At 41.1% G+C, this 288,358-nt stretch overlaps 1 protein-coding gene across 2 annotated transcripts; it reads left to right on the top strand.

Annotated features, from left to right (window-relative positions):
• Positions 1 to 98,248: 98,248 nt before the first annotated feature.
• On the top strand, positions 98,249 to 276,753 carry zfhx3b (zinc finger homeobox 3b). Of its 2 annotated transcripts, none has more exons than XM_088938737.1 (10): positions 98,249 to 98,539; positions 162,171 to 165,270; positions 168,984 to 169,480; positions 196,547 to 196,778; positions 240,762 to 240,869; positions 254,294 to 254,430; positions 255,109 to 255,309; positions 262,921 to 263,044; positions 263,374 to 268,950; positions 269,929 to 276,753. In XM_088938737.1, the coding sequence occupies exons 2-10, from the start codon at positions 162,207 to 162,209 to the stop codon at positions 271,692 to 271,694; spliced, it is 11,706 nt and encodes a 3,901-aa protein (XP_088794863.1). In that variant the 5' UTR covers positions 98,249 to 98,539; positions 162,171 to 162,206; the 3' UTR covers positions 271,695 to 276,753. The 2 variants fall into 2 exon arrangements, with proteins under 2 accessions (XP_088794863.1, XP_088794862.1); XM_088938736.1 differs by having other exon boundaries at positions 263,371 to 268,950.
• Positions 276,754 to 288,358: the final 11,605 nt, after the last annotated feature.

Raw genomic sequence — 288,358 nt, 5'->3', positions numbered from 1 at the left:
TTTTTTCTTACTATTTGTTTACCCCAACATTTCAAAACATGTACGGTTTGGTTGGAGTTTATAAAAATGCTTTTTAAAATTGTTTGAGAAACAAAGAAAACAATCATAGCTGCCGTTTTCCCATATTTGTAAGGGGAGAGAAAGTTATACATTTGTAGAAAAGAGTTTTCCAAAAGCATTTGTAGAAAAAACTATTCCAAAGGATAGTTAATATCTCATTTCGGTTTTCAGTTTTATTCCTGTATGAAAACAGTTAGTGCATGTCTGCATCAAATTGCTTTTTAAAGTGTCCACTAACTTTTTTTAAAAGATTAACTTTAAGTTGTTTTTGTATTCAAATTTTGATAATTGTGTTGCAGTGTATAATGTAGGGATATTTGATTGTTCTTGAGTTTTTGTATGACTGAAAGAGGAACCACTCTTCATATAAAGTGAAAGTTACACATGGAATTCTTGCTTCTTAAATTTGCTTTGATTCGGTCCTCAGAACCTAAAAAATTATGTGTTTTAGTAATGTCATAATTAATTAATATTGATTTGAACCACTTGTGTGCATAAATACAAGCTGAAAAAACAATCGTAAAAAATCGTACCAGATGTTTGTACAAAGCATGTGCTTCTTCTGGGAGAATGATTGAAGCGAAGACTCTGTAGTGCCAACCCTTGTGGTGTGGTGGCACTGTGGCTAAGGATCTGCACCTGTGGCTGGAAGGTTGCCAGTTCAAATCCCACGGCCAGCAGAGGAATCCTACTCCGTTTGGGCCCCTGAGCAAGGCCCTTAACCCCAACTGCTCCGGGGGTGCTGTATAAATGGCTGACCCTGTGCTCTGACCCCAAGCTTCTCTCTCCCCTTCTGTGTGCACGTGTGTCTCATGGAAAGCAAGCTAGGGTATGTGCAAAGACAAATTCCTACTGCAAGAAATTGTATGTGGCCAATAAAATGATCTTAGATGTGCTTAGACATTGCATGGACCAAATCACCCATCATATTACAGATGCCCCATCTTGACCCATAATGTACAGTATGTTGGTGATTAGCATGTGGGCACCTCCACAGTTCTTGTTGAAATGGAGTTAAGTTTCCTTTTGGCACAACAGCGAATTGCACAGATAGTGTGACCTGTGGCAAAATGTTCTCTGAAAAAACAAAAAAGCAGTAGTCTGCCTTTTTGGACTGATGGTATATTACAAACAGAATACCTCCTGAAGAATATTGCTATCAGACAGAAGTAACAGTTCCTTCACAGACAATCAGCAGTGATCATCCAGTGGGCAGAATTCCACCCCACAGTGCAGAGAGTCAGGAGATTACAGCTCAACCAGGGCCTGGCAAGTCACAGGAAATAAACCTCATTGGGCACAAGTGGGATCAACTCATTTTTGTCAGATTGTTTCCGTCTTTTCCTAGGACTGACTGAAACTTACAGATTCTGCTCCTGGATTTCTGATATTGTAATCAGAATATGTCAATGCCTCACTACTCAAATGAAATAAAAGACAGCAATCCTGATTATAAGCTCGACTCTTATTTGTACACTACACTGTACCATTTCAGAAATAAGAAGATATTCTTTCCAGACTCTCTGTCTATTTACTTATGTCTAGCCTCTGTTTAAACTGGGATATTGAAGAATTGTTTCACAGTAGAAGAATTAGCCAAATTACATTTGTTTCTACAAATTACATTAGAATAAATATAATTAATAAATAAAACTTAAAACAACCAATAAAAAATCTAAACCATTTGTGTAGATCAATAACCTTCTGTGTCATTTGTATGGTATGACAAAGTAATTATTCACATCTGTCTTTCAGAGGTACTGGCTATGTTAGCAACCCCAAAACCCAGATTTAAGCCTTTGTTAGCTTTTAAAAAAATGTTTTTTTCAGATGTTATGTCCCATGGTCTGCTTTTATGATCTTTAGTCATCAAATTTTGTGTTCTTGGTGCTCACTGGAAAAACAGTGACAAAGAAATAATCAACCATAATTAAGTTTGAATTTCTATGCCAACTTGTGTTTAAATTAAAGCTAAAGCTACCACTTGGTTTCCTTATTTTTTGAACACCAAGTTAATGGTTACTCGATGATTTAGTATAAAGCAAGCGATGAAATATAAAGCAAAGAAAAATGTACAGTATTACGGCTTTTTGCCATAGCATTGAAATGTTTTCTGTGTACCTCAATAAAAAAGGAAAATGTGTTAAATTAAAATAAATCAGCTTGGCTAACATTTTCTCCGTAGATAATTAGATAAGGAAACAGATTCTTGCTTTTGGGTGTTGTTAATTGACATCAGTTGTAATTTAGTAATTTGCCCTCTATAATGTGAAATTCAGACTTTCGTTCTCACTTTCTCCTCTCATCGCTGTGTTACAGTATGTATTTTCCACCAAGACTTAAATGATGTAACAAGCTATAGTTGAAGTTAATTGGGTAGCAGATGTTTTTTCATACTTTGTGTCCGTATTGGCCAGGGAAGTCAAAGTATTGAAGTTTGTTTTCACCTCTAATTTGAAATCTAGTGAAAGACAGTTTGTCCTGGCAAATACATATTTGAACATAAAAGTCTTCAGTAGACACAAGGTAACTGGAATAATTTTTATTTGAAGAAAAAAAACGTAAGTAAGTATTCAACAGTGATTTATTATTAAAATTGTTGTTGTCTTGCTAATGTGCATGTATGTAATTATTAGCCCTTATAAATGTGCTTGGCTGAGTTCTGTAAATTCTAGATTCCAGTTTGTTTTTGTTTTTTAAAGATCAAGATGAGACAAATGTTTAAAAAACCACAGTAACATAAGTCGTTTTTCATTTCAGATCTGAATGTGAATAAAATTGGTACTTCTAGTTGTCAGACTGCCTACACTGACTGCAGTAGAGAAAGAAAAGGCTTTCATACTTTAGCTTGAATTGTTTATTGGGTTTTGGCAAACAGAAAAGAAGAGAAAGCAAACACATAGGTACCGGAAAGATCAATATTATTTTTCTGATTTTTTGAGGGGTGAGGGATGAGATTCATTGCTGATGTACTGATGTAGGTTTAATCAGAGAAGGATATGGAATCATTGATAATAATGCTAAGACACCTGTGGTTTTCTCTATAAAATATTCTTAGGTGAAATGCAATTAAATAATCAATGGCTATTTAAAATTAACCAGTGTGGTGGTGTGCCTAAACAAAAGCATTAATAAACTCCTTATAGTTCAGTACCTGCTTTCAGTTGCAATCTGGTTTCTCCCTGAAGTTATTTAGCGTTATTGCATTAAGTCAGGGGCCATTCAATTCGTATTATCCCCAGTAAAATCAAATAACACCTAAACAGAAAAAAAAAGATCTAGAAATGCCATGATGACATGAGAAGTAATATCTAATACCTGCATTTTGGTCTTGTGAGCCGGTTCAGGTTATGCGCTGCTGTGCACCAAAGAAAGACGAGACCGTAGATGCTGTATTCTGTAGTGTGAAGGCTGAGACTCTGAAGTACAGAAGATGGGTTGTGAATCCTAGGATGGTTTCTTGCTCATTGCACTTGAGTGTTGCAAGTACAGGCTGAAAAACAGGAAAGACGTTTCTAAGTTTCTAACCTGGAACGTGTTCTATGTTTCTGTGAGTGGCTTTTCCTGTTGATGTGCTTGCCTGTCTTCTTCAGCCAAAAAGCTGTGTGACCAGGAGTACACACTGTACTCTCGTTTCTTCCAGTGTACAGTATGTTGTGCTGTTGTGTATATAAACCACGTTTTCATGTTTTTTATAATTCTTAGGGATATTCTGATGTCAAATGATAAATTGTTAAACCAAGGCAGAAACAATAATGGGAACGTGGATCTGTATGTATAATTCAATGCAGATTTGAAATGAAAATATCAGCCATTAGCTAGGATGTCACAAACAACGTCAAAAATTCTGAAGATAGAAATTTTGTCACCTGTATTGAGTGGCATGCACTTTGCCAAAAATGGCAACTTCTCACATTTATTCATTCATTTTGTTCTTTATCATTCCTTTAACTCATATCGTGTGTGTAATTCATCAGCCATATTATCTGCAAGGGTCTGGCAATATGTGTCTGACAGTAATGTCAGCTTTAGGTGGAAGATGAAAAGGGCAGAGACAGTGTTGTATTACAATATTGCTTCTTTTTAGGACAGCATGGCTAGATTTGTATTGATTTGAATTTGATAATGATTCTATTAGCTCTATCAAATTAGTATATATTTGGGGTTCAGTTACAGACCAAAAAAAAATTACCAAAGGAAACAAATTGGTGTATATAGGTGGATTGTGTTGCATGTAACCTTAGAAGGAGGTTATTGGCCTGAATTACAAGAAGTGCCAGTGAACTTTGCATGAAGTAGACAAAAGGTCTCGTCACATTTACTGTATGTGCGTGTGTATGTCTGTGAGACCCTGTGATGTTAACAGTCCCATGCACCATAATGCCCAATGCACTGGTGACTGAGCTGAGCAAACATCATTCTCAGAATGCTCTTACTGCAGAAGGATCATTGCCAGAATACACTGCATCTTCTCACTGAAGACAGTTTGCGTATATGCACGCTCCACTAAAATTGGGTAAGAAAGGGAAACCTGTTTCTCTGGAAGACTTTGACGTTCTTTTCTACATTGGGAATAATACTTTATTAATAGTGTTTTTTTCTTATATTTCAGTGACATCATCTATTAAAACATTTCATGATCTTTTTAACGTTCTCGCTTTTCAATGTGATGATGCTCATATGAATGTGTAATGTAGAAATGCATGACCTTTTCCTGATTAAGTTGAGCTGGGAATACTGAAGAAGTCAATAGTAATCTCCAGGTTGGCTGCATAGGCGACAGTAAATGAGCCCTATGACTAGGAGAGTTAAGGGGGCAGTGAAAGCCTGTCCTTCCTCTGCAGAAGGCCTTGCCTGATGTATTCTCTCTCACACACTCCATCGAGGGTTTCTGCTGGTCAGAGGGCAGGGCCCCCAGGACATCTGTTATTAACACACTGACCACTTGTTTATGTGAGACTTTGCCGACACTGACCGCTAGCCTGCCAATACCTGTCTGATCCCATCAGCACTTGTCTAAGGTCATGATTACTGCACCAGGGGAGGCTGGGGCAGTGTCCTTGGGGAGTCAGCTGACCTCCCGTCAGGTCAGGTCATTGTCCGATTAGCTGGTCTGAAGGGGAAAGAGGCCTGTCCATTCACTGGCCCCCACATTCACTCACTCTTCCTGACAAGGAGTCATTGGCATTCACTAGCTCTGTTGCTTTACTTATGGGAATATTCCTTTGACACCCTGTGCGATACAGCTGTACAAAATCCTGTAAACAAAATCCTAAAAGCAGACAAAAAAATGAGACTAAAATATTGTTTTTCTCCAAAAAGACTTCATATTCATTTGCAGTGTTTTAGATACCTGGTTTTTAAACTTTTTATTGCACAGAAGATCAGCTTTTATCTTTGTGTGAAGAAGTGCAAACATTTGATACATTTTTACCATTTAACAAGAACCTGATTACCTCTCATCATTGAGATAGTTTTAAGTGGCAGAAGACAAATGCATCTCCAAAAAAACAAATGGAAGGATGTGATAAGAAATGAAGCAGGAAACAGCAGCAAAATGTGTATGTTCTTTAAAAATATAACTTTGTATATTTTAGACACTCTGGAAGAATGATGACCCATGAATAATTTAACACAAGCCTGATTGCTAGATTTTCTAGTAATATTTCTGTATGAGGAAAAACTGGGACCTCAGGCTGTTTACTAAAAGAAGACTAATAGATATTTAATTTCAGTGTTTTCCAGGTACAACTTCAGCGAGTTCCGACGTTACTATACAGACATTTTTGTCGTTGTAAAACTCACATTATTACAATGTGCAAAGTAAGCCCAAGTCTGAAAACGCTTACTCTACTCAAACTTTATTTAAATTAAAATGTTTTGCTTCTTTTACTTTACAGTATTAACCAGTTATTCAGAATAATAGGAAAATCAGTCTATCTAGAGAGCTGTTTCACACTGTGAAATTCTGAGATTTAATCAGAAATGTGATAAATGTTAATTACAGATAGATGTTATTCTTGAATTTATTTCTTTTAGGTACTGTTTTTGGGGCGATGGGAGAACTATGCTGATACATTTTTTTTTTCATCGAAACTACACTGTATCAAAATATGATGTTTCAAAAATTCCAGGAATTATGGACTCACATAACGAACTGGGCTGGATTTCATTTTCTTGGCATCTGAAATAAAACACAGATCGATGGAGTTTAGAACATTTTGTATTTGAAATTTGGCTTTATTGCCTTAAACAGACATCCACTCCATTTGAACCACGTAGCCTGAATACCTTTCTGTATTGATCCAACATGTTCAAGAACTCAAATAGAGTTACAGGAGGTGCAACATAGAGCTTAACTGGCACACAAATTTGATCAGCAAGACCTCTACGTTTGGAATGAACAAATCCTTTCATTTTCTTATTTCCAAAATCAAGAGGAAGTGAGATGTGCATATTTTTCAGGGGTCCCTTTTTTGTTTGTATTCATCAGACATTATTTTTTGCCATGCCAAACTTTTTGTGGTGTTGCCTTTTGGTTTTTTTTAAAAAAAAAAAAAGATTTGTCATTTGTTCCGCCTGCCTGTACTTGAAAAGCTCCAGTCCGTGTCTGACCTCTGCGCTGCAGCAGTCGGGGAGGAGTGTTCAGGTTTGAGAAATAATCTGACATCTTTTGCCAGATCCTGTCTTCCTCTGAAGAGTCCAGTTGGTGGATAATGCAAATTTACTGAGCCCATGAGAAAGTGGAGTAGAGAGGGTGAAAAGCTGCCTGGTGTCATGCAGTGACTGCTGAGTAGAGGTTGTTGTGGAGTAGTGAAGTAGATCTGCTCCAGCTGTTTAACCTCTCTGTAACCACTGGCCCAGTTGAAATACTGTAACCACTGGCCCAGTTGAAATACTAGGGCCAGTGACGACAACCCCTCTCCCCCCACGCACAGCATGGCCAGGACTGGAACTTCATGATCTACTGGACAGTTTGTCTCCTGTGTTGGCATATGTGAAGTCTGGTTCTGTATTCAAGTCAGTGGACCTTTACTTGTTATTTTTGTTTGATATTTCCGAATTCTTCCCATGGGCAGTGCTTGTAATTGGTATATATAAATCATATCAATGTGTGTGTTGGTAGGGCAATGTTCGCGAAGAGGTTAGAGGAATTTTAAAATGTCCTGCACCTTACCATTGCAGAGATATTAGACAGAATATGACATTGGGAGGGTAAGAGGGGAAAAATGTCTTCTAGGACCACTCAATAGGGATTGGAGATTTAACTGGGGGGGGAAACCGTGACTTGTGCAAGTGTGTATGTGTGTGTGTGTGTGGGGGGAGGAATTTCTATTTCTTTTTTATTATTATTATCTAGGATGAAGGGGGAGTTTCTGAATTTCACTCCTGTAATTTTCTCATCACTCAGACGCTGCCACCTGTCTTTCCCCAAGATTCCTTTCTTTTGTCTCTGAAATAATAAGCCTGCGTCCGAATGCGGATGGAGAGAGAGAGGGAGAAGGGAGGAATGACCAGGCTGAGAAATGGAAGGACTGAGAGAAAGGAGAGAGAAACGAAAGGGGGGGGAGAGCACAGAGAGAGATTAAATGAGGAGGGGTGACCTTTTTTCCTTGCTCATGTCTGCCTGTTTGAAAGCAGACGTGGCACTGCGAGGAGCCATTTTCGAACTCCCTCATTACCTCGGTCTTATTCAGGACGAAACGAAGCTGGGAGCGCTGGTCAGGGCTCTCGAACGGCGGGCGCAGGTCGGCGCCGATCGCAGTCAGCAGCTGGAGCGTGTGGAGAGGGGTGGGGGTCGGAGGAAGAGGGATTATAAGCACAGACCCCTGGGTTGTAGGCCAAAGCTCAAGTTGATCACAGCAGACAATCGAGACCTCTTCAGAAAGCAATTGGGCTCTCACAGCTATTGGCCTTGCACTTTGGAGCCTGTGTACACACGCAGACGCACACAGCACCTCTTTGTGTCCTCTAGGTTAAAAAGGCTTCTTATTAATAATAATAATAAAGGATATGTGGTGAGACACATTGACAGAAATTCTATACTATTGTATTGGTTACCTCTGAATTACTGCGTATAAAATATGTGAATGCATATGTTTTGTCTTACAGCATATAAAAGTGATTTTTGCTTTTTATGAGAAATCCTTTGGTTAAGACACTGTATGAGAGAGTCTGTAGATAGATGCTCAACCAGAATTATTCCCATTCCTGAGGCCTCCTCACATAGACACCATTTCTTGCTTGTCTTGAATTAAACAGCAGCTTTGTGACAGCTTCTGCTGTATGCTCTACTGAATTTAAATGTAAGGTCTACCACCCAGGTTGACCGTGAATTTGTCTTTTAACGCACTTACTGTATATAAAAAAGTAAAGACGCTGAAAGCTGCCAAATCTACAATATTAATATAGTGTGGAAACAGATCTAAAGGTCTGTTTTCAAATAAACAGTTTTGGTAAAATAGCTAGGTTAAACCGTTAGTTTCAAATGTCTACTGTAATATCTGAAAAGGGAAAGGAATAGGGTTTTTACATATTTGTTTTTAGTTAATTTAATAGGATATACTCTTGTAATTACCCACATTAAAATGGAAATCCACACAGGCAGCACGTCATACATTTAAAAATATTTTTACACTTCTTGCTCTATCCTTGGAGAACCAGTGAAGTTTGCAAAAATACTTAAATATCACACGTACCTATTGTGCATTTTACACCAAATAAACAGATACGGACATGACACTGAATACCTTATATTACGTTTTTTATTTGTTTTGAAATATTTTTCTTGATATTACCATTCTTCCAGTATTAGGCTATGCCATTACTGTTTAATATAAAGTCTCTGCCATGTTCTTAGCCATCCAATGCACACACAGACATAAATATGATGCTGTGCATTGCAATTTAACCATTAAGCTCAAAGATCTGTGGTTTGCATCCACAGCTCATAATAATACACCCATATCACAGAAAAGAGCTTGGCAACTTTCAGACATTTTTGTCATTGTTGGAAATAAGATGTCTTCTTCAAAATAACTCTTATGATAATGCAACATTACTTATTACCAACACATGTGTAGTTTTAACTTATATGGTCATTTTAAATGACACAGTGAGATAATGCAGACTGAATCTTGGTATAATGTAAGTCAATGTATATATACAGTATATATAAAGGAAAAGTGACCTCCTAAAGACTTATTTTATTGAAAGCTATAACAAAAGGGTGTAATAGTTGTACATAAGATCAGAGTAATAACAATTTCAAATGTGTTGTCTCTCACAAAAGGTTTTATTTAGCAAATACCTCACTGGGCTTGTTTTGTCTTATTTGTAATTTTTTCAATTCTCTGATAAGATCTGTTCCATGCGCATACTGTAGCATTAAAGGAAATATTGTATGGAATGTAAGACGTACAATATATAATACATAATACATCTTACTTTTTCTAACATAAGTTGAAGGAATAAAAGGGTAGTAGTCTTCAGAAAACGGAGGTGATGGAATTAATAAAAAAGCAATTTTTGCCAGAGCAAATTATCTTTTTGAAATTAATAGTTAATATTTTATTATTGCTATATATTTTTAATGCGCTCTTTGCATTTTTGCAAATATAATGTATCTTTCCACATTCATTTCACTGCCCAGCCTTGATGAGTACTTCAAATGTGAATTAAAGCACTCCATTTTTAAGAAGAAAATGAGTAATAATTCAGAAATATTAATAATATATAATAATGTTATTCGGGAAAATTGAAACTTCAAAAACAGAATGAAAGAAATGAGAGAAAACCTTGTTTGGCTTCATTTACAACAGGAGAAGCCTGGTATATATTTGCATGTGAGGATCTGCAGATCTATAAATATGTACACAGTAGTCCCATAGGCAGGTAGCAGCTGGGATGCTTCTCACAAACAATGGCCCAAACATCACCTTCTCACTGCAGTTAATTGAAGAGGCACATTAACAGGTTTCTTTCCACTAGACTGACTTGTACTTAACCCATTTAAAAGTCACTGGTAACATGGAACTCATTAATATTTATTTTCTTTCATGTTAATTTTAGCCAATCCACATTTCTTTGCGCTTTTAAAATGTTCAGCTGCTTGCAGCAGTTTAAAGCCCTTTCCAATCAGAGTGTAAGAAAGCACTCAGCCTTTGAACTGGGGTATAGGTGCTGATGTATGGCACCATAGAATCGTTTGTTTTCAGGTCTGCTAGCTTACTCAACTCCGGCATATAAGAGCAAGCAAGGAGAAGGAAGACAGCCTGCAGGGTGTAGTAAATAGGTCTGGTGTTCCTGAGTCTTATTTTAATAAGATGCAATCAATAATGGGCCTACGTAATGCATTTGGGAAGCAGATTTTTCTATTTCATGCCATTAAAAAAGAAAATTATAGTGGCTAAAAACTGAAAAAAAACCCACATATTTTCCCCTGTATGCATTGCATTCATTAGGCCACCTTTCCCCTTCTAGGACTTTGACTTTGACTTGCTATGTCCAAAGGCACTACATTCACTATTGCGTCTTCATTTCTGATGTTCTTGGTTTATCTCGCGTACAGTACAGCCACTATGTGAGCGTTTCCATTCATTGTTGTGAGGTGAAACTTCTTTTCACGTTACTGTTGTTGCTTTTTGATTCCTGGCTCAGTAGCCAGGTGAGATACCTATGGTTATGCAATTTCAAAGCTGTGATTTTTTTTCTTTTTGTAGTTTTACACTGGAAATCCAATTGGTTGGAGCCGTCCTGAGAAATTCATGATCATTTTATTTCACGACTAACATATCAGTAAAATGTCAGCACCTTTTTGAGACATTTGTGTATATATGCGAAGAATATATGCATGCATATGTAAGGAGAGAGGGATTTATAGAAATTCCGGTTTGGGAAAAGATCCCTTTATCCTCTCATTGATTTCCTCTTCCTGTCTCTCTGTAGGATGCAGCTCCATGTCTAGTGTTGTGTATCTGCCAATAGGTTGTGACAGAAACCATTTAACAATTTCTCAGAGTTGCTGTTTTTTTTTCTGTAGCTTGTGCACCTAACATGCTGAATAAGCTGTGGAACATAAAACTGAAGAGAAATAAAATTAACAAGAAAATCCTATAGGCTCCATGCAAAATAGAACAACTGAGACTTTAAGGTGATTAGTTGAATAACTCTACTAAATTAACAAATTTGTATTTCTGATCGTAGCCTGACTGGAAATGGGGAATGGTGACAAAGCAAGTATAAATGAATTAAAGTATACTATATGTATAATTTCTGGTTGTTCTGCAGTGCTGATGCTGCACATGTACAAATGTTTCAATTAAAGCCCTTACCTAAGTGTTCTTACAGTTTGTAAAAGTGTATTAGTGTATCAGAATTAAAGACAAAAAGTGCATTTCGATGCACTGCGCTCTGTGCTGACGATTCTTGAAGGTAGACAATGCCATGCTGTAGTGCACGCATACACCTTTTACAAAGGAGAGAGACGGAATTAAGGAGTCAGTTTGATGAAAAATGAGAAGACGGCCTGTTTTGGACAGCCCTGGTAAGACAGCAGTGATGTCATTAAGCAGCACCCAGGTTGATAAAGGTGGCCAAGGAATCTGTCGAGGTGGGGGGAGGCTGTAGGGTTGAGGGTAATTGAATAAATAAATAAATTAAATGAATATCTTATTTTCTTGCAGCTCCCTCCAGGCCTGCTTTCCAAATCCTTACCCCCTCGCCCCCACCCCTGACTCCAAACCCCACTACCACTTCCACTGTACCACCTCTCGACAGGCTTTCTCCTAACCCCCTGTTTCCACTGGAAAAAAAAATGTAGCCTGGCAATAAATAATAAATTTAACTAATACAAATTCAGCTGGAGTGACTCTTTAACCCTTAACCCCTCGCAGAGCAGAAGGGGAGACAGAACGAATTCAAGAAAGGAAGGGTTTCCTCTAGTACGGAGAATCGTGACGTCTTGATAATAGGCTAAAACAACTAGCGAGGAGCACGGGAGAGGGGGGTGAGAGAGAGAGGGAGAGAGAGAGGCAAGCATATTATAACTCATCCATGTGGATCACCCTAGTAGATTGGGAGCAATCCCTTGTTGAAATTGTCTTCTAAACACTTAGAGAGAAGGAGACAGAACGGAGCTACCAGACCGTCTCTGTGTGTATTCTTGTGCTCTCCGAATCCTTCCTGCCTGTGCCTGGTACTAGCCAAGGTATAGACATCTCTTAGCGCTGTGCATGTGTCTCTGCCTGTCTGAGTGTGAGAGTGTGTGTGTGAGGGGTGTTCATACACTGTGGATGTAACCTCAAGCTTTAACTAGCCAGCCTGCAATCCAGGTGCTGTACTACTGCTTCTAAATAACCACAATATTCATAATCCTCATCAGGACATTTAAATCTCCTGCAGCTTGTGCAGCAGTAGCAACAGAGGCAAGGAAATATCTTTTTATAATGAAGGTGAAATTCATAACATTCATGATATGTAGCAGGTAATTTATGACAGACAAGTAGGTAGGGGGGCAACAAGGAGAAGAAAAGTGAGGAATGGACGTCAGAAAAGAATGAAAGAAAAAGAGAGAAAGGTCAGTACACATTTTCTTGTTGTTCATTCAAATTGCTCTACAGTATCGAATTTGACTCTTCGACTCGTTTTCTTTGAGATAATATCGATTTGTGGCCATTCGTTGGAAGTTTGTGGTGTGTTGCGCTACTGCTTTGATCCCCCCCTAGTTTTTGTCCAAGAGAAGGTGAATGGGCTGGAATTCGGTGAAGGATTTAGGAACAGGCCGGCCAGTGAAGTTTGTGTTTGTGTGTGTGTATGTCAGCACAGGCGCCCGTGCTGTGTGTGTTGGGGTGGGTTCGGACTGACAGGGGCTCTGCTGCTTTAAGATCACTGGGGTCAGCTGGCCAGGGAGTCGGGAGTTGGTAGTTGGAGGGGCGGGGGGGGGAGGTTGCATTTGTAAGTGTTTATATTAGGGCAGTGAGGAGCCAGAATCATGTTTCTTCAGTCAATCTCGCCATGGGACATAGGGAGAACTTGGAAGGGGGGGCACTCTAAACCTTACTCCACCATTACGTCTAACTGCGCGAAATTGCCTCGAATTACAGTTGATAATGGACATCCAATGCCATATACTGGCTTCCAAGTACTATTACAGGACCTATGATATGGTGGCGTACACACTGTGTACCTGTTATCAGGTACATAATGATGTAAAGTCATGTAAAGCATATGTGTCTTCCCAATACACGTGGAACTTATTCCCGTGGCCGAGGGACGATTTCCACCATTTTCTGGAGTACTTTGTGGGCACTGATATTTTGGTTTTTCTTAGTGATCAACAGAGGTATTTTACACCAGTGCTAGAAACAAAGTGAGATTTGGCAAGCATCTGCAAAGATCTTTTTTCCTTTCCTGTTTTACACCGGTCAGCGTGTGCTTTAGACTGAACTGGAACATGTTATCAAAAAGCAAAATATATTCTATCCGGGCTGTGGCTGAAGTAATTAGGGAACATTTTTGTATGTTTGAAGAGGTAACATAAAGTATGCTGTGAAGAGACTTTTTTCTTGGCCTGAAAAGTAAAGCTCTGAGACTTAATGTTTCTGTCAGAAGTTAGCCATATTTACTCCGGGATGGAGAGAAAGAGAGCCCAGGACAACCAAATTGTCAGGAATACTTAAGACATCATACAATAGTCATCCCCCATCTTTTTTGTCCTTTGACGGGATTGATTTATTTTTTTGAGTAAAATACATTTTAGATAGACAGCTAACCAGTACTACTCATTGAAATACAAGACACTGTGCAGGATGTTTAAATGTGCACACAAAAACAAACTAATACATGCTTTGGATGTACTTTACATTGCGTACATACAGTGAAATAGACGTTTTAACACACAAATTAGTCTATATATGCAAATTGTACACCTGCTACAGTACGAAAATCTTAACATTCAGAAGTTTCTGGATGCATGTATATAAAATCTTCTGGGACAATCATCTCATAGCACATGCGTAGTCACACACAAACACACGACACTCTGTTCATGTACTTACCATAATCCAACATGGTTGTGCCGGGTTTTTTAGCCATTTAGAAAATGCACAGCAAACAAGAGCACATCAGCACCTGCACAAACACACAGACATGCAGACCCTTACTTTATTGTCCTTTCACGCTGGCGTCCTGTGCATGTGTTCTTGGGTACACTTAAACACACATACAGGACATTGGGAGGACTAATAGCTGACTGTTTGTGTGACTGGGCAGCTTTGATGCAGGCTTGCTTTGACGTGTTCTCTCAGTCTTTCTCTCTGCCTCTCTCTCTCTCTCTCTCGCCCTGTCCTCAATTGCAAGGATTTTTTTTTTCTCAGCTCTCCTGTCATTTTTTATATCACAGATGATAACTCAGGTCCCATACTGTGCGGGCAGATTTATCAGAGCGAGCACACCACCCCCCTACACCCCCCTCCGAGTCTCAACCCTAAGCCCTCACCCCTCTATTTTGTTGGAGGGGGGGGCGGCGGGGGGGGAGGAGGGGGCTGTGGTGCATGACTTCCTGATTTATGCAGATCTTCGGTCAGAAGCTTTCTGCTCCTAATATGTTTCGGGGCTGCCTCTATCTGTACAGCCAATCTCAGCCTTCACCGTAACTGTCTGGAGCAGAGGTTATGCAGAACTGCCAACTTGGGAGAGAAGCAAAAATCCACAAGATTTTATACGGGCATTTGTAACCAAAACAAAAGCATGAATAAAATAGGGAAAAAAATATCTTTTAGCCCCCCCCCCCAAAAAAAATATATTATAATGTGGCTTTTGTGATAGCAATCAGAGGGAAAATCAGATTGATTCTCATCAAATATAGCTAGTACCCTTAAAGAACATTTAGTACATTTTAAATCAAATAATTAAATAGATTTTAAAAACAGGTAAATCAGTAGCATAATTTTTCTGCCTTTCAAACGTAAATAACTTATTTAAATGAAAAAAGGTTAACAGAACCTAGATGGTCTGTGTACAAAAAACTACACTGGTATGTTTCACATTTCAAATAGGTGCATTCGTTTCAATTTGTGCTCTTTGCAATTATTGCAAATTTAGGACAATTCTTTATTAATATCATTTACAAATTTTGAAATATTGTTTTGGGTATGTCAGTAGTTCCATATTATTAATGTTTTTTGACCCAAGTAATCCATAGTAATATGCATACCTGTATTTCTGATTAACAGAATAAGTACACTGACATTTTTCGCTCTTAATATGTAGCTTGTAATATATAATATATGCGCTTTAAATAAACTACAAAGAAGTGAAAACAGTACAAACCTGTTTAAAAAAGACACTGTGTTATAGAGTACTGGTAGTATGTTTTGATATGAGTCAGAAGCAATGCTTGTCAAAGACAGAAGATGTCTTTCAGTGTGTACTGATCGAAAGTGAGGGGTAAAGATTAAATATGTGAACAGCTAGGAAAAGACATATTTCCAGTTTGGAAACCCACTACTGGAAAAATATTTTGCTAATGCATATTATCAACCTGAAGTGAAACAGGCCTTTCTGACTGGGGTAATACTTTATTTTTAAGGTTAGCTATGAGGGGTGTGTTAATTTGTATGTAGTAACCAGTTAGATTTGCTGTCACAAGAAGTATCTTATATTCTTGCTCCTGCCAGACACCACTACATTTTTTAGCTATGTAAAACATTTTTGAATATTTGCTTTTCGCTAGAAGCAGTATAACTGAGTGGTAGCATAACCATTTGCCACATAACAATGTGATTACACTTTTAAATCCTTACTTAAAGTGACACCAACTTAAAATCCAATAGTTCCTTGTAAAGATATGGCCTATCAAAGCTTCTCTGTTTTCTTGCTATCACCTAGTGCAATCAAGGCTCTGAAGTGCTGAAGTTATGGCTGCAACAATCTGGAAGTTATTATGGTATAAAACAGCCTCATGGATGTGAATTTGTTCATGTTTATTTCATATTCATACATAAGTTTAATGTATTATTAAAAATGAAATAGCAGTTTCTACCACTTCTGTATCCTGAATGTGTGTTACAGTTTATCGGAATGTTTTTTGGATCGGGGAAGATATTGAAACCCAATAACGTGATACTCCAACTTTTCACTAGCTTGTAGTTACTAAACACTGTACACATAACAACTATACAAAGTTGTCCTCTCCTTTCTAATTATGCTATATTATTGCATGTGCTTTGTTTGGATGTTGTTTATATACACTTTATACACACTCTTCTATCTAATCAAATAATTGAATAGAAATTAAAAACAGGTAAATCAGTAGCATATTTTTCTGCCTTTCACAGGTAAATAACTTTAAATCATAAACTCTGTAAGATATTATATTATGTAAGGTGATCAGTAAGATATATTTTTTCTCTGTCCAAATTATTACAATAAGCAGCATTGTGCTTTGAATGTTGAATGTATTTATTTCTAGGTTTTGGATTATTTAAAATAGACATATTGTTTTATAAACAATGAACACAGTGTTTGTTCATTGTTTATAAGAATGTTCAAGAAAAGAACATCAGCCACACATATACTCTATGGTTTTGTGTTCAAAGAACTACTTTGCCAAATACTGAATCATTAACAGCAGGGAAAAAAATGCATAAAAAACATTTTGTTAATATTTCGTATTCTGTTTTGCAAAGTTATGACAATCACAATGGATTTGTCACCTGAAATCAAGTGAATGTTTGTGTTGCCTTGCTAATTCTAAAATAATTGATTCTAAAACTCTCTCCCAACTAGAGAAACCCTGAATCTGTAATTAAACAAAGTCCAATTTTAAACAAGATTTGTTGAAACAAATGAACCCTAAAGGACATTTGTTGTTCATCTAATTACTGTAGAAATTAATTTAAATCATGTCATTTTGCTTTATTGTAAGGTGGAAATTCAGGACCTTTTGGTGTTAAAACCTGTGAGTTTTATGCTTTAGCATTTTTTAAACGTATTTTATATGCATATTTTTTAAAGAAAGTTTCTGTTATAAAGTTGAAATTAGTATATTTCCTTGTTTGCGTATATGAAAACATTGAGCCTTTCATTTTTTTAAACAGTTGCAACTATAGACAAAGACATTTGGTTCTACGTTAAAAATTGTCTCTGGTATGATAAATCCTTAAAATGTACACTCTCCAACATGTTATTTTTAGAATCAAGCCATTAGTATTTTCTTATTTGGGGTTCCTTTGTACTTGATTATAGTTCAAAGAGAGATGATGCTGGCCTGCAGGGCCAGTGTCTTCTGTCCCCTCAGAGCTACCAGTGAGGGGCAAACACTGCAGGCACGTTCATGGGTGGGTGCTGCTGTTTTGACAAAATTTATAGACCCATCACTTAAAAATCGGTTCCGCAAAGTTATTTTCTGACAAAAGTTTTTCTTGTCCACTGATCCATGCATCCATTTTCCAGCCGCTTTTATTCAAGACAGGGTCATGGAGGAGCCGGAGCTTATCCTGGCAAGCCAAGGGTGCAAAGCAGGATACACCCTGGATGGGACACCAGTCCATCACAGGGCACACACAGGCACCCACACTCACACTTATACCAGCCTAATTTTCCCAGAGGCCAATTAACCAACCAGTATGTTTTTGGACTGTGGGAGGAAAGTGGCGCTCTCACAGAAAACCTACGTAAACCAGAGGAGAACATGCAAACTCCATGCAGATAGGACCCTAGGTCGAGCATTGAGTCCAGTGCTCCAACCCCATAAGACAGTGGTGCTAACCACTGTGCCACTGTACTGCCTACTAGTAAATATTATTAAATGTAAATGATGCTTTCAAACTAGGATTCTGGAGTAATTTATCCTAAAATGTGTTCTGAAACTTTTTGTCTTCCTTTAGAGAAAAGGAAAAATACAACCTGGTTGTAAAAAACCTGGTTGTGTAGTGATGGTTCTTGCTATTGTGTGCAATGTATTTCAATTTACAGATAAAACGGTGGGAAATGTGGAAGAACTGCAGCAAAGATGCACAATGTTTTGAAATCATTGATAGTAGATGGGGAAGTAGTTTCTTAGTTTCTTGTATTCACAAAAATTATTTGACTGACATTTTCTTCTGTGAGCTCTTCAGCCTGTAAGTTCTGTCTGCTAGAAATGTTATATTATAATATAGACTAGGAGTAGTAGTTGACTTTGTTGGTAAAGTTATAGTATGCCTTTGAATTGCCCAGGTTAAGCAATTTTTTGTTTCTTCTCTTCAGTTGTCTAAAATTCAGTGTCTTCAAGAGTATGCTGTATTACTTTTAAATTAATTCCTCAATTATGGTAATAGTCATAAAAATGTCCACAGGGATTACTGCTCTTCAATCAAACTTTTGTTTAGTCCTGTTCCTAATCTGTCTTTAAATTACTGTTAACTTTAATGTGATTTTAACAGGTTTGGTTTCTAGGTTAAAGACATAATTGATTGGATTGAATAGCTTTTCAGTTGAGTCCAGTTTAAATGTCATGTCTTTCTGTTCTATAAAAAATAGATTGCTCATTTCCTCATTTTCAGTACTCCATGGTACATTAATCAGCATAAAAATATCAGAACTAGGAACATCTGGTTTGATCAAATAAAACATATGAGCTATATATTCAATTTCTACCAGTCTTTAAAAACTTAAACTTCACATATACTGTAAATAGTTTCTGCATCAATGTCATCAATGTGCTACATACAAGTATGCATGTAGTATGTAGTCTGTGTAGTGTGTTCTGTATGTAGTGTATTTTCAGGTATCTTGGAAACCAGTCACACATTTTTACTGCTTTCATTAGTTTTTTTTTAAATGGAGATTTTATGGCACATGTGCTCAAACAATTGTTTCAGGATCACATTTTTCTTGGAACAGAAGTGTCTAACGTTTAAGTACTATCTGACTTCTGTAGGTTTCCAGGTCCATTTCTTTATTCATTCCGCCACCTGCTAGTACCAGTTCTTTGATACCAAAAGTATAACCACTGTACCACTCCTGAACGATAATGTAACCTGTTCTGTGCTGGGCCACTGTCCCTCTGTTATTTTATTGTTATTTTGGTGGCTTTCTCCACAACACCATTTGTCCAACCTTAGACAAAAAACTAGATTTAGTCACTTCTGACCGAAAGAAGCTGCTGATGTCTGGAGAGTATTTTTTGGAAAAAAGTTCAGTTTTCAGATTGACTGAAGTTTTCTGTCTTGCAACATAAACAATGACTCTCTATGATTCATTGACTATGATTTTAGTACTCACTCTGCTACCTATGCAACATACAGTTTTTTTTCACTCGTGCAATATCTCAAGGTTCTGTTTTTGCCCGAATAGTTACATTTCAGAGCAGTTTACATAAACTACACATCTAAAGTTTCGTTAAAAAGGTGCCTTTTTACCAGCTGCATGCATATTAAGTAGTTTGTTTTTGCAACATTCAAACTTGTTAAAGATTACAAGAAAACATAAATCATGAACTGCCTGAACATTTCCTATAATTACACTATCAATATGTGTGTTCATAAATGTAGGTATACAAAGCTGATATAGTTCAAATTACTAAATAGAATAACTGAGGCATATAAGTGCTGTTTGCCTGACCTTACTGTCCCTTTGAGTTCCTCATACAGTCATGGGATTTAGCGATTGGTAAAGCCTCATTCTTGTATTCAACAGTCCCCCATTGGAAAATAATGCACTGTCTACTGACCTTCAAAGCATAGAGTACTTTGGCAATTTCAAAAAGGCTTTTCAGGTTTAGTGTGAAATGTTTGCCTCTGATTTCAGTCTTGATTTTCTTTTCTTTGCGTCTCTGTATTATTCTGGCCAGATTGTGCTACACATGAGATTATGTTTCCTGGAATGTAGAAATCAATGTGCTTATAAGACAAATAATAAAATCATAAAAGTAGCGTAGAAGGTAGTAGAGCTGATTTTAATAAAGAAATTAGAATGTGTTTTAACTAAATATTGTTTATACAATAAAATAATAAAACTGGTATGTACTGAAAATAACCCAGAACTCTTTAATTTGAATAGGTTTTTGACCTGCACAGAAAAAAGACACATTTTCAGTGCAGCATTAAGTAGTTTGGAATATTCAAAAACATGTTAGGTGAAGTGCATTCTAGCTTTTAGTCCAAAATGGTTTTTAAAAGCATTATTCTTATTTTGAATTGTCATAAAATCTACCGGTTGAAGTTATACAATTTCAGCCCACAGTAGCTGTGGAGTTTAATTAATGGATAAATAAATCTCTTTAAATTGACTATTTGCATTTGAAAAATTGGATTTTCATCTTTCGTGAAATAAATTGTACTAATGGTGTTTTGGAGAAATTAACTTTAGATATGGGTAAAGATCAGTGAATATTCACCTGTAATGAAAGAGCACTTACACTTCATGTATGTTTTCTCTTTGTTTTCAATTTACCTTATTGTTATGGCTTCTATAAACATTACTTACTGTTTGAAAACAGCATACCATATTCTAACTGGGCTCAGTTGTATAAAAACTTTTTTTTTAATTTGTTGGTGGCACGTTATATGTAAAAAACATTCACTGAGAACCAACATATACTGTACGATACAAAGATGAGCAATGCTGTTAAGAATATTTGATTCGGTGTATTAACACAAGGGCAAACACCTCATCATGATAGAATATTAAAAAAATTAAAGATATTTATTTAAATGTTATGTGTCAACTAGCTGGATATAGGCCTTGGTGTGTCTGTTGGTGACGTTTTCGATGGAGCTCAGATTAAATAAGTATGCTATCGTATGGTCTTTAAAGGCCCATTGTGGTCACCCACACATAAAAGCTGTTTTACAAAAGCAGCATTACTGTCGTTTCTGTTTTGTGAACAAGAGTTTCTTGATCTTAACCCCTTCTTTGGACTGTGGTAGCGCTGCAACAGATAAACCTTAAAATGAGATTCTGTTGGATTGTAACATAGCACTTGGAAGTCTTTGTGCTAGGGAAGGGTGAGCTTGGCTTTTTTGTGTGTGTGATCTGTGAAGGGGCTGGGGGTTGTGAGAGGAGCAGGCTGTCCCCTACTATTCATTCTCCTCAGCCCCTGTCTAATTAATGTGAGCCTCACTCATATATGTTATTGCACCAGGGGCCTGTCACTCATTAATCATGTGACCTGCTGTGGCGCAGTTAATGACCTTGGAGAAGTATATCAGCTGGAGATGGCTGGAGCTGTAGAATTAAATTGTTTCTGGAAGTGCTTACGGTCACCCCCAGACAATTTATACAGCAGACCTGCTCCAGTCCTCAACCACATCCGCCAAACCAGCTTCACACGGGCCTTAGTTCAACTCATCCAGCCGTTGAGACCTATCTTGGACCCCATCACCTAGAGATATGAATGTCCACCTTTACTTCACAAATTGTCTGGTCTTCTGCCTGTCCACTCTCGAGATGGCTGAAGATGTGGCAGGTGTTGAGGTGTCAGAGTTGGGGCTAGGGTGTGGTGCGTAGTGTGGGCAAAGATTAAGAATCCAACACAAGTTACACCATTTCCACAAAGTTGCTACAGAACCTAATGCAGCTACTGCACACACAGGTCATTGAGGTTTAAACAATAATCTTGAATGAATTTAAATAGATAGGAAAGATTAATTATGGATTGGATTTGTGATGCTTTGTTATGCACATGCCTCAGCTGCATTCTTCTGGGATGCCATATGTATTGTAGAAAAGCCAGTAAAAACAGTAATTCCACCTTCTTAACAGTTTACCCATCGCAATCCTAACCATTAAAATCCTTTGTGTTTCTGTGCCATTATTTAGCATTTTGATCAGCATGGTGTTTGTGTTCTTGGAGATCCCGACAGACACCAAGCAAACATTGTACTGTGCTATCAAACACAATAATGAGGACAACTTTCTTAATAATACATGGGGACAAGAGGATATTTTGCTGAAAACTAAAAATTTAAAACATAATTATTACAGAAGGACGTTATCTTTCTTGAAAGGGCTTAAAACCTTATTTCGATTTGAAAAAAAACACATATTTCACATCCGAAAACATGATTCAGTATTTCTGGGAAGTATGCTTTTGGGATGAGATGAAGATAAAAGCAGCATCCTCAATTCATGACTCTCTGTGTTTATAAATTGTGTATTTAGATGTATGTATAGAAACATATTACATGTACACTATTACATGCTTGAAGAAACCCATGAAAGATGACCACAGAGTCCTGAAAAAAAAGTGAGGTAAATTTGAATACAATGCATATAAAAATGACGTTTGTTTTGCTTTGTTTTCTGGATGCTTCAAATTTGGAAAAACTTCAAGAGAAATAACTATGGGAGTCCCAAGTTTAGTTCAAACAAAGAGAAAAATATAAATGACCTGAGTCTATCCTGCCCAGACCCATGACAGATCCTGTAAGCCCAAGTAGAGATACTCATTGATTTATGAGAGAAAAATCAAAATTTTGCTTCGCCAGTGCTGTTGGATGTAAAGGGGATTTCAGGTTTCAGTGTAGTTCTTTTGCCACCTCTCACAAGACCTGAACAGTTCGCCCAAAGTTTTTATTGGACAAAACAAAAAGTTACACCCTTGTGTCTGTGAAGGCAACGGATACAGTAGAAGGCATTATTAACTGGCGCTCAGTGGTTGGTTAGAGTTTTAAACTCTGTGTTGGAACTAGATCCTGTTCTTTCAAATGAAAAGTCAAATAAAGCCCCAGGTCCTTTAATTCCGTTGCAGGTTAAGTTTAAGAGTGAAGACAGAAGACACCCAGACCAGTGGGAACTCAGAAGGAACTGCAGACAAAGGGTGAAGAAAGTGCTGCAGCCTGTGATGGCTTCTTCTTATTAAATGATATAAGTTGCCCCCCCCCCCCACACATGCACACACATCTTCACACACCCACTATACACACATATACCACTTATTTCTTCTCTCCATATCTCTTATTCTTCCCCATCTTCCCTCCCTCCTTTGCTATCTCTCTCTCCCTTTCTCAAGTGCAGGCTTGATTAATATTTTCCGCTGTTCTGTAACCATGGCAATGAGGTCAGTGCATATGATACTTAATTTAATCTTTCCAGTGCTTTTGTGCACATCTCCTCCGTCCGGACAATAAAAACCTTCTGCCGGTGACTGTCGCTCTCCCCCCCCCCCCCCCCCCCCACCCCACCACCACAGCTAGCCCCCTCCTTCTTTCTTTTTCTTAGCCATTTCCCCCATTTTCTTTTTTATTCCCACTCAGTTCCACTGTTATTTCTTCTACCCATCTCTCTGCTTTTTTCTTTATTGTAATCTTTTTATCTTTCACTTATTTTATTTCTCTGTCTTCTCCTGCCTTTCTCCACTTTGATTTTTTTCTCCCGTTCCGTCTTTCATTTTTCTTTCACATCTCCCATTCACAGGACCCTGCTGTGATTCGAATTAGACCGACTCGTCGCCGTTTAATGCAATAATAACGCTCATTCCCACCTCCCTCCCTCTCCTTCTCTCCCCCTCTAACTCTCTGACCCCTCCCCATTTACATACTCAAATCAGTCTCACGCGCAATCGTTAAAAAATTTATTTTCAAACGGCTCAAAACAATTCAAGTGGTAAAACAAAAGCTTCACAACTGGGCAATCATTGATATACAAAGTGAGATTTGACACAAGCTGCTTTCGCTGGGCAGGTGTTCTCATTAATTCTTAACAAATTGGGGTCTTCAAGGAGCTCGGCATAAGTGGAAGACATATCCAGGCTCACAATACATGCACAAATCAAGGAACACAAACACAGCAGTATTATTTCTACCACATTTAAGACCTATTTATTAATGGGGCATGCAGATTCAAATGCATACTTTCTTGATAGAATCAAGCTATATTTTTCCGTTTATTTTCTCCAGTGGTTTCCAGTCTTGTCCCCTGTTTCTAAACAGTCATTATCCACAAAAGTGCCTTACAGAGAAGACAGTCAAATCAACTTGCTGAAAATATCTGTATTACGATTTTTCTAGGGTTGTGTGCTCTTCATCCTTCAACCTGCATTTTGAACTGGAATTTAATATGAATTGTTTTAAGGAAATAAATGGGTGGAAGACTGGGTTTGTTCTGAAGGTTCTCTCATCGGTGACTACAACCTCTCTTTTCATTCCATTTTCTTTTTTTTTCCCCTGCTTATTTTGATGTTTGTGTCTAAATGGCAGCAGTCTGCACTAATCCTGTCAAAATGTCTGTTAAAAGCCAGGAGGAGTTTAATGAGCGATGTACTAAAGTAAAGTAAGATAATAGAAGTAAAATTAGGCTGTGTGGCTGTGAGGTGTTCTAACACTTTGTTTTTTATGTGGGATAAAGCAAAGTAAATCATAAGTAACTATTATTGTGCTAATCATTGACTTCAGAAAATAATAGAGCACATTTTAAGGAAGATCTGGTCTTGTAATGCACAAGAGTTTGAGTGTATCTGTGGTTGCAAGACAGATAATGGGCCAAAAAGGTTGTTTTGTAGAAGCTGTCAGGAGGACAATTGTGTCTGAGGATCTTAACTACCATCAGGGGAGGCAAGTGAAACAGGAAGTCAACAAAGCTTGTTTTTTCCTTTATAAGGCTAAATCGTGTAACTTTTAAACAAACTCTTCTCAGATTTCATTTCTAGTGTTTTTGGAATGGATGCACTCTGGCATGTTTAAACAGTACCCATGTGTTTGTTTTAAGCATCTGTAGTTTTGGCTGCAGGAATGGCTCTTTCAGTTTAGAGTGCAGTGAAACGATGGGACGCAGAGGCTTGAAATGCTGAAGAAAAAAAATACAGATCAGGTCTGACATATGCACCCTAAAACAGCCATTAGCAGTTACATAGCATCCGAAGTGACACTCTATCAATAATGTCACCCTGAGAATGGGACAGGTTTGTTGCTGGCTTTAAATCATTGGACTGTTCATATGGCTGAAACACAGACAAGTTAGGGGAAAGCATTAACGCTTGATATCATTGAGAATCGGGGGAATTTTTAAACATGGGAGAGAATTTTGAATCTACTCTGCAACTATGATGGCCACCCTGTGGTCTGTAGTAAATTAGGTAAGTAGAAGCTTGAAGTGACGCAGGAACTTTAAGCTGGCCTTTTCTATCATAGTGTTTCACATTATTTTTACTGATTAAAAACATCCTATTTGTATTTGATTGGACAAGAAAATATATGCTTTTAGTAAATAAATTGCACTTTTTGTTGTAGTCTCACAAGTTTTAAATCTTGTAGCCAAACCACTTAACCACTAGTTTTATATCTTTTAGCCTAACCCTTGGTATCTCATAGTCATTATGTGTATATACAGTATATATAAACGCATGCATATATGTTTATATGTAAGTCTTATTGATTTAGCCATGAAATCTAAATCTTGTCAGACAGACAAGAAGTCACTGTAAAGAAGGCAGAAATGATACAATTACATCATGCATACCTAACTTAAAACAACAAGAATAACAGTGCATTTAAAGATTTTTATGTACCTCCATTTATCAACAATAAAAAGTTGTATTATGTCTTTAAAACCTTACAACGATATAAGGTCAGACAACATTAAATATGTTCAAAGGGAGTTCCAGGACTACAGGGCAAAATAACGAAAAGCCTTTTTTTACAGGTTCAGTGCCTTAGATCTCTGATGTTTGTAGTCTCCCTCATTTGCTCATAAATCCCTTATCTTGGCTCTTTAGTGCAATTTGGGGATTTATAGTCATATACAACATTATAAGAGTTTTTTTTGTCTCACATAAGATACCTTTCCAAATATATTTCGCTTCAGTATGAAAAAATAATGAAAAACTGAAAGTTATTCAAGGGGATGCATGTCTTTTAAGTGAAACAATGCAAAATTCAAAGGCAACCAAGCTGATGTTTTCTGGGACTGCCCTGGTGAGTTGGGATAAACCGCAATGTGTTTCTTTTGAATGGGTGTACGTGTGAGTCTGGTCATGTGTTTACACTGTAGCTTTACCGGTCCTTTCAGTCAGGTCTGAAAGTGAACTTTTGCAGTATAATTACAGGTTTCTAATGGCAGCTATTTTAATTGTCTGCAATCTACAAATCTACATCATTGAGCTCCTGATACAACTTTGAATTGTAGTTTGTGTCAAGTTATGATTTTACCTGACTAATTAAACTTGCTTGTAACATGATTTTTTTCTCTTGGGGAAAAAAAAGCTAAATATTGTATCCCAGCCTAGAAACAATAGAAGCGCACTGCATTCCGAATCCTCAAAATAATCCACATCAATTATTTGTGTAAATAAAGAAACGAAGGGGAACCTGACTCAAATCAGCTTTTACTTAATACACTTAAGTAAGCCGATAAGAAATGGTTTAAGATCACCTTTTTTTTTTTAATCTGTGCTTGACGTTTTTTAGCACTTCGGATGTTTGGCTTTGTTTCATACAGAACATACAAAGAGTGTATTCAGTATGCAACACGAGCTAGACCAGACAGAAAGCACCCACCGACACATTTGCATAAAATCAAACAGCTAGTTTGTGAATGGGCAGAAAAAAAAACAAAACCCCGCACTTCAGTCATGAATGGAGCTGACAGTGACTGCCAAACCTGAAAGACAGCCATGCGCGCGTGTGCCTTCTGGTGGCATGCTAAACAGCCCGCGCTGGAGAAGGAGACAGTAGGATGCCCGTCTAGATCATCTCCCAGCCCGACTGGCTGAGGTAGGCAACAGGCAGGCATGTAAGCAACAAGTGTCTCTGAATTACCACACTTGCCAGCCAACTCATTTGGCAGCCAGCCTGCTTGTCCTCTTGCATATAAAGAGCCAATTGTGCCAAGGCACAGTGCTCAGGGGGAAGGGGGTGGGGGTATGATTTACATACTGCTGCTGACACCCCTCTGATGTTAAACAGCAGCGGAGCAATTAGGGGTCATTTGTCCTTTTGTTTTGTGGCTTAAAGCTGCAGAGCAGACAGGATATAGAGCTAACAGACAGGCAGGGCTACAGAGACTGAGGCTGTCTGGGAATTGTAATGGCACGTGCCCCTCGCCACCTCCTCCTCCTCCCTCCCAGCTCCGGCTCTGGCACGTTCCAGCACACGTTCGGAAGCGAACGCCGGCCCCTGTTGCTAGGTGGTCTGCTGGCACAAGCCTGGCACCACTTTGGGTGCCCCCATGGCAACCCGGCCCTTGCGAGAAACATGTGCACGTGCCAGCGAGGTCGGGCTATTGCCATCCATCTGGCAGGAGCAGCCCCGCGCGTCTGTGGCTTGAAGTGTTTGCACTCCTTTCCCTTCATTGCCAAACAACAGCCATTGCGCTCTCCCCGAAAAACAAACTTTTCTTATTTAAGAAACCTGTCTCCGTCTTGCTCTGCAGTCACAGTATGAACATTATTATGAGGTTTTAAACGGAGGCTAAATAATATTTTAAATAAAAACATTCCTAAATAAATTTCATATGTTAATAATTGAGAACAGAAATCATTTTGCAGTGGGAGAGCAGATATGTAAATGAATATTATGTAGATATTACACTTTTAAATTGGTGGATATCATTGTGGGAATATATTAAGAGGATTGCCTTCTCAATATTGAATGCTAATTTGTCAGTGCCCACTATACGATAATGCAAGCTTTCTAAATAAAAATAGATATTTTCATTGCAATCAAAATGTTTTTAAGCTGGGTAACTGACAGGGAATCAGAATGCTTTGTCAAAAAAGATGATTCATATCAACAATACTCTTTTCACAGCCCAATATGTCACAGAACTCTAATAAATACAGTTTGCACTGTCTGCTGGAGTTCTCACCGGAGATATACTTTGTACTGTGAAAAACAACTACAACATTAACATTTGTGTGCAGACATGAGGCCAAAAATGACAACTCCTGTAGAAATAACAAAAAACTTTTTTTAAAATTAGTTTTTACTAAAGCATGCTTAGGAAAAAAACAAGTTCTTGTCTTGTTCCTGCATATATTTATTTTATTACTGCCTTGGTTGTATCATACACCGTACAGTAAGTAGCAGGCTGTACAAGAGATACCACACAGTTCAGATATATGAGCAATTTTAATGAGGCAGAATTCTATACTATCAGTTGATTTTGTTTTTTTTAACTTACTTTGATTTATTGTGAGGATTGTCATTTTTGAAAGTGTGTTGATCATTGAAAATGAAATAAATACTTTCGATTTTCTATGTTGATGGTTGTACTTCAATTTTTGAGTGAATTTTTTCCATTTTAAATACAGCTGTAACAACAGTCAGAGGAGAAAAAATATATTTTCTCTTTATCAGTCTTTATCAATTATCATTATATCTAATAACATTTTTTGTCTAATGAGCTTACATAGTGTATAAAGCTCCTTATGCATTACATATTGTTGTGCACGGTGAAGACTTTGGTTAGAAAATGCAGGAATTTTACATGGTGAACCTTGTACAACCACAGTGTTCACCCATTGTCCAAACTCATTTTCTAGTTTTGACTATTCTGTCTGCTTTTTATCTGGATGCTGTCTTTCCCAATGAACCTCAGTTTACATATATATATTTTTTCATTTGCTTGGAATTGGAGTATACACGTCTGTGTATAGTCCCCAATTTTTTCCTACAAAAAATATAAAAATATAGTAGGGACCGACAGCTCACTGCAGTCGAAAAACAGTTAGTGCTAATGCAAATAGCACCACAGCCTAAATCAGCAAACTGACCAGACCACGGGGTCTGGAGAATATCTTGTAATAGTTATTGCCAAATGAAGTGGCACTGGGATCAATATCGCACTATATCTCACTCTCTCTTAATCGGAGGCTCATTGCAAGAGGCCAAGGAAACAGGGGGCCTAGTCCCTGCATTTGTCTAGATTGCAAATAAATCACTCTGAGTTACTGCCACTCTTCACCTTGCTAAACTGCATAAGTAATTAGCAGCTTAAGAAATTGTTTAATCTAATAAGACAATATTAACCCAATCCATTGTGTATATGTATTTCTTCACAGGATACATATATAAAATGCATATGTGTGTAAGTGTAATGTATGCTCAATGTAATGTACTTACATTGTTGTGGGTTTGGAAACCATTAAGAGGACCTGTTCAATGATGTACAGCAATAAAATCTTGCGATCTTCAATTGGGCTGTACGTTTAGGACGAATTCTGTTTTTTTTAAAGCCCTATTTTTGCTTAGGGCAGAATCAATATTGTTCACAAAGTGAAAGTGAAAGCAGGCAATTAGAAAATGTTAGGTGAATTTCATAAGCATGGTATATTCTTAACATCAAGCTTGAATATAGTGAAATTAACAAAAGGGTTCTGGACAAAATCATCCATATCTGTAATGTGCGTGCTGGGGGCTGACGTATGCATTCTCATTCTCACCTTTTCTGATGAAGTCTAGTGTTACATCATGAGAAACTCTTGTTTCAAATTAAATTTTAAATCTTATGCTTTCATTTCCTTGTGTTGTTATTTTAATGGTCTCTCTGCTCAGTTGCTGACTTGTCATAAATCTTAGGGCTGAAGTATGTAATAAATTGACATTTATTGTTGTTTATTTATATTATATTTACCATCAGCAAGATAGTATTGTCCAAACTCTTACAACACCCTTTATTTCACTGTTTGGAACACGACCTACTTACAGTAATGCTTGGTAAAAACCCATAAACCCTAACCCTGAGCCACCTTTACAGTAAACATTTTAGGAATGCAGTACAACACACCTTTAAAAAGAGGGAATTCCATAAGAAAGGCCAATAATAAATTAACACGTAGTTATATTTATAAGTTATACGTTTGACTGACATATTATTCCACCTTGTCATTCAAGAAAAATATTTTAGATTAAAACATGGTGGACCACAGCAAACATAGAGTTTGAACAGCATTCTTCATTTAATATCCCATTCATGTTTGTTACCGATAATTAACAGAACTTATTCCTTATGGTGTTACTCAGTAAAAAACATATTTATGAAAATAACCAGTGCAAGCTCAAATCACTGGGAAATGTTTAGCCTCATATATAGACATATAAACATATGTTATAGGGTCCATAAAAACATTCTGTACTTCCTAAAGAATATCCAGATTAATTTATTATCAACCCTATTGAGTCTTCATTTTATTTAAGCCAGTTATGTAGTTTCCCCTCAATGTGTGGGCATTGACGTTAATACTGTTTTTTTTAAGAAGATTTGTGGTTTTCCTTCTCAGTGCTTTGACGCATAATGGATTTGAACACTGAATTAGACATTAAACCATTTTTATAATTACTAACAATCATTGTATTCAGAGAAATTTGCTCTCAATATAGATCACATAATAAAGCTTTGTCCCTTTTAAAATCATTCTAGAGGTAATTATTATTATGAATTTAAAAATGTTTTTTTTAGTGTTTGTGAACATTAGTTTAGAAGTTTTTAGATAAATGGACCATAATTATAAGTCACTACGTGATTGAGTAATTGGGAAATATGCTTAATAGAATGGCTGTTTAAATTGTAGTGGAGATTAAACTGGGGGATGTGTTTTTTTGTATTAATGTATAGCGTATTGCCTTCTGCAAATTAGATGATTTTTTCTCAATTAAAGAGTTAAAGCAATATTACAAGAATACAAAGTGAAGAAAGTTTAATGGGTCGGATCATGGGTCATGTTGATGGTTTCTGATTTCAGTTGTAAAATTCCCCAATCTTTAAACCCTTATTCTCTGTCTTTCTCTCTCTGTTTCAGGCCTGAGAAAACACTGTCTGTCCACAGCAGCACTGGGTAAGTAACCGTTCAGAAAAGAAACTGACTTTCTCAGGATCTTTTGAAACTACATTTAACCCCCATTCACAATAGCTTGATATTCCAGGATGTCTGGCCTTATGTGTGAAACTGCTCTAGTTGTTTCCAAGGGCAGAAAAAATAAGCTGTTCGTGAAGTGCTCTCAGTAAAATTGCTTGCATATTCGATGGAGCCCACTTACGTTTGCTTCAGTTTGGAAGAAAACTGTGGTCATTTTGGTCAATACCGTGTGTGCTGCCTTATTCATGATTGGAATGTGAAAATCAAAACATTATTCATAATAAAATGTACCGACTGAAGTTTAAATCGTTTTTTATAAACACATGCATGGCTTATACCACACTTTCTATATAATTATGTGTAGTAATTATAATTAATCGTACTCATAGAGTACTTTTCATCCAAAAGGAACTAAAAGTGCTTCACGTGAAAGAGGGGACAGATTTCACCCACTACTGAAGTACACACCCACTTGTGTAAGATGGGGGAGCACTTGTGCAGCTGCAACTCCACTAGAGAGCACATCAGGTAGAGAGGCAAGAAATTGCTTCACTAATGAAATTAAGGGGGGATTTTAGAAAAGGCGGACTGTACAAGTTCAGCATGGAATTTAACCGGGACACTGGAGGTAACACCCCTACTTTTACAAACAAACAACAAGCTGTAAATACAAAATAGATAAAGCCAGATTAACTACCACCAAACAAGGATGTGTAGTTACAAGTGAAGAATTTAAATCAAGAGACGTTTTATTCAAATAAATTACAATGCATTAGTAGGACTTCATTTTGCTCACATTTTTGTCATCGTGTTATTGAAAGACATTGCTGCTCTGGAATTAGTCCAGAGAAGAATAGCCAGACACATTCCCAGGCTTAAAGGAATGTCCTTGTTGTCAGGCTCACACCACTGATTTTTTTATTCTTGAATAGAGAAGAATGTAAATTCCTGATTCATATATTCTCAATCCAATGGACAACGATCATACACAAACAAGAAAACACAGGTGGAAACTACAGGACAGTGTATTTAAGAAGGAGGCACTCTTATACACAAAGGGGTGGAGTGTTCCAGGTTACCCGGCCATGTTGTTGAAGTCAATACCCTGTCTTATTTAAAGAATAAACAGATGGATGAGATTGTTAGATCAATTAGCTACTAAGTTCCAAACAAACAGTGTATGTTGCATGACTCCTTTCATTTGTAAATTACTGTATTTATTTTCACTCTGTAGTCACTATTGATATTTATTTATAATAAATACCTATTTTGATATTTCACTTTAATACACACAAAATGTCTAAACAAGTGATGCCAAAATACTGAATAAAATGTTTAATACCTATTAGTAATAGGCAGCTGAGATTTTCTTTACTAATCATGTAATCTTTGGGATTTATACATGATATTTGTTGAATTAAATATTAAGTATTAATAAAGGATGAATAATACATTAACAACACGACTCCTGAATGTTTTTAGACTTGGGTACATTTATTATCATGTACCAGCAGTCACCTCTTAATGAAATCAACTGCTGTAGAACTCCAAAGATTAATTTCATCTTAATGTTTGTTAAAAAATGATAATTAAGTATTTGTTCTACTGCCTTTTTCATTTGTTCCCCTAAATTCTGGCTCCCTGGAGGAAAGATATAAAACTCTCTTTGTATATGATAAACAGAAACATTAAATGAACTTCATCTTAAGGCATACAAGTCATTAAAAAAATGTTAACTAGAACATCAGCCTTTCTAATAGTTTGTTCTGGTACCCTGGTGTTTTTATGTGAACAAGTAATTATCATATAAATATGAGGCTTTCTTTTATGAGAAATTTCAAGATACTTTAAAGTAAAAAACAGATGTTCTAACAATCTTTTCTAATTAGATATCTACAGTATGTGGTTTTACTAATCAACACCATTGAAATGCTTTTTTTATTTGTTCATTAATTTACTGAAGTGTTGTTTATGAGGACAAAGTGACCGACTTGTAAATTAGTAGACCCACATGCTCGAAGAAGAGCATATGTATAATTGTTTATTGATGATACAATCAGTTTTCACGCATGTGATGGCAGTGCTAGATTTAGAACAGGAAGGAATATGATTAACAGTGTAATTTTGTGCCATAATGTATTTGGGGTTCAAAAGCAGAGAGTTGATACTTTTCTTCTTATGACGGTATTTAGACTCATCAATTTGTCACTTAGTGCAATGAAGCCCACTGGATGCTAATCATTTAGAAACCAGACAGAAGAAGGTTCACTTCTCCGTCATTGGTATAGACTTGAACTTGACAGTGCATCTGAGGTCAGAGGTGAGTCCAGGTCAGGTCACGCTTGTAGCAGAGATTAGGAAATAAAGGTCAGTTTCACTTAGGGGGGAGTGAGACAGACTGGCCCAGAGGTGGGGCCACAGGTGACATCATTAACAGTGCTTGACGTCTGTGTGCAAAGCATGTAACTAGACCAGCGTTCCTGACCTTCGACCTGACTTCTCCAGTGCCCTGTGGCCGGTGGCTAGCTCTAATCCCTTCTTCAATGAGTTGACAATAGAGCGTAGTATTGATCAGCTGGTCAGGTTCAATGATCTGTGTCTGGAGCACTGTGTCATGTGGCTATTGTTAGAACAGCTCAGTAATCTAATAACAGGTAGGGTGGAGCTGTGAAAGGAGTCATTGTACCTCGAAGATGAAAATACCTTTAGTTAACAAGTAGGATGCGCTGCTGATATTCTGCAGTCTATCATTTGACTATATATTTCAGAAAGAGCTGGAGTACATTATTTCATAAAAGATAGTCATGTATCAACCAAAAATCAGTCTGGTTTAGAATGAAACAGAAAAAGTTCTTTAGCTATCTACAAGTTGTTTTAATGGAAGAAAATATATAATGAAGTAATAAAAAAAACACAATTCTTCCAAAAAAAATTGTGCAAACATTATTTTATGACAGCTGAACAGCTTTTATTTTGCTTTTTTAAATTCATGGGTCCTGTCACATTAGGAAACCCAGCGAAAGAAACAAAAATAAGACATTTGCCGAAATAAAACAACAATTATTAAAGATCAAAAGAATTTGCAAAGTGGATGTGAAATAAAGCAGTTAATTAATGTGACTTTTCATGAGCTATATATGTTACTTAGTATGTGCTGTGATAGCCTGCTTCTTTGAAACTTCAGGAAGGAATATGGACTGTACTACATCCCTGTGATCAGGTCATTCTGCTCTTCCTGAAAGCTATGAAAAAAAAACTAATAGGAAATAAAGTTTGGAGTTTGAACCTGATGCCTATGGATTCTCACTTTTTTTGGTTATGGTTTCAAGTAAAATATCATAAAATATATTAATATAATTCATAACAAATATTTGAATATAAAACATTCTTCCTGAAAGTCACATTCAAGGTACTTGAAAGTCGATACTTCCATGATCTAAGTGAAAGCACCTGTGACCTCCTTTAGTCTCCTGATTTCTTAAGTTTTCATTCTGAGTAGCCTGGTGATTAGGTAGATTTGCATGCTAAAATAATGATACTAGTAATAAAAATAAAATGAAAGTAACACATTCAAGCTTATATTACTGACTGAAATAACTTCTTTCCCCTCCTGGGACAGCACAAATTCTTAAAAGCAATGCTTGTGTTTGAAACCACCAAAAACCAACACCCCTTTAAAAAGCCACAAGCTCAAAGCCTTTCATAAGTTGCAGACCTTTCATAACTTCATGTAACATGGGAAATGCCCTCCCTCCTGCCCCAGCTGTCTGGCTGTGTCTGTAGCAGCTAAATGTCTGAAGCGCTGCGAGTGAGCACCAACATCTGGACTCAAAGAGGCATGGAAAGAGGAGTTCCCCTCCCTGCAAAATATACACACTTATATGAGCTCTAGTAGCCAGGGGTAGAACAACATCTGCTGCTGCAGTTTGTAAGATCCAGGCCTCGATAATCCCTCTCCCTCCTCATTAAGAGGGGCTGAATAAACACAGACCGTTTCCAGTTGTTCCAGCGAATTTCCTCGCTGTGCGTCAGGAGACTGGAGCGGGGGATCTTGGATCAAAGCTTCCAGCAACCCTAGAAACATTTAAGGTGCAAAACCCAACAGAGTTAGGGCTATTCCACCTCACAGGGAAGGTGAAGAAGGGCATAGGTTACCAGCTGTCGACTTTATGGCTGTAAGGTCTTCTTCAGGAGTCGCCGAAGTTAGCAAGGTAGGATATATAGACTGTTAGACTAGCAGAGAGAACAAGTGCTATCCATCCACCCTTCTGAAACGCTTAACAGTAAGAGATCCTCTTCAAGTTGTGTGGCCTTCTCCTATGGCTGCCAATGAGAACAGTCCAGTTTTCTGTAACAGCTGTCTGTGAAAGTGCTGTGTTTTCCTTTACATAATTGCTTGTTTGTGGACTAATAACGTGAAACATTTTGATTCATTATCATTGCATCATTGCAAAAACTCTTCCACAGTTTATAAGGCTTTCTTCAATCAAATTGCTTCAGTTAGAGTCTAAACATTTTGAGATAGAAGCTGCAAAACTACTTAATAGGACAAAATGTACAAAAGTTTGTGAACTACAAAAAAAATAGGCAGGATGTAGAGGAGAAGGGAGTGTTTTTTGTTATTTGCCTGTTTTCACGTGATACGGTTTATTCATTTTTTTTTTGTTTCTGCTTATTTGTTTCATCTAATAAACGTCTTTACAAAGCCACGTAACAGGCAGCGACAGGCAGCATCAGTGGCACAACAGGCCATGGCTAGCAATGTAACCCCAGAGCAAGGGATTTGCGGAAATGCTCATGATGGAAAATAATCTCAACTGAAACAACAGTAAACAGGCATGCGGTATAGGTTTAATGGAAAACACAGTAGCTCAGAATCAGCAGTGACAAGTAGCTCAGAGAACATAATGTTTCTTTAAGAATTTTGCAAGGGAGGCTTGCAGTACGTGGGTGATGTGAATTTGGTTAGCACTAATGTTTTTACCATAGTCGTTTGGCCTTTTCTCATCTTTGCTAGGAACCAGTGGGTCTAGTAAAGGAAAAGAGTGCAGTGGTGTCTTAGTGATAATCCTTTTTTAATCGTGTTTTGCCCTTGATTGTTGTGCAGAAAGAGGAGGGTGTGCGCAGAACTAGGTCAGAAGAGCTCACCCTGTTGGGGGAGGCAGTGTGGCACCTTGACAGCCAGCAGTGTAATCAGGGGGCTGGGGAGTTGTAATAGGGCTGCGGTGCTGATCATCAGCCAGTGATCAGCCCTTCCATTAGTTGTGGGTCTCCTGGTCAGAGCTGGCACCAACCTGCCATGAATTCTGATGAGGCTTCTCCAGGGTGAGGGGGCTGGGCTGGCTGACTGCCCTCTCTTACAGCCCCAGCCTTATCCATCACCAAGGACAGTGACACAGTCAGCATGCTCCCCCTCCCTCCCACCCTAAATAACACAAAGGCACCTCACAGAACACACATTCATGGAACACAACAACCAACTAAAATACCAAATAATGAAGCAAACAAATTTCCTCCATGGTATACAGTTAAATGAATTACACACACCACAATGAACACACTAATTTTGTTGCACGAATGTGAGCAGTATGAATTACTATGAATAAATAATGCCCTCATTTCCATACAATGAAGGCCGACAAACAGACAGCGAGTTTCCAGGCTTTCCCCTTTGAAGAGTGAGATTTTATTTTTAGCCCTCACTAGTATTTCCAAATTTGTTGTTGCCCATTTAAAAGTACCAGGGTACAGAGGATACAGCTTATGAACGGTATTGGATTTGCCAATCAACTAAGTATAGTTTTTTCGATGATTTTGGACAAAATTTCAGTTTGCAGACTTGTAATAAAGGGAGAACAGCAGAAGAAAGGGCAAGGGGATGTGAAAAAGGTAAGGTAGCTCATTAAGGAGAGAGCACATTGTTGCTCTTAATTTCTTTCAGTTCTTGGATTTCAGTTTCAGACAGAGGTTGGGTGGGAGCGAGGAAGAGAGAAAGTGTGGTGGAGATAGGCAGGGAGGGGGGGAGAGAGAGGCAGACAGGCAAAGTTCAAGGCCAGAGAGCACTGCAGGGACCGTAGGTCACATTTGAATGGTGGTGGAGGGGAGTAAGGGGGGGCTCAGTTCTCTGACCCACCGGCTGTGGAATGGGACTCAGGGGAGGCTGGGGTCAGGAGAGCTCCCTCCAACCCCCACAAATTTCTCTGCCATTTAATGCCACAGAGCACCTATTTCCTCCACTAAAAACTAATAACCTTTTCTGTCGGAAATCACTGTGGCCTTCAAGTACTGTACCAGGGGCCCTGGACTGCTTGTAATTGCTATGCTGGAGTCCCTTCGGTTTATTTTTGCAGTGTTTGGACTCCCCCCCTCCCACCCCCCTCACTGACTTCAGCACAGAACATATTATTCTCCACACACAGGCTTTTAAAACTTCTGGTCAGTATGGAGGAATATGGAGGCACATTTTATAATTGTATGCTTTTTTAAATGGGCCTTTTTGTCACACTTTAAGTTTGGTTTCATTCAAACTGCAGGGAAGAACGGGGGATACAGCCCAAGAAACATTTACCTGATGTATCAGGATGGCCTTGCACTACGCTGTACTACACCTTTTTGTCTTCAGTGCAACACAACAGATTTTTGGAAGCTTGTTAAACAGCTCTTCCAGGTCTGGATTAGGAAAAATGATCCATAGCTCTTAAATCATTAGTGTTGTATGTCATGTTTAAGGTGTTGTCTTTTTATTTTGAACTTATTTTTCTGTGGTGCCTGTGACTTGGCCTACTGTTAAAATGATTTTGTTTTTGTTTATGTTCCCAGTGTTTGGGGTGATTCCTTCATTTTGTGCCAGGAAAAAAATTACTTATTATGCAAAGTTGTTTAAATATAGGTGACCAAAACTTCCTCAATTTCCTGCACAACAGTGACCCCTGAGTCTGTATACGGTAACTGGGAAGTCATTAAAAGACATAAATGGTCTACATCGCCACTCATACCTATTTCAAAGCCTGCAAGAAAATTATATTAAAGTGATTTGTTTCACTATTATGCAATTAAAAAGAATGACATTTCCTGAAAATAAAACTTAACAGTATGTATCAAGCTACTGTGCTTTCTATAGTTTTAAGCCATTAAGTAATTAACATTTAGCTAAATTTTCCACAACTCACTATGGGACATGAGAACAATTAGTTTTGATGAATTACATTTACACTGCATAAAAATGTTCCCTGTGTGTACAGTTAAGAAGTGCCGTACAGGATAAAGAAAATATTACGTGAAAAACATTTTGGGAGTGTACATGGAGAAAAGTCAGCAAAATCAAGAATTAAAATCATTATATTGAAACCACTAACGATGTTTTTTAGGAAAGAATTAAAAATATCATCATGTCTGGGAGTCAAGAGTCAGATTCATATGGTTTTGCTTCATGTCTAAAGTATTGGTTGTGTTTTTTGTTAAGAGGGTCATGTCAGGCTGTGGACAAATGTAGGCTGCGGTTTTTGGGGGTATTTTAAGTCTGTCCAGCAGGGGACTGTAGTAATAGCTGTACATAACTTTATTTTCTGTTTTGTTTTGTACATGTTTCATGATTGAGTGGTGGTCTGGGGACTATTTTGTAGGGACACCCGTTCCTATAGAATAATTTTCTTCAATAAACCTTCTAATATTCCATTTGAGTATGTTTTTAAAAAATCGAATTTCTTTTTTTTCTCTAGTCGTAAAAAGTAAGTGTCTAATTTCCCCCTCAGCATGCTGTCCTGTATTGTAGTACAGTAAATACTATTTACCAAGCCTGTAACAGTGTTTAATACATAAGGCTGCTCATCTCTCTCTTAATTCACCGCTCGGCTCTTTTAAATTTCATGCACTGCCCAGCTTCTCCTGCTATGTCTGCTTCTATTCCTCTCTTCCTATCCGTCTGATTCCTCCAGTCTTTCCCCTTTAGCAACCTTCCTCCTCCTCGCAACTGTCTCTTGTATCCTCACACCCCTTCTTCTCTCTATTTTAATAGCAGATGAAAGAGACAAATGGCTCAGCGCAGGCTGCCAGCAATCAGCCCTGGATCAATCGGCTTTGAGCAGTAATTAACTATTTGCTAAACTTACACAATTGATTTCCATTTAATGCTGCAAGAGATGGTTTAAATGAAGACCGATATCCCGGCCGGGGCGGGGGGTAAAGAAGGAACTCCAGGGCCTGATAAATTGGCCACTTTTTAATTGGGAGATGAAAAACACAACTGGAATTTTGAGGCACAGCTGGGAACTAATTGCGGAAGGTTCTGCTCTCTGGAGGGGTCATTGTCATTGCCTTTGATTTCCTCCGGTGTAGCTCTGTAGATAAGATTCTTCATGGAGGGCTTGCACGGGTTAGGACCAGTGGGGACGTAGGAGTCTCCTGTAGCTGCTGGCTTTCCTTCGAGACCTTGTCCCCTCACGGTTGCTCACAGAAATGGCTGGGGCCAGCCAGTGTTCAATGCTAAACCATGCAAGGGTGCTGATCTTTATTAGCACCTGCATCTGTCCTGAACAGAGAGTTTAGAATCCATATCACTGGACTGCTCTGCAGATCTCTGCATTTCAAACATTTTATAGAATATGGGGCATGGCTTGCAATTTCTCTTGCTAAGCACTTCTTTATTTCCACAAAGACAGTGTTTTAGCTTGTACTGTATTATTTCCACGGAGGAGAAAACGAAAGTCACAGCAAAAGTGAGTTGACACATCCTAAACTTTCTTGATACTCGTCTTGTCCAGCCCGGGGTTTTTGCTTGTGTTATTCTGGCTGTTGTATGAATGGAAATGTTCAAAAGTCTTGACACCATTTTTGCTTCGTCAACCAAAAACCTGCTTCGTGCTTCATGACTTCAAACAACATACTGTAGAAAAAATCAGTGCCTTGACACTTGCTAATAAACCAAAAACGTCAGATTTGCTAAAATGCAAATTATTTTTGCGTGAGAAACTTTTTATAATATATTTGGTACTGATCAAAAAGTAGAGTAATATTTATGCAATCTGAGTAACCTAAATGAATACCATCAACTTTACCCCCTATGCACTTTTCCTTGTTAATGAAGTACCTATTATTTATGTAATGATTGTTCAATATCCCTGTGCTTTCCAGTGAGCATCAATAGCCTATTTTCCTGTGTCACAAGAGCAGCTCTCACCTTGTGAGCTTGCACACAGCAGCAGTGGATCAGTTTCACTGCAGTACACTTTTTCTAACTGTTCTGGTGATTTAATTAACTTGTCAATCGTCTGAATCTACAACAACCACATATTTTCTTTAACCCCCCCGCCCCCTTGCCGGTATGTTTATCTCCATCTTCCTCTCTCAGACTCTGGTTACTTGTCCCAGATCTCTCAGCCTGGGTGGTATGTGCTCCGTGGGGTCTCACTTTTGTCAGATAGTGTTTTATGTCAGCTCGATACCCGTGCTGTACGTCTCCGTTTAGGTCCTGTCACTTACGAGGCAATGAACTTGTCTTTAAACTTAGGGAAATCCAATTGAAGACTAATACACCATAATAGGCAGATCAATACTCATTATGGCCCTCAATATCTCACAAAAGAAACAACTGTATATGTTCTTCCGCAGCAGCCAGCGGGTCGCGCTCTTTGTGTGCTCAACAGGCTGTCCGTGGAGAGTGGAGAACATTTTCTAAGTAATCGGAAGTAATCGGGTATCCAGAATGGTACCTGGCCTGAGCAGAAAGCTGTTGAGATCTTAAATATAAGTCCAGAGTGGTTGACTATTGGCCCTGTGTTTTGTTCTAATGGGTTACAGCCATCAACGGGAGGCTGAAGAAAACCATCCCTGGGATGATTTTGTTCCGTGTTTGTATTTTGAGGTGAATCTCAAAACATTATGACTGGAAGGGCGTTCTGCAAAGTTTGTCATTAGGTGTCTGGTTATTCTTCTGCTGGGGCCAGCAAAAATGTCCAGACTTCTAAAGAAGAAAGACTTTTGTATTTTTTCCTCGTTTGTCGTCTATGATGTATGTGAAATATGTATCTCAGTGAAGACTTTGTGTCCGATTAAATGATACATCAACTGACTGGGCAGTCCAGTCTCCAGCAAAAGTGGTTAGACAACATCTACTATATGGAGAAGAGTCATGGACTGCATGCTATGTCGCATAGAGATAGCAGGGTGGTGAGAAGATGCTGACAATGACCAGCAGCTCTCAACAGAAGGACTTTACCTGGAGAAAGGCTGAGATCAATGTTGCTCTTGAATGGATGTCAAGTCAAGACAATCAGCATGCTGCTGTAAGCCCAGTGTGCCACACTGGTGTCAGTGACTTCACAGTGATAATTATCTGAGCATCCCATAAGGTCCCTTGTTTGCTTCTCCACTTTTTCGTTCAAAGATAGCCATTATATTTTGGAATATACAGGAGCCTCCACATTTATTTACCACATTTAGACGATCTATGGCTTAAGGCCAACTTAGAGTACAAAAAAAGGTCAAAAAGGTTAAAAAAAATTCATGGGCTACGATAACAAATATGTGAAAAGACGTAATGGAGAGAGAAATAGAAAGCAGAGATTCCACATAATTCTAAACAAGCATTTTTTCAGAGTTTTTCCTACCCTATGTAGCAGTAATGTGTTGAAAATAATTGCTGGAAATATAATTTTGTGATTTTTGTTGGTCATCCAGTAGCTTCAAGCTTCACAAAGCCTTATAAAGTTTATTGAATCTCCTGGAAGACACCTTGATGGCCGTTGGCAACAGAGATGCTGAAGGACGAGACTGAACACAGAATCAAAACATTCTGTGCCATGTGATCAGTGGGGAAGTCTTAGAATTATCCAAAGATCTCAGTCATCAGCAACTCTGGGGATGGTTCTAAAAAAATTTTGAGTCATCACCTTTTCTACTATGGTGTCTGTAACTGGGACATTCATGAAGGGAATGTATACAGTGTCACCAGGAGAATGATGTAGGAAGGTTTTTACACAGATGTGAATTCATAGAATTGGTGCTGGAGATTAACTCACACCGACTCTAGCATCATCTGGATACATTGTCTCCAAGGAAGTCCATGAGGACTGCCAAGGTTGACCCATGAACCTGGTGTCAATAGCAGCATAAAAAGAAAAGGCACGAACATACTAATTGACTCAATGGGGGCAGATGATATGAATGGATGAAAAACACAAATTATTCAGTGTTTGGACAATATCACCGGGCTTTTGACTGTCAGGATAAATGTGGAGCTCATGTTGAAAGAAAAAGACATTACTTCTGTGAGGAACAGAAATGAATTTGTTCTGCTTTAGGGTTATTTGGCATCCCCTTGTACTGGTGTCCCAGTCAGAACAGAGGGACAGACTGCACATTTTGCCAGGATATTGAAGAAACTAACTGCTTCCTTCTGCCACAAGGTTCAAGCTTGGTTAAAAATTGACTTACCGTAGGATAGCAACACAAAATGTACATCACACACAATGACCAATAAGTTAAGAGTGCATAATGTGTTCTGGATTGGTTATCACAGTCTTAATAGAATATCTGTGGTATGAACTAAAAAAACCAGACAAGAAATGTGAGGAAAAATTCTGCAAAATTGGGCAATGGTCAAATATCCCTTGTGTAATATTACAAATCCTATAAATTTAAAATGATTAGTTATTAATAGGCCCTTAATAATTTCTTAGGAGGAAGCTCAATCTCAAGGTTATCAAAGCAAAGGAGAATTCACAAAATATTGATTGCTGAGGCAAGACTACATATGATCATCACAAATCTAGAAATACAAATTATCTTATTGTTTTTGCCAGATATTTTATGTATGCAGATAATGCTGAAAGTCGTACAAGTCAATAGTTTTCATTTGTTTTAATGTTGAATTCAACTTCAGCTCAGGGTAAGAATATACTTGTAGATACAAGCACATATACTGTATTTCTCTGCTGTGTATGCAAGACCATTTCTGAATCTTGTATCCAGTTGTATCCAGAGTACTGGTTATCTCTCCTTGCTTTATATCATCTACTAATCCAACTAACTACCTTGTGCCCTGATATGACATATTTGCATATATTTGGAAGAGTGCTGGCCCCAGCACTGAGCTTTGTGGGACTCCATTTACTACATTACTAAACAAATCATATAATGTAGACAAAGCTGGATTTCAAAAAAGTTTTCATAGCACAGGATTATTCTAGCTAGAATATTCAGCCCTGTGCCTTGTGATTATCAGTGCTAATGGGGTGATACATACACACTCCCTTACTCTCTATACATTTAACCACATAATGCTTAAAAGGTCATTTCATGAAAATATTACAACATGTAGAGATAGCCCTAATTCCAAATAACTTGCTATAATTCTAATGATAATATGTAAAGACCCACAGTTTTACAAGGAATATTTAGAACCACAGAGCAATCATTTGGTGGGACCAAATATTTTATGTGTGAATAAATTATCAGAAAATATAAAATAATTGTATTTTATCTAACTGTTTGATATCACCTTACAAAAACTCTAATGGTTTAACAAGTAATAGATATGATTTTTTTTTCTTTGGAGATTGTATAAATCCTTTTACTGCACTATATTCATGCATCTGTAACCAATAAAGGTATATTACATGATACAAAATGAGATTTGTGATATTATTGCAGCTGATCTGGAAATGGTAGTCATGAATAATTGTGCTATGACTGTTTCAAGCAGAGTTTTCCTCTTCCCTCTTTTTTTTCTCTCCTTCTATCCATGTTTCTGTCCTTCTCTCCTATTCCCATGTAGATCCCCTCTCCCTCCACCCCCTCGCCCTCTCGGGCAGTGTAACTGTCTAAGGGTGAGCTGCCTTCTCTCTCTCCCTCACTGTCATCATTTTAATAGTGGACCTCAGAGCGGTTGCCATGTCGACCAGCCAGCACATTACTATGGCAACCCGTCTGTGCACGGTGAGCCTGCTGATTAGGGAGAGATGTCTGGTGTAGCCTAGCCTGGCCGAGAAGGGGGGGGAGTTGTGTGCACCGTATATTTGTGTCTGTTTATAGAAGCATACGTAAGGCTGGTGCTGCTCTGCTGCTATTGAAAAGTGAATGATTTTATTATATTTAAATCAGCATCCTTCTAATGTAATGGATACTCTATCTCTTCGTAGTACCAGCGGCTTTTCCAATCATGGTTGTTCCCACAGAGGACTAAATGAAATGCACATCACAGGTTTTCAGTTCATCGACCATTGACTTATACCCATTGGACCCCTGCATTCTAACCCCTCAACTCGCCAAACCTTCTCCCCTTTTAAAGTTGGACTATGAAGGTAGTGAAAGTTATTGCTCCAGAATCTGAGCTGCTTAAATTCCCTGCCAGACTCAGTGCACTTTCATTACAGTACTATATTTCTCAAACACACTATTGAACCTTTGACACTGAAATCTACCACAATGTATGACCACCGAGCCACAGGAACTCACTCTATTATCTCTCTCCCACCACTGAGCAATTCAGAGCCGTCACCTTCTGTGCTGAAAACTACTGCTTTCCTTAACCACTGATCCAACTGCACCCAAGCATTATCTTCCTCCAGCCACAATTGAAACCCACTAACTTCCACACTGCAGCCCGGCATTTTTACCACTGTATTACAGTACTGCATCTGCCTTCGCCATTGCTGTCCATCATTTCCTTCACTGCCTGCCGTCCAAGCAGCAGCTCAGTGTACCCCCTCCTGGAAGGGTAGAGTTTCCAGGAGGTAGCGTTTACTTTCACATTGAGCTGCAGCCAGTGTTACAGAACACCAAAGTTGTCTAGCCTCTGGTAGAGCTACTGGGAGCATCCTAGCCTTCCCGGATCTATCGGTGAAACTAATTACAAGATCTAATTAAACTGTGACAAGAGATAGTAGAGCAATCCTGCACAACTGACCCCCGCCTGCCTGCGATCTCATTCAGGACAGTAATTACACCTCATTTATTATTTATTTTTGCTGCTAAATAAAAGCCTGACATTTAAATAATAATAATAAAAAACACCAGAACTTTGAGCCTGCTAATTGCCTGAAGCAGAGATTAAATGACTTGAAATATGTTGTTATTTACTTATTCATATCTTTCAAAAGTATTATTGTCACTGTAAAGCACACCTCTGTAAAATAAGCTGAGGGATCACTGAAGACTCATGGCATACTTTGATACTACTCATTGCTTCTAGAATTATTCCAGGTATATGTTTTTCTAAGCATTGGGTACATTAATTAATGAGCATGCAGAACATTTTTCTCAGCTCTATGCTCTAACTATCTGATTTCTTCCATGACTTCCATAAGTTACTTCTGCATCTCTTGGTACAGTTATCTTTCTGGAGGTGGTTTAGAGGTTTACATTCTGAGAGCTGCATAAAATTGATTCTTTTCTAAATTGTGGCAGGGTCCTTGTGTTAAAAAATGTGGCTTGTTTTAATTACTGCCTGTGTTGAAGAGAAGATAAGTACAATGCCTTATACACTTAAATACATGTCTGCAACAAGTTAGTAATTTAGAACCATCAGATGATATTTGGAAGGTTTAAATGCTAACCCCTAACTTGATTTTAACTGTGTTTTGAACTGTCTTCTCTTTAAAAGCATACCTGAGAAAGTTAACATACAAGTATAAATAATAAACTTTTCCTTATTTCTCAGGTACATAGGGTATATGTATCATATAAATTAACTTATGCAGAATGATTCAGAGGTCGGTTTTCAGTGTTTAAAATGGCTTTATTTCTGTCTTTCTGCTGTTTTGCTCAATCACAGGATCACACTGGGTCTCCCTTCCTACTGTAAGTTTCCCTGTCCCCTCTCTCTCTCTTTCATGCTCTGTCCTGAACTCTCCTGTACCTCATTAACTGTGAGAGTCTCTGCCCTTATTTGATCAGCTGGAGGTGAAGAATATCACATAATTATGAAGAAGAGATGGCATTACACTCATCAGAAATTATAGATGAGTCTCCAGCCACCATGTCAGACAGACAGAAGGAGTGAAGGAGAGAGTAGATTATATTACAGGTAGAGGGGGTTCAGTAGGAGGACAAAGAGAGGGCCAGTGTCAGTCCCTTTAAACCCAAGAGAACTTATAGTGATTATCTATCAGAAGTTGAACTGAACCTGCTCTTAGGCAGATAGCTCATGGAATATTAGTTTCTAGTTGTTGTTGTTCAGATATGGATTTTTATCCTTTTCTTAATGGATCAGTATGTAATGTATCTGTTATAAGCTGTGTTAGTTTGCTTAAAGCCTGCTCTGGAAGATTTTCTTACCAGAGGACTACAGTGAGTCAACAGCTTCTGTGTGATTTTCCCTGTTTCTGCTGAGCCACATGTGCCTCACTTAAGATTGTAGGGCAGTTCCTCTTATTACTTGGACACAAGAGAGAATTCATACAGGCCCTGACTGTCTTTTCTCAGCTGTCAAGTGTCTTGTGTTGATGTACTGTAGGTGCAATGGTTTACCCAATATCTCTTTAGAATTATTTTATCAGAGTCACAAAACCTTCAGCTATGTAGAAAGGCAATCATACATTTCTGTATACAGTAAGTTTCTCATTGATTCATCAACATATGTCATGCAAGCACTTTCAGATCTTGTCTTAAACTGTTATACACAACTGTTTAATTCTAGCTAAGTTAAATGCTAGTTAAATGCTATACACCAGATTTTAATTCCTTCAATTATTTGTGTTTACCTGTGTCTTTATTGTTATTGTCTTTTCTTCGTTTTATTGTATAACACCTGGATGATGCATCATGAAAGGCTATGTGTACTAAATAAAGATTAGAGGTTATTATTATCTTTTATATTAAGCACTGGATGTATATTTTTCCATGGATATATAGATAGGAATATTAATAGCCACAATTCCCCTCAGATATTTCTGTATTTTTCTACATGAGAGATGGGCCTGATGTTTGTTATCCATGCACAGAACAGCACACTCAGCATATGTTCTGCTGTGCCTCCAAGGCCCTGATATAGAAACCCATTTATTTGAAACTCATTAATCTATCCCCTAACAATGACCCTGACTTAAAGCTTCAATTTACTAACCAAACAGAATTGAACTAGCACATTTTCAAAATCTACATTTAGAACTTGCAAAAAAGGGTAAAGGGAAACCTTTGTGGGGTTTTTTTCCTGTCTCGCTTTGAGCATCATGATGAGCAAGTGGCTCACAGGGGGCCTTGTGTAGCAAGTAACTCCATGCAGGTTTGTCAAGAACATGCAAAAAATGCAGTCACAAAGAGGAGAGTGTTATGACTAGGCTCTTGGTAAACTACAGTAGTTGTCCTTTGTTGACCTGCTGCAGCTCAGTGTTTTAAATAGGAGTTACTCAGCCCCAGCAAGGACAATGGAACCCCCCCCCCCCCCAGTGTCTTTTAAAGATATTCAGCAGGCGCAGAGCCCAGTTTCCAGATGAGTTACCAGGTGATGTGACAAGTGTCGTCAGCCACACTGATTGACAGGTGTCGTTGTGCTTGCAGATGCATTATTTAAACCTGCCGAGGAACTCAAGATCTTGGCTGCTAATTGACTTTGCCCTCCAAATTAATTGACAAGCACTTTAATTTGCAATCAAGGATTTTGTACATCTGAGTGCATGATTGTGCGTAGAGAGCTTAAAGTGATATTAGACCGAGTCAGAGCCGAACACTTGAGAGTGGGAGTCGGAAGTCAAAAGCTTCATATTCTCTGGGTGTCCATATTATATCAGAGCCTGCCTTAGTTACTTCTATGACATGGCTAGAACTGAGATTCCTATCCTGGGAATAAGTGCATGCCGTAGAACGTCTTAACTTAGGGGGAGATCCTTGACTTTTTTGTAGACATTCTTTTAATGTGTATTTGTTTTTAACAGGATCAAAAACATTTAAAAAAAATTCTAGTTTCCCCAAGCATTAGTAAGAATAGCATAATGGTTTGAGATTATAGTTTGTTGTCATTGTACCCCCCTCCTATACTACACACCCTGGCAACTTCATATACATGCCCCAAACGTCCATACACACACCACTGGCTCGGGGGCAAAGGAGGAGTGATTTCTCCCTAGGGGGGTGATATTTTATAGTTTGTGTCCATCAGTGTTGTGGCCTGGGGCAGGGAGGTTAACAGTAAGAGCTCTCAACATCAGTGAATCTGATTCATCTCCACCTTGCCACAGCTGAGAGAGGGCGGAGGAGTGTTGTGAATTGTTAGCACAAGAGGGATGAGGACTGTGCACTCTTTCCTCTGAATTAGGGCTTCTCAGCCTCTGCTGGCCAGTGGACCTCTTTCACGAATGTGCCTGCAGTGAAGACCCCCAACTTAAACATAAAATCAAATTGAAATAATTCTACTAAACAGTGCAACTATGTTACACTAGGAAAAAGGGCACAGATGCAGTTCAGAGACAGTTAGTCCTTGTTGATTACTCAATCACCCAGCTTGAGATGAAAAGTTTACTTTTGTTTCTGTGGCTCTCAAGAAGGAGTGATATTCAAAGCCAGGCGATAGACCATCAGGATTTATAGGTCACTAGTAATCCTCCGTGACTAAAGACCTGGAACCAGTGGTAATAAAAACCAATTAAGTGAGCAATTTATTCAAAAAAAGTCATTAAGAGTCCAGGGTGGAGTGAAAACCAGGACACGTGGCAGCCCTACAGGATCAGGAGTGAATATCACGCTCTTAAGGTCTCTGCTGGACATGTGATCGAGGATGGTGGCTCCAAAAACATGAGGTGTACTCTAATGCATCTGCCATTTTCACGCTGCGCTGCAGGTTCACGGGTGACTGGCAATGCCAGGGGTGCCCTGGTGAGTCCACCTAGCCAGGGTGGCACTCAGCCATTTGTCTGCTGCTGTTCAGGAGCCCCGGTCACAGCTGGCTAATGGCCATTGCACAAACACGAGTGCATTTCAGAAACTCGATTACAGATCTCAACCTGTGATCTGAACATCTACTTTCACAGGCTGAGACGCCCCGGTTTAGTTACTAAGAACAAATTGATAACCCGGCTTAAACACGGTTATTCTCTTTTCTTGGCATTTTTACAAGACCGTTGAACCCTTTGTTTCAACCATAGCCTGCTCTGGCAGACCTGATGTAGGGCAGATTTCACACCTCATATCGATAGAGCATCACACACTAGATATACAGTGGCCTCTTGGAGAGCCCAGTAATGGACTTGTTCAAATCCCCCTCCTTTTTGGTATGGTGTATGTTGGTTATAGAAACAGCTTGAAAGGCTGGCCCCTGTCTAACAAGCTATTTCAATTTCTAATTCTCCCTACTTGATCTCTTTTGCTTTTGCCTTTTTATATATATATCGAGAGAAAATAAGGATTTGAACCCAGGCCTCTGGGACCAGCATACTAAGCAATCAATGTGTCACCTAACCCTGACAGTACTATTTTTTCTCATATGGGCCTGTTCTCATTTTTCTTGTCAGCGGAAAGTAATTTGCTGTATTGCGATTCAGTCAGAAAGCTCAGCAGTCAGGGTGTCTGATAGGTCGTACCCCTCCCCTCACCCTTCTCCGTTCCCCTAGCCCATACAGAGGGGCAGCGTGAGGCGAAGAGTCTCTCTCTCGGTCCCCCTCTGCACCCGCCCCCTCCTTTTGAACCTGGCTGCTAAATTAGATAAGCGGGGCTGCGCCGCACCATTCCTGATTAATAAAAGATGCGCCATGTCCCTAGGGTGGCGTTTCTGAGGGGCAGAGAGGAGGCCAGGGACAGACAATGCCTTTTGCACTGACACAATGGACAGGAAATGGAAATAATGGAAATATAGCATTTTAAACACCATCCGTTTCCCCTCTGTAGAAACATGTATGGACCACAGCAGATAATGGTATTGTGCATGCCTAATGTATTTGATATTACATATTCACATATGTCTTCCAGAAGTCTCAGATGTCCTGTTCATTTATAAATATGAAATGTTTATGAGAGGCCTTTGTAATAACAATGCTACATAATAATATGGCTGTTTATTCTACGATTAGCACACCTGTAGTGTGAAGTATTTCTGTCTGCAACAAATATATACTATATATAATACAGAATATAAAATACGCTTCTGTATATATTTAGCATTGGGTGATATTTGTAGTTTACCTTTATGTTTATATGTGCTGTTTAAATTAGATGATAAAAGGCCAGATCATAATGTTTTCTTGCACTGGATGTGTGTACATAAAGATGTATAAAAGCATATTTGCAGATGGCATTACGATTTCAATTTCAAGTGAGTATCTTGTCTTGTAGGAGGCTATTGATGTTCTTTAATGCTTTCATGCCAAGAACTGAACTTGGGTACTACATGCCACAATTTCATTCTCCTCTGAATGAAACTGATCTTACAGTAATGGGTTTGTTAAGGTGAGGATATTTTTCATATAAATTGTTTTTTTTTCATGTTTGCAATAAAGGCCCATATAGCTCTGGCTGCCTATGGATACTGTGGAAGACAGGAAATGGGGATTAACAATGATTTTATTTTAAAAGTAAATTAAAAAAAATCAATCTGGATTTAGAAGTATACAGAAGGTTTTCAAGTAGGAGACTGTTTTGACTGCTTCTAGCACAGGCGTGCTGTTGTCTTGCTGTTTTAGTATTAAACTGAAAAACATATTAACTTGCAAGGTGAGTGAAACCACAGCAGACATAAGACAAGAGATGAGGGTACTCATCTCAACCACGATGGGCAAACACAAAGACAAAAACACCTTCAGCAGGTGTTGAGTGGACTCTCCCTTCATTCTGCTCTCGTGTGTTTAAAGTGATTGCAGCACGGTTCATGGAGAAGGAGCATTTATCTTTAAATAACCCCCACCCCCCTGGCGGGACAGAACAATAGCGGGACGCTTCTAATTTTCTGCAAGATAATAGCAGTCACATTGAAGTGAGAAAGGTCAGGGGTCAGTTTGCAAGGTTGTGATTCGCTGGTGGCAACCTGCAATGACGTTTCTGCCTTCAACAAATAAATGGCTATATTTTATTATACAGGGGAATGCACATCAGATGATCATATTGGTATTTATAATAAAGATGTTTGCAATGAGTTGTTCAATTTTGTTTATGTGTACTGTAAATGTGTTAAATATTGATTATCATCATTAAAATTAGATATTGTAACACTTAAAATATGATATGATTATATTGAATAACATTTATTCTTTGAAATCTACATGTACCTTGAATGGCTGTTGTACATTTTTGTTTTGAAGTTTAAAATAATCGAGATTTTCTGTTAATCTCAGATTCATTAAAAAAGGCTCTCAGATTAATTAAAACAGAAGCATTTCAAACTATAATCACTTTACCAGTTAATGTATACCCAGGTGTATAAGACTTTAATATACAAATACATAATACCACGTCAATATTTTATTCTTCCTACTTATAATCATGTCTAAAGTTTCGAATACCAGCTTTACCAACAAACATCTTCAGAATGTAAGTGTAACCCATGAAATATTCTAACAAGAAACTGAATTTTTCAAATTAATTACAGTATGACATTCTTATGCACATATTTGTCTATACAAGATTTTAAGGAATCTGATTCAAATATTAAATGAATTTCATTTGAGTGGTACTCTAACAAGAGCAGTTTTCTGAAGTGCCTCGTGGGTCCAGTATCAGAGAGATTGACAGGTCCATTCAGAGAGATAACTTCTGTCACCAGCTGGGAATCTGTGAGACTGACCGGTGTCTCCCAGTACAAATTCCTTTGCCATTTACTTTCACGTATAACAGTGCCAAAAATAGGGTCTCCAGGGTCCCTGTTCAGTTCATATAGGCATTGGCTATTGTTGGGGATCCTAAAGAAAGGTACAGTAAAATATGTGACATTATCCAGTATGTAAAAAAGCTTTACAGGATGTTTTCCTCCCTCACACTTGTAGAATTGTTTACCGCACACAACCATCAGTAAAAATAAGCGAGTAGACTAAAATTTCTTTCCCGTTTATTGTGCCGTTTAAACATTTGTTGTCTGCAAAGATTTGTTCTCTCTGGCAGACATTCATCTTCGCTGCTTCCTTCTTGTTTTAGTACTGGCTGGATTGACATTGCCAGAGCTACGAACTATCTACAGTGCTTTGCAAAAGTATTCACACCCTTCCCATGACATTCACGTTTCAGGAATAAGAAATGGGGAATACACGATTTCTAAAGTGAATGTTTTCAATTAAAAACTTTAATGCTCAAACTTTACATTTTAATTGGTGACAGAAGTTACAATGTCAGCTAAAATGCGAATTAAAAGCAAAAACTAATATATACAGTATATCAGTCGATAGATACGCATTTTCTTCATACCGTTACAATAAGTGCAATTTTCATGTTGCCTGGGGATCATTGCAGGAGGGCAATTTAAATGCCTTGCCACAGATTTTCTAGTGGAAAGTCAGGACTTTGACTGGGCCACTCAAGACCATTCACTTTCTTCTTTTTAAGCCACTTCAGTGTTTTTTAACAAAGCTACACTACTTCACTGCTTTGGGTTATTGTCCTGTTGAAAGGTGAATTTTTGTTCCATTTTAAGGCCTTTAGCAGACAGAAACAGGTCTTCTTTAGTACTTTCCTCCATCCATTTCCCCCTCAATCTTGACCAGCCTGGGTCCCTGCCGAAGAGGACCCACCCTGTAATAATGATCTACCACCATGCTTGACAAAGGGGCAGTGTTGACGTGTTGTTTTTTGGTTTATGCCAGACAGTGCTCTTCATTTAAACCAAAAACTTACAAGTTTACCTTGACATCGCACAAAACCATTTGACACATGTTTGCAATGTCACCTAAATGATTTGTTACAATCTTCAGGAGGGACCTGAGATGGATTTGTCACTCTGTCATGCCGTCCAGCTTTGTAGATTGACTGGAATATTGTTGACTCAAGCACATTTCCTTCCATCTCAGCCATTTGGTCTCTTGGTGGCTTCTCTAATCAGTTGCCTCCTTGAAGAACAGGCAGATCTAGGTAGTGTCTGGGAGATACGATACAGCTTTCCCATCTTAGTGATCTTACCCTTCTCCTGATTTGTGTCTTTCTTCACCTTTATTTCTGACCTGTACCTGAGCTTTGTTTTGAATGCTCCTTGATTTTCTTGCTTGAAATTCAAGACCTGACTGAGGGACCTTAGAGAGACATGTGTTTTTATACTGAAATCACATAAACCAGACAGACAGAGGCCATTCAACTAACTTGTTAAAGCATGTTTTCTGCACCTGAATTAATTTAGGTTTGCCTTAGCAAAGGGAACATTTCTGCAATCCAAATATTTTTTACTTGACTTTGATAAAAGTGTTAGGTTTGAGCATTGAATATTACAAATATTCGCTTACAAAAATGTGTATACATCACTGTAGTTCAACAGAGTGAGACATCACTGGAAAGTGTGAATACTTTTTCCAGACAAAAAAATCCAGCCATTTTTATCCAGCCATCATGATATCTATTGTGTTTACCATGTGAGACTGGGATAAAGCATTTGAAGTCATATTGCCATATAACCTGAGCTAAAGGGGACCTGGGATAAACCTTGCGGGGACAAGATAGAGTAATAAATGAAACCAAACATGTACAGTGTGTCTCTGGGATGTGGGAGGAAACAGGAGCACCTGGAGAAAACCTACATGGACACAGAGGCTTCAGCCTGCAATCGAACTTCTATAAGCTATAAGGACTCAGTGCTTACTGTCATGCCACTGTGCTCAACTGGCTTTAAGTTGTATCAATTTAAAGTCTGATTAATTCTAATTTCCTGTGTTTGTTGATTCAGGTTTCAGTTGATCTAACTACTGTTTCCTTTACTCATTAGGTATCCATGTTTCATTATTATGACCACAGTTGGTAAGGTCCTTATTTAATGTAATTGGTTGCAGTGACATTGCATCACATACTATGACATTAGATGTTGTACAATGTATTATGAGATAACGATGTTCACACAATCTTATTCGAGTCTGGAGAAAATGAGGAGCATTCAGCAGCAGTGTACATGTGGATTGTTGTTGGTGGCCACAGCATCTGGTGTAATATCCATGATGCTATTACATAACTCTTGTCTTCTCCAGGCTACAACAGGGCTTTTCTTTATTAATGATTTAGAAATAGAACCAATACATTTTCTTCTCAAGACAGGGACTTAAGTGAAATGATGGAAATTTCACTCTGCAATAAAGGAGGAGAGAGGTCTTCCAGAGTAGAGATTCACTGATGAAAGATTAAAACACAGTGGTGAAGAGCAATAACTGAATATTTCTCAAAATGAAACGAAGTTGTCAGTTGAACCTATGCAGGCCTGCTTTTTAATAATTGCTGCCTTAAAATAGAAAAGGAGAAATGATTTTACATGAGCGAATAAAGATTACTGGCAGAGAAAAACTTTCTCCCAGATTACATTATTGAACCATCTTGAACTATAGGGAACTAGCGAGTGTTGTAAACTTGGCAAAATTTTAATGATTGTTTAACGAGATATATAAAATGAAGAAATCTTGGCTGGGAAGGGCGGTAAGAGCAGGCTTGTTTTATTTATTCTATATTATTCTGTCCCTCAGAAGTGATGATCTTTCTACAAACTGGCAAAAGAAGGCCGTTGAGCTAAATGTTGAACACAAAGACAGTGATGGCTGCTGTGATGATACTTGATAAAAGCATAACGAGGTGGAATCTGAGATCTCCAATTAAACTCCAATTAAATATCGCCCCAAAAGATTTCTTAAAAGCTCTGATTACAAGTGCTAATCACTCTGGAGTTGTCCTGAGTTCTCCCTGCAGTTCTGCACCTCAGAGCATTCCCCAACTCATGCTGAATCACCCCTTCTCTCCTGCCAGTTACTGATAGGGAGGTGGGACTTGTTTGGGCCTGAAGGTAATTATGGCACATTAGAGCACGACAAAACAAATTTGCAGCGCTGCTAATTGTGTGGCAGAGAAAACAATAACTCTCAGCATGTGCCCAGGGGCATGTGAAGGAGGTGGGGTGGAGGGGGCATTGGCAGAAGGCCAGAAGACGACACCATTGCCATCACCAGCCCCCACCCCCTCAGTCTGGTACAGATGGCTCGTCTCATGCAACTTTCACACGAAGCCTGACACCCCTGCCAAGTGGCATGGGCTCTCTGACACAGGCTTGCCGCAACCACTGTCTGTCTCAGCTTCTGCCACAGCACATCGGACTGGACAGGCAGAACAGCACTAATTTGCAGCCTAGCGGAAATATATGTTTATACAACAGAATAAATAATAATGATATTATTAAGTTGATCCATAATTTCCATCATAACCATTGAAGGCATAATACTGTTTCCCCTCTCGATTTTTTCCCCATGCTGAATGGTCAGCGTAAAACACAAACTCTTGGATTTCTTTATTTTAGTTCTAAGCTCTTCCAACAAGACATGCACAAGGCGTTGAGGGGTATTCCAGTGTGTGATACTCCTTGTTTCATACAGTAGGTTGTACTTTGAGAAATGCATCTTTGCCTGTCGTGTTGCTTTTAGTTTACCGGTGAAGAAGAGCTAAAGCCCCTATCTGTTTTTTTTGTGTTCTCAGGTCTCATTCTACTTTGACCTGGAAGACTTTTGAGTATCAAATGCTGCCAAATCTTCTGTGGCCAAAAGGTACATAAGGTTGTTTGCTTGTTCAATACGTTCCATGAGTTTAAGTGACTAAATGGAGACTTATATTCATTTCTTCATAGAGAAGTGAATAGTGAAAATTATTTTTAATTTGTAAGCACGAGTTTTAGGTTTCAACACTTTGTTACTGTCAGCTGATTTTCTTCTCTTGTTGCAAAATGTAAAGTGAAAAGTTGATTGTAACTGATGTATAACAAAATGGTAGCATGTTCCCTTTGGTTTAAGAATTAGAGACTGCCCATGTGTTATATTATTACTTTCTGAACACATGTATATGTTAATAATAATAATAATAATGTCTCTGTTATTCTGCACAGACACTACGATATCAATTATGAATTTCCTCTTATAAGAGTAATAAAAACAGGAACCATATGGAGTCCAGGTATAAGGGCAAGGCAATTGGAGAATTAAAAGCACCGAAACAAATTTGCACCAAATATCCAGTTAAAAAAACATTGTCCTGTGTTTATCCCATAAGACATGTTGCAGAATTTTGTATGGTTCACATTCAAAACAATTATCACAACAAAACGAGAAAAGAAGCAGTATTTTTAGAAGAACCTGTATTTTTCCAGTATCTGAATCAGTTTATTGTTTTATGCTTCTCTTTGAGCTTCCAGGTAGGAAGATTCAGCATAGAACTGCACAGAAAGCCAGGACATTTTTTTCTTTGGAGATTATATTTTTTACTGAAATATCTTTTAAAACACTCTTCCTGATATACAGTATGTGTACCTACAGGGTGCAGTGAAGGGCACATTTATTCAATGGTTTGTATTAAACATATTACTTAATGATTGTTGTGTACATTATGAGAATAATATGCATATTATTATATATGTATAATAATATAATATTTCAGTTGTTTTAAGTCTATTGTATGGATTCTGAATTTTGAAATGTTAACAAGTAGATCAATAAATTACAAAAAACTTCAGGCATCGAATAGTTACTAGTGGACTGCAGCAGTCTTTAGCAAAGAGAGAAACAAAGCCTTTGTATCCTTAGTAATGTGCTCAGTACACTTAGATAGTTAGGAAACTTGAAACTAAATGTGTTTTAGGTCTTACCAAATAGGCTTTCATAGTCAAAACTGTTTTTTGTACTTCCCTCTGTGGAAGTACATGCTCTCATTTTGAAAGACTTCACTTATTTCTTTGGACTTGCTCAATGTGCTTTGTGTGCCATCATTTTGCTTCCACACTTAATACATCTAATTAGCTAGTACAAGTAATTCTGAACTAGATTATTGCTACTTTTATTTACTGCCTTGGCTTCTAAGGATACAAATATGCCAAGGATGACAACTCTTTACCAATTGATGCCCGTAAGACATATGACTCCAAGACTTCTGTGCTTAAAAGAGATCCATATGAAATTCCAGCAAAGGAATTTTCCAAGGACGGAGCAAATTGGCTGGGTGATGTTACACCGACATAATAAATTAACGCACTGTAAATCTGTTCAAAATCACAAGAACTTGGCAAAGAGAGAATTAAGTCATGGAGATGGAAATTAAAAAATGCTTTTAATATTAGTGTGACAAGTGTCTATAGAAGGGCTTTATAATTCAGCCTGGAATGGACTTATGAACTGACTGCATAACTTGCAAGAAATAGTATAGAGACAGTCTTCACGGTCATGATATGGAATATACTGTAGCCATGCACAGGAAGTGTCTGAACCAGCTGTTTGGGGATTCTGGGGTGGAGTGCCTTATTACCTAAGAGAACCAGTTGTTACAAAGGACCGCTTGCTAATTACAAACCACCTGGGAGGTGAGGAGAACTCCTAGCTCAAAGGCATTGCTAGGGTGATCCAGTTAGATCTTGCATTCTGCTGCCATTATAGAGGCACACCCATCATCCCCCACCCATCCCAGCCATTACTTCACATCCATCTTAATTACTCATTTCATTCATGCATTTCACAGATAGCAGCATGTACTAGCCTAGCTCTCTGTCTCCCTTCCTCCCTTCTACATCTTCTCTGGTTTTCTCTGTGATACCCTCTCCCTCTCCCAGGCTCCCCGTGCCAATTATCCTGACCTTAATTTCATTTACAAACAATTTGTATGTTACTTGCTGTAATCCCAGCTTTTATGGTTTTATGACATTACGGTATTTTGTGCTTTAAGTGCCAGATGTAGTCCAACATCTGCAAGTCATAGTTTTAGTGTATTACTCACAGTGCAGTGTCCTCTACATGATATTAGGTACTGTATGCAGGTTGATCTATAAACGCCATATATTTCTGCTCATGTATCAGCTTTGTGTTTTCATTGGTATCATAATGGACCTATCCTTTCAAAGTAGTCCTTGGAAGATTGCGTTATTAAAGGACTCTCCAGCATAGCATGAATGAGCTGGCACAGCTTGACGATTCTAGGCTTTGAGCATTCATTGAGAGAAAACAAACTACATGGTGAACTGGACTAAGTAACAGACATAACATATCACTTCTTCTTCAGTGTAAGACAGAATGTAGAGTTGGTGTCATACACGATTAGCCATTTATATGCATAAGTACTGTTTTTTTCTTAAATTGTAAAGAATTTTACAATGTTACATATATATGCCTATTTTTAAATAGATTTACATAGAACTTACAATATAATTACAGGAAAATTCAATAAACACTTCCTAAAATTACTGCCAAGCAAAAATTATGTTCTATTTAGAGGTGAGAAACGCAAACTGAAATATGATCACAGTAACAGTTACCTTTTTGCTTATTGTTGCTAAATATAGTTATCATGCATGCTTCATTTCTTATCTTATAACTAGGTTTTCATTGACACATGAAAACATAATGTTTTGTGTTTCAGTGGTCGTTTTTCCAATGGCATTGTTACATTGCACTTGTCATCTCTCTTCATGAATGATCTTCTCATTTCTGTACGTCAGCAAGTCCAGAATATATAAATCCATTTGTCCATGTCAAGCCACATCTCAGATGTTTCAGATTACCTCACAATCTTCTATTTGTTTTGAATAGAATAAGTACACCTGTATTCTGGAAGGCACAGTACTGAGTTTCTTATTGTACATTGGTGTCATGTGATGTGAACCTGAAGACGTCCGAGCCATCTTATTCCTTTGCAGCATTGTGCTGTATATCGCATGCTAATGGTATATCCTTTACACCTCAGTGCATTTCTTGCAGTTCACCAAATTGCACCCCTTGTTCATTAACTCAGTGTATTAAATTCAAACAAACCACCCAAGAGTATCTAATTCACTGAAAATCCTTTGATATTTAGTACAATCCATTTGTGTTATGAGCCATTTCAACAAAGTCTTCAATGTGCCAGCGGTCACTATAATCCAACAAAGAACAGTGTCAGGAGCTCCTCTCTTCGATCCAGTCTGATCTCCAATGGGCCAGGTCACAAAGTTGTAGCACCATCTCTAACCAATCCTATAGCAGTTATCCACTGGAAAATTGATAAGGGCTTGTAGAAGTTGACCTCCTTGTATCCTCTGAATTACATTTGCACAAACTGAAATTGCATGACCATCTTAGTAAGAAAGTTAAAGGTAATGCCAGGACTCCATAAAATTAATGACAAAGTTGAAAAGTGTGGAATGAGGTCTCTTCCTATGTTGTCATTTTAATGCTCCTTATCTGTCCATTTGCTTGTCTGCTCATGTAGCTTTTCAGTGTAATGCTGTCTTACTTGCAGTGAACAGATCAATTTCCTTTGTAAGACTGTCTTATTGTAAGATCTCATGCCAAAGTATTCTTCAAAATAATTATTGCTGCTGCTCAATAATCCTGAAATTCAAGAGCCATATTCTCCAATTGCATAGAATGTTCAGCAGAAAACATGCCACCTGCAATTCTGAAATAAAAAAACAACAACAACAACAGAAGCATTTCCTGGTTCTCTTACCTCAACAGTCTTTGAAAAATCCCTGCAGGTGTTTGTGTTGCCTTTCTACCAAAGAACATTGCTGCCATGAGCTTTAAACTAGACAATACTAATGTTCTAATTGAAGTACTTTGAGGCCCTCGTTAATGGAAAATCAATGCAAACAACAAAAAAATGGTGGCACCTTTGCAGTCAGAGGCGCTCCCATTCACAGCCAAGCATATATAGAAATTTGAGTGCATTCAATAATGCATATGACTAGCTTGACCTAACATCACCAAATCCAGGTTTTGAGAGTGCAGAGCTCCATCGCAATCATCTGTTACCTCATGTGAGGGAATCCCTGTTACTCCTTCTTTATCCCACTCTCTCTCCGTCTGTCACTTATCCTGGGATTCCCCCCTCCCACACTTAACGCAGCAGAATTCCCCTCGTTAACCACCCCCACCCAACCTCCTTCTAACGAGAAACTGATACTACATGTTTCTGTAGATCGCCCATTGCTTCTTCTACTTCCCCAAATTCTTCTCTCTTCTCTCAGTTCTCCATTTCTCTCCCTGAAATCCCTTTTTTTCCTTCTACCTCTCCGAAGCAGCAGCCTCTCTCCTCTCTCTCCTTCTCCCTTTTTCTTCCTCTCCGCAGCCTCTCTCTCTCGCTCCTCCCATCTCCAAGCTGCAGGCTGCGCTGGGTTTTAGACAGATCGCTCTCACAATGGTTGATCAATACCGGTATTGATCCGCTGGCAAAATGTTTATAAATTCATCCCGGGCAGCTGGAGAATAAGAGGGGAGAGAGAGGGAGAGACACGAGAGTAGGGGCGATGCCATTCGGGCACTGAGGAGGAGGCTGTGCCCCCTGATTGGCTCCTTCTCCGCCTGCCTTGGCAAGGAGAGCCTGGCGCAGAAGGGCTCCTTCTGTCTCCATCATTGTTCCCGTGCTCTTCGGCTCGCGCAACTAAACTTTCTAGCCTGAGCGCGCAGCCAGGCAAGCCAGCCAGGCGCAATTTAACCTTTTCACTGCTACACGTTGGCTGCCGGCCAAACTATCACATCCACCAACCCCCCACCCCCCCCTTCCCCAACGCTGAAACCTCAATTTGCATAAATTAGCAAGCCGCAGGCAATGCCAGTCTCTTAACGAGCGGCTGTCGTTTCATTTTTTCCCCCCTCTGCTTTCCTATGTACAGTGCACGCAGCCTAGCCCCCGCCTGCCTGCCAAGCTCTGCCCCCGCCCTGGCTGGCACTGCGGTGTGGTGATCCCCTCTGCTCCACTGTGGCATATAAAGATATTCAAACAGGAGGGATCTGAGAGGCAGCATCCTCTCTGTAGGGACATCTTGTCCCCGTTTACAAGTGCTTGGGGACCTGAAGTCTCTTTGAACTAAACATACCACTGCAGAGGGAATATATCCAGACTAGAGAGACTGCTGCTTGATTTCCTCATTTGTGTCCTGGAATTTGAGACCGCAGATCTCACATCTCTGCTCATCTTCATCACAGTGCCTTGCCATGTGCAGGCATCTTTCATGCCAACAGATCTGCCAGATCCTTCTGTTCCTACAGCTCTAAATATTGTAAATGCTGTAGAGGGAAAGAGTACTAAATGGTATTTCCAAATGGATGAATGTGGAGAATGACATGACTTCCTAGGCCTCAGAGAGTGTCGAGACTGTTGAGGCGTGATGAGTGACAGTCTTGCCAAATACTGATCCCATCATTCTCAGGAGCTAACCAAAGTGTTTGTTACTATAAAAAATATTGGTGGACCAGTAGGTGACACTATTCCCCTTGAATCAGAATATCTAAACAACGGCCCAGTATGCTGACTAGCGACACTGTGATGAAAGTGTGGTGTCTTTCAGATGAAATGGTAAACTGACTATTTGGTCATTAAATCTCAGGGCACTTTTTTTAAAGAGTAGGGTAATAGCTTTACTGTATTAGCTAAATAGGTGTATATATGTGATAAGTATATTAGCTACATTTCACTCTAGGCCTATATAATTTGCCCTACCTGAAGTTACCTGTTGTGCAGCATTGCTGCAGGTACAAATTGGCATCTATGTGTCACACATGTGGCTGCTGCACTTCAGTGGTGAATATAATGGATTCCCCCCTATATGTTAATGTATTAATATTAAGGTTAATATTTAGCTGATACAATATTATCAAGGTTCCCAGCAATTATTTTATCAGAAATTTGTGCAGATGGAGCCCCACCAAAAAGTTTGGATTTCAATGGAAAGTTTTAAAAATAACCATATGTTGTAGACATAAGGAAATGTTGGGGGGAAAGTGTTTAAAATTGGCTGGTATTGTAAGTATTTTCATGCTTTAGTTGCAGGGTGACAGTGCTGAAGAGTTTTCTGTGCCTCCTGCCTCCTCAGCTGTGATCCAGCTGTTCTGCAGTTGTGGGCTGGGAGGAGGTCCTGTTAATGGGGCCACAGCCCTAGACCCTCCCCGTGGGTGTGGTTTCCCCTGGCCACACCCTCTGGCTTGCTCCCCTGGTCCTGACGCCAACGCAAACCACACAGTCTGCACCATGGCCATGCCGGCATGTTATTGGAGGGGGGCTCTCTAATTAACGCTGTGTTTTTAATTAACTGCGGCAGCTACTTATCCCCTTGCTGATTGCGGGAGGAACACATAACTCATAATGTTCCCTCTTCCTTACTTTTAACCCTTGCCCTTGATCAAGAAACTGGCATTCAGATTAACCCTTAGAACAGAGTAACTCAAACCTGACAAAGGTGCTACAGGCACAAACTAGGCTAGGCTAAAACAGAGAGGACGATTGAATCAGTTCATACTTGAATACAAGGGCAAAAACCTTTTTAAACACATCTCTGGTTTTTCGATTATTTCTTCCTCCCATTTGTTGACTATTTCTTTTCTGAGTGATAATGTAATGCATTTCAAGTGTAATTAGAATCATAACCATAACAATACCGAAGCAGTTAAATCAGTTTGTAACTCTGATTCTTCTCCTGTTTTTCAATAATTGTTCTCCATTAAAAAAACTTTAAAGTACTTCATTTGCATTGCATTGAGATGTCTGCACATGACCCCTTGAACATAAGAGGTAAGAAAAGTTACCAAGGAGGGGCACTTCTAGCTCACTAAGTGATGAGAGGATCTCCACTTCTTGATAGAAGGCAGGATATCAGCTTTGATAAGACTTGCCAGATTGTTGCTGAATCCTACAACCTTCTATGTAAAAAAAGTGTCCCCAGTTTTCAGTTTTAAAATCCTATATTTAAAAATATACCATGTCCTTTTCATTGGGGTTTGTGTCCAATGAGCTAGCTTTAGCAATGACGTGGAAAATTGTGAATATCTGAATCAGGTCCCCTCAAAGTCTTCTCTGTTTTTGGATTTAAGGCGTCTAGTTTTTTTAGCCTGTCAGATTAAGACATTCCTTTAAACACAGGAATGTTTCTGATTACTCTTGTCTGGACTGATTCCACAGCAACAATGTCCTTTTTTTTATAATGTTGTGGCCGAAATCATACACAATATCTTAAATGAGGTCTTACTAGTGCATTGTCCAATCTTGAAATAACATCCCATGATTTAAACCCTGCACTTTTAACTACATATCGTAGCATTCTGCTTTCTTTCCTATTGATTCCCCACATTGTCTAGAAGATGAAAATGTTGTGTCAAATGATTGTTTCTGCACTTACACACAGTGAGTGGATCGAAGGCAGCTATAAAGTACTTGGGCTGAAGCGCTTGAGATGGTACTGATCCCGTTCTCCCTGTTACAACAGCAACAGTGTTGGATAAGAGGAGCTTTTTATTTCAAAAGCGATCTGCAGCCGTGTAGCATGGGATATAGAAATCAATTTCAACTTCAGCAGTGGAACCATACATAGCAGAAGATGTATTGCAGAAAGTGTTGTAAAAAAGGACATATAAGATTAGGAACATTTCTTTCAAATCCATACAGCATAGCCAATTGAATATTCTAAATATTTGGCTCATGGACTTTCTCCTTACTTGAGATATGGAAGAAACAGACTGGTTGTATTGAGAGAGTAAAATGCATACAAGATATATACATACCTCCTAATTAAATCTGATTTAATGTTTTAAATCCCATTTCCGGTGTGATTCTCAGTTTTGTGCGCCTGCATAGACCAATCAGTGTGTGCTGTAATCCAGTGTGGAGTGAATCCAGCGCTTTTTGTTGTCTGTGCTCAGCCTGCACAGGAAAAGAAGGAGCCAGAGGCCTTCATCAGCCTTTTCCCTGCCATCTCCAGCTTTTTGTACCGCAGCTGAGAACACAAGTTAATGCATCTTCTAGATCGGCGTCGTTCCTTTCCGAGGTTTATTGATTTCAGCAAGAAAAAGGAGAAGAAAGAAAGGGCCTTTTCAGGAATAAGTTAAACGGTCAAGTAGCGGGAGAGAGCAGCTTTCACCACTTATTGATGAGGTGGAAAAATGTCACAACTGCCACTGCTATTATGGAGGCCTTTTCAGAAGATAGCTAGCTGATTGGATGACTGCCCTTAGGTCAGGGCACAATGCATTCCGACGGCAGCCAAACTAGGGCACAGAAAAGGCCAGCGGAATCATTTGAACTGGCAAAGGTTCTGCTCTGTTGGTTCCTTCCCTATCAGAGCTCGATGCCTGTATGTCCGCTTGCTGTGGTACAGGTTGCCCAGAGTGCTCCTCTTCGAGGCGCTGATTCGCGAGGACTCTGCACAGGAAGAGGCATCGTCACCCCTTAAAACAAACACAGATTTGGAATTGTGTTTAATCAGACTTGAAATCCATCTAATCAAGGCCCCAAGATGTGAAATGGATTCTATGGATGGCCAAAAGGTGAAGCATACACTGATGTTATATTAGTAGTTAAGAACAAGTGGTTCTCTTTTTTTTTTAATTCTTTTTGGACCACATCAGGCATTAAGTCAGGAACGTGACCACGTTGTTAGGATATTCTATGGCAATATAAGCTCAATCAGGCACTTTTTAGGGTGTGAACTCTTAAGAGAAGGGAAGATGTTACGCTGAAGAGATAGAGTAGGACCAACCCTGCAGGGAGCTTGAGTGCTTCTGGACTGTCCTGAAAGTACCTACACTGTGCCAAGGCTGGGGTAATAGGCTGTAGGCAGTTCGTTATGTTCTGATGTGAGAGCTAGTAACATCTCACAGTTTTACCACAGAATTGGGAAAGTAGGTCCTGACCACTGGTGGGAGTTCAAACACAAACCATTCAGCCATCAGCTGACCTCAGCCTTCTTAACTATTTCAGGAGCGTGTACCTCATGAGCTGCTTTTTCTTAAGCACAAGACCAACCCCTGAAAGTCAGCACACTGGAAAACAGAGGGGACTTCTTAATCTGAACTGAAATGGTTGCTTTTCTAAACTGATTCCAGTTTAGCGTACACAAGGAAACTGTTGTTTTCGAATTAAGCCATTTAACGACTTCAACGGGATGAGCATTCTGTGAGGAGGCTTCGTGAAACAGAACACATCCATAAACCAAACTATGCGACTCTAACATCTAGACCTAGTGTTTGTAAAGCACAGTACACAAGAACTCTGTATCCACATGCAGAAGCAGTCAAATCTGCTGCGTACGTTTTTTTCGCTTGCTGCAACACGCACATTGCAATGCATGACACATTTCTAAGCTACACACATGTGCAGTGTAGCCTACTGAAACACAAGCATTTCTGCAGCAAGCCATGTACTTCTGAATGGCATGAAACTAGAACCCTCTACGGCACCTTCAGACTGTATAGAAATGCTCATCCTCTTTTCTGTTATTGCCTTTGCAAGCATGCAATGTATAGTACCTATAATCAAAAGCACAGCCGTTAAATAAATATTAGACAAGCTACATGTGTTGCCTACAAATATTTTGTTTCTCAGAACATTTTAAATACAAATTCTCTTCTGGCTGTATATAGAAAATGCGCAAGTGCTCCCACACCCACACATTCACTCACATGGACTGGCAAATACACACATGCTTTCATTTCAAATGCATAATATATTTAATGAAATAATATTTCTAGTGGGGATGGTGGTGGCAGGGGGATGGAAGTGTGCTGTGAATCTCAATGCATTTCCCCTTGGACCTCTTGTTTCAATTGCTCGGATAGCAGGGGGTAAATTAATACAAGGGAGGGGGCAAGCTTATCAGAGTGCCTAAGGCTACAGAGTGCTGTCCAAAAACCTGTATGGAGACACAGCCCCCCTAGGCTCATAGCCATGATGTTGAAGATTTATATACACTAATTTGATGACTTTACCTGATTTTACATTTTCTGTCTCAATGCAGAGATATTCCAAAAAATTATAACCCTCAGGTCCTCACTGGGCAGCCAATTGGGATGTAATTAATCTGCAACAACCCAGAATCACGAAAAAAAATTAACATTGCTTGAAAGCTTTAACCTGTCCTAATAACATTCATGTTGCTGGATATCAAAATTCTTAGTATGCAACTGAGATGCCCCATTCTTCAGTGTGTGAGCATGGTATTATGTTTGCTTTAGGCAAAAGAGATGGTAGGTTCCTGTTGATGTTTAGTCCAACTAGCACACATCCGCCTGGAAGTGGACAAGATATACCAACCAGTATACAAAACAGATTGCAGACCTCTTTCACCTGAGTTTCACAGTATATATTTTTAGGGGCAAAAATCAGAGCTGAAGATGGCAGAGATATCCCTGGAACATTTTACAGAATTTAAGCCAGAGACCAAGAGGTACTTCTTTAAATACTGTGCAGTAAGAACAAGCTAACCAGCTGTGTTGTTGAAGCAGATACCTTGGCTTCATTTAAAGGCTGGGTGAGATCCCTGGATCAATTAACTAGAGAAAAACAAGCTAGATGGGCCGAATAGTCTACACTCCTTTGTAATCACCCTTCTGTTCACAAGTTCTTAATATCTCCTCAGACCTCCTGTATGCACCTCCAAGAGACGTGTAAGTGCTGATAGCTACTGATTCCAGTCTAACCGCAGCAGTTTCTGAAGGCTTTCCAGAATCAGTGGAAGCACACGCATACAGGCATCTCATGACTTGACTCTAGAATCTACTGTTGACCTGTCTCTGGGTGTCGTGCTGCCTCCCCCCCCCCCCAGCAGACCAGTCAGGGTCTGTGATGGGGGCAGTGTCCTTGGACCTGGCACTGACTGATCGTTAGAGTAGCTTTATCATTGCAACAAGGGACAAGAAACGTTGCCTTTTCTTCTCCTCCAGTTCCAAACATCTGCACCCATATACTTGACCTCCCTGTAGTTCTGATCATTGTTTTTTTTTTTGCTCACTCTTGTGCTTTTTAATGTGTAATTTCTGGTTGTATCAGTTCTTGTTTCCTGCGTCACCTACAAAGTGCTGTGGATCATCACTGGCCATGCTAACTGCCTCCTGATAAGAGATCACGAAGCTCATCGTCTTATTTGTGAAGATTGATTTTTTATTACAGCATTGACAGTGTTAGAGCAGAGTCCATAGTATTACCGCACAGAAAGTTTGTTGCTACAGTGAAGGGATAAGTACAAGCGTTTATTTTGCTATTGTGATATACTGTACCTCATAAAGTGATTTGCCATTCCCTGTCTGCAGTGCCAGATTCCACTGTGTCCTATTTGGTTTCTCATTTTCAGAAAGGGGCAATGGCATTGGTTGCCAGTGCCTCATATCTCTTGGGTCCTCCCAGGTTTATTTCCAGACCGAGGTACCTTCTGTATAGAGTCCGCGTGTTTGTCCTGCACACTACTTTTTTCAAAGTGCATCAGTTTCCTGCCACCTTCCAGAGACATTCAGCTAAGTTACTTGATGTCTTGAAACTGTCCCGGTATGTTCTTATCAATTGCTTATCCCCTGGAATGGACTTGCAGGCCGTAATCCTGCCTTGTCACCTTATGCTTCCAGGACAGGCTCCTGCTACCTGTGACTCTTGCAAAGAATAAGCAGCTCTCTGATATTGGACACATGAACTGACAGACAGCACTTGTCTTAGAAATGAACTAGTGTGGGCGGCACAGTGGCGCAGTGGTTAGCATTGCAGAGCTGGGGCCCTGGGTTCCTGGGGTGCTCTCCGTGTGGAGTTTCCTCTCCCTGTGCTTGTGTGAGTTTCCTCCGGGTGCTCCAGTTTCTTCCCACAGTCCACAGACATACTGGCAGGTTAATTGGCTTCTGGGAAAATTAGCCTGGTATAAGTGTGGGTGTGCGTGTCTGTGTGTGTGGCATGTGATGGACTGGCGTCCCATTCAAGGTGTATCCTGCCTTGTGCCATTTGCTTGTTGGGATAGGCTCCAGCTCCCCCGCTATTGGATAGTGGTTAGAAAATGGATGGATGAACATGTGTGGCTTTAATTAGCTCTCCAGTAGTTTGCCACATATCTACTTTAAAATAGTTTTATTTTTTATGTTTCATGATTCTGATTTTTTAACCGATCAAAATTTTTTTTTTAACAGGTCAAATGATAAACAACTAGTGTAAATCTCACTCCAAGTGTGCAATCTAAACTAATAAATATTATTCAGAATCCAAAGTCTAATTATATAACCTGTTGTGGAATTAGGAAATTTACGAAGAAGTATCAAATTGAAAATCTGTCCCTTGAAAATGAAAGGACATACTGTACAACTGTGTTTCTAACTGTATGACTACAAAATCAACAAAGATTGCACAGTAAACTAATTTCTTTACTCAAAGGTAATCTCTGTTGATTCTCAAATGTTTTTGGATACCCAAGAACCGTGGAAAACATTTAGATTGTTATACTAATCAGCTGAATTTCTTTAAGTCAGCTTCTATAATCATCATGTCTTTGGTGCTGGTCTAGCCCACCCTTTGATTGCATTTCCTTTACTCTTCGCTACTTGGCCAGGCCCTCTCATCACACACTGCAGTTTATAGCCAGGGCGAGGAATGTTTGAAGCATCTCATGAAACATGGGCTGTTATTTTCCCACAAGCATGAAAAAATAGAAACTACAGCAGCGCTGGAATTCTTATGACAGAATCACATCGGGGTGGGAGGTGGGTTTAAAGCTGCAGTCACAACGTTTCAGACTGAAACTAAAACATGCGTGGTTCCAAATGGGGAACAGACATGCTTCTAGTGAGTGACAATTGTGGCGGGGCTGAGCTGCTGTGAGTTCCCTCGGTTCTGTAGGGATTTGTCCTTAAACAGTCTCCTTTGGAACCTGAATGCTGTGAGTCCTTATCTATAAAGAGCAGCAAAAAGATAAAAGAAATGATAAATACTCGTGTAAAACAAGCAAAACAAACTTTTATTTAGATGTCAAAACAAGAAACAAGGGCCCTAAACACACTACTGTAAGAGAATTGTTGAGCATTGTGCCCCAGAGGTATTAGGAGTGATTCGGATGATTACCAGACGGCTGTTGCCACTGAAATTCTTCGTAAATTAAGACACAACCTTTAAATTAATTCCCAAGAAGAAGAAAAATTATTTTGAATATTGTACTTTAATAAGTCCTTGTAGCTTTTTCTGTTTCAGTAACTCCTGAACCGTCATTATTTCCTTCGCTGTTTCTGATATTTTAACGTTTTTTTCCCGTAGTCATGATGTACTCTGAGCACAGGCATAATTCCCATACAAGTCGGGCCAGTGAGAAAGTGTCTTTGAAAGTTACAGACAGCCACTCTCTCAGACATCAACTGACACTTCAGGGTAGAGGCTACACTGAGGGGGCCGGTCTAATGCTTGCCTGTCAGTGACCCCTGGTCCCCAGGGCCCGCCTCCTGCCTTTCCAACATGTGGAGCTGATTTCCGGCCTCGGTGCACCCTGCCTGCCGAGACTGGCCTGGCGATGGGCCTGGGCTGGTAACCAGCCCGCCTGCTCGTTCTCTGCACTCCTCCAGCTGTGGAGACTTTTCTGCTTCTTTTCTTTCTCCCTATCTCATCCCTCTCTCTCTCTCTCTCTCACCTCTTCCTAGAAGGCCTCGGAAGTGAGATTGCCCCCTTCTCCCATTTCTTATCCCTTTTTTCCTCTTCCTCTTCTTTTCACCTGATTTTCCAGTCTCTCTCCCTCACAAAACCACGCAAACTCCTTCCACTCTCCTTTTCTCTGTTCATTGTTTTCTAGTACGGGATGCGTATGTCAATCGTAATTGCTGGTCAGTCACTTTTGTCTCCCCCGTCAGTTATTGTTCAAATCTCTGATGCGTCTTCTTCTTCCTTTTCCTTCTCCTGCTTTCCTTTCTGTCGGTATTTGGATATATATTTAACGCCCGCATGTGAGGGCTGGTGAAAGCACTCTGGGATAGAAATGAAAACATTTCTGCCCTCTCTCCAGGCCCTTTTGAGCTCTGCTTCTATAAATATCTCAGTGTGGCGCGTACGTCCCTGTGCCCATGGCATGGGAAAGAGTCTTTGGAGAGTCCAGAGGTTCTTGGTAGGCTGGATCTGGGAAGAGCAGAGGAGGGAGATGGGGAGAGACTAAGGCGTATGCAACTTAAATTATCCCACCAGACATCCCCCCCCTGAGTCCAGCTTCACTGCTGTTCAATGTTGTATTTTTTGCGGCCTATGGAAATGTGTTTTTTTGCAACTGAAATTCAAACACATGTAAATGTGTTTGAGTCTGCTTTCTCCACTGTTAAGGAATTCTCTTGAATTTCTTCAGAAACAAAATCACGCTTTTCAAGACTCGTGTTACACAGGACTGTCAGTTTCTGAAGGCTTGACTAGTGAGAATTACATTTTTCAAGTTAGAGCTATTGGAATTCAGAGAAAGCAGAGAAATATCCGAGTTTTCTTTCTTCAGGTCTTTTGTTATTTTTTTCTTCACATACTGTTACAAGCAAAAAAAAATGGTTGCGATGTGATGATGTCGGTGTGAATTTTTTTGTATCTGAATCTGAAATGCGTTTTTTTGTTGTTTTCCAAATTGCACAGGTGCAGCTGTAGTGAGGCAATCGGTCTAAGAAGTACTGAGTCTGGATGTAATCTTTCAGACCATTGAGCCTGACCTTTACGCTGAGCCCAGCAGCTAGGTTACACAGTGCAGCGTGGTCTCTTGTAAGTCTTCTGGCTTGCCACAAGCAACACAGTTTGTCTTGTGTAAACTATTTTTTCTACCAAGGCCATGTTTTGTGCTTACAGCAACAAAGTGCTTTGTCTAGCCCTGTTTTTGCAAGCACTCTGTCATATAGGTATATACTTACTGATTACTGCTGAGGTGTAAAACTCAGGCGGCAGAGGTAAACTGATGTTTGCAGGCAGAAACTTCTGCACATGTGGGAGTTGTGTAGAAGGCTGTATTGATGATGGCAAACGGAGTAGAACTCTGTTTAATCTATCCTATTGCTTGAAAAGGATTCCAAACCTAATGCTCAAACTTGGAGGGGGGTGGGGGGAGGGGGGGAGATTCTCAACTTTGAGAGAGTTAAAGCAGTGACCTGGAGCAGAGGATATATTTTTTCTAACATCACAGTAGGTTTGTGTAAGAGATCCTTTCGATCAACACACATCGCTTTCTTTCACTAACCTCCCTCGTCTCTCTCCACTTTTCTCCTTTCCCTGCCTCTCTCTCTCTCTCCCCTACAAGGCGCACTTGTTATTTTTTCGTACAAGGTCCCATAATTAAGTTTGACATAAGCGCAAGGATTAAATATGCGGTTTGGGAGGGGGAGAATGGGGCTCTGTTACAATCTCAAGGCCAGCTGTAAAATGGAACCAGATTGCGACACTTGGAATAGGAAGGTTTGGGAAAGGTGCCGAGACAGAGCTCTGCATTCAAACAGGACGAGGGTCTGAACACAGTCCTCCAGCCCAGACTGCTACGTTCACTAGCCAAGACTTGCTTAACCCCCTCGCTTTAGACCTGGCTGGTGCAACAGAACGCACAAAAGGTAGCCCACAACAGGCAACCCAGAAAAACATACACACAAACCCAGTTTATAAAAGCCCGATGAAAGTTTAGTTAGCACGTCATACACAATCATCCTTAACTTCTCACTTGAAATTTAGGTTGCTTCATTACCAGATAAATGTGAGTGTTTTGTACGGGCTTTTCAAAACTGAAGGAAAATTCCTTTTGTCAGTGCAGAGAGGCAAGATGACACTCTGTGATAATAACATTACAGCCTCCTGAGCTTCATCCCCAACATCAAACACTCACTCAAAAACGTATAGAGAAAACTAGTTGATTACACTCCAGTTGTACTCTAAAGCAGACAGAAGTACAAACATTTGTTACCATTTGCAGTCTCTTGTGCCCATCTGCTGCACCACGAAGCAGAAATGTGTTTTTAAAGCAAATCCAGATCATTTAAAAAAATAATACTGGGATTTTCTTGACACTCAAAAGAATAGACTTTATGTGAATGCAACACATTGTGTGTGTTTTCTTTTTCAATTATGCTAATTGTGCTTACTTGACCAGCCTTTAAATGGAAGTGCTGGCATGGTTAATATGAAAAAAAGTATTTTGTTAGGAAACTTTGCATTCTTAAATGACTATGTCTTGCAAAACACTCAAATCTTAATGAGTCCGAGAAAACTCACTCCAGAAGCAAAAAGGATTAGGAATGCAAAACCAGCATTCCTCTTTGATGACTTGTGTGGAGAAAATCCGCACTTATAAAGTTCTGCAACTAACAAAGCATTTAAAAAAAAATGTTTTTAGACAACACAACTTATCTGAGAAAAACAGAACATCCATTTAAGTGAAAACACAAAAGCAAAGCAGATTTATTCCTTAGAAAATGATAAAAGTGAGTAAATCTATTCACAATCCACTTAGCTAGTTTTGAAAATCAAACCCAAAGTAGCTTTGCACAAATTAACAGGAGCAAGCATTGTGAACGCTGATTTTCATGGTCCTTCATATAGTGCTGCTAAAAAATAAATAACTCATTTCATGCAGCAATAAAGAGGTGCCCTAATAAGATTCTGGGGATGAAGGTGTTAATGACCAGAAACATTGGCTGCTGCCGTTTAGACAGCTTTCCAACTAAACAGAAGCTATAATGCTTGCAGTGCATTTTTCCGCAAACTTTGTCATAGCCTGGGAAAAAAAAATCACTTTAGTAAGCTAATCTGAAGAAACATTTCTTTGAATTTGATTAATACATCATTGATGATATGTTAATGTAATCCAAATCAAGGCAGTTCTGCATTTACTCTGTTAATTACATGGACTTCTAATTTCCCAAAACACTCCTTCAGAGTGGAGGAGTTCATTGAAGTGAGCCCCTGGCTAGTTCAAAACCTTAACTGAAAAACAAACACTGCAAGACTGAAACCTGCCATTAGTTTGTTTTCTTCTCAATGACCTTGGATCAGAGTAAATTAGTTACGTTATATTTTCTTGCCCAAACTTTCCTCCAGCTCCCCCTTGTTAATCTTAAAATGACATCCTTTCAGCGGAGGAACAAAATGGTGCTAAATGATTTTACTCAACGGGGAGTGTACGGTGTACTTGTCCTACACATCTCTGTTCCTTTGAAATCTGTACTGTGACATATTTGTAGCTCCTAATGTATATTTTTGCATCATTTTTGAGTTTTTGATTGCATTTTCATTTATTTGTGTTATATTTTTTGCTGATTTATACGTATTAGGAGTACACTGAGAATAAACATCTGGCCACCAGAGTTATCTTCTGAATGACGGATAACATCTGGAAAGTCTGTAGCTATCACAGCATACAAGATTCCACCCCACCCTGCCCCACCCCCATCTTGTTTCCCTGCTCACACGCAGGCTTTTTTTTATTGATTTCCAATTAACCCCTTCCTTACTGGGAGTCCTGGCTCAGCCAGGCATCTGATTAATTGTGTGTCAGACATCTTGTTCCATAAATCTGCTAAAGAGGCTGGGAGTGAGAGCTGTCCAGTAGTTGAGAGGAAAACTCCCTGTGTTGACAGACACTTTGACATAATCTCAGTAAACACAAATGTAGCCTAGGAATTCATGTGAAGTTAAGATGGTGTTAAGAGTACAAGTTAATTCTTTTAAGTATTCACAACACTGTCTGGAACATATTCCCTCAATGTACAAAAGCAACACCAGAAAAAAATGGGATGTTCATTAGGTTGCAGTCAACACCCGTTAACTTGTTTTGAATTGTATTTAAGATATGTATGACATACAAAACATCTTCTAATTGAAACATTTATGTAATGGAGGTTATATTTTAAAAAAAAATGCTTTTTTGCATTTTCTTATAAAACTTTGTATCATTAAACTCCCAAAATGGGCTTTCTGAAGGAAGACAATTTAAAAAGCTTAAATCAGTGAGATATTTGACTTGTGTTGAGCAATTCATTTAAATTGTGGAAAATACAGCCTTGGATTCCAGAATTAACCGCTGGCACTGTGATTTGTTCTAGGACTTCAATAGAGCATGTTTTCAGTACTTTCAACAATGGAGAGTTTCCCTTTGGAAAGGAATAGCTACTGGAACCTTTGTGAATCTTGTATTTTATTTGGCATTTGTGGACATTATGATTTATAATGTTCAGAACACTAATTCCAAACATAGCGTGTTGTGCCATGAAAAATTAGAGTGTTTCAGCTGAAAACCCAAGTGAGAGTATCAGATATTTTATGGAACCTCTTAAAAACTCCAAAACCTAACCTTCAAACACCACAGTTGGACACTTGAACTGAATTTAATTACAAGAGTCTGAAGAGAAGGTGTCACCACATTTTGTAAACTATGGGAAAGGTGAAGGCTGGCACAGTAACATGAGCCATTTCTTTGTACATGTATCTTTACTTTTCAAAATAGAAACAGTACTGCTGTCCCTTCTTAAGAGTAGTTGTGAATTTAAATTATGGTTCTAGCCCAAGGAATAATGGTTAAAGCACAACCCCATTGTATTCTTTGCTAAACTATGGAAAAAGCATACTATAAGCTTGGGAAAGCCACAGTTAACAGCACAATTGGCGTGCAAATGCACCATGGCAAACTTTTTATGAGAGCATCAACAGTGTGGATTGTACAGCGACCCTGCCTTAGAGAGCCAAGTGTTATCTCTCCGAACAGGAGCTTTGTTTGGGGGGCAGAGAAGTAAAGATTTCCTTTCTGTGTCATTCCCTTTATTTGGAGCTCAGTATAAGGGACAATGGCAAACTAATCCATCCTGATTTGGGATTAATATTCAAGCCTGGAGAAATTAATTCGAGGGAAAAGGGGGAATGCTAAATGTGTCAAAACATTCAAACAAATAAAAGGAAACAAAATGCAGGAACCCAAACTGAATTTACATTTTAAGTTTTCTCTTTTTTCTTTAACCTAGCAGTACAGATGCATTTCATCTGCTCAGTACAGATTTTGTGTTAATCTTCATAATGATTTTTTGAGCAAAAAAAAAAAAACAACAGTTTTATAACCACATGTTGTTTTTGGCAATTCTATTTTCTAAGCAGGGTTTAAATGTGGATTTAAATATTTACAATGGAAAATAATAGAGGTTATAAAAATAACTCTGCAGAAAATCCCATCACTTGCCCACTTTGAGTTATTGGGGTAAGAACTACTTCCTTACTTCAAAGAGTGTTTGAAATGTACAGAAGTAATCTGCTTCATGTATCCGCATGTAGCTGGAGGATATGTCCAGCAATACAAGAACTGTCTGGAATACACTACACACCATATGAGCAAAGGCAGGACCCAGGGTGAACTCTCTTCTTAGCTTTCCTTGTTATCCCATTTCGAGCTCGCTGCCCAACCTAACAGGTTTTTCAACAGTAACTCCTGAGGTCAGCGAGCAGCACCTTTGTAAACTCGAAAGGGGAACAAGCTGCTGCACAGTTCGGTTCAGCCCCTCATGCACCTCACACGGTGATCTAGCTGGGTAGAATCATCTGGAAGGCATAGATGACTTTGCTATGAGACTTTCCATTGCCTTTCAAACACCATTGCAGACACGGCTGCAGCAGAAATGGATTTGTTTCTTCAGAACGAGCCACCTGGCTCATGCGTGAGACTCGGTGGTGACCTGACATTTCAGCTTGGCCATTCAAAGCAGGTGGAATTCTTTAGCCGTGTCGAAGCCCTCTGTGTTGCCAGCCTATTGACTGAGGACCTCCGCTCGCTGTCTGCACTGTCAATCCGATACTATACGTGCGATCTGGTGGACAGGCCCTCTTGGGAATTGGAAGGCTGGTATCAACTCTCTCTTCACTGTGATGAAGACAGTTTCCCATTGTGTCCGGTGATCCCCTCTGACAACTTCCGCTCAGACAGCATTAGCAGGGCGGCCCATTCAGCATGCACGCAGCCTTCTCTCATACTTTTGAATGACTTTCCAGAGGTTTCCTTTTCTCCTTCTCAAACACAACTCCTTTCACCCAGAGGGGTTTTCAAAACATGTCAACATTTCACAGGCATGGCTAAAGCTCAGAAGCACTTTTTCTTGTGGCAGATCTGTTCCTCTTACTTCAGGAAACCTTTGCAGACCCCAAAGAGGAGTTGGGGATTTTATAAACCAGTGATAAGGGCTAATGTAATCTTACGATATAAACTTTGTGCTTCATGCATTGTGCCAAAATATGAAAGGACTGTTTATTTCAATCCTTAAATCTCACTAGCACAAGCAATGGGTCATCTTCTTATGAACTTTAAAAAAAACAGGCAGTAAATTATCCAGAAGAAGCTTTTAAAGATCCTGCACTTCTAATTAGCAGATGTTCACATAAAAGGGAGTTTACACAGAAATTGCAGGTCTGTAACTTTTTTCTTAAATGCTACAAATCATTTTGTCATCTTGAGTACGCTTACAATAGTGGAGATGCTGGATGTTTCAACTAAGTCAATGATGCAGCACAGAGCACTTTCTGTTCTTACAGCAAACTCAGAGCATGCTTTCAACTCATGTTCAGCTGTAGAATTTTTCCTTGACATTCACAGATGCTACTGCACTGACAGACCTCCAGAGCAGGTGTTGATTTTGGTGGGGCCTTCTCAATATCTTGAGAAAATCTAGGTATATGAAAATAAAGATGACTGTCTTTTCCCATGGGAATACAAATCGTATCAAGGAGAAATAACCCAAACCTGTACATGTCTGAAGCATTTTATGTTATGAAAGTGGCTTAATGTAAATTTTAGTGGGTGTGTTCACTGATATCAGCTTAAAAAATAGCAAAAATCAAAAGTATGTCCATATCTCTGTTCTGAAGCAAACTTACAGTCGGTTCATCACTTTTCTCCACAGTGGCCTAAATTGCTTGTTTATTTGTTTGCTTGTTTATGTATTGATTGTTTTATTGACTAGCTTGTGAATCCCTGGAGTTTAGGTGGTCTCTCTGGTATATTTCAGTAAACACAACCCTGATATTGAGCTAGGAATATCAGTTTTGGGAAGATGTTAAAGTAGGCCATTCAAGTCATGGTAATGAGTCAAAGCTTAGTTTATTCAGAGAATCAAATGTCTTTCTTCTTTTCATTAATCTGTTGGATATAGACAAATGCTGAAACATTTATCAGCTGGCTATTGGATTCAGAAAAATGTTTCTTTTTTCTTTATCCTCAGATTGTTATTGGAGCTATTTTTTTTTTAAAGGAAAACAAACACCCATCAAATACAACAATAATAGTTCCTGTGCAGTAAAGTTAATTAGAGGAAAATTGTAAACAGACATACTTTTCTGTTAGTTTTATCCATACTTTATGACTGAGTGTTTGAAGTTATGAAGGATACTGAGGCAGCACTCCTAAAATGTGTCTCTTACAGAACACTGTTTTCTTCAATTATTTCCAGTTATATGCTTGACTGTATGAAGTTAGGGATCATTTATTATTTAAAAGCACAGTTCTTCCTGCTTTTCAGGGATTTTTAAAAGTGTTTGCGTCTTTCTGATTAAAATCAATGAATGAATGATGCCTAATAATTCCATTTAAATTGCTTAGTTTCTCATCAGTTCTGCAACATTTTTGCTGTAATTTCAGCTGAAACAAGTTGTGCTAATTGCAGAAAACAGGGAATGTCAGTAGACATTACTTTAGTCTGTGAATGTGTGTTGAAATGCACTAACACATTCTCACAAAGGCACAAATCCCTCTCTGCAAGCCCACAAGTCAATGAGTGCAGTTAGCAGCCAGGAAGACTGACAGCTATTTTATTTTACAGATGGATTATCCCTAGGGGACCCAGAGAGTAACTAATACTGATTTGTAAAAGTATTGATCACTGCCAGGTCCCTTTAATTTCACTGGCTGGGGAAGGACACAGAACAAACAGATGGTGTTAACATGACAACATTTTTGTTTAAAAGGAACAGGCTTTTTTTCTTGTTGCAGGAGTCTATATGCTCCTTCGTTTGTCAAATAACAGAAGGAAAAGAATATCTTTGGACTTTCGGGGATTACACCCTGGGGAACAAATTTCAAAGTTAGGGATTCAGGTAGAAGCCCGGTAAAACTGTTCAAAAGAGGGCCACAGTTGAACGTGGCTCTCTCAAAGCACTTCACAGACTGGGATGAGTGCTTTGTGAAGTTAAAAAAAATGCCACAGATAATACACAGCTCCAGTCATTATTACCAATAGGTAAGAGCACAAGTCTGTTAGGCGATAGGATCTCCCCCATCGTGGGTTTAAACTGCTTGGTCACACTCTTTTGCTGTTCCATGGTCTGACTCTCTTCTGTCTAGTGGGTCATCCCAGCCCCTTCACTGCTCCTCAGCTCTTACATTACAATTGCATAGACTCCTTGACTCTGCCTTCACCCCACTTTACGTTCTTGCTAGTTCTTCACATTCAGCCAATAGATCTCTTTCAGCCTGTCATCTGTCTCCTCTTAGCCAGTTATTCCCAGTCCCTCAGCCCTAATCACTTAGCAAACCAGCTTCTCAATACCTTTCCTGTAATAATTAAAGCTTATTGAACTCTCCTCTGTCCTCAGCTATAAATCTCTGCATCCAACTGCCCTCTGGTTCAGTAGCTTTAACCACAAGACCTCTCAGGCTTGTGGCCAGTCTCCTCTAACCACTAGGTTACACTGTTTCTCTCTCACTGCCTGGACCTTAAGGTGTAACTGCTGTTTCCCAGTCCTGAGCTTTTAAATAAGCCTACCCTCAGTGGAACACCGCAGAAACAATAAATGCTAGAAGCAGTCCCTAGAGGTCACTGACCTGGCTTTATGATGCTAAGGATTGCCCAGTAAAATCACAGGTGATGTATTCTGAGTCACTGACCTTCCAGTGGGGATGAGAAATAGCAGGCTGGCCAGGGGGATGTGGTAGCTGAGAGGGGTGACAGTGTCCATCCAGTGTAGGCTGATAATGAAGTGGTTGGTATTGCCTTTCTGTCACTGAGCAATTACAGGGGGAGATTTACAGCAATAGATAGGTGCTGAATGGACAGGGAGATGTAAACTACTTCAATATAGACTGGTAATCAGTGAGAGCAAGCCAGATACAAGGGGGACATGGCCATCTGGGACATAGAAGAAGACAGAGAGAAGGGGAATATTGTGTAGTCCTTTGATAATTTTTATTTTAGCAGAAATTCCTTACTTAAACTTAATTGCACAGATATTTCAGACAATATTTGTAACGAATAGCCTCAATCTGAAATGTCCTGTAATTGTTCTTTAATTAACAATACTTGTATGACATACTTGATCTAGTATTCTGCAATTGTTGCTACTTGTGTTATTTGAAAAGAGGAGGGCAATTGCACAGACTGAGTCGGACTCCAGTGAAACAGTTCTGGGGAAGCAGTGGAATAGTTCTACTGTTCTACTGTCTTTTCCCCCACCACTAGACAGAAGGGCAGAAGAGCCTAAGCTGTATGGCATGAAGACACACTTTCTTGTACATGTTCCTGGGCAGACACCTTTAAAAAAGATTACTAGGATTGATGGGGAAGACAATATTATTTTCCCATTGACTGGAAATTCCTGAAATTATTCTTGGTGATCGAATTTTAAATGGCACTTATCTGTGCTACATTTTCTGTGCATTCTGTGTACTCGCGGCCTCTATGTAATGGTATCCTGTAAGAAATGCTGGTGAGGAATTAGCAGTGCAGTCTGGGAGTGTCTCAGGCAGGCGTGAGAAAGTACTCTGGCTTTCTGGAAAGAGCAGGATTCGTGGAGGCATTCCTCAGCCAGAAATACTCCCAGGGTGAGTGCAGCTCTCCCACTGGGATCGTAGAGGCTTGGTGGCAGGTTTTTTGCAACTAAGACTTCACAAATAATGCCGGTCATGAACTGTAAATGACCAGCTATCTCTCTGACATCACCATCATTTTTAAGCTGAAATCACAGGAGACACAGCATACAGAGAGAGCAGAAAGTGAGCTCCATTAATTGAGGTGTTTTGATGGACCATGCTTATTGAAGGAGCAGGCCATATGATCTTTGATCAGTTTTACTCCACTGCCTCTTTACTTTGAAGTGCTTGTTGTTTAAGAGGAACCTTGTCCTTTACACCTGGTGTCTCCTGTAAGACACCTGTTGCCTGCTGCTGTAAGTGACACTGGCAACAGGCTGCTTGTGGCTCCATTCCCTAGTGCAGGTGGAGAGAGGTAGGGAATGGAACCAAGGCATGCAGCCAGGCAGCTCCACCATCTGAGACCCCTGCATTCTTCTGTCCACTAACTATTTAGTTGTCAGTGATTTGGTTAAGTGGAATTGACTTTTATCTGCAATCTGCTATAAGGCTGCCACCGGCAATACAGATTTTCCCTTTCTGTGCCTCTGTTTTGTCTTTCCCTCTTGTCACTTTCAACACATTACTATTGGCAGCTGAGCCACCCTTGATCAATACCCCAGCTCAGGAATGGCCTGCAGCCGTGCCGCAGCTGCGGGGCAGACTATTGATCAAGTCCTGCGCTCCCACAGGTTGGCCGGCCAGTCGGCCTGAGCGCTCAGGCAGGGGCGGGAGAGCAGGGGATGGAGCAGTGGAAGGAAGGTGTCAGTCTTAACTGATGCGAACTACTCACACAGCTCTCTTGGAACTGTATGGACAGCATTTACAGAGACCACGATGCTTTTCCCTTAGTATAAAAACAGACCCATGCCACATGAACACTGCATAGATTTAGACTTCTTAGAAGCATTTTGTAAATCTCGTTCAGTCTGTAAGTTAATTAGGCTTGTTTGTTGTTCCCTAAACTACTACGTTTGCATTTTGCCACAGCGCGTTTCTGTATGTTTTACTTTTCCACTACAGGTTGCGTGAACCTGGCAAAGCCATTCAGCCCATATTAGCTTGTTTGATGGCTCGCAGTTAACTGATGCAAGGATCTCATGTAGCCTGTTCTTTAAGAACCCAGGGTATGGGCATCAACTGCATGGCTTGCTAGCTTGATCCAGACCCCCGCAACTATAATAAGCTTGCGTAGGCATTGATGTATGCATTGGACACACTGAAAGGAAATTAAATAAAAATATTGGGTTTTCCGAAACAGACAGCTTCATTTTTTTTTCTAAAGCTGTAAAACAGGGACAAACCGTGCTGTAGAACAGAATCGTTCATCTTTTGGTGCACTGATTAGGACATTGAAAAGCAGGACTGTTTTAATCATTAGGTGGTAGCGCAACACATTCTGTAAATACTCTTCCAGTGCAGATATGACTCAGATTTACTTGACAAACATGTAAAATAAACCTCAGAGGGTACGCAGACCCTCTGACCCCCTTCCGCTGAGATCTTGGTGAGGGGTGGTACGTGCCCAGCTAAACCCCACCCAGTCTGTATTTCTGCCAAGGTACCAGGTTGGTTGTTTTTGTTGCAGTTATAAGTGCTGCTCCCTGGAGCTCCTCATCAACAAGTTAATAAGTGCCCTAGGGAACAATTAAACCCCAGCTTTAACTCTGCTCTAACCGCAGAGGTAAAAATAATCATAAAAATGTTGCCAAATAAAAGGGCTCCAATGGGACCGCAGGAAAATCATAGCCTGTCTACTATTCAGCCCCTTATTTACTAACTGCAGCGGTGCTCCTCGAGAGCTGTCAAGACTGTAGTCTACAATGAGCAAATGAATCTGAGTTAATATATAGACCCATGTGGTATTGAAATTTCTGTGAACGTTCAATGGTATTTAAGGAAATGTGTGTGATGTAGGTGACATTGTTCTATATCAGGGATCTTTTTCAAGACGCAAATGTTTGCACATTGTAGGAATTTTCTTCTGCTGCTCACAGAGAAACAAGAGTTTGTGAAACCAATAAAGAAACAAAAAAGTCCAGTCACACAAGAAGGGAGATTAGACATAGTGATTACTCGCTTCATCTTCGTATAATGACAAGATTCTGTTGAAGCTTTAAAAATAATGTCATACTCTTAACAGAAAGCAAAGATCTTACCGCTGGAGTCGTAAGTTTCTTACTTTTTTTTTGTTGCTGTATAAAGTTTGTACCTGATTTGTCACAAACAAAATCCAGCAGGAATGAACTTTGTAAAAAGAACTTGACTGTGATAGTAAATTAAGAGCTACATGGCGAGCTCCTCAAGAAGCAATCTATGCACAGGCTCTGATACTAATGTCAGCCCTCGACAGTGTGTGACATGTGTGTGTTGCTGCTAGGTTTCCTCACTTCATTGCTTCTCTCTTGCTGTTTTCCTAGGTGGCGCTGTCGGCCCTGCTCAGCAGACACTGCTCATGTGACCTGACAGACTGCCACCCTATTGGCTGTCTCTTCCTCACCTGGGCCTTTTTGCTTCGGAGACCCGAGAAATACTCTTAAACCTGGGGAATACAACAAAGAGCACGCGGGAGCAATCTTTCATGGCGGCAAGGAGGCGGATCTGAAAAGCCTTTACTTATTTATTTGTTTTTTCATAAAAAGACAAACGTCGGAACATTAGAAAAACCCTTTGGCCTCCTGGGGCGGTCTCCCCAGCCTGCTGAGACTTTGAGGGTGCAACCTTTCTGTCCCTGGCATCAAACAGACACTTGAAAAGAAGACACGAACAGAAGGGCTTTCTGCTCAGTGGCAGCTCGACAAGACCCCATCAGGTAAGACTGCGGATGTCTGTGAAGTCCTCCTACTGCTCTCTCTGCCCCCACATCTCTGGGCTCTTAACCCCTGCATTGCCCCAAACCAAGATGAATTAGCCAGTGTCATCAGTTGCTCTGAGAATGCCCTAACACTAAAGTAAGAACTACAGTACTTGTACAGTATAGTGCTTTGTGCCACTTTCTTGGGCACAGCCTTTATCATGTCCTCATTTGCTTTTTCAATTTAAAGGCTTGCTGTGTTTTTATGGTGCTGAACTACAGAAGGGCTCGTCTTTGCCTTCTTCTTTCTTTCTGCTTTGTACTAAAAGGCTCTCCCATGCCACTGTAGACTGTGGGAGGTACTGCAAATCAAGAACAAAGGGCTTACAAATTTTTTTCTTTTCAACTTGCCAGCCCCTTTGAAGACCAGATTCAAATTGACTTAATATTTGCAAGCCATGCGTGTACTCACCTGGTACTTTACTGATAGCACAAAGGTAACATGGTGATTCATTGTACTACAGCGGTTCAGGAAGGCTGAAGTTAACTTGTTTTCATATTTATTGAGATGAGGGGCGACTGTGCTTCAGAGAGCCCAGAACGGAGAGTTTCTCATGCATGTTGTCAGTGGTAGACTGGTGAGAAAATAGTGCTTTTTTTGGCTCATTGTTAAGGAGAGTGGTGACAGTGCAGTGGAACTGAGAATAGAGTGTTTTACAGGTAATTAAGGTGGAAACCATCATTACACCAGAGCTAAAATGTCATTTTTAGTTGTTATTAAGGTAACGGAAACAGCGCTAGGAAGCTGAGAATGGTGTGGTTTTAATGCTTGTTTGTAAATGTCAGGGTGCAGAGTGACATGGTGACTGGAGATTCAGTAGTCATTATTTAGGTATGCGGTGACACTGCTGGAGGGCTGGAATGGAGTGTATTAGTGCTCATGGCTGCTTTGTTGAGTGTTGGTCTTCCACAACATGACAAGGTGTTTTTACATACAAGGAATGTATTTGGTGGCAGTTTTTGGGCGATTAAAGAAAAGATGACCCACTTTCATATTTTCTGAACAATTTTAGATTGCTTCTAGTTACATATCTGCCACAGGGGCTTTGGATTTCTAGTTGTAACATTATTTCCTTTTAATTTCAATTTTAGTTTGAATCAATCATTGAAGATTTATACAGTATACTATAGAAATAACATGGGTTCACCACAGATCTCACAAGTAACAGACATCAGAAAACCATTTTTTTTATTTCAAGTTATTTCCTAACATTTCTTTTACAGGTTCTGTAGATTTCTTTGTAGCGTCTCTGTCCCTTCAAGCAGTGAAATTATAAAGCATATATTCAATTCACTCTCTTTATTAGAGTTATAAATGCATGTTGATTCTTATATATACTGTACATTTCCTGCCCTGACCCACTGTTACAGTTCTTTTTTTAATCGGAAAAGCAATCCAAAATAATTATGAAGGAGGGGTTAGCCCAGCAATGCTTTTTAGTTACCTCAAAGAATACACAAGTCAGTGGCAGACTGTTTTTGTGTAAGATAGAAACAGCAATGGGGAGTTTAGATAGAAGGCATTAGCAAACACAAGAGGTTAACAAGACCGTTTTCCCCAATAAGATAAAGCTCAGAACATGCTGGGACTGTGGCTGTTGAGAATGAGGTTATTTGCTGGTCCCTAAATAAGCCTGATTGAAAGTAAGTGGTGTTTATAGAATTAGGCAAATAAAAAACCATGTATGATAAAGAAGAGAAATTCCAGGGGAAGCGCACTATCTGCAGTGCTCCATGGCATTTGTGGTCTTTGTTTGAAAAGTTCAAAGTAATTTTATAAAATTTAGGTCACTGCATATTACAGGAACACAGCGGGTAACCATCATTTGTGAAAAAATAAAACATACATAAAGATCTCTTTTATTTTCATTTTCTAATATGTATTTTAAAGGACTGTGGGCTTTAAAAAGAAAACACTTCAAAGCATTAAAAGGAACAATATCCGTCTTTTTTGGAACTAATTAAGGACGTGAGTTGAAATTTATTTCACAGAAGCACATTGCAGCCCCTGAAGGGTCAGCTGGTTCACAATAGGACAAAGATAATGCGACAGAAGTCGACAGTGCCAAATGCCGACAGGACAGAGAAGCCCCCTTGTCTGCTAATGGAGTTTGGCTAGCCCAAGGCTCAGACACCATTGCCTATTCTGCATGTGGGATGCACTCTACTGTAGTTGGATCTGTTCTCTTTGTGCCAGCTGTCTTTGCCCTCCTGAAAAAGAAATGCATAATTTCATACATGAAAGACATATGTAATTGGATGCTGCCTGACCAGATCATATGCAAGAAATTGAAAAAAAAGCAGGCATGTGTTTATAAGAGATATACATTTGTACATAATCTGCATCTGATTTAATATGAGGCAGATTCCTTGGTATGCATGTATATTGCACGGACTTTATCATATAAACATATAATGAATTTATGTTGTATATCCTTATTTCAAAAAGGTCCAGACTGATAACAAGTCCGTGTGACATACAAGTACATGTTGAATGAGATAGATCATTGTCTAAGTATGGCGTTCTACACAAAGTAGAATGCAATACACAAGTATTGCTGAAATAAAGAAGAAGAATTGCATTTTTAAAAATAAAATACTTCAGTCTTGTGGAGCTCAGTAGGTTTCTTGCACTTCACTTGTTGAAAAATACATGCAATATATTTGGTCAACTTGTGTATCTATCATTCAGATTGTATGCATCCATGTATACTGTGACTGAGAGCCCTGTAGAAGATGCGGACTTATTGAACTATTGCCATTGAGTTCTACTGCAGAGACAAAATTTGGGTTTCAGTCTAGGACATATTGTTGGGCTTCAGGCATAGTTACTCGGACTAGAATTTGTAACAGGGCTGCTGAATCCGGCTCAAATGAAGGAAAAGTCTTCTGTTCAAGATCTGGAATTGACCTCCTCTTAAGTGGATATTCTAATTGGGTGTTTCAATTAAGATAGCTAATGAAAGTAGCCCAACAAAGACTTCAGTACTGTCAGAGGAAGTCACTGAATCTTTCTCAAGGCAGGTGGGGGGTGGACACATTGGCTTGGCAGGTGTTAAAACTACCTCCTGTGGTGTTAATGTACTGCAGAAGTAAACGCCTCTCCTGTTAATTACTCTAACAAGCTCACACCTAGCTGAGGAATGGACTCCCTAATCGCTTTTTTTATTGGGCCATGGGTCTCTAGGCATGCCTCCCACCGTTCATGCTGCCCAGACTCTTCCTGACCCCTCAGGCTATAGGCTACTGAAAGGGCTGGATCTCTTCATCCTGCTCTGATCTTGATAAAACCCCAGTGCCAGAATCCAGCACGTGCGTCTGTGTGTGACACGGGTCACTAAAACCGCAGGAAAAGGCACGGTTGAGCTTTCTCTTGCGGTAGCCTGCATTAAGGCTGTGGGCAATGAGAACGTCGGTTGTCCGCACGACTGTTTCTCGAGTCGTATACGAGAAGTGAAGTGCTTGTCAGTGTGGGCAGGGACTTTCAGTCAATCACTATAATAATTATGCTATCACGCCCACACAGAGATGTTTGGGTGCTGAATGCTTCGCAGAAACAGGTTGCTGCCAAACAGTGCTTTCCAAACCACACTTTAGAAGAACTGATAGATCTTGTTAGTGGGTACAACCATCACACGCTGCTGATCGGTTGACAATGATCTGTGTATTTCTTGCAGAGCCATGTTGCTTTCTTAAGGCTATCACCGCATTTCATGTTGCTAAATCTTCCTGGACTACTGTGTGTGATGCTTTTCAAATTTCAGAAAAACAAAGCACCCCCAACAGTAGAATTCAAAGTAATAAGTGTGACCAATTCAAAATAGAATTTAATTTTTTAGGAGGTTATTTTGGTCAATAGTAAACTAAAACCCAGATTTAAGACACTTAATAAATACATTTTTTCTCAAGTCTTAAAAATCTCTCTTTCTCTTTCTTTAAGAAAAATAGTTTTTAAGAAATACTTGGAAAAGAATGTGCAATGTGTATAAATCTACAGACAATGAAAAACCAACAACAGGCATTATTAAAGACTGTTTGAATGAATTAATGAAATATTCTGCTAAAATAATCCAAATTAAAATATTTTAGAGATCTCTGCAACATTTTTCAAATAGAATTCACATTTCAATAATACGAAAGTAAAGGACTAATACTACTGCGCCTGACATATCTAGAGATTGACACAATTGACCTAAAACCTGTATTGAACAAAATAAGAAAATAAATAGGTACAGAAATGCGATGAAATTTATGATGCCAGGGAAATCAAAATGAAAAGGAAAATGTAATGAACAATAAAGTAAAGATGGAAAAAATGGTCAAAGAGGTATGCTATTGTACCGTGAAAGTGCAGTGAACTTCAATGTGGAGCTTCCATTACATTAAAAACAAGATGCTGTTGCATGTTTAATTCCAGTAGTTAAAGCCATATATGCTGAAGTGAAATGGATTAATTTCTCTAGTCATAATTCAGTGTGGTTTGGAGTATAAGCAATGAGAAGCTAATTGCAATGCTGTCAAATCATAGTTACATTTTGCTGTTGTTTGGATTCAAACACGAACACATTTTAGAAAGATATGCAAAGCATTACCTGCTGGTAAAATAAAATATATATACACAAATGGTCTAGAAGGGACAGAAAGTTGTATGTTCAGTTATCTACAGTATATATCACTACATGGGCCTAGCCTTCTAAGCTCCATTTATGAGTAATACAAAAACATTGTGATGCAAAAGATTGCAACAGTGCAGTAGAGACAAAAATGTTTTAAAAATAAAATTACAAGATAGAACTGTATCTTGTGAACAAGATGTGAAAAATATTTGTGTCATGATTTTGTCTTCCTCAAAGTGCATCCTCTATGCAGGAGGTTCACAACCAAAAGACTGATCGAGGAAAGGAAATCTGTGAGCAGTTTGTGACTCAAAGGCTATTGGTGAAAAAAAACATTATTTTGCTTAATGGAAATATCCAAGCACTAAGGCATGAGTGCAATTATATGTCAGTGAAGAAACAGCAACCTGTTTCTGTTTGTTACTCTAATTGGGTGACTTGCATGGCGATTGTTTTTAAATACTATAGATTCTTCAACAAGCTTCTCTTTGGTATTTGCTCATTTATTACATGAGTAATTTTACTAAGGATTCTGTGATGGAAATTACTTCACAGAACTCATCACTAGCAATATTGAAGTGATACCATTGTGAATTGTTTACCGTTAACAGTAACAATTACTCTTGTTCACATTCAGTAATTCTTTCCACAAACATAATGCACTCTTTTAAAAAAATAAATTCAATTTTTAGATTGGCTGTAACAGTTATTCCCATTGATCCAAACTTTCAGTACAATACATCATTGCTTGATTGTTCTGGAAATCAAAACAATTTAGTGTGTGGAAAGGCAAAATTCATCGGTTCTTTTTCTGTCCAGATCGTTTCTAAAATAAATAACTTCTTCTCTGTTGCAACATTCATCCCACTGACCATAATTCAGTCTCCTTATACCACTAACTAAAAAAAAAGAAATGTTAGAATGTTATTTACTTTTTGGTTCTAATAAATTTGTGGTAGATAACTTTCATACACTCAATTTCAGTACACACCTCAATGGCAATGTGTATGTATCGTTGTGTTATGTTAATGTAGTGCATTTTTTTAACCTTGTGGGTTTTCATTGTACATATTGTTATGCACAAAGAGCAATCCTGTACAAATGTACAGCTGTGTTTTATTTTTATGCCATGATGGTAAGTGTGTTGCATGAGGCACAGATAAAATGGCATGTCTTCACACACACACAAAAGAATACTCCATGCGCCAGTTTTTAAGAATTAGTTTTGTCTGCTATTTCTAAAGGCTGATGTAAAAAGCAGAGCTCTCAGTGCAAAGGAAGAAATGCGTAAACTGTATATTCCATCTTAAAAATATTAAAGTAGTACTGCACTTCACAGTTTGTAGTAGTGTGAGACAATAGTCAATCCTGGCTTTTCGAAGTCTAGCAAGCTGGAGCATGAAAACAGGGTTTTTAGAGAAATAGTTCCTTCTGCTCTGTGCTATAATTATATTCAATATGCATGTTAAAATTTGGGGGGAAAAAGCTTTCTGGGATGTATTTTCAACATTCTAACTTAAAATTCATATTTTCAGTTGTTTTAATATATCCTTTTAAAAACACTAGACAAACCTGAAGCAATGCTTGATTATGTGATGTATGTGTCGACGCGCACAAATATACAGATATGATACAATGTGAAAACCAGTAGGTTATAAATGAGGTTCTGTAATAATACAGGCTTTAAAATAGTTTACGTTTTGTGCTGATTACATTGGGTATGCCCAGGTTTTGTGTGTGTTAGGAATATATATATTAATTAAATAATAATTTAGTAGGAAATACGGTGTTCTTTTTTATTTATATTTGCATTCCAAATATCAATACAGGCACGAGAATACATAGTATCATTCTTGAATCCTAGCAACCTTTAACTAAAAGATTTGGAGTCTTATTTTCATTTTTACGATGACATTATTCCTGTTTTAAATGAATTGGTTTGCTTTGTGAATACTGTGGTTTGGTGGACCTTTACAGTTCTTGCAAAATCAGCCTGCAAATCTAGCTCTTCTGGTGGAAAATACCCTGGAACATGGTGCATGATTGGAAACCGTTAAGCAGGGCTTAATTTGCTGCTAATAATAAGAAGGAAGATGATGATGATGATGATGATGATGCTGATGATGATGAGCATGATGATGATGAGAACAATAACTGCCTTGTGCTTTGTGATTCCATGTTAAAGTGCTGAATCCAGTTGTTGTTTTCTTGCGAATGTAACCATTTTATGGCCAAAGCTGGACTTATAATCCAGTCATGTAAACCAGTTAATAGAATACCGCCGAGAGCCGTGGGCTACGGCGTCCTCTGCGCTGACCCTTGGCAGTAGTCCTACATTCCTGCTGCCCTTCCGTGGCCGCCTCCACCTGTCAACTTTCATTGCTGTGCGATGAAGGGGTTTTCCTGAGCAGCATCTCCAATAAATTGCTTTCTGCTCGCAATTTGGGCTGCTGGGGCGGGGGGGTCGGGTGCTCGAATCGAGTCCTGTTCCCCTACGGATACGATTTACAAATCTTCAGGCGACTTTAAGCAAATAATATAGAATATAAAAGTGCAGGATTAACGGGTGTTTCACTTCAGAGAGATGAATTTAGGCGTTGAGACTGATTGCGGATATTGTAATGGTATGCGGTCACTGGATAAAACATGAGGAGAGTCCTTTGAAATCATGCTTGCGCTGGACCCCTGCTCTCCACGGCAGGAGGGCTATTTTCAGTCTGGATGCGTCAGTTTGGACAGCTGACCGGCAGATTTCCGCTTTAGACAGCAGTAGAAACACATGTCACTGGTGTGTCTTTCATAGAGAGGCCACATGGAGAGAAACTCGTTGCCCGTTTGTGCATTATTTATGACATGCCCTTATAAAAAATGTCGAGTTACGCACTACACTGTATTTTGTCAGGAAGAGTAGAAGTCTTATCGTATATTATGTAAATTTCCACAGATCGGAGCTGGACATTGCTTTATTCTTGCTGTTTTTGGGACATTTCACAAATAAATCCAAATTGTTGCAAAAGTAACCTGACATCAAAGGTTAAATTCTGCGAGTCCCTTTGAAGGTAGCACTGTTATTCGGGCTTGAATCGCTTATCCTTTTCACAATAGCTGTCCGTCGGTCCGTTTTCTTGGATAACATTGATTTTCAACTCCTTAAAAAGTGTCGCGTGTGATTTTTTTAGAAGATATAATAAAGAATAAGAAGCCTTTAAGATACCGAAGGATTTTGTAGGTTCTCCGCTCTAAACAACAGTCTCTCCCCCTCTTTTTTTTTCTAAAAATGAAAGACAGGATTCATTCGCAATGTAGTGATTAAGGCTGGACAGGAGAAGAGAACAGGCGAAAGTGGTTTGGGGTTGAAGTAAATGGGGTATCCACAACATGTGCCATTAAATAGATTCTGAGAAAAAAAAACACATTTTGCAGAAGTGTAGATAAAGGTAGCTCTCGCCACTTTAGTATTTGGTTGTTTATTTTATACTGAAATAAATGCAGACGCAGAAATATCATTATATTTTTGTGCTTTCTTCTATACGTTTGCTTATTCATTCAAAGTATAATACTTCTGAAGTGGAGAAAGTGATGAAGAATGACATGGACTGATAGACAGACCATAGACCATGCACTAAGTGAACCGATGTCGAAATATGTTTTTACGTTTCTTATGAAGTGTTTTTATCTTATCGATTAATTTCGGGTTTTCTCTCACTCCTGCGCTGAAAATATTCATAAAGCATTTGAGCAAACCCGATAATTACCCTGCTGTACCCAATAACGAGAGGATAATACCCCACCACACTTTTTTTATTTTATTTTACCAAGTATGTAAATTGAGAACAAATGGTCAGTATTACCTTCCTGAGTGTCCGATAAAAGGGCTATACGGAGTTTACGTTTAAAGCACTATAGCAATTCTCTAAACATTTCAAGGAATTCGGGCACGGGATTCTATTCATTTATTTCCAATAAAATATTTTATTTTGAATGCTGTTGATTGTAAAACATTTTTTAAAAATTGTTGACATTAAATTGAGCAAAAATGAGAAATCTACAAAATCTAAATAAAATCTACAGAAACAGCTAGTTAAGAAAAGTTTAGAAATATGCGTGAATTGTGTTTTTTTCCCCAGCATAATAACAGCAATGTTTAGTTTTGAGTGTCACAAATTTTAGATGACAGAAATCCATCTTAATGGTTCAGTGTATGTCTTTTCTCTCTTCCGCTAAAATAATCCATTACGTGCACATTTTAATAAGACTGTACACTAATTACTTATTTTATTTACATAGTTACTTTTGCCTATAAAACTAAATTATTGCGTTTCATTTCGGAGATACATTGTTCATCATTCACTTTTACAAGTTTCAAAAATTTAAATTTTAAAATTATGCCTATGAATTAGCATGCACAATTCATGCAGCACAGAATCGACAGTATTAAAGTACAGTATCATTCAAGTTCTTTTTCACGATAAAGAACTAAAAGTTCTTTACTACTAGACAACATCGAAAAGTATACTTGGAGTGGAAGGTTAATAAGCTTCGCAATGGTTTAAATTTAATTACGGTGAATTCTAGGGTGCAAGCCAAACGCATTGCTTAATTACTTCATAAAATTTGAAAGCTAAAACTAGCATTTTCTTCCCGACTTCAGTGAAATAACGTAAGTTATCCAAACAATAAACTATTAAATGCTCTCTACTGATTTTCGTATTAATTAGCAGTGTCTCCTTTTCTCGAAGTGTGAAACGTTCGAATTTATGATTTGAGATTATTTGTGTTTTTTGGAGAAAACGTTAGTTTATAATCTAATTAGTTGTTCAGACGCCCGTGTGACAAAGGAAAGATGAGAATTTGCGCAGTGTTTAACTTTAAGTAAAAGTACTTAATGGTGTTCCTGAATAACAGACAACAATAGTGATGATTATCCGAACAGAAAAAAAAACGTGATAAAATCAAGTATTTTTTAAGTTTAACGTCTATCCCCGGAGCGAATCAAATATTTTACTTTCTTAATTCTTACAAATGCCAAGTAGTTTCAATAATAATAGTGAAGATTTCGTTGGATTTGCATATATTAACGTTTTTGGAAAGTGTTTTGCTTTCGTTGTGACTTTATTTGTCCCATGCTGGATAAATAAGAGGTGTTTTGACCGAGATATCAGGATATGCGTCGTACATCAGAGACTGTGATTTTACATCATCATTGTATATCGTTTTAAATCAGATATTTTATGTAGCTTAATACGCTTAAAGAAGACAGGCATCATTTAGAAAAAAAAGGCACAAGATGATCAGATTAAATATTTATTATGTTCCTTGGTGTACAAATACGAGGCGAATTCTGATAGCGTTATTTTGGGGTTAATAGTTCAACATGAAATACCTTCCGTGTGCTGAAAGTATTATTCTGTGGGTATTCATTAGTGCTAACTGATTTTTGAGGTACAAAAGTGCAAAGAAAAAAAAAACTTCCTTACAGAGGCTTGTCAGTATTTAAATCACAGAATTCACCTGCATCGGAAGGTATTGCGAAGCAATAAATTGCTATTGAATATTAAAAAATATCTTGAGCAGCATCGCAGCGATCAAGTTCAATACATATCACACTGCTTTCCACAGCTGTACTGAACAGAAGAGCTGAACTGTGATATTAATTTTTATGATTGTTGTTTTGCATTTGAAATTGTTTCAATTAATTTGATTACTCTGGTCATTATTACGTGAAACTCTTTAATATAGTATTACATTCGTTAGTTTTGTGAAACGCATCTGGATCGTTTCTAAAGTTTCATGGATTGAATTCCCATGAGATTAAAGGCTAACGAAACGAAAGTAGCGTCTACCTTTACCATGATCTATTTTCTGAAAGCATATTCTCTTAAAGTACTTATAAACGCGCTTACTTCTTATATGGTGCATTTTGTACTTGTAAATATACATCTTCGGCCAGCTAAAGATACATTTCTTCGCGTCCACATTGGTTTTCCGTGAATTTGCATATATGCAGATAATGTGAGTAAGCAATGTGAGTTTTCTATTAACCCGACCGGTGAAGTTGAGTAGGGAATCCAGGTGCTTTTGAAAAATTCGACGACGTCGAGTCGGAAGAACCGGCCCAATGAAATTTCACTTGGTTATTTGCATATATGCAAATACCAATGGCCTAGTTTCCGGAGTTTTGCTACGACACTTTTCACCGCGCTGACGCGCCTGAAACATCAGACGGAGACTGCACGGGTCCGAGGTGTAGCCTGACGTCAGGTTTCTGTGCTAGTTGTCGGTCCCTGTGGCCACAGTGAACATAAGAGGGCGCTGCCATTGCACCTGGGAGCATGGGCGCAAACTATTCTGTCCCATCATCTCCAACCACGGCCAATAGCCTTGTATTGTCCAATTCTAAGCGCTGAAGTCCTTAAAGCAAAAAAAAAAATGAAGCACGCTAAAGTACGATAGCCGCCCACCTCTCTGACCTCGTCGTTTGAATCCTCAGAATTGAAATACCCACTTTCCAAGGTGGAAATTAATTTGATAATACGACTGTTATACAAGCTAAGCGAACACCTGTTAAGCTTTAACAGTGGCGTTGGAGAATCGGATTGACAAGATATCGTGTCCGTTTTCTGTTTCTTGTTGTTTTTGGCCTGGTCGGAGTCTCGCTCCTTTGTGTTTATTTTAAGTGAGACCACTGTGGCGTTGCGTGCCCCCTATATTAATATAATAAAATCCCTAAATCCTCAGAACTAAAACGATCATTATCCCTTTATAAAGTTGCGAGACAATAGCGGACTGCGGCTTTTATCTTTAAACGCTCTCGCCCCGCACTCATTTCCTCCCAGTGCTCGGCTGTGTGTTTTATTATTGTTATTCTGGGATGGCACGCGCGGTGCATGAGGCACAGACAAAATAACGGGACTGCGTGCGTGTGTGTGTGTGAGAGAGAGGATACACTGGCTTACCTGGGTCTGGACATTTCGCGGTTTACAATTAAATTCTTGGCCATATTAAATCCGCCAGGGACGGTCTTTGAACCTGTATATGTGTGGTACTGCGTCCCGGGTGCAGCACTTCTTGAACACCACCATTTCAGCATTGACTTTGCTTTTACGATAAATAAACGCACAACATTTAGTGCATGCTCCAGTAGCAAAATCAGCGGCTTATTTTCTGTTTGAAGCGATTATTTTCCCTTAGGTGTATGAAATACATTGCGTCTGGGGTTAGTTTTAGATTGCTCTGTATTCCCTCGCGTTCTGCCGGTAAAATAGCCTGTTGGTCAATTTCGGTTCCCTGCGTCCCTTTCTAAAATTCTGGTGGCTCTGGGGTTTTCAGATCTCCCAAATTATTTTATTCGTTGACCATTATTACAGGGTTTTAATTTTGTCTTTGAATGGCGTTGTGTGTCAATCGTATGTACGTGCGCCCGCATATCTCTGTTTGAGGGGGTGCGAACCCCGGATCCAGTGCGCGCTTTGAAGACGCATTCTACTTCAAACTGATTTCATTGCAAAAACAAATACACAGGTGGGTTTAAAACGTTTTAAGTTCGCTCTTCTTTAAATAATATTACAACTTTTCAATTACTGACATTGTTATTTAAATATTTTTTGGGGGGTTCTCTTTTATATACCAGATGACAAAGGCGAGTAGTCCTTAAATTTAAAGATGTCAAAAGTGGGGTGCCATCTGTATTCTTACAGACAGTGTATGGGTGTAGTATTAGAGTCAAGGGTCTCCTGAGCTGTTTCTCTACGCGCCCCACTCACACCGGTCTCTTTATTACCTCACTGCCCCTCTCACTCTACTTGCACTCTATTTTCTCGCCATTCATTTTTACAATCTCCTCTTCCCAGGAGAGCAGACACATCGCAAATCCTGGAGATCCTCTCTGTCTGCCTTTCACGGAGCCAAATAGTAGGATCTGTTTGAGGCGCACATATTATTAGACACTGTACTACACACGTGCACACACAAACACATACAGATCACGAATCGATGATATGCAACTATGCAAGATGTAGATGTGTAAACTGTGGTTTTATACGGCCTTAAAATCATTTTGAGTGTGTGTGTGTCAGTGATATCTATGCAACACATACACAGAAATAAACAGTGCTCATGCTTAGATTTTACAGGTACTATGCAAGCGAATTGGTCAAGGCGTTTTTTGACATTTTTAATTCCATCTTTTGGTCACATATTACTATTATTATACCATGTTTATTGGTCTTAACTTATTGTGGTCTTCATTTCACGTATTAAGATAAGATTAAAACACGAACGTCATATTTGTTAGTTTATCAGTTCAAGTCCTTCCGCTTCATCGTTATTACTTATTTCGTTGTGGTCCGACGCACGGAGGTATATATACAAAAGAAAAGGAGATGAGATTAAATTATATGTAAACAAGAAGGCAGTTCATTCAGCTAGCTTTCCAGCCCTCTCCCATGGAGTGTGACAGGAGACAAGCGCACGTTTTTAAGATCATGTAATACACGCCTTTACTTTGTTATAAATACACACTTTATGCCAATTAGTTTAATCTGCGTATTTCATATGACGAGCCCCTAATGTTGAAATAAATAGGAGAAAATGTATTTACTATAGAAAAGTTTTTAAGGTAATGGGGTACAAAATAAATTCATCCTGATGTATACGACTCCTTGATAACTTTTACTGTAAGTAGTTACATTGGCTACAAGAGCGAAAATGTGTTTTTAAAACCCGCTAGAATTTTTCAGTTACAAAGACCAGACTATAGCCAGCACTAACAATTCCCGTCTTGTGTGAAACAACCTAATTTTCTTAATCATTTTGGATCCTAAAGTTTACCTTTGTTGCCCAATTACGTCTTTCTCAATTCTACATTTTAACTACGATTTCTTTGAACAATTTCATTTGGAAGTCGCAGCTGTGTGCATTAGTGTTGCTTACATTTTTAAAAAAGGTCATTCATGGAATAATTAATGAAAATAATTACATAGGTGGTGTTGAGGCCACCTCGGAGCTCAAGTTAGTTGAAAAAGTGTTGCGAGGAAGGGAGTCCGAGGACTTGTCCATTTCTTTACTGGGAATCAACAATGGAATTATCATGACAAAGGATCTTCGGACACAGAGGTTGAGTTCTAGAATATAATCTTTCCATTTTTGGGAAGACCAAGCTTTTTAAACGGCATTTTGTTTGGGGAGGGGAAGGGGGGGGACAAACCTGTAGAGTACTTCGCCGATCTATACTACAGTTGTTACTATTGATCAAATGTCACCCCTTTGAACGCAGGCGTTTGAAAGTTACACCATTTATCGGGAATAATCTAAAAAAAAGGCGGCGGGAAGCCCTTTTAAGGACTGAGGTTTTTGTTTGTATAACTTTAAAAAGATCATTTTTTTAAAAATAGCACCGCATTCAGCACAGGTACAAATAAAAAAAAACCTTAATTAGCGTATATAGATGAGAAACAAACGTATTCATCAGTAAACATTCATCTGTACTATCCAAAAAAACAAACACGCCAAAGTTCATTACATATATTGCACATTTTGGGCGACAGAAATACAAATGAAATATCATTGAATGTGGTCGTTCTTAAATGCAGATGTTGTCTTTGCGAATTGAAACGTGTCTTCACGCAACCGAAGAGTGCAATACTTTGAATTGGTTTTGACCAGACGATTTTTTTTGTTGTTGTTGTTGCTTTAGGATGTGGTACGATTATAATTTCAAGAAATTATTTTTTTTTCCCCATTTCATCTTATGAAGGCTGTAAAATCAGAAGCGCTCCTTTAAATCTTGTCTAGATTTAAATCGTCGCATGCAGGTTTAGGCTGTATTTGCAATATGGAAATAATTAGCTGTTTATCTACCACATTTTTAGAGCATTATAATTACGCACGTAAACACATATGTGTGTTTTTATCCAGAAAAATGCTCCTTTACACAATACTACGGAGGGGATGTACTAACTATAAATACACATCAGGAAGTTTAGGAAGCTCATGCTTTACCTTACCGCAGTTCGAATAGCCGATATAAACCTGGCTCTAATCTACACTCAAATGGAGCAGACACGATGCCTCTTCGTTCCGTATTGAAATACAATATTCCGTATATTTATGCACCGCTTTTCTGTAGCAGTACATCGTAGTATCTTAAATCCCCTCAGGTCTCCCCTCTCCCTATCATCGCTTCACAACCACCCTGGGACCCACAGTCTTTTTGTCTTGTTAAATCTCAGCGCGGTAGTGTAGGATTGTACTTTCTCTGATCCCTACAATCAGCTAAAATTTAAATCTTTTCGCTCACATTTTATCTCTTCAAATCGAGTATAACTATGTACTATAACTACACACGTGTCTGTATATGTTGCAGTGTGTTTAAAATACTATTCTAAATAGCTATTTATTGCATGCCGATGTGTTACGATTTTTTAAATGCATCATTTTTACAAGTCTTTAACGTTTTACAAAATCGTAAAACATTACGGGGTTGATATTAGAGTGTGTTATTGTTTTTGTCATCTAAACCCTTATACTTTCACAACACAAACTTGTGAACAACAATTTGTCTCTGCCATGCTAATATCAGAACTTACTGTTAATTGCCCGAAGGCAATTATTTTTTTTTTAGGTTGGGGTTTTTGTTTATGCATATGTAATAAGCTATCTTCTAACACTGTGCGTTTTAAATTACGTACAAGTGTGTTAAAGCTAAGGCTGTGTGTTGTATGTATATAACATATACATACATTACACATATGCACATACTAATTTTTGTAGGTATTTTCAGAACCCTATTTCAAAAAGTTTCTTTCTAGTTTTTTTACACCTAAAATCTTTAAATTCTAATGAACGATTTAAAATTGTATATTTTAGAGTAAGTGTAGAACTCCCCGAAACTATATATAAACGCCGCACTTTTGCATTCCTGTCCCCTCGCAGTGACATCGGTAAAGTTTCTTAAAAAGAAAATATTTAATGAAAGAGCGAACAGACCGCAAAGCGTTCCTTCTCTCTGCACCATTCCACACGGCTATGAACTTTCACTGTTTTTCTTTTAATCAAACTCCGTGTGTTTTACTTTCTGTTATTCCTAATTCCCTATTTTCAATCCGTGATCATCACTTTCCTCTTTTTTCCCTCTATCTATCCATCCCTCCCTCCCTCTTTCCTCCCTCCCTCCCTCTCCCTCTCTCTCTCCCTCGCTCTCTCCTTTGCTGAATCTTATTGATCCAGAAGGTGGCTAATTAGCCCTTCCCGTCGTGCCTGTGTAATGAAGCACATGCGCACTGAATTAATCACAGCCATTTTTTGCAGGAAACTAATTAGCAGGAATAAAGATCCAAAGAGTTTTTTTTCTTTTCAATCACCAGATCTCACTTTCACCTCTTCCTCTCTCCCTCTAACACAAGACACATCGCCTGCTTTGCATCCAAATTATTTTTATATACCCTTTACAACTAATACTTCTTTTTTTTACACTCCTCAACAACAATGATCTTTCTTTTACCATTCTAAATGCAAACTGACCAAAAGGGACTGCCTTGATGGGATCTTTAGCCGAACCGTCTCTATACTGGATTAAAAAGCGAAGATCACAAAGCGGCTGCAAAAAAATTGTAAGTTTCAACTTTGGGTTTTTCTCTCTCTCTCTCCGATTCATTTTTTTTTCAGTTTTAATACTAACAGAAGGTTTTTAAATATTTTTCTTATTCACTGCGAGGGTTGATTATTCCCTAATTTTGGAGATTTAACAGCCGATCGCAAGTTCTTTTTCCATGCAAGTTGCTCTATTTATTCTCTGTTCTGTTCGTATCGTTACCTGTGTTTACATCTGGGTACGTCCTGGCTCCCCTCATGACTGGAAGAAAAGAAACGGGGAAAAGACACAGCGATTCCTTCTAAATGCTGCAGACCACAAACCGAGGATTTTTAAACAGAACCGTGCATTTTGGTGGAAGCAGAAAAAGTGAAAATAATAGCATTTAAAAATGACGTGTTTTGAGGAAGATCGCGGAAGGAAGGGGTTGTGTTGAGCTGTCGGAGGGTAGCGGGAGCTGCACATGATCGTAGCCAGGGAAGGAACAGATTAGTCCAGCTTGTGGGTCCGTCTCTGTCCGGCGAAAGGGAAACACCGTCTGTTTTTCCTTACTTTCGCGAATCTGTCAGCGCGTCCTTTACTCTTCTTTCTTCTGTTTTCTTCAACCATACCATATTTATATGATCCTTGGTTTTTATCACCGAATTCACTTTTGAGAGTCCCGTTTTGGTGGCGATTTTTTCCCCCGCTGTATTGTGCATTTTCAATCAGTTCCTCTACTTTTTCTTTCTCTGTGTTCCACTTTCCCCATCTTTTCGTTTATTTTTATTCCTGTTGGATATTGTGAAGGGTTGTTAAAGTCGATTCTTGCTGATTCCCTGTCGGAGTCACATGTAAATCGATCGGTGTGTGTGTGTGTTTTAGTGAGTGTGAAGGGGTTTAAAAACGGAGCCCCGGGTCTCCTTCATGACAAGAGCGGAGCTGCGAGACTTCGGATACGGGAAAGCGCAAAGCCGAGTGCCGAGAGAGTGTGGGCGTCGGGTCGGGGAAAGGAGAATGGGGGAAAAAGTGGGGAAAGGTATTGAGACAAAGAACAACAGAGAAACGAATACGAAAGGGTTTTGGATTTTCAGTAAAAAAAAAAGAAGAAACAAGACAAGGCACAGAATCCCAACTGGAATAAAAAATAATAATTTGAACCTACTGATAGCCAATAATAAGTACAGAAAAAATAATAAGCAATGAGACACATTAAGATGAGAAAATACGAAGCGATCGTTAATAATAAACTTATTTTTTGACAAAATTGGGAACAATTAGGAGAACTTAGAATGGTTACCGGTGGGTGAATCTAGTAAGCGCAAGAAGAAACAAAAGAAAAATGTTTTGACGAGGAAAATATGAAATATTAAACAAAGCACCGGACAAAAAAAAAGTGTAGGGGGAGAGGCAAAAAAAAAGCAGTAGTCGGATAGATGGAGGTAGAGACAGCGAGAGAGGAAGGGGGAGTCAGACAGGGCTGGAGAGAGTGTAGTCCCTCGGAGATACGGACTGATAGACACGAAAAGAACGGAAATGTTTCCCACCATGCGTACGCACAGAAACTCGCACACACAACACACACTCTGAAGCTCAAAAAGAACTGAAAACAAAGATAAGATATGGATTTAAACGAAATGCGTAAAGAGAACCGAGAGACCGAAGACCGAGGTTTCGAGACGGACGGGCGAGAAAAGCTGTTTGAGAGTGGAGGATAGGATGTGCAGGGTCTTGGAAGAATTGAGAGAGAGAGGTTGAGAGACTGGGGGTCAGACAACAAGAAACAGGGGAACAGGGGTCACCGAGTGAGTGAGAGAGAGATAAAAAGAAAGAAGGAAAAAACCCTCCATTAACAGCCGGGGGGGGGGGGAGAGGAGGGAAGGCGCGGGGTGGGGGGGTTGTGATGTTGAGGGGTCACACGAAACAGACAAGAGAGAGATTGTGGGGGTCAGCGACTGAAAGATAAAAATAAAGCCTCCAGTTGGTCAGCGAGAGGGAAGCTGCAGTCGAAGTATTTCTGGGGGTACAGTACATGGGAGGAGGAAAGATACCTGAGGAGGCTCTGTCAGTTTTAGGGACTGAGGGAAAAGAGAGAGGCGTTGGGGGGAGAAGAAGGGTCAGAAAGCAATGGGCAGTAGAGAGGGGGATCAGAGGAGAGGTCAGGAAACCAGGCAGATTGCAAGACCTTTCAGAGCCATTCTGACAAGAAGAAGGCAAGCTTTCACATGCATAACTCAGGCCAGTGCATTATTTAAGACTTTTGCCTAAGAAGAGAGAAAAATTAAAAGAATCCCCCAACCCCCCCCCCCACCCCCAAAAAAATAAAATCTAAAGAATCGATTATAAAAGCCAAGAGAGCCCTTTCTCTGCCTGATTACTGATGATATCTTCAATATTCAGGAAACCTTCATTTTGGAGGAAAAAAAAAACTCGGGAGAGGGCTTGTAACATTTTCTAATTCAGAAATGGTCTCTCCCCACTACAGTTTTTATGGAAACAAGCTGGAACCGAGGGGTTACGGATAGGTCTGGATTTTGTGTCTTTTCGGCACAGCCTCTGAAGAGCTTCAAAGTTACTGCAGCAGCACAGATAGAACATGGGGGTGTTAATAATCACAGGCTTCCCACAGAAAAAGGGATATGGCAAGTCATGGTAGCTGTGCCCATGGTCTCATTACCTGTGAGCTTTACAAACAAAGGAAACAAAATGCACAACTACACCTCAGTAGACTAAATCAAATACAGCATGTATATCGTGGACAAACGCAACCTGTTCAATTTAATATTACTAATACAGTTCATCCGCAAATACTTCTATTATACCTTTATCAGATTTATGATTTTTTAATTCAAACGGTATATTATAAATGAATAATAACATATGTCTTATTAAAAAAGCCGTCTTATGATAGAAACTTATTTCTATACAGAACACTACAGGGGAAAGGGAAAATCTTTATTTTCGTTCTTTCTGTTGCATTTATGTTCCTCAGTTGTAATGTCACATAGGGGTTTGATTATAATTATATATATATATCTCATTCTTATTTTTAAATGTTAATTTTATCCTTTTGGGGTGCTAGTTTTTTTTTAAGATCACATATTTTATCACACAAGGTTTTTCTTAGTTACATTAACCAAACTGTGTGACTGCATAATTGTGGTTTGTAAGATGTAGGTTTAACGGTGTGCATTATAATGGAGGGAACACATGCATTAATAGTGGTAGTGTTGTAATTGTGTGTAGGTCTCATCTCATTTTCTAGATTTTTTTTTCTTTTGTAACGTGAATTTAGCTTTGTAAATTACATTAATTTATTCATGTGTCTTTGCGCTGCAACATAGCTCTTTTTGTTGAGCAGGCTGTTTGAGTCCTTCCTTAAGCAGTTAGGAGTACTGTGGTGTGGGCCAGTGCTGAAGAGATTTGTTACTAAAGATATAAAGTAGTCGAGCAAATCCTTCATTTCACAACATTAGCTTTTGAACTTGTTGATAATGGTGAGGTTCAGGATTTGTAGAACATGAAATTTTTTTAACATGGTTAAGAGTAGAGCCTCAGAGGTGAGTCGTGACCCTTTGCTCACATTTATTTTTTTCTATTATTATGCTATGGTTTTCTTAAAATGCAAATATATCCCCAAAGGCAGGTTATTGCAATTGGAAGTAATGTTACTTTAAGAAAAGACATTTTAAAAACAGGTTTGTTTTAGAGAAGTATGATTTAAATCAGTTATTTATTCTAATTCTTCAGTGGTGTATTGACGCATATAAATATTTTATCGTGTTACTAAATGTGTTTCTGCTCATGAATGTGCTTTTATTTCTATATGTACCAAACTGTCTTTCCGTCCTTCCACTTTTGAATATAAATTAATGCTTAAATGTGTGGATTGTGAATTTCATTTTAGTTGAAAACCTTATGGAAGCATTTTCTTAATTTGTCATCAACAGTATATATTGTACGTCAGGGTGTGTGTCTTCACAAAATTACTTTTCATTTTTTGCAAGCTTTTGAAGACCGGTCATTGAGCAAAAATAATTTGTAATATTTGTGCACTGTCTTGTAGTCAGAGCTTACAGGTCTAAATCCTCAAGCAAGGTTACTCGCAGGGAGGTGTCAGCAGTGTGTTCTGATATTTTAGAAGAAAAAACATGGTGCGAATTCTGTGACTGGAATAAATAAGCTAATAATAATAATAATCGTAACCAGCACGAGAGAGAAAATGGGGAGATAGAGGCAGTGGAGGTTGAAGGTGCCCTTTGTGCATTTATAATGTGACACCGCAAAAAAAGGGTACACTGTGTATATTTAAACGCTTTCTTCTTTGCATCAAATTGGGTAACAGTTTTAATAATGAGATTTTTTTTTTTCAGTTTGCAGCATTAAGTGCAGAGAGAAAGGTGAAAGTGAACTGTGCCTAGGCGTAGTGAGGGAGTCCTGTTTGGTGTCCTGCAGGACCCCGCTGGCGTGGTAGGAGGAGATAGCGTGCCCTGCGATGTGCCGGCTCTCTCTCTCGGTCTCCCAGGGGCCGTGGCTCCAGTCTGGGCAGAGCCCCAGAGGGGATAGGAGGCAGGGTGCTGGCTGTGGCCTAGACACCCTGTGCTCTTGCTCCCTCTGTCTCCCTGATGGCTCTTTTTTTGCCCTTACTTTTGAAAGAACCAGACCGAAAGTTTCTTGTTTTTTTTAAAAAAAATAATTGTTTCTTAATTCCGGCTCTTAACCAGCATGGCCGCCCCCCCCATCATAAAAGCACAAGCCTCTTCTTCTTTTTTTTTTGAACACCCGAGTCCAGCGTCCAGTGGAAACGCTGCCCGGTTCTGCTGTTGCCATGCTGGCGCTGTGCTGTGAGTGACAGGTGAAAGTGGTTTTGCAGTGAAAAGGCTAATTTGTCACAATCTTGCCATCCGTCTTGTCTTTCAGTTCTCCTGATTTTTCTCCCACACTTTTCCTTCCTCGGACCTGCTGTTTTTTTTTATTTTTCCCTCCCTTTGCTTTTTTTGGGGATATTTTTGGGTTTGCTATTTTTTTTCCTCCCCCCGTGTTTTACTCACTCTTCAGTGGGTTTTGACTTTTGTTGGCCTGCAGGTAGACCCCTTTCCTGTTGAGATTGTCATGGATTATGTAAAAAAAACAAACACGATTTTTTTTTCATAAATCTTCTTTTCGCTGTAGGGTTGAGTTAAAATTGGGTTAGCAGGAGCAGTGGATCCAATTACAGCTCTAGGTTTTGAATATGCAAGGTGCTGCAGACTGGACCTGTTATTCCAGTTGTTACAAACTGAAAAATAATAGCGTACGTGTCAGACTTGTCATTAAGGGGTGGGCGGTGATGGTGATGGTGATGGTTGTCGGGGGGGGGGGGGGCGGGTTGTGTAAAATGGGCCTGATGAACAGTACGATGCTTGTCTCCTGTGTCGTACCTGTCTTGTGGTTTAGGCTCAGTGGCACAGATCTGCAGCCAGAAACCCTTTCCTTTCTCTAGCTCTTACTTGATCTGCCAGCAGCGCTTTTTCTAATTATTTTTCTTCTTCTTTTTCTTGTTCTTGTTGTTGGTCTTTTATCTCCTTGAAGTGAAGCTGGCAGGAATTCTGTGGTTTGCTGTTACACAATATGTTATCATGTTCGTAATCGCTAACTCATTGTGGTGGCGTTGGGGTTGTAAGAGGGGGTGATAACGGGTGTAGCACGTTCTGCCTTTGAAGCATCTTGCTTTTTATACCCCCTTCCACGCACAGACACACACAGCACCACGTCGTCTCACACAAACACGTACGCACGGATATACTTTTAAGTCCAGTCTCCCGGGTTGTGTCTGCAACACGTCTCCAGATTGGGGGGAAAAAGACGCAAAACAAAGCAGACTTCATAATCTGTCTTAACAAAAGGTGGAAAAAATCTGGAAACAAACTTGTAATGATTGATTTGTTAAGGAATAAAAGAAAATAAATACAGCAGGTGGAACTGCTCATGTCTGCCTGCCTGTATATTAAACGGTGAATGCAGAACACTCACTGTAAGAACAAGAAAGTCAACGTGAAACAGGAATTCCACTTTCTTGATAACAAGCTGCTCGACCACATTTCATTTTAATCAGGTAACGGCAGCGACTCTGGAGAGGCATGTAGTTTTTGCTTGTTCTTTTTTTTAATGAAATCTTTTAAGAATTAAAGGAAATAAAATCTAACACTCATAGGCTTGTGTGAATATGAATAAACGTGGTTATTTATAATTCCTTATGACACACTAGATGTGCATTCCTTCTATGCATTGCTTTGTGATGCAAAAGTATAATTTTACATTAAACTGGATGTGCGTTTTGAGAAAAAGCTCCTTGCTTTAGTTCCACACGACCTTGAACTGAAACTGTGTGAAGGTAGTCCCCACTTTCTCAGCGCTCGATGTGCATTTGTAAAAAGTCAATCTTGTGATGCACTAGCTGATATATTATGGAATAAAAAAATGCATCTCCTTGCTTTCATTTTTTCATTTTAACGTTTCACAATTCCTGTCAAGAGCAAACCCCTTCTCTGTTTTGCGTTCTTTAATTTACGGTCGGTTTCACACAAAAAAAAATGATTAATGCTTATTCGCTGATTAAAAACGAAACGATACAGATGAAAAGAAATCCTAGCTCGCCCGTTCGGAAGAAAAAAATAAATTGACAGGTATGGAACAGCAAGGAAAGAAAAAAGACTTTGTGGTCTTGCATATGTTTGTTTTTTTCTGTTTCAACCAAACTGGAAAGGTGTGTTGCAGTTGCTCATGCCCATGAGAGTCCTGGCGCTTTTGGGGGGCCTGTAGCGAATGTGGAGTCGCATGCTCAGAGAGGACAGGTTACCCCACTGTGGGAGCAGGTCGGAGAACGCGGGTCTCCTCTGCGTCTCTGCGTGGAGAGAGGCCTGACTGTGCCTGGAGAGAGGTGCCTCCAGAGACTGCCCAATTGAACTCTCCAGCACCCTCAGTATCCCCCCTCAGGACCTCAGACCAGGCATTCCACCCTTTACACTTGAGCTTATCATCACAAAAGACAGAATGCATAAAACATGGAGGATATATAGACGGAGTCGACTGAGGTCGCTTTTCTTTTTCGACCACTGAGCTGTGGAACAAAGCGTGGGGCCCCTGGCCTGTGACTTTGAGGCAGTTCTTTTCTTCTTCTTCTTTTTCCTAAACGACGGTTGGTTCCGCCAACCAGCCTCCAACCCCGATTTTTGTTTCTGATTATTTCGCTTTTTTTTTTAAGGAAAAAAAAAAACCCAGAACGTGTATTTGTTGGTATTTGTATTTTCTGGTGCCGCGCAACGCGACGCAGCCGCAAGCTCGAGAGTGACCGTTGTGGGCCCGCGGGCTCCCTCTCTGTGCGGCTCGTGGGCAGTCGGAAGGGAGCGTGGCTTGGAAGCGTTTTGGGGGACTCTGGCGTCAGAACGGCACAGGACTGTCAGTGACGCTGCAGCCTGCCGGCCAAGCTGAGAGAGAGCCAGTTCTCCTTCACAGAACTGGGCCGCGGAGCCCGAGCGCACAGCTGGGACAGCAGCAGACGCTCCGCATGTCATGACCAGGCCAAATTTTACACACAGCGGGAGCCATCAATTTCTAAATCTCAATACGAGTGATAGTTGGAAGAGGTGTTTGTTTTCGTACAAGGCATGTCCTAGCTTTGGCTGTTGTCCGACCAGCTCTCTTCAGGGTTTCTGCAGACCGATCCAATGGTAAATGCCGCTAAACTGTAAATGACGGAAAACCGATTTTTGGTAGAGGAAATGCACTCTTATTTTTGCCGTTTGAAAAACGAAAATTTCATTTCAAAGCATGGGATGTGAAACGGAAACATGTCTATTTTTTTTCACGTTTGTGTGTGGCTGTCACAGGGGAGGTGTACACTTTCGTAATGAATTTATTTAGAAATCGAAAGGCGAGAGATTATTTTAAAATGGGAAAGGACACGCTCGGGAGATTCGCTGAATTAACGTTGTGCTTGTACAAGGGGATATATATGCCTCAGACTGTGCGGGACCCGAGACTTATTTCTCACAAATGTAGCTGTGGTACTTGTAGTGGAAGACTGGACCCTTTAGAATTACCTGGGGGTGATTTTAAGCTGCAGAGTCTTGTGAATCCCAAGAGCTGCTGGGAAAAATGACACAGCCCGCGTTCCTCATAGCCCCTACCCACCAACACAAATAGTCTTGTGCTCGTCTCGGTCCTGCATCTGTGTCTGATGTGTGCTCCTGCCGGTGACGCTGTTCGGCCTACTCAGGCAGACAGTGACTTTTGTTGTCCAGGACGGCAGCTGGCGAGTGAGGTGACGAGGACAGATTCTGGGCCTGTCCTGGTCACGGATGGCCTCTGTTCCACCCTGAGCTCAGTTCAGCCTCCGTCATGGGGGGGACCTGGGGGGACAAAGCCACACGCGCTCGCTTCAGAACGTCTTCCCCTGATCCTTCATAAAAAATGACCAGAATCCCCAAAATACCTGTCTTTCTTGTTTAATTTAAAATAGGTGTTTTCTTCACAGTACTGGGTCGAGATTTGAAGGCAGCACATATGTGTTCATTGATTATCATCTCTTAAAGTTTTTTGGGGAAAAAAAATCCATTCGCAGTGTTCAGCCCACTCCATTTATGCTTCTGGCACCATGGAGTACAGATTTAGGGTTTATTTTTCAGTATTGGGGCTTCTCAAGTGTAATGATTGACACATTTGGGCAAAGCTGAGTTTTCCAGTGTTTGTTTTATATTGGATGCATACGTGTGTATTGGTTTTGAATGTGTAGGTTATAGAAGAAAGATGAGAGGTTTGTAATAATTTTTCCATGTTAATTATACTGCTATATATAACGAGGAAAAAAATCATTTAAATGCAATTTACACATTGGATAAGAGCTTCTGCAGCATGTAGTACGTTTATCATTTTATACAGTTTTATTCTTTTATTATTTACAGTTATGTTCAAAAATGAGATCTGCATTAAATCCATTTTGCTTTAGGCATCTGAAAAATAACGCATGATCCTGTCCAATGCAGTACAGTAGCGTGCTATGTACATGGGATTGTAGCAGTGTTTTTGTCAACGGTTTTCCACCGTGCAAGGCCATAAATAACATTTCTTGTTCTTCTGTCAGTTGGGGTAAAGCACATGTGCAGCCAGCGAGTAGTGTGTGCGGTGCAAAGTGTTTGTGCAGTGCGTGCGTGCGTGTGTGTCTGCCTGTCTGTAATATGTGTGCGCAAATGTACAGTGTGTGTGTGTGTTCCGTGTTTCCCGGCTGCACTGAGCTGTTGGAATGCGGAGTGGGGGTATGTGGACCCTGCCAGGCCCATGCCATTTCCTCTCCGTGTACCGCGCAGCTTATCCTCTTCAGGATTAAAGAGAGAAGAAAAGAAAAGAGGGATTCGGGGAGCCCCCTCCCCTCCATATATATAAAAAAGAGTCTTCCAACAACACGCGATTCACTTGCAAATGTGTGGCAGACTGTCCGGGTTCCCCATGGGGCAGGAGGAGAGAGAGGCAGGCTGCTGTCTCCGGCCCGCGGCCTGCTCCGGTTGCCTGTTGCAGGCCTGCAGGGCTCCTCTTTAACCGTGAGGCCGGGCAGGTTCCTTTCGTTCACTTACTTTTCTCTTCCTTTTTTTTTTCCTCATTCCCACTTGGAGAAGTAGGATTCGAATTTGATTCTCCTTTTTTTTTTTTTTTTTTAAACCTCTGTGGCTGGATGTGGGCCTCGAGCTGAGAAGCGGGGCCTGTCTGCGCCGTGGCGTCTGGGGGGGAGACCGCGGCGTGCTGGGGACGCCCCGTTGGGGCGCGGGCCGCGTGTTTGGTTTGACATCCCGGGGGGGGGGGCCGGCCATGGCACCCCGCCCCCACCCGAGCTGACGGAAACAGCGGGGAATGGGTTAAAAGGCAGACTCCCCTCTTTGTCTCGGCAGCCCTCTCCGCTATTGTTGCCGTGGAATTGAGCCGGCTGCACCTCACTTGACCACAGCAAAGCAATAAAATGGCCTCTAAGTGCTGTCGCCTCGCAAGCGGTCTGTCGTCGTTGGTTGGGATGAGGGTGCACATCTGTGTGTTGTTTTCTCCACATCCCTGCCGTATGTACACACTCACAGAGCATGTAATCATGAATATCCAAACACTCTTTAAATTGCGCATTGGTGACTGTTTGTAGTTCCTTCACCTAACTTGATATTTTTTTCATTTTTAGTAATATAAATTTAATTTTTAAGGCCTAACAATAAATTAAAGGGTAATAGAACAAGGTTAATCATGTACTTATTTCAGTTAATTGAATCAACCTGTGTTAATCTAAATGTATAAATTGAATGCAGAAATGAGCGTTTCCACTCAGTGCTGACTAGAATACCTTTCTTCACATCTGTAGCTTTTGCTTCGACACGTGCTTGTAAACAACATTGATTTTTTTTTTAACTTGAAGGAAACACCTGAGAATTTCAGATGCATGTTTTTTTCTGACATATTTGACTAATGAAGTCCCAGTGTTATAAAAAATAGGTGAGTAACCTACACCTTACCCAGTCACGAGACTGACTTTTTTTTGTTTATGCAAATCTTGCTTAAAATTGTAAAGATTTGTTTTGTATGCAACGAAAACCCCATTATATGTCCATTATATATTTTTGTATCATGACATCTACTCTTGTGTACAGAACTTGTTTATATCCAGCACATTTTAATAATGTCCTGCGTTGTGCTGGTATATTATTTTAATGATTCCCTTTCCAGCACCCAAATCCAATTTCTTTTATCCCTTATTATCCTGTTGGTACGGGAGGATAGGTGGAAGCGAAGCTTGAGAGAGCTTCTGCAGGGCCTCATTATTAACGTGGAGGATGAATTATTGCGTGTTTGTGTTTTGACGTCTGGAGGTTCAGTGAGACTGTGGGATCTGTGTGATGGCTGCCACATAATTGGTAGTGTCCAAAGCCCCTCTTGGGTGTAACCTGTTTATACCAAGTGTCTTACAGACTCTGTATTAATTGTTATATATTAAATCAGGCACTTCCTTGGCATTTAGGAACCAAATTATAACATCACGCTGTCCTGTCTGCAGGATGTTGTTTGCCAGAAGTTTGTACTGCTTCCCCTTTCATTATTTTTCAGGAGCGTGGTTTGCCAGTGGTGGCATTTCTTTATGATTTCCAAAAAGTCAAGGGAGCAATTGTCCTTCACCTCTGTGAGTTCTTAAAGAAATTCAGACCCCAAAGACTTGTGATACATTGGAGGCGGTAAGGTGAAAAATACCCCCCCTCCCTCCCTCCCTCCCCCAGAACACTAGGCTGCAGTGCTGTGTGGATCAGCTTTACATACCCAGGAAGAGGAGCGTGCAAGACACACATACTCACACAGGCCTGGCAAGACAGTGGGATCTTTTGCTCCAGTGTTGACTTACACCAGACCCCTGCATGCCAAAGCCTGCTGCCTTATTGTACACTGTGCTGAGAATGTGCACTGGGCTTTATACATCAGAAATTGCCCCCCCTCCCACTTTCCCATGTGGGATTCTGTTCCCCTTGAGGGATGTCACATTGGAGGAGGAGGCGGAAAGGGTACCTCTCCTGAGTGACACTCAGGCTTCAGGAGTTGAGCGTGGAGGTTACGGGTTGTGTTCAATGTACAGTACAGGACGAACAAGAGAATTTGGTCCATAATATTTCCATTTTGAAGGAAAATGGAGTCTGCTGAGCACATAAAAATTAATCTACATTTTAAGGTGTTTTTAAAATTGGATGTTTGTCCATACCTTGTTCAGCAGTGTTAGAATTTTTGTGTTTTGACATACAGTATATTGATGGTTACCTTTTGCCATTGAGCTTGTGCTTTAGAAAAGACTTTATCAACTATATTAAATATTTCAGAAGGCTTTTTGGACTTACTGTTACTAATAGTCACCTTGTCTTGTGCCATTGCCAACAGCTCTAGAATTTGAAATCTCTTTAATGGTTTGTAAATACTTTTTAACGAAAAGTAGAACGTCAACACACATCGCCATTGCTGTAAGAGATTGTATAGCGGCACATCATTCTGGGGTGCAGAGACTAGGAATGAATGTAGCTGTCAGGATGTGTTTTAACATGGTAAATGAAGAAAATGGAATTTGTTTTTACAGTATTAATAGGGAAGGACACACTAAGCTGGTGGTATGAAAATCATTTTATCAACAGTAATATCAGCGGGTAATTCAGAGTGGTAGCTGGATGGAACAAAGTACTTTGTTGTAATGAGAGGTCAAATGAAGGTGAAAACATACCAGGTGTATAGAAATTATTTTTTTATTTTGATTGCTTATCATGCACATCTGCCTTTGATTGTGTTGTTTGCATACACACGGCAACGAAGCCCTTTCAGCTTTCAATAGATGTCAACAGAAGGAAAGCTTGTTTTAGTCACTCAGTGACCTGCATCTTTAGGTGTTTCTTTTGCTTGTTCTGATGACTCAGAAAAGGGTTTTAGAGATCTCACTGAAGCAACAATATTAATCTTCTGTGGTTGTTAGAAATGTCTTAACTTTGCTACCAATTAGTAAGACAGTTCTAAACCAAACCCAAGTGCATGATTACCATTTATAAAGCCCCAGAGTGCTCAAAACAGCCTGTTTGGACTCTTGAATTTTAGGCTGTCCTCACACGTCTCGTGGCTGTAAGTAAGGTTGTACTCCTGTTATGTCCTGTTCTGCTGAGCAAAAGAAGTAAACAAGATCACATTTAGACTCCTACTGCGAGTGAAAGTTTGGGAAAGTGTGTAATCTTTAAATCTTCAGGGCTGTCAGTAAGAGATTGCAGGCTTATGCTGTGGTTCTGTCTGGGTTTATACAGCGCTGTCTACCTGAAACAAGTGAAGTAAGCTCACTGAGCAGAAAGGAAAGTTTGCTTGGGGGTTGTGTTTAGAGATCTTCCTTCTGATGAGCTGCCAGTAGGCCTTACCTAACTCCCCAGTCCCTGCTTTCCCAGCACATGGCTGTTTTTTTCACTCTCCGGATGATTCCTGACTGGAGTGTCTGTGCAGAGATTCCCAGGGAGAGCAGTGAGTGTCTGCTTCTTGTCCTGGCACAGTGCTCTTAGCCTTTAGGTGACTCAGGCTCACTGTTTATCCTGGAGAGGGAGGGGGAGGAGAAGGAGGGCTGGGGTGCGAGGGAGGGGGTGTAGGCTGCAGGCACAGTTTTCATCACTTCCTTCCTTCCTTTAAGATTTTATGAATCACAAGTGTCATAACAGTTGGGGAAAAAAAAGAAGCATGAAGGTCTTTAAAAACAGAATGGCACAACTAGAATAATAACATGTACCCCAAGGGCAGTAAAACTGCAAGGGATTTAGCGAACACTTGTTAAATAAAATGTGTGCATATAAACGTACCTGTTTATATTCTGTACAGCCCCATTTTCTGAGGGGTTTGCTTGGCTAAATAAGTGACAAAGCCTGAGCAAGCATTGGCATAGAGTTTCCACCTGTAATTTGTTCTAAAAAATGCATTAGTGCCCCTTCATCCCACACTCACACTTATAAAAATGTACCTTCCTCAATCTTTTCATTGCACCTTTAAGCTATAACCACATTTGACAAATGTGTGTGTGTTGTGGTTTAGTCACAGGGCGTACAGTCCAACACGCATCGCATCTGCACTGCCAATTCCTTTTGGCTGCCTGGGGACTGTTCTGCATGTTTCTCGGCAGGTTCACCCAAACGCAAGGGCATGTTGAGCAGAACAGGGGGCTTTTCACCTCTCTCAAAGAACTGGTGTCGTCAAGGAAGGCCCTTTCAGTTCCTGTTTCCAGCTGCCGGGCCTTACCAGTTAACCACCTGTCTGTTTTGAAGTGAAACTGAAATACTGCTGTAGATACGATAATGGAATAACAACAAGTCTCCGCAATAAATTCTGTTTCAGGTGAACCCCAAGCAGAACAACAGCAACAATGACAGACACCAGGAGGGGAAAAAAGTTTTTAGAAAAGAGCACAGACTTCACTTGTGTGTTTAGTTTTTTCGATCTCGTGCTTCATTGTTATCTTGTTTCTGCGACAGCATTTAGACACAGACTAGTCTTCAAAGTGACGTGTTCAGGGAATATTTCAGGTTGCAAGGATTGCTTCCAAGTGAGTCAGAAGTGATTATAGATACTTGAGGATACTCAGTACAATCTATCTTTATATCTATAATATATCTATATACCTTTCTGCTTGTGCCATTGTCCCACCCCAGCAGTATTCAGTTGGCCCCCTTCACACCCCCAGCAATGCCAAAATACGAGCAGAGCATCCTGTGTCGTTCAGATGCCCTGCACTTCCATCATAATGTGTTTTAACAACCATACACAGGGTGACAAGGGATTTGGGAAGTCTGCCACTGCGCACTTTGCTAAAATAAAGAAATAAAATTACACCGAAATTAAATATATCAACACGACATCATGATACGCAGCCAAGAAGAAAAGGAGCAAAGTGCAATTAATCAAAGTTAGCTTCTTTTCAGGCTGGGAGGCAGCTCTGTGTGAATGTTACCAAACTCAGATGGTTAATTATTGGTAATATACAGTCAGTCAAAACGAAAGGTGCAAAAAAAAACACAGCGGATTAAATAATCCGTCCTCCTTCAGTGTTGAGAATATTGACTGTACTGTGTATGGAAATCGGAGTGAGAACATTCATAATGCTGAGTTCACAAGATACAGGAATCGCAAGCACTCTGAAAAGTCAACCTTAATCCTTCAACAGGAAGCAGGAGGGTGTTCTTTCAGACGTTCCCATGAAACAGGAACTGTGTACCTAGATTACAGAGCTGAGCGGGGAGCGGGCTGGGTGCCACGGTAGCTAGCGGAACGTCTGCCCTGGTCGCCCTATAGCAGAGCTGCCCAGCCTGTGTGTGGGTAACATGGAAGCCCTCCGGGGGGAGAGGTGGAGCCGATGCAGCTAATGACTGTGGCTTGTGTCAGCTTGTTTAACACTTGCTTGTGAGCACATTTATATGCAAATGCAAACGACCAATTGTCTGGTTAATTACAGCAGGTCTGTTGTATCAGCGCCAGCTAGTAAAAGCAGGATAAGCATTCAGTTTTGGGATTGTGGACTTTCCCTGTTCTAGGTTTTTTTTTTTGTTACAGGTTTCTGTTTGTTTGCAGCACCTTTTTTTTCCCCCACCACCCTGAATTTAAATGTCGCTGATAAATGTGCAAAACAGTGTGTACTTGATTCCTTCCCCATAGTACTCCTCCTCTTCCTCACTGGTGTGATTCCGGATTTCTGTGGTCAGACGAAGTAGTCTGTCAGCTCTCACCCTCCTGCAACGAATGCTAAATTAATTACTTCGGGTGCTAAAAATGCATTTAGGTCACATTTTAATTTCATGCAAATTTATGAGCAGACAGAAGCAAATATTAACTGTACAGCCACAGGCAGCCATTGGCTGGGGACAAAGGTACCTCTTTTAACTGACAAATACAATCAGTTTCCACAGGCAGACTACAGCCGCTCCACATTTGCAGACAAGGGAGGTTACCAGGGCGAGTGACAGCCTGGTTTGCAGAGCGAAGCTGTACAGTGCTCTTGAGTAGGGTTCTGGGCCAATCAGAGGCACTGTGAAGAGCACGTGCTGGATCAAAACACAGAAGAGCAGCTACAACACTGATAGAAAAACACTTAAATGCCTTTGTCTGGCTCTTTAGAATCTGTATAAAACTATTGATTTCCATTAAATAATACCAGAAATAAGCCAGCCCTCAGTCCTAACACCCATAATACATGCCATAAGGCGACCCTCTCCAGCACAAGACTATTGGCAGCTGTTCTGTAAATAGAACTAGAAGTGGATTTCTGTTTGTAATTGTGACTGTGACAAACTCATTTTCATGAAAATCCTTGCTTACATTCACAGCTTTTAGCAGAAAAGAGCATAGTTGAAGCTATTAAGTTCATTGTTCTATCCTTTTTTTAATTTTAAGTGAAGAAGGAATCGGCTCTAAGCACTACTTAGATTCTTTTTTTGTCAAAGTGAAAGGCTATATGCCTGTAATGACTCAGGTGTCCTTTTACCTGTCTTAAAAGTGTCTGTCCTTTTTAAATGACAGCAGCCCTATCAGATATTAACAATAACAGAATTACTGTCCTTTTATATACATATGGAAGCACTGGTATAAATTCGATTTCATTCCAGGTTTTCTAATGGCTTGGAAATATCTGTGCCTGGTGGCAGTGTTGAATCTAGTTAGATTATCTGTAAGTGAACTAGGTGCAGTTCTCCCTGTTTCACAAGGCATCGACGGGAATTGCAAACTGTTTATCTTTCCAGACACCCCACTATTCTTTCAGTGCTTTCCTTTGCAATAAAATGATTTGCCGTAGCCTCTGGTCCGCTAATTTGGAGAAATGGCCATTGTGGCTTTGCGAAGCAGAGAGCGAGTGTGTGCGCAAGTGTTTGTGCGTGTGCTGCCGTACTTGCACAGCCTACACAGAAAACAGCCATTTCCAAGACCTGCCCGGCTGCATTCCTCTGTAATTTGGTTTTCATTAAGACAAAGAGGAAGGGAGGCCGAGAGGGACCCGACTCTGGTGTCACGCTTTGTCCGTTCTGCCTCGGTTTGGAACTGCCCCCTGTGGAGCCCTGACTTCTGGCGAGCACACCTGTGCCCTCCGCCACGCCAGTTAAGCTCTTCTCAAGTTTGGGCTGAGAGCGAGCCGGAGTCTCGCAGGCTTGGCAGCGAGAGAGGGAGCGATCAAAGGGCGGCTGGAACTCCAGCACGGCCCCTCGCAAAAAAACAGCTGCTTCTCACTGTCTCCCTGCTTTCTCCAGAGCTGACAGCAGGAAGAATAATGAAGCCTCACAGGACCCCTGTCCTGGGAAAAGAGGATGGGCCAGAGATTAGGTTATAGGGGAAATAGGTCTAACGCTAAACTCCCCCACTCAAACACGCTGGAGAGAAAGAAAAAACCCAACTTTGTCCTTCTTTATTCTCCACTGATCTTTCTTTTCTGCTCTGTTCTGTTTTTCACACTTTGCCCTGTCATTCCTTAACTTTCTGCTCTGGCCGCCTTTCTTCCTGGCTCTGCCCCTCCTGCCTCTCTCCCTTTCTTGGCTTGTCTTTAACTCTTTCCCCATACCGAGGTGTCTGCCTGTCCCCCTTTCTTCTTCTCGATCTCTCGCTCTCCCTTTTTTTTTCCCCCTGTGTTTAAACTCTGACAAAGTTGAGAAAGGCATTCAGCTCTTAATCCCGGCTCCTTCCATCAGGAATGCAAATGCCTCTGATTGTGTGACCCAATGGGGCCTCGCAGCATCTGCAGGAGCTTCTGCTAATACACGGCGGCTGTGCGCTGAGCAGCAGGCCACTCCGAGTACTGCTGCCATTATTTCATTGTTTCACTTCACGCCTTGAGCGCTGCTCGGGGTTAACCCTCTGTGGCACAGCCAGCTCCTGCACATGACATGGCAGGACATGGCGCTCCGTCTGTCCCCTTTCCCAGGCCAGAGTCCTTCTGTCCTGTCAGAGCTGGAAGACATCGGAGTTTGAACTTGTGGCGTTCTGTCTCACAGCTCTCAGCCGTTTTGTGACTAAAATAGCCTTTGGTGTCCTTTCACTTGCTCACCAATCATGTGTTGTTGTTTTTTTTTTACCACTCCAGTTAAAAATCAAAGTTCTTAAGTTTTGAAGTGGGTTATACGGATTGCTACTTTTTAAACTGTGGTCAAACGCAACAGACAAAGTAGAGATGCATCAGTGATTTCTGATTGAACGCTGATGTAGTTGCAGGTTCATATATTGGACTTTCTGTGTATCACTGTAGAGTGCATGCCTTTATCTTTAAGCTTTCACTTACGAGATAATCGTCACGATTCCTTACGCTTATATAGCGCTTTTCTGGGCACTCCACCCAGAGGACTTCCACTCCACTCAAATTCGCGTTCCTTTGTGCAGTGTCTGTGTGTATACTGTGTTGCGTACATTCATATCAGCAAACTGTGTGTGGGTGTTATAGATTGGAATTTTTCCTATAAAAAAAAACTTCTGAAAGATCCAAGGAAATTTAAATGCAGCGTCTGAGATGAGCCTATAACACAATACACATCCCTGGGATTCTCTCCTAGGGTCTGTTAAAAACTGACATGCTCTAATTAAGGTATACTTCGATACATCTTGGCAAAAAGAAAATGGGAAAATACAGTTCCTTATTGTTTTGAATAAGGAGTTTTAATTTTTTACTTAAAGGTGTCATTTTAATGTAAATTCTGCAGCTGTTGTGCACTGACAGCAACAGGAGGGCTCGGTCTTAATTTTCCTGTATTGACTGGTTGCGTTTTTGCCAAAGCTGTCTGTGTGAGTGCATCTGTCCTGATTTTATTTTTAACTGGCCTGGATAATTCCCTCACACCATTAAAAGTGCTGCAGATGATGTTGCTGTTTGTGAATGCTCGCATCTTCTTGTGCTCAGAGGACAGCGGACAGCAGGGAATTTGGGGATAAAAGTTGTGGGGGGGAGGAACCCCCTCCCCTCTGTTGTTCCGACAGCCCCCTCCCCTGTAGGAACAACGATTCTGGCTATTGTTATCAAAGCCACGATTAATCATTACATTTGTGCAAAGCAGGGGCGCTGTTGCCATAGGGACCTAAATGATGCATACTACTTTGCATATCAACAGAAAAGTTTACAATCGCTGTGGAGTGAGAGCAGAGGTCTCAACTGAAATGAACCTGCTCTCCCTAAACAGAGCTCATTTTAATCTTCTCTCATCTTTGCCTGCAGTCCCAAAATGCCTCCTGTTTGTCTGACACACAAAGGGAAGAGCAGGTGATGAGCCTAAAAGAGAACTCTTGACACGCTCTTTCAAGACTTCTGGACAGTCAGAAGTGAGGAAACCGGAAGTTTGGAATAACATTTTCGATGATCAGCTCTTCATTTTTCATACCTCTGTGGGTCATGTTAAAAAGATAGCTCTTAAAATGAGATAAAACCAGCTGAGATTACGTTCAACTGTCACTTTTTCCCCACAATGGGTGAGGTTATTTTAAAAATCTTTTGTCTTTCAAGACACAGGGTTTGACACGAGACATTTATTCTCCATCTGTTTTCCTTCAACTCTTTGTCAGTTTATTCTGGACACTAGTCTAGAAACTTGTGTTGAGTCCAGTGTATTTAGTCCCTCCTGGCAGCACAGTACAGTACAGCTTACCTAGTGTCTTAGCTACCTGCATTTCTTTGTCAGAATCAATTATAAGAATCAAAATTTTGAATATATATGTGTATTTACATCTTCTAAGTAGAAAAGGAGTTTTCATTTGTATTATAAACAGAAAACAATGTTAAGTATATTGTGCACAAGGATTAATTTATCAAAAAATCATTTGTTAATTTATTTTTAACAACAAATGTGGTTACATTTCTTTGTAAGTTGTTGTAGACGGACTTCTGTCCAAAACATCCTGAAACAAATGATTTTGTAATCAGTTGAATTTGGTCTATAACATACATTTCTCCCTTTTTTTTGGTCATTTATTTGTACAGTTCAATTCATCCTCCTGTTATATCTTGTTAATATGGATGGGTCGATGAAGGAGCCTGTTGAGAACAATATCCCCTTCAGCCCAGGGGTGCCAGTAGATACCCTAATGATCGTTTTGTGAGAGTTTATGAATTTACAAATGTAAATCCATAATATATAGATGAATATACTGTAATAATATCTACTAACATCTGTATTTTTGAAGGGACATGGAATTATGTGGACATGTTTTTCCTTTCAAACAACTAAAGCGCTCTTGATCTTTGTGTAGTGATTTTAGGGTTTTCTCTCTGCAGTGTTGTAATGACATCATAATACTTTGTGGATCAGTTTTGTTTTCATTGTGTGCAAATAGGAACCGCCCTTAACCGTGCATGTGAATCAGTATGGTGCCATTATTACTTTTTCTTCTTTCTGAAGACTGTCCAGTGGTTGGCTGTTCCACGGCGATCCAGTTCTCGCCCTGGAGGGGCCAGTGTGTCTACAGGTTGCTAGATCTTCTAGATCCCTTTAAAGCTGCAGCTCTTGAAGAGTATGGAGAAACTGCTAAATTGATCTAAAACAAGCCTATTTAGGTCCTTAGGAATTTCGTTGCCTCCCAGGACATCCATGACCTGTTCAATGCCAGTGTTTTTTCAGTCTCCAGGGGACTGATATATACAAATGTCTTCACCAGGAACTATTCTCCTTCTGATTTTCAAATCTCATGCATGGATATTACGCAGTAGACTCATTTGCATTTAACAAATGAGGGTTGTTGTTTTTGTTTTGTCATTACTGGTATACTGAGCTCAGTAAAGTGTCTGTGTGAGCATTGGTTTGGGATAAGTCCTAAAAATCAAGTTAGGAGACTTTTGTAATGCTACTTTTTAAATGCACCTTTGTTTGAGCTGTTTCTAAACATAGCTGCTATGTCTTTTCAAGTAACATTAATCTTCTTAGCAGCCAAGCCAAAAGTAAAGTTTCTGAGCAAGGAAATAATGTTCTTTCTGCCTTCACCACAAAATACAGACAATTATGGTATTCAGTAGTTCGCTCAGATCCTAATAAAGGCAGGAGGACAAATATCTATCAAGCATGTGGCGGGACTCACCTAGCTAAGGGAATGGAGGCCTATCTGACGCTGTATAGGCTGCCTAACCCCCCCTCGCTATGGTTAAATGTGAGTTTGCTGCAGGGGTGTAGATGGGGAGGTGGTGGGAGGGAACGCGAGAGAGATACGCGAGACTTATATTCGTAGGGGAGGAGAAATGTGTGTGAGATTAGGATTTAACCTTCCTCCCGAATTTCTGCTACAGTTTATATGATAATTCCATATGTCGACAAGCCTCAACAATGAAGAGAGCTGTGTTACCCCCTTGTAGCCTTGTAGTCAATCTCAGAAGCAGATCAAGGCCAGACCCGGTCAGTTACTGGGATGGCTGACCTCCAAGGAAATCCCGGTTACTGCTTTATGTGGTGATGATAGACCTGTAGGGGGCACTCTTCTCTCTAGACCCAATATTTTTTAACTAAAGACCCATTATGGTAAACTAGGACACTTGTCAGGTCAGATGAGATGTTCAACTGAGATCCTGACTCTTTGGTCATCAAGGACCCCGTGGCACTGTTTGAAAGAATAGGGATTTTTAAGTCTGGCGTTTTAGCTAAATAACACTCTGGGCTTGAACAATCTGCCTTCCTGAAAGTTCCCCCTTAATTCATCTAGTAAAACAGCTTCTCACTTCTCTACCAGAGTGCTATGTGAAGAACTCTCAGATTCTTTGGGATGAAAAGGTCTATATAAATGTGAAGAATTTATTATTTGTGTTTGGAAATACTTTACATGTTGTTGTTTTTTTTCAATAATCGATCATTTTTATTTTCTCTGCAAAAACAAATAGCACAAACACAGAAAACTTGACCAAACAAATAATTCCCAAGATTAAAAAAAACTGAAAGACAAAGAAAAAACAATGTACAATAAAAAGACCCCCCAAAAAACATTCAAATAAAAATAGTACATTAATAATATTCCTCTACCCAAAACAATTACCAAAAGTTACTCATTACTCCCCATTCCTCATATTGAGTCAACTATTTCCATCTCTTAACAGACTCTTTTGTCTCATTACCACCCATAATAGTCTTTTCCTGCATTTAATAACATTGAACAGTGAGCTTCGAGCCATTTAATGTTAACATATTTTCATACATGCTATTGACACATTTGAATTTTAGGGATGGTTCCCTGAATATAACTGGACAGACTTTAGAATTTTTGGGGGGTCTCCTGTGAGAAGAAGACTACTCCACCCTGTGAAAAACCACTCTCAGACATCCAGAGTAGTTTTCATGTTTGCGAAGCCCAGCTGTTGGCGCAGGAATCTTACCAGAGGCTTTTACGTCAAAATAGCTTCTAATTGTCATTAGCAGTTGCTCACAAATGAGCAGGGCTAACCCCTTTGTAAATATTTGTAAACTTGTAATCCGTCTTCAGCAGTCTAAACGAAAGTCCTATGAGTTTAAGCACTGTGGTATCGTTATAGCAGATTTATAAAGAATCAGATTGTCGCGCCCCTTTAAGTGGTAGCAGACCTGGACTGGAGGAAGTTTTTGTTTTTCTTCCAAAGACTGGTGTGGCTTCCAGAATGATGCGACTGGAAGTGAAGAGGTAGTTCCCTGATCTTTCTTTTTCATTTCACTCCTGACTCTTGAGAGAACTTGAAACCAGCCTCTCGAAATCCATTCACCTTCGGAAATATTTAGGGGGAAAAATACAGTTCTGTGTATTTATTGCCATGTCAACAATTACGGTGATTCAGAGAAATCAACGGAAGTTCGCAGCTATAATTATATATATTTTTTTTAACAAATTTATGTTGGGCTCTGGCAAAGGCTTGTTTGCTTAATTACAAAGTAGCAGTTAGCATTCTTTTCAAGCATTTATCATGACTTATTATTATTTCTTAACTTCATGTCAAAACTATTTGCAGAGGCCTTCACGAAGGCTTTTTTTTCTCCAAAATGTTAGTGGTTTTGTAAAAAAAAAAACCTTATAATATCACAGAACATGAGCATTCTGAAAATAAGAGTCTTAAACTTCAAATTTGTGGTAATTATTTTTAGGGTTTAAATTTCGCTGGAGTTCTGTTTCAGCCATTTCGGGGAAAAGGGTTTTAAGGAGATTGTATGAGTGATCTGTTTTGTTGATGATGATTTCTTTGGTGAAACAGCTGCATTAACATGCAGGAATTATTGAAATCAGAAACAGATGAAGCGTATCGCTTAGTATTACAGAAACCTTTAGGCCTCTTTCATGTGTGATGGGTTACGGTATTTAGCTCAGTTGTCCACTACAATTTAATGTTAAAGCACAACTGTGTTGGCGAGGCCAACAAATGTTGTTTTAGCACTCTCTGAGCAAGAATGTCGCCTGCTTCATTTTTTAAAATGTCCTGTAAATATACGGAGTAAAAGTAATGAGAAAAAGTACAATTATGAGGTTCAGTAGAGGCAGAAGAGTAGTGTTTACGAAGCACAAAATGAAGAAATCGGATGATAGATGAGTAAAAAGCACTTACCAGGAAGGCTCTAATTGCACATGGGGTGAGTGTCGTTGTTCCAGGTACATATGTTTTCCTTTTGGCTTGCTCACCTCCATTTTATCTGAGGGAGACATCTAAACTCTGCACAGAAACTGATAATTCACTGTGGGCTGGGAAAGCACTGAGTGAGCCCAGGACCCTCCTTTTCTAAGCACAAAACCTGAACTATAACTAATCATGCCAGTAATAGTACCAGCCTGTGTTGGGTGACAGGATCCCAAAAGGCTGTGCCAATGACTGCCTATTTGGACCTTTAAGATGTGTTTGGTAGGACATTAAAATGCTGCTTATGATTCTCTTACCAACCTCCAAACCAAGCCCCCAGAACGGCACTCCTCCAAAACCCACAGGATAGTTTTAAACAAAATCTCGGTGCTTTTTAAAACGGCATATAGGACATTTCCTGCATATCGTTTTAATGCAAGCCTCTGTCCAAACAAACCTCTCCGCCGAGTGTGAGATCTAATGGGGCATATCGTCAGAGAAAAAGCTTCGAGGAATTCAGAGTCAAGGGGATTTGAAACTTACAGTTGCGGACTCTTTTTAAAGAATCCCTTGGGGAGATTCCTGAATACTAACAGATAAGTGCCGCCCATGTTGATAGCTAAGAAAAAAAACTTGACTTTGTGTCTCAGTGTAATCTTCAGAAGGTAACATGATTAGTGCCCAGAACGCAGTGACACTCAGTTCTGTGCATTAAGTGTTGCACAGTGTTTAGTCGCCTTTAAGGTTACCTTGGTTACTGCAAACCAGAAAGAAGAGCTGCCTGACCAGGAAGTTAGCTTCAAAAGCTCAGCACAATGATGCATAAACAAAGGGAGAAATCGTCTTTGGTGAGTCTGTCGTTGTGCTCTGGTAGAAATAGGGGAAGTCTCAACTTGTCATCTCCCGCGCTGTGCTGAACTGTGTCTGCAAGCGCGCTCTCCCTGCTCTGCTGTGCCGGGAGAGCCAAGTCTTCTCTTTACCTGCTGTCCTGAGGGACAATGATAGTAAAATGTTCAGCCCTGTTGGGGATATTGATCCTGTCCCCGTAGTGAAAACTTTTCCCATCTCTTTTTTCAGGGTGGAAAAAAAAACCTACAGTGACACACGCTCACAGGCGCACACACAGGCGCCATAATTTATGGCTCCCAGATCCTTGATCAATTGATAGCAGGGAATCCTTTGGTAAATAGAGTTTTAGACACATTGCCAATAGACCCCAACTATTGATCGGTGTGTAAATTAAAAACTTAATCAGGTCTCTGAGATAAGACTTATCTCCGCCCCCGGCAAATTACAGGGCCAGCTCTGAGACAGGATAGGTAGGCCAGCAAGGAGAACGCACTGCCCTTCTGCCTGTCGGAGAGCTGAGGAGACAGGCTCGGCCCAGCTGCAGCGTTCCTTTTCAGCTGCTCCTTAACTCCTGCGGATACTCAGTGGGGACTGGCTGGCTGAGCAGGCTCACTGCAGCTGTCTGAGATTCACCTCTGAAATAAGAAACTTTCTCGGGACAGAATATTTATACTTTCTTTATATTCATTTTTACTGTTGTTGTGTGTTTGAAGCCTTATTTCTTCTTTTGGCTTATTGTAGTGTTTTGTACAATGGGGTCTACAGAAAATATTTTCCCATTTTAAGGAAATGTAAATGTATTTACACATTAATAAGTGATGATCTCAGTATTTGATAGCAGGATCTGGGAGGGGGGGGTATTTTGTGACAGAGCAGCTTTGCATCCAGATATAAACAAGCTCATTCAGTGTAGCTTCCATATAGCTTATGGATGTTTAAAAACTTCAATAGAAACCCCTGTTGGGGTAAAAATTGCTTCTTTTCTCCTCAGTCACCCCAGGTGTGTACCGTTTTAATTTTAGGATTTGGGAATATGTGAAACTGTGCATTAGGTCATCCAGAATTTCTGTTTCTCTTCATCTGCTTTATAGAATCCACCCTACACTAGGGTAAGAAAAGCTTCAGTTTGTTAGGGATGGAGGTTTCTTTTACTGTGGGCTTCTAGAACAAAGCCAGCTCTCTACAAGACACTTTCCTCGTGATTAGGTAGGCTAGTATTTTTTATGCTTCTTTAGTTAATGCTGTACAGTTTTTCATGATGAGGGGTTTTTCAGTTTCTTAGAATAGTTTTGATTTTTCTGGGCAGTTGTATAAAAATGAAAATCCAGAGCAGGAAGGCGGAGAGCTTAAAGGGTCAGTGGCTACAAGTACTCCCCTTTCCAAGCGGATGTGCTCCCCTTCTTCGGAGAATTGCTGATATATTGAACCCCCGTGAAAAGCAAAGTCTTCCTGAACTGAAGGCCCTTCCTAGAAAGGAACTGGACTCTGGCGCGGTGATTACTTTACGGGACACACAGGAGACTAGGACAGCGGGATTCTCCCAGCAAGACTGCATCACCCCCTCATTCCCCTGCTCATCTGTCCGAAGGGGTCAGGTCGCGTGCTGGGGGGGGGGGGCTGGCTGGAGCCAGGGGGTGAAGGCTTAAACAGAAAGAAATAACACCAGGCAGGACTGCTTCCAAGCGCCTCACTCGTCTGCAAAGCGGTGGGTATCTGTAATAGACGCTTTGTCAGATAAGCCTTGAAAAGACTCGTTTAGTTAGCAAAAGTGCTGGGGGAGCCTGCCCTGATAAACCTGCGTTTCTCTCTTTAATACCCACGAGCTAAAATCAATAGGCTGGATAATGCTGCTGCTTGTCCGCCATTCTGCTTTATCTGTAGCTTTCCAAACTGTGTGCAAAGTGTGTGGGGGGAGACCAGCAGAAGAGTGTGTGTGGTTGGGTGGGTGGGTGGGGTGGGGGGGGGTTAGAGTCACAGTATTACACTAATAACCCCCAACACCGGGCTCGTTCAGTTGACAGAGAGAAAATGGGTCGGACTGCTTAAAAAAGCAGCCATCTGTCTGGTGCAGTTTCTCTTCCAGCCTCATTTTCCTATTTAATCTGATTGAACTTTTTCCCCTTTTTTAATGGTAAAGCTGTGGCATGTAGTTTCCCTTGACCTGGGTCTGGAAATATCTTACTGCTTCCCTTTGCTTCCTTCCCACGGCTGACGATAGATTGTACTACAGGGCCTGTTTTTGCCCATTCCCTTGCAGAAGTCTGTGTTTATGTCTTTTTGTGTTTTTTGCTTGCGAGACTACGGAGTGTGTCTGTTTTTTTCCAGAGGGCTTGGAGAGGTGCCAGTTCACAAGCCACTTTGGCCTAGACTTACGTCTGGCTAGTGTTACGAGGGTAATGAGCTTGATCTCAGTTTAAGGCCTGTGGACATGAGTCTGCTGGAGAAGGACCCGAGATGGAGGTGTTGCTGTAGGTGTTCAGGTCAGGTGCGTGAGTAAATCTTGTCAGCGCTTTGACCGAAAGCCACAGCCGGTGTTTCTTACCTTTAACAAGCAGCTCTCCTGTGCACAGCAGTGTAGCCCACTGCCTTTCCCCTTTGTGCTGTTGCTGCCGCCAGAGTTTCTTCAGACTAATTGAAATAATGTGCAGTACAGCACTGCTAAATCGAATTAAACTTGGTGCAGTACATGCAGGTTCTTCTCAGAAAGCCAGGGTTGTCATGTGTTTCTCCGCTACAAGAAAAGGATGAGAGACCAGACCCAGGCACAATAATGCTTGTCAGTCTGCTCCTGGGGCTGATCCAGACAGCTGTGGTGTGGAAAAGTAGGTGGAGTGAAGGGCCTGGTCCTGAATGTATTCCAAGGAGCTTTTTTTTTTCCACAGTGGGAATTTGCCAGTCTGTTTAACCGAGTGTGCTGTCAGGCTGTAAGAGTAAAATATTGCCTGAGGTATTAGCAAGCAGAGATGTTGGCCTGTGACACAGTTACCCAAAGTGCAGTGTATTAAAAAGCAGTTGGGATCCAGATCACAGTATATCATAGAGGAGAGAGCGATAAGGCCTGCCTCGCTGGCTGTGGATCAATGAAGGTTAGTGACATCATATCGCAAAGTGAAAGCAAGTGCTTTACCCCCAGCTATTTATCAGCTGCACATCACACTCACAAGGACTCCACTGTTTCACTGCTGGAGCCCTTGACTTTTCAACTCAGCCACTTTACTAGTTAGAAGGCAATCTCTACTAGATTTCTGTTTCCCCCACTGGGAGACCAAGTCTTTGTTTCAGTGGAGCTCCAGGAGCACAGAATTACACAGATGGAAACTGTGTGAAGTAATATTGACTATAACCTTTGAGACCCTGGTATGGGTCATCGGTGTTATAAGGGGAAATTGTTCCTGTTTATTTGACTCTTTATCAATATAGGCACTTTAGCTAAGTTTTAAAAACTGTTGTCTAGCCCTTAATTGACTTTTTTGGGGGCATTTTCAAAACTTTGCAATTCGTGTGATCTCCTTAGCAACCCTTCTCTTTCTCAAGAGCTTCAGTGATGCTTATCTTTCAGAAGTCTCATATTAGTACATAACTGTGAAATCCCATGTGTGGTGGGATGGGCTGCATTAATTCATTTGTTGATTTGTCGAACATGCCTGCACCCCTAAAAGTATGCAACCAGTCCAGCCCTGAAAACGCACTTTGAATTCTCCTCTTCTGCCTTGACAAGGTGTTCTGGAGAAACAAGGTGCATTTGACATACAGTTTATGTTCGACTGGATTTACAAGGAAGGAAATTACATGTGACATTTATCGGGCAAATGCTGGTGATCTTTGACCCCTGCAGACCCCCAACTGTGACCTTTTTCTTTTTTCAGGTACATTTCCTTCTCTCTCACCCATGCCATTCCCCTGACTGCGAGTCACAGTGCTCCTTTACAGCAGCAGAGTCACACGGGGATTGTGATACAAGGAGGAAATGAAAGTACAGATTTTTTCAGGCTCCAAAATAAACAAACTTAAATAGCCTTCGCGTTCGAACGCATATCAGAGTAAAATGCCATGACGTTTTTTTTTTAGGAACTGCATTCCAAAAAAAAGAGATATTATGCAAATACCAAAAAGTTTAGTGCGAATTTCTGTAAAGCCTCCTTATGTGAAACAGAAATGGTGAGGTTGAAAAGTTGTTTCTCAGAGAGCAGAGAAACTGGAGGGCCAGCTAAATGAGGTGAGCTCTCAGGAGTGTGTGTGTGTCTGGGGAGTTGGGAGAGGACAGGCAGTGAGGCAGTAGAGTGAGCAGCTACAGGTACTGTATGAGTTCCATTTATCAGCAGCCTGGGGCATTATTTGGAGGATTCCCCCCACTGGATTAGTGTGTAACCACTCTGTCAATACGTGCTTGTCCAGGCTGTGAGAGCTGAATAAAACCCTGAGCTCCACACAGTGCAGGCGCTTATTGAGCAGCCAATAGCAATTTAACTCCTGACAAGAGAGAAGGAGAAGGCTGGATTCCAGAGAGGGCTGCACAGTTGCTCCCCTCGACAAGCCTTTTTGTTCCCATCTTCCAGTGCGGAGCGGCAGGGCTTGGGCAGAGACTCTGAACCGCCGGGAACGTTTCCACTACAGTCCCCTCCTGAGCTGCAAGAGCGCAGTTCTTACAGCGAGGCCGAGCAAGCACGGAGCCCAGGGTCAGGCAGGATCAAGCATTTCCCAAGATTTTAATGCTACCGCTCTCGTAATAACATAGATGACTAGAGTTTCCCAACCTGTATGCAGGCTGCTCTGCTCAGACAGAGCTTAATGTTTTATCCCCCAGCTCAAGGACATAGCTGAAAAAGTGCTTATCCCGCTGTGCTGATGTATGTCTTTCTTTGTACGAGGTTTGGTGATGTCATGGCTATGTTTTGCTGCCTCACATTTGCATTTGTTGAGCGAGGCTTAAGGTTTGCTTGCCTGCATTTGACACTTAATGGTTGCAGCAAGATAGGAACCCCCTGTTTCCTCCTTAGTCTTGGGAAGCTCCCGGTCTGAAGGTTGCGTCTCGAAATACCCATCTACCGGGTCTTCAGCCGAGGTTGTTGACTCTAGAGATTAACTCTATGCCGGAAAGCAGAAAGCAAGATGAAAACACACAGTATTTCAGCTGTGGACCCTTCTTCAGGTTTGTGGAGCATAGAATTAACCCCTTCTTCTTACTTTGCCAGCTGCACACAGATGCAGTTCCTCATATTAGCCCTTTCAGTGATCTAGCAATAATATGTACCATATCTAAGAGACTCCATGTGGTGTAGAAAGACTTTTTACACCTGCTTCTTGTCCTGAGCCATTGTGATTTCTTCAGCACTAGGAAGTCTCTCCTTTTGTCTGGCAACATCATCCGTTTCTGATTTTGCAGTATGGCGTCCTCTTAAAATCCTGCTGCAAATGCATGCTGTCCTTAATCTGTTAAGAGCTGCTTTTTTGTAGGCAGTATATGAAGCAGGCCTTGTGGATTTGACATTGTTGGCTCTCACTTCATGACCAACAATTAGGGGGAAGATGGAAAAGGCTTCGCTTTGTGACGCACATTGTCGAGCAGAGGCTCCTGTGTTTCTACAGGATGCACTGTGTAGCTAACAGCTGTAAAGCCCTGTTTCCTATCCGGAATGCAGTTGTTGACAGAGAGTATCTGGGCCTGGGAGAGTTTCCAGCCTGCTGGTCTTTCAGGCAGGCTGAACTGGGTCCAGTTTGGAAGCTACTGCTCCCAGATCAAAGCAGCGGGTCTCAGACTTGTCCCTCCAGTGCACCGCCGCCTCCTCTCCCAACCTCCTCCTCCTCCTCCCCCTCCCCCAGGGCTCGTGTGGTTTATGAATGGGAGTTTGATGGATTTTTCGTATAAATCCGCCTACTTTGGTTTAGCAAACAAAAGCATGTTTTCAAGGAATCGTTTTCGGGATATCTCTCCCTCTCCAGTGGAATTCCCCCTTTGTGGTCTGTGTATCCCTGCATTCAGTGTAGGGCTGGTGTGAGAAATGATAGGGGGCATCGTGTTGGGACGTGTCCTGCTACCTGAGTCTTGTGGGTCTGGAAATGTTAACCCTTGCATTTCCAGCTGGTTTGTTCTCTGCTCAGCACTTATTGCACTTATTGATCGTCAAGGGAAGCTGTAAATAAACTGTGACCTGAAAGTCAACATATATACAGTAGAAACTTGAAGAAGGTTTATATTTACTTATTTTCTTTGTTCAGGGAACAAGGTACCCTGAAAAAGAAGAGGTGTGGATTAAAGCTCAGTTAACGGAAACAGGACTCTTCATTTCCCTGAAACAAAGAGAGATGTTTGACCAACAATTCAATACGAATGGAAGAATCGGCTTTGAATTATTTCTGATGCAGATATGCTCACATCTTAACTCATTGAATTCCTGTAAATGCAAGACTTTCCAGTTACTTAGTGGGAGCTGTCAAAAGTGTAAATAAAATCAGTTTGTAAGGACGAACATCATTTTCAGCTGCTTTTTCATAAGACAACATTTAAACCAGAACAGATTACATGTTTTTTTTCCCATAACAGTTACTTTGTAAGGCACTTTTTACCACTTCAAGTGAATGTGATAGTTTAACGGAAGCACAGTCAGGGAATCATCTTAATCCAGGAGGCTTGCATTTAATTGCTTTTGATGTTCATGTGAACATGAGCAGGTTCTAAATTCCATTCCTCAGCAAGTCCCCAGGAAAGCACTGCCTGACTCTTAGCTAGCACTCAATCTCATTTCCAGTGCCTGATAAGAGCAGTGACCATACGATATATTTGAGTTGAGTCTCCAGCCTTGAAGTTCCTGTACCATAGCCTTTTTTAAGGGCTTTTTTGCTCATTTCTCTTGCCTGTTTCAGGGACCAGTTAAATCTGGCCTACGCTGTCAGGATGCAGAGGGCAGTCTGTTTGGTGGTGCCAAGTGGCAGGGGTTACTGCATTGAGTCTGGCAACAGCTGGGTGTACTTTTGTCTCCTTTAGGAATTCATCAAGTTTAATATGCTCTATTTTGTCTTATGTTAGCGGCTTCATCTGAAAAGCTTAGAAATGTGAATATGACGTAATATGTTCTGTAACCCATTGCCCTTTCACTGTGAACAGAAAGGACAGTTCCCATGTGCCTCTCTCTAACAGGATTGGGGAGCAGCAGTCCCTTCAAGCCTTGGCAGTACTTTGTAACTGATGCCATAATCTGTATATTCTGAATTTATCCTGTCATTGTCTAAAAAAACTCGTAGCATCAACCCCCCCCAGTTTTTCTTGAGTAAAATATGAAGGGCACCAGGGTTTTTTTCATCCATGTAAACAAGAATATAGGTTCCTTGGGGCTGGTCAAAACTAAAGTTCAGAGGCTTTGTCAGAAATAGAAAAAGACGATGAGGGACAATGGGTGTTAAAACCATCTCTTTTCAGGGGTCCGAAGTGCTGGCTCTTCTCCTTCCTAAACTTTAGGGGTGCTGTTACAATTACGCCATGCACCTAGTCTTTGTATGCATGGCAGCACAATGTATTGATTGCTTTCAGTACTTGTTCCTTTGTTGTTTCATCTGAAGCACTGTCTAAAAGTTCAGGTGCGGTTACCATTGGCAGAAAATCCTGAAGCCTGGGGCAGTATACAGGGGTGCAGGCAGGCAGCCAGGCTCAATTCAGCAAACTTTTAACCTCTCTTAACTAATCCCTTGTTATGTCAGTAACTTTTCTCTTCTCTGTTTGGTCGCTCTCTCTGTCTCTCTCTCTGTTGTTCCCTTGCTATTCCCTCCCCTCTCTGTCTCTCTCCCTCTCTCCTCTTTCTTATCAAGTGAAGTCAGCTTGATGGCATGACCTTTAAACAAGGACTAGAACACCGCAGCTGTTACTAACTTCAAACACACAATCATTTAAAACGGAACACAAATGGGAATAAAGCACCTATTAAATATACTTAAATCCCTCCTTAATTTCTTTTCCTCTCTGCAAGTATTGACAAAGTAAGTGTCTCCGGCACATCCAACATGAGAAACACATTAGAAATGGGAGAACAAACAAAGACACATTTTAGTATTTGACCTTCTCAGCTTCAGATTCCGATAGGACCCTGTGATTGCTTTTTAAAGAAAAAAGTTAGGGAAAGTAGATTTTTTTTCTTTTTCTAAAATCCTGATACATAGTCAGAAATAAGTATGAGAAAACTGTGTGAAATGTGGGGCTGACTTCTGTAGAAAGCACATTGTGGTTTTAGAAAGAAACCATATTGCAGCAAAGCTAATCCTGGAGTTGAATTATGAAGAAAGACTGAAAAAACAAATTATGTAGCTTGGTTAGGACAAACCAGATTGAAAGTAAGAAAGCACACTAATATTTCATATTTATTTTTTTAACTTGAACTGGGAAAGAAGAGCCTGAGCTCTGAACTGAGACCATGGAAAAATGTCTGATTGAGGGCAGCGAACAGGAAGTAGAGTTCTCAACACTTGGATCTGAATCATGTTGTTAATGCAGATATTTTAGGATCCTTTAAAAATAGAGCACTGTTTTTTTAGCCCTGTCCACAACTTCTTCATTAAATATGTAAAAAGAAAGTCTGGTGACAAAACTATTTGGCATTCATTTTAATCAGTGGGCTAGAGACTCAGCACTCTTGTCGCGGGACTGAGAGATGTTGGAGTAAATGGCGTTTCTTTGTTCAGAAATGTTTCAGAAGTTTTCCTAATTGTACATTAAAGCAACAGTATGGCATTGTTGCTTTGCAGTGGACGCTAAGAAGGATGAAAATAACAATGGGTACACCCATTGCAGAAATTACTGTAGACCAGTGGGTTATATAATGGCCAGGTTAGTTGATGAGAAGACTTTCCAGCTTATGAGGTTTTAAAAATTTGTAAAAAATTGGCACAGAGTATTAGAGAATGAATTTGACTTTCATGTTCTGGCAAAATGTTGATTGTAACATAAGTACTACAAAAAAACTAAAAAATAATAAATTTGAATTCCTTAGTGTGTCAGAGCAGCCCAGTAGTTTTAAAAGCTACAACTTTAAAGAGTATAGTTTGACAAATCAAGCCATAGGTGCAGAAATGTAGCACTTTCCTCTGTTGTCTCTGTTGGGATAGTTGGTTGTGTTTGCTATGGTATTTAAAAATTCTATGTGTCATTCTGAAGCACGTGAATCAAGAGAATTGTAATAATTTCACATCAATATCTGGGAATACAGGTACATGCTTCCAGTTTTAAAAGTAAAAAAAAATGTTTAAAAGTGTGTGTACAGTATGGAGATTAAGCTGTAGATGTCCCTTTTTGTGAAACTGCATTTCATACTTTTCAAGTGCAGGAAGAGTGTCAGCTGATGTAGGGTGAGTTGTGTGCTTTTATTCTTTTATCTTTCCTGTACAGATCTTTGCATGTCTAAAAGCTGAAATAAGCATGTTAACCTTAATAATCTGGCTTGCCTGGATCCTTCTGTCTGCTACCGTAGTTCACCGTACTTACCTGTCATAATTCACAGCCGGGTTTAATATTGTTTCTAAATGTACTGAAGCCGCCGTGGTTTCATGCGTGACTGTAATTGTGTGTAATTAACTGAGCCCATTTTGAAAATGAATAACATGCCTCCTGAAATTGATCAACAATGCAGACATGTCGGAAGGGAAGTAGAACTGGGTGAAGTCTGCAAAAGGTTTCACCAGTTCTGTTAAGAACAATGCGTAATCTTTTAGTGACATATTGGAGCAAAAATCCATTGATATTGTACCCCTCTCTTGTTGGTCTGGTGTTGGCAGCCATTGAAGGCTTCTAGCTGGGAGCTGCCATTTTTTTTCCTGTAATGTGTGCTTGTGTATATGGGTCCGCTTTTTACTGTCATGTAGAAGGTACAAGTCTGGAACTTTAAATAACCTCATTGGCCGCATAGCTTTATCGCATGAAAACACTACTACTATTTTTAGATGGTAAGGTCATTTTACATTAAAATTGTATTTGCTACCAAAACTGTAATGTGTGATGAATTCAGACAATTAATAATACTTGTTAGGGATCATATATGCAATACTTCTGATGGTGTGCTGTGGCTTATGAATGAAAAGGTTGATTATTCAGTTCTTTGTTATTTTAATAGAGATTATTGCCTCTTGTTATTCTGGTTACAAAGAGGTCAAAATGATGAACCAACTGTTACTCATTGGTGTCTGCCTCAGCTGTCTGAGATATGACATTTAACAGTTTTCTAGTTTATGTGCTTCAAAACATTTTACACAATAATTTACACAATATATTTTACACAATATCTTAGATTCAATCGCTCTACCCCCAGAAGATGAGCAAATCAGAAAAAAAAATGACTGTAGGACTAAAATGTTTTCTGGCCTGCTCAAATTTCTCATGTCGACAGAAGTTTGTGAAAACTAGTTACATAAAAACAAAACCGTACTTTTTAATAGGTTTAGGCGTTAGGTACATCCTGTGAAATGTGATATGGAACATCATTATGTAGGCTAGCATAAAGACATTGATTCATGGGTCAGAAGTGACAGAAGAGAGCCAAGCCCAGTTTTTAATTTTTATGTATGAATTCCATAGGATGACGTCTGTCTTTTATTTAAAAACATGGCTCGGACATCTTTTTTGCGTTATACTGGTGCTAATCTGCATTTGGCATGATAATATCATATAGTACATGTTGCCAGGCATTGTGTCTGTGGCCTGATTTTTGTAGCCTGTAGCAGGCCCAGTTTTTTGTTTTGTTTGTCTTTCCACACAGCTGTAATTACGAGACAGGGCTGAGAGGGCTTGTTTGTCTGCCTGTGTCTTCTCTGTCAGAGTACTACGCTTTCATTATGAAATGGCTGTCCTGCCTCCCCAATATCTTTCCCCAACTTCATCTTCTTTTTGTCTCCGCGCTCCTGGTTAATTACAGGTCTGCGCCTGATGTCACTGCTGAGGCGTCTGCTGCTGTTCTCTCGTCCCCAAGCCCTGTTCCACCTCCAAGCCTCTCCCTCCCCTCCGTTGGGCTCTGCCTCAGTTGAAACTTCGCCTCCCCGGCCATTCAGCCTGTCCCGGCTAAAGCAGCTGACAAAGCCACGCGTTCGGAAATGTAGGGATGTAGTTTCGCACTCCGAAGAGCCGGAGAATGTTTGCCTGTTTCAATGTGCTTTAAAACAAATCAAGTTGACTAACTCGCTGTTGTTAACAGGTAGAGGAGACACAACCACTTTTCCACTTGGTGAGGCAAGATTGAACTTGTGCAAAAAACATTCTTTTCCATTTTCAGACAAAATGGTCGAGCCATCGGTTCCTCTAGTTTCACTGGATTGGAAAAGTAAAGGTTAAAGGCTGAGTTTAAAGCATAGCGGTGCTCGATATTAAATATGTCAAGAAGGAGTAAGAATTATACTCTGCTAGACTGCCTGACCACGCCAGTGGATTCTGAAGTGCAACACGGGAACGGATCTGCGAATTTGAGATTTCGTTTTGGAAGGGTACAACAGACGGTCAGCGTGCAATGGCGGAAAAATGATCTTTGTTCCAAATCTCGGTTCAGCCAGTGTCTCTCTCTGTGTCTAACCTGGGGAATGTGGTAGCTAACGGGTTACTGCGCCAAAAGCCTTTGCTTCTGATCCAGGCCTGCCTGCTATTTGTTGACTACTACTAAAAATAAAAGACACAAAAGCGAATCCTGTAGAGGGAATAAGGGACACTGGAATGATGTTTTTTGGAAGTAAGGAAAGAATAGTAGGTAATGTTATCTTGCTTACAGTTACAAGAATCCAGCTTGCAGAGGCTATGGGTTTCAAGTTTCTAATATGTATATAAAGTTTCACAGCACAATGGATCTATTGTACAGTGCAAAATTAACACCCCCCCACTCCCTCCCCTTTTTAAAAAATGCATTCAGAGCTCTTGTGGGGCTGCGAGGACTCGGGTTTCTGCTATCTTTGTGTGCTGTGTCGTCACTCGCCCCCGCAAGCCGAAATGTGCATCTCGGAGGGCGGGCAGGCTGCCAGGGCCGCTTCCAGCCAGGGATTAGGGAGAATCCGGAAAACAACAGGGTCCTGACAAAACGGCAGCATGGCAGGTAACCAAACTCGCACAGGGGAGAGGAGGCAGACGATAATTACAGAGCTTTTTGTTTTCGGGGCACTTTTAGCTGGCTACTTAAGTGCCTGATCCGAAATCCGTGCCTTGTAATTACAGTACTGGGCCCCATTAGGGCAGAGGGCCTGGGAGATTATGCTCCATGTGTATGTGTGTGTGTGTGCACATTTGTGGGTCTGTGTGGGTGTGTCACTCTGGGGCTCTCTGCTTCAGTCAGCGTTGTCTCGGACATAAAATAAGCTGCTCTCTGGCCCTCACTCTCTGGCTCAGTCTCAGATATGATACAAAACATGATACCCATTCCTACAGCCTCATACTGAGGTGCTTTGCTCAAAATGTGACTCTGATGTAACACGAGGCTCTTATTCATCCTAAATCAAGGAATCTCAAAATGAAAGTAGTGCAGCTCTTCCGTCTATAGCTAGAGTCTCTGGATTCGCAGTATCTCCCATGCTAAGCCCTTCTAACTCTTGCCTGGTTCTCGGTGCGGAGTGCAGTGAGCTGTGATTTCTCTATTTTACCTGACTTTACATTTTCTTCGAGTGTGATGGAATGTCCGATACTTGGGGCATAATTAGCTTCTTATACTAAATTATAAGGTTAGCATGGATTGCAGGTCCCTGTGATTTTAATGATTCACTTTAGTCTTATGTGTCATAGTGATTTGACAGGAAAATTTGAGTGGTGTTTGTCTAGTGGAAAGAAAGCATCTGTGTCTGTATTGCCTTTTTTTGATACAACAGTACCCATGCAGCTGTCACCAGAGTGATAGAGTAATGACAAGTCCTATTCAAGTGGGATTTGTCATTTAGATATCCAAAGAAATGCTTGCTATACACGTAGCTACATTAAATCAGTCTTCAAAGAATGAAAATGGCAAAAATACTAAATCAAAGTAGTCGTCCATCTGACGGTTTAATTACCTTTTTGGTTTGCTTTCATTCAGTTATTGGCTGTTGAAAACGCTCAAAGCAACCCAACCTTAGATAGATTCCTGTCTCTTTAAGCTGTTAGCTTTTCTAATAGATTCTTAAGCACTGACTTTAGTGCATGTTAAACCAGGATTACCCAATCAATTATGGTCAGTACAAACAAGGATTACTTAAAACACTACATTTTTCTTGTCAAGAGGCTAAAAGCAGGGTGAATTAAAGCAACAGCATTGCTTTAGATAAGAGGAGCTGCTGATCCCCAGCTTTCTTGACACGCCCAAATAAAGGGCATGGTGGCCAATTCTTCTTGAGGGAAACCACAGAGTTGTACCTCCTAGCACTTCTGATGGCAGGGGTGTTCGTTAAGGATCACTCACCTCATAGTAAGTGTTAGTGTACTTCAGCATCTCTTGAAATTCAAATACAGCGCTGTGTCATCCCACAGTGGGACTGCAGTAGTTGAGTCTAATGTACACATTGTGGAGCCATATTGTCCACAAAACAAATTTTAGAGAAGGGTTTCATGTCTAAAAATGAGTCTGGCCCTCACAGGAGTATGGCACAGGTGACTGTTGTCGAGTCCCATTGTAGGAGTGTGTAACATTCATCCTAAGTTGCTCTTCTCAATGGTAAACTCAAATTGGATTTGGTTGTGAAATTAAAATGACAAAACTCAGTGATTCTTTGTCTGTATGTGAATCCATGTGTAGTCCTTTGGGTCGTTTTTCTCTGATGCTTTTAAAATGAGGGTTATGTGTGCCGTGAAGCATGCACAAAACCTGTCAATTTACTTTTTTTGTTTTTTAAAAATTTATGTTTTTAAAGCATGACGTTAAGTGTATTTTTGACCAACTTATTCAGTTACCTTCTACTGTACTGGCAGAGCTTGATAAGCAAGTTCTGGATGGTATGGGGCTACAAATGAAAGTGTTGTCAGAGGTAATCACCCAATTGGCTTTTCCAGGTAACAGTTTATGGATTAAAAGTGAGTCAGGGTTGCTAACTGCAACAGACATCAAATATGTGTTAAAGGTTAAACCTTTGTTTCAGAAAAGGTACATACTTAAACTGGCTTAAAAGCACTTGTTTCATCCAAATAGATTGATATAACATTCTAGTGGGAGTGTGAAACAGCATGGCAAGTCTCTGCCAGCGATAAGGTATTTGCTCAATTTGGTAAATCACGAAGGGAGATGGTGGGATATAGTCATTGGGCTTGAATTCAAATTTATGTGGTAACCAAGGGTACCCTCAAACTGTGAAAATGCAGATATTCTCATATTTGCTTGTATATAAATATATAAGATGTTCTTCTCTTCGTGGAATATTTCACCATGATATTTCTGTAGTTTGGCTGGTCCAGTCTAGCGTCAATATCGATATACTGAGGCTAAGACTCCTCTAGATACCATATATTCTCAATTAAATCTTGTATCGCAACACTATGCAGCATGTAGGAGCCTATACTTGCAAAACCAGACTGGCTTGTACCTGCTGTTTTTGTGTATGTTATTTGTTTTTTTTCTCCTGCTTGAAACCACACATCACTGCTCTGTCTGTGCTGCACACATTTCAGGTGTGCGAGTACAGCTGTGATCTACCGGAATAGTTTTTTTTTTAACTCCCCAACATGTCATCAGCACTACTGCAGGCCTAACTACAGGGCTTCACAGTCATCTCTTCTCAGAGTCTTAAGTTTCCAGGTGGTATGTTACTATAGGGGTCACCAGGATAGCATTCACTCATTCCACAGTAATGGATGTTTGGGGTGGTACCTGAACTTGTTCAAGTGTCCTTCTTATAGAGCCTCTGAGTTATAATCCCTGAGAAAGGGTCATTCAACTTTCCATTAGCAAATTCAGTCCTTTTATGTAATATGTGAGACGTTGTTTTTGTTTACTTTCTAACTTTGTTAACATTATTTTCCAAGGCTTGTTTATATTGCTTCAGATCCCAGCATTTTAATTAAGAACTAAGCATTTGGCTATCTGGGTGCTTTGCTAGATGTTTAGAAAAAAACTAATATGGATTCCTCACAGTCTAGGAGACATAAGAGAGTGCCCTTGGAGTCGGAAGAAATGAGATGGCAAGGCTTAATTAGAATGTGTTATCGATCGTGGAGACCCACCTCTGAGTCCAGTAAGCCCGTGAAAGTGATTCATGCATGCCCCTAACTTCACTGTTACCTTTGGCCTGTCTACAATAAGAACTGAGCATCAGACAGACAAGGTGTCTTGTTACCTATTCTTGTCTGGGAGGTGTGGGTTCTGTCCTGTGTATTCCATCACTGCCTGCACCTCGTGCTAGGCTTGTGGAAAGAGCTAAATCACAACAGGAGTACCTTCTTTAGAACCCCATAGTGGAAGATCAGTTTCTAAACGTTAATGGAGATGGTGGGCAAGAAAACGCACTCAGCATGTTGAAGCTGGTGCCGTGTTTTGCTCTGCTCTGATAGTTGTCCGTTTTGCTTGAACCCGACGTTGAAAAAAGCAGACATGTGGGGTGGTATGTGGGGGTGGGTTTGGGAGACAAAAAAATGCAATTTTCTCAGTTTGTCCCCATTTTGAAATGAGCACTACTTAATTAAGAAGCAATGAGAGTCTACAGATAGCATTCCTTAATTAGCTTAAGCTGGCTGCTGTAACCAGATCCACTGCATTAATGACAACATAGCCCCTGTGAAAAGGCTCATTGTTCTCCAGATAATTGTCCTTTTAGTTAACGCGGCTAGGGAAGGACTCTCCTTGTTAGTAGAGATAGTTGGGCTGTCGACAGCCTCGGGCGGCAATGGGACCCGGGTTTGCACTGGCCCTGTGCCCGCTGTGACAAGCCACTTGTGCCCTCTGATGAAATCCCCTTGGCAAGCTGTGGAATCAGAGATCCCTGAGGGGGTCAGCTTGTTGGGATGTTAATTATATACCCTGACTGTTAATGAATGAAGTGGGATCAATAGAATAAAGCAGATGTATGCAAACAGCATGCTGATTACTGGTTAATGGCATATGGTATTGCATTCGAGGTAGATACATAAGTCGCTCAATGAAGCAGAGTTTCACTTCTAGGCTGGTAGGAGACAACACTTTACTGTGGGAACTCAGAAAAAAGCAAAGGGACCATAAGCTAATCAAGTAAAGTGCGTTGGAGTATAACATAACAATGCCTTTCCTACTTTTCAATTCAATGATGAGACCTGAATGCTCTGAAAACAGGGTAAGAAAAATGAGTTGTACTAACAGTGTAAGAACGGCACAGTCTGGAAACGAAGGGGTCTTAATTTGCACTAACATCAACGCTGACTTAATATACTGCAGTTAGTTAATGCATGTTGTAGAAAATTGAGTTAGAAAACACTAGAAATGGATCTGGGGGTTCTGTTAATTTGGGTAGAGAGGGCCTGGAAACGGAGAAGAAGCCTAGCTCTGAGACCCGATCAGGGGGTGCACTGACTGGCTGCTTCACCTGTTTGGAGTCTTGCCTGTTCTCTGAGATCTCCATTGTACCCAGTCAGCCAGAGCTGTTAGAAACTGTATACCTTCCTTTAAGCAGGGAGGGAGGGCAGCCAAGAATTAACTGCTTTTTCATTCTGGCAGCAACCGAGTATGGTGTCTGACTCGATTCACAGCAGAGCTGGGAAAGGTGAAAAAAGCCAAAACAGCCCCACTCCAGGTTTTTTTTCCAGTCTGAGATTTAAGCTACTTCCAGTTGTGGAAGGGGTGAAGTCGGAAGCACAAGTTCTGCTGAAGCATAGAGGATCCCGGAGCACAGTATTGAAAAATAAACTTTTTTTCTGAGCGGATACATTTTGCATGTGGAGTAATATTTTGAGTAATATAAAGAAATATTGTTTTGTGCATTCCATTAGATCCTTGCTTAGAAAATCGAATTGATGATGCTTAAAACTAATAGGGATACATCTCTCTCCCTGCCATACACAAAACTGTACTAGATGGTAATGTTTAGTCATATGTTTTCAAAAGACTTTGTTTTAATCTTATGCCAAGAGAGAATTGCTTAAGATTAGTATACTAAGAAACTGTGTAGTCATAGTGCACTGTAATGACATTGTTCTCAGTTGCTGTGATGTTTAGCAACAGTAGCAAAATGTACATGATCTAAGTGTTATCTGATATAAATAATGAGATCAATGAAAAGATTAGCCCTGAGTGATATATCTACAATATGTGTAGGTATTGTACTTCATGGAGACAGGCGAGAGTGGTGTCCTATGACGTCTTCTCTGAAAACTGGACCTTCTAGTGAATATCTGAACAGGTGGTGACCCTAATAGCCTTGCAGTATAGAACTGCCTGGGACCTTGAAGAGAATTGATTATTTTATCGTATTGCCATGCACCTCAACAGCCAAAGAGCTTTGACTGACCTGGAATTCAGGGGCAATAGAATATTGTACTGACCTGTGCCCCAGGGTCAGAAACACGTGACTTTGACCCGAACTGTGATGAGCAGAAAATGCCTCAGTGTAGCAAGTAGATGGTTGTTTTCTACAGAAGCCACTCTATGGCAGGAGTAGTGATTTAGATGCTGTGACTTAATTTGATTATTTTTGTGGTGTTGACACCAGCTGGTCAGTCTGCAATCCGTATGTGCCGTGACTACAGTCTTTGAAGTGAATGGAGCATTCCTCCCTTATTGTAAAAAGTAATATGAGAATAAAGTTTTGAAAATAGATTTTATTATACTAAATCTAAGAACCTTTATGTGATGGTGTGAATCTCATGACAACAAATGGGAAACATTCTTTGACTGATCACCAGATTTTTGTATAATGTTTTTGCTTTTCAGTTTGCACATTAATTAGCACGACCTTGATTTTTTTCCCCCTAGTGCATTTATAGAAAGACGTTTGTATAATGTATGCACCTTGTGTATATTGTGAGATGTAAGAATGTGTAGAGGCAATTAACATGCTTGTTTTACTTTGCCAAGATGATATTTTCTCAAGAAATAACCTGGATTGATGTAGCAAGGGAGACATTCTCTGTCTGAGAGTAGTTGACTGTCAAGTAAGAAAACTGAGGTGTGGTTTAGTATTTTTTGTATATTTCTCTTATTAGACTAAAAATGAGTCTGTATGCAACAGTGCTGAGGGCATAGAGGAGGCCTTGCATTGATTCTGTCTGCTGTAATGGAGAAAGCTCAGCACACCTTACTGTGGTGGGAGTGAGTAGGATATATTACACCTTACAATGACTGGCAGTGTTGATATATTGGGTAGCTGTGATCCAGACCTTGATCACATAAAACCTTTCTGGCACAGAGCTGCTTGGTTTTTGTCAGTTTCTTGTGTATTACAAGCAGTTCACCTGTCACTTTTAACATTTGATCAAGGGTCTAAAGACAACCACACGCACACAAAAAAAAACTAAGTTGGTAAACTATCGTTTATACTGGATGTCTTCTGCGTTTTTGTGCTTGTACTTAGCTTCCAGTAAATTGTGAAAGGAAATAAGAAGCTGAAATGTTTGAAGAATGAAGTCTGCTTAAGTGGTGAAAGAAACAGCAGATTTGAGCTCCTCCACCTGCAAAGCAGCCATTTCACAACCTCTTTTTCAAAAATATTTTTTTTATATTTTATTGCTTTTTTAATGAATACAAGATGAGAAAACTCGATCAGTTTTGATTGGCCACTCTTTGAAGAAGACAATGTGCACTCCTTTAAAGGGTGCCTCTGAAGACCATAGCGTCTCTCTAGGAATGGGATTTCCTAAGAGCCACTGGCTCTTTTATGGATTTCAAACATAAAAAATAATTCTAAAGTGTAAAATAAGATTTTATGCAAGTTATGTTAGTTTAATATAAATAAGTAAACAATGGTCAATATAATAAAGAATAGCACAATACTGTTGAAACTTAAAAAGTATAAATTTAAAAACAACCATGTATATAGTAAAGATCTCCAGGTCTGTAGCATTCTGCTTGATAGCTGTAGGGCATTGTTCCCTGAATGCACATCCTAGAAAAGGATTTGACATGTCTGGAAAAAATACTTCCTTTTCAAGTGGAGCTCAGCACCACTTTAAAATGCTTAGCCACCAGGCAGCCCCTGATGCTGGAGTGTTTTACAAGCAAGTTGTGCATACCTGCCATAGGAAGGGAATGCTCGGACACGCCTGCTCTATGCGACTGCAGGCTCCACTACTAATTAGAAATAATGATATGGTGACTGTGGGACAAACAGGTGTTGCTGTGCCTTTAGAGTCTCAAAACCTCTGCCCTTCTCTCCTCTGCACACTCCATTTGTGTGTGTCTGGAACCTAAACTGTTTGTTTGCTCTTTTTAGCAGATTTGTGTTTTTTAAGAACAAGAAATAATCTTTTAGCGTTCAAAGCCCCCTTACACATTATGCATAATTTACATACAGAAACCCAAGAACAAGCTTGCCCTAGGTGGAGCTGGTGGGATTGTTGAGGTAAAGCGATCGTGTACAAAATGGCGCCTTTAAAAAGAATTTAACCGTTCTGATGCCTGAGAGGCTCTGGCCTTTAAGATACGTCATGAAAGACAACACTGCCTCTAAGGCCAGTAAGCTTAGATTGACTTCTTTTTCCCTTCGTGCGATCAAGGAGATCACCTTCCCATGTTTACCAGGGAAATTAGAAAACTGCCAATTTGTTTAACTTTGCTGACATGTGCACAGTAAATATGTCTGGAATATGTCTTGTTTTACTTATGTCAGGTGTTTATGCTGTGGTACAGTTGTTAGAACACAGAGGGGTCATCCCACAGAAGTGGTCCCCTCTTCTGGGGGACTGCGAGCGATCTGTGCTGTGGCGTGTCCTGTTCTCGAGAGGAGGCAGAGCGTTTGCCTTGTCTTTGTGTTCCAGGATGCGGAGGCTGTCGTAGGGGCTGGGCAGACTGGAGATGCCTCACGCCCTCAAGGGTGCACCTGGCATCAGTGAGTCCAGCATAATTAGGAGCAGCAAAATCAGGTCCGGGGCCAATTAAATTCCCATCTCATTTTACATGGCCACACCACAGGGCATCTGTTAGGGCTGGACTGGAAAAAGAGGGATCCTCAGCAGTCAGTTCACACCACAGCAATTCACATGGGACACATCAAAGGTGACAAACATTACCTTTGAGATAGTCTCCATGCAGTGCTTTAAGCCTGTGTTAGAGACACTCCTCATTCCTCATTGAAGAACAGAAGAAATGTTCAAATACTATGGAAGAGCCTTCTCAAACCATTCAGATTAGTCATTCCTATTAGACCTAGATAAATCTGCTAGCTAGCGTGCAAGAGAATATTCTTTCGGTGCAGGAAAACGTTGTTGCATCAAAGGTGGTGTCCAAAACATGACGAACTCTAAAACTTGCTCCTGAAATACATCAGATCAATTGCCCTTTCTCATGTCTGGGAATTAAGTGTTACCCGCATCATGGCAACGCATACTAAACCACTCTTCTGTTTCTAAAGTATGTGGGCATTTTTGTGTTCTGAAACTGGGCGACCTCTTTACTGTCTACAAGAGCCTGGATGTTAGTGATCTTAGTCATGCACTGTGCCCCAGGCAGGGAAGCTGGCACAGTCCTTCTCTCTTACAAATGTGTTAATAGAGTGAAATACATAGGAGAGCCTACATGGAGGAAAACTCTTTGAACCACTGCACTGAGACTCTTTAATACGGCAATCTGATCTCTTAGAAGATCTGCTAATACAGGGAGAATGGTGTTATTTGTCACTTACTCTTGCCCTTTTACAAAAAGCAGAGGTCTCACATGATAGGCAAGTTACTAAACTCCATATCAAAAGAGTCAATGCGACCAGAACAACTTTTCCAAATTTTCAACCCTTCCTTTGCTTCTTTATGCATAAAAGACACGTCACATGTCAATTGTGCGCAATGTGTAATTATATCTGTCAAGCTGGAACTAAAATCACTGGTTTGGGGTAACAGGCCTGTCAGCTCATAAGAGAAACTGGTTTGGTAGGCTTGGCTGGCGCTGGTCTCACTGGAGAGAGTCTGGAGTCAAACATACCAGAACATGCCAACAAACCGATAAACTGCTACTGCAGTCTTCACACCTGTGATATTGACTTCACCCAGCTCTGATTTCATTCTCAATGTCATAGTATTTAAGGCTCAGATCCCTAGTCTTACATGCGAAATGGGAGTTGAGAATATTGCATTTCTAAAATGGAATCTATTTTAGTAGTGTACAGGTTCTGCAGAGAAAATTCAGAACCCATAATTTTTTCAGGCCAAGAGATCATCTTGTATTGAAGCTGCATTCTCAGTAGCATGTGATGGTTTGTTTTCTTCTCTGGGATACTGTTTCAGTGTTAAACCAATGACATCATGAGTCTGCGTCTTCCTTAGAATGTGGAATCCACTTAGAGTTTACCGCTAGGTTCTTGCTAAATGAGGAGTGAGAAGTTCCAAGAATTAGAAACTTGAGTGTGTAATGCTTTGATGGACTTTCAAAAATTCGTTAAGTACTGTAAACCCTCACTTTTGCAAGTGACCAGTGAGGCTTTATCTCTGCTCATCATCCACCTTATCAGGGCAGCTCCTGTGTGCCAACCCCAACTTCTGTGTTGCAATAGTTCATCACAGAATGTGCCTTATAGATAAGTGTAAGAACTGTGGCAATACCGATTTGGGCTCTGCCTCGGTTATGGTGTAAAAACAATATGCAAGAAATGATAATTATAAATGTACTAGCATGTGTGGTTTTGAGTTTGCCCCTTCTTTGTTGCAAAAACAAAGAAAAAACAAAATAATCATGCAATTTTATGTGTGAGCACTTTACAGTTGCGCACATGGAATATACAAGTGAAAAAGAAAAATAATCACAGCAAACTGGCCTGGTACAAACCAAGAGTATGACCAAATTAAAGGCTATAGTGAAAAACAGAGGTCTTCAAGGAAGTCTTGAAAATGTTGACAGCTGCAAAGTCAGTAATGGATCTGGGCTGTGAGTTCCACAGACGTAGTGCGGCACAAGAAAGCTCCATCGCCCGTCGTGTGGAGCCTGGTCTTCTGCGGAGTCAGAAGGCCTGAATTGGCAGATCTCGCCTAAGAGCTAAACTACCCTCATGCAATAGGTCCTTACAATAACATGGAGCTAGACCGTTCAGTACCTTATAGATGTTTGGGAGAAAGGTAAAGACTGCTGTAAGTTTCACAGGGAGACTGTGTAATGTAAGGGACAGGAGTTATGTTCTGATGCAGAGCAATGTTTCTAACTTCCACCAAAGGTTTGAGTTAAGCACTGCCAACAGCAACACTAGTTACCTTTTTTTGTGAAGACCATATTGGGAACCTTTGAGCATAATCCCAGTCTTGTTACACTTTAGCTTAAGAAAGTTCTGTTGCTTAATATGAGAAAGACACCTGTAAAGTGTAGAAATAGATCTGACGTTTTGTAAGATCCAAATACGGAACAGTGAAGATCCCAGGACAGAACCCTGTGGAACACCCTGAGTAAGTCGGATAACAGCAGATTAAAATTGGCCAAGATTTCCAAATTGGCTTCTGGTAGACACCAACCCAAGAAATGCAGGTGCTAATACCTAGATTTTACCTAGATATATAGACATATTGTAAAGTCTAGTAGGATGCCGTGCTTGACGTTACCAAACGTTGCACTTAAACCCAGATTAGGAAGAATTTTAAGTGACCCAGAGTCAGAACTCTTCAGCAAATCATTGCCTACCTTAGAGAGGGCTGTGTAAGTACTGTCTCTGCCTAAACCCTGATTGGGAAGGTTCAAAGAGCTCATTAGATGTAAGAAGAGATTGTGATTGAACACCTGTTCCTGGATTTTTTTAGAAATGGCAAATTGGTAAAAGGATGGTGGTTATTAAGACCTTGTGAGTCCAGGCTAGTTTTTTGACACTGGTGTGATAGTAGCAGTCTTTAAACCTACAGGAATAAGACCAGATTTAATGGATCTCATTGATGAGGTTAAGAGGACAAAGCTGAAAAGCTAGCTTTGAGTAGGTCTGTTGGCATCGGGAGAGTCCGTGATACAGGGCATTAATTTCATTTTAGCTAGCAACTTAGTAACATAGGCACCATCAGCTACAGTAAAATAGGAACCACTCAAAGCCTGTGAAAACAGGAGTGGACTTGTTTGCCAGCAGCTGCTTATTAATGTTATGTTTTTTGTTTCGAAAAAAGTGCACAGATGTGTTATGTTAGAGGGAGAAAAAGCAGGATTGGTAGCTGGTTTCAGCATTTTATTGATAATGGAGAAAAGGGAATGTAGGAATACTGTGACCCCTCCTGGGGTTACAATGGAAAAGATTGTGAGGGCATTCCCAAAGGTCTGCTCATGTTGTTCATAAACAGCCATCCCTGTCTTTCATTACAAGTGCTCAAGACGTCTCCTGCTGCTGTCATAGAGCGCAGGTCATTCATGTAACAAGAGGAAGAACAAGCAAAACAGCAACAGCATTTTGGTAGAAAAAATCTCAATAACTTGTCATTGTAAGGAGCAGCAGGATCTTCAAACAAAGCAGACTGAGCTACATTATATGGGGTTTTGGGTATCTCTTCCAAATTAGTGGAATTCACCCACTTCAGCATACATGAGGTCACAGCCTGTTTACAGTTAGAAGAAGAGAAAGGAGCTCCCAGGTCTTGTAAGACAGCCTTGTTGTCAGAGGTGCCCAGTTCAAGTACTTGTGTTGGAAACCTACCTTGCTGTATAATACTGAAACAATTCACGGTAGCTAGCAGTCAGTCAGAGCAGTCAGAAGTATCCACATGTATATTGAAACCACCTTGCACAAGATCCTAGCACAAGGCAAGAAGTGATACCTTATCCAGAACTGTAGTGGAAGAATCAGAAATAGCTCTACGTTAACGAAAATAATCCTTATCCCGGATAATTGACTAAATTATAGCAAGCAAGATTATAGTAATTTGGTTCATGTCATTTTAATTTTCCAATGACTGTAACTAAAGATGTTGTCAGTCACTGCCATGTCCCCTTGGCCTGTGCTCCATACTGCTGCCTCACTGGGCTTTGAGGCTGGTCGAAGCAGGAGGCCTAGCAGGGATGTGTGTGTGAACCTGGCCTCAGATACTGACTGCTAACCTCGCTGAAAGGGTAGGAGCCTCCTGTGTACCCTTGGCCTCTCCCCATGCTCAAATTCCCACAGAGATGCATCTTTCATTCGTCTGGAGCCATGATCCTGCAAATAATTACACAGCAATGTAAATTACAGCACTGCTCCACTGAGATAGCCTCACTGTCAGCCTTTTCTCTCTTTCACTATGTGTGCCAATGTGTTTCTCCCCAAGGAGAAAGCCCCCCCCCCCACACCCCACACCCCAAATTTCCACAAAGCAACGAAGTAAAGAGCAAACTGCATCTTAAATGTCCCCCTTTTCTGAGGTAGCCCATGACTAAATATTCCACTGGGGATATTTTCTTTGGTTCTTAGCTGTGCTTTTACCACCCACCCCTGCTTGTGAAGTTAGAATTGAAAACATCTTTGCTTAATATTTCAGCATGAGGTCCCAGTAAAGGGAAATTAGAGAGCTAAAGCTGGGTTTCTAACAGAAATTAATGAACACAGAAGAGGAGATAGTATGAATTGAAGGTGTTTGTTCAGATTGTGCTGGAAAGTGAAAGATCTGACGTTCTAGGCTCTGGCTAGAGGTGGTGATTTCACTCGTATCTTAACTATTTAATCCTCTTGTACCATGAAAAATCATTTCTTAACCAATGAATTTGTACATTAAGGGTCAAGGAAATGGACAGTAGTTGAACTGAAGGCTGTAAGCTACTTTTATCTGAAATCTGAAACACCAGGAAGCGTGTGAGTTGTTTCACCATCCTCAGCTTTGGCTGAATCTGTGGAGCTCTCGAGCAGACCTGTTGCTGGTTGCTTGAGCTTCTTGCTCTGCAGCCACCCAGCTGTGAGCCAGATGTGTGAAGCATGTCATTTGGTGCTGGAAGGCAGGAGATAAGAGAATTGAGGCTTGGCTGGCTGGGGTCTGGTCTGCAGCGGTTCAGCTAGATGTTGCGGTTGGTGTGAGCTGAACGTTCACAGCTCATGTCATGCTTAATGCCTCACTTCCCAAATACAGCTCTCTTCGTGATTTATTTATAACAGGTGCTTTGTTAAAGGCTGACGTCTGGAGGCAGGGCAGCCTAGCGTCTGAGGCTGAGGGAAAGCATGTGGTCATTTTATTAAACTGAGGCCTTGGCTAACAAGGCTGTGTGTACGAATTGCAAGGCATGAGGGCCGTACTCTTCTGCAGTAACGCAGAGGAAATGGATTATGTCTCGGGTCCCGTGCCTTACTTCATGTCAAAAAGAAGAAGGGAAAGTTGAAGCAACACAATATATGAGGTTATAACCCAGAGAATATCAGGAACTGCAGTAGCCTTTTCATCTAAAGTGCTTCTTACAGTGCTGATATAGTGTGAATTAAGGATCAGCCTGTCTCAGGCAAGACGTTCCAGAAAATGTAATCACATTGCAATTGGAGTCTTTGTGCATTTTCGTTTTTGTTTGAGAATAAGCAGTGCTTTAACTGGGCCAGTATATGACAGTATGCCACCCTGGTATTTCTTGGAACAGCAGAGAGTCGACTGGAACTTTTTAAAATGTTCTACCAGAAACCCACAAACTTTTTGTAAAGAGACATCTTAATGGTGGATTTATTTCTGATTCAGTGGACATTAAACTAGTATAAATATGGGGACAAGGAAATTAATTTATAGCTGCTTACTAATGTGTCTGTTTTTTTGTGTTACACAGGCATCAAAGTCACTATGCAAATAGCCATTTTACTAATGCAAAATGAGTAAAAAGCTTTCCTTGGTACCTAGGGCATGATTTTCTTATATTAATACTAAGCTACACATTTATAGAAGTGGTTAGGATTCCTGTGTTTCTTCATGGAGCACACAAGGGCAGCATTTTAGTATGCCATCTGTGATGCGTTTTATACTATAGTGGGCTCAGTTCTCAATCCATTTTCAACACGTTTAGTGATGGCATTGTTTTTCTGATTGCTTAAATCTTCACATAAATTGTTAAATCAATGAACAGTGACTTAAATATACATGGCACCCATAAAATGAACCAAACAAATTGTGGCTTCATTATTGCTTTAGGTCATTTCTGTGGGGAAGCATATTTAAATCTGAAAACAGGGCAAACGTCTTTACACAAAGGCATGCGGGAGTGTGGGACAAGCTGTTAAAGTTGATTCCCTGGCTGCTGGATGACATCCTTGGGTCAGTTATCCATTGAATAACCAAACAAGCCAAGTAGCCCCATCGCATTTGTAAACATTCTTATGTTTTATTGTTTTCGTTTAGATGTCACTTGTACTGAATGTACTGTAAGTTAAACACTTAAGTTTAGAGACCACAGTCCATTTTAAATTAATATGAAATTCAGTTTGTCCCATATTGTGCCCTATGTCTTACACTGTTGTTGTGGACCCCTTGACTTTATTTTCAAGTAACATCCAACCCTCCTCCTCACCCTCACTCCATATACTGTATATACTTGTTTTTGATCCAGCACTTAAATTTCCATTTTAACTACTGAGAATAATACAGCAGCCTCATGTCCTCAGTAACTCTGTACATTTCCCTGTCAGGACTCTCATTGTCCCACCCCTCAGTGAAGAATGACAGCAAGCTTAAAAGTTGTGCTTATGTCTGCAACTGCAATTGCACTTTGTGGAAAACTGCAGAGGAACCTGGACATCGCTGCCTTGTTTTGACAGCACCTCCTGTTACTGAGCACACCTGTGGCTCTTTAAGTTGGTTTGACAACTGATGTTGTGTACATAGTAAGGTCATTTTCACACATTGTCTGGCTAAAAGCCCTTCTTGGGATTCAAGACCATATTCCCTGTGTTTTATGGGATTTTAAAATGTGTCAAGAGCTGCACTGTGACAATAAACTATCCTTCCCGAAAGATATTTCCCTTTTCAACAGCAAATTGTAGTCTATTTTTGATACATTGATCTACATTTTTGTTATGCCTTTAAATGGCAAGAGATAAACACAGCAGTATAAACTTTATTACAATAAGATCTGAAGTTTATTTGGTTTTATGCTTGGACTGTAAATTAATTTCCTTCAGACTTCAGCGGCTCATTTTTGGAAGGTATTGGTATTTACTGCATATACAAAGTATCTCAATTATTTGAGAAGTAATCCAAACCAACATTGATGCTTATGGTTTTCTTCTCATGCTATTTTGGGATTAACGTCATGCTTAACATCTTAAATTGGTCCAAAAAATCAGACAGTCCATAATTTGCATATTTTGACAATCTTCTCTTGTGTTTGATCTCATAACGACAATAAATGAAAACTACAGCACAAGGATGTTCTAATAAATTCAAGCACTCCTCTAGGTACGAGGTAAAAAACGACTACTTTTTATAATGAATTAAAAAAATACTCAAAGTGAAAGATCAATCTAGCGGTTTATACATCTCTAGTACTGTATGTACTTCTATTGTGTGTGTAGTTTAACCAGATTAAGAAGAGTGAGTTGCTTGCATGTGAATATTGATGGTTTTCAGGAATCTTGGGAAAAAACATTGCATCACACTTTGTCATGAACACAACTTGTGTTCTCCAATTTTGCATAATTCCAATTTTCCACACGCAAAGGGTACCGGCCTGCCATCATGTTTTAACTGTGCTTTCCAAAGACGTTCTCTGTGCAGGATAGAAACTTCTTTTGATGTTTCTGTTCTCCAGTTGAAGAGGGAGGTTTCTTTCAAATTCATCCCTGAGGCCAAGTTGTTACTCATTTAGCAATTTGTTGTCTCTCCTTGTTTTTCTTCTCTGGTGGTGATATTTCCTGGTTAAACTGAAGTTTTGAAATGCATGCTAACAAGACTGGTCTTTCTTCGGAAAGCATGCACTGTGTGGTAGCACAGATGTCCACTTAAACAAAGATGCAGATGTATTCATCGTGTATGATCACGCACAAAATGTCATATTTAGATAATCATTGATTGATGATCAAAACTCATCAGAGACTGTGGTTTACCCTGATTACTCTGGATAGTTAAATACTATTCATCATTTTCTTCAGTCTTGATTGATAATAATCGGAGCAAATCCTTTCCAATTTAGAAAATTCTATTCCAGTGGTATTTTAATGGAATTGAATTTATGTGGTGCATTGTTTTTTCCCCCCTCTCCGCTCCAGTGATCACTTATTTGCATATCAGTGGGACAGTTAGTTGTTTTTTCCCCATTTTTAGTACATCAAAATAACATGGGGTATGCACCTGACATTGTTTTATTTCCGAATCCAGCTTGGTTTTCTGTCATGGTAATGCGGACAAGTAACATTGCACTCTTTGGTGGTTTCTTTAGCCTTTTCCAGATCAGGTGGATCACAGTAGTTTGCTATTAAACGTGAGCCCTAGTTAAGTGCCTTTATCAGGTTGTTCTTGTGAGATACATTTCTTCATCTTCATCTTCTTTACTTCATAGAAAGAAGGTTGGGTTTTTTAGAGCTGTTCACAAACATCCACCATCTGAACTAAGCATTGCATTGTTTTTCTTTTGGCTGGACTTTGGTGGTTTTCCTCTTGTGATTTAGTCAGTTTTCTAGAGATAAATGATGAGATAGTTTGGCAAGAAAATTACACCATTATGCTTCATAAGAATGTTAAGTAATTTTGTTTATCTGTGGACAGATAAACTTTAGCAATATGCCACTCAGCTGCACTTGGCTTTTCATAAAAACTTGCTGTTCCGGGATCTGTTTTATAAGTATCCGTTTTGTTCTTTCTACCAGGATATTAATTTTCTTAGTTACATATAAACGCTGTTTGACCACTGATATTTGTTATTTTAACACTCTTCCAGCTGTATGTTTAATAAAAAATGGTATTTAAATGGTTTGGGAGGTTAGATCTCTAGCTCTTTTTTTACACAATTGTAAAAAAAAATGGGTTGTGTTTTACAAGACATAGTGGTTAAAGATGAGGAGACAAAACATACAAAATTTCTGTTGTTTTTAGCTCCCTAATTCCAAATAAAGCTGAAACAAGACGGACGTCATATCAGTTACCTACTCATCTGTGTTCAGCCTATTATTTAAAATGAGCCCAGTTAGCTGTGTTGCATTCTTTAAAAACAGCCTAAAAGTAAATGTGAGCTTGGTTAGCTAATTGGATATCTGCTCTAGTGTTCTTTAAGAATAGCACCATATTAAGGGTTTACATCATGAGCAGGATCCCTTTTAATTCTTCTTGGCAGTTCTGCAAACTCCCGAGTTTTGAGTTATTCCTCTAAAAAAGGCAATACAGCAAAATAGGGATGTATAAAGCTTTTGTTACGTCTGGACTTTCTGGAGTACACCACTCAGCATTTGTTTCCTTTTTGCTGTGCACATTATTCCTTTATTTTATTAAGGTATCATAATTATATAAAAGGAGCAACTTTTTTTTCCCCAAAATGAAAAAAAGCAGCTCTCCCCTGAGGTTGTGTTGTTTCAAGTGAGCGGAGCTCTCTGCCAGGGTGAGGGTTCTAACTGGGCAAGGAGGAATGCAAGCCAGGGCTCATAAAAGAAGTATTTGTGTACCAGAAAGATTTTCGCTTTTTCCCTTTTAAATCTTTGTCATTAATGACTTTAGCAAATGTGTAGTGGAAAGTGAATGGAGAGGCACCGCAGGCCTTCAAAGCTGTTCTCTAATTATTTATCCAGGATATCCCAGCCTAGAATTAGAGGCTTGGACACTATTGGCTTCTTTCTTTATTCCTTTCCTTTTCTTTTTTTTTTAAAATAAATCTTTTCTATAGAATGGCTTCACTTGGGACTTTTCTAATCCTCTGTATGAATGTTTTTGCATGGTGGAGGACAGTTCTAGCAGCTTATGAACGGTTGACTTTCCAGCCCCAGTTTAACCAGCAGCAGCTGGTTACACACGTATTGAAACTGTCATGTCATTCTGTCTTCCTTAGCCTTCAACATTTGCTTCTGTCACTATCTTCCACTCTCAATTGCTACATAAATCTTCCGTACCTTTTAGCCAAGCTACACAAGACCCTGCATCGCCTCCTCTCTGCTCTTATAGCTGGAAGGAACTTTTTGTCCAATTTCTAACTCCATCAGTATCTCATAGACCTTGTGCCTTTTTTTTCCTCTAAAAATTAGATCACTCAGAGTCCTGGAATTTCCCCTGTCAACCCACTGGTCTTTAGTTTAGCCACAGTAAATGTACCTCTCTCCTGCCACGTTCTCTACAGCGTTGTCTCTGCTTCAGGTTGACCCTAACCACTAGTTTAACTGCTCTTGGTTATCATGTGCTGCAAGTCACCACAAGGTTCCTAGCCCTTGCATGTGGCTTTCGCAAGGGTGTCTGTCCCTTTAAGAATGCAATTGCAGGGATACTTAGCTAATTCCAGGTGCCTGAGCGTGCTCTGTGCTGTTTTACCAGGTGCAGTGTTTGGTCATTACTGAGGTATTTGTTTTTCAGATTACTTAAAAAGACCCTGGATTAAAGGGACATTATCCCCTTGCCTTTCCTTCTGTCAGTCCCAGCTCTGCAGGAGTGAATTAGGGAGGAGGCAGAGCCCAGTACTGGGTGGGGGGGGGGTTGTATTGAGTGTTACACCTCTAACTTTCCCACTGTAACATCCTAATAGTCCCAGCTGAACTTCTGTTTTATACGGCTTGTTTTTGAACAGAAAGAGCAGAGGCCTTGTTTTTAGAAAATGACGTTACTGGTTAATTTAAACGGTTCAAGTGCTGTCAAGTTTCATTGTTAGGATGCTGCACGCCAGGGTCAGAGAGCAGAGAAAGGGGCATATCAAGGCTCCATATCCACAAATTTAGACTGACAAGGCATGGGGCGGTAGAGTATAGTCTCTGTTCTTCTTGACATTGACAAACATTGGTAAATTCCGTTTTGCAGATTTAATGCTAGTGTTCTTAGATGTACAGTAAGCGTCTGGTCTGCTCTGTCCTGGCCTCCTCCTGACCGCCCGCTCCCCACCCCCAACCCCCCCTCCCGGCTCACACAGCCAGAGGAGACCGGGGCAGGGCAGGGAGGCCCATTGTCACCGCTCCAGGACGAGTCCTCCTGGAAACATTTACACAGAGCCCAGCGATTATCATAATAAACAGTTTTATCATCGGCCTCCCAATCAATAATGCGGCTTCTTAAGGTTTAATATTTCAATGATATTGATCACCTTAACAACTCTGTTTGTGGTGGGCTTGCCTTAACCACTCGCATGCTGGAGCGGATGTAGGCGAGCTGGCAGCCCTTTCCAAAGCTGTGAGCGGTGCACCTGCAAGTGTCGGCGATATCGGCAGATTAGTGATGAATTGACAGCCTGGAGCAACAGCACACACACTGGATTTGTGGCATTAAACTCTTTTAAGAGATGGGGCTCATTTTCGATAAGGCGTTATTGGTATTTTTTTATTGGCTTTTCTTCAAGACATTCCAGCTTCACATTGCAGAGATTATGAAATAACTTGAGGTTAGCCCTTGCTTCTTCAAAGGCAGTCTCGAAACGTGGAGAAAGAGCAAATTTGAAAGAAGGATGGCTCTTAAGTAATGCTTAAAGGCTAAGGGACAGGTTATATTGCTAGTACTGTTCATGTTCCTTGTTGGAAAGCTGTTCTGTTTACCAGTTCATATGGCTACTGATCATTTATAAAGAAAAACTCATAATACCCCAAAAAAGTACTGCTTGTGGTTTAAACTCTAGTTTTTTCTTCTCCTGTTGCTAAGTTGAAAAAAAAATGATGGAAAACAAAAAAGCTAAACAAGCAAAAACTCCTGTAGTTAGCAGATTTCACTTCCAGCTTTGCTACAAAAAAAAGGCCTGCTTCCCTGAGATATAAATAGCTGAGATTTAATAATTAGCAAAAACGAAAGCGTGGTGTCTGGCTGACTTTGATCTGCATGTCTCACACTTACCAATGACCTTCTGTTTGAAAGACAAAATGAAGTAGATAATTTTGCGTGCGTGTATTTGTTTCAGCTTGTATACATTATACAGGGTTACCTTTAAAAAAGCCGGTACCCAGATAAGAAAAAAAAATCATGATTTGACACCTTTGTGTCTGTAAGTAAAGAGCCTGAACGTCTGTGGACATTTTGTGTCTTCTGTTTTATTTCCCACCTTTCTTACAAAAAAGGCTACTGCCACAGAGGCAATCCACTGTGTCTGCGTTTCACACATCCTGAACACAAGCCAAACAACATAAACAAGGGTGAAGGTCAGTGTATGTCTTTTCCCCATTTCATTCAAACTGCTGAATATCTTATGGTTGAGCTACAACATTTTCCATGCAGTATCAGCACAGTCCATGGGGCAGCAGTATGAAGCAGTGGTTAGGGTTCTGGACTCTTTAAGAAAAGTACTGCAACCCAATTGTTAATTGTTAATATAAACGAGTGCAAATGTTAAGCTGCGTGGGATGAAAGAATCCGCCAAAATAAAAAATGAAAACGAGCCATGCTGTTGTTTTCAAACACCAGGATGCCACTGTGTCTTCCAACTGAAAAGCATGACCATATAGTTGGAGTTGGGAGTCCAGTTCTTTGTTAGAACAGCTTTAGAAATGAATCAGTGGCCTGATGTCAAGCCTTCAGACCTGTGCTAAGTCTGCTCCTCTCTGGTCAAGGTAAATGGCTTTCCATTGGTAATTTCCTGGGGGCCGTCCAGCTCCACCATTGATTCCTGGGCTGTGTTCTCAGGTGAGGCTCGCGGATGGCAGGGCCCTCCTGGTAATCAGCCTAATCAGTTCGAAACAGGATTAACAGGAACAGACTTGTGCAGATCACAGGCAGCCGAGTTATCACTGCAACAAGGGCCTTGGCGCAAGGAAAGAAAAGTGGAACTGGCTGGCTTAATTTCAAGCACACGGATCTACACACAGATACTCACACACCCTCACAAACACACCATACTCCCACCCCTGCTGTGCTCTGGCGTGCGCAGAGCTTGGTGTATACGCCAGGTTGCCCGGGGGCGAATGTAGGGTTTGCGGTATGAGTGTGATTGCCTATCTCTGATTATACATCAATACCTTTATCCCTGGGATAATTTATGCATTTATAGAACACAAAGCTTTTATCTAAACGAATCACTGGGGACAGCGCTGGGAAATAATACACTTTGTGTTTCTATGAAGGATTATATAAAAAAATTGCTGGCGGCTACTTTAATAAGAGGTTATTTTTGTTAGAGTTATTAAAATGGTCTTTTTTTTTTGTTTTACTTGACACTTTCCAGAAACTTTACATATTGCCAGTATTACAGTATTTTTGGCTGGTGCCCTTAACAGTTTAGGGTTTAAACACAGAAAAAAAAACAGAACCTTAAACCAATAAGGTCCTTAAACCAATAAACTGTTTTTTAAAAACAAACAGAGTGCCCTCCGAACGCGTCTTTAGCCTAGCTGTGTCTTTTGTTGAGTGCTAGCTGTAGCACGATAACGTGAACCTCCTCTAATGTGCACTCCCTGTCTGTCTCTGTTGCCCCACACACTGGCTGCTAATTGGCGAGAGGCTTCGAGATTCCTGCTATGTGCTCTCTGCCTTGCCTTGCTTCACCACCCCACCAGCTTTCTTTTTTTACCAGCTTTCCCAAGAACTATGTAATTAACCCGGAGCTAATTAACAATTTCTAATTACACCACAGTACTGTTTCTATCACACGCTCTGAAAGTGTGGAGACAGTCTGCCGCCCTGCTTCACTCAGCTGTGCTGACTTTGAACCTGGCTGCGCTGTGATTGGTCCAGCTGTGAGCCCCCTGAGCTGACACTGCCCAGGTCACAGTGTGGTTTTGATCTGATTGGTCCCCTCAGAAGCTGCTGTCGGTGTGGATTGGTGAATCACCACACCTGTGATCTGATAGGGATGACCATGACTGTCTGACACGGTGCATTGACTAATGTCCCTTTTAAAGTGACAATGCTGTTTTGTTCTCGTGTATTTGCTAGAAAAACACATTTGGAATTCCTTTTTTTGAAATAGTTCTGCACCCAAAAAAGGCTGTACACCTTGAAAACTACATACAAGCATTCACACACATGCACCTAGAAACATTAAAAACAACACCTCACCTTAATAACTTAAATTTGTTGTGTTTTTAATGTCTCTCAGAACACATATGGTAACATATTATTTTCAGTATCATATTCTAAGGGATAGGCTTCTTTGGTCTGGAGGCCGAGAGCCACTGTTGCTGCTGGTGAAGCTGTAGTGGCAGTGGGAGAACTGCTCTGTGCCCCTCATTCCTGAGGTATCGCAGTCCTGATGTGCCAGCAGCCACACAACAGTGAGCTCCAGCTTCAAGCCCCCCACCCCCCCTCTCCCTATCGGCCCCAACTTCCAGTCCCGTCAAAGCCACAGCTATTTCTGTTCAGCAGACTGATAGCTAGAACTGAAGATCATTGATTTTACGGGAAGCCGTGTTTACAGACTGAGTGCCATCGACCTGAGTTGACTTTTTGCCTCCTGAAGTAGGAGCTGGAGCTGTGCGGCCCCGGTTGTATTAAGCAGTTAGGAGGAGAAAAAGCACGCCTGAGATTGCAGTGGCCTTTGCTGCTTTGGTTGCCATTGTCCACATTATTATCAACTGCTATCATCAGATTTTTACAAGCAGTTGGTGTGCGGCTTCGGATCTGCGGAGGGAGGCCATTAATTTCTTTGGAATTATGACAAAGGATCGATTACATGGTCTGTGATTGCTTGACAGTGCAAAATGATTTTAGAAAAGACATCTTTTTTTTTTTTTGGTCTTCACGCAGGTTTTTTTCCCCCTACTTTTTATCCTGTTCCCAAACGTTGTTTTTCGAAAGACACCTTGTGTAGCTGTCTTGTTATCTCGGCGGGCGCGGTGGTCTTGTAGTGTGACTGTACACTACAAGACCAGGGGGGGAATATTAAAAATAGGGGGAAGGCGGAATAGCTTGGTCCTTATCTCGGGTCCTGTGAGGAGGGCAGAGGCTAGTCTGTGGCCTGCGGTCTGAGCCAAGGCTGTTGTGCTGAGAACGCTGTGTAGCCACGTTGTTAATCTGTATCTGCAGTAGATTCACTTGGGTTGATCTTTTATGATTTGGTGCCCGTTTTTTAATTTAAAAAAGTAATAAAAGTTGATTTAATGGATCCTGTTGAAAGTGATTGTGAAGTACAGAAATTTGTGTATACGTGTGTCTGCATTTATTATATACACACAATTAATTGGGAGAGCTTTGCAGGCAAGCCCTTTTGCTTAGCCTGAGGAGTACAATGGTTTTTCTATCAATAAACATGTCCCCTGTGCAACATCAAAGGCCTTCTGCTTTATCAATAGGAACCCTTCCTTCCCACATTTTCCTGTAACTTGCTAAGCATTTATGCCATTGATTTTTCAATAAGCGTACTAACCCTTCAGTGACCAGGATGCAGGATGGCTGAATCTTAAAAGGTAAAGAAATGTCCCAGCTTGTGAAGTGGGGGATGGAGGTGCCTCCCAGTGAAAGCTTTGTGCTGTGTTCTGATTCTCCTGAATCAGGAGGGAGAGAGGGGGAGAGGAGCACTCCGGGAGGTGCTCAGCTGGATCTGGGCTGGGAGTTAATTCCCCACGAGAATTCATATATCTTCTGTCCTCAGGGATCATGCCCTTGCCCTAAGGCAGGTTATTCTGGATGCTTATAATGAGCTGGGTTCTTATAAAAGCAACCTCTGTTTTCATTTACTTCATGACCCACTGGTAAATCCTGGTTAAAGTAAGTCACCATATAAATACCAACAAACTCCTCTTTAGCCCTTTGGTTAAAATAATAGCAGAATCCCTCTGACAGACACCGTTCTTTATATTGTCTTACAGTACGTCCATTGCTTTCCATCAGTGCAATAAATTCGTATTGTGTTGCAGGAATATTTCCATCTCTGTTTGGCTGCTTTGTCAAAGTAATCACAGAACCAAACCCAGTTTTCCTGTTTGTCCCCAGTTCTGTTACAGACATGTTAAAAATGTTTGGCGGGATAATATCATGATCATGTTCTTGCAGAATGGGAACTCCTACAACAGAGAGATGGGCAGGTGGAGAAAGCTAGAACCTTTTGCAGGTAGACAGAAGCCACCTGTCCAAATAGATTAGGCAGTTCCTGAGAGCCGCGCTGATGGGAAAGTGAGACCAGTGCTTGGCCACAGCTGGGTATCCCCATGGGCTTATTCTGTGGACTGTGTTGAGGCTGAAAGCTGCGAGAAGCTTTCTTTAAAGAAGACTGGCTAATTGTTTTCTCTTTTGTCTTTTGGAAGTGCTCTGCTAGGGCAAGGCTCTGCATTGATGTTTATTCCCAGAGTTCTGGAATCCTGCCTTTTATTCTTAGGGATTATCTTTTTGTGAGAGTGTGGGCTTGTTTTGGCTTCATTTAGTGTTTTACTTCCTTGCCGTTGTTTTTTCCTCAAATCACCTAGTACAGTAAACATCACTGCAGGGCTGCAATTAGAGTTTCTGTGTTGGCAACAATAATGTAATAAAAGGTTTCGGAACTGTGGCGGAGAATGCCGAATGAAGCATGTTTAGTTTTCGTTTATGAAGGTGCAAAGATGACAGCAGTACCTCGCAGAGGAGAGAGATTTAGGACCGCTTGTTAATTTGTGTAGTAATAATGCGGAGGAGCTGAGATTGGAGCATTCTACCTTACCCTAATAGCTGAGACCTTGCAGTGTCTGTGCACAAAAATCCATTGATTTATTACTTTGAATTGGAGTCAATAAACACAGCAAGCAGAGAGCAGTGACAGCTTATTTCTTCATACTCAAAATAGCTTGTACTTCCTCGTGTTTCTTCGTCAAGGTGTCTTGCACAGCAAATCTCATTTGTTTATTGGAGACATTAAAGGCTTTCCTACTTTAAACAGGTGTCACTTAGTTAACATAAGTACTACAGACAAACAGTATTAGGCCATATTCCCAGGCCCGTTGGCGGCAGGAAGACTCCTGACAGTACTCTTGAGCATCAATAACCAGCATGGGTTATTGAATTAGATCTATTTGTTTGTAAAGAGTAATCTTGTTTAGCGCGAACTGAGGACGTGGCGTGCTGACTCGTGTAGCTTTCGGATGGGTTGAGGCTCGGCGAGGATTTGAAGGAAACGGTTTCTCTCATGTCTGCTTTCTTACCCAACACCAAAGAGGGGCCGTGACCATTTTTTTTACTCTGTCTTGAAGTATGTCATTAAAATGATAAAACATAACTCAATTTCTTGTGTCTTTATGGCACGCGAATGAAGTTGAAGAGAGAAATGCCAAGTTTACGATGTTACTTTATAGGGTGTCAAGATGCTGTGCTTTACTTTGGCCTTTCTGGTGAACAAAACATTACAGTTCACAAAATGTTTAGTTGGTTCAGGTCCCGGCTGTCTGTGACTTTGCCCAGTTACAGCCCCGCTCAGTAGGCTACAGCCAGGACATTCTGTGTTTGAGCTTGGTTGGCTCCCTTGTGCAGTTTCCTTGTCCTTTAATTGTAATAATATAAACTGAAGTCTTGTATTAATCACCTGTGCAGATAGTAGTCTTAGATCCTAGTGAAGGTAAAAGGTATTTTTACAAAATACACTGCTGAGGTCAAGTCAGGCTATGGAGCTGAGAGGTAAAAACAATTGAGTGGCCTACAAAAGAGGTGAATAGAAGACGCTTGTTTATGTATGAGGCACATCTGTCAGTCTTTCCGCTTTTGAATATTCAGCCAGCAGACTGAATGCAGTGGACATAGGTCTTGGTTTCATTCATACCAAGTGCTTTGTCTCTAAGCGTGCTTCACAGATATTAAAGTATCAGTGCTTGCTCTGTCCCTTGCTTAATCTGTAAAACAGGTGGCTAAACATTCTTTGCATTCTTTCTGTATTCCCAGCTAATGTAAGTGAAACAAATGTCGAAATCATTTCATTCGATATCGAAAGGACCAAACCACAAATGTTGACAGAGTGCAAATATGTGATGTGTTGACACAAAATGGCCGTCACCTGAAGCGTGGCCTCTCTTTCAGTATGATTCTCCTGGACAGGCATTTGTCACAAGCTCTGGGAAGACAGTGGGCAATGCTTTCTAAAAAAAAACTAAAAATTCCATAAGGCCTTGTCCACACCTGCCAACTGACTACTTTTGAATTTATTTTGTGCGTAGGTAGTTACCCAAGAAAAATGTTTAGGTAGCCTATTTCGTAAGAGTGTAACTTCCAGTGCTGGATTATTCAGGTTAAATGGGGAATACAGAAATACGACAATGTAATGAGAAACTATTGAAGATCGTAAAAAAATAAAAAAGGATTAATTTGGTTCCAGAGGCTGGAGGGAGCTGCCTTGTTTTCAACAGGATTCTTGGATAACGAGACACTGTCAATCCTTCTTCTTCGACCGTATCCATTTATGCAGGAAAAAAAGAAATAGTGTCTGCACACGCCTGAAATTTGCATCCCTAAGTAAATAAGTAAATAAATCAAGTGGAGGCAGAGAATGTGCTAATCAGCTGGGACAGAACGCAGTGCTGTGCCGGGAAACTTTGCTCATGTAATATTCAGCATTCAAGGTTAAAGGCCAGACGAGAGTTATTGGTTTCAGTCCGGTCACCCCCCTTAATCAATGTTGCCTGCATCCCTTTAATAAAATTATTAGCTCAGCAGTATCTCTTGCTATCATTTTATCTCCTTGTTGTTTTAAATTCCTGCCTGTGCTTTGCCTTTTTGAAGCTCGGGGCACTGCTAACCTGAACACAGGGCCACGTTTATTATTTTAAACTGGGGGTGCACAGGGGTGTTCAAATCACATTTAACAGAGCTGTTTATTGACAGTAAGGTTGGAACACAGCTGGTACTAAAGAGTCAGCTTATCTGTGTTTTTGGGATAGCAAGTTTATTGCCTTTTAAGAGACCTTGCCTTCTGTACTGTTGTGTATACATACAATTTTTTAAGGTTTAATTGAAAATATTATAAGGCAAAGGAGCATAGGTTAGGATTTTTACATACTGTACTCAAAGCATTATTATTTCCAAGTTTTGTTTTAATTTTTATCAAAGACCATCAAAAAGTAAAAAGCTTTTAATATAACATTGTCAAAATAGCACTGTGCTATACAGAGGCTTAAACGGGGAATTTCATTCAAAGTAATGCAGCATTTGTACCTGCACTAACTATTGTTAAATCACAGAAATTACTGCTACCTATAGTCACTGTTTCATGGTTTCTTAGCATCTTCTTGAGTAATAAGTTTGGATCTTTAGTTATATTTTTGGATCTTTTTGATTTTTTGTTCAGTGCTTCATTAAAATTGGAAAAATTAAGAGTGAAGCAATATTTAAGTCAGGAGTGTTGTTTGGTAGGTGAAGATGAAGGATTGCAGTTGTTGATATTGCTGGAAGATGAATCTTAGGTGGCTTATTAGTGGTTGTCTGAGGCTCTGTTCTTAAGCACCCAATCAAACATAATGAGCACTCTGTCATTTTTCCAATTAGATCTCACACGTTTATCTCACACTCAATATAGTATACATTAAGGAATGTTCTATGGCTCCTATACATAGATGGTCCATTTATCAGAGTGTCCCTGTTATTTGATTTCAGTGTAGATCATTATGGAGCTCCCAAATGTCAAAATGATCCATTGGAAACTTGTTTTCTCTATTTTACAAAACACCTGACATGCAACTTTACATTTTTTGTGCACTGCTACATCTTTTGGTTTCTTCCTTAAACATATAAAAATCTGGAAAAAATGGAAATCAGTCGGCATCCAAGTTATATGACTTCCCCCGTCTCTTTTTTTCTGCTTCTCAGGCCTGGATGCGATGAACGCCTCATGTAGGCATCAGCATGGAAAGCTGTGAGTCTCCCGCGGTTTCTGGGACAGACGATGGGCTCGCCACCTCCTCCTCCCAGCAACAGCAGCACCCTCCGCAGCCCTGGAACGATCACTCTAACGTACAGGTCCCTCCCAGCAACCAGACCCATTCCTTGGAGCCCCTATCGCTCTCGGCGCCCTATCCTTCCCAGCTCCAGGCTCCTAATGTTCCCCGTGAGGGTGTGAGAGAGCAGCAGAGGCCTGCGCCCCCAGCCCCCAACGAGAGCTCTGCGGCAGGGCAACACCAGTCGAGGCGAGAGGGCATTGAGGAGCAGGAGGAGGAAGTGGGTAGCTGCGGAGAGGAAGACGATGAAGACTTGGAGGACTTGGAAGAAGAAATGGAAATCGATGGCTGTTTCCCAAGTCTGCAGCCCTTCCAAGGAGTACCCATGGCTCCGGGAGGAGGGATGCCAACTCTCCTGCGCCAACAGGCACGACGGAGAGGGGCGACAGAGAGCGGGAGTGAGGAAGGAGAGGAGGAAGAGGAGGAGGACAGCAGTGATGTGGAGAACCTGGCTGGAGAGATTGTCTACCAGCCCGATGGCTCAGCCTACATCGTAGAGAGCCTCAGCCAGCTGATCCAAAGTGGTGGGGGGGTGGCACCCGGCCTGCTCCCCACAAACTCTCTCCCCAGCACGGGGAAGCCGGGCGAATCTGCCGGGACCTCTTCCTCGGTCTACCCTCAGATCATCAACACGTTCCACATAGCCTCGTCTTTCGGAAAGTGGTTCGGCTCCTCAGACCAAGGCTTCCCCAATACCTCAACCCTGGCAGGCCTGAGTCCTGTCCTGCACAGTTTCCGCGTCTTCGATGTGCGGCACAAAAGCAACAAGGATTACTTAAACAGCGACGGGTCTGCCAAGAAGTCCTGCGTATCCAAAGATGTTCCCAACAACGTGGATTTCTCCAAATTCGATGGGCTGGCCCTCTATGGCAAAGGCAAGCCCATCCTCATGTGTTTCCTCTGCAAGTTGTCCTTCGGCTATGTGCGCTCTTTTGCCACTCATGCTGTGCACGACCATCGCATGACCCTGAGCGAGGATGAGCGCCGGCTTCTGGGGCATAAACACGCCTCTGCTATAATCCAGGGCATTGGAAAGGACAAGGAACCCCTTATCAGCTTCCTGGAACCAAAAAACAAGAGCTCCCCTGCACCTCCTTCCCTGGTGCCCCTTAGCTCTGGGCAGAACTTCTATGGCACATTTAGTGGGGTCCACTTAGAGGCAGGGAGTAGTGGTGGAGGTAGTGAAGCCCTCCTTAACAAAGACTCCAATGTGGGCCCCCAGCAAGCCCCATTAGGTCCCATACTAACACTGGGAGGGCTTGGCAGCCCCAAGCCGCCCTTGCTTACCTCAGCCCCAGGCCCTGCCAAAGACTCCAGCTCCCCGCCCGAGCAGCGAGGGAGAGCAGAGGGGCCTGCTGGGAAAGAGGGAATACGAAGGGGGGAGGATGAGGAGAGGGAGGTAGGGGAGGGCGAAATACTCTTGCCGAGCGAGGAAATGGGCTCGGAGGAAGAGGAGGAACTGTTATTAGAGGAAGAGGATGATGAGGAAGAGGGCACTGCGGTGGCCTGCGGCAGTAGTAGCAGCAGCGGTGGAGAAGGGGGGGAACTGGCTGTCTCAAACCAAAGCATTTCCAAATCTCCTTTATTAATGCCTAGTAGCGCTCTCCAGCCTTCCGCCTGCCCCTCTGTGGCCAGCCCCACGCACAACAGCAAAGCCCCCAACTCAACTTCCTCTTCCTCTGTCAGGGTGTTTGAAGGGGGGGCGGCTGTAGATGGTGGGGGGAGGACCTCAGAGCTCCCTTTGAGCTTTAACTGCCAGGGGCCCGCTCTCCCTGCGGGGGTGGCGGCAGCAGCAGGTAGAGGGGGTGAGGATGATGGGGCGGCATGCCCTCCTGCTGCCACCTCGGCCCCTCTCGCCTCCAGTGCCGCCACAGATGAAAGTGCCAATCGAGATAGTGCCACAGCTCCTGAACCAAATGAAAGCCCAGCTGAGGGAGAAGAAGACAGTGGGGCTCTCCTGCACCATCACCACCTTCACCACCATCACCACCATCACCACCTCCACCCCTCGCCCCACTCCCACAGCCACACACACCCCCACCCGGGAGCGACCTGCGAGCTGTCGGGGGCCGGCGAGTGCCCTCAGAATGCCGCGGCTGGAGGTGGCGGAGGCAGTGGGGTGGAGTGCCCCAAGTGCGACACCGTGCTGGGATCCTCACGCTCCCTGGGTGGCCACATGACCATGATGCACTCCCGCAACTCGTGCAAGACTCTCAAGTGTCCCAAGTGCAACTGGCACTACAAGTACCAGCAGACACTTGAGGCTCATATGAAGGAGAAGCACCCGGACCCAGGAGGCTCCTGTGTCTACTGCAGCACTGGGCAGAGTCACCCTCGCCTGGCCCGGGGAGAGAGTTATACCTGTGGCTACAAGCCTTTCCGCTGTGAGGTCTGCAACTACTCCACCACCACGAAGGGCAACCTCAGCATCCACATGCAGTCTGACAAGCACCTCAACAACATGCAGAACCTGCAGAACGGGGGCTCCATGGCCTCTGCAGGGGAACAGGTGTTCGGACACGCCCCGGGCGGAGTGGTGGGCGTGCCCTCGGCAACACAGGCTACCGCCCATCACCCTGCCCACCACCACCACCCTGCCCAGTCCACTGCCCATGTGAGCGGAGCCTGCGGGGCCCCTTCCCCCACCAAGCCAAAAAGCAAGCCCACGTGGCGCTGCGAGGTGTGCGATTATGAAACCAACGTGGCACGCAACCTGCGCATCCACATGACCAGCGAGAAGCACATGCATAACATGATGCTGCTTCAGCAGAACATGACCCAGATGCAGCACGGCCGCTTGGGCCTGGGAGGCCTGCCCTCGCCCTCTGAAGCCGAGCTCTACCAGTACTACCTGACGCAGAACATGAGTCTACCCCCAGGCCTCAAGATGGACACCACAGGGGCCGATGCCCAGTTCCTGCTGGGCGGCTTCCAGCTTGACCCCAACATGGCCGCCCTGGCACCTGCACTTGGTGAGATCACTATATCGAACAACGGGAATCTGAACAGTCCCACTTCCTTGCCGTGCTCTAAATTGGCCCCTGCTTTTTGCCGCTCCAATAAACGCCTTATCGTGAGAACCTAAAAATGTTAAAGAGCAGGTTTATCATGGGTGGGATTGCCCAGATTGCTAAATGTACAGTAGGTTATTTCTTTGCAAAATCCATAGGTTCAGTATTCAAATATATGTAGTCTAGACTGAAACATTTTATAAGACAAACCTGGGTTGGCTCTTTGTAAAAACACATCGGCTGTTTTTCAAAGAATGTTGCAGTGCTAACAAATTTCATTGCGCTGACTGCAGGTTAAAGAAGGATTTTTTCAGGTCATTACAGAAAGAATGAAAAATGGGGCAGACGAAACCACTATTTCAGACCAAGGCTGTAGTCAGAAGCGGTGTTTTGGGCATTAGAAAACCAGCTCCCCCTTTTCCGATGCCCTTTTTTTAATGTGCCGCTCTTTATCTAAAGAATCAGTTGGATATGGGAAGCTCTGGAACAGAAGAGGTTAATTGAGCCAAGTATACACAGCCGTTCTTGCTCCCTTTCATATTTGGCAGAGCGGCTTGTTCTGTCCCTGCCTGCTGCCCCAGGGCACACCTGCCCTGCTGAACTCGGCACAGTTTCTTTTGTTGCCAGCAGTGGAAGAGAAGAGAGCACGACAGCCCCCCCCATGGAGCTACTTCAAACAGGACAGCACTGCTAGGCGTGCTCTTGACTTTGTGCCACTTCCTGGTCTTTCTGTGCTCACTGGTGCGTTTACGTCCGTAGCCCTGCCGGTGTGCTCCTCTGTGCAGGGATGTGCTTCCGGAATCGGAGAGCGCCCCTGTCTCCCAGTTCCCATCTTCCGAACCTGAGAACGTCTAACTGTTTCATTCAAACCCCATTACTGAAACCCTCACTGTAATCTGCACTGCACTCCCAGCAGCACTCAGGACTGTGGGCGGGGCTGTCACCCGAACAGTGTAGTATAAGTGTGACAAAATCAATGCATTAAAAAAAGTCTGTTATTAAAGGAAAGTGGATACTGCACAAATCTAAAAAGGGCTTTTTAAAGCTTATTCTGAAGGAAGATGCTGCATCTTAACAGAGCTGGGGTGGTGGTTTCTTGGTTCATGTCAAGGTTGATAGTGCAATACAGCTGAAGGGTTTCTAGCACATTAAGCTGATGAGAAAAGATTTTATTGCATTGTAATTCTTTAGTGGTGAATGCAGATCACCTTTTAACTCCCAATGTATAAATCCCTCAGAGTCTTTCTAACACTTTGGACAAAGTGCTTCATTCTGTGAAGCCTTATATTTTTATATGGGTTATAATATCTGGGAAATTCAAGCTTAGGAGCTGTTATCTTGATTGTCCCGGTAAAGGCTAGTGAACGGCTAGGACAGTGCTGCAGAGTGTTATACAGGCTTCCAGAAACATTGCTCCTTTTGTATGTCACTGTTTTGAAACAGCTGCTTTAGTCTGCAGCGGATTTTTAAACTTATAATTGCAGTAATAAATTTTATCTTGGTCAAGAAAAAAAAACCCAGCCAGGGTATTTCTTTTGCAGTGTTGTGCGTGCCAGTTACAATCCCAAAGTTTGCACAGACTTGTCTCAAACTGTCGCAAGTTCAAAGACATTAACAAGAATTGATTGCTGTGACTAATTCTTTTTTTTCTTTTCTGCCATCTGGTTAATTTTCCTGCAAATGTTTAATAAGCATGTTACAGAACGGTACTGACGGGGGTTTTCTCTGAAGGGGTTGGAGCCTCATAGATAAGCGCACGTGCAGTCACACGTTCACAAATACACACACCAGCACACAAAAGAAATGATTTCCAGTTTTACCCAACACATCCAGTTTGGGGGTCTCTGACATGCCCTGCGAATCTGAATTTTTTTTTTAATCTGGCCTTTTTTTTAATTTTTTAAATTTCAGTTTTTATATTATATATATTTATAATTTAATATTGTAATTTCTTTGAATAAAGAGATCACAAATCCTGACCTCACGCAGTCTAACCTGAAGTCTCATCCTAATCCTCAGCACTGAAGAAGGGCACTGTGACTAAGTGCCTTTAGGCTCTAAGTATTGTGTGCTCTGCCTTGCTTTGTTGTTGAACACTAAACTTCAAGACAAAGACACTTAGAGAGCATCTTTTCAAAATATTAAATACACACATTATATATTACAGCCTTAGTCGTCATTCAGAGCACACTTTTTGTTTAAGATCTAATTTTACCACTATTTTCCCAATAGCAAAGGACTTATAAAGGATTTTGGTTTTTCATATTTTCCACACATAAACCTTTCCCTTTGCTGTGTCTCTGTAGTATGCAGTAGGAGAGATTAAAATTCAGGTGTATGAAAGAGCAGCTGTAGTGTACTAGTGTACTCTTACTAAGGGCTGCAATGCTCTGCTAATGCCAAGTCCTAAAACCAGACTGAACTCTGCGCAAAAACTTAACTTTGTTTTAAAGTTCACAAGAACAGAAATTGCGTGAAAACCAGAGGTTTATGATTGAATAGTCTCGTAGCTGAACACATTCACATAATATTGGTAAACAGCAAGAGTGGAAGTTGGGTAACAGGGATTGGAGGGACTGAGAAACAGGCTGTGAAAGAGTGAAGAGAGCAAGTTGAGCTTTGAGTGATTTCAGAAGGTTCACAGAGGTCTCCCGTCTGGCTGTTAAAACCCAGGTAATGGAGAAAAGTCGGACTGCAGCCTGCATACCAAGGCAATAAATAAAAACGAGCCTCTGGAATTAATTTAGTGTAAAGCCAGGCAGGGTCAGCCAGCGCTTTCAGTCTGGGCAGTGATAGATTAAAGATCACGGAGCAAAAGCAAAAACTGAAAAGCCTTTCTTTCCTCAGATTTTGCATTTCAGAATTTTTTTATTACCTTATTTTTGTCTGATAGAGTCTGTCCTTATTGCCATTAAACACCTGGCCTTATTCAGAGAGAGACTAGTCAGGTAGGTCCCTCTATTGATTCAGCAAAGATCTGGAATGAGAAAGCAAGACGACTCCAAGAGGAGTATTTGTTTAGTGAAGGACTGGATTCGATTTACAGTCATATGTGCTTGGGAACTCTTTAGTCTTCTTGTAATAACAAAATAATCTGCTTTTTCTTTGTAACTTAAGACTTCTGGAGTTGATTTAAAACAGGACGGTGGAAATGTGCTCATCTGAACAGGGTCTTATGTAAGTTTACAGTGTAGAAATTCAAAGACCAGTGTAGTGAGTTTCAGTTCCTGTGAAGTTTTTGCAATTGTTTGTAGTCAAAGGAAGAATAATCTTGATTTAATGAAATTAGGTAGCTAAATACACACATGCACTTTAGCCTCCAACACTTATTTGAACAGGAGAATAAATCCACTTTGACTAAAAATGCAAACACTGTACTGTGCTGGTGAATTAACCCCATACCTTCCAATTCAGTCTAGGACATTAAGGATACATTGAAATGCAAAAAATAGAACCTTAGAACTTTTTTATATTTTTGATTTCTTACTGTCCTTTTGGTGTTTTTTTTAACCAAACTATTCTAAATGTATTTTTTATTGTACATGAAAAAAGTGCCCAGTGTTACATTCTTACTGTTAGTACTTTAAATTGTACTTTTTGCTTGTGAAAACACATGTTACAAGACAGAGCGAGAGTGTTATTCCTTTCTGCATGTGTGTGTGTTGTATCCGCAGTGGGCGGTGAGATCCCCCTGGACATGCGTCTGGGGGGCGGTCAGCTGGTGTCAGAGGAGCTGATGACCCTGGGGGAGAGCCTGTCCCAGACCAGCGACCCCTCCCTCAAGCTCTTCCAGTGTGCCGTGTGCAACCGCTTCACCACCGACAACCTGGACCTGCTGGGGCTGCACATGGGCGCCGAGCGCAGCCTGCCGGAGGAGGAGTGGAGGGCTGTGGTGGGTGACTCGCACCAGTGCAAGCTGTGCCGCTACACCACGCAGCTCAAGGCCAACTTCCAGCTGCACTGCAAGACGGACAAGCACGTCCAGAAGTACCAGCTGGTGGCCCACATCAAGGAGGGCGGCAAGGGCAACGAGTGGCGGCTCAAGTGCGTGGCCATCGGCAACCCTGTCCACCTCAAGTGCAACGCCTGCGACTACTACACCAACAGCCTGGAGAAGCTGCGGCTGCACACGGTCAACTCTCGGCACGAGGCCAGCCTGAAGCTGTACAAGGTGAGCGTCTCTTCCCGCGCCTTTCCCATGAGCCTCTTCTTCAGCGGCTGGTCTGCTTCGGCACGCCTGTCGGCTTGTGGGCTGCCGGGCGCAAGGCCGCGGGGGTCGCGGGGCAGGAGAAGGGAGAATTCACGAAATTGATCAATAATCTTCCTTCTTTTGTGTTTCAAAACGCATAAGTTATCATAACACTGGTTGCCACCCCATGCCAGTTGTCACCATTCTGAACCGCGGGTATGTGTTTGGAAAACGAATAATTGCTGCACATTTTCGAGCAAAAGCAAGTTTGCAGTTTTGAGCGATGGCCTCTGCCAATCAAAAACGCGAGGGCGTGTTTCCAGTTCCACAGGATTTGATCTGGTGGTCTGGCGTCCTGCGGCTCAGGTGAAATGGAGACCCAGGGGGTGGGAGGGAGCGAACAGGAAGGTAGGAGAGGAGGGGAAGGTGGGGGCAGAGACAATGTGATTCGGGCAAGAGGAGAAGGAGGGTAGGGCTGAAAGCAGTGTGGAAATGAGCTCAAGTTGAAAGACAGAGTAGAGGATTTTTAAGAAATCTGTATTATTTATTTCCCTGCAAAAAAACTGTAAAACAGAGTAAATTGTAACTGATACACAAAATACAAAATAATCTAACTACCTGCTTCCAGTCAGAAGTGGAGCTTCTTCAAACAAATGCAAGCAGATGCTCTTTAAGGGTGTCCAGATCTCCACAAAATATCTTCCAAAGGATATTTCGTCTGCAGTTAGACCTTGAAACAAGGTCTCAGTGGCACATTCATATTAGTTATATCCAAAAGCATATTGTCTCACACTCACACCCATAAGAGCCGTGCCACGGAACAGTCTCAAAAGGTGTAGATAGGTGCCAAGTGTCCCCTGAGAGGCTGTAACAGAAAGGGTCAAGAGACGTCATCTGGAACCAGTAGTCTAGTGTTATGTGTACTCTTTTAAAATGTATTAGCTTGATCCCAGGCTGCATCTCATTGAGGACTGTCATAAATCTTCTCAAGTTCTCTGTCTCTTACGTCATATAAGTCCTTTGGAAATGGGATTAAAGCCAATGTGCTGACAGTTGAACGGTCAGTTTGGCCACTGGGAGACTGGACCCTGTGGTATCCCATGGCTCCCATAGGCGAAGGCTGGGTATTGGCACAGGGAGTGAGCCAGTCTTCCTCATATCCTGAAACGCATGCTGACCGGTCTCAGGAAAAGACCTGAGAATTTGTCAGTAATAGTGAACGTTAATGAAATTTCGGGAGGCTGTTGAGAAAATAATTGACTTTTTTCTGAACATCCAATGAACATCAAGTGGTTGGGCTCAATGGACAAAAAAAGACATTCCTGCATTTCGCGAGCAAGAAATAAAAGATTCTGCAGCCAGTTTGGCTTAATCGCGGCTTCCTTAGTTGGTCATAATAACGCTGATGCCTTTCAACCAAGACTTCGTCAATAGTAAATCCCTGGTGTTATTGTTTTTTAAAAAAGGTGCATTCAAGTAAAATGAAATATCAGTTCACTTTGTGTTGTAGAGATCGCAGTGGGAGTGAGATGGGGCACATGAAAAATAACTTGATAAGAGAAAGTATGGCTGTTTTTAGAATGGAGATCCTACCGTGTAGTGTGGCCTGTAAAGAAGATCTTCTAGTCAGATCAGCAGAGGAAGGTAACCGGCAGAGAGGGGATCAGGGAAAATACAGGGAAAAGCAGAACAGCAAAAGATCCAGAGAGCAGGGCAGAGAGAGCGGCGAAGAGCGAGGGAGGGAGCAGGTCGCAGGAGAAGGGATGAAGAAGTGTGAAAAGGCAGGGTTTTGTGCTAATACTCCTCCGGCAGGAAGGCAGAATTGTTCTCGACAGCGTTATTGATTTTCACTGGACTTGGAGCTTCACCTTCTCCTCTAATCATTCCATAATGGCCAGTGGATGAACACTCCCTGAACAAATCGCCATAAATCTAACTGGCCTGATTCCACTTACCAACCTATCTCTGCGTCTGTATTGGGCTCATAGAGCATTTAACCCAAACTGGCAGTGTAACACGCTTTGGGCTGAGGCGAGTGCGGAAGCAGAGGTTGCCTGCAATGCCTCCCGCCTGCTTTGTCACACAGCCTGATCCATGCACGTGTGCACTGACAATATAGTGACCACACCGTAAATTCTGTTTCGTGAAGTCTGGATTTTTTTTATCACGGTCATAAATATTTCAACAATAATTAAATATTTGAAACTTGCAAAGGGGGAGGGCCCTGGGGGAGGGTTTATTTCTGTGGTTGGCAGGACCACAGGGTCTGGGTAATGCTGGGAACAGTTGCAGAAGCACACACAGGCTTGGTTAGTAGAGCCATCACCTCTTGCCATCTGGATAGATCTTGCATGCTTACCTTTCTGCATGAACTACTCTTTCAGCACTTGGCTGCCGATGTTGATAACTGTGTAAAATCGACGAGAATTTCAACAAACCTGTTCGCTTTTTATACCTTGAACAGTATACATATTTGTTACCTGTCAGACTTCAGATTTCTTATAAATCTTACCCGTGCCTTTTTTATTTCTTCCCCAAGCTGTACTGTATGCACGTTAAAATGTTGCTTTTTTGGTGAATAACAATTCACTAACGAAGGTCTGCATCCTGACTTAATCAGAAAAGCTAACAGGGGACAGACACAGGTTTTCAGTGGAGAGATGTCTCGGTCGTTCTTGAATTCCTAGCTCATTGCCCTGGCTGTACTCTCTGAGCCACAGGAGAGTACAGGGCCCAACACTAGTCGTCTCCAGCACTCAAGCCCAGACACGTAGCCAGGATATTTACAAATACCACAATGATTAAAATATGTAACACAATCCCTCAGACACATTAGCTGCTCTGTGGATGGAGCTCGGCCCTGGAGCACAACTGGGGAGAGCTGTATCATCAAGAAAAACTTGAGGTTTCCAGATTGGTGGGGAAGTTATGCCAAGATTCGCCACCACAGCGCGGCACCAGGCCCGGATGTCAAGGGAAGTTGTTACGCTTTAGATAAAAATATATCTTCTGTCAAGTTTTATTCACCTCACTATTTCATTTTTTTTCCCCAAAGATTCTGGTGTGCTGTGCCTGTCATGGGGCAGTGAAAGTGATAGGGTTGACTGTGGGAGATATCTGTGCTATAGTGAATTTCAGTTTGGAAAGGTAAGATTTGAATGATTATGCCCTTCCCGATTAATAATTTTTCTCTCTGACTGGGAAGTAGGGTATTTTTGGTTCCTTTCAGCGCCCTGCTTCGATTTTAGTCAGCTTGTGAAAGTGGCAAAACAGCTCACTGCGATCAATTTTCAAAAGCGTGGCTTTTTAAGGCTACCCTCAAAAACAATATCCAATAACCTGCTCAAGTAATGTTGGGAGTATCAGCCTTAAAAACTGAGACTTTGAACTGAGCGTAGTGCTTTCAAAAGGAAGCGTTTGTGATCAGTTTAGACAGGCATGCCCCAAACAAAGATGTTCACAACCTAACCAAAATGATTATTTGATTTTATGTCCCACAAATATGATTAAATCTTGGATAAATCCTAAGTATAGTGTGTGGAGTTCTGCTGTAGCACTGGCCTCGTACTTGTCACTGTAATGCGTCCTGTTTTGGTTTTAGATTCCTGGTAGGAAAATGACAAGAGTACTCGGCGCGTGGTATCATTCAAGAATCACATGTCTGTTTCTGTTTTTTTTAAAGAAACCTATTTTTTCACCAGAAATGAATTTTAAGTAAATTCATCTTTTTTCCTGTAAACCTTTTGGGGGGGGGGGGGGATATACCATCAAGTCAGCATAAATACGATGTAAGATGTGGGAGGCTTCTTTGGACACTTTGCCCAAATCAAACTGTTTTGCATTAAGCAGCCCCTTTGTGTGCACAGCTCCGTATAAATTGGAGCCTGTAATTACTGGAATTAAAAAGGAAGATTTAAACTGAGGGCTAAGCTGGATGGGATAATTTGAGAGTCTGTGGTATGCAGCCCATATTAGGGCTTTCTAAAAATAACCCCCGGCATATCGGAATGTTCCGAAAGGCTTCTGAAAGCTGGAGTGGCGTGTCCTGACCACACGGACCACCAGAGTGGGAGTGAACCTGCCTCTTACGGTGCTGTCCTCTCCTGGGAGAAGGAAATGGCTTCAGATCTAAGTTACAGCACCACCATAACCAACTGACCGGTCACATCATGAACTTTTTTCCTTTGTGCTCCCTGAAAAACGCTTTCATTTTCCATAATCAGCTCAGCTGTTGGTCGGGCCCGTTGTCTGTGGTGGTGCTCAAATCTCCCACTGCCCATTGAGGGCCACGATGTGTTAGGGGACAGGGGTGGCTCAGTTTTGTATCTTAAGTCAGATTTAAAATCACTTGTGCTTTGATTTGGCTTCAGATGTATGCAGGTAACAAGATGAGGGAGGGTGTTGTTTTAACAGCAGATCCAAAAATGAACAGATATTTTTTTTAGTGCCTCAATGTTTTAACATTTTACTGCATTATTTGTGAGGTTTATTTTCATTACTGTCTGTGATGGTGATGCCTACACGTCAGACTCTTACAAGGTGTGCTTTAGCAGTAGGGACTTCATCTCCTTCCCTCATTAAAATCCATTTGGTTATTCTCAGCCATATGCAGACCTGCAACACTTTATTACACGGCAAAATCAGTACTTTATAATGCGCTCTTGGATGGAAACTGTGTTTTTTTTTTCCAAAGTGCTGATTTTCTTAGTCTTCTCAGGCATTACACAAACTAGACAAAACTGAGGAAAAACTGGATGTGAGAAATTCTTTCCTCTTATCTGGACAAACCTAAATGAAATTGATAAGTGGAGGGCAGACTGTAGATTTTACTGGACAAGCTGTTAAGTTTGATTTGACCTTTTCTTACACCTCCCTCTCACCTGCCAGGTGTTCTGCGCACATAACCTTGCTGTGGTAAGAGCACTCCCAGCAGTGCCAGTGAGACTGGACTCCTGGGCCCTCACAGCTCTGCCCAGGCGGGCAAGGGGTGCGAGAGGGGACCAGGCCAAGGCAGAGCTCACAGCCAGGGGGTTGGAAGAGAGGAGGAGCACTGGGGTTAGCTGGCTACCTTCCTTGTCTCGGGGGCCGGTGCGGTCTGCAGTAATTGAGATTGATTGGATGTTATTTTTCCTCTTGCAAATGTAGTCCATTAGCTTGGCACATGCATAATCAGTTTAGAGTGCAGTTAACTGAATGTAATCATGTTCCTCAGTGTCTGCTCGCACAAAATCCACTCCAGATGCAGCCTGACTGAAGAGAGAGGGGAAGAAAGTGCCGTCACTATCACATGGGGAATCTTTACTAATGCCCCCCTTCCCACTTGCATCTTTCTGCTTGTTTGCTCTGTTGGACACATAAACCCCTGCACACACAGGACACTCCCATTCCTCTGTCAGCAGGATGCACCGTCACATGTTCTGAACTTAAGAGTTAACACTCTGCAGACAAAACATCAAGTCCAGCCCTTATAACAAATGAAGTGTGGTGCCTTTTTTTTGTTTTTCCAAACCTGATCCTCAGATTTGGTCCAGCATCCAGCGTTCTCATAGCTGCAAAGAGAAGTCAAATGTGCGTTGCACTGAAACCTGAACTTTATTAAGGGGAAAATCACTGCATTTTTTAATTCAGTTCTCATCAGTTAAGATATCGAATATACTTATTTGAACCCTAACTCCCATACCATGAATGATCTTTATTATCATTCCCAATAATCCTAGTTTTATTAACTAAATTGCTGTCACAAAGCTCTTGCTAGATGACGTTTAGTATAAAAAAGTTTTAAGAGTCCGATTTCATGTAGCAGCAGCAGAAAGGAATCAATCATTTTAGGAAGCACCCACTCTAATTATTTGTGTTAATTGATATAAATCTGATTTCTTACACTCATCCAGGTGTCGCTATCCTGAAGGGGAACGCTGGGAGGTGATGTGATTGGGCAGAGCCACACCCCAGCCCCCTAGACACACCTTTCAGGCATCAGTCAGGGCGAGAGAGACAGCCTGAAAGAGCGCTTCATTTAGACAAGATACTCTACTAATTAGCATGGCTAGCCAGCAATTGTTCCGTAATAGTGCTCACTGGGAAAAAGGTTGCTGGATTCCTGGAAGCTCTGCTCTGATTTACTGGTACTATCGCGCTAATAAAGCACTCACTCTAGACTCACCGTGGCTGTCACTCAAGCAGCAAGTCAGCTTTCCCTGTTCTTAAAGCAACAGCAGGAGCTAAATCACTCCTGCATGTGAGAAAGAAGCAGAAAAAGGCACTTTTCCTATGCAGAGCCCTGCCATGTTAAAGTTGTCTGTACATAGACAACAGGTGCAGCATAACACGAGTCACAAAACAGAGGAGACTTAAACACAGCTGCATCTGATTGCTTTACACTGTGCATCATGCAGGGTCTGATGCAGAGGGTCATTCACAAGGCTGATATGATGGTTGCTAAGGAACTGGATATATTGGAATAACCTGGGGGGCTCATTCTCATATGACTGTACTATGTTCCTGAGGATGTCAGGATTCATTGATGGTGGTTCTTCAGCGGAGTCAGACATATTTCATCTCTTCCACGAAGCGGTACTAATCCATGCTAATCCCGACTTTAGGAAGCCTTCCTAGCCTGGGCCTCCCGTTCAGTCTGTTTTGGGAAAACATGCAGGAGACTTCTCTCTTCTTTAACGCCCATCCAGCCAAAGATCTTCACCTCAGAAATAAGCTGTGGTGCATTTGAACCCTGACTCCCAGAGCTCAGAGCTCACCCCCAGAGTGGTGGTGGAGGGTGATGTAGACACCTCATACCCTGGGCAAAACTCTGCTTCTCCCGGCAGAGGGAAGTGTCAGTCCTGGGGAGGGGGAGCAGTCTTTGTGAGGAGTTGGTGCTTGAGTGTCCGGGGCTGCTGACACCCTGTTATTTTGGAAGCTCTCCAGCTCCCACTTCAAACAGCCTGGGCCTGACCTGACAAGTCTGCAGTCAAGCCCATCCTGTTGTATTGGGATTATTGATATTGTTAGTGTTTTGTTGTGATTAAGAGAAGAGATGCAGCTGAATAACTCATTTATTTCATTATTTTTCTGAGTGAACACAAAGGCCTGTTTACAAGTGAACAATGAACAGAAAGTCATTCAAGCCTGAAAAGGTGAAAATGGTTTATTTTAAATCTTTTTTTTAAAGTTTTTTTCCCCCCCGCTTGAGTGAACTCCTAATCTTTTTCTATTGTCGTCATTTTTATCGCAACTGGTGAGGTGAGGGAATGGGACAAGAGTAAATGATTCTGCACCTGGTCAGGCGATTCCCCGATGCCGGATGAGCATCTCCTTGCGAGTGGAGCCTTCCTCCGTGCAGCTGTGGGGGTACGGGCGAGCAGCTCGGTTTGCGTACGGAGCGTGTGGGTGGTGGAGGAGCCCAGGCCTCGGCTCACTCCCACAGACAGGGTGCGGCCTTGGCCGACTCCGTATCAGCCCTCCCTCTTCCTCGCGTCTCGGCCTCCTCAAAATTAATAAACAAGGCAAATCCCCGTCACACACAACACCCCGGTGTGGATTGTGGGACAGTGGGTGGTCTGGTGTCGAGCTCTGCTTTAGGTTAAATAACTTTAATCCCGCAAGCCTGAAAAACTAAACTAAACAGCCTCACGAGCTACGTTCTGCTTGCTCTCGTCCCACTGTCTTCAGCAGCGGCCCTCTGGCCAGTTTTGATTTTGTTTTGTTTTCCTGGCTTTCTCCAGGGCAAACGTTAGTTATTTACCAATCAGCAGTCCATTTACCTGTGAAAGGTTAGGTCTGCTTTACTATAAAACTCTTAAAGCCCAGTAATGGGGGGGGAGAAGGGAAAAGGCTCACTTTTTTACATTCGTGACAGTTTTAGCATCGTAATGCCAGCTAAAGTCTTGTGACAGTGGTGTCTAGATCAGATCTCGCCTTCCCTTGCACTTAATGACATGGGGAAATAATAAGGGGTAGCAGTCCTCCTGATTAATTGTAAAACGTAACTGAAATCATACGAACACCAGTTTTTTGCCTTTCTTCCCAGCACAGTCTCTTGTCAGGTGGGACCTCAGAGCTCCTATGAGCAGGTCACTGCCCATCCTTTTGGCTAAAGTGGAGCCCAGTGCTTCTAACTCTCAATGGCAGCTAAGCCTGGGGATGGAAAGTGAGACAGGGTGGCTTACTGGCTCGCCATCATCAATGCAGAGTGGCTTAGTGACCAGATTAACAGCCTCAGTGTGGTCAGAGCACTGAACTCCACTTCATTCTCCATTCAGACGGCAGCAGCCCAGCCTTCAGGGGGAGAGAGGAACTGAAGACCGCAAACAGGAGACAAGGGGCTTGGATCTATTTGCATTTAAGATACAAAAAAAGCTGCCTGTTGTTTTATGAACTATTGCTTTTTATTTTGAGGAGAAGATATTATTCTATGCACATCCCTATCCTTCAACTTCATTTTTTTAGTAAAGTCTTTCCTAAATAGAGGCTAACTTTTACCTGGTTTTAATTGCTAAATAAAACTTAAGTACTAGTGAAGTTGGTACATATGCGATCTTAAGGTTGTTGACGTTCAGGGGTGAACCCTTTTATATAATAAAAGGCAGAAAACCCTGTCAGTTCTCTGTATGTGTCCTATTGGATATACCCAGCAAGTGCAATCCTGTGGAAAGAGGGTTTGAACTATCAAGGTATAACCCCCCCACCCCCACAGCTTTTGTAGACCATAGAACCATCTTATTTTTCGCCTAATTGCTGTCTGCTCCAGTCCGGGGGTGAGGGCTGGGAGCAGTAAATCAGCCGGTGTTTTGGGGAGCGATGTTTTCTCCAGATGTAGTCTGAAGATTTCATCCCTTTGTAATTAAGCAGCTCAGCCCGGGGTGTCATCTGGTTTTTATTGGGGGCCTCTGGAAAAAATCATTTCGCACCTTGTTTTCTCATCATGGCCTTTATTGTTGTAAAAAAAAAAGTTTAAAATCGAGAGAGGGGAATAAAAAAGGAAGAGAAAAAAAAAAGTCTTTTGAATGCCTGTGTGGAAATGGCTGTGTATTGATTTAGGAGGTGAGGGGGGTCATTAAACTCGCAGGTAATCAAAGAAACGTGCTCAGCAATCTCTGCTGAGAAAAAGACCGTATAGGAATCTACACAGATTTTTCCCAAATGTTATCTTTTTTTTCTCCTTTCCACCTCCTCGTGTTCTACTTTAAGCTCATTAAGATGCTGTGGGACTAGAACACTGTCCAAGGGCACAATCACTGACTTCATTGGCCTTCACTTCCTCAACCCCCTCCTCGTCGAGCACGCAGCCTCGTATTCATCAGCTATTAGCCCGCTGTCAGTCCCACACTGCGCTTCTACAAACATGGGGAGAAGAACCTCCATCTGGAAGCGAATAGTTCACAATGACGCCGCTGAAGACCTGCATTCAACGGGTTTGTTGCCACTCTTGGCTTCCTGTTGCAAAAACTAAAGTTCTCTACATAATAAAATCCTAAGAGAAAAGAATAAAACCAGTGTTATGAAGGGTGAACCTTTGGGCAATTCTTGTACAATTTCATGTTTAGGATCCACTTATTTATTAAATTTAGTGTAGCTGTAAAAGAATGCTGTTATACGTTTCTGCACTTCCTGACATTCTGTTCAAAGACTGCCAGAGTAACCATGTTAGTTTACACAGTGTTACCTGAGCCCGGGCTTTTTTTCTGCAACAGATTAATCAAGTACAGAGTACCTGGTAAAATAACGTGTGGTTCTTTTTACTGTCTATCTCTCCCTCTTCCCTCTTTCGCTTATGTGGCAAAGTGAGGGGTCAGCTTTGCTAGGCGGTTTTTACTGGTCACAGCTGGTGAGAACAAAAAATCTTTTTCTTTAAGCAGTTTCACACATTTGTGTTTTATAAAGAACTTTTCAAATGGTCGTCGTGATTTATAGAGCCAGGCTGCCCTGTTGGAGTAACCCTTTCTCTGCCGAGATGGGGGGTATTTGTAGCTCTGCAATGTGAAGAATAAGAGAAATAATCAAGGCCGTGCTGAGCAGAAACACTAAATGCTCAGATTTTTTTTTTACTCTTTTGATTTCACCTGAAAAATAGCACATTGCTAGACGGGTTTGCTTCAACCGTTTGTTGGCAGTTTCGTCCAAGTTGTCAAGACTAGAACATTGCTCTTAGGAGGGGCACAAAGATTTTGCAGAACTAATACTTTCATTGCTATTATAATATTGTTGCTATAGGATTCCACAGCCAGACCCGATATGTAAATGGTTATTTAAATTGTTATTATATTAAATTAAATGTTGAAGGTGCAGATATTGCAGAACTTATTAATAGACTATAAGCACCAGACTAGATTAAATATTTGTTGATGTTGTAGCAGCAATGCTGTATTAATTCTGCACCTGCTACTCCCAGTGGATCAAGCCTAGACTTAGCTGAGTACGGAGATTGTTTTTTGAGATGTTTCCTAGTTCTAGTGTTGCACCTTTTCTCATTAACATAATTTCACTGATGAAAATGGGGGAGGCTTTCTCGACATTTACTTCCATCCTCCAGTAATATCAGATTACATATGTCATAGTTTGGGCTGTAATGGCTTTTGTTCTGCAATGATCAATGAAACAATCAAACCTTGTACAGAAACTCAAGGTTTTGCTGTTTCATGTTATTTTTCTTTTTGTGAATGAGAAATAGTTTTTTTGGGGGGGATTTGGTGCAGTTTGACTTAGTCTTTCATTTAGCTTTGCAGCAGAAGTAGCTTTGAGCTCTGAGAAAAATGAAATGCAAAAATGAGTGGGGATTAATGGGATATCATATAGGAAAAAAAGGCCCTGTAAGGGTTATGAGCTAAATTATGGCAAAAGCTTTCTTCAAAAGATAGCCCAAAATCAGATAATTCACAGGACTCGTTATTTGTACTTTAGTTTCCTCATGTATTTTTCCATGCTTCACTTTCTCGTCTTTTCTTAAGTCCAAATGTGCCTTATCATTCAATTTTCTACAATTTAAGACCATTTCCGTCACTTTGCAGCTAGTTTGCAGGTGCATCCTGAACTATGAACACTCAGTCAAAAATCCAGAAAGAAAACTAATGGAAACTGATACACTCCAGTGGAGATGTAATTGGTATCAACTTTTCAGTATCGCCTTTAATCATCTGTGTTCATTGATATCTTTTTAACAGGAAATGCAGTGTAAGTAATAAGAATTTATACTGATTGGAATAAAAGGCATCAGGATTCAAAGCCTGTTTTTTACAATGTACATTAAATAAACTTAGACATCTAAAATGAATATATGGCAGATGATGCACGTAATATTTTATATTTCACCCTTGAAAAATAATTAGTACGTCCTCTGTGTTATACGTGAATAATAGCCTATGGTAAATACAATTGGCAGTCATAGAGCTATGTTTCATTTTTTAAATGCTCTTTTTATTTTTTTTATTTTTAAAGTCTTTTGAAACTAAAGTCAGTCATTTTAATTCGTTTCGGTAATGTCCATCGCTTTAAAAATTGAGGGTGAAAATGTGGTACTCTGAAAAGTCTACCTTTTAGCAGCTGTTTTTTTTTTTCCCTTTCACGTATTGTGTGAGTGGTGTGTACGCTCCCTGCAGTGCCCCCTGAGTTCTTACAAGTACAGGAATGCTCCCTCATACCTTCTCTCTCCATCTCTCTTTTCTGCCGTTACAGAATCCCTAGTATTCAACTTAACTTTTAAATCATTAAACATGATGAAGCCATCTCCACAGAGTCAGGATTTTATATACAAAAATCAAACAGCATCTGCCATTTCTGATCAGCGGTAACAGCCGTCAGACCGAAGTTACGAAGGCAGAACAGGAAAAGCCATTAACTGCCAATCACTGCATCGATCGACACCCCCCTTCCTACTGCCTGCTTCAGACTGCCGCGGTTTAGGGGCAGCGAGGAAGCCAGGAATAAGGATGAATTTTTAAGACTACACCTTGATGAGAATTTGATCACGTGCTAATGCATACATCATATTCTCCAACTGAGAGAACGCCTTCCTTTCAGAGATGAAGGTCTCATAACAGTTTCATATCCACCTGTGCTGGTCATGACAGCCTTTTCGCCTGTTGATATTGCCATAGTCACTAAAAATGACATACAGTACAGTATTTAAACATGTGGCTTTGTACTTACTTGACAGCGTTTTTAAATAATGTATGCACTATGAACATTACTTCATCAAAACCTTTGATAATGCAGAGTGAGAATGAAGGGGCGATGACAAATGACCATTTTTCATTGAAAAAATGGAAATAGCGGAGGATATAGATTAGGCGTGTTTTCGTGATTCTGGTTTTGGTTATTCCAGGTACACAACGCAACCTTCACTAGGATATGCTCGCTTTTCAAAAAAAGAAACAATAAACCATTTCTTTTTCCTTCACTTCTCTTGAAGTACTCCAGTTAGTTTTTTTCCCATGGGTTTGAATCAGATAAAAAAAAATCTAATGGTGTCAACAAATGAAAAGAGGGGATTGATTTTTTTTTCAATGGTGTAGTTAGAACTGAGGGTCATTAGAAGAATATTTACCTACTTCACAGCTTAATAGCGCTGCTGTATATCAGAAAGTGATAGGGAGCAGAGGTTAGGGCTGGGAGCAATTAAACTGTATGGATTAGGGAGTCTGTCCCATTGTATGAGGTGGAAGCAAGAAAAAGGGAGATACAGATACTGTAGGTGTGGCAATAAAAATAGAGAAAAAGAGAAAACAACTGAATAATGCAAAGTGAGTGTGCTTAATATACTGAGTTCCTTTGCAGATGATGCAGAACCTCATGTGCCTACTCATGTACTCAGAGGCGTTAAACACGCAAAAGATGAGGTTTGGAGATAATAGCGTTTTGTTGTTACTCGGCTTAAAAAAAGCTCAAAGAAATCCACTTAGCAAGTGTGCATTTCACATACACCTGTGAATATATTTCTATTTTTTGGGGTGCATGTCAAATCAGCCTTAGAGGTTTGTCTTTTCAAGCTGTCTCTTGCTCGAAAGCAGTGCTGGTTGCAGTAGCCCCTGTCAGCAGCGTGTACGGTGTCTTGACAGGTCCCCATCAGCGAACTCTGAATATCCTGTTCTCTGGCTACTGTTCTAGTGCGGTCCTGTGTGAACAGGCCAGGACGAGCACAGGCCTGGAAACAAAGGTTTGGGATCAGCTTGTGACTCTGTCTGTAGTGGTGCAGGAACTGTAGTTATGTGTGTTTCCTAAGCTAAGCTTTCATTAACTTAGGTAAAATAAAGAAAGACACCTGTAAAGACAGAAAGTTGTCTCTCACTGGGGCCTTTAATCGCACGCCAGTTAGCAGGCTTGGGATGTGTGGGAAATGGACAGGGGCGGGTCAGAGGGTAAAAAGCAGGGTATTTTAGCACGGGCGGAGCTCGGCGCAGCTAAGCTGTGATGGGAGCGCAGACAGACTCCGTCACCGCAGTTCGGAGGGCAGCAAGTGTGGCCTGATCTGGCTGTGTGTATAATAAACACTGGCGGAGGTCTAGCCAGACAGTGTGGGGATGATGGATGTGGCCTGGGGCCTCTGGACTGCGAATACATTTGTGGTGGCCTCATTGATAACATATGGAAGTGGTGGAGGGGGAGAGGGAAGTAATGGCTGGAGGGAGTGAAAGAGAAAGAGAAGCATTTTTTCTGGTCATAAATATTTTGTGTCGCTAAATTGTAAACACCAGCACATAAGCCAAAATCAAAGTTGCACTAACGGTTATGTGAAACCAATGCTTTCATGAAGCCACATTCTGTGCAGTGCTTATACCTATTAAAGTCAGAGCCATAGATCATCGGCGATACATTTGGCAAGCATATTGAGTGGTTCCTATCGCAAAGCTGGCTCAAAGCATTTTAAAGGTTGTGCCTGAGTGTTGTCAGCCTGGGTCCCGTGCATATGGATGATAAAGGATATGGGTGCAAAAAAAGTTAGAGAGATTTGTTTAATAAGCTGAAAGCAACAGTGCTTAAGTAACACCTTTTGTGGCATTGCATATGGACAAGAAAAGAAAAAACTAACAAACGTGAGATATAGAGTGCTTATAGTGTTTCATCAGCCTCTCCCTTCTGGAGTAGAGCAGCGCAAACAGCTGCAGATGTTGTGCTTCAAAGCTGTTGTGCACAAAGGCCAAATAAAGTGATCTGAAAAGCAGTGAGGCCTGTTCCTCTTTGCGGTCTCTTAAAATAGGGCCATTGCTGCCATTTGTCATCTCTCTGTGGCAACGCATGTACAGCTTAAGCTTCTGTGCTGAGGGTTCGTCATCAGGATATGGCTTTACAGATCCATAAAGAGTGTGAAATTCGGATTCCCTGTCCAATCTGCACACACCCCCCCACACACACTTGGCCCGTTTCATTGCTGGATTATTAATGCCAGCTCTGGGGCAGATGCAGAGAAGGCAAAGGCAGTGGCTGTTTGTTGACCTCCGTGGGAGGGAGTGTGGGTAGCCAGAGAGAAAGAAAGGCATTCTCTGTGGAGATTCCCTTCTTTGTCCTAAAAATAGCTGAATAAACAGGAGATCCATCATTGGGACAGGGAGTGAGCAGGGTGAGCGGTTGGGAAGGCTGGCTGGAAAGTGGACAGTGAAAGACCTTTGTCCCAGTTGAGCAGGGACTCGGTCAGCTCTGTTTCTATTTCCCAGTTCTTCCTGTCTCCCACAGTGGACTAGCTAGCCAATCCGTGTGCAGATAGTTACCTGCAAGTTCTATCAAGTTCATGCGTACGGTGCATGTGGAATTTTACATTCCTCAGTAGCGTTCTGGCTTTTTTCTTAGCTGTAGTCGGGGAATCTTCTACAAGAACAGCCAACTCCACGTTTCTGAATGGTGCAGTTCCAATAGATAATATTGGTGGCTTTTGAGCTCTTTTAATGTGGGAGCCCATTGCTTGCATTGTATATCTAGGTAGGTGCATGCCAGTATATAAATGAACAGTGTTTTTATGTCTCTGGATTATTGTTGAGTAGATCAAAATAACACACAAATCTGTCAATCAGTTCAGGGCAGGGGGTGCTGACCTGTAGCAGCTGCCAGAGTTGCATTATGATCAGGGCACGTGAACTGTTTTCTTCTCAGTATTACAGAAGCTGGAAGTGCCCTCTCGTTTTTCCCATGCAGCACAGAGACGCACAGACTGCAAAATCAAACTACAGAAAGAGCAAACATTGTATCCATGCCTGCATTGCTGCAGGGCAGCAGCAAAGACAGATTTTTGTATTAAAGGGTTAATCAATTAATACAGACAGTTTTGGGGGTAATGGTCTCCCTAGGCTTACTATATGGGATATGTGGAATATTAATCATTTATTTGATTGTCCACATGTGCTGATTAATCAGTTTGAGAGAGTGCTCCAGGATTAACAACCCTATTATTTTCTTGTAAGAACAGATAAGGGACAAGACTTTAAAATATCGTGTTCCATTTATCATTTATTTTTAGTCTCTGCTGATGAGAGTGAAATAAAAACTGAGGTGAGATTAGACAATCAGAATCAGGGAGGAACAAAAAAAAAAGAGGGGCAGATTGATTTAACAGTGCAGAAGGCAGTGGAGGCATACCATTTATAAGTGTGGGTTCACATCCCTCCTCTTCTACAATTACTGCTGTCTCTCGAGCATGAAGGGAGTGCATTGGGAGCTTGGAAAGGGGATAGTGCATTCCACAGTGGCTGATCTGATAGCTCTTTATGGAGCCTTTCAGGAGCACAGCATTGTGCCACAGGCTGCCAGCAGGCTGCCAGCCGCTGTAGTACCTCTCTTAGGTAAGTCTACTTCTGCTGGGAAAGGATAATTAAACAATTACAATATTATAGGTGCTCCACCTACACTGAATCAGCCCTATAAATTTTCAATCCAGTGACTGTTTAATGTGAATTATGTCATGTGGTAACTCCTTTGATTCCAACATACCTCCGTTTGTAAATACAAGAAGCACTCAAAAGGCTGTGGTTACTTTACAAGCATGGTGCCCCCGGCTCTTTGGTGGAGAAGACTTGAGTGAGAGAGAGAGAGAGAGCAAGGTGGTTGCAAGCTATATATACTTTATATAGTGTGTCAATACAGCTTACAATAGAGTCTTCTTACTGTTCATGTGGTGTAAGCTAAGTGGTTTAGCAATAACAGGAAAAGAACGATATTTTATTCATAAGGTAGACAATATATATATTTTTTTTAAGTATGTTTTTCAATCAGGTCTGTCGACAAAAACCAGCCATTCAGGCCTTTAAACAACAGAATCGTTTCAGCTAAGCATTAAAGAAGTTACTATGAATAGAAACAATATACAAAGCATTGTATGGAATGGGGTGGGGGCAAAAATGAATTGCACTCTTATTTTTAGTGTGTAGGCAGGTCTGTCTTTAATGCCCCTACATCTTTAGTGACCCTAAAGGTCATTGTAGTCTATTGCCAGTTTACTTACTTGCACTGTTCTATCTTTTGTGGCTGTTACACCGTACCAATGTTATTGGGGAAAGCCAGAGTCTCTATTAATATTTGACAGTGGGGTCAATGTTGAATCGCACAATAAGGGCACTTCTCCAAAACATTAATACATTTAAATCACAAGTCATCCAATAAAAGGTGCTTGATGTAATCATATAACCTTGTTGCATAATTTACATTAAAGAGATACAAAGCAGTTCTTGTGATGGAGGTTGCTGTGCCCTTTACAGAATGTCCCCAACTTTGTATCAGACACAATAACTTCTGTAATGACACTGTTGTTAATAGCTTGGGCTCTTATCCGGGACTTCACTTTGCACAATCATCAGCTTTTTAGGGGCACATAAGCTGGCAGTGTGCCTCAGGAAGGGCTTGGCTCCAATTAGCTGAGTTTGTTTGATTTTTAAGATGCATATCATATCTTAGATATAATTATGCTCTGTTTGGAATGATGATGGTTTAGGTTATTGATCACCATCGATCCCACTGATCAATGACCACTTTGTTTCCATTGTATGGAAAATGACGTTTGTATCAGCATCTGCAGGGTCCCACAGAATTACCACACTAATGGGAAGCTGGTCAGTTTGGACCAGTGATCTGGTGGGGGGGAACGGAGGCGATACGGTGCTCAGGACCATGAGATTCAGGACCTGAGACCTGGGTTGTTGAAATACCCAACTTCACGGCTGGCCCAGGGAAAAGACTTACAAGAGCACCAGAACATATTCCTGCATTTGGGAAGCAAGAGGACCTTCTCGTGCATAGAACCATAGCATTAAGACGACACTTTTTTTATTCCAGAAAAAATGTTTTTCTGAACAGAAATTTACTCCTACATTTGATTATATAAATAAATGGACACTGGTATTATTTTAGCTCTCATTACATTTTTGGCTGATGTGAAGATATGAATCTTAGGTGTTAAGACAAGGTGGTTTGTAAGATTCATCACATCCACCCAGAGATGAACACTTTAAAAGCTGAGTGCACTAACACATCTAACCTTCTACAATGCTCTCCCATCACTTAACTTGAGATATAAAATTCTAAATACTTTACTTAGATTTGAAATTTAACCCAGATGGTAGTAGGCCAGATCTGCACATATTTTGCTCTTCAAGAAAACAAATAGAGGCAAAACTTTTTTTTATAAAAAAGAACTTGGATGCTGATATAAAACAGATTGCTCCGTTCACTGAGCCACATGTACAGAGATGTTGTTAATTATTTTTTCCTTCTCATTGGATCTAAATAAGAAACTGTGCTTGTGCAAATCAAGGCTGGCCGCTGAAGTATATCATCTGATATTTCTGTGTGGTCAGGATCGCTGTCAGAAGTGTTCAGGTGTTGCGCCAAGAAGAGCACTGTGCCCCATGGCAAGGTGGGTGAGGGGCTCAAGAGAGTAGTTTGTAGTGTAGCTGCTCCAGGTGGACACTGTGCCCAATGGCGAGCTGGACGTGAGGTCAGGGTCTCTGGAAGCAGTGTGCAGTGTGTAAGGCTACTCTAGGTGGACACTGTGCCCCATGGAGGGCTGGATGTGAGGTCAGGGTCTCTGGAAGCAGTGTGCAGTGTGTAAGGCTGTTGATGTATCCCTCTGACAGGGAAACTAATGTAATATGCAAATCATACTCAATGGCTCTGCAGTGCCTGTGTACTACAGCCCTTCTCCACCCCCACCCCCTCTTCCCATTTGCATTTTAAGAAGGGTACCACTCCCAGGGTTCCTTGTTCCTTTGTTGGCACAGTAGTTATATTATAAGCTCTCCGTTTAAGAATCTGTTAAATATTTACATTGGCACAGCATCCTGATCAGTGCTCCTAATTAGCTGTGAAGTGTGGCAAAGGGGAAGGAGGGGGCAAGGAGGGGAGGGACTGGCTGTTCCCCACTTTAAGGTGCTTGCAAACAGTCTATGTTTCCCCTACTACTTTGTGAATTTTTTATATAAAAAAGAAAAAAAAATACATTTTAACAGCCTTATTACTTTGCCTGAAGCAGCAACCAATTATGTTGCAATGAAATATTTACGCAGCTGAAGTGGGAACACCGGAGGTGAACGCCAGATAATATACACTTGACAAGACTCTATTCCCAATGGTTACCAAATCAAAACGGGCACTGCAAAAGGACTGCTGTCTGCTATCAGATGAAACCGGGACAGCAGGAGAACTGGGGCAGTCAGAGCTGCCCCATATATCCTACTTTTTGGAGGGATTCATTCCCCAAAATAGAAGTAAGAGGTGATGAGTGCTTTAAGGGCAAACTGTCAGGTTCATTGCTATCGCTTTTTCATCCAGTGGCAGATTAATTAAAGGCCTATTAAAACCCTGAAAGAGTTTTCTACAATTTAAAGAGTCACTTTAGTTGACAGCACAGGACTTTGTTGTAGAATTAAGAGCGCAGGTTTGGGGCTCACTCTAGGGGTTCAAGCTGTATACAGTTTTGTGATAAGAGCTTTTGGGCATTGACGATTCCCGGCGTATCTATTAATGATGAAATAGCTCTCCATGTCCCAAGTCAAATGTCCAGTGACGAAGGCCATTTATGTAACCCTGTTGTATAACGTCTGTCATTTGCCTAACATAGGGGGCTCTCGGAAAGTGGGGAGAGGAGCGAAATGTTTGTTGTCAGAGACAAATGGCGTTTTGGTAATGTTCATGTGCTGAATTAAATTTTCGAACACCGTATTAATCATCACAAGTGCTTTTCTTTTCCCCAGCTGCTCAGCACCCCCTTTCCCTGACAGGCAGTCAGTAGCCCACACCACCACCCAACCCACAAGGCCGTGCAGTGATAGCCAGGCTGGCAAGTGACAAATGAGAGGCTGAAAGGTGTCAGGGTTAATGTCACGTCTGTGGAGTAAGCAAGCAGGCAACACTACCCAGATGCACTGGAAGCTAATGAGTGGTTCTACTTGAAGAAACATTGTAATAAAATCACTAAAAACAGTATGCTGATGCTTTCTGGTGTGTGATGCATGTTTGAAGGTAAGAAAACCATCATTGTCTCATATAGGAAACTTGAAGATTTTCCCCGCTTCTTAAAGTTTTACAAGGTGTGATAGTATTAAAAGTTTAAGGTTTAAGAATTACTTCTAGTTTAAAAAGTACATATTCTACAGCGTGTGCCTTCAGATCCTAGGCCCTTGAAATTGTTTCTTTTAAGAGCAGGTGTCACTCTCCCCCCCCCCCCACCCCCCAAAAAAATTATTAATTTATATTTTACTTTTCTGTTCTTTTTTTAATTAACTAGAAAAAATACCCCAGAGAAATTCTGTCTGCTCTAGCAGTAATCCCACATGCATAAATAATTGAGCGTCTCCTTTTCATGGTGCTGTGGCAAGACAAATGTGTCTTCCAGGTTTTCCTGTAAGTTTCACAAGTGCATGTAGGAGAGCTGAGCAAAAATCCCATCACGCTCTGGGATGCTCTGACCTTCACCCCAGTGTTCCGAGTCAATATGGAAAGACTTAAAATGGTGTAGTGTGGGTGCCGGAGCCCTGCTTCTTTATGACGTGTAACTAAAAGAAAGGTAGAGTGGTTGTTAAACTGCTGTGCATCTTTAGTTATATGGGAGGCTTATCAGATCAAGGGGGATTTGGGTGGGGGGCGTGCTTGGGTCAGAGCGGAAATGGGGGAGTGGGATTGTCACTGACAGTACAGGTGTGTTTTTTCCTCCATTGACATGATGTTAGAGTTCAAAGGAAGATACGCGAGAGGAACATTGTGCCAATTAAAAAGTTCATTAGTTAAGCACTGCATTTAGCATGGCACGCTGGTTCAATACACTGTCTGTTATATTGGATTAAATAATTAAGGATAAAATCCTGAAATAGAACAGGGTTGCAGATCCACAGCAGTCTGTCTCTGTTACACCACGTGGTGAGAAGGAGGGTAGATGCTGCAGCCATCGTACTATTCCCTACTCCCCCCGCTAACCGTCGCCTCCTGCTGTTTAACTAACTTTACTGCTGCTCCATTTACGTATTACAGTTGATAAGGGTTGACATTGGTAAAAGCACCTAAAAGGCTAAGCCTTCAGCGAGAGAGAAAGGCGGTGTCTGGAGTTTAAAGTTTGTCCTGGAGTGCCCACATTTCCTGCCTGTTTCAGATACATTTGCAGTACATAACGTAAGAGCTGCTCAGTTCATTAAATGGGAATGCGTTTATCTGGCTCTGGTTAAAACAGAACAATAATGTATGTGTGTATCCAAATATTCTTAATGAGCAAAACCTGCAGCTCGGGCACTTTTCTCCTGTGGCCATTGATGGAGGCTTGTTACTGCTGTTTAGAGCATTGATTTAAAAGTTGCCTTTTTTGAGAGAAGTATTTGCCCCATGAATTATGTGGACACATTGATCAGGGCTGATTGAGAGCCGATCTTGGGACCAGGGGTTTATCGGAGGGTGGATTAGCAAATTTCTGCTTTAGTCACGAGTGGGAGAATATATTATTTAGCCACCTGTCGTCCCCCTCCCTAACTCTTGCGTTCAAATTAGTGGATTTGCAATTAACGTAGGCCAAATGACTGCCTTTATTGATCGTCTTCCCTGTGCAATTATGTATCTATTGTTTACATTCCAGTGCCTTAGTTATTGGAAAGGAATCCAATAATTATTGCATTATTTAATGGTAAAGTGTAGTGAAGTTGTTAAAGCTTAGTGCAGGGGTGAGCAGGGACTTCTGGTGCTGTGTGGCGTACACTTGAGACTCCTGCCTTGCTGATGCGGCGTGATTCTCTCGGTTCTCTTTTCTTACAGCAGTTGCTGTATCTTCATGGTTTTCTTTACTGATGTTCCCGACTGTCCTCCCATCAGCCAGCTCAGTGCCTCAAGTACAGTCTGTTTTTGTTTATACGCATCACTGGTGTCCATCATTTAATCCTCAGTTTGGACATCAAAGACCACTGCTTTAGAAATAGGGCAGCAGTGACCTAAACCAGACCCACCGGAGTGTCCCTAAGAGGGTTCGATGAGCGAGAGCTGATTTGAGAACTGTTTTGCTACCCAGGCCCTGTGCTGCCGCTGTGACAGAGGGAGAGGTTAGGCCTGTCTGGACTGGAGAGGGGAGATCCACAGCCCTGACACACGCTCAAGGCGGGTCTGTCACCGGGGCGGGCAGACTGAGTCACACAAAAGCACAGTACACCATCGGGGCAGGTCCCTGCTCGCAGGGGCTAATTCAAGCCAGCTGCTCAGCTTGGCACCCAGCACTAGTTCTGTGGTTACTGCTTCTGCTGCTGCTGGGGGACAGGAATCCCAGGCAAGCTGCAAGCACTAACACTGAGCAGGTCATTCAGGAGGCTACCTCTCCTTTTCCAGGGGAATCCCATCGCCTCATGTATGAGAGTTTGAATAGTAACCCACAGGGAACAGGGGACTTGCAGTCACTACCTGTGTTTGAGGTGGCTCATAGGAGTTAGCGTCTGTGCTTTGCTCTTGGGTAGCGGTGTAATGTACAGTATGTGGGACCGTAATGGCTTTGAATGTTGTCAGAAGGACAGGGAACGAAAACCCTTTGCTTCTGTGTCTTTCTCCGGTCTTTCTCAAACCAAATGCAAAACAAGGAGGAAATAAAATTCACACAAAGATAATTCCTTGCCTTTACTTAGTTGGATACTAAGGGATCTCGTTAGTGCTTTACTTGAGCTTCATCCACCACTGAAGTATAGCACGTAGCTGGCTAATGCATACTGTACATAGCTCCACTACACAGCAAACCAGGTGGAGGTTAGAGGTCTCCCATCCCAGTACTGACCAGATTCAGCCTTGCTGACCTTCCAAGATCTGCTGTTACAAGGTTCTAACACTGTTGTCACATACTAGAATAGGCCACTTCAGTAAAAGTGCCAGTCTCAACTTTTACAGAAGACTTGCCTTTTTGTTAATTGCCAGTTCTTACAAGTTTATATTTCTCTTCTAAAAAGAGAATATTATTTTAGTCAACCTTTACTGCATGTGTCTTCAGACCTAGGCTTATCATACTTATATTTCCAGAAATGTCCCAAGTGATTTTGTTCTTGTGACAGAGTTAACAGCTGACATTGTTTTTCTTGAATATCAGCATCATGCGGGTATAATGTATGAAGGCTCTTTGATGGGGGGGAAAAGATGTTGAGAAATGTTTGTGACTGTAATTATTTACCATTAGCCAATGATTTGGAAAATGCAGTGTCAATTATGGATTTGTTGCGGAAGAGAAAAAAAAAATTCTCTAATTTCAACAGCTATTCCTCCTTTATTATGGGTGTGATTTTTGGTCTGCTCCCCTGATGGCGCTGTGCTGGGCTGTGTGTAAAAGATATTGTGTACCCCACCTCTGGCCAATGGCAGTGCGTGCTGTGTAGATTGTGCTTGAATGGGGGGGCTTTATTTTCCATTTCTGCCTGCCACTCACCTGTCACAAGCGTTACATTTATCCAGAGAGATCACATTTGGGAAGCACAGGGCTTTACCACTAAGTGCTGAGAATCGCTGGGATAATTACAAAGCAATACACATTCATACACTCATTGGTTCATTCACAGAGGGTTTTTGGCAGCTTTCTGAAAATTGCTGGCCATTTAGCCTGTGGGTAGCCATCTATTTTAATGCATTAACTTTATATTAACAGCGGTACCGAATTTAATGTTGGAAATCGTGGCTACTCAAAGTGCGTCGGCTGCTTAAATCGCTGTAGAAGTACTCATTGTGCACCAGGAACTTGACAGTTGTCTTCCATTGCACGCAGTTCTGCACAACGCCAGAGAGGGCACTGTTTCAAAGACTGGACATGGACATTGAGATTGGACACCATGCCACCATAAAAATGTCATGACTCAGTCACTGTGAAGCTGCAGAGATAGCTATGTGCACGGTGGTGGGATTTTGTTCCTGTTGTTAAAGATGAACAGTAGAGAAAAGAAGATGACATCTATGGTGTGCACCAATAAAATACGGTATGCATAGGGTGAAATGTGAGAAGAAATGGTCAAGTGCCAGGAGATTAAATTGCCCATTTAATTTTGTAAAGGAGAAACCCTCTTTCTTTCAAAATCACAGCCCGCGCTCTTGTTACATCCGATCTGAGCAGTGGAAAGCTTGAGTTCAGACAGGGCTAGAGCATCTTCGTGCACCCCTTTTTACTTCTCTAACATGGCCTTCAGACATGGCTGCAACACATTCCCTGCTAATGAAATGGAATGAAATTGAAATTGAAGCCATGCGCAGGCAGGGCCTGGCCGCACCTCCCACACTGGGCTGCTCTCCCTGCCCAATGTGCCTGGCAGGGGCCTCTCAGCAGCAGGGCTGGGGGCCCCGGCGGAGGCTTTGCTGAGCAGAAGCACCCTGGCGGGTTTTGTCTTGGTTCCCAACATGCCTTTTTCATTAAGCTGCCGAATTCCTGTGCACTATTTGGACATGATTTATCAGCGCGGGGCTTCGGGATCATAGAAAACAGACACGGGGAATATAGGGTTTGTCTCGTTCACTTATTTCTTTTTAAGTTGCGAGTCCTAAGGTGATTTTTTTTCAGGAAATAAGGCACGGTACAGTCATTTATCTGAGCCCTTTAGAAGTAGGGCTCAGACCTAAAGTATGCCGACCATACTTTAGGGAATCCGAGGTCTGTCTGTCTTTCCCGTTAGCTGTTTCCCACTGTGTCCTCTTTAGTCACGCTTCACATTTTGGTGGCACTTGCCATCTTGAGCGCTTTTTTGTCCTTTACTTCAGATCATATGTGATTTTTCCTGAACAGCTTTAGCTTTGCTGTCTGGGCCAAGATGGACAAGTAGATTGAAAAAGAGATTGAACCTGGGCTGTCAAGGAATGTCGTCAGTGGCTTCCGTCCAAAGCCGGAAAAAAATGTTCATGTCCGTCCTGTTGCTTCATGCTTCTAACTCGATAGCGGTGCCAGGATCCAGCTTCCTGTTCTTTGCTTACTCCCCCAGCAACATTCTTCTTGGTAGTTTCCCGGCAGCAGGCTGGTAAAGGATTGGATTTGTCAGTGGGTTGTGTGTGTGTGTGTGTGTGTGTGTGTGTGGGGGGGGGCTCATTGTGGTTTCCCAGTGCAGACACTTGACCCACAGACAGGGAACTCTTAATGGTTCATTTCGAATGGATTAGTCCGATTAGCACTTGGCTGGCTTTCAAAGTGAAGGGATGCAGCCGGAGCCCACAGACCCAGGCAGAGGGCTGGGGAGAGGGAGGGAGACGGAGGGCTTCTTCTGCCTCGCCTGCCTGCCGCAGCTCTGCAGGGAGATGAGGATGCTTGCCCTGACACGCAGATTTATTCTGGTCTACGGCTGAGCCCAGGCCGGCCGCCCAAGTTCCAGCTCTACTCGAGTCCTGCATGTGTGCAAGGTGTCTTCAGATCGCCCCCATTGGGCACGACTGTGAGGTCTGAGATTTTTCTGGAAGCACGTGAAATCTCGTGCTTGAGTGGCCCCCACTCCATTGTCTTCAGAAGAGGAAGTGCACATAGTTCAAAATTTTATACTGTGGGGCGGTTTACTCACAATTCATTTCAGATTAGATCTCCTTTCTAGACATTCAGATTCTCCCATTTTTTTCTGAGCATTTGTGGTTTAAATTGCCTGTTTTAGCTGTCTTGAGGAACCGGCCTTGAATGAAGAAACTTCCAGGATGACAATTATTGTATGGTGTGGCTTATGCTTGTCACTAATATACAATTTGGCTATCTAGTCATGTAATGCATAAATCTTACCATTTCTATCTCAAGGTTTGATGTTCGTGATTGGTGATCCATTGTGTGAGGAGAGGATGACTGTAACTCGCACATAGGATATTTCCAGCAGCACCTATTCAATTACATCACGCAGCGTCGAATATGAAAAAAAAGCACATGCAGAAAGGCAGACCCTTTTAAAATCACCTTATAACTCTATTAGGTAGAGCTTTGGGGCTTGCAAAACTCTGGTTCCTGGAACCAGAATCCTAATGTACGTTTTAGGTGTTGCTGAAAAGCAATGGGAAATGTGATACTGCAGCGAATGAAACACATTTGCACCGAAAAACCCATAGCAAGATTACGAGAAAATTAAATATCAGAAGAAAAGGAGCAGAGCATTTCAGGGAATAGAAAGGTTTTTGCTATCCACACCTGATGCAGATTTAATTTGGTTAAAAATATAATGTTTCCAGTGCTTTTGCATTTGAGATCAATTTTGGCACATTGGCACCTCAGAATTCAGGGCAGTTTATTCAGGCCTGTCTTAATGGAACAATTTGTTTTTCCAGACCTGCATCAGGGGTTGGGGGGGCGGGGTGCTAACTTTGGAAAATTAAATCAGAAGGCTGTTTGGTGGCAAAAGCATTTTGTGCTGAAAATATTTTGTGCTGATTTAAAGATGGAGACCTTTCTTGCCATTTGTATTGTTATGACCGATTTGCCACAGATTTATAATGTCACTAGTAAGTCCCCAATACATTTGAGTACAGCAACACATCTCCCAAATTCCAGTTATTTGCAGCCATCCATGCATCAGATTGACAATCCACTACTGGCACCTTGGAGTATGGACTGATTTCAATCCAATCAAGCCATCCTGGGACATTCTAAAGCACGTTCTGAGGGTTAGAATGACCAGAGGGCTGTAGAAGGTGGAATGATCATACTTCCTTAAGTAGAGGTCTTCAACAGTCCTGCTTGTAATAGTTTACTATGGCACAATAAACGTAATTTATACAGAAACGTGGCAAGTTAACACTAGAGAATAGCTTATTAAAGGGATGACAAATGATTATACTGTGGAGTCTGAAAACTGGGTCAAATTGTAAACCTGAGTTATACCTAGTGAAACCAATTCTAAAAGTCACTATCTGTGGCGTGAGGTGACAATTTTCCTTTCCCTCTGTCGTTGCCTACTTTGAATCTGGGCCCCGTCTCGGTGTGGCTGTTTGGGAATGTGCTGGATTGTCTCAGAATGTAGTTTTCACTGCCACTCGCTTGGAAAGGAAAGATTTGACTGACCCAGATCAATATATAGCATCCCATGCGTGAAACTGGCAGATGTTTGGAGTTTCCTTTTCAGCGCAGGAGAAAAAGACAAGGGGCTTCTAGGGAGTAAGAGAATCAATGTTCCCTTCTGTCAGGGGTTGAATGGCTTCCGTCTCATCTGGGATGCGGAACCATGTGGCCCTCCAAGCCTCTGGGCCCATAGAGGGCCTCACTTTGTAACATGTCCCTTCAGTCACTGACAGTCAGCAGTTTAGTCTCAGTAATAAAGGGGCAAATATGCTGGGGCAGGTGGGTATTTTCCCTGCCTTGTTAGTTAGGAATTGCAGCCTGATCTGAAAGGACGGCGTTTAGCGCCTTTAAAGCGAAAAGCGATGTTTTCAAAAGTAGTATCAAACACAGCCATGAATGAATTAGCAAATATCTTTCAAAGCTTACCGTGTTTACTAAGCCCGCTCTCAGCTCTCCATACTGCTCCGTTCCCACTCTGGTTTCCAGGTCGGACGTCACAGGCTGTGGTCTCTCCAGAGAGAAAAGTGCTGTTTTTAAAGGATGTGACCGGTAGCCCCCCGTGAGGGGTCCGGACTGTAGCGCACAAGGGCGCGCCCCTCATGCGATGTCCCCCCCTTCTCGCCCCCCCCCCTCCGCAGCACCTGCAGCAGCACGAGCACGCGGTGGAAGGGGACGCCTGCTACTACCACTGCGCCCTCTGCAACTACTCCACCAAGGCCAAGCTCAACCTCATCCAGCACGTGCGCTCCATGAAGCACCAGCGCAGCGAGAGCCTGCGCAAGCTCCAGCGGCTGCAGAAGGGGCTGCCCGAGGAGGAGGAGGAGCTGGGCGCCATCTTCACCATCCGCAAGTGCCCGTCGGCCGACACCGGTAAGCCCCCGTCGCTCGGCGCCACGCGGGGAACCTGCTCACCTGCAGGGGGAGCTGTTCCTGCACACTGAGCTCACCAATAGTGCGGAATTGATTACGTCTTGTTCCAAATTGCTTGTGTAATTTTTTTACGAATCTTTACGGTATAAGCATAGAAAATACACTTTGTTGAGTCATTAAGCTTTTCACACCTCTGATCTCAAGCATCCTCTTGTGATAGCCTCTTGAGTACCACAGGAGTAATGCACTGATCACCCCCAGCCTGTCAAAGACCGGCAGCAGCCTGGAGTCCTTCTGCTTCCACTTGCACTGGCCTTTACTGAGCGAAGATGCTGCTTGCCAAGTTACGAGCCGCATTTCTCATTTCTCCAGGGCTGGACTCATTTTTATGCATCTCTTTAACTCTTTTCCTTCATAGGCATCTTTTTTTAATCTTTGAGAGTTTTTCGTGCTCAGGAGAGGTAAGTGACCGTGCTAATGGCCATCGCCAGGCACTTTGCCAGCAGACTCCATGACCAAGCCAACACAGCCGTGTTTTGTACACATTCCTGTTTCACTTCATGTAAAGGATTAGGAAAACTTGCCGAAAACTTGATTTCAATGCGCTGCAGCAAATGCAGGTTACTTACAGTACATCCGAAAAGTGTTTCTTTCCGCTTTGTAAATATCTTTAAGCAACCTTAAATATGTAAGACTCTCGGAGGCTTCATGATAAGGAAAATAAACTGTTTATAGTACCGTGTACTACTTTTTCATAAAAAACACATTTATTTTGCTGAGGGCCATTTCTTAAAAAGCAGAAAGCAGACATATGTAGATGAAAAAAATGCTAATTACCCAACCCAGCCATTTCCGGAGTGTATTTTTTTTTTGTTCCCTGAGAAATTAGAAATTTATTCGGCTTCTCTTGGCGGCAGAAGAGTTTTCCACATCACAGCTGAGCACAGCCATGTCTTATCTTTCCTTCCTTTCTCACTGTGCTCTCGCACTGAACAAACAGTTTTCAGCTGCACTCGCTCCGTGACGTTGACATGCTGTGTAAACCCCAAGAAGAAGCACTTGCTTTTTTTCCAAAGTTAAAAATTCCAGAGCTCTGTTTTTGTTCTTTGTTGGGTTTTCCGGCCAGTCACGCAGGCAGCCAGACGTTCTGATGATTGACAAGCACTCGTTGTCATGTTATGTCACCTGAGCCCCTGGTCACCTGACAAACCCCCCAGGCATCTGAGCCCTGGAGGTTTGGGGTGCTCCTGGGCAGTGTCTGTCCTGGGGTTCCTCAAGCGTTTGTTCAATAGAGGCAGCTCTTCCCACACTGCAGGAATACCAGAACCCTCACAGAGGTCCCTGTGAGTCAGCAGGACCAGCAACCCTGAACCACAGGGATGTCTGCCAGTGGCCCGATCGTCTGTCTCGCCCCATATATCATGTAGAGGAAATTTTAAATGAAATATAGCCACTGCTCACTGTGTGGCCAACACTAAAGCATCTAAACAGTGTCTCATCTCATCCTGATAAACATGCAGCAATAAAGGGCTCTTGTTTGTTTCTAAAGCATTGTTAAATATAAACTGACTCTTTACTGTCGGTAAAGGAATGGTCACTATATTTAAGAGTAGAAGTGCTTGATTGCATCTGGTAAAGCAATCCATATTAAAATAAACCACATGCTTTCAAAGTTAATGGTGGAAGGAAGAGATCCTCGCTTCTTCTGAAGCATGAGTAAATGCTTTGTGAAATACATCTGTGATCATCCTTAAGCTTTCCTTTTACAAACAGTGAAACTGCAAATGCTTAAGCAGGTGGGCTGAGGCCAACGTTTTGAGACTCCCAGTTAGCAATAAACTGTGATCAGGGTGTTAAAGGGGGGTCCCCCCACCTTTTATCTCAGAGTTTTTTTTTAGCTCTGCGTCCAAACCCCGATTAACAGTGGGGAGGAAGGCTATGAGAGATGCATTATGAGGCAACATTTCTTCTTCAGCTGGAAAAACAAAGCAGTGCACATCGTTTGCTAAAAGACTGATTAAAGGAGTGAGCCGCGGTCAATTAACACTTTGTCTTTTCTTGGATTTCATTTTCTAATTACTTTGACTTCTGCCCCCTGACTCTGCACCCTGACAAAGGGCCGGCATTGTGCGGCCTCTCTGAGCCAGCAGCGCCCTGCTCACACAGGCTCCCTGTGTTATGTAAAAACAGCCTCTAAAGACGCTTTGTTCCAAGGAGGCAGGGATAATGAAGCCAGCGGCTGGGAAATTACGCAAAAGCCAGTCACAGATCTGAGGCAAATCATTAGAGAATGTATTTAGCCTAGCAATTAAGGACAATTAAGCTTTCTGCTTGCTGCACTCCAAATATGTTAATGACTATAGTACAGTGGACAAGCAAGCGAGCAGAGGCAAAAAGGCGGGCCTGCTTGGGTTAAAGGGGAAGAAAGAACAGCAGTATGAGGTTTACAAAAGACCTTTTTTCACTTTTGTGTTGTTGATTCATTTCATTTCTTTCCCTCATAAGCTTTGAAGTGCCTTAATGGATGTCTATGTTTGCAAACAGTACCAGAGCAAGGCTACTTGTCAAGTCAAGGTTGCAGGTTAAGTAATGAAGTTGAACTCCTGCAGAGGGGAATGTGTGGGCTGTACTGGATAAGAGTGGCTGTGTATTTTAAAGGTATTTTGCTGGTGTTTACATAGAAGTAATCTAAAGATGAATTATCAGAAAAATGACCATCGTTATTTTCATTTATAGATCCATAAAATATAACGATATAAACACAAGGAGACAGACATGGATAATTGATTTTTTTTATATAACCAGAATTGCCAAATTTACAGTGTTGGCCATGGCTGATGATCTCTGCATTAGGGGGTTTCCTGTGATGCTTTTACTGCTGAAATTTAATTTGATGTGATTTGATATCTTTATGATGAAATGTAAAGTCTATAATTTAACTTCTCCCGGTACTTTACCTCAAGGCGAAGGATTGGGAACCCAGAGCAGGGAACTTTAGGACTCAGGCTATGTTGTAGTAACGTGGAAAGCCCCAGTGTGTACAGAGCCTTCTCCTGCACTGCTCTTATCCACATTTTTTCCAGTCTATTCCATATTAACAATATGAATTTTTCAAGCTTGCAAGCCTCCTGCTGCAACGTAGGTATGCTAACCTTTAAAATTAACAGTTACCCTAATTGCCCTTGCTGATTTGTTTACCATACAGGACGGCCGTCTTTTTTGGCAACTCCGAATGACTGGTTGATGGCACGACAGACACAAGAGCGAGAGCACACAGAGAAATCCATATCGCCAAAACAGACTGGGCACGAACCAAAAACCGCTTGAAAACAAGCCACATCTCATTTAGGAAGGGGGATTTTTCTTTTAAAGGTCCGTTAAATGAAATGAAGTGTGTAATAAAGAATGTCGGCCTTTCTTTCTGTTCAAGCATCTTGATTGAATTACGCTGATAATGAACATACTTCTTCATCAGCAAGCAAGAACACTGAAAACTCTTAACCCCCCATTCCCCCCTCTGCTGCTCCCCCAACTCCTTCTAATGCCTGGTTCCACCTCCAGTGTTTGACCCCCCCCCCCCCACCAACAGCTGAAACATTCCCTCCTGGTGTAATATTTAATTTCCTCCTTGCTATTCCTTCAGAGGCGCTCAGTCCTTTCTTGTGGTGGAGGCACAGTTGCTAAAGTGATAAAGGTTCCCCTGCTTGTTAAAACAAAGCTGGCCCTGGATTTCTGGGTCAGCTCAGCAGTAATTCCCGAGGCTGCTGCTGTTACTGCTGCTGAATTGGAGCAAGGTGCTGGGCTGCTTCCACGTCTGCGAGTCAGGCGATCTCATTCTGTCCCCCACGCTCTGCTTAATAAGATAAGATCATAAAAAGCAGGCACCCCCAGCCATTCCTCAGTTAAGTAATAACTCAGTCCAGTCCCTCATTTTTTAAGTATAGGAGCTCGTTGCAAAAAAACCAACGATGGTTATGCACGCTAGAGATGTCAGTTGTATTCTAACATCAGTCATATTTTCTTAATTAGAAGCAAAAGGCATTAGGGTTGTGGATGAGTACATGCAAGGGGGAAGAACGGAATAATGGCATTACTTTTATCACGTCTGTAAGCATGTGTTTCAAATGCGTTTCTTTACAAAACAATTAGTGTAGTGCAGAGTTTTAAAATATAAATTACAACACACATTAATGCACATTAACCAACATGCAGAGCACTTTAAAAGCATCACATTAAATCTATATACCACGAAGGGAGGGCTGTAGTGTAGGTTTGGAAAGGAGGTTTAAAACTGTCAGATGCCATTTGGTAGTAAATTGTAAAGTTTGGCTCTAAGAATCATCTGTTAGGAAGTCGGGCAGGTGCTGCATTTGCAGTTTAGGCTTGTCCTTAAGTATTTCTTTTTAGTGTGAGTTACCTTCATGCAACTATAAATTAAAACTTATTTTTAGCTCTCCATCACTTACGGTTTGCAACAATCAGTTGTAAATTAAGAAGCAGCTCAGTGATATCCATCAGAAAAACAACATCCAGTCAAGCTATTGTAACATTATACCAGCACACCACATGCACAGTGCTTATGATTATTCTTCCTGTATGCAGTAGATTTCTTAGTAAGGCCACTGTGTTGCACATATTGGCTGTGTTCACATGCAGGCTGTGCGGAGGGACAGTGCGAGGGGGAGAAGGTCCAGCCAGGTCTGGGAGCACAAAGCCAGGCTGTGTGAAAAGGGCTTTGTTGAGAGTGGAAGGCCAGAGAGCAGCACTGGCTGGGTTTGATGCCACATGTCTTTCCCCACGCTCCTCTCCCCTCCCTGGCTCCCTGGGAGCACCAAGACAGCAGCGATGAATTTCCCATCCAATTAGACCAACGCAGGGATAAAAAGGCACGCATTGTTTTAATTCCTGACCCCCCCCCCCCCTCCCCCCACCTCAAATGTGCTGCTTAAGCATGTTTTTTTAACTTGAGTTTTTCTCCCTGATACCCTTCACAAATAAAATAGGAGGTTTCTCGTGACACCGGGGTTCAGCATTTACGAATTTCATGCCAGAGTTATCCTGCACCCTTGCTGTAACGCCAGCGGATCTTTCAAGTAAAAGCTAAGTTATTAAGAGCTTGTGTGACACCACGTATAAGGGACTGGGAGAGTTACATCCCTTTGTCGTTGTATCCAAGAGTAGCCGGATACTGTGTTTAGAGGTGATAACCAGAAAACCACACGGTCCTCCGATCCAAGCTTTTCTCTGCAGATGAGTCCATAGGTGTGAGTGCAGCAGTCACTGCAAGTTATAGCTGTATGTCCTATTTGTGATTATTGTACACTATATACCGTAGATAGGTGAAAGAATGTTTTTTGGGCATCTCATTTACAACTGGCAGAAATCTGCAACCATATGCAGATACTATAGGACTGTACGGCAAGTTAGATGGCTTTGGGAGTGGTCAGTGGTCAATGCCACCTGTGAACTGAGCTTGAGGGTGAGGCAAAAGAAGAAAAGCCGCTCCAGTCTTGTCTGGTAATTAGTAGAGCATTTGTTTCTTTAATTGTGAAACAGAATCGACCAGAGGCGAGTTTAAAGGGATGTCACAAGATAACTATAAGGCTAGTTATATGGAACATATGGTTTCATTTTTTTGAAAGAAATCTGTGTGTGACAGGCAGAGAAGATACTCTGACTCCGAAATGGAACAAACGCCATTGACACTGGATTAGCTGCTACCTTAAATCTGCCTTTTCCCCCTGTGGCTGACAGATGCAGGCCCTTGATCGCTGGGCTGTGACGGCTTGGCTATCCGCGGAGGAAATCCCTGTCTGTCTGAGGGACAGGGTGCTGGGAGCAGAGCCTGCTCATTGTCTCTGCTTTCACAGGGCTGAGCTCAGCTGTCCAAGTTCTCCCACAGCAGCCCCACACCTCCCCACAGACCGAGGCATCATGGTGTAGCAGCCAGGCCTTTCCAGGGTCACAGTTACCTGATGAAAAATGATTGTGGTGAAGATGCTGGGTGGGTGTGTGTGTGTGTGTGTGTGTGTGTGTGTGTGTGTGTGTGAATAGATGGGGGTTAGATATCTACACACTGCTGGTGATTTAGAGGTTAAATGGGCATAGTAGCTAGCATGTGTCTAGACACCTCTCATTGGATGTTCTTCACTATGTAAGGAGGCACCACTAAGGTCATAATTGAAAAAGTGTGCTATTTTTTAGTGTTCCCTCTAATCATCCTTTAGACTGGATTCCTTTTAGCAAAATGTACCATGCATTTCTAAGAATGCGTTTTACGGACAGTAATGTGTGACTCTTTACATCGACTGCATGTAAAATAAGGCTTCTAACACCAAAGGATCATGAAAATGCTACATGGCAGCAAAATCCAATTTGAAATCAAAGCTTGTTTCACTAAAAGGGTTGTTCTTCTGGGGTCAGGGACTTCACAACAAGCCCGGTCCTGAAAATCAGGCATCCCTTGCTCAGATAAGGGCTTTGTATAATTCTCACTGTGATTCCAAAAACTGGCATAGAACACAATGAAACAATCCAGTAGAATAAACAGACAAATTCATGCTTCTTTAAAGTCTGAGTTCACTGCATCTCTCAGAGCTACCCAAAGCAGTGTTATTAAGGCTAGTATAGCATGTTAACAGCTCCCAAAATGTGTGCAAGTTGCAGGCAGGTAATGTCAAAATTCTTGAGAGATTAAGTTTCGACCAACATCTAAAGTGATGTAACATCTTCCTCATCCTCACTTAACCTTTGCATGGTGGTTTGGCACAATGATATAAGCCACTGACTCAACAGACATGTCTCTTTGCCTGCTTTTAGTACTGTTGCTACTTGTAAGATCCAAAGGATGCCTTTGGCTTTGGAGATCAATAGGGGATTTACCTTCCAGCCTTATCTGTCTCCTTTCAAATGGCAAGTTTATTCTTCTAGAATGCAAGCAAATAAATGCACAGATGAAAATAAATAGGAGGTGAACAGTAAGGCTGGTTGCACAGCTGTCTTTCTGTCTGTGGGTTCAACTGCACACCGAGAGGGGGGATGAGCTCAGGCAGCAGCAATCCTAGGAATGTCATAATTTTCCACGCTTCTTAAAATGCAAAGCAAACCTTCCCAGAAAGGGTACACTATCTCCCCCCCCCCAACCACCTCCCACCCACCCCCCCCAAAAAGAAAAATCAGCTCGCAAAACAAAAGCTATGGAAATTCAGGCAGTTTGTGTATTCTTTTAATAAAGTTTGTTATTGCTGCCGTGCCCTCCGGTGACTGGGGTGAGTGGATAAGTCGAGGTTGAGGGATGGAGAGAAGGCTGTCCATTAATCCATGGCAGAGGGGAAAAGGAGGGGAGGAAATTGTTCGATTTGCGTGCGGCTGTAGTAGCAGACCTAAAGCATATCTCCTTAGCCACTAAACGTGGCAGGAATCTCTTAAATACACTACCTCTCATTGTGAAATAAAAAACAAAAGAATAAATATGGCCTTTTCCTCCCAAGTCACAAAAGGAAGCCTCTTTTTTCTTTTCCTGGTTTATACTATATGTGCATGCCACAAGAAGTTGCACTGCCGGTTCATCCTGTTACAGCAAACTGACCAGAAAGCCCCTATTATAGAGCTGTCTGTGAATTGAACCTGTGAATCAAACCAGAATAAACAGCATTAAAACTGGAGTGTTAATTCATTTTGAGTGCATTTAGAACATTTCTGAGTTGACTTAGTCACATAATAGAAAGGTGTGCCCATAATCCTTTTCAGAATACTTATCAGTTATCTAAAGAATATGTTTTTTCAGCCTGTAAAGATGAAAAGGTAAACTGTATCTGTTTCATTTCAAACATTCTTTGCTTAAAATGTTATTTGGTAATTAAGCTGTCAGTATTTGTTTCTGATAACCAGCATCAGTGTCGGTTTAGCTCTCTTTCCTGATTGGACACTCAGCTGTATGTTGTAGATGTCTTCGCGGCAGGAGTTGCTATAGGACGCGCAACTCACCTGTAGAGCAGATGACTGGTCAGAGTGGTGTCAGCTGTGTAATTCTGTGATGTGCTCTGTGCCTGCTGGCAGAGAGGATTGAGTGCACTTCATGCTCAGATCCTGAGAGGAACTAGCCAGTGGCTTTTGCAGATCTCTTTGTTTCACTCCCTGTGAGATACATCACCACAAGAGAGCATTATAATATTGGTTTCAGTCTCCACCATGATAAACAGTCTCTTGAAAGCTGATACAATAGATAGACGGTCCATCGGGTCGGTCATCTCATTTGTATTTTCCAAATGTGCTAATGAGTTCTATTTATTGACTCAGATGCTTGACGGTAATTTTGCAAAGAGGGATAGCAGCTCAGTGGTTAGAGGGTCAGGCTGCAGTGTGGAAGGCCAGGCTGTCTGAGTACATTTAGTGGTTAGAATGTTGATCTGCAGGAAAGCATTGAGTGTCAGTGTCCAGAATGAGGGGTCGTGAGAGGGTGAATACCTCTGCAAGAAACAGAGATGCTTCAGAGTTATAGAAGTAGTCTGCAGGGTCAGAGGAATCAGCATGAGTAGCTCAGTGTTGCCAGTGTTGGGATGCTGTTGATTTTGATTAACACTGTGGATGGCAAAAACCTTGGGGTACAGCGTAGAGGACTTGATGAAACTCAGGCCTGCGCTGCAACATGAATTGGGTTTGAGTGGTTTAATGGGGGTGATTAGAGTATTCGATGCTGGAACTGAGCTCCGTGGTGTGAGGGTGTGAGTTTTAGAATGGATGCTAATGGTTTTTTGGTGCAATTTGCATACATTCTAGGTCTGTTCTTGTTCACCAGTCTGGGTGCTTGACTTTTTTAAGCAAAGCCCTGTCTGATTTTCTTCAGCAGTATTCACTGAGCAACCTGCCAGTGCTGTCTGTGCTCTGGGATTACATTGGACCTCCTTGGGGCCCTTAATCGTGGCTGGCTGGTGCTTGACTGGATATTAGTAACAATAATGGAGGTCTGGGGCTTAGAGAACAAGCTACATCTTTGCTTATTTAGAGAAAATGACTGTAATATAGACCTCCAGTGTGACTCTTTCCAGTACACTGCCTTGAATAGCCATTCACCAATATTGTCAAGTGTTCTATTTAAATAAAATCCAATTGATGTCTGTTTCAGGCTGACTTAGTCCATGCAAAGATGTTACATCAAGCTTTTGAAACAGGGGTGTGACATTCTAACATTAACCATTTCTCTTCCATGTTAGTCACGTATTGAGTGACAGGAACAGCAATGGTTCTTCCTTGTTCTCACTGTAACAATAAGCAGGCAGCCTATGATTCAGTTGGTGATTGCTTTTGCACATTAATAGTTACGCAGTATGTACATCTTATAAAAAGAGGGACAGTTTTTTTTTAACAGCATTGTTACCCTTATTGCTTTATCCTTCACAGAAAACTAAAGCACCAGTAGTGCTCACCGTGTTCAGGTCAGAACTATCTAACTGAAAATATCCAGAACAAGACATCATTTTTAATCTGGAAAACTAGATATTTTTTTTAGTAAGCCTTTTTATTTACCACAGAGGGGATTCATGAATTAAGGGCCACATGCAGTGCTGTAGATACAGATTAAACTGTTATGTATTGCTTAGATGGCAAAAACTAAATATACAGTATGGTTTGTCATAAGAAAGAATTTGCTCTGTGAGGATTTGTAAAAAAAGGAATGATACAAAAAGTAATTCAAGCTGTATTTTTAATTTAAATGTTAGTGGTTTAAGAAAAGCCAAGTCTCAGATTGAGAGCAATCTGAGGATGCGTTTTCATATAAAATGCTTAATTCCGGAGAGCTGAGTAGATTGGTTAGTTATTGGTACAAATATTATCTACAGTATAGTGAGAAGGTTTGGTAAAGTAATGCACTATGATTGGTTAGTTATTGGTACAGATATTATCTACAGTATAGTGAGAAGGTTTGGTAAAGTAATGCACTATGATTGGTTAGTTATTGGTACAGATATTATCTACAGTATAGAGAGAAGGTTTGGTAAAGTAATGCACTATCACTGAGCTCCATGAATTAAAATCAGTGCAGCAGATTGCACTGACGAGAGACTGAAAGGAATAATTCAATAGCCAACCCAGTAACCTTTACCTGTGGGCTGTCATCAGCCATTGATTTACCTCCATACTTGATTATTCACAGAGGATGCAGTGGACAGAGAGAGGAGGCAGGATGAGACTTGAGTCATGAGCAGTGTGACACTAGACCTTTGCTCGCATGGATTCCACCGCACGGTTTGGAAAAGGAGTGACACCAGTGCTTAGCTAATGTTGGCCTTCTTTAAACAGAACCTCTCACAGCCCGAGGCATTCCAGTTGTAATACAGAACCTTAATCCCTTCATCCACGAGAGAGAAAGTGCTCACCTTTTAAACCAAGGATCCTCTTTCTTTTTTACCGGACTACAAGGTCTAACATTTTGCAAGGCAGCCATTTTAACTCATTTTCCAATACAGAGAAGGCCAGCACCTAAGTATTGTACATGTCTTTTGTAGTTAATGTTTTTCTGAGTTATTGTGCTGTAGATGAAATGTAGCCATGGTTCTTTATTTTTTTTTATCTTGATTCTTGTTCAAACTTATTGGATTGAGGTAATTTACAGGTAACAGAACTTTTTAGTCACTTGAATGTTAAAGAGAAATATTAATTAATTAGTTAATAGGAATATTAACTAAAAAAACAGGCTTCCAAAAGCCTGCTGTTGTGTGGAAAGTCAGTCTGGTTTTATTCAGTGAGGCAGGATTGTGGAACTTCTTGCCCATTGTGGGGTGGAGGCCTAACTCTGTTTAACCAGATGTGAGGATTCTGCAAGTGATGGTCAGAGACAAGATGGTGTTTGTTTTTGACAAACTGGGACATTCTTGCTGTTTGACTCTGGGAGATTAATGTTGCCCCTCCTGCCTCAGTTGAAGGCATATTCCTGACAAAGTCTCTTTGTTTGGCTCGGCCAGTCTCTCACTCACTGCTATTTTATTAGCTGCTGCTAGACAGATTCCTCTACAGCCTGTTTAGACAGGCGAGTGAAATATGCCTTTACACTTGGATTGATGTTATTTAGAAAGTAAAAACTCGCAAAAATTATTATTTTAAGGTAGTGTTTTATCTGGTCGTGGCAGTCACTCCCAGGAAAGGCTGGTTGTGATTAATTGTTGAAGAAATTGTAAATGGAGGGAATAGTTCATTATAATGGGCAGATTGTGCCTTTTATGTTGTGTATTATGTGTTTTAGTGATTCCTGTCATCATTTCTGTTTAGCTTATAGTTTACAATACTAATTTACTATCCAAGGAAAAAGACCTCAGCAATCCTCTCTAAGGAAGAGGAGGCACTCTGTTGGGGACCTACAGGCCTTGGTCCTGACTGCTTCTTAGCCATTTTTTGAAAACAAGAGAAACAGAGAACATGTGTCACAATGGCAACACAGAGTATTATATGCTGGATCAAAGAAAACAAGACATGAGAAGTGCACACAGCAAAGGATGTTCAGTTTAACTCATGTGGATTTGGGTGTTTGATTGATCGAAGGATCTCATCCAGCTGGAACCCAGCTGACTAGTTTACTAACCATACTAGAACCTAGAGCATTGATATAAATTCAGTAGAGCAGTGGTCCTAATATAAATCACTGAAGTACTCCACTAATCATGTCACCCCAGTACCCCCTGTATGAAACCCTCTATTTCCCAGTCATTAACCAATGCTTAATTCAAGTACATGCATTACCTTGAATGCCTACTGCCTGCAATTATTCTTAATTAGTCGAAATTAGTATTTTTGAGGAACTTTATCAAAAGCCTTTTGAAAATCTAAATAGAACTCGAGCTGGTTAGTTAACTAAGACCTGCTGTTTCTTAAACCATCGCTTGCCCCTTAGGAACATACTGTCATATCCATCCATCCATTTTCTAACCACTTCTAATGCAGGGTTACAGGGATGCCATAGCCTGTCCCAGAAAGCAACAGGCACAGGCAGGAGATGACAGTTCGTTGCAGGACACACAAACTCACACCAGGGCCATTTTTCCCATAAGGAGTATGTCTTTGGACTGTGGGAGGAAATCGCAGCACCCGGAGGAAACCCTCGTGAACATGAGGCAGATATAGCAAAATCCACACAGCCAGATAGCCCCCCAGGAATTGAACCCGGGGCCCCAGCGCTGTGAGGCAGCAAATCTAACCACTGTGCCACTGTGCCACCCTGAAAGCCATATGTCATATACTGTATGCCCTATAACAGCCATTAATAGTAAGACATTAGATAACAGGAACTTGTAGACAGGTTAACCTTCAAATTTAATTGTATGATGTTATTACAGTATATGTAAGGTATTACCTGAACTTCAATTTAAATGTCAAATTACGGTAGTGTGTGCAACCTCCTCATCCCCTTAAATGCATTACTCTTTCTCAGTACATATACAGGCAGGGCCTGCTGAATCTTCAATTTATGTGACTGTTTGCAAGATTATTAGGTTTTATTAAGGATCTTGGCTTAGCTTGTTAACATTTCATCTCTTCTAACAAATACTTTTTAAAAGACTAAAACATAGACAATTTTAGGGATCATCAGAAAAAAATCGCTCTGGACTTCTTTTAAACATGAAAGATTAATAATACACTGTTTAGAAACCAAGGAAAGGTCAATTTTCATGCTAAGTAAACAGGTAGTCTTGCATATCAAGTACGTTCACCAGTCTTGTATACTGGAAAGGAAATAGAAAACAGTGCAGTCAGATTAGAAGGCTTGTGTTGGCGCTCTAGTGGAAGCAGCAGCGAGAGATAAATAGTTTTGATTTCATCAAAAGTGATTATAATTATTAAAGTAAAACCCATGTTCTTTAGTTTTGTTATTATGATGAGCAGTTGGATAAATTTCATAGTACGATTTGAGCCTGAATTTTCCATAGTTATCTTTTCCTTTGATGCCTGCTTTTGAACATAAAAAGGGGATTAAAAATGCCCAAAGAAATTCTGTATACACTTATTTTTTTGTAAATGACAATAGAATATTCACCACAAACTTGATATCCTATTTCAGACAGCTGGACTCCTGGATAGTATGTGTACAAAGAGAATAATAACATAAATTGTAATTTCAAATTTTAATTCAGGAACCTATTGATTCCGGATATGATGAATCGTGCAATCCTGGCCTGAAGTATTGTTTGAACTGTGTTGTGAAAGAAAAGGCTGTTATCGTGAAGACAAAATCTGCTAATAAGTAATGAGTGTCTTCTTCAAGGAACCTAGGCTGCAGTTCTTTTGTTTAGAAGATGTAAATAAGGGATTTTCACATCACAGTGTTTGGTTCAAATCCCCTAGCACACATTGGAACAGATTCCCTGTGTAAGACTGTAATTGGAGCTGTGGCACAGCAGCAGGTAAGAGTGAATATTGAAAAAGAGCTGGTCTGATTATGCATGTTAAAAGCAGGCTGTTATTTTCCTTGGCAGAGTGGTTTTCTCTACACCCAGCACAGCTCAGCAGGCCTCCAAACAGACAGTGGGTCACACTCAAGGTCACTGGAATCTTCCCCTGACCTTTACAGCACAGTGCTGGAGCAGCGCGAGCTCTTTCGCAGAATTCCTGTCTTCCTTCCGCTGTAAGTGCTCGAGATGTAGGGATTCCACAAGGTTTTCCACAAGGCTCTTCAAAGTGAATGGACTTGGGGGACTGGTCTCTGTCTTAGTGATGGAGAGGTCGTGGGGTTTGAATATAAAAACAGAACAAGTCTGGCATTAATAAGGTCCATAAACAGTGTGTCTGCGGCATTATGTTGAATTCAAGTCAGTCTCACCCTTGAGGGCAGTTTTTGAAAGAAACATCTGAACAGAGATTAAAAATCTAAATTGTGCCACCCGCTTTCTAAATTACGGTGCAATTTATTTACGTGCGCATTGCTGTAAACTAGCTTTAACGGCTTTCTTCTTTTACCTAGTAGCTCATCGCAGCAGGACAAAGTAAAAATGTGTCTTGTTTGAAACGTTTGTTTGCTTGTACTGTACGTCAAAGAAGTGTAGTGTAGTTAGGAGCTAGTGTTTTTTAAAATAAGTTTCATTTTTAATCATCAGAAAAGAAATTGTCCCTGTGCGCTTCCAGTCCGGAACACGTGTAAACAGAACCTATAAGCATGGCTCTTCCCTCTTGACCAAAATTTCTAAACCAATGCCCCATGACGGTGAGCAGGGATTCCTGGGCTGTAGGTGCTGTCATTTGGAGTTGTTAAAACTGAGGTCCTGACTTCAGAAATCCCATGGCAGTGTTGTACAAGCAGGGAGGTAAACCCAGGCTAAATCCTACCCTGCTCTTAAAAATCTGGACTTTTATCATGTGCATGTGTGTCCAAGTCCAAATGCTGTACAAATGTTTCATTTGTACAGCTGGGTACAGTATTTCAGTAGAACAGTTTGGAGGAAGAGCGTTGCTGAAGGGTACATCAGCAGTATCTCACCACTAATTTGAGCCTGTAGCCAGTTGTGAGTCCAGAACCCTAACCACACTGCTGCCTGTTGGTAAGGTAATTTCTCACTCCTCCACTTGATCAGCTGTGCAGTGGAGTTGCTCAAGCAGAATGAACCCAGGTGGGTTCTACTCTTAGGCAGTGGACGAAAATGATCCTCTGTACTTGCAAAGCACTTTGCAATCCACTGGGATGAGGAGCTCCAGACAAATACAAACTATTAATTCTTATTGTGAATGTGCGTGTCCTTGCAATGGATTGACACCCCATTCCAGATACAGTTCTGACTTGCACCCTGAACTTCCAGGATGAGCACTAGGTTGATGCCACCCTGACCTGTATTAAGTGACTTTCTAGTTATAGATGGATGGATAGAAATAACAAGGTAAAAATACATCTCAATGTATACATGCAAAAAGGAATGCATGTAGCCTACAATTAGAGGTCTTTAATCAACTATGTGGGATACAGATAAATGTCTGATGAAAAGCCAAAGCTTGATTGTTTTTTTCAAAACTTATGAACTATATGCAACAAATGCCATTAATTTCATTACTCATTTGTTGCACTTCAAATGCTGCAAATATACATGTATATGCAGCGCACGTATATTATATATGGGAAATACACCTTGTGCTTGGATAATTTTAAACTTACAGGGCACACAGCAGGATAGAAACCGAGTGGATTTGGGGCACGAGGCACAATAATGCAGCAGCCAAGGTGTGTTTGAGTGAGTGTGCAGGTCTCTGTCAATCACGGAGGCTGCACATTAATCTAAACTTGTTTAGTTTCCGAGGTGCCTGTGTCAGTGGGATGTTGTGTGGCAGGGGAATTAGGAAAAATAGGCTGTTTTTTTGTCATGCAAAGTGGGGCGAGAATTATAATTGGGTGGGGGAGAGAGAGAGAGAGCGATGTCTCCTTTGTTTAACTGCTTTCCGCAGTTACTTTGCAGCCCCCATTGTGAGCACACAATGGCATTAATTTCTGCTCTTAACCCTAGCTCTTCCTTTTCTGTCCCGTTCTGCGCCAGTCAGCTCCTGTCCGTTCCACTCTGCCTCCACGCTTCACATCCACGCTCCGGCAGAGCAGGGGGGGGGGGGTGGTGGTGAGTGGGCTCCTTCTGGACACCCTGCCCACCACTCCCATCAGAAAAGAGAAAGAAGAAAGGGAAAATTCCTCCCTGCTTCGTACTCCTCCCTTTGCCCCCCTCCGATCCAGTTTAAGATTGTTTTGGCCTCCTCTGGTTTCTTTTTCTGTGGCACATGAATAAACTTCTGCTTATCCTCTCACTCTGCCGTTGGCCGCATCACCTTGGTTTTTTTTTTCATGTAATGAACAGTTTATAACGTCTTGATTGCAGCCTTTGTGTTATTTACTTTTTTTCCTGCTGCCCCTCCTTTTTTGTGATGACTGTTGTAAATATAATCATTTTGTTTCCATTGTAGGCCTTGCCTCTCGATCTCGGCACATACTGCCGTGCTGTTACAATTCAGGACTGTAGGCCCACCAGCTTTCTGTAGCCGTGTGTAGGTTCAGTGAAAGTAGTTCGCCTTCTGAGGAAGAACACGTGTTAGAAGTGAGAAATGCAATCTGAGAATTGGACCATTTAATGTATGCAGGCTTCGTAGAATGATGGGGGCTTACCAGAAGATTTCATGTCTTATTGCCTCCTTATTAAAAATAAGCAATAGCCACAAAGCGATTTTTCTGTCTTGATACCACTCCCTTAAAAAAAAAAAAACACAGCACCGACCAGTATGAAAAGACAGTTTTGAGTGCCTGAGCTTCATTTCAGTTGGAGGCAGTGCGAGAAGAGCTGAAAGGCCCGTCTGCCTTGCTGTCGTGGATAATGCTTCAGACCTATAAAGAAGGTCTTCACTGTGGTAATTGAGCCAAACATTTCTGTGACATTGTACCTGATTGTCAACAGTGTGGCTCTAAGAGTACCTATGCACTCTGAGTGATTTCTTTTAAGTATGGCTGGCATTCTAGCCTTCTTTCATCTAAAGATAGGAACATTCTTTAAATTAGCACTTGAGCGTCACTACAAAGGAGTGCACTTAACGCTTATGAGATCTATTTGAAAAAAAGGCCCTGAATGTATGTCTTGGCTATGGAGAGCACTCTATTTTGCCATACAGTAGATGCGTGTGTTTAAATTGGGGTGTCACCATGCAAAAGAGTAGGAAGCTAGGGGGGAAAAAGATCAAGAATGAAATACTCCCCAGCGCTGGTTTGAAATTAAGAGTGGCGTTTCAGTAAATGGCCGTTCTCGGTCTCCTGTCAGCTATCGCTTCATGACAGCAGCAGCCCCTCACCCCACCCCCATGTGTAAATTGAATAACGACTAACCTTGTCATATTTAGTGCACCAGTAATGGCCGCGTGCCTCGTGAAGGTGTAATCATGCACGATAAAATTCAGCCGAACTTACTAAGCTATGAGCAGTCTTCTGCACATTAAAGTGTCCTTTTTTTTGTTTAAAAGGTCATTCATAACTTGGCCATGCCGTTGATGTACAGTGAGGGATATTGATTGATTAATGCATAAAGTGCTCTAAATCCATTTGCTTCTATGAAAGGGAATAAAGCGAAGTCTTGGTCTCTCTTTCTGTCTCACTCTCTATATTTTCACCTCTTCCCCATTGTTCGAAGGGCATCATTTTTCGCCGGCTGAGTTTAAGGGACAAAAGGCCTGTTTCTGCCAAGTAATGCATTCAAACGAACATTGATTCTCATCAGTGTCAGTTGAATTACCCTCAAAGGCTTGACAAGGAGTTGCTCTTATATTAACCTCCCAGTTTTTTTTTTTCTCCGTGCCTCCGAAAGAATTTGCAGCTTTGCGACGGAAATGTACGCAACAGTACTTCCAAATCTGAAGGAGACAGGTTTTTATCTGGAATATTCAAAGTGCAAAAACAGGGTTTCTTTTTTTCCTGTCTGTGCATCACTACTAAACAGGCTAGATGGGCCAAACAATCTCTTCTCTTCTCCTCAACCTTTCTTATATTCCTGTGCTCACTCTTTACCTTCCTGTAATGTTTAAGAAAAAGCTTAATCTGTTCAGACCGAACTGTTGGTCTCTCCTGTAATATATCCTCTCTGATCCCTTTTATTATAAAACCAAAACGTGAGTCTTATAAGTTATTTTTGTACTTATAAATGGCTTTGCAGCATTAAAGACTTGCGCTGCAACTGTCTCTTTGTAGTGTAGTGTGAAGCTGCGTGGATATGCTTTTTTTCCTCAATGTGATTTTTAAGGATGTTTTTAAGCGCCTTTGACTCAGAGGTCGTTAGGTCACTACCTTTGCACTTTGTGACAAGAGAGAAGAGACCTCTAACAGCCAGAGCTCAGCAGGGACTCTAACTAATGTCTCCTCAAAAGAAACAATAGCTTGAAAACATAGTGGTTGTGTTAGGCACATTTCAAAATGTGCCAACCAGTATGTTACTCACTGTGTTGATTTTGCAGAATGATTATAATTGACCCAAAGCAAATAGTAATAGCGATTTCTGACTGCTACTTCCCATTTTTCAAATAGTTAAATGTTAACAAAAAAAACAGTTTTATTTGGGGCTGGACTGCAGTACACTTCACAGTAACATTAAAGATGCATAGAGGAGTTGTCTTCTTTAAGTGTGGTGACATTCCCTGTTAATATAAATGTATACAGCTCAGGTCAGAATAATATAAAAATGCACACTTGGAAACTTCATATTTGGAAAGCTTCATTTTGAACTAAAATAAATGTCTGGTACAAAGTCAAAATTGCTATTGGTAAAAAAAGAATTCCATAACTTTCCAGAACTTTTTTTTAAGAAATGATTGCAGCTAGGAAGAAAGTCAATGGAAAGTTTTACTCTTTACCTTAATTTAATCTGGGATATCTGTTCTACAAAGCAGTTTTTGAAAACAGTAATCTAATCAATATGGAAAGCGTTGTTTAGAGAGCAGGTAAAAATCATTTTTCAAACACACAGACGAAAATGCAAGTGTGTTTTCAAAGGAATGCTCTTGCAGCTATCGTCACTTGTCTGGCCTAATGATTTCCAAGGCAAACTCCCCACAGCACTGACCCACACTGTCTCTTTAGTGTTGGTAAAATAATCAACATTTCAGTGTTCAGTATTTCCTTAAACAATATTTTGAATAAATGCTGTGTCTTGTGCTATAATCAAGCGACAGCACTAAGAAATAGAACATCAGTTTAGATAAGTTATCCAGAACTGTCAGGTTCTTCACAATGAAGGCATTTAAATAAGGGTGGACACTACAGTGATTAGGTTAAGGGATGTGGCTGTGGAGTTTCGGAGCTGTGGTTTCATTAAAGGGAAAGGAATCCAGGGAAGAAGGGCAGCTGAAGGAGAAATCCACTCAGTCCCTGGGAAAGTATACATGCCATCCTGAATCATCTTTACTGTGGGGCTGTGTGCAGCCTTGTGCTGCTAATGGTTTGTGGCCTGACCACAGTGCGGGCGCTCTGACAGTAGGCTCACACTCCCCAGCCCCTGAACCTAGGGCCCACTGTGTGTAGCCTCCCAGCCACAGCTCTGCATGCTGCTGTACTGTACGTGTCCTTTAGTAAGTGGTGAAGCAGTAGAGGGCTGGTTGACTTCAGAAGGAAGCAAACGCAAATGGTTTATTGTCCCTGGCTCAGATTGACTAAACCCCCCCACACACACCTCGCCTTTTAGGTATTGTTACAGCTACTTATTATCTTTTAGGAATATGTTTGTCCCAGCCTGCATTAGAAATGCCTGTGATGCTGACAAGGTTAAGAATGATGGCTACAAACATAGCACATACTCAACTGTTTCACACTGAAATACGTAGGATCGAAACCGGCTTTTTTTTACGTGATGCTTGCTTTCACATGCTTTGTCCTCTGCTTGTGCATGAGCAAATATGTCTGGTATGGAGCTGAATGTATGGCAAACTGTTCAGTCCAATGCAGAAATACATACAGCACAGCAGGGCATGCAGTAGTATACTACAACAAGTGTGCAGCCAGAAAACCTAGGGGAAAATCCGCTCTTAGAAGCATTGCTTTGTAGTGCTTTTAAAAATGAAAGCCACCGCAGTGATTCCACAGTACTTCACGATGGCCGCTGTCTTTTAGGGGCTTAAACATAAAGTGCAATAAGGCTGGATGTTGGAAATACTCTTGCTTTCTCCTGCGCCATCTAAAGCAGAGCAAATCTCATTTTCGAGGCAAAGAGGGAATGTACACACTGAATAATTATTGCGCTTAATGCTCTAGTCATAATCCCAGGTTTTATGATGGTTTTCTAATGATTTTCTAATGATGTTAAATATTAGTAGAAAGTATGGCTGTAATTTGAACGCAGCAGTCGTTTTGCAGCTATATCAGCACCCGGTTGCAAAGACAATGAATTTTGCTCTGAGAATTAGATTTAAGCAGCATCCTTTTGTGTGTGTGGGGGGGGGGGGTTTGTCACTTTTTTGGCAATAAATCATCATCATCATACACTAAAGCCAGCCACCCATCCCCTCCGGCCCCAGGTGGAAATAAGATTAGGTGAAGAGGCCATTTGACTCCTTGAGGTCCTTCAGGCCCAGCCATTGCAATCATTTGTAAAAACCGATGGACTCCAATGAGACCCCGCCCTAGCAGAAAAAAAATAGCAGCGTGGCCCCCGGGGAAATAATTCCGCTACCAATCAAAAAAAAAAGAGAAGTGGGACAAAAAAGGGAAAAAAATGCAGGGACAACAAAAATCCTGAGAATGGCTATCAAGCGAGCTAGCAAGCTTGTTCCCTGATGAGTGACAATGTAGAGCAAAATATGTATTGGAGACAAAGGCTTTGTCTCCTTCCTGGGCCTCTTCAATGAATTAACCCCCCCCCCCCCAGCTTTTTAATTAAATGGCTGCAGCTCCATCTCTCTATCCGTAGCTCCCCATTACAGAGGGCAGATAAGGGATTACTATCTGTAGCATGTTAAGAAAGGCTTCTGGGCAGCGAAGCCTCATGAAATTTGTCACAAGATCTCATTTTCCTCATTGCCAGACGTGATGCTTATAATTGATGTGGAGGCAGCAGTAATTTATTGGCCATTCGCAATTATCATCCCCTCCGAGCTGGGGGATGTGACTGCAATTTAAAATGGGGGGGGGGGGGTTGTTGCAGCGCATGTATTAGAAGAACCTGACTTTTTTTTTCCACTCCAAAATCACTACTGGATGCAAATTTATGGCGGCCTCATATCATAAACAATATGTCGTTTATCATGCAGGCGCCTGCGCATGTCCCTGCGTCAGTGGAGCAGTCACTCAGCCAGCTGGACTTTCACACACAGCTGGGGGTGGGGTCACGGCTGCCCAGCTTTGTCCAGTGTCACGTCAGAGTCGGCCCTCGTACTTCTCCTTTTTAAAAAAAACAAAATCGCACACTCGCAAAAAAATGACTTGGGTTTGTTTTTTTTCAAATACAGGCATGGGGATATTCGATAAGAGCACAATTTATTGTACCATGAGAGGATCTGCAGTTGCATTGTTTTTATTGCCAGAACTTTTCTGGCATTGTAAATTGCAGGTATTTTGCTTTGTTACCTTTTTGAGTAGGTTCTGAAAAAAAACATCAGCATTTATATTTGAATAAAATATTACATTGACCAACATTTTTCAGATACTTTACAGCAACCAATAGGGATTTTTTTCCTCCAATTATTTAATAAGCCCTCAGTTCATTATTGCATTTAACACTTTTATTCATTAACAGAAAGATATCATTATCAATCATTCAAAAAGAAGAGCTTTGTAAGTGCTGTGTTTTTACGTGCTGGTTTTGAATGGTGGTCTCATAAGCCATCTGGAGGGTGGATGGTGTATAAGGTTATTCATTCATTGCTGCATCTCATTGAAGATATGGCGTTTCGTGCCTTTTACTGTGGGCAAGAGGTTTTTGTGCTGTGCAGCAGGCATGAGGTGATCTACATTTTCATAGGTGTAGCATTGGCAGATGTGGTCAGAGATTGATTTCACCGTGAGTACTAGGGGACCAGTCATTAGTTATGAAAGTTCACTCTTTATTTCATTTCTTAAAGTATTCAAACACATGCCTGTGTGGTTAGTACAGATCAAGCACTTACAGTATTCTGTATTTCTCAGGCGGTACGTGAAAGAAAAGTCTATACACATTTATTTTAGTCTTTTCAAGGGAGTTTTGTAGAATATATACGGTTTTGTTTTAGCCAATTGACACAGAATCCATAAGAGCATTGAATAGGGATGTAACTGTAGGGTGCTCTTTGGTTTGAATAATCCTCAGTCTGTTCAGCCTGGATAAAGTGTAAACTTAAGTGTCATTTCCTGTGAAGTGAGAACTGTGCCAACACTGGGAAATTGTGTTCCATTGTAAAATTAAACATGGTTACTGGATAGTGCAGCTGTTTAAAGAACAAGAACATTTTATTAGATAGAAATGTGTTGACCTTCTCCTTTGGGTCACCATCTTGGAATCCAGTGTACTTTGTGGTAAAAAGATAATTTTAAATGTGACTCCTTTTGGGCATGTGATATGATTGCATTTAGCCTCCAACTATTCTTTTCTCTAGATCAGTGTACGCAGAGCGCTCAGTGGGTAGGCAGTGGTAAAGAGACTTAGCACAGGATTGCCTTAGCAGTTGAACTACACAGGATGAAGTGGGAAAGGCTGGGTTGCATAAGCGTTGGATGGAATTCAGGAAAGCTGAGCAAACAATCTTCGCTAACAAAAGAAACTTGGGGTTGCATTAGAAAACGAGGCAAAGCGCACACTTTTATTTGTTGATGGAAAGCAAAAATCAGCAGGTTTTCGGAAACTTAATAGAGACTGCTAATTTGAATCTGCAGCATATTGTTTTATCCCCCTGTGGTTTATAAAAGAAGCTTTTTGATGCAACCATTTTTAATTTTTCCTGTGCAAAATTAACTTGCGGAAATGTGCCTTAAGTCTTTTAAAACCTTTGATGTCTAAAGCTTATGAAGGCAGTGGCATAAAGGTGTATTGTTTGACATCTCTGCCAGTTTCTAGTTCTGAGTGGAATGTTCTATATCTGCCACTGTCAAGAAGGAGCACTGCTAGACTCGAGAGCATATGCATATGCTGGTATTCAGCAGATCTCCTCACACGAGGGCTGCCCTGACTGTCTTGGGAATAGATGCTGTTTGTTTTGTCTACCTATAGTTCTGTTGTTCTGTGCCGAATTATACTTTCAAATCAAGCAGCAGGGTGTCGAGGGAATCTTTTTTTTAATATCCTACCTGTTTTTCTTTTTTTTTTTAAATGTACATTCTAAACAGTGTGCACATTTAATAATAAGCTTGCATAGGAGTATATTTCCAATAATATCCTTGCCTGTTGTGAGTCAGATGGGAGAGAACAGAGGGGATGGGGGTGGTACTGTGCCCTTCATGCTATTATCTTTGTGGCATAGCAAAACATGCTTCAGGCAATCAGCATGAAATTCTTAATTGCTCAGCCCACTTGCATGTTGCTCAGGGGACAGGGCCTGTGAATGGAGTCGCCAGGAGGACCCTCATTCTGCACAGGCTGAGTCCCCTGGCTGCCTGGATTACAAGCAGCAAAAGTGTTTTCAAACTAACTTGTTGTTCGTGCGTCGAATCTTTTTTTCTTAAAGAAAAAAGCCGTGCAAATCTTCAGCAGAGCTGGAGCTATACAGTCCTGCGTTGTGTTTTGTGTGTTTCCTTTACTGCCTCGGACGTGCTGGAAGATGAGCTTCGATAAACCCAGCAGTGTTTGAGATGCACCTGCAGTCCAGTCAGGTTTATGCTGGGGCTGTGGGTCTTTGAATTAATGGGAGAGTGACGATAATGTAACTTAGATTCCACTTATAAGTAGTAACTCTAGCCTATGTCTTTTATTTAAGAGATACATGCAGAGGAATAGGAACAGTGAGAAACTTCATAGTACCCCTAAATAACTGGGCTCATATCATTGAGTTCCTCCCCATCTTTGAACTGGCTTCATCACTCTGTTCTCCTCCCCACTGAGAGCTGGTGTGTGGGGAGAGTACTGGTGCACAATGGCTCCTGTCGCATCATCCAGGTGGGGCTGCACACTGGTGGTGGTGACGGGGAGTCCCCATTACCTGTAAAGCGCTTTGAGTGGAGTGTCCAGAAAAGCTTTATAGAAGTGTTGTATTGCTTCGTCTCTCCATTTTAGTGTCTCACGCTTCACATTTCTGCAGTGACATGTATGCACTGCTCTAACAAATATAGTATTGCAACATAACAGTGTGCCAGAAGATAAATGCAAAATAAAACTCTTCTCCATAATAAAGAGGACTGCTGCCGTCTGGCTCTCCAAATTACACAGACAGCCATTAACATTTTATTTAGTATTCTTCTTCTCACTTGTCTCTGGGCGGTGGCCAGGTGCAGAGCAGTTATCAGTAGGTTTTGAGAAAGTGTGTTTCTTTTGTCTCTGAAGCAGATGCCAGCCCTTTTGGTCTGGAAAGCAACGATGTTATCAACCAACAAAAAAACAAAACAGAGTCTATATGTACATATGTCTATATGGTTAGACAGTGAGCAGAAGAGTGTCACCTCTGTATGTTCCAGTAATTAAATAGACATTATTACAGGGGCCGAGAGCAGTGTGACCATTCATTGAGCTGTTTCCTCATGCCATCATTCTGCCTCCACTGTATCTATTTCTGAAACCACAGCTTGAAAATCTGATGACAGAGGTGCTTTCTGTACTCATAAGTGTAGTGAATCATTTTATAGGCTGCGCCATGATTCATCCTTGATAAACAGGGCTTCACTGTCCTGTGGTTCAAGATTCATGGACAGCACACTTCTCTCTCCGTTTTCTCCAGCATTCATGCCTATTGCACACTTTGTAGATAGTTTAATGGCTGTGTGAGGGGATACAAGCTCCTGACACTCATTGAATTGGCTTCAGTGTAGCAGATGCCTACTAGGTTACTTTGCAAACAGAACTTGTAGAAAAAGTTAGAAATGTATAAATTACTCCCCCTGACAATGCCTGTATCTCAGTATGAGATTCACATACCAGTAATCTGCCGCAGCAGTTGACTGTAGACAGTTTTGTGTGCGACATTTGTAACCATGTCTAATTCCTTGGTTATGTATTCAAAGTCTGTGGATCACAAGGCTTTGAGAAACTTTCCTATAATCACACAAATTGCTCTGCACATAGGAAAGTTGGAGAAAAATCTTTCCAACCTGCTGAATGGCCATGTATCACAGGTATCCATACTGGATTTGATAAGACGTTTTTTCCAAATGCACACTGCTTTGCTTTGGTATTTAGCAATAACAAATCCATTTGGCGTACGTGGCCAGCGTACTTTTTGTTGCAGCGTGCACTTAGCTATCGCGTTCTGTGCTCTGGGACTCTAGTGACTCCAACTTTTTTTTTTTTAAATGTGTAGGTGACTTTTCAAATAACCCTTCACTCTCATACACTTTGAGGAAAAATCCCAAGTGCATATCAGTGAGTCCTAAAAAGCAACTTTGATCTCAATTAAAAAGTCTGAAAAGTCTGGTTTAGTGAGCCAGAGAGATTTGCTGAAGAGGAGGGATTTCACTGAATGCTTGTGAGCCAGCTGTGTTGAAGATGTTGGGGTGTCTGAAATATAGAGCTTGGCATTACATTAGATGACACAGATTCCCTGTTAAACCCATCAGTGCTTATACACTAAATAGTCGCTGGATTGTTAGTCCAACTGTGCCTTTGAATATTGAAGGTAAATATTTGCATTCATTGCTACAGCACACTTTGTAAATGGCTGTATGGTTTAACAATTGAATTGCTTACGGGATGTAGGGTACCTGATTTCTTTGATTTTTTTTGTCATTAGTCTACTTGGCCATTTTAGGATTTATGAACCCATTCACGGTTTTCCTTATTCTATTGATTAGTGTTCTTCTTAACACAGAGTTAGATACTTTTGGATTCTGAAATATAAACCTGATAAACTACAGTAGCCCAGTATGGAAAGATGAACCTGTCCTGTTTTCTCTGCCTCGAGCTTGCAAAGCTCAGGCGTTACTGCACACCGGCTGGGAATCTTGGCTCAGATTCTGTGTTTTCACCAGTCCCTGCTAGTAAATTGAATGTGCATCTTAACTTAACTAAGAATTAGCAGATCCTTCAATAAAGACTTATTTGACATCAGTCTTTTGTCTTCCACATTCTAACAAGCTGGGAGAGCAAAGGGAAGAGAAAGCGAGAGAGAGAGGCGAATGGCAGCTGCTCGCCAGGAATTGATTGCATTAATTGATATGCCAATATGTAAGCTTGTTACATCCACCATTGCTTAGGATGATGGCTAACAAGTCTTGCTGATCAATGGAACCAATAAAGGCTTCATCCATTAATGAGCAATGTGGTAATTAATGTTATCCATAAACCAATTAGACCGGGCAGAGCATCTGCTGGTAAGCACAGCAAGTGGCACTGCGGTAGCCCCTTCCCATATTTGTGAGCACTATCTCCCTGCCAGTCTCTGTTTATATCGCAGCCTGATATTTGGATACCCCTAGATTGCTGCTGCAGGCTTCACCTTTTAACGTTGCTCTCCAGTGTGCTCAGACAGTTTTTCTTCTCCTTCTGTGTTGCCTTGTTGTGCCAGTGTTTTCCTTTGTTGTATATGAGCTGCAGACACAGGAGTGGTGGAAAAAAAGTACAGATTTTTCTTTTCGTCCATTCCAACTTGAACATGAAAGCGGGCAGCCAGGCAGCGCGCATGAATATTGCGAGGAAATCAGTACTGTGGGCTTCCTGTGCTCTGTCCATTATGACCTGCTTCAGAGTATCAGGTTGTTTCAAAACAGGATTTGGTTTCAACATGAACCTGGAGTCACATTCCGCCAAGGTGACATCACCCGTCTCACCTGCTTCGAACGCTGTGGTGAAAATGAGCAGGCCAGGCTGACGAGTTGTTATCTGTATTGTTCCTCAGGCCTGCAGCTGCACAGCTTCACCTTCTTAAACAGCTGGTGGAGAGTACAGTGACAAGCCTGAGCACTCAATAAAAGTGCCTGTGATAGACGTATAGTCAGGACAGGAAATACAACACACTTATAAATCAATACTATTGTTTTCCAAATGAATAGCAAGACCAGTCTTGCCTGGAATTCATTACCTCAGTTATCAGAGAACGCTATTTGACGAGGGTGTTTCGCTCCAATCTGGACAAGTGTGAAGATGAGATGTTTTTTAACTCAGCTCATGAGGTGCGGGGTCTATGTATACAGCTCTATCCTATGGAAACATGAAGTCAGGGTCTGCCAAATGCAGTTCCTAATGTTGTTTAGTGCCTTAGCGGCAAATTTGTTTTCCACAAAGAATTTAAAAAATCCACCTTTTCTCAGTGGCCTGAATATGTTTCATATAAATGAAATAGAGTGAACAGTCAATCTTGCGATCAAAATTTGGAGGGATGAGCTTGTAGGATATCCAAGAATCGACTGTCAGGCGTGGCTGAGTCACAAAATGAGCAATGCTTGTTCTGGATTGTAATCACCTTTAATAGTCATTTCTGTTCCTGTGTCATCAATTTTCATGCGTTCCCAAAGGTATTTAAAATAATTTACTTTTGCTATAAGATCCTAGTTTTACACAGATAAAGAGCTGGCACATCGACTCACCAAAAATTAAAGAAGGAGAAACATTTTTGAAAGAATGTAGCTTAGCATTTCCAACAAAGAAGGATGCATTTGGGTGTAGGGACAGTTAGGGAAGCCAGGTCTGCAAAGGGCATTTGCTGTTTAAAATCCCATTTGCTGTCAAAAGACTTTTCTTTGGATGTTCAGGAAGCTGAGAAGGTGAAAAAAAGACCTCATCAGTCTTCCTGCCTGAAACCTGCAGCCTTAATCAGTACTTACAGCAGGGAAGGCTAAATAAACAGTAAGTAAGTTGTCTTGGGCAGGGGAACATCAATGCCTGCAACTTGCTCAAGCTTTAGCTTTGAATGGTTCTGTATTGACCCTGTAGGACCCCTTGAGGATTCCCTAATTGAAAATTAATATTGAATCAATGCCGTGGGCCATTTGCATATTGATCATAAACAACTAGGAAGGCACCAAGTATGTGGCAGATCAATAGGACCCTTCTGTAGCAGCAAGTGCAGTACATCACATTACAGCCGCCTGCTCCAGAGGTTAATCACTGCCGCTTGTTAAGGAGCTCTTGTCAGGTGGAATCCAGCCACAGGGGTGCCTTTATGATGCCTGAACCTGGAGAGGGCCGGGGGCGGGGGGGGGGGGATGGTTGCTGAGAGAGGGGCAGTGGGTCATTTCTTCAGGAATCGGGGAACCCTGGTATTGTGCCAAAAGTGCTGCTCCTCATAACAGCCCAGCTCACCCTGTCTTAACAGTTCTGTAGAAGCTGAAGATACCTTTACTCTTACAGTGTAGCATAACAACGGGTTTTTCAGGTGATCTGTATGTATTTTTAAATGGCAGAACTTTCCTGAAAACATTTTTGTAGGTTCTGTTCCACACATACTCAGGCTAAAACTTTATTTTAAGTTTTACGTTTCCTTTTAAATAATTTGTCTTGTAGCCAATCTATGCCGAAACCAGGATATGTTTTTAAATTGTGCTTTACAGTAGCTCGTTTTGATTAAATGTGTCCTAGAACTTGTCCTCTTCTTACATAGGAATTAATTGGATTTCCCCTTTCACTCTTTGGATTGAAAATAACCAAACAGCCTCTCATTAGATGGCTGTCATGCAATGTTATAGAGAGTGTATTTTTCCCTTATTTTCAAACATTGACCTATAAAATGCTTCTATTAAGTGAAATTAGATTAGATCTTTACAAATCTAGAACAAGAACAGAAGATTGTTGGATTTCTTAAACCACATTTTAAGGGGCTTAGATATTTGTACCTCACAAGGACTGTACAAACACCCCACATAACTAACAGTACATATCCCAGCACACTTTATGTTGTGTGGGGCACACAAGAGCCTTTGGCTGGTTCAGAGAGAGTATGGACTTGTGCCATCTTCAAAAAGTAAAAAAAAAAAGTATAAAACAATATTAAATAGATCAAACAGGCATTTTTTTAATTTAAGGTGAAACATTCACAGCATTATAATACAAAGGCAAACCAGAATCCGCCAGTTTAAATCACAGATTATTATTCAGCACATGCATTCCTTTCACAAAAGCCCTGTAATGGGTTCCACATGTTGGAGAGAGAGAGAGTCCTGGCCTGGCCGTCCCCAGCAACCCCTCGTCTCTGCACCTCTGCAGGTGGGGAGAATAGAGCTCCCTATTTCTCTATTAACGTGTTCTTTGCCAGGTTAGAATAACAGAGATCTCTGGTATTGACCAGCATGCCCACTTCCCACTGGTCCCTGCGAGAGAGAGTGAAGTCAGTGAATTAAGGACCAGAGAGAACGGAGCAGGGGCAGCTTATCCACCAGTCTATGAAGGCAGGCCCATGAATTAATGGCACTGTTGAGCCTGTCTCCCCCCCCTGTGCTGCAAGCTCGGCCCAGAGAGCCAGCCTGCATCTGATTACTTCATTACAGGCCCTTTCATTGACTTGGCTGCACTGAACTGATGAACTGAGGCTGTGGACAAGAGCACATAATTGGGAGAAATGAATTCTTATCACAGGCTCTCTTTGGAGGGAGCAAGCCGGGCTGTGAGTGTGTGCAGGGACTGTCGTGACAGGGGAGAGGCACCGTGGTGAACAAATCTCTTATTTCTTTTCTAGGTAATAACAGGGCCTCATACTAAAGGCCTGAGGGGCTTGGCAGGATGCTTGGGTTGCTCCATTTGTCCAAGGTATCGGGAAGAGCCTGGGATGTTTTCCCTGAGTTTGTTTTATCCACATGGCAGAAGAGGAAGGGTTAAAATGTTGCTGTGGCACCAAGCCTGCTTGAAATGGTCAGAAAAAAGAGTTTCTTAATTTTTCTTTTTATTCACTTCATTGCTTTAATTTCATATCATGTTTTGAAGCGGCAACAGGCGGCTGTACACATTTTGTGCTTCTGGGCTCCAAGCTCATTTTCCTGGCTTAGACAGTTGCCAGGAGAGAAGGTGCTGCCTAGTTAATATCTTGCCTTTCTTCACCATCCATCACACCACCCAAATATTTACTTGTAGGATGAATAATTGATGGCGCTACCTGCCCCGACTTTCACCCGCATTTCAATAAGGGACTCCTGATAATTAGAGAAATATTTCTACAAAACAGAAAATAGTGCAACCAGAGACAAACACAGGGACTCCTTCCCCAGTTTGCAGGAGATGGAAAAAGGTGGTGAACGAGTCTTGCTTGGAACGAATTGAACCCAGCTTAGTCTCTGAGGAGGCGGTTATTAGGTGCAGTTGTTAATCCCCTGTGCTGCCCGAGCGAGACCCGGGCTCTCCAGCTTCTGCCTACCAGCTCATTTCCATGCCTGTTTGCGGAGTCAGCAAAATGACTAACCTTTCATTTCACAAATGTTGCTGATGTGAACCTGAGACCATTAAGCTAACAGTTTCCTCTGAAAATTAGAAAGTAATATTAAATTATCTGGTGGTGCATCCCTCATAATGTTCCTGCATTGCATAAATTAATAAGCCTATTTAGTAACACAGGCAGTGAGACTGTACCGGACCTGCCTTTACCGATCTTGTCTTATCTTTGTGTGGCACTAACTAAAATGGTCCAGAAAACAGACAAAAAGTCCAGAGACGTTGGACACCAGAGACCAGTGAGAAGTCCATAATGGGTACTATTCTAAGATCTGAATGCAGCCTGATGATTTTACGGTTTTGTTAGGTTGTATCATTAAATTTCACGTTGAAGTTGATCAGAGTATCTTGTGCTGTAGTTCCTAACCAAAAAGCTTTATCTGGTTTAAGTTTAGAAAACAAAAACCTTGACATACAGCAGTACTGTCAGGAGCTTCTGAGTGTGAGCGTACTCACTGAAGAGAAATTCCAGGAGCAATAGTTTTGAAAACATTATTTTTTGCTTTATCAGACTAGCTGTTCTCCATCTTCCTGGTAATGGTCCAGCTATTTACTGTTAATATTTCTGCTTGTAATTTTTCTTCACACTTAAGTGACATCTTCCCTAACACCAGTACAAGAAAAGAATCCTTCAAGCCCTAACATAACACAAAATTAAAAAAGAAAGTATATTCAAACAAATATACTTCACATCACTCTCAGTAACTGCTAATCCAATTCAGGGTCTCAGAGGCCCGGAGTCTATCCCAGGAAGCACTGGGCACAGGGCAGGATATACCCTGGACTGGACCTCAGTCCATCACAGACAGATATACAGTTCATGTTTTCTGTAATACATTTGATTATGACTGACTGTGCCTTTTCATTTTTTTCCATATACTTCAGTTCAATTTGCCATGATACAGTTGTGTAGACCACAAGAGCAGAGGCAACCATAGCTGCAGAGGCCTGTGAGTCTACATTCAGAATAACGTGACCGTGCAGAGAGCTCGGAGAGTGTGTGTGCCAGAGAGAGAGAGAGAGAGAGCGAATTACAACAGTAAACGGCTGTAAAGTGCGGATATTTCGGGGCTCAGCTAAGAATTAAATCTCCACGACTGTCTGGCTGCAGTTAAAAGCCCAAATAGTGTGCAGTAGAAAATTGAAAAGAAATGAAGTGTGCTCACTTGACATGTGTGACCCTAGCTGGTGGTGCTGAATACAGGAGAGCTGGCTGTGGAACTGCAGTCAGTTTACATTATTAGGACTTGCAGGAGAAAGGAAGAGAGAGAATAAGAGACAGAGAGAGAGAGGGGGATAGGGGCTAGGGAATACTGAAGGCCAAACTCTTCCTGTGCTGACATGATTATCTTTTGGGAGCACATTTTTTTTGAGTCTCTTGTACTCATATGAACTGGCGTCCACACAGCAAATTGGTAAACTGATTAAATTTAGATTAGCATAGACTCATCTGAGATTGGATAGATAGACTACTGAGATTACACAGATAACTAAACGGATAGACGAAGACCATATTTCATTTGTTTCCACAATTTGCATCAATTTCTGTGTTTACGGTTTCTTGTGTTTAAAGCAAAATAGTTCTTGGTCTTTGGCGACATGAAATGAATGTAAAAGAATGACATAATAAAAACGGGCCTTTTCAGATTTTGAGACATATGTAAGTAGCTGATGAGAAGCAATTTTGTGTAATGCAATATAAAGATTTTTTTATAAGTGGTTAGAAATCTTTAAATGTACATATTAAAGTTTACTGCTGTGGAATACAGTGATCAGACATGATGAGTATGAAATGTGGGATGGCGAGGCATGATGTTTTGACATAAAACGCATCATGCACGTGCTGAGTGACTGCAGTGTTCAATATTCACATTTTTCCCCTGTGATCCAAGTGCTGTCTGTATATTTCAGTGTCGGTTTCGTTTCTAAGGGCAGACTGCTCCAGCTGCATGTTTTGCATTGTTTCTGTAGTTCAGAATTACAAGCAGGCATGCCCAAGTGCTGATGGTATGTGTTGGTAGCCCTGCGCTGGCTGTGTGCAGGCACACATGTGAAGACACCAGCGCTGTCTCTTGGCAGGGAGGCTGTAGCACACCTGTTCCATGCAGGCCTGTCCTCTCCAGCAGAGGCCACTAGTGACTCTGGGTCTGGGTCACAGTCTGGACGGAAATCGGGAGATGAATTCCGTAACCTTGAAATTCCACGAGCAGAATTGTTTGAATGATTGGGAACAGAAGGAGGAAATTGCCTTTTTTACTATTTCTTTCAACCGAATAACGGAATGATTTCAGAGAAGAAATGTGCTTTGCCTCATGAATGCACAGAAAAGATAGAAGAGGACTTATCATCCGAAACAAAAGTTGTTGTTTTTGGTAAAAACGCAGATGTTTAAATAAAATCTGGTCTGTGTTATTAGCAGGAAACTGAATGCAAAATCATTAGCATACTGTGTGCCATTTTTAGCAATCTATGAAACAGAAACATGTGAGAAATACCCTCAGTAATTATTACTAATATGATCGCTGTCCTCATTATTAGTACTAGGCTTATGGAAATGTACAGTTGTTTATAAAGGGATTGGTTTTGCTCTTTGATGCTTTCAATCCGGGGTTTTGGGGGGTGGTCTGCTGACAGGCCTTCCTTTTTAAAAATGATTTATCCTGGCTGCAAGATGATGGCAGCGGAGGCCCAGAGCTGAGATCTGTGGGTCTTTTCAAGTTTCTCACAGGCAGTGATCAGTCATCCAGAGGGTAGGGATACCCTGAAACCCCTTAACCATTTTATATCTTCCTTTACCCTCCCGATAAGAGAAAGGCCCCGATTTTTTCAGATCAAAGTGTTTTAACTTTTTAATTAAAAAAAAAACTGAAAGAAACAACCACCCGTTTTCCTATTAAAGAGAAATGTCAAGCGCAGTAGTGGAGCGCTAGTCTGAACGTGTCCCTTTGTTGTCCCCCCTGACATTGCAGGCTAATTTTTCATGGTTATTTGAACTGGAAAATGAAAGAGAGGTTTGCGATTATTTCCTATAAATGACAACACAATCGCATTACGCTTCAGTACAAACGCAGAGAGGATATTGCCTTTTCATATTTCATGTGAAAGTAATGGAAGGGATATGCAAAGAGAGAAAGAAAAGGAAAGGAGAGAAAGAAACCACTGAGTGTTTAATTTTTATTAAAATGAACCTGATAGGGGGAGAATGGAAAGACTTTTTTTTTTGTAAGTGGTGGTATTCATGTAGATATTTTTTAGTGCTCTTATGAGCTATTCATTGCCCATTTTAAATACTTTTACCAGTAATCTAGAAAGGGATTTTTTTGGCTCAGCTGTTGCTGTGCCTGTGGTGTTTGTGTGTGTATGCGGAGAAGTCTTAACTACCTGTATTTCTGCAGCCCCAGGTTTAGAGAACTTGTTTAGAGGTGAACTGCCTTGTAACTTGGATGTGCAATCAGAGTGAGCATACCATTGTAAAATAGATTAGAATTTTATTGTTATAAATTACCATTATCTTGTCAAATTGCCCTGTGCAGTTTTTAAGCTTGGTCATCAGAATACATTTATGTACAAGAATGGCAGAGGGAACATCATAATAATCCTTGGCTATAATCCCACAATGATGCTTGGATTAAATGCCAGTTCTGATTTGTTTGTCCATCAGTTTTTAAACAAACACTTGGTCACAGTAACTCTAGACCCCACTCCTGTTGCTGTACTCTTTTCTACGTTCACTGTGTGCCATGCAGTGTAGATTTGTCAGATTGCTTATGTGCAGCTGACTACAGTGCAACTTTACCTGTCACTGTATGGTAAAAGCTTATCTGTACTCAAACCAGCATGCGTTTGCACCAGGACTTTACAATAAGGAACTTTTATTCAACCTAACTTAATGGAATAGAGCTTTTTTCCATTTGTATTTAATGAATTTCTCTGTAGACAAAGGAGGGAACCTTTAAAGATTTCCGCACAGGTTTTACACCGTCCATTAGCAGGTATTCCCATACATTATACTGAAAGTGTTAACATTGCAAATCGTCCGGTCTTTTCTTATTCATGTACACCACATTTCGAACTGAAGCACTGCTTAACCTTCAATGCTTAATTTAAAGCAGTGAAAAAGGCTTTTGAAAAAAATCACTTTCTGGGTTTGTTGGTTTGAGGGGAAACGGAGGGAGAAAGATAGGTCTCGAATTTAGAGGGGCAAGTGAGTTAGCTTTTAGCATGAATAGCACTACCTCGACTTTAGTGAGCATGGAAGCCAAAAACATTTTAGCCTCTTATTTTAACATAGCTCAGGGTGTGCACAATAGGCATACATTGATAGACCCAGTTCCTGGACTTCACAGAGTGCTCTGCTGATAGGTAGATACAATCCAAAGATATGCAAAAGTGGATCAATAACTAGACAGGCTGAAATCCTGCCTGTATGGGTGCATAGCTAGACACCAAAGAGAACAGTAAATAGATAAGTACCTGTTAATGGACAGAGATGCATGACTGATGTACTGACAGGTAGGTAAACAGTGTAACAGATACCAAGATTAAAGGAACATTTGGAAAAGTACATTGATGAATAGAATACAACCAAATAAATAGTATGTGAATCATATGGTAGGCTTACTAAAATTACTTTTAAAAAAGAGAGCGGACTGTAGCTTTTCATCCGTAATGTTGATGTGATATTTTGCAGCACTTTTTCTCAGTAATATTTGGCTATTTGCATTCAATTTTTTTTTTTAGGAAATTGAAAAATGGATCTAAAAAGGGGGTGATGATAAAAGTCGGCTGCTCTTCGTTCATGGTCTTGTGAGAAGTGGAGGGGCTGAAAAGTGCTGTCTCTGGGGAAGTGGTCTGAAGCCTACCTGGTAATTAAAGTGCAGTTGTGCCAAAAGCCAAACACTGGGTGAGATGAGCTATGAACAAAAGGGCTGTGACAGTTTCAGGTTATGTGACTTTATGTCTTTTTTATGCCAAATGAAAAATCAATACATTTTCTGGGTTATACATATTCAGAATGCCTCCAATGTTTCCATCCCGATTGTGAAATGGGCGTAGGACTTCCTCTCCGGCTGTCAGAACTGTACCATCGCATTTTCCGAGCCACTGGTGAATATTTCAGAGTTGATGTGATTGCCCTTCGTGACAACGGTAATGTTTTTTTCCTTCCTGCCCCCCGCCTCCCTCCCCAGCGCATGTAGAAATAGGTGAGCCAGTGCAGTTTGTGCAAGAGAGAGAGAACGAGCAGCTCTCTGTCCCTTCTTTGTGTAGCAAAATAACCTCAAGGCATCCATGTGCAGTGTCCAGTGAGCTGCTAGCCCTCGGTGCAGGCTTTTAGCCCAGTGCTTGGCAGGGGAAAGCACATCTAACCACTGAATTCTCTCTAGAATGTGTTTGTACATCTGTCACAAACTGCCTAATGGCTTTTCTTTGTTTGGTTTTTAGTTGAGCTGGGACAAAATCAAGAAGACCTGAATAATCTGGCCTGTAAACCCCCAAGTACACGTATTAAAATAATTGACAGGAAAAAAACAAAAACAGTTAACTTCAAATAATTAATAATAACTACCACTGACCATAATAATAATAATAATAATAATAATAATAATCTGCCTTTGTAACTAACGACAGTGAATGCTGTTGTGCCAGTAACACAAAACTAATATTTGTAAAACAATATATTTTCTTCAGCGCTGCTCAATATTTGATTATTTTTAATGTACAATACAGATTGATACAGTATATCATTGGTGCAAAACCTATTACTACAGTATATGACAGTGACCATCAATGCTATTATCTTGCTTATTTTGATTAAATATACATATGCCCTTTATTTTATCAGCTTTGCTCTGTGCATAATGGGCACTTTTTGTCCATCTTAGCTTCCTGGTGTGGGGCTCCAGTTGTTTGATGATGGAAGCAAATTATGTATGGGAGAGCAGATTAAAAACTATCAGAAATAATTGGCAGATCATCTGATCTTTTGTACCTTCTCCATTTTGATTTCAAAACTGCCATGTCTTGTTTTTTTGGGGTTTATAATCATCACCTTCCTCAATAATATATTCCTGTTCTGGTTGTCGTCTCTCCAGGCTCAGCATATTTTCATACGCTACATATGGGGTGTTTACATATGTATTCTTTTCCATTGCTATGGCTGTCTTTCAGACAAGCGGGGAAGAGCGTTTTTATTATTTAAAAATGCATTTCCGCCACGGTATTTGATCATTTTAAATTGTTAAAAAACAATTCCAGTCACGTGTAAATTTGATTTTTTTCCTCATTAGCCCCTTTCGCCAGCTAGGGACGCTATTTTTTTTTTTTTCGGGAAGAACAGATCAAATGAATTCAGCCTGCCTGACCCATATTGACCTGAGCGTGCATAATGTCCACTGAAATGGCCAGTGACTTTGAAAGGCTAGGGGGGATCAAATTAAATGCTGGTTCGAAAGATGATGGGGTTGGGGGGCTAGGGGGTAGGGGGGGAGGGGGGTATTGTTCTAAGGCAGTGTGGGCCATCCCTGCTGTTTGTTATTAACTTGCCGTTTAAAGTTCTTTAGCTATTTGCTGCTCTTACCCCCCTACCTCCACCCCTTCACCCCCCCCCCCCTTACTCTCACTCCAGCCCCATGGAGACACAAAGTATTCATTCACATTTAGATCAGTCCTACTGCTCATGGGGTCATGTCAGGGCCAGGAGGAGAGGCATGCTGTACCGGACACAGGTTAGGAATCTTGCACATAATTTAGGCACATACCACCAGAGAGATGCGTCATTTTAAACAAACAACAAAGGTACACTGCTTTAATTTTCCAGCTCGGGGCGGGGGAGGTGGGGGGGGCTATCTATCTACTGCGTGTGTGTCAGTGAAGTTTGCTTGCTGTGTGTCAGTGCTTGTCAGCATGTTAATGTGTCTGCTTTTGTGTGTCCACACGTGTGAGATATTGTGTTTCCATTTTCCCCCCGTGTTCTGCTTTTAAGCATTCTTAATGCAGCATATTTACCATTGTTATTACTATTAATATTTATTTTTATATCATATATGAGACCGTTTATATTCATATTTGGATTTTCCCGTTTTTTTTTTTTGTTCTGGTCGACGGCCAGAATTGTTTTCCTCATTTATGGGGTCTCCTCTCAAAAAACTGTCAGTTGTATGGACGTCGGTTTTCAGAAACGTCCTTTTTTGTGGGTGTGTAATAAAATTAAACTGAGATGCGGGGTTTGACAAAAGCCGGACAAGTGGGGGAAAAGTGAATTGTGGACGCACAGTACGCTTGCACGAGGGGCGCTGCCTGTCGGACTGTCACAGGTACCGTTTTTACCTTCTTAGTGTGTTTTTGGGGGCTTCTGTGTGTAAAGTGCCCCTGCTGTGAGACTGGCCTTCAGGTTTTCCTGGGTGGAGGGGGTTCCTGACAGTACCAAAAGGGAATGATCTGTTTTTCTGGGAGGCGTGTTAGTCTTACTTGTTTGCTGTGTTTTAGGGAGATGAAGGGGTGGGAGGTGGAGAATTGAGGGGGGGCCGTGTGTGGGAAGGGGAGTTCAAACTGATGGGGCTCGGAGGTGCTGATATAAGGAGTGGACAATGCATGAAAGGCCCCAGTGTGGGGCCCGTGTCTTATTGTCCTGTTGTACACTCCTGTCACTTTCATTTTACACCATGCGGTCCAGCTTCAGCGCTGCTTTCATAGCACCGAGAGGGGTTAGGGAGAAAGGGGTGTTGGCCGGGGGATTTTAAAAGAAATAGGAGAAAAAAGATAGAGAGGCTGTGAGGTGTGAAATAAGATTGCTTTCATCCGACACTACTGCGTAAAAAAAAAGGAAGCTACCCAGCCTGGGATAGAAGGAGGTGGAGGATAAAAAGAAGAGGATGTGCATCTTGGAATAACAGGGCACTCATAGACACCTGGTAAAAACAAAATCAATTCATTAATGAGCACAAATGTTAGTGAGGGTAAGGCCGTTTCTGTCTGGGTGCTGAGCACACAAACTGGGACTTCACAGCTGTGGAAGCGAATCAGTTGAGGTGGTTTTGCAGTTTTAAAATGGAGCAGTAATTAATTAGACAGTTGTCAGATTTTTTTTCTGACGTGATGCGGTGGATCGAAGAGTGGACTCTCTTCAGTGGGCCAGGCTGAGGGAGAGCGTGTGGTCAGTCCGTGATTTGCTCCAAACCCGGGGTCTCTGAACCCTCCAGCGCTCTGGTCGTTTGCATTGGAAAGCACTTTGGTGAATGCTTCAGATTACCGAGTTTGCTGTTTAGCCTATATTTATTTTTCCCTACAATTTCCCACTTTCCTCGCTCGTCTGCGGATAAATTCCTCATCTTCGGCCGGCTGGCTGTTCGTGTTTTCTTTTCAGGCCGGTTCTGCCACCTTCGTTTGTGCTCCTCTTTTTTTTGTTTTCCTCGTGTTTCTGCACCCTGAAAGCCGTCTCTTCATCTCTCCCTCTCTGCCTGCTCCTTGCTGTCTCACAGCTTGTGTAGGGTGACACCTATAGGCCTTTCAGTGCCTCCACACTCTGAAACAGTCAGAAAGCATGTAGGGATTTCTCAAGCCAGCACACTGGCGCTGGCAGGTGTGTCAGCGCTTTCTCTTCCTATTGGCTTCTGGCTTGTCCCTTCTGTTGGGGACCTTCATTTAAAAATGAAGCTGATTTACTAAGTCACAGGCTGGAGGTATGGAGTTATTATCATCTTGCCATAATGGAAAAATAATTAAAGTGAGAATGTAAGTCTTTTTTTTGGCCATTTAATGTCTAGATCTGTGAGATCAGGCTTATCAGCTGATATTGCGGCAAGTTTGTTGTTGTAAAAGGACCTTTCTTTTGGATAAAAACATTAGCACCACAAGTCCCTTACTGGTTAATGAAGGTAATTAAAAAGAAACCGTAAGGTTTTTGGCATTTGTATTTATTTTAAATGTAAATTTGGGTTTAAAATGGCCTGTTACCATAGCTTTAAGTGTTTCTATTAATCTCCCTGGAGTCCTAACCTATGACTACATTTCATGTACATCTTCCATTTGCAATTTACTCTTAGGCCAGTTTTGACCTTTTATTAATTATCACTGCATTGCTTTTAATAATTGTCTAATGTTGTCAGAAAGGAAATGTGAAATGCATGTTTTCCCCAGTTAAAGATGCAGTACTACCCAGAGACTGAAATTTATGCGATTATGCATATATTTCCAAAGATTACATTGTTATAAGTCTTGTGGTTAGAATGTCATATCTGTGCAAAAGGAAGAAAAACAGAAACAAAATGTTACAATGGAGGGAGAAAAAAAAGGTCTTTATTTGACTGCGAGAGATCTGTCTGGAGAATGTTAAGATGACAGCTGTGGTATTCTGGTGAGGAAAAATCTTGTAAAGTCTGATGTGTGGATTAATATAATGTTCTGAGAAAGGAAACCACTTTGGTGGAGAATTATACATGAGTGTGGGACAGCTTCAAATTACAATAAAACCTTTTTAAGGTGTAAAACTTACTTACGGATTATTCGGTAATCATAGTTTGTCTCCCAGCATGTCTTAACTAATTCTCTGAGACTTTTCCGGATTTTTGTCCCGTGTAGTTCAGCCCTTGTTTGTGGTAACTATCTATGGGCTGGTTTTTCTTTCCTGGGGATCATTAGGACTCCTTCGCCAGCGCAGGATGGGTTCTGTTGGACGGAAATTGAAAGTTGCCTTGGTAACATAATAGAAACATGCTTCAGAATGAAAGAAAAAAATATGCAAGTGGGATCTTGGGAACACTTAAATCTACTTTTTACTCCAAGCCCGTTATCCCACTTAAATACCTTTATTTAAACACAGGATCACTGTCTGCACGGAGTAATAATACCTAACAACACAATCCAGACACAATCATTCACTTTGAAACTGAAACAGCTGCACACAGAATCAGGCAAAGATAGGAAAGCTCTGTTCCCTGATAGGGTTCTCCTGTTGTCAGTGTCACAGAGGTGATTTCAGTGGCTGACATTAGACACAGTCAATGAAAATCTCTTAATTGCAATAATAATCATCATCATCATAATAATCCTGATCGTAATCATCATGGCTGTAATACTAATGTGAAAAAAACATCAGCAGGGTTACTGTAGATTAGAAATATGTGGAGAATGTGCGAATATGCTTTAAACAATTATATCAACCTTTTTTGTTGATGACTGTGCCTGACTGTATGTTGCAATCCTTGTTGTCTGTGATTTTAAATCATCCAAGGGCTTTTTTTTTTTCCTCCAGTAAAAAGAAAGAATTAAAAACATACGAACGTCTTGGCCTTCTTCAGGCGTGTGAACGTAGAGCTTTTCTTCACACACCTGAAGAAATCTACATGGCCAAAATGCTATTTTTTTTTTACTTTTCAGCATGAGATTAACCTCAGATTAATCCTTGGCATCTCCCCACTCAAACCCCTTTTTTGAAAAATGTCTTCAGTCTCTTGGCCAGTTCAGGAGTTTTACAGGAATAAAAGGTACCCCCTCTCTATTATTACTCATTAGGCGCTCTGAGATGCAACCACACTATACTGTATGCATACACACCCATGCATTATCTTTAAAAAACATGCACATTTACTTTTTCTCTCAGGTTACAGGCAGAGAGGTTTAGCAAATACTGAGAAACACGGATTAATTTCATCTCCCCACTGAGACCTGATTTCAGTATATGAGAGAATATACAGTAATATTTTCTGTATGTGTGGACTATTTTGTTGTTTGTTGTGTTTCTCATTAAATAATTGTATTTTCTTGTATACCCCCCCCCCCCATATCTTCTTGCGTAATGTAAATAGTTAATTTTATATGTATAAAGATAATGTAACAAAAATGAAAAATGAAGGCAAATGTTTATGTAAGCTGTTTTGGACGCGTTCCGTTTGTAAATCTTTTCATCGCTAAATAAGTTAAAAGACATACAAATTACCAGTCAGTCATTATAAGAAGTTAAAACACAAATATTTAATTTGCTTTATTAATTCATAAAGTAGAATCTTTTTATCTAAACTGTTAAGTCTGCACTACTCTTACTTCACTTTTACTGAAAATGGAGAGCCTTCTAGTGTTATCACATTGTTACCATCAGTGCTTTTAAATGCAAAAATTTTGCGAGACAAAATAATAGAATTAAAATAATCTACCAGCAAAATATCCCTGTCATAGTACATTGCAAAGCAGTGGATTTTGGCATTAAAGATGGATTTATTCAGTGTCTGGGTTCAGGCTTTTCCAGCCTGGGGACCACTGAACACAAACCCAGCCACAGTTGTGTGATTTATTGGACCCCAACTACTGCTTCCCGGGTTGCGAGATAAATCAATTCTGTCCACTTGTTCTGTTTTTAATTTGATTATTTTATTATTTCAACAATCTTGAAGACATTACCTACGATGAGAAAATTACAGACGCTCCTAGAATCCCAGGGTGGCGTGGGATTTGTTTTGAAAAAATGTTTTGTTTGTTGCTGTTTTTAATTACTTTTTTCCAAACCACTACAGCAAAAAAAAAAACCTCGGCAACATTGTGTTTAGGAAACGATTTTCATAACAGAAGCACTACGAGAGCATCAATAATTAAAACAGGATAACAAACAGTGAAATTACATTCTGTCTGCAATGGAAGCATCCCAATTTATACAAGTGGATTCTGAATAAAATGGGTCATCATTTTACATATCCCCATTATGTTTCCAGCCTGTGTTTTTTACCGTGGGGGGAATACATAGATGCAGATGTATCTTGAGCTTGAATTTACATTTATAAAGCATAGAAAACTCATCTCTTTGTATCACTCTTTGCAGAATCCATTGTGCATTATTAGAAAGCAATAAAATGTAGTAATACCAAATCAAAGGGAATCAAAATATTATTGCCTTCTGCATTATGGTGTTCTGTTAAATATGAGAAAATCACAAGCTGCTTAATACTTTTGCTATCTCTTGTATGTAGTGCTATAAACACAGGCAAAGTCCTTCCAGACAGAGGTTACAAGCAAAAACCTGGGGAAATTGAGGTGCACTCCTAGAGATTGTGGCGCTGCCAAGGCTTGTAGATGATTGTGGTAGAAAACAAGCTCTTTGAGGTTTTAGGTTTCACCTGACAGGTACAGCATTCAGTTTCATAGGATCTCATGTAATATTTTCATTGAATGAGGCAAGCAGCAAACCTTAGCTCAGATTTTTTTTCTACTTCTGAAATTTGTCAGGGAACATATCTTACAATCCCCAAGAGTCTGTATTTTGTGTTTAATTCGAAAAGGAAGAAGACAATAGAATTTGAATTAGGAGCAGAAGATGAATGAAGACACTCAGCCTGTCTGCTCTCTCGTCCTGATGAGAGGCAGGAGGACAGGGGGAGACAGACAGACCTCCCTTTCCTGCTCCCTTTTGAATCTATTTATTTGTGTGATTCGATTTACAGTGTCTCGCTCAAGCCAGTCTTTGCCATTTGTTTTTCTTCCAATGCATGTCTTTATATCAGGAATTAGATTAAAGCAATAGAAGGTGATAAATAAAAGAAAATCATAGCGGGGTACTGGATGTTAAAATGATTGCATGATTAAGGAAGCGAAATTAGAAAGTAAATCACAAAGCTATCGGCAAAGTTACAGGAACTCTTCTGTTAGAGGAAAGAATCAAATAATTAAAGACCGTCTCTTCAGTTCAGTTCAGTGCCAGAAATATTGTGTACCTTAACTGATATTCTGGTGCTGTTTTATTTTCCCCACAATAATGTGAAGATACTATTTAAATACACCTGCAGTTCCTTTCTCTGAAAATCCATTTGTTGTTTATTATTAGGAGGAAAACTGTTTGAGAGTGAATATTCAAAAATCTAACAAAAATAAAAGTGAAAGTTCATTACAGTAGCCTGTGGTCTTTGAGGTCATCTGAGATTTGCTGCTGAATACACAAAACGTTCTTCTCAGTGAAAGACTCCCTTAGTTGTTTGGAATTGACTGGCGAAATAAATATTTAAACAGGATATTTTTTTGTTGTTGTTGCATCGTCAATATATCAATAATCCAATGTGTAGAGAGTGGAGTGTGGAAGCGTTTTCAAAGATCATTTAAGTACATTTGCCCAGAATTAGCTGACTTCTGTAATAACTGATCGGGGCTTATTGACTGCAGTGCAGTTTACTGTTGTGGAATCAATTTTGTCATCTATCAGTCGCACTACTTTTAAACAAACGTAACATCAAGGGGGTGCAAGGAGTCACTGGAGGGAAATAAATAAGATTGATGCTCATTTTATCTATTTTTCTGCCTTTTTTCTGCATTACTTACAGATGACATTATCGGTTCTCCATTGTTTAGAGTTCATTCCTTTTAAACGGTCTGGCATATTGACCAAATGCTTTTAAGGAGGGGGATTCGGAGTTAGAGTTGGCAGAAAAATGAATTATAGGCATGAAAAGTTTTAAATATTTATGATATTATTTTGCATTACCTGTGCAATTACACAGTAACAGATTGAAAAATGTAAAGTGCTCAGATTTGTAAGTAATCCAACAGACTGTTGTGGAGTTTTATTAATGAATTGGGGTGAATAAAATAGCACTCTTACCACATTATTTTCCTGTCCACAGACATGAGAGCATATTTCTGCCATGTGTGCATTTGTTAGTTTTAAAGCCTTATGAAACTGAAAATTAAGGAGTTGTGTCATGGTCTTAACTTAGTCACAGTTCCTCTAAAAATTAAAAATAGCTTAATAAAAAAGCAGGTAAAATAAAGAATGCACTATCTGATTTATTGGGATACTGAAGGCAAAAATGTGCCATTTCTGTAAATTAAATTGTATACTGTACTTATATATAAGAAGTCTGTTTATTTTATATTTTACAGCACATTCCTTTTAGAATCTTCTTGGAATAAACAAATTGGGTTTTATAACCCTGTGCACAGACATCACTGGGTGTAATTGTTATAACCTCCTGTAGAAAAAAAAAATGATGCTGTCCCTTTAAGGGTATCAACCAATTCTAATGGAGAAGTGATTTACATGTCCCATCCTCTCCTCCCCCTCTAGGAGAGTTGAGTGAGGATGTGGAAGCTGCCAGTGAGACCACCACAGACCAGGAGGACCAAACCAAAGACAGAGAGAGTGGGGGGGAGAAGGAGCTCACCAAAGGTACAGGTAAGGTCCCTCTTTGCATCTTAAACCTGTGAAGGGAGAATAAAAACACTGCTCAAAAAGGATATTCACCTCTAGCAGGGACCAAGCCAAGTATTCCTTTTATTTCCTTTGGTCTCTTGATTTAAGTCTGAATGTTTTTTCCAATTCATGTGCTTCTTTGGGTTAATGAGCCCCCTCCTAAAATCCCACAAACCTGATTAACAGAAGCCTTCAGAACTCAGTAATGAAATGCAAAGAATTCTAAAACAAACTTTGCTGAAGAATGTTTCAATATTTGTCCTGTTGGGTGTTATAAGGCAAAACAAATCTTGAAATGTTTTATTTCAAACTGTACTAAGCTTCCTTTAGTGCTCAATAATGTTTTTGGTAGGGGGTGTCACTTCAGTCTTGGAACAGAGATACCTTTTGATTTCTGGCACGCTGTGGTTTTAATAACACTGACATTTCAGAACATTCTGCCAGGACTATAGCGAGTTCTTGGCCAACAGTTACAGTAAATTGGGAATCCTGCTGAATTTATTATACAATTTACATGGGCAATGTTAATTCCAAGAAACACTCTCTTTAAGGCACTTTTAAAAAGCCACAAAGACTACAAATTCAACATTTAGAAATTAAATCTGAACTATGACTATCAAAGATGGTAGAGAATTGTAACACTCAGTCTGGGCTAGCCTGGTGGCCACAGCATGGTCAGTGGTAAGAATAGGGTATTCCTGCTGGTGCTATTGAGAATGGCACTTTACATTGTGCCTCATGTCACTGGCTGTTGTGCCTGTTCCTACATTTGCAGTTAGTACTACACTTGTGACAGAATTCACTGTGGAAGAGCAAGCTTTCGATACATGCCATTAAATACACTCTTTGTTGATTTTAGTGGGAACATTTATAACAAAAATGCTCGTGAAGAAATCCTGCTGTTTCACAGACATTTTATCTCATTTAAAAATAAATGGTAAAATGTATGAAGTAAAAACCCAGTAAGGCTTTGGGCTCGCCTAATGGGATTAAAAGCGCGTGAAAGGTGTAGCACACCGAGGCAGAGTGGGTTAGCTTCGTTACTCTACAGACTAGACTGGCCTGCAGTTCTGCGGCGCGAGGCTGTATGATGAAGGTACGTCACATGCAGCGTCAGAGATTTGTGGTTGTAGACCTGCTGCCAGGGCTGGTTTCTTCTCAGGTAACCACGGCACAGCTCATTCAGGATTAAACTCCTATTGTCAGCTCCCTGCTGCTTTGAATGAATGGCTATGTGATGCAGTGTGTAACCGCTCCCTTGTTGTAATATAGCAGTTGCTGGAGTCCTAGGCACAAAGTGGAAGTGCTTTTGACAGCTTCCCACTGATGTCCCCTCCTTGCCTTATGGCATCATCGTTGGCAAGTTCAAAGGTCAATGCAGTCAGAATGGAACTTCTCCACATCATACTGTTGGGAGTAAACACTTACTGCTCTGGGATTGCTTAAGTGAATGTTATAATAATCTTTAATGCATTCACTTATTTTTATGATATCATATGTTCATGGGTTGTGCACGGTTTTAGTCTTGTTTATCCTTATTTTAATTGCTCCTTCAGGACATATACCAGGATTTACATAAGGACCTGCACACCCTATTACTATGTGTAATAGAAGGCAGTGTTTTATTTGCTTTACATTGTTAAATGCACTATTTATTATATTTGAATTGGGTTTTTCTGCACTGCTCATCACAATGATGCCATCAAAGGCCCTGTGTCCTGGGATGGTGCTGTGCAGTCCAGCTGTGTTGCTGAGGGGATGTCAACCAAGGGCCTCTCCCCCCTCTGTTCTTATTCTCAGCCTTGCCCCCCAGATCCCATTGCCTCACATGTATTTACCCTCCTAGCCAGTCGTTTAGGGATTTAAATTACATTGCCAGCAATAGTACCAAGCACATTCATGTGCAAAGGGACTTTGTTATCCTAAAAGTGACAGTTGTTTTTCCAGAGCACTTGGGTTGAGATCAGCCTTCACCTTCCATCTGTTAGGGCTGTTGCCGATTGGTGCAAAAAGTCTCAATGACTGCAAACTAAACATGCACCCCAGCACAGGCCGAGAACTCGATTGGGAGGGTGTTTCCTGACATTTTAGAAGAATACAGGTGTTTTCAGGCTCTTTCTTGGGATGTTGCTTTTCATCCTATCGGCCTTTTTTAGTGTTCAACCAAGGTTAGGAGCTCTGCCCTGGAACATTCATGCTGGTGTACCTGCAGTAATGAGGAAAGTGTTCTTCCAATGTCATACTTAGCAGCCATCACTAAAATGTAGAAAGTATTCATCTAGGACAAAGCAAGCTTTGGAGATCCACCTTCTGCTTACACAAGTAAGGTATTTTACAAGATTCCGTTTTACACGTTTTTGGATTGTGACATACCTGTGGGTGCGAGGTAACAGGATATTAAATAGGCAGGTACAAGCCAACAAACACTAAAAACACAGCTGTTAGGTTTAAACCACACCCAGGTATATTTTATTTATAGTGCAGGAAAGCCAAGAACCAAAAGCCAAGCCAACAAAATAAAAGCCTAAGTTCTTCTTCAAGCTTCGGCCTAAACGTCTTGAAGTCCCCCTCTGCCACAGGCTGAGCACCTACACTGCTTACCAGTCACAAACCTAACAAACAAATCCCCCAAACCGTCTTTCAGACACATCTCAAATTTCCAAAACCATGACTCTTCACAAAGCTTCCTAACTCAGTTTCTTGGTCAGTCCTTCTCTACTGCAGGGTGCACACTGGTTCTATCTTCTGTTCCCCTCTAGCAACAGGCAGCCATTCCCATGTCAATTTCCTCTTCCTTTAAAGAGGCACCTGACCAATTGGCTTCCTGCAAGTGGTCAGGTGACTGAGCAGCAGCCCCCTCCCCAGAGAAATCTGTGGAATGTGCTCCACTGGAGCTGTGCTCCTCACAAGATACACAGCTGTTTCGTTTTTTTAATTAATCCTTATTAACATCAGCTCTTGCAAACATCTGTTTCTGAAAACATCAACACTAGAAGGTAAAACAGGGCAAGTCAGTGTTAGCTTCATGCAAATACATGGCTTGTTTTTTACACAAAATATTATTTTTTTTACTGTTGAAAGAATTAATTATACCTAATTACATTATGGATATTAGTTAATTAGAATCAATTTGAAACTCATAGTTGAGAGTGCTAGCCAGTATTTTCTCTCAAAATTGTCTGTTAACTATCTTTACAAGAGGTAATGGGCTTGCCTTAACAGGTACAGATTTTAGCACCTCAAAATAAGGCAGTTTTAAAGCTTTATAATAAGCAGCCATGCCAATTAATTATTTACTAATACCTGTGGCACATAGGAAGATGATTCAAATATTTGAATTTTTACTTCTGAAAGGCCTGCGGTTTGATACAAGCGCATTTAATTCACCTCCTCCACCTGTCAGTGGCTGATCACTAAATAAGTGTGTTTCAGTGTTTTCACAAAGGGAATATGTGCTGTATATGAAAAATTTACAACTTCTCAGCAGCTTATTAAAAGCGCTTAGTTAAAAATAGTCTGCATTAGTCTCAAGCACTTAGATGCTGTTTGATGTCTGTGGAACCTCCATAGGTGGGGTAGTTTGAAATGCAGAGTAGTCAGGATCCAGCGTGATCACCAAGGAGCTGTGTGTTAGCTATTTAATGGCATATTTTTTTTACTTTTAAGATTGACTGATCTTAGGTCATTGAGTCCCTATTGCATTTTAAATGAACTGGGATATAGCAATTGCATTACCTTTCTTGTGCCTGTCAGTGGGCACATGAAAGACGATATATGGAAGCTCATTAAAATTATTGGCTTTTTAAGTGTTGCTTGATTCCAAAAGGCAAAGGAACCTTGTTGTACCTTACCTGCAGATATGCAGTTCCCAAAGAAAGTAAAAAAAGTTACAAAAGAACCTATATTCTGGCCATTATTTGGTTGAATGTAACTGATTTGAGGATGTTATGCAGCTGTTTCTTGGAAGAAACCAGGGTACCAGGGACGATCTTAGCAATTTTCAATTTCAGTTCCAATCTGCTCTCTACCAATTCCTTATATATCCTTTCCTGTTCTAAATCTCATGATCTCTGTCTCATTCCTTCTTAGTCTTCATGTTCTTGCACGTTTTCAAAGAATACTTACAAGCATACCATATTACGATCGCAATCAGCTAATCAGCTCTCTTACCTTTGTTTTCTTTACCCTGCTTGATTGTTGAAAAAGACTTGATCGAGAATACTCTTCTAGATGCTATGAAATCTGATTATAAAAGTAGTCATTAGCAGTATCTGCCATTTGAGTTTTGGCTGCTTACATCCCTATTACTTTGTCCCCATATGTGGAAGGAAAATTAAAATCTTCCATGCCAACCACTTCTCCCTTTACAATTGCTGCTATTTTAACAAGATAAGACTGCAGTATAATTGCTTTCTGAAACTATAGTAGCTTATGTAAACACTAGAGTTTCCAATTTCAGTCATGTTTCTTTTCTTTTTAAAAAACGACAGATATTGGAGACATCGTCGTTCAGAGATCTTAGTGTTGTAGTAACATCTGTAGCTACCTTGCCTTCCTGACCCCCCTCATGAATGTCCAGTTTGGTTTGGTGCCTTTTTCAGACATGTATATAACACAAGCACTCTGCAGAATGTGGGTGTTGGACTGCTAAGTGGTGCTCATTATTTCTACTTTTCCATAGGCACGCTCTACTTTGTTTTTAATTATTTTGCTGGAAGAGGAAGAAGGGGACAGAAAAAACAAGCGACAGATACAGTTTTATGGTTCAATTTTTACTTATATGCATAATAAATAATCATGTTGGCAACAGCTGCAATTTAGCCACTTTCCCCAATAAGCAATCCAGGGGTTGTTTCTAATGCTCAGCATAAAATATTTATAAACAGCTAGCCCCAAGCCTTTTTTTTTCCTTTTCCTGTGCTGTTTACACCTAGCTAAGGCACGGTTAGTGAAATGGAGCGTTTCTGCTCGAGGATGGAAAACCAAATCACTATTAGAGCAGGGGGGGTGGCTTACAGAGACAGAGTGGGGGGGGGGTCTTAATACACTTTAGTGCTGGGAGGCACAGCTACAATAGGATTTGACGTGTTTAACATAAATGTATCGGGAGGAGGGGGTTGGGGGTTCAGCAATAGAGGATTATGAATAATTCCTCTCATCCCCGTTCCTGACTTTCAAATTACTGAACCTGGAGAGAAGGGGACACAACAATAAAACACAACAGGTCGTTCAAAAGCTGACACCAGCAGCACCCAACCAAATTGGTCCCGTCTCCTTCGTTTTTTAATTTTTCCATTATTTTAATATTGGTCACTGAGTGCACTCAGGAGAACTCCGGCAGTATTGTCTCCTTATTGTAGCCAGTTTTTAGACTAGGAGGATACAGTGTAACACGGTGCAATGTTCTGTAATAACACTTGCTAATCTAGAACATGGGCTGATTGGTTGCTGCCATAGTTGTCGTGTTTGCATTGGAGCTGTTTTATCAATCACAACATAACCAAGGACTTTTTAACTGTTACAGAAATCTGCAGGATACGTTCAGTAGCTACACCTTTGTAGTAATTTCAGCCAGAGAGAGCAAGGGGATAACTGTTAACTGAAAACACAAGACTCTTTCCGTTTTATACCTGTACATTTTCGTGTTTCATTTTTAACATGTGCTATTAGATTTTTTCAAAGTGTCTTTGATTTATCCTGCAGCTGGTCTGCTTTGCAGGGAATAGCATTAATTCATCTGTGTAGAACAAAGGAAAGGTATCCAGTTCCTTAACTATCTGCATTTACAACATCCAACATTCATTGACACCTTTGATTTCAGCCTCATATCAGTCAGTTTGCTTTATATAAACCACTTCCTAAAATATTAATTGTTTTAACTGTATTTAACAACTCACTGTTTTTTTACTTTACAGCATAATTCAGAAAAACCCCTTTCGTGGGATAATAATTATGCAGGCAGTGCTATTTCTGTTTTCCCAGATGATCTTTGTAATATAATTTTAATATAACTTAAAAGAACATTTTCCAGTTAAAACTAGAAGCATACTGTATGTATTGCATATGTATGCAGCTTAACATGTTTTTATTTGAACAGCAGTTTTTTTCACCTTGCAATCTTTTGACATGTTGACTTTGTATTAGCAGGCAGAAATGTTCTCCCTTTTTGAAATGCTGTAGTCCGTGTAGAAGACTCGGTGTCATCAAAGTGGTTTTGTTTCAGGAAATGAGAACATTGTAGAGAATATCACTCTTCTTTTGTGGTATTTGATGATGTTTGTAGCAATACAAATTTAGTTGTACTCAAGTACCTGAGTTGTTTCTGATCATTTTGAACCTGACAGATGAAAACATTTCAGTGCTTGACAGCAGTAGCCAAGGAAGGGTGTGATATAAAGTTTATACTGGAGCACCTCAAACTCAGGGACCTGAAGAAAGAAAAGCCTAAAAAATTGGAAGTACCAGGAAATGTTCTGCTAATTCTGGCAACATTCTGTAAAGAATGAGAAAAATGCAGTGCTTAAAACTATGTGTCATGGCCCATTTACTCTGTTTTATGTGCACATTCAAATCTAATATGGTAAACCTGGGTTAAAGTTCTCATTTTAATCATCCAAGTCTCTGCTGTTATTTAAATCATATATAAAGGCCCCATGTTTATTTTGTTTTCTAGCACAATTCATGTTACGGTTCTGTCAGTTTAATCTACAAATGGGTGTTCGGTTCCTTGTCAAAGACAACATGTGCTCTTGTTTGCCTAAAGGAAGTCTTTAGTAAAAAAGTAAAAGTGTGAAGTGTAAAATTTCTTAATTGTTCTATCGTAGCATTTTTTTATTTATTACATTGTGTGTGATAAGTTAGTAGATTGTACTTTTTGCATTCCCATTTACACTAAGACCGCTACTGAGCTGTGCTTTTTGTGAGTTTTAAATTAAATGTGCAGAGCTGAAGCATGTGTCCTTAGCTCTTGAGGTGAATGTGCAGTTTCTTCATTCATAGCAGTCTAAAGACGAATAATTCTGCTGCTAATTAATATCTCTTTTAATTTCTTCATTTGAAATTTGTCTTTGTTGCAGTTATGCCTGCAGGCTTACACATACTGGTCTTTGCATGCAATCACGGTGCTTTTTCATTTAATAAATCAAGGGCTATACACCAAGGATACAGCAAAATGATGAGCCCTAATATTGGGTTGGTTTGGTAGGAGGCTTTCACTGTAATTTTCTTTATTTGAAATTAATTGATGCAAAGTAATTACCTGAGAAGTATGAGGTGGAATGCAATATAACCCTGCATAGCTCAAGGCTTAAACATAGGGTGTAGATTAAAAAAAAAGATAATATTCAGTTATTCTTGGTGTTCACATTAAAAGAGAATGACTTGTAGCACAGGGGAGCAAAGCCTGTCTTTGATATTAATGGTTAAATTGCTGAGGGACAGAAATAAAACATGCTCTGTAAAACTGAGAGCAGAGGGATAGCAGAGAGGTAATTTGGCTTTGTTAGGGGTGAGGGTCTGGAATGAAATTTTGCATATAGTCATCAAAGGAGTGGAGAATTTCAGCATCTGGAAATGAGCCAGAGAGAGCTGGTTTTGAGAGCTGAGAGACTGAGTGTCCAATAACAGCTCGTAGTTTTAGTGTAGAGAATGGACAGGAGGTGTGATGATATTGGTCAGAGCTGACAGTCTGGCGGCAAACTTGCACAATGCAGGCTCGGGAGTTTGGACTCTGAGCTTTCGTCTGGAGTTGAGGGACAAGAGGAACATGTGAGGGAATGAAATTGATGAGCTGTTCAGAAATCCTGGAAACCCTGGAGCACAAGCTTGGTCCCTTCAGTCTGTGTCTACTGGGAACAAATAGCCCTCTTTTCTAGAATATCCAGGGATATCGTTCCTTCTTTTTTTTCTCCGTCTCTAACCGAAAACCTACTTTATAGCATCCAGTCAGCTCCTTCTCTCAGAATATCAGTTCCCAAGGACACGGTGGTAGCTACATGATGGCGGCTCTGATTGCAATCCTAGGCGATTTCAATAGCAGAGGACCTGTTGTGTTAATTTGGACTGGCCTGTGTCAGTCAGCCTCTCAAGCTGCCATCCCTTTTCCCCTTGAAAGCACAATGCGTTTGTGATTGCCCCAGAGACCCAGGGCCCTGTGCTGATGTCCTTGCCGGAAGAGTAATGCACTCTAGCTAGGTGAGAGAAGGTGCCAAAGTCCAGTTCGCTTACGGGACTCGGCAGCACAGAAGCACCCAGTTTACGGAAAAGGGCCATGAATTAATAATTACCTAATTGGTTCTTAAGATTGTTTTCTTCTCCTGTGCTGTTTGATGGAAGTTGATTCTCTCAGCCTGTCAGATTAGGTTTATTCTCACTGTGAGGAGTGTACTGTATATAGGCAGATGAGGAGGGCATCAGCTATGGCTCCGATCTGGAAGGGTAACTTTTTGTGTCAACAAGGTTAAGGTGGGAAATGAGGTTTCTGGTTTCTGATTTTTTTTATTTGCAGCAATAAAAGAGGAAGAACAGGGAAAACAGAATATTTGAATTTTGTGTTCATCACTGTGTAATGCATCAAATTGACCAGGAAGAGTCATGACGTGTGTGCCTGTTAAGTTCTTACATTGTGTTCTTTATGTAGGATTGTTTTGTGGACTAGAAACCTAGGGTCAGAGCATGTGACTTAATTACATGTCTTTGAAAATGCAGTATGTTATAGTTGGGAAATTAGGCTTTCATAGGGATGGGACAAGGAGGGAGGAGGTGAAATTTGAAATATGAAAAAGCCTGATTGTGTCATTTTATGCAGTACATTAAACATGGAATTACCTTTCAAGGGCAATTCACAAGTGTGACATTTTCCAGGAATTCAAGAACAGCAGTGAAGGTTTAAATTGTGCTTCCTCAGCCAAGTGAATTCATGGGGCTCTTAATAACAGTATTTCCCTTTATGCTGAAACTGACATGTAAAATGTTGAACAACAAAGAGGGAGTACTTTCCCAGAGTATTTTCCAACATGAACTGTTCTGACATGGTCAATGCAATTGAATCTCAAAAACATGCAAAGTTTGCCTTGCTTACACACTCCCCAGCAGTGGAAGAGGGATAATATATCTAGACAGTGTCTTCAGAACAGAAAACTGCACATACAGACTGTTTTATTTTTACCTTTTTGTATCTTTTCTAAGCTTGTTCCCAGTTTTGTTTGTTTAAAAGTCCCTAAGTACAAAAACAGAATACTATATCAATTCTTGGTTATTTTCTCTATGGTATTAGAATGGTATTAGGTTTAAAAGAATCCATCTGAGGTAATTTATGGTGTCCTAAACAGCTGTGTCAATTGAAGGCACTGCTCATGGATGGAGCTGTTTGGTAAGTGAGCCCAGTATTGAGCTCAATGTGTTTTTCACCATCCAAGATCCCTCTCAATAAATGAACAGGCAAAATAAATATGCTGGTGCTTGGCTTGTCTGCTAATTGCAGATCAATTAGAAAGCCATTCAGTCTGAATTGATAAAAGTAGTTCAGATAGTCATTTTATCCTCTCAGTAAACTGTATATTTATCTGGGAGCATGTATTTTCTTCTGTATCATGTTTCTTTTTTCCCATAAATCATGTCATAACTGTAGCTTTTGGGTGGTGTGTTTTTATGGGCTCATTTAGATAAGTTCAATTGTTTTCCAAAGATAAAATCTGTTTCTAATGTTACGAATGAATTATTTTACTGCTTATTTTGCTTATAGAGCAAATATATATCATTCTTAAATAAGAATATGCAATATACAGTATTACGGTTTTGTTTATAGCTGATGGCAAAGCAAAACCTCTTTTTGTCTTCCCAGCACACCGTTCAGACTGCAGCTGCTTCCGAACGGGTTTTCACAGGTTGTCCACATAAGCACATGTCCAGTGTGTCCCTTCTCTCTGTTAGTAAGAAACGAGAACAGCTAAACTCATTACTGTTGTTTAGGTCTGAGAACCAGCAGTCTCAGTTTATCTCATATAAATTCAGCAGTGGCTCACAGTTTAGGGAACTGAGGGTCTGGAAATGTACCGCATTGCAGAAAATGAAAAGCAGGGATCACCAGCACATTAAATGCACTATTGAGATTTCAGCAGTGGGGTTATGACAGCCAGCAGATTCACCGCTGCACTGAGAATAATACAGTATAATGAAAGGATAACCTTTCAAAAATGTGAAGAGGAAGATAGAAAAGAAACGGGAGACCCCTGCGCTCCTATCGCAGCAGGCAGCCCAGTGCGGAGTGAGGACAGTGCAAGAGAGGAAAGGTTAATTTTATCACTTCACCCCAGTTCCGAGTGGGAGGTTCTTTTGTTTAACGTTTCCTTTGTTTATTGGTGGATGTGTTTAATGGGATTGGGTCTGACTGGGCCTAATAACCCATCGCTCCGTCAGCCCGGTGTCTCTGGGAGATCCAGCAGGCAGCACTAACGAAGTGAGGGCCCCCACTGAGTAATCAGCTCAGCTGTCTGTGCCCTGATTGGAGCTGACATTTTAATGTCTGGAGCAGGAGTGTGGGTCAACGCCGCTTAACCCGCCCCCCTCCACAGCCCCCATTCCCAATTTGCCCTTCCAGGACTGTACAAATCAGGCCAAATTTAACTCTTTATGACCTCGTTAAGGGCCAGTAAGACACCTTCTTAAGTTTCCCATTAAATTCTTTCCATTTGAGCGCTGCTCGGGCACACTAGTTCTGGCTCCATGCGGATTTAGGTACTTTACGACAGAGGCTTAGCGGGTATTTTTGCTCCTCTGTTGTGACGTGTTGCCGTTTGTGGTTTTCTTTTGTTTTGTCAGATCCTTTTCTCTACTTTCCATTCACTCAAAGTGGGAAGTGGATGACGTGCTCAGACGAAACTGCAGCATCGCGTTGCGAGCAATGTGTTGTTGAACAGCAGGAGAGGTGCACCAGAAATGCTTTGCTAATGAAGCACTGGCTGAATTAAAAGGGTTAGCCTTGTGAACTATTTTGCCAGCATGACAGAAAGTGCTGTGACGCTCAGGGTTTAGATAGACAGTTTTCTATTACCTTCAGTCTTAGGTCGACAAACAATTTTTCCTTGACTGGGATTAACCTGGGTTGGAATTTTTGGGGGGTAGGATTATCAGTCAGCAGTGTTAAACCATTTGTTGTGAATACACAGTTTGCTAGACTTCCGTTTTTGTGGAGAGTTTGTCCGTGTTTCTCTGCATGTTTGTGTTAATGTGACGAATGCATTGTGAATGCAGTGCTTGAGAGAAGTGGTGGCAGTTACGGATTTCAGGCACCCTGAGAGCTTTCTCTCAAATCTCTGAAAGACATCCCTATCCTCCATTGCCCATGTCACTTTGTCCAAGACCTCTCTCAATTAAACAGCATTTCTATTTACATGATGTATCCTGTTGTCTACTTAGATTGCATCACCCTTCTTTCACTTGCTCAGTGAAGCAGCACAGTAGAAACAGAACCCAACAGTACAGGAATGAGCGGTGTATAAGTAAAATGTTCTAGCCTGCTATGTATCTGGATTTGGAAAAAAAATTCAGTTTATATAATCGAGTGAATTCGTTTTGTTATTATTAAGAAAAGCTTTCAGGGCTCATTAACAAAACTTTCATGAAAACCTCGTTAGTCATCCCTTTCTGATCGCAGCAGTTGTTAGTTGTTATTGCGCATTACAGTGGCGAAACCTCGTCTTGGTCACGTGAGTAATGAGTATCGGAGTGGACAGATTACAAGCCATGGGCCATCGTTTCTAGTGTCACCTTGCCACCATGCCTGGTGAAGGAATGGGATTGGATCTGGCTGAGTTGAAAGATGCTGAAGTGGCTCGGGAAGCAGGGAGCTGAACCCTCCTGTCACACTCCACGTAGCCCACTGAGATGTGTTGAGTAAGCTTAGCTGGTTAAAAATTTCCAATTAAGTCAAGAGTTGCACTGGCACTCACTGCTGTATAGGCACAAAAGAGTGTAGAGATTTACCCTGAGGGGTCAAGCTCTAGGTCAGTGGTTCCAGTGGGATTTGAAACCAAGGATATTTGGCTTCACAACTTCTAAGCTCTAACTACCAGGCCAAATTGCGTTTCTGTTTCTCCCCCACTTGCTTCAGATCTAACATCTAGGTCGCTTGGCCTTCTTTCCCCTCTTAGCTGAAGAACCAATTTGCGCCAGAACTGTTTTAACACTGAAGCAAAAACCATAGTCAAGTATTACAAGCTTCCTACAGCTTTGTGAGAATGTTATATTTGTGTGCTAGATTAATTAAATTAGCTCTGTGTTGTACCTCTTTTCTAGTCATTAGATTAGATCCTTAGCTTTGGCCATTCACTTTCAATGCAGTTTGTAGTTAACATATCCTCTGCAGCTTCTGAAGGGGCAGTTTACATTAAATACTGTACACAGGGACAAGAGGTTGCTAGGATACCTTTTATTAAGAGTACTAATTGTTTAAATGCCCCTCAGTAAAATAAAGGTTAAAAATAGCTGAGGAGTGCAAGTCTTGTGAAGATCCTGTGTTTGTCAGCTCAGTACACGGACTTTACCGACAGTTGTAATGTTCTCTGGTGTATATTGGGTTTAGATGGAAATTATAACTCGACTGTAATATAAAATAGTATATTCATAATTCTAAATTGTTTTTGTTGTTGTTGATCTGTTGTTCCATCTATTATCTGAAAGACGCTTATTCCTGGTAAGGGTCAGTTTGTATCCTGTGCTGTTTGTTTTGAAGGAGGGGTGTTGTGTGTGTTGGAGTTAAACTAAACCTGTTCTACCAAATCTTGGCGTAGATGGTGCTGTTTCTCTAAAAATTAAAACCAAAAGAACAGGAGAAGATGAAACAACCTGACCTGAAACTGAACTTATTTGGAAAAAAAAAGAAAATTGAAAAGGCAAAACAAATGCAACATTCAATCATGTTAGTGAACAAGAAAACAGCTCACTTCTTCGACAGATGCTGATGTGTTTACCTTCAAGTATGTGTTTGTTCTATTTGCTACATGAATCTTTCAGCAGCATTGGTATAACTCATCCATTACTTCAAACAGTCAAACAGAACTGAGTCAAACTTAAGAAAACTGAGCTTGGCAAGCTAATGTCTTGATTAGTTGTCTTAAAGTGTCTGATATCTCGTTGATCAGACATCAAGAAAGGCAGCCAGTCAAAGCAATAGTGTTGAACTCGAAAGCCTTTTCTTTTACTTCTTTTATATTTGTGGGATAAAGATAGAAGAAGGTAGGAGGCTATGTTGATTAAAAGTTTCTATACCTGACTCTCAGTAAATATGATCTCTTCTTATAACAATTTTTTTTAAGTCTTAACTTGCAGGGAATGTATTGATCGACTGATGTGCTGACTTCCATGTGTGTGCCTGGTTTTGAATTGCCCTCTCCTTGTCCCTTCTGCAGCAGTATCCAGCCAGGCGGAGAAGGATCAGACAGATTCCTCACTCCCCTCCAAAAGACCTTCATCAAGGTCTGGGGTAACAGAGGCTCCCCTTTCCTCTAAGCGTCCAAGGACAGCTGACAAGGGCGCTGCTGAGCAGGTGAGACCACCCAGGGAAGACGCTACAGCGAAGTCCATGTCTCACACTGATCTTAATAAGCACATAAGAGAAATCAACACCATTCAGTGATGTGCTGTATGTATAAGCCTGCCTCTTAAGAAGTTAGATTATTAAAAGTTTTGATTTCCAGTTGAGATTCGTTTTAGCTCATGTCCAAAATAAGACACACAATGGATGAACCTTTTTTTTACAAATAATAGTTTTCTCTTTATTTTGTAACACTGGAGCAGTAGACTAGCTACGCTGACCACCTATCAGGCTATCAACAATAAAAAAAAACTTTGTGTACCTTATGGAATATTAAACAGCAAGGCATTCATTAAAAAAGTGCTAAGCTAAGCGTTTTACTACATTTGAATACAGTACGTCTGCTATGCATTCTGCATCACTGTGTAGCCTTTTTTCTTTATTATTTTTTTCGCTGTGGTTGCATTGTTAATTGCGCAAAAGGTGGAAAATCAATAGAACGTTTGACAGACAACAACTCTTTGAAGTATCTTGCCAGGGAGGCCTGATTCTCAGCCGCAATCTTCGGTCTTTGTGCTGGTGGCCCACCTTTTCCGTCTGCTCGCAGAGGGAGTTCCCCGCCCGGCTGGTGCGGCAGGGGGTGCCGACAGGACCCCCCCCCTTTGACTCTTGCTCTTTTGCGTCCGACAGATGTACCAGTGCCCCTACTGCAAGTACAGCAACACGGACGTGAACCGCATTAGAATGCACGTGATGACTCAGCACTCTGTCCAGCCCATGTTCCGCTGTCCACTGTGCCAGGACATGCTCAACAACAAGATCCACCTGCAGTTCCACCTCACCCACCTCCACAGCGTGGCGCCCGACTGCGTGGAAAAGCTCATCGCCACGGTGAGTCTCGCCCCCCCGCTCGCCTAGCTCTTCTTTGGGGGAGTCGCGCGTCGAGGGACTCTTAGCGCGCACCTGCAGAACTCACGAAGAAAGGCTGGGAATGGCAGGAGGCCACTCGGCTCGTCTCGCTTGTTTGGTAGTTGAGTAGAATCTGAAATTTAATCTCCCGATTTCTAAAAGGGCCCCGAGTTTGGCCCTCGGAGCCACAGAGCTGGCAGGCCTGCTCCGGGTGCCCAGAACTGTTTGTGTAAAGACGTGTTTCCCTTTCACCTTCCCGGATTAGTCCTCTTTTTGCTCCTCACCTTGTTATATGTGTTTCGCTACTGCCTGTGAAAGAGTCCCCGTGCCTGACCAAGTCTATACCATGTCTAGATGTGGTTTTGTAGACTAGATCAAATCTCCTCTCAGTCCCCTTTGTTCTACACTATAGAGGTGTTGCTCCCCTAACATGTCTGTATAACCTTGGTTCAGGTGGGGAGCTGCGTCAGCATGGGTAGTCTGCAAAGGAACAAGTAATAGGTTTATTTAATGCTGAAAAGAGAAGAGAGAAAACACAACGTTTTGGCTGTGGAGCCTTCTTCAGGCTTCAGGCTTCTTATTTAGCTCAGTTGCTTCCATAGCTTTCCCAGCAACAGAAGTTAGACCGATTGGTTTATAGTTTCCTGGTATAGACTTGTTCTATTTATGGAATTTCAAACAGAAGTTCAGGAGGAGGTCAAAACCTAGTGGGCCCACCTGCCTACCTACTCAGTGTTATACTGTTTCTGCAGTTCTCTGATCTGTAGGTACTGCAACCATTGTGAGTGAGAGCTGAAATAATTCTAGGGATCTGTGAATAGTACCCTTCATTTCTATTCTTAGAATAGTACAGAACCTCAGCATTAGTTGATTCGAAATTACCCAGTGCTGCTGGGGCCCCTTCTGTACTATGGGGTATGTATTTGGCATCTTCTGTTTTAAAAACTGTGTGAAATTCATATCATGTTTTTACAATATCATAATCATCTTCTATTATTAAACTCCTTTTATGTCACAAATTACTCTTCTGCTGTTGTAGTGCTCAAGAAAATGATTTTCATTGTTTTTCGCCTCTGTTGCTATATTCTTTACAGTCTCCCTCTTGGCAAATTTAATGGGTTTTTCCAGTTTTGGTTTTAGTGTGTTAAATTATTTTCCTGCATTAAGGGCTCTTTCACACAACCTGTAGAGCACTCTCTTCCTTTTGGTTTTTAAATGTATTCATTAGACCATCTAGGCCACGTTTTCCTAAATATGGACTTATTTGTTTAAAATTTTTAATGTTTATGTTTAAAATTAAAAGATTAATTTGTTTTGTGCCTGTAACGTGACATTTTTGAAGAATAGCCACCCTTCATTTTTATCCTAATTTTGCAGTCACGAGTTAGAGATTTAAACTGTGCATCAAAACTGACCAACCTTGTCTTTGAAATAATTCATCATGACAGTTTATAGCAAAAAAACCCAAACTCAAACAGTGATGAATTTTATAGTTTAGTTTGTGTTTTCTGCATGATGCCTTTCCTTCTAAGTGTCTGAAAGTGGCATCAGATATTTGATAAACCAGAAATGACAGATAAAACCTTTAAACCATCATTAAAGACTTTTAGACTGATCAGCTGTACTAATATTAATTTTAGTTTTTTAGTTGAATTTACTTCTTTTTTTCCTAGATCTCAGTGTAACTGTGAAATTAGTTTTGAAAAAAAATGTTTGAAACATGGAGTTTTGATACATCAAAGTCAGAAAAATCTAAGATTTTTATATTATACGTCATTGTGTAAATAAGTAATTACAGGATCATCATGCATAGAGATGTTGGGTTGATCTGGAAAAAATAATAAAATAAATAGCACTTTATTTTGTTTGTCTGGTGGTGCAATATTGTTTCACTAATGAAGTGCAACAAGGATAATGAGACTTGTGAGGCTGTTAGATAGACCCCTCCTTGCTCAGGGTATGTGCTATAGATCCTGTGAGGAAAGGGTTTAATACAGAAGGACAGTGAGACTGAAGGCAGAACGTGGGGAATTTCTGAAGGATGTCCTTGAAACGTGTCACGTTGATAGAATGAAATAAAAACTCGCACAGACTAATAGTGTGACATGAGTGGCTTTAGTTCTCTGCAAAGTCCAATAATTTCTGGTTTCTAAAACCTGAGTTAACAAACAGGTCATTATCTAATCATACTGTACGTTTTCATATTGACATGTTGGTGGTTTTTCAGAAACCCAGAAAGTAAATGTCCCGAGTTAGGGGACATTAGTTACAAAGTTAGGACTTTCCAGATTTATGTATGTGCAATGCAATACATCAATATATTTTTCAGTTGTCAACGCAGTCTTAACCCAAAAACAAATGTTAAGCTAAAACTTCTGAAATAGATTGGGTTTTAAAGATAAAGTACCATTGATCTCTTTTTTGCAGAGTGAAATGTCATTGAGTGATTTTGTCAGATTACTACCTGAATATGGCCCTTGCAATGCCTTTTACATAAATTATTATCACAGAAGACATTTATTGTCATTTGACATTTAAAGAGAAGTTTTTGATGTGTGTGAAGCCTTTAAGTGAATGCATGAACAAACAGTGGGAAGGGTAACTATAGAGGATTATTCCAAACTTTCATCCCCCTTGAGATATGTAAAGCATTTGGCAGTCATAGACACACTGATCTAAAAGAAACATCCATACGTGTTGGCATACATTAGCACACTTTTTTTCTGCAAACCCATATTTATCTTTATACTTTAATGCACATAAACCTTTTTGCCTTATTGTGGATTGTTTTAATAGTCGTTCATTTGTGCGAACTACTATAGCCATTTCCATAGTCATTCCTTTTTGTCTGTCTTTATTTGCAGAGGATGTGTATGATTTAGTCCAGACTAGTGTCAAAAAGAGGAATATCCTTCCTGTTTCACGTCAGTGAAACCCTCTCCCGGTCATTGTCAGTAAGCAGGCATGAACAGCAGTGGGAGCATCACATATTGGCCAGACTCTCAGCACAGGTTCACTGCGGTCTGGAGATGAATCACACTTTTACTCACTTGGCTTGAGAACAGTGAATCTCTCCTCTTCTCCCTAACTGATAACCTTTAAGGCAAACATACTGTACTTAATCAAAACACAAAGAAAACTGTTAATGATGAAATATCTCCAGGCCTTTTGGCGACTCATTGTAAGTCAGATATTATTTCTTGTTTTACCTCACAGGGGGTGTAACTGCTTTGTCAGGAGTATTGCAGTCTGATGTCAAGCAAACCCCAGAACATGACAATTTAATAAATGTAATAATAATTTTTTAATTTAATAATTTAAATTTAATGAACCTGTTTCATCCTCTAAAAAGTCGGTGTTAATATCTAGCCCAAAATCAAAACAAAGTAAATATAATTTTTGTAATGTTGTTTTTTTCCTTTTTTGTAATAATCTATTCATCCTTTTAATAAATAGAAGTGTTGAGGAATAATAGCTGAAACTTTCTTCATTTTTCAAATATTCAACATTAAACTTAACCATTGAACCTCTGTTTGATCTGGTTGTGTGAGGAAAGTACAGAGTATTGACAGTTTGTGTTGAAGTGCTTTTGACATCAGTGCTACAGCCTGGTAGTCTGATCTCCTAGCTCTCAGAAAGTGAGAGAGGCTCAGCTGTCAGTGATTTTGGTGGACCAGTAGGTGGCAGACTTTTATCCTGTATGTGAAGTGTTTTTAGATGTATAAATGAAATTATTGAATATCATTAAATGAAAGGGCAAGTAACTTCCATTACAAAAGCACTTTTCTCAAACCGGCTAACACATTTTACAGGGTATGTCTGGCTTATTCTGGTTTATACTCCCTGAACAACATAATAAGTCTTCAATTCATTAGATGTACACATGCATTTCACATTTTCCCTCTTCAGACTCTTCAGGTCTGTTTATGATCCAGTTATGTGTTTGTGGCCAAATTTGTGTGCACAAAATGATTTTTGCATAAATAGGAGAGGGCTCCAAGTTTACAGAATGCAGGAATTTTGTTTGGAGCATTCAGTGATCCTGGAATGAATTTGCTGAAGTCTTGTTCTCAGAAAAATAACTTGCAGAAATATGTTTATTTCCTTTGTCTTTGCTATTCATGAAATTGTTTCTTATTTTTCTGCAATTCTTGCATCATCTTTCTATTTTTCCTCCTCTTCTGTGCTTTGATTGCGTCTCATGTTTCTCTAAAAAGGAGGCCTTCTCAATGGGAACAAAAATATATAAATCCAGGCCTGTTTTGCCATATAATAAATTAATTCACATATACATCTTTCTAGAACCCTCCAGTCTAAATAATGCTGGGTACAATTAGTGAGTTTAATCATAACCTTTATTTGATATAGCGCCTTTCAGGACAGCTTCGATAGCCATCCTACTGTGGCTATACCACAAGCAGAAAAGAAATGGTGAACACATTAGTATGTAAGGCAGCAATATTTTTTTCTTTTATAGAGGTAATGCACTGAGCTTTTCAAAAAGGCAGGAGAGAGGAGCAGAGCTAATATAATGCGCATTAAAACCAGCTCCTTTTTTTATAACAAGTGGAAATAAATTGAAAGGTACTCTATCCTTTCGCGTGTCTCTAGCAGACGAGCCTAATGAATTCTGAAATAGGTGACTTTTATTTCTTGCCGACTGTGCATAAAGATGTGCTTTCTCTCCCCTCTCTCTCTCTCTCTCTCCCCACCTCTCTCTTGCACGCCTGCTCTCTCACTCCTTCACTCTCTACGTCTCATTTTCTGTCTGTCTGAGATAGGGGTAATGAAAATAATTGTGCTTCATTAATTCTGAGTCTGGCTAGATGATAGCCATTTTGAACTGTGTTTGCCAATTAGGCGGTCTAAATTAAAAGTGACCTTGGGATACTCTTGGTGCTTGCCTCTCGTTGCCTAATGAAGCAGTTGTCTAGAAACAGTCCACTTTGTAATGTAAATCACTGGTGTTTTTGTTTTTGTAACTTTCCATGCTAGTTGCATTAATTTACCACTTTTAGTCTGAAAAAAAGAAGCGCTGGCTTTCTTTCCTATATTTTTCCTGATTAGACTAATTGCATGGTGATGGAGTAAAGAGCATTTATTGTTTCGCTTAACCCTCAACCTCACCCAACTGCTGTGACAGGAAAGGGGCTCCATCTTCAGAAGCTGGAAGCTGCTCGCTGCAGATTTGCAGCCTGGACTTGTGTCTTCGTGGCTTGCTTTGTTTGGTGAGGTGTCCTGGCTGTCAGTTAATTAGTAGGACTCAAGGCAGCTCTGACACAGTGGGAGACGGAGAGTGTTGCTCATTTTTGTGGTTGAAATGGGGGCAGCCCAAACACGAGCCCATAGCCTAGCCCTTAATGCAGGATTCCTCTGTGTAACCATGTCGTAGTACAACCCAGGATGTCCTTTCTTCTCCTAAAAAATAGCCTCAGCATGGCTAGTGCAGTATTTCACCTGTCTGCATATTTCGTAACAATGGAATCACAAACTGGTTTGAATTGTATCTCTGAATAATCTGTGTGAAATAACTGAAAAAGAAATATCATTCAGTATATATGTTGAAAGACAAAATGAAATCTAATTAGTGCCCATTACCAAAAAGGGCTTTACCATTTTCAAGGATTTAGCTTTAGAGAAATATTTGATGCAGGGCATTCTCAGAAAAAAATGACATAGTAAGATATGTGCTGGAAATAAGACAACATGCTTTGGCTGAATCTGAAAGACGAATCTCAGCCCCTGAGTGGGAAAAGAATAGCTTTTTTTTTTCTGGGGAAGTGCTTGATGTGGATTCTAGAAGAGCTCATGATACAAACGAGTGCTATTAAGGAAAAAGTAGCAACAGATCATGGAAGATGGAATGAGGGAAGGAAGATGGTTGGGGTTTAGATAGCAAGATGGAGTCTCTGTATTTGCTTTCATTTGCAGAGGAAGAGAGGCAGAGAGGGAGAGAAGGAAGAGATGGGAGGGGCGGGGGGGGGGGGAGGATGATACGGAGAGATGCTTTGAATTGAAATGCAGAGTGGGGAGTGAAGCTGATTATTCTGTTTCAGGAGTTAATTGAAGGAAGGTGAATCCGACAGCGCCTCATCTCCCAGCCTCTTCGAATCTCAATCACTGATTATTGTTAAATAGGAGCCCACTAATGAGAGCTCTTGATGAATTGTTGTCTTTCTTTCTGTGGGGGGGGGGGGTAGAAAGAGGGGAGAGGTGGGGGCGGGGGATAGCTGAGTTGTGGGGGGGTGGGGGGTGGCTGTGCTGTCATTCACACATGATTGACTTCAACCTTTCGAGTGCAAAGAAAACCTGGCTGTGCTTCTCTCACTTTTCTAATCAATATTCATTGCTCCTTGAAATCTTCCAATTAAAAAAAAAATTGAAAAATGAAATTAGTTACAGCGACAAAATACATAATACCCACTGTCCTTATTTGTCTTTTTCTCTGGGTTCGTCTCCTCCTCAGTCTTTCTCTCTTTCTGTCCTCAAAAGTGGTATAACATGAGCAACATTCTGAGTGTCTGCTCGCCCCCACTTGTTTAACGAGCTATATTATTTAAGCATGACTGTCAGATGCTATGTTTAGATGTTACTGAGGTCTCTTTCCTCTTCCCACTCCAGTTTGTCTGGGGGGTGAATTTCGGCACCATGCCTGTACATTATGATGACATGCTTCTGCAGTGCTTCCTTCAACAGGAACGGGATGCACTCTTTACGAGGAAGAATGATTTAATTAGGCACCCTAATAAGCTTTTTCAGTTAGCCAAGATAGGTCTTTCAACCCATCTCACTAATTGGCTGCAGCAGAACTTTCCAGGCGCATGACAAAACACCGGCAATGATCAAAGTGTAAATTCCAAGATGGTAAATACAGTAAAAATAATACGATTATTTTAGTACGCGCGCGTGTGTTTCTTAAAAGATTTATTCCTAGATAAACCAAACGAGCTTCACATTTTTCAAGTGGTCAAGTGTTGAGAGAAACATCTTGTCAACATCCAGAAACCCACACACCTGCTGTGCAGCCTCAGTCACTAACACTCGAACTGTGCTGTTTCACAGGATACTGGAAAACCCAAAGCTGTCACGAAAAAGAAAAGCTGTACTATTATGAAGAAGAGAAAAGGCCAAGGTCCTATAGAAAGGAATATAATATTACAGTGTAGGAAAATAAAGATCATTTCTGTATTGAGATTTTTTCATTCATAATTCAATTTACAGATCATATTCTGATATATACCAGTCACAAAGTGCTGCTCTTAATAGAATGTTTAGCATCTTGTCAAGGCTTTATTTTGAAAGGAGGCTGTAATGAAATGTAAAAATGTACTTCACATAATAAATCCACCAAAGCTGAGGATAAATAGGCTGAGTGTATGGTTGCTCTTTTTTCCTGCTTTGATTGCTTGTTCTTGCAGCATGTCATTACCAAGCAGATGACAGATTTAATTAAGACCTGTTAAAGAAAAAGAAATAAATAAAATAGCAAACTCGTACACATAATAAATGTCAACAAGAAATTAGCAGGCCCTACTATATTGCTCTATATAGTGTAACAGTTAATATGGGACTCTCTTGTGTTTTGTATTACAGGTGACTGCATCAGAGGTGTTACCAACGAGCATGTTCATACCTGTGACTGGCCCAGAGAGAGAAGGACACACTGCAGCACAGACTGCAGCCAATTCCAGTGCTGATGACACAAAGAAGCTACCAGGTTAGTTCAAGAGACCTCATCTGGGTGTGAAGTATAAGATCTCCTGCTTCCTAGTTATTTAGGAGCTACCCTCATCTTGCTTTGACATGATATCCTGGCGGGAAATGTATAATATCAGTTTAAAAAAAATCGTAGCTACAGAAAGAACAAGCCATTTAAAATGTTTTAAACAAAGTTTTAGTCAGTAGAAATTAAATTCTGTTGCAAGTATCTATTGTAAGAGCACAGCAGGTTCATATAAGGCCACCATCTTGTCTGAACCTGTTGTGCTCCTGCACTACCTGTGTGGGAACCACTGTAATTCATGTGATTTTTTTATTGTTCAGCAGAAACCTCAGAGGCTGAACCTGAGAAGGGAGCCCCTCTACCTTCAGAAACTCCTGAAGCCCGTAAGTCACCTCTGGAAGACCAGGCTTCATCAAAGGAAGAAACTGCTGGGTTCCTGTGCTGGAAAAAAGGTTGCAACCAGGTCTTCAAGACCTCCAATGCTCTCCAGATGCATTTCAATGAGGTCCACAACAAGAGGCCACAGCTGCCTGTCTCTGACCGACATGTATACAAGTACCGCTGCAACCAGTGTAGCTTAGCATTCAAGACTGTGGAGAAGCTGCAGTTGCATTCCCAATATCATGTCATTAGAGCGGCCACCATGTGCTGCCTCTGTCAGCGTAACTTTAGAACCCTGCAGGCCTTGAAGAAACACCTAGAGACCAGTCACCTTGAACTGAGTGAGGCTGACATCCAGCAGCTTTATGGGGGCTTGCTTATGAATGGGGACCTGATGGTCATGGGTGATCCTTCATTGGGTGAAGACCAGGGAGCTCTGGGTGAAGATGAAAAGGAAGGAGAGGAGAGTGACCCAGAGGAAAAGCAAAGCCCGGCTGGTAGTGACTCCGGTTCAGTACAGGAGGACTCGGGATCAGAACCTAAGCGGGCCCTGCCTTTTCGGAAGGGCCCCAACTTCACCATGGAGAAGTTTCTGGATCCATCCCGGCCTTTCAAATGCACAGTGTGTAAGGAGTCCTTTACCCAGAAGAACATCCTTCTTGTACACTACAACTCTGTCTCCCACTTGCACAAGGTGAAGAGAGCCCTGCAAGAGTCCACCACTGGTCAGCCTGAGCCCACAAGCAGTCCAGACAACAAGCCTTTCAAGTGCAGTACCTGCAACGTAGCCTATAGTCAGAGCTCCACTCTGGAAATTCACATGCGATCTGTCCTCCACCAGACCAAAGCCCGGGCAGCCAAGCTGGAAGCAGCAGGGGGTAGCAGTAGCACCATTAGTGCAAGTGGTGTTCCTGGAAGTGGTGTTATGTCCTCAGTAGGCACCTCTACACCAAGTCCTAATTCTGCTACCAACACAACAAGCACCACTAGCACCAATTCCTCAGCTGGAGCTCAAACTGTGCAAAGCTTGCTGGGAGGAAATCAGTTACCACAGCCTCATAGCATAGATAACCATGGGAACTCAACCACTGGCCTGCCTTCTCCATCAGACACCAAGGAAGCAAAGAAGAAGAAATTGGCAGACATGCTGTCCTCCAGAGGACAACAACAGCAACTGCAGCAGCAACAGCAGCAGCAACAACAACAGCTTGCCCAGGCTCAAGCTCAAGCTCAGGCCCAGCTCCAGCAAGAGCTCCAACAACAAGCTGCTCTTCTCCAGTCCCAGCTTTTCAACCCAGCACTTCTCCAGCACTTCCCTATGACCACAGAGGCTCTTCTCCCACTTCAGCAGCAGCAGTTGCTCTTTCCTTTCTATATCCCTGGAGCAGAGTTCCAGCTTAACCCAGAGATCAACCTGCCAGTGAGCAGCTCCACCCTCAGTCTGGCTGGCTCCTCCTCTTCCTCCTCTTCCTTGTTAGAGGACCTGAAGCACTCTGCGCAGCAGGCACAGCAGACCTGCCTGCAACAGCAACTCATGCACCATCAACAACTGCAGCAACAGCAACACCAACAACAGCACCAACAGCAGTCGCAAGCACAGGGGCAGATGGCTTTGCTTCAACAGAATGCATCCCTCCTCCATCAGGCAGAGAAAAAAACAAAACCCCTTGTTCCAAATGAGAAGGAGAGAGAAGGGCAGAGAGATAAGGAGGCTAACGAGAAGACAGAAGATGCAGGTCTCATTTGTAGAGAGGGAACAATGGATATCATGAAAGCTAAAGATAAGAAAGACCAGCAGACAATGCAAGGTGCTGGGAGCTCCGAGCCTGGATTTCCACCTCCAAGAATTGCATCAGATGCTCGAGGCAATGCTACCAAGGCACTTCTGGAGAACTTTGGGTTTGAGTTGGTGATACAATACAATGAGAATAAGCAGAAAGTTCAGAAAAGGCCAGGAGGTGTCGCAGGACAGAGTGGGCAAGGTGGCATCAGCAGACTGGTGGACCCAAGTGAAGGACTGGAAAAGTTGGAGTGTGAGGCTTGTGGCAAACTGTTTTCCAACATCTTGATATTGAAGAGCCATCAAGAGCATGTGCATCAGGCTTTCTTTCCTTTCCGTTCCTTAGAGAGGTTTGCCAAGGAATACCGGGAGCACTATGACAAGCTTTACCCCCTGAGACCCCAGACGCCTGAAACAGCTCCCCCACCTCCCCCTCCGCCTCCCCCTCCTCCACCCCCACCTCAGCCAGCTCCTGCACCAAATATCCCTACCTCTGCCCCTCCACTCACGCCTCCTGCTATTCCTACCCCACAGCCTCCTGTTCCCATGGCTCAACTTCCCATGCCGATGGAGCTCCCAATCTTCTCTCCACTGATGATGCAGCCCATGTCTCTCCAGTCTTTGCCCACTCAAATCCCCAGCCAGCTTCCATCTGTGGAGCCGCTGGGCGCTGACCTTGCTCAGCTCTACCAACAGCAGCTCACCCCAGCCATGCTCCAGCAGCAGCAGCAGAATAAAAGGCCCCGGACCCGCATAACAGATGACCAACTGAGAGTCCTGCGGCAGTATTTTGACATCAACAACTCCCCAAATGAAGATCAGATCAAAGAGATGGCTGACAAGTCGGGGCTGCCCCAAAAAGTTATTAAGCACTGGTTCCGTAACACCCTTTTTAAAGAGCGTCAACGCAACAAAGATTCACCTTACAACTTCAACAACCCACCTGTCACTACACTGGAGGATACTAAACTTGATTCTAAACCCCCCTCACCTGAGCCCCCAAAACCAGAGTATTATGGAAGCAAAAGATCTTCAAGAACAAGGTTCACTGACTACCAGCTGAGGGTGCTTCAGGATTTCTTTGATGCTAATGCCTACCCTAAAGATGATGAATTTGAGCAGCTCTCTAACCTGCTGAATCTGCCTACACGAGTTATTGTAGTGTGGTTTCAGAATGCTCGTCAAAAAGCTCGAAAAAACTATGAGAACCAGGGAGATGGAGTCAAGGAGGGTGAGAGGCGAGAGCTCTCCAATGACCGTTATATCCGGACCAGTAATTTGAACTACCAGTGCAAGAAATGCAGCCTGGTCTTCCAGCGCATCTTTGATCTAATCAAGCACCAAAAGAAGCTGTGCTACAAGGATGAGGATGAGGAAGGGCAGTATGACAGTCAAAATGAGGACTCCATGGATGCTCTTCATGAATACCACACCCCATCTGGTTCCTCCTGTAACACTCCCATGCCCTCTTCCTCCAGTCTCTGCCCTCTGCCTCCATCAACCTCAGCATTTGCCCATATGACTTCCTCTGAAAAAGAAGAGGCTTCTCCTGTCACCAGACAGAATTCGTTTGATGAGAAGACAAAACACTTAGGTGAGCCATCATCCCAGCTTCAGCCACAGGACACCCAGGGGCTTTCTAAGCCAGAGACGCCCCAGCAACCACAAGCAGATCAGCAGCAACAGCAACAGCCGCAAGAGGAAAAAGCCCAGGTAGCCCCAAAGACTCCCCAGCTTTCTACCCCTTCCCCTTCCCAGCAGCACCAGCAGCAGCTGCAGGGAGGTCCTGCCATATCCCAAGCCAGCCCTACTCCTTCACAAGGTTCCCACATGGCACTCAACCCTCTCCTGGCCTCTACTTCACAGCAGCAGCAGCAACTTGGAACCATGTCCCAACAGATGATCCCTTACCAGTGTGACCAGTGTAAGCTGGCTTTCCCTTCTTTTGAGCACTGGCAGGAACACCAGCAGCTTCACTTCCTCACAGTACAAAACCAGTTTATCCATCCACAGTTCATTGACCGCCCTATGGACATGTCCTTCATGCTGTTTGATCCTAATAATCCCCTTCTTGCCAGCCAGCTTCTGTCAGGAGCTCTACCCCAGATCCCCACCAGCTCTGCCACATCACCGTCCACGCCTACTTCTACGATGAACTCCCTGAAGAGAAAAATTGAGGAAAAGGCAGGTGCCAGTCCAGGGGAGAATGACAGTGGAAACAGTGGAGAAGAGCCGCAGAGAGACAAGCGTCTCCGAACTACCATCACACCAGAGCAGCTTGAGATCCTGTACCAGAAGTACCTCCTCGACTCCAACCCTACCCGCAAGATGCTTGATCACATTGCCCATGAGGTGGGTCTCAAGAAGAGGGTGGTACAGGTCTGGTTTCAGAACACAAGGGCCAGAGAAAGGAAAGGTCAGTTCCGAGCTGTGGGCCCTGCTCAAGCACACCGTCGCTGCCCTTTCTGTCGTGCCCTCTTTAAGGCAAAGACAGCCCTGGAAGCCCACATCCGGTCACGTCACTGGCACGAAGCAAAGCGTGCTGGTTACAACCTCTCTCTGTCCAGCATGCTACCAGACCAGGAACCTTTCCAACTAAAAATGGATCCCCTGGATGGTTCCAACTTCTCACAACTTCCTCCATCAAACAGTGATGGGCATTGTTCCTCTCTGTCACCAGTGAGCAAAACTATGGATCTCTCTCCCCGGGCCCTGTTGAGCCCATCTTCTATCAAGGTTGAGGGCATGGAGGATTTTGAAAGCCCAACCATGTCTTCTGTCAATTTAAGCTTTGACCCAAACAAGCTGGACAATGATGACTGTTCCTCTGTAAACACAGCCATCACAGATACAACTACTGGTGATGAGGCCAATGCTGACAATGATAGTGCAGATGCAAAGCACGCTCACAACACTGCCGACCTCCTGCCAAAATCTGCGGGAACTGCTCCTTCTTTAGAGAATGATGACCAGATGTCTTCAGGGCTTGTAAGCCCCGCAACTAGTTATTATGCCAAGGATTATGAAAATGAAACAATGGTGGACTACAGCGAGACATCCAGTCTGGCAGATCCCTGCTCTCCAAGCCCTGGGGCTTCAGGAAGCAAGAGTATGGACAGTGGAGACCGGCCAGGCCAAAAGCGCTTCCGTACTCAGATGACTAACCTCCAGCTGAAGGTGCTCAAGTCCTGTTTCAATGACTACAGGACGCCCACCATGCTGGAATGTGAGGTGCTTGGCAATGATATTGGACTTCCAAAGAGGGTCGTGCAGGTATGGTTCCAGAATGCTCGGGCCAAGGAGAAGAAAGCCAAGCTGAGCATGGCCAAGCACTTTGGTATCAACCAGACATCTTATGAGGGACCTAAAACCGAATGCACATTGTGTGGCATTAAGTACAGTGCACGACTCTCAGTGCGAGACCATATCTTTTCCCAGCAACACATCTCCAAGGTGAAGGACACTATTGGGAGCCAGCTGGACAAGGAAAAAGAATACTTTGACCCTGCTACTGTCCGTCAGCTGATGGCTCAACAGGAACTAGACCGCATTAAGAAAGCCAATGAAGTTCTGGGACTAGCACAGCAACAAGCCCTGCAGCAGCAAGGGATGTTTGACAACCCACCCCTGCAGGCTCTGAACCTCTCTTCCGCCTACCCCACATTGCAGGGTATACCCCCAGTCCTGCTGCCAGGGGTGGGCAGTCCCTCTTTACCAGGCTTTGCTTCATCTAACACAGGTATGTCCCCACTGGAAAAAGCAGCTGATCACTGTAGGCAAGGCTTTTTCCAGCTAGCATATCAGGTGTCCCTTGAATTAGTGGTGAAAGCGGAATATTACCATACATTTCACAATAGAGAAGGACACTCCTGGTCCCAGGAACGCTATACAGGTCTGAGAACATTGCCCAGAAATGCATCATAAATATAGTAGTGTTATAAAGTACTTCTCAGTTTTCTTCTTAAATCAAAACTCAATTATAATACAATTATAATTGTATTAAAATCAACCACTATTTCTGTGCTGAGAAATAATTGAAATTCAAAATATGGAGATCAAAATTAAGGATAAATTTGCATAAGCAAAAGAAATGATCTAAAAATAATATACTGTTGTTTCAGCTTTTGTTGTTCTGAAGTTCTGAACAAAACTTGGGATCGGACTTTGTAGATTTCTGTCCAAAATAATGAAGCGCATATATTGTAAGATTAGGTTAAAATCATCTTGAAGACAAATGGAGGACAGTGGCAGCCTTCAATGCTTAATCTGTTGCGTTCTTTACTGTTTAACCTGAGGAAGAGCATAGCACCTCCATCTCAGAGAAAAAGAAGTTTGAAAATGTTTATTTAAAATTGGAATGTTAATTTATAATCTTAATATCAGCATTTTCTTCAAGAGCCAAAGTATATAATAGTGACGGCACATGTAATAGGTTTATTCCATGCTGAAAAGAGAAGATGTTTTGGCTGTGGAGCCTTCTTCGGGTGTGACACGCAACGTGTGTCGCCCGAAGAAGGCTCCACAGCCCAAAGATTGTGTTTTCTTTCTTCTCTTTTCAGCATGGAATAAACCTATTACTTGTTCCTTTGCAGCCAACGCATGCTGACGCAGCTACCCACCTGAACTATATAATAGTGACTTCCACAATGCCTTTCAGGACAGCGGCCTACTAATTGTACTTTCTCTGTTGAGCCTCATCACTCTTTTTGTCTTGCAGCTTTAACGCCTCCAAAACCTCCAAACCTTCTGAGCATGCCTGGTGCCAGTGTCCCCTCACCCAGCCTCCCAACATCTGGACTACCCAACAAGCCTCCCTCCTCCTCCCTGGCCTCGCCCAACCCAGCCCAGGCCAGCACCTCTACCCCGCACCCTGCGCCCACCTCAGCAGCCACCCCGCTGGGCCCTCGGCCCGAACCCCCCAAAGAGCGTGACACGGAAAGGGGCAGAGACAAGGAGAAGCCCAAGGAGAAGCCGGAGCAGACCCCTACACCGTCCTCAGCAACGAGCACCCCAGCTCCCCCCACTGCTGCTGCCAGCGCTAAGAAAGAGAAGCCGGACACCGCTGTCCCTGCCACTTCCATGCCAACGCCTGGCATGGAGTACGTGGTGGATCCTGCCCAGCTCCAAGCCCTGCAGGCTGCCCTAGCATCAGACCCCACAACTCTGCTCACCAGCCAGTTCCTGCCCTACTTCATGCCAGGCTTCTCGCCATACTATGCCCCCCAGATACCCGGAGCTCTTCAGGGTGGCTACTTACAGCCAATGTATGGTATGGAAGGCCTATTCCCATACAATCCTGCTCTGTCACAAGCTCTGATGGGACTGTCCCCAGGATCCCTGCTCCAGCACTACCAGCAATATCAGCAGAGCCTGCAGGAGGCACTTCAGCAGCAGCAGCGGCAGCTCCAGCAGCAGCAACAGAAGCAGCAGCAGCAGCAACTTCAGCAGCTCCAGCAACCCAAAGCAAGCCAAACTCCAGTTCCCCCTCTACCCCCGGGGGCCCCAGACCACAAAGAACCTGCCAAAGATCCAGCGAAAGCTGAAGAGCAGAAAGGCACTCCCTCCTGCGAGGCCTCTTCCTCCTCCTCTTCTTCCTCTTCCTCCTCTTCCCACCAGAACCCCCCCTCCGAGCAGCACGAGATGGAAAGCAAAAGCGCGGACCCCCTTCTTGACCAGTACATCGTCCCCAAGGTGCAGTACCGGCTGGCGTGCCGTAAGTGTCAAGCCGTCTTCAGCAAAGAAGAGGCAGCCGTCAGCCATCTGAAATCGATCTGCTTTTTCGGTCAGTCTGTGGCGAACCTGCAAGAGATGTTGCTTCGGATCCCCAGCGGCGGCGGCGGCGCAGGGGAGGGTAGTCTCTTCGACTGCCTGGCCTGCGAAACCACGCTGGAAGGGGACGAAGCCCTGAGTCAACACCTGGAGTCGGCCTTGCACAAACACAGAACAATCAAGCGATCAGCCAGAAATGCCAAAGAGCACGCTACTAGTTTATTACCTCACTCTTCAGCCTGCTTCCCCGATCCTAACACCGCATCTACCTCGCAGTCTGCCGCTCACTCTAACAACAGCCCCCCTCCCCCGCCCACGACAACAGCTACCACGCCGTCCTCTTCTGTGTCTTCATCCTCGTGCTCCTCCTCCTCCACCACCCCGCCACACGCCACAACCGCTGGCAAACCCTGGTCCCAGGCCCCTTTCTCCAGAGCTTTAGCTGGGAAGCCCAATGCCACTTCTTCTACTTCTTCTTTTCCTCCAGTATCCTCACCTTCAACGGTTACCTCAAGTTCATTGAGCACCTCAGGGGTTCAGACCTCGATACCAACAGACGTCTTTACCGACGAGTCTGACTCTGACAGCAGTCAGAAGTCTGCAGACAGGCTGGGCCGGCCAGCAGAGGAGCCACAGCAGCCCAGCTGTCTCAAAGACAGTAGTAGTTGTAGTAGTAATCTCGCTAGCGTAGGAACGGACTCCATCAGATTGTAAAAGAGCTTTCAACGATGGACAATGTTTAAAAAAATTTTAAAAAAACACATACAAAAACAAAAAAAGCAGCGATGTTAAAAAAAGTTTAAAAAATATACAAACCAATTTCAGAAGAAAAAAATGTGTAAAGACTAACTGCAATTCCAAAGCTTGTAACCAAAAATTAAATGTTAGTGGATTGTTTTCCCATATTAACATGCTGGTTTTCATTTCTTTCAACACAAATATATATATATAAACGGATCACTGCAGTTAAGTTTTTGGATACTGTTAGAAGTGGAATGCTGTATAGCAAAGAACTGCCTCAGATGATATTCAAATAGCCCCCCAAAAACCCCTACCTACAAAATAAATCTTTGCAAGACAGGTTTTGCCTTGGTTACGTTTTTGTCCCCAGTTAATAGCACAGTATAAAAAGCCAGTATGTACTGTATGGGAGAATAGTCTTACATTTACAGTTTTCTTGCTATCTAAGCGTTCAGATACCAATGGCTTGCTAAAATAAAAAAATAATGTAATGTCTATTTTATTCTCAGGTCAACAGCTCACAACCTTTTTTCTGTTACAGAAATTCATTCTTTTCTAATTTTTGTTCCTAACAGGAAAACAAAAGTTGTTTTTTTTAATGATTAATTTAACAGGCAGAAAGTATTAAAAAAGAGAAAATATTATAAAGGCATAGCTTTCTGGGGATTCAAAAGGGTAGCTGATCTGCTGAGTTTAAACATTTTAAATAATTTCAGAGGGGAAAATTAGCACTCCCACTTTACCCAGACACAAAGAGTGTTGCGGACTTGTAGGTGAAAAAAAAAAGATTTTTTTAAGAAAAAAAAACTTTCTGTATTTATGATAGATATGAACATTTTTGGTGTTAAGTAGATTGTTGCATTGGAAATGAATTTAAACAGTATGGTAGATTGAAAAAAAACTTTGTGTACATTTAGCTTTTGTATCGTCCAACTTAAAAGCGCTTCATTTGATGTTGTCTTGGTCATTCCAATAGGCTAGATTTAGGAGCAGTACTGATCTATACTTCATTTCTGTCTTATCCTCAGCTTTTGTTCACCCTACCACCATTCACTGATATGGTGGGATACTTTATTTTGTAGGGACTGAAACAAGTGAAAATTTTCTTCTTTTTTTTTGGTCACTACAATACTGACAAAAAAGAAAAAGAAATATTGGGGTGAAACTTTGAAGAAACTATTTAATTATTTAATTGTGTTACCTTTGTGCACTTAACACTGTCTGACTTTTGCTCTTCCTCTCTATTCTCTCGTTTTTTTTTCTTTTCGCTCTGCACTTGTAGATTTGGAGATGGTTACTACTCCTCTTGTGCTACAAAAGCAGATCTTTGTTCTTCGTGTAGTGTGGCTGCAGTCTGTTTTGTTTTAATTTTGAACTTTTTTTTTTCATTGTCATGGATGAAAATGAAAAAAAATAATAATTCTCATGCTTTAAAACAAAAAAAAGAAAATCCAAAGACAAAACACTTTCACCATTGGTGCATAAAGATGAGAAAAAGAGGCTTCTTTATACTTGAGAATTTGTTGCTGTTTTTAAGGAAGAGAAAACAAAGTTTAAAAATAAAAGAATAAGCATCAGAGTTGCCGTTTTTGCTTCTTTGCAAGCAGACAGGTGGCTTTTTACGTAAAATAACAAGAATACCAAATACCAAAAAAAGGGCCCTTGTCCTAGCATTGTGGAGTAGCACCATAATAGAGCCATTGCAGTTTGTAAGATAGAAGTTAAAAACGCTCTTTGTTAAACTTGGGGCACATGTGTTATGTTAATCTAGACATTTTCATTTCTGTCACACACAAAAGTCCATTTTTTAAGAAAATGTATAAGGTCTGGTCTCTGAAGACATAAGTTTTGCTGCTAATGTAGTTTTTTGAAAAGAAACCTAGATGCATGCTAATTTTGCTTTTTGGCTAAGCTTTAACAAAACAGAAACAATAAACCAATTTTCCCTGCCTCTGCAATTTTCTTTTTTTCTTTTTTTTCCTTGTTGCAAAAACGGAACTTTGAAGACTGTGAATATACGTTCCAAAGGACAGTTTGGCTGACTTTCTATTTTCCTTATGTTTAATTTTATTATTTTTAAACCAATGTTGAAAGCCAATGATCTATATTGTTTGTACAGAACAGTGCATTCCAAAATACCACGTTGAAGAGTTTGTCTTTTTTTTAAAAAAAGCAAGGACTGATTTTTTTTTTTGTTATTTGCAAGGTGACTGTAAGCTGTTGTGTAAATTTAGAATCCTGGTTTGCAAAGCATAAGGACTCAAACTCCCTCTTGTCTAGTTCTGGTGTTGGGAGATTAAAATCTCTAGAAACAGAAAGGATGTAGCCCATTGAAAAGATTACCAAGAAGTACAGGTCACCAAAACATTACACACTTGGTACGGATCTCTGTTTATTCCAGTTGACTGTTTTCATGACTCTCAATGCCCAACAAGTTACTGAAGGAAATAGTTGCTGTCTGCAAGTAAGTCTGAAGAGGAGGGCTGCCTCTCTCCTTGGAAATAAACAACTAGGGGCTCTTCCGAGGTTTCTGAGCAGTTCTAAGCCATTTTCAAATATGAGCTGTTGACAAAAGACTTCTAAGGAATATTTTGATCCAAAGCATAGAAACTGGTATTTTGAGATGTCCCTGAAAGATTTTGGAACATTTTAAAGGTGTGTCAACACCTTTTACTCCAAAGAGGTCACTCCCACAGCTGGTGGATGAAAATGTTATGGTTGTGCTCAATGAACCCCCCCACCACTCTCCTTTACAAAAAAAGTAGCTTAGAAAAAATAACTACTGAAAATGAGTTTTGCCCCATTTTCTTACTTTCCTCACACCACAATCACAGCTATGTGGAAATTTGAACAGCTGAAGCGATTGGAAGCAGCATGCCTTTAGTTCTTGAGTGTGTACAGTTCAGCCTGCATTAAGCAACACCACAGTTCAGAATAAGTTTGGAATTAAAAAGAAATAAGACATAAATGTCTCAGAGCAATGTGATTTGGTGTTAACACTTCCAGACGCAAAAGAAATTGGCTAATTTGGTCAGTAGGTTTGCCACCCCTGAAATAATCCAAAATTCTGGTCTCTTAACATATTGTATGTTTGTTTTTTAAAACAAAACCAATGTTGTACAGTTTATTCTTTAATACTTTTTCCTTTTCATAGTTATGTTTTTTCATATAACTATTTGTGTGTAATTTGGTTTCTGTATATTACATTGTTTTTCTCATATAAAATTAACATTTAACACTAGCTTTATATTTGAATTGCTGAAGTTTTCTTTTTTATTCTTTATACTATGACCTGGCCACTTTATGGTGTAATAATGTCTCCTATATTTTTGTGTTTTTAAAAGACTGTTTGAATTCTTGTTTCCAAAGTTTATTCTGTTCTGGGCTCCTTTCTGTGTAGGAAGAGGTCAAGGTCTTTGCACCAGATTCAAGAAGCATGAACTGTGTGTTTCCTGCAAGAGCCCTTTTCATTTTTTTTGTTTGTTTCATAATGTTATTTTATTTTTACAATTGTTTGAGTGTAAAAGGCACCAAAAGTACTGAACCGCGAAGCTGGATTAAAAAAGGAGGTGAAGATTTTAAAAAGAAATAATAATATTGAAAATAATAATAGTAAAGCACTGAGCAGTTTTTATTTTAAATTAAATATATGAATGTGGCCAAAGCTTTATGCAGTTTAAAACAAAAAAAAGGAAATTTTAAGGTTGTGCCCCACAAAAGTGTATATTTTATTGTGGCACGAGACACAAGAAGACAGCTGGATACTTTTGAAAGAAACGTCAACACGCCGACATCCGCGATAATTCATGAACGTTTTACAAGAAAATACAAGGTATTGCTCTAGAGGTAATCTTTTTGCCCACTGTGAAAATAAACATGTATACATATATAGATATATTTAAAAAAACAAGACATCAACCTTTTTGTTTAAGAAAAAAAAAATAAAAAAAATGAAAAAAAGAACTTTGGGCAGTTTTGGAGAGATCACATGAGGTGAATGAGAAGGCTACTTTGGAATCTGGTGGGCACACCAAACTGGGATGAGAGCCAAACGCAGGTGGTCGTGGCTCCACTTATCAAGGCATTCTTTTCCGGAAGAAAATTAAGAGAATGGAATGGACTGTAAAGCCGAATGGAGATGTAAAACTGAAACGTGGAAAAGCCGAACATTGGTAGTTGGAGCAACAGCTCTCCACTTCAGCACTGCTTCTGCTTTGCATTTCCCTATTATTTTTCTTGTCTTGCTCCAGAACCGGAGGAACAGTGTCGCTTTTTTTCCCCTTGTTGGCGTCGATGTTGTTGCTCTTTGTCCAACCCCCTCCTTCACCACCACTTCTTCCACACCGCCTACCCCCTCTTCCTTTCCATCATCGACGAACGGCACACTCCTGTCACGCAGCAAGCTTTCTTCTGGAGTCAACCAATCCCATTGCACCGTTAACTGGTTTCGGAGCAGAAGGGAGGGTTTTGTAGTTTTCATTCCTAAAGAAAGCTGTTCAGAAACGCAAACCAACCAACCACATGCTCCAATTTCAAAGACGAACTGTTACATGGAGCCCCGATCCTTTTGTGACTCCTGGTGCCACAATGTTTATTTTCTTTCGGTTGTTTATTCTGTACTTTTATTTTTTGGTCTTTTAATTATTCCTCCTCTGAGCCTCACACAGGATGGCTCCGTGGTTCCAGTTGGCCCACCTGAGGGTAGAAAAAAACAGCCTTGCAATGTACAAAAAAGAGCAAGTTAAACCAAAAATGTTGTTCTTGATGTCTTTTCTATACTGTAGTCTTGTTAGCTTTTTTGTTACTGTAATTATATGATGAAGATTTCCAAACTGTACCAAATTACATGGAGACTAACATACAAAAACCACATGGAACTCCAAACTTTTAAAGAAGAGAAACTTTTGTCACAAAAACCTTGTTGTCCTAGTTAAGTTGATTGTAGATGGTAATTGAATATACTCCTTTGAAAATATTTCATCAAGTATGTTTCTTGCTCATTGTGATACATTAAAAAAAGTATGAGCAAAAATGACTTGGTGCCTGTGTTACTTTCTTGCAAAACTCGCCTTAACAGGAGTTATACTGTATATACCCTTCCTTCTAATAGTTAAGCCCCAAAATGCTTTAATGCCTTAAATACCTTAAAGTCAGCCTGTGTCTGTATCCTGGGAACCTCATCTGTGGAAATTCGGCTGACAATTGAGTTTAATTTTCAGAATCCCTAAAACTCGGAAGTCTCACTGTTGTATTTGCTGACCTCAGTTATTTCACTTTGAAGAACAGCTGATCAGTATTTACCAGATGCCTTGTTTGATTCACTTTGACCTGCAATACTAAATGAGAATGTAATGAATCTATGCAAATCACCTCCTGGTGATTAACTGCAGGATAGGGAATCCAATGGAAACATTTCTGGCATAATTACCAGAATATTGGATCTTAAAATCAGTGTGATCACTATTCTTCACCTATGTTTTGCAGTTAAAACTTTTTAAAAATGTTCGCCGAAGAACCAAGGGAGTAAGAATGTTTCCAATGTAGAAATCTTTGCACAGCCATCTCATGGTTATCCATATGCCCTTTACTTCTTCACTTCTGACAGTCTTCAGAAGCTGAGGAATGCTTCATAGTAGAAATGGTGGACATGTTTGTGGCCCAGTGCTCAGCACTCCTCCTTGGTGGTCTGACCATAATCTGGGTTATGAGGTTATTGGATAGTTAGCCGTATTTAGTAATTGTTTAGACATTTTTTTACAATGTAAATAATCCAAATTACAGAACTTAAAGAGATAAGAAGCATGGAAAAGGGAGAAAAGGCCAAAGCTAATTAAAAGCTTGATTAAACAGCTACGTCTCAAGGTTTAAAAACAGTAAAAGAGTTTACATTTTTCGGAGTGGCTGAAAGCGTGTGCCCCAAGACGCGTGGACCTATAAGAGGGTGCTGCTAAAAGGTTTGCCTCAGCAGAGAATAGAGCCCTGCCTTGGCACCATCCATAGGGAATAATGAGAGGTGCTAAGTATTGTGGGAATTTGGTGTGTAGAGCTTTAAGAGTTAAAAGTAAAATTTTGAACTGAATGCGTTGAGTAATGGGGAGTCAGTGAAGATGTGTCAGAATTGGGGTGACGTGGTCACGGAGCCTTGAACGCATTGGAAGTCGAGCAGCTGAGCTTTGGACCCTTTAACGATTATTCAGAGAGCAGGTAGGGAGACCACTGTAAAGGCTATTGCAGTAATCCAGCCAAGATGCGATGAAGGCATAAAATCAGGGTGTAACAACTGAGATGAGATTTAAACCTGACTCCTCAGAGTCCACTAGGGTTCATGTATAACATCTTTCTTAATTCAGTCTTGCTATCACAATAAGGCCCACATCCCCAATACAGCAGGTGCTTGATCGCTTGCATTGGAGTGTTCAGTTGTAAGGCCTTTTCATTAAAGCCACCAACTTGTTTTCTGTCCACCAGAGGCTCTGTGAGTGACAGCAGCCAGCTCAGCCTGACAATCTCCTGCAATGTAAGTAAAGTGCCAGTTTTCTTCAGAGCACAATTGGGTAGTGGGGATGTAAAAATGGAGATCTTCACATTAGAGCTGATTGGCAAATTATGACTTTAATATTGAGTTTATAATTTATGTATCTGCCAGAAGCTGTGTGAGTATCGTGTTCCTGTATCACATTGAAATACAGTATGTTGAGTACTTGAAATTATGGTATTTATGGGTATGAATGGGTTGGCAGAGAAGTAATAGTCCATGGCAGAGAAGGGCTCTTGCGTATTACGGAGCTCAGGTGAATAGCTAAGACTAAACATATATGTATTTATATCTACATGTCTTTAATGTGGATGTATGCCAGCAGTTACATCACCCCCTGCAACTCACAACTAGCAACCCACTGTAGCTCAGCCGGTGTGAGCCTGGTCAGTACTTGGATGGGAGACCTGGGAAAGCTAAGGTTTGCTGCTAAAAGAGGTGTTAGCGGGGCCAGCAGGGGGTGCCCACCCTGCGGACTGTGAGGGTCCTAATGCCCCCAGTATAATGACAGGAACAAAAAAAGGTACCATCCTTCGGATATGTAAAACCCAAGTCCTGACTCTCCATGGCCATTATTAATCCCAGGGCGTTTCTCAATCCCAGGGTGTTACTCCGGCGTCTTGGCCAAATTTCCCATTGGCCCTTACCAATCATGGCCTCCTAATAATCCCCATCTATGATCTGGCTTCATCAATCTGCTCTCCTCTCCACTGATAGCTAATGTGTGGGGAGAGTACAGATGCACTATGGCTGCCGTCGCATCATCCAGGTGGGGCTACACATTGGTGGTGGTGGAGGGGAGTCCCCATTACCTGTAAAGTCTTTGTCTAGTGTGTCCAGAAAAGTGCAATGTAAGTGCAAGCAATTATTATTAAAGAGAACGAGGCATGATCATTAAGTGTGAGGACAGGTGAATGTCCTTGTTTTGACAGGTCGATACTCCTGTATGGTAAGAAGAAATGATATACTTCCATAAGAAGTGTACCTATCTTCAGTCTTCTGGTTTTAAAGAGCTTGTGTTTAGGGACAATAGTCATAAAAACAAGAGGAGGCCATTTTTCCTATCAAGCCTGTTTGATAGTAAGTAATTGGTCTGAAGATCTCATCCAGTCATTTCTTGAATGAAGCCAGGGTATCGGTTTTAACAGTCTGGTTGGGTAGCTGGTTTCAAACTCAAACAATTCCTTATGTTCTATGCAAATGAAAAAGACTTATGATCTCACATTAATAAGTAATACATATTTATAGTAACCCTTTATTCTCTGCTTCACTGTAGTTTTTCTGTTCTTGAAATTAATTGTACAAAAATACAGTGTACTATTCCTGGAAAAAAATGAAGTGTAAAAAAGTTTTAAAAATGAATGACTGAAAAAGATGCTCTCTTCTAATGAGCCAAATAGTGTGTTTTAGGAATTAGAAGAATATGGTGTTTTTATTTTAACCTTCACATTTCATTTCAGACTAGTGATTGCATACTGTATTTTCTCCGTTACTTTGGATATTTTGATACATAGGGTCTGATATGAGTAGGGAAAGCACAGCTTTTGTTAAATGTAGGCTCCTATCAGACTGCACAGCCTGTGATGAATGGACACGCTGAAGTCATTCTCTAGCCTAGTGGCTCCTCCTGAGCATTGCTTTGTGCCCGGAGGGAAACCTGGAAGCTCCCTGGGAGGCCAGTTTAGACTGTCTGAATGGTCACTGTTTGAGCTGCCACCTATATTTCACCTGGGGTCTCAAAACTTGGCAATAATTTTGATCTTAGTACTCGGATCTTGCAGCTTATTTGTGTTTATTGCTGTTAGTGTTGAGTAGTAGTGTTGTTTTTCCTCCATATATGAGGAATATCCATCAACAGGTTTTGTATTGTAGCTTCCCTTTAGTCATGCAGTGTGTATTTGACTTTAATGCTACATATATTCTCTTTTGTGAGAGAAAACTGAATTTTTGCACAAAATCATGGCAGGGGCTACGATTTACGTCAGATCTCCCCAGCAGAGATCAGAACCTTATGTACTGAAAAGAAAAATGTACTATACAAGCCTATGGAGAATTTGTTTTCACAAAGGGGCGAGCTCATATTCATTGTTGCATGGTGACATTTTGTGGGAGATCTTCCATCCTTCTACAGAATGTGGTTTAATTCTTTTTGCTGTATTGCTGTATGATATACATATGGAAACCTTTGCCCATCTTCTAAGACCACTTAGAAGGAAATTACATGTAGTCTAGGGCACAATAAATCCATTAAAATAGTTCTGCAATTTTATTAGTTTTTAACTTGACATCTGTAAGACAAAAGTGTCACTACTTGTTAAAGTTCCCTGTTTAAACATTTTCCTAAAATACTCGGCACATTTGATGCAAATTGTCTTCAGAGGAAGAAGAATTTTGAAAGTGTAGAATTGAGGAGTATGTGCAAAACTTTTAAGATACGGTGAAATGCATCTGTGTTTGCTTTTAAGCAATTGCTTGACCATTGTATGCAGAATCTTTATGGAACTGATTAAAGCAGTACGTTACCCTAGCTGTGTAAAATCATATTCTGTAAAGAAATTAATGAATATATGCACAGCAGGATCGGAAAAAATAATGTCACCCTCTGTTTAGAAACACACCTTTCAACTAATTTAAAAAAAAAATTGGCAGTTTGATTTTCTCCCTCCTTCTCCCAGTAGATTTTGCCAGTGGAGTGAATAAACTAAATCAGCAGCTTTCCTTGTAAAAAGAGTGGTTTGAGAAGGTCGTTGGGTACAGCGCAGTGTTTATACATGACATGAAACAAAAAAACCCTCCTTTCCTTGACCCAAAGGGGCGATCCACCCTTCCTGGTAGCAACAGAGCCAGATTCATTGGCCATGCTGAGCCAATTAACACACAACGTTACATCCCGAAGGAATTAAGAGAGCCCTAATAGGATCAGTGTGAAAAGCCAGGCAGCTTCCTTTTAACTCTATACCAGATGGCACCTACTCTCAGGGCATGCATTCTGCCAGTTCCTCCAAGTCACAGAGTGTGAAATTGGGTTATCGCCTCAGTATACTGTGGCCTTCAGTAAAGGGATTCTTCTTTTGAGCTTTCCTGGCCTCAAGGTAAAGACCTGACTTTAGGATACAGGACCACATCTAATTATCAGCCCTCACACACACGTCCTCACTCAATCAGATAGGCCACGGTCACTGACGAGGGCACTTCAGTGCACCAGCTAGGAAATTCAAGCACAGCATAATCTTCATCTTCCTGTTTGACTTACTATAGGTTGATCCAGCTCAGTAATTCATTGATTTTATTTTGGACTTTCCCAGTGTTAGTGCCATTAACATATTCGGGTTTTTTCTTACTGTGCTCACTTTCACATCCGAATAAAAGTTATCCTCTCTTATCAACAGACTGCTGGAGTACATAGCCAGAAATACAGACTGATTTACTCCAGTAATACTGCAGAAGTTGGTCATTCAAGAATAAGTCATTCTTGGTGTAGCTGATTTAGGGGAAAATTAATTTAGGGGAAAGAGAAGACTACCAAAAAAATAAAAGCTCATAAGCATTGTCAGAAGTGAAAAGGAGTTTTTTTAAGTTTCGTTTCTGTTCAAAGTTGGCACCAGCACTGCCAGCTGCTACCGCACAGAGATGATGAACACACGCTGGAGGTTAAACTGCAACATAGTTTGACTCTTTGATTGCACAATATGTTGCATTTTGCAAAGGGATAGTCACCCCAGCATGCTTTTGATCAACATAATGCTAATCCTGCTCTCCTAAACAGTGAGCCATTAACATGAACAGTAGTTGAAATGAAACCTGGATTTTACATGATCATTTAGTTCATAATGGCAAACACCATTCCAAATAAAGCAGAAGGGAACGTCAGTGCAAAATTTGCATTACTGTCAATTTAGAAATCGGCATAATTGTACAAACCACAGTTTAAATTTGTATTGACTTTTTTAGGTTTCGAAAACGGGCAGAAGTAAACGGTTCATATGTAACTTATACAGTGTAGTCTGAGTTTCATGTTCTATATACACGCTTTTTTCCCTACTCTCCATCCCTCTAGCCCCATTTGTTATCACTCTTTTCCTCCTCTATCAATCAGGATCGAACTGTGTTTGAGCTGTAAGGGCAGGTCAGGTTCACTCCATCACCCCTGACAAGAAAATGCAAGTGCATGGTTATGGATTTGGGCAAAGGGGATGCAAAAGAAAAAAAATGTTTTGTCTTAAATTCAACACCAGAATGAACTCATTTAAAAGGTCCATCGCCTCCAAGAGCCCAAATGTGCAATGTAAAGACTGATACGACTTTTGATCAGATCACTTTATCGGCCATACACAATCTCTTGTATTAGGAATTTGTCTTTTCGCACACCCCAGCTTGCTCTCCATGAGACACACAGACAGGTAGAGAAGCTTGGGGTCAGAGCGCAGGGTCAGCCATTTATACGGTGCCCCTGGAGCAGTTGGGGTTAAGGGCCTTGCTCAGGGGCGGAACGGAGTAGGATTCCTCTGCCGGCTACGGGTTACAAACTGGCAACCTTCCAGCCACAGGTGCAGATCCTTAGCCACAGAGCCACCGCACCGCCCCTGGCTGATCTTCGCTCTGAGCTAGACCTTATAGAGCAGAAGAGCAGACTGAAATGTATTCCCCCCATTGTCTATCGGTACACTCAGGGCCAATGAAACTTAACATAGATCATCCAACAACGAAACGAGTGAATGGGGGGACTATCCCAAGGTGCTCCAAATTTCACAATATACTGTATACTATATATGATCAAGAATTAGCTTTGAATGCCAAAGCCTGCTTCAGTAATGGGGGACAAGGAGCCAATTCCCCCAATTCCATAAGCAGAGACGCCGTGTGTTTAAACCCCTTTCAAAGGCCTGAGCTCCCCCATGGAAACCGAGTACATTCCTGCCCTGCTAACCCCCTCTTCCCTTTCCAGTGCCCTCTGCGGACCGCGGCCCCCCCAGGGAAGGTGGGGAGGTGGGGAGTGTGTCTTGGCAGGCGCTCGCGCTCGGCGGCACATTTCTTCCCCCTCTCACTCTTGTTCAGCAGGCGGACGAAGGATCAGGTGTCACAGTTTTCACAGCGCCTTCTGTTTCTTGTTAATGGGAAATGAAGTCCATCAGAAGGACTTTGACCAAAACTGAGCCGAAATCGGCCCTGGCAGGCAAAAATATTAGCCTGTGACGGCAGGCAGCGTATAACAGAGTGATCAGTGTTCCCCCCACATAATTAGGATAATATGTGCCGGGAATGTTGCTTTCCCTTGTAACCTCCCCTCCTCCCCACCCACTTTCCCCCAGATTACATCTGATGTTCGGGCAGAAACTAGAGTTGAACTACATTTCTAAAATCCAAAACGTTAAGAAACAATGGTGTTATTGCAAGACCTTAAAAAAGCCAGAGCTATAGCCTGACCCCTTCTGCTGGATCCCCGATGGATTTCATCAAGAATATTCCAAAGTTTGATTAACCCCTTTTGAGCAGATGAAAAAAAAACCCAACATCAGGTCAATATTTCTCTTAAACATCATAAAACCCAGCTTCCGATGTCAATCTTTTTTTCACGCAATGAATTTCTTACTGATCTGTTCTGTGTGCTGCAGTTCTGGGAAATAGATAACGTGCCTCATTGTCTCAGACAGTCAAAAAAATGTTCCCTCTTCCACTGGACTAGGTCCCAGTGTTCCTGCTGGTGCTCTTGTAAATGGTTCACTCTGCAGAAGTCCCAGTGACTGGCGTGATGTTATGTCTCTTCATTTATGGAACATGTTGTATCTGTAGTGCTTAAAATTCAATAAGCTGAGGTAAAATTCAACTAGATTTGTCATTAATGCAGTGCTGTAATTGTAGCTTTGAATCCTTGTTGTTTGGAATAGAATCCATGCGATTTCACAATGCTTGACCTTGCTTTACAGCAGTGGGCACAATTAAGGTAGAGCTAGGGAAGGTAAAATAGAGGATAAGTGCCAGTGTTTCAGGGAGCCGAGGGGGTCCTCAACATGAGCCTTTCAGACAAGGCTTCATATTTCACATAGCTTTGGGAAAACTGCCAGTTCAGAGAAGAATTATTAATACAATAATTGTTCTGAGACCTTTTGTCTTATTAATATTACTCCGACTCCAGTTTTCTTCATTTCTTTTTTTTTTCCTCCCTTTTCCTTAACTCAAATCAGTTGTTGTCTGTTGCTGCTGGAATGCCTGTCGGACTGGGGTCTGACCCTGAGCAGGCTGCTCTAATGATGGCAAGATGAAAGCACGGCTCTGATTCCCATGCCGGCCTGTTAGGGGGTGCAGGCCTGTGAAATAGGGAGATAATGGAGACCAGGTGTGCAGGCCTGAAGACCGTCTTCGGTGAGAGAGCTCCTCTCACAGAGAGTGAAGGAGAATTGCTGTTCCAGGAGCATTCCCGGCAACAGTGTGTCACATGGGAGGCAGTGAGTGAGGCCTTAAGCCATTACAAGACAGTTTGTCCAGCGTCACACGCGGTTACGCTGGGATGTCATCCCACTGCTTTGAACCATGCTTTCTGTGCTGTTACTGGTTATAAAACAGACAGAGATCTTGTAATTGCTCATACCCAGAGCTTTATTGAGAGCAATACTGTAGTTTTCTTAATATCACCTTACTGAATTATCTTACAGCCTTGTCTTGTCTGTCTCTTCACATTTAACTGCGAGTTTAAGTGGCTTTGAGGAACTTTACACGGTTGACTTAGTCTCCCAATAGCAGACGCATAGTTTCATTGAGAAGTTACAGTATACACAAAGGTGTTTGTTACATTGAGGGTTGTACTGTAGAGCACAGCTGAGAATTGCCAGTTAACACATTTTTTATGACAGCTGCACATTGTTATACTGTAAAAAACATTGCACAATTGCTTTATACAGCATTCAACAAATAATTATTTACCAAATGCAAAGTCAAATGTAGACAAACACTTACAATTTTTTTTTTTCATTTTGTGTGGTTCCATCCTTACTATTGCAGGTAAAACTTTTAGGGTGATCCATCAAGTTACATTTGGTTTTTAGCACTTAACATACTGTATATGTGTAATTAGTCCAAATGAAGAAGTTAACATCTGCAAGTACCTTTAATTGGGAACACCTCCGTTTGTTAGGCACTTACTCTGCACAGCCATAACTAATCTGGAATTTAAAAGTTTTGAAAGAAAGGTCAAGCAGATCAGTTGTAAAACTGTTTCTAATCAGACGAGACAGCTTCACAAAGCTGTCCTGCAATTACAGTGTAATTAAGGGGCAACACACGGAATAAAAATTGCCATCGAATGTAAATAATCTAAATCATTGTAAGCTCTTCCTGAAAGTAACCATTCTGTTAAGGAGGAATGTAGAACAAATAAAAACTCTGTTCCTAGTTTCAATGGCAAGCAATAGTGTGTAAATGCACTGCTGTATTACAGCCCCCTATCACCAGCAATGGCAGTCTGTGGCAGGGTTAGACTGACTCACAGAAGAAGAAAATCAAAAAGCTTCCAAGCTACAAAGAGCTTTTCAAAAAGCTTTATATATCATTTATATGAGGTCATTGAAAGCATGGATTCCGACATTATATTTATTGTACGCTACATACTTTCTGACTTGACTTGCACAGTACAGCAGGGGATAGCACTGTCACTTACAACGTTGAGGTCCTGTCTCCATAGCCATCCCTGTATGGAGTTTACATATTATCCTTATTGGAAAAAATGGATTTTCTCCAAGTATTCTGGCATCCTTCATATTCTCGTAGCATATTTAGATTCATTCTTTCTTGCAACTTGGAAGCAAGATACAATTAGGTGGCGGCAGTTTTTAGCTTGAAGATATTTTGCTTTTATTGCATGGTCACACTTACAAGTGTATCCTTCTCTTATCACATTTGGAAATAAAAGCTATGCCACCAAAGGCATTGCCAAAAGAGTACAAAGGACATACCTTTCTCTTGCCTCCAATAGGTAGCACATGAGAGACTGCATGAAAAGCAGTTAAGATTTGTTTCACATACATCTTTGTCATCTATACACACAATCTGAGGAACATGTGTGTGCTCTGGGTCCTACCACAACCTTATTTTGTCCTCTTCCATGTCATCTGAGCCTGAAGTGAACATTTTCAATACCACTGTATATACAGTCGTCTGTAGACACTCTTCAGAAAACAAGGAATGCACAGATCACTTACAGATGTTTTATAAGGTTAACTTTAATTTACTAGCATGCACAGTAAACGTTTTCATTCATCCATTTTCTGTCTGCTTTATCCAATAATAATCATGAGGTGCAGGGGCACTGGAGCTTATCCAAGTAAGCAACAGGCACAAGGCAGGATACACCATGGACGGGACACCAGTCCGTTTCAGGGCACACTTCAGTTTTTCCCAGTAGCCAATTAACCAGCATATCTTTGGAATGGGGGAGGAAGCCCACATGAACATGGGGAGGACATACAAACTCTACGCAGGCAGCACCTCAGGCCACCCCAGTAAGGGTTCCTTTCAATGTTAATCTTTATTTGTTACCTAACCCACATTCCAAAATATAAGTTACAGTTGGGATTTGTGAGTTTTCTTACTTCACAAAGTTATCAGACATCAGTTGTGTAGTTTCTAATGAAAGTAAATCTATAAATCTCCATAAAACAAAACAAGGATATGAAAACCTCATACTGTATAAGCAAAGACGAAAAAAGAAAACAAACACCCAATAAATTTCTTTCTGTTTTAATTAATGATTAGAGTGCATAAAAACAAATCTGGCACAAGTCTACTGTACAGTGCCTTTTTACTTGAAACTGTTTACAGGTTTTAGGAATTATTAGAGCAAAGGGCACTTTTGGCAAGCTGAAACTGTCCAATAAAAGGAAGTGAGATTGCACAGACAGATCCCTATTACTTTGTGAATTAGGTACTGGGAGGATAATAGTGAGCTGTTATTTTCAGGCAAATGATCATTTAAAATCACAATTTTCACTTTTTTGTACTTTAAGCACGTGAGCATCCTGATGCAATGAACATTGACTTCAAACTAATGATTGTAAGGCAGGGCTCTGGCAAATTGTCATCAAGGCCAGTTATTGGCAGTTTTCTGACCACTTTTTGGCAAAAAAAAGCAAAGGCCTCACCAACGTGAAAGGTTTTAAGTTCTGTAGCGACGACATCTACACTCTTGAAAGCCTGAACTTTAGAAAAGTTGCTGAGTGGTATTTAAAATTAATGAGAAACACATTAGTCCCCCAAACACCCTGACTCACTTTCAATTTCAGTTAAAGTGTAGAAGAGGAAGTGGAAAGAGACCACTGTAGTGTTTGCAGACACTGTGTCCCACCTGAGAGAATATTGACTCATCGATTCATTAATTATGCCTGAGTTACTCAAAGAAAGCTATTCTTCTTTTACTTCATTCCCTTGTGCCCCACTTTGTGACTGTCCTAAACTGATCTTGACTTCATCTTCACCTACGTTCAGAACTGAGCAGTTCCACTTCTCACACCTACATGTAGATCACAATCTATCACTTTCACTAAAATGTTAAGTATTTTGTGTGACCTCACACAGGAACAGGATATACCTCTGTGTCAGCCTCTAATCAGCTCTAGCCCTCAGTGTTCAAAACTGAAGCCTAACGGTGAACAATCTTCTAGCTTTTACACTGCTGTTCAGAACTGTGGCCCGGCATTAACTTAGTGACTGAAAACAACAGCTTTCAAGCCTTTAATTGAGTATTCTAGCCACTGAACAACTCATGTCAAATATAGTTCACAGTACAGTTCACCACTGAATTACTGAAAACACTCCAGCCCATCCCACCGACTCCAAACCGAATATTTTACAATCCAGCACTTTAACCACTAAATACACAGCAGCTCATGGCAGACTCTAAATACCAAGCAATTATTTTGCCTTAGGAGTTATGGATTTGGGATAGGGAGAGCCTTCTTCATATGGTAGTCAAGGAGATTCCACTGTCTTGACAGAGAAACGTCGTGGTACCAATTCTCCTCTGAGCCTGCAAGCAACTACTTTTCATCGAGATGCACACTTCTTATATCTGCACATCCAGGCAGAAATAATAATTTCAACTGGGTAGCCCACA

The sequence above is a fragment of the Atractosteus spatula genome, chromosome 21 (genome assembly GCF_055471065.1).
Source record: "Atractosteus spatula isolate fAtrSpa1 chromosome 21, fAtrSpa1.hap1, whole genome shotgun sequence".
Lineage (NCBI taxonomy): Eukaryota > Metazoa > Chordata > Actinopteri > Semionotiformes > Lepisosteidae > Atractosteus > Atractosteus spatula.
This window is presented reverse-complemented; position numbering and strand designations above follow the sequence as displayed.

Bases quoted from the DNA above. Each gene is read 5' to 3' on its own strand.
- zfhx3b (XM_088938736.1), top strand. From the start codon at position 162,207: ATGGAAAGCTGTGAGTCTCCCGCGGTTTCTGGGACAGACGATGGGCTC. The intron at 169,481-196,546 runs GTGAGCGTCTCT...CCCCCTCCGCAG, and splicing joins CCAGCCTGAAGCTGTACAAG to CACCTGCAGCAGCACGAGCA. The intron at 263,045-263,370 runs GTTAGTTCAAGA...TTTATTGTTCAG, and splicing joins TGACACAAAGAAGCTACCAG to CAGAAACCTCAGAGGCTGAA.